General features: G+C 39.0%; 1 protein-coding gene, 1 non-coding gene and 2 pseudogenes across 2 annotated transcripts; 2 read left to right on the top strand and 2 right to left on the bottom strand.

Moving 5' to 3' along the window:
* Positions 1 to 44,275: 44,275 nt before the first annotated feature.
* On the top strand, positions 44,276 to 47,907 carry LOC100397473 (nucleolar protein 8-like; annotated as a pseudogene).
* Positions 47,908 to 80,630: 32,723 nt separating this feature from the next.
* On the bottom strand, positions 80,631 to 80,737 carry LOC118152499 (U6 spliceosomal RNA). Its single transcript, XR_004741260.1, has one exon. It is a non-coding gene; the product is annotated as a U6 spliceosomal RNA (small nuclear RNA).
* A 23,426-nt stretch (positions 80,738 to 104,163) lies between these two features.
* Positions 104,164 to 243,330, bottom strand: CPE (carboxypeptidase E). The gene is made up of 9 exons (XM_054252815.2): positions 242,882 to 243,330; positions 142,634 to 142,830; positions 139,399 to 139,566; positions 119,749 to 119,870; positions 117,469 to 117,647; positions 114,546 to 114,685; positions 109,382 to 109,481; positions 106,682 to 106,800; positions 104,164 to 104,844 (listed from the first exon to the last, which is right to left on the bottom strand). Exons 1-9 carry the CDS (start codon positions 243,186 to 243,188, stop codon positions 104,746 to 104,748), a joined length of 1,431 nt encoding a protein of 476 aa, XP_054108790.1. The 5' UTR covers positions 243,189 to 243,330; the 3' UTR covers positions 104,164 to 104,745.
* Positions 212,757 to 216,809, top strand: LOC103791776 (trifunctional enzyme subunit alpha, mitochondrial-like; annotated as a pseudogene).
* Positions 243,331 to 243,793: the final 463 nt, after the last annotated feature.

Consider the following 243,793-nt stretch of genomic DNA (forward strand, 5'->3'; position numbering starts at 1 on the left):
AGATTTCTAGATGAAAACCCTTTACTAAAGGACTTTTGAAAGCATTCTTGCAGTAGTCATTGGCATCCTTAATAATTATAAACTGTTAATCCCACAGAGTAAAACTATCACTTCTTTGTGTTCTAAGGTTATAAGTACTAGCAAGAATGTTCATTTATGTCTTTCTAAAGGGTTATGGGGAGTGGTGTATTTTTTGCCTATTCAACCAACTGGAGAACAAGTTCCATCTGGCTGATATCAAAAAATATGAAAAGGATGTATTAGAAGCTTAGACTATGAAACCTTTAAAGCCAGATGATATCTTAAATATTATTGTAGGTTAATAAACAGAGGATAGATGGCAATCCAAGGTCATAGCTAGTTAGGGAGAAAGGTTAAATTTTAATACCCAGTTAATGTAAGTTGTAACAGTAGGCCATTTCCAAGGGTGTTAGGGAACGTAAACAGAGGAATCTTCTCAGCCCCATCTGCAAATGGTGCCAAACACTAGGCTGAGGACTGGGGAGCTTGAGCTGGTGGAGAAGTCACACATGAAACAAGTACTTATCGGTAACCAAAATCTATGAAGACATAGACATGATGCTATGTGAGCACATAACTGGGGTCTGTATTCTAGGAATTTTGGAGAATGATTATGAAGGAATGAGATTCTCAAAGGCAAAGAGGGACAGGAGGAATAGAAATGCAATATTAAAAGATCAAAACTTTCCTTCGACTAAACTGAAATAGCTCTTGTCTCCTCAGCTCTTCAGGGAAGGCTAAATAGGAGAACCAGAGGGCAGCCTTTGGATCCAGAAAGGCCCTGTCTGGGCCCCGCAGATCTGTGATGCAGCATTTTAAACTGGCGCAGAGCCCAGGCTTACAGCTGACAGGTGTGTGTTCAGAAGGGCAAGAGGAAGGCCTGTTCTGCATGAGATTCACACTTCACTCCTGAAATTCATTTCCTAATGCAGCTTTCAGGTGCACAATCACCGTCTCCACTAACTCCTGTTGATCACATAGCCAGAATGTAATCGCAGAAGTTTCTGAAAATCAAAGAGAGTCCCTAAAGTCCTCCTTGAACAATTAAAGAGTTTAATTTTTAATAATTTTACTAGCGGGTTTTTGGGTTTGCCAAGTGATCAGGTCTTGGACCTATTCTATTTAGTCCTAATAGGCACTGAAGGAGATAAGCCTAAATAAAGAATATTCTTTTATCTTTCCGAAGATGTGCCGAGAGTCTTACATAATATGGGTGAGATAGAGGAAATAGAACAGAAATTACCAGTAGACATGAGGCTACTGGACTTCCTTTAGTTTTGTACAGTAGTCCCCACTTATTTTTGGTTTTGCTTTCTGTGGCGTCAGTTACCCACAGTTAACCAGTTAACTGTAAGTAGAAAACTATTGCAGTATTTTGGGAGGGAGAGAGAGCAAGAGATCACATTCACATAACTTTTATTACAATATGTTGTTATAATCATTTTTATTTTATTAATTATTGTTACTAATCTTTTATTCTGCCTACTTTATAAATTAAGCTTTATCATAGGTATGTATGTATAGAAAAAACCATAGTATTAATATATGGTAGGGTTCAGTACTATCTGTGTTTTCAGGCATCCACTGGGGGTCTTTGGATGTATCCCCTGCAAAGGTATCCCCTTGTCCTACTGTGGACAAGGAAGTCTATTCTTCCAGCAGCTCCATAGTGCTATATATATGTATTACCAAGCACTATGTATTACATACTGAGTGGGGACTAGAGTAGGGACTAGAGCTTGGAGAAAGCGGTGATGCAATGATGTGATCAGGAAGTAAAAGTCAATGTTTTCTACGTAGGGGATAGAAAGAAGGGGACATTGTTTATCACATAGTTCTATCAGTCATACACTGTGAAATATCACCTGATGATTTCACACCTGGTAATTCTTGCTAATACCTATTCTCTCAATAGGGCTGGGTCATCCATCCTACAGGAGGAAGACAGAACCCAGAACCAAAAGAGAAATGTTCAATCTTTAGAGTTGCAAGCTCTAAAAGCCCAACTGAGAAACTTGAGAGAGTCCGTCTTTGTTCCAAAGTGAAAGAATTGATGTAGCCTAAAGAGCCAAGGTGAAGAACTACAACATAGGAACTATAAAATAGAGCATAATATAGAGCACATGGTATGGTGCCAGATAAGACAAAATGGCATTTCACTACCCAACTGGGAGGAGAAAAGCCCTTCTTGGATTGGGGAAGGATGCTGGGGAGGAGCTAGAAAGGATTGAGACGTTAGTACAGAGCCTGTTCCCTTCCTTCAATTCAGAATTAAAATTTCAAAGAGTAGCTGGAGACTCTCAAATAGGTTTATGAATTTCATGTCAGAGTATTTGAGAGAAAACTGCCCTACATCAACTACCAAGATAGGGGTAGGCCCAGAAAGGAGAGGATGGAGATACTAAGAAAAAATCCTGGTTACACCTCCATTTGGACAGAGTTACCTACAGAACACATATCATCATCATCATCATCATCATCATCATCATCTTGTTCTGTCTTGTCTTTTTCTGACCTGCTCCGAAATGTTGGCAATTTGGGGGGATATTTGTTCTGGTCTCACTTTTCTATGAAAAGATACTTCACCTAGAGCAATTGTTTCAGTTTCTCTCCAGCTCCTTATTCTTTTCCATGGTAGGAAGTGTGGCTTATTTGACTGATGAGCTTACATTGAATCATTTAAGATTTGATGTTGCCATCTCTTAAAGGGTCTTCATATTCAGAAACAACATAGTTTCAAAAATGTACATGTGGTCAAACACTATCACTTGTTCATGAGGGCTATTGCATTTGGATTGTATTGACTAGTGAGCGAATGCTTAATGATACCATACACTTAATGGCAAACCAAATGTATCTAATTAAAGCTGAGTACTCTGTTTTGTTTACTTGGGAGGACAGAGTGGCAGAGACCACATAAAACAAGTGAGCAAGCAGTTTTTAACCTTGGTTTTGTTACCAGATTTTATTAACGTCACCACTTTTTCCAAATACATTTCTGAAAACCTAGATTGTATACTATGGCTAGTTTTCTATAAAGGCAGAAGCACCCACTGTCTGTGAATTAAAATCTTGCAGGTAAAAAAATTCAAAATTTACAGATATTTCTACCAAAGATCTTCAGAGACACAGAATGCTGAAAATTACAAATGCTTGCAAACTGTTTTTGTTTGTTCTGGGAGACAACAGCCTGCTGTGGTATTCTTAACTTGTCTGTCAAGACATAATTAAGGAGATATATACCACCTTGATATTTCCAACTGAGAATAGCCAAGGCAACTGCAAACAGATGGCCGAGGTGCAGTGCCCTAAAGAGCTGTATATGCAGCTTTGCAACTGAGGAAAATATTACCTCATGGAGTACCATTAGGAGCTGTGTTTTTCTATTTATTTATTTATTATTTTTATTTTATTATTTATATATATATGTATATTTTTTAAGATGGGATTTCACCATAATGCCCAGGCTGGTCTTGAACTCCTGACCTCAGGTAATTCACCCACCTCAGCCTCCCAAAGTGCTAGGATTACAGGCGTGAGCCACTGTGCCTGGCAGAAGCCATGTTTTTCAATAAGTCAAAAGGTTTAAATACGTTTTCTCTAACACAAAGTTCAATGTGAAGATTCTCTGTCTTGCACTGAAGTCATGTAATTTAAGCTGCAGGGTTCCTTGAAACAGGTATTTCACAAAAGCAATAGGGATGTCTGACTGATTTCCCAATTTTCACAGCAGAAAGATTCTAGAAACCTAGTTTCTGTAGTGGTGTTTTTCCTGGCCTCCACAGTTGACAATGATAGTAAAAATGAAACTCAGAGAGCCACCGATCCAAGTTCAAAGATTCATGATTGATAGTGTTTTCTAACTATCTCTGTGGGATACTATGTGTAGAATATATATGTTTTAGCCCCATTTTGGGGGGAGTGGAATTAGAAAGGTTAATTTAATTCTTTAAAGCAAAGGCAATACTCAAATTCCAATCTCTTGATAGCTAAGGCTCAACTCACATTGGTTGTGCAAAGTGCAATGGAAATATTAAGGTTATATCATTAATTTGATCTTTGTAGGCAACTAATACTTTGGTTTTTGTTCAATCTATTTAACACAACTTATGTTAAATTAATTGAGTGTTAAATCCTCTATCTACAAAATAAAAACTACTGTACTTAAACCTTAATAATAAAAAAGCTAAAACAGAGAAATTTGATTGATTCCTTATCTTAAGATGCTTACCTTAATTTTCCATGAATTAATTTCCATTAATTATTAATTAATTAAAATAATTCCATTAATTATTAATTAATTAAAATAATTTTCATTAATTTGGTCTCCGTGTTAAAATGTTGGGGTAAACAACTGTCTTTTTTTTCCTTTATACTTTGTGACTCATAGTGTCAACAGTATAATAAGTCACAGCATGGAGGGAGATCTGTAGTTACATCCTCATTTGTGCTTTGTGTTGACCAGGTGACTCCTTCCTTTCTCAATCTCATGCCAGCATGCCCTTCTATTTGTTATTCTTCTCCTACTTCTCTGAATATTATTTCTCAAGAGACCAGTTTCTGAACCACATCACTTGCATTCAAATCCTGCTTCTGCCACTTTGTTGTGTTTCCATTTCCCTACCTGTAGCTCCTGCTTGCTGTGAGGATGAAAGAGGTCCATGATTATCAAAGGCTGGGATGCACACCTGGCACATGGTAAGTGTTCAGTATGTTAGCAATTTTCATGAGAGTCTATATCATCATCATCATCATCATCATCATAATATTGCTGCTCTGCATTCTTTTCCTTTGCCCTCCTTTCAAATGTAGGCTATGGGAAAACAATTGATTCTGGCTTCATGTTTCCACACTAAGGCACTTTACTTAAAGCAACACTACTAGTTTCTCTCTGCCAGGAAGGGAAGAGTGCTTTATTTCATTGGTGAGCTTGGAAGAGAGAACCTCTTTTTTCTAGACTGCGTGTATGATAACAGCCTATGCTCTGATTCACTCTCCCTCTAAGCCAGGGGCAAATAAATATGTCCAATTACTGAGTAAAAGGCTAACATTATCTTTTAGCCTCAGAAATAGAGCCATTTTCAAGTCATTGTAGAAGTTCAAAAAGGAAAAAAAAAAAATACAGCTATGTTTTCCAATTAGCTTTGCCAATAGGAAAAGTAATGTTTTCAATTCGTCTGACTCTTGTATCTAGTTCCACATTACTTACAAACTTTGCAGGGGAAGAGGACGATTTTACACTGAAATTCTAGGTCCTCAGCATTAACATGCACCCCAATACTATCCTTGCTTCTGCACGAGAAATCTGCTTCCTCAAATTCCCTCTCTCATTCAATGACACACCTGCATATCCATTCATGGGACAGATCTATCCTAGTATCTCAAACACTGTCTGAAACTGAACACATATCTTTGTTCCAGCTCTGATCCTCTTTATCTCCAGCTTTAGTGACTCTGCTGTTCATCTTGTCTCCAAATCCAAAAACCAGGAGTTTTTCTTGACGTATATCTTTTGCTCAACTTGGATGTTCTGTTTTATCTCCCTTATATGCCCACATTCTTCCTTTCTTCCCCATTTACTTTTCCGTGTACTTATTTGTGGTCTCAGAGCTCAGGCATAGAAACCTCCTGTATTTTTGCCCTACACCAACCTTTTCCCATCTTCTCCATTCTCCAACTGCTATTGGGGTTATCTTTTAAAACAACAACATCGAAAACCAATGTCACATTCCTCATGGGGCAAGTCTGAACTCCTAGGACAGCAGTTTCCATTATTTGGGCCCTGTCTAACTCTCCAGGCTGAGGGTTATGACCAGTTTCCTCTATTGTTAGTCCTATGTCTTGGCCATGCTACACTCTTACGAGAGTGCTGAGATTCATTCACGGGGTTTATTTGGAGGTTGAAGCAAAAGAAATAATTTATGTGATCAAGATAAAGTTAACTTTACTATGACTAAAAAATCCATCTTACCCAATATGAATAAAGACCTTTGAATACTTCAAATACACATTCAAATAATTTGAATAATTTAAAAGTAACCATGGCTAAATCAAATGAGCCTGTTGAGTGATAGTTTCCTTTATAACACATCAATATTAACTTCTCTATTTGTCTGTGAAAAGAAGTCCAAAAGACCACCTCTCCAGTCTCATGTCACACAATCCTCAGTGTGGGGCTCGCCAGGCTCAAAACAGTGTCTTGGGCCTCTGCTGTTGTATGGCTGTTCTTGTCCCATGAAGGCTTCATTCCCATTGTCCTTTTAACCTTCTGGTTTCAAGTTACACATCACTTCTTCCAAAGAGCCTTTTCTCACTCATCCATCCCCCAGCACATCTCCCAGCACAGTCTTTATTGGGCTCTATGAAGATACTTCTTGCACTTTCTCTCCATTTCCTCTTTACCTCACCTGGATGCTCCTTCCAGGCTCAGTCAGGCACTATGTCATGTTGAGCAGTAAATACCTATTACTTATAATTAAGCCAACATATAGTAGGCGTTTAATAACTGCTTATTAAATAACAGATAAAGTGCTTATGTTATACCACACAACATTATAGAAAAAAGAAAAGAGTAAGATCAGATAGAGAAATACAAAACAAAGTAAATGGTACTGGCTTTTAGAAGCTTACAATGTACACTGAAGAACAAAATTAAGTGGGAAAGATTAGTTATTTTAATGGTGGTTTTCTTATTCTTAGAATAGTAAATGTCAACAATCATTTTCAGAATACATTTTAATGCAGCAAAAAAATTGAATAGTTACATTTATCTATTACAGAGAATTCAAAGGAAAGTCAATTCTGGTGTTTGCAACAGTTTGCTCTAAAATTGTTTATTGCCTTTAGGACTCCCAAGCAAGAAAAACCGACCACCCCCATTCACAGATGTATTTCTCATTTCTTTAATTAAATGTGAGCTGCACAAGCTTGTTAAAGCTAGTTTATATTCATCGGGTTTATATTACATTAACTTGGATAATAGCTGTTAATAATTTTTCCTGTGCTCTTAAAATTTCACTGTTACAAATACCTATAAATAATGTCACCTTGTTTTGGAACAAGAGTTTGTGAAACACGTCATCGTGAAACTGATCATAGACGATGCTGCTGTCACTGATTCCAGGCCTTGCTTCTTAACAGCTTGATAAAGCCATGGCTATGCATTGACCTCTGGTTCAGTACATTGTTAGGGCAATGTCATTGATTTTATTAACACCAAAAAGTCAGCTTTGAGTCATTTTGCTTTTTTAACAGAACATTGTGAGCATTTTCCACCAAAACTTAGTTAATCATATTTTTAATCATTGCCTTGTTTCAACATGCATAGCAGACTACTCTAGGAAAAACAGTAGGTTAGTCAGATGGCTAATAAAACTCAACTGATAAATTGCTGCATTTACTTGCTGCATGGGCATTACAGTCAGGCGTTTCTGTGTCTTCAGACATGACTCAGAGGCTGCAAATGTCCAGGCACATTCATAGACAACTCACCAAGGACCATTGAGATGTTTGAAACATAACAAAACAAAACTTGTGGGCTCTAAATGAGCTGTAAGAATTGGGGGAAATAGTTGCAAGGCCGTTTTATCTGATATCAGCATGTTTGCCTTGTGCTGGTTGTGAGTCAGGGAAGAGAAGAGCTGCCATATCTACCAAATGTGTGGCCCCTTGAGGTTTATGCCTGGACTCGCAACCAGCCCATTATGTTAATTCATCATGTCTATTTAAGAGTACTAAACATAACCAACTCAGAAAGTGGAAGTCCAAACAACACCTAAATGTTGCTGACCAATAATTGTTTCTTCATAAGCACGTCTCCAGCTTGTTAGGGTTGACAGCTGATTTTCTGTCTTCTCACAGCTTCTCTGTAGTCAAGGCAGCATGTCTTTTACAAAGACAAGACTAACATATAATGTACCATTGCGCTGTGATGAGATAGTAAAGAAAGAAGAAAATAGGAAGATTCTGAATAGTTATTAAACTAACACAATGTATAAACTGAAAATGTATATTTAGAGCTTATGACAATTAATTCCTTCAAGAAAATTATCATAGCGCCTAGAAGGCAAACGATTGTATGACACACAGGTCCTTTGTTATTTAGTAATAATAGTGTTTCTCAAATGTCTCCAAATGTCTGACTTAAATGAGTCTGGAGAGAGCATATAAGCAGCAACTAAAAGAGAATGTATTGTGTCCTAACAGAGATAAATAAAGGGTGCTATGGGAATTATGGTTAGGAGATGGATAAGTTAGCAAAGGCTTATTTAAAGGAAGTGATGTCTAACTCAAGACTAGAAGGTAAAGAGGACTGTAAGGGTGAAAATGTCTGGAAAAAGGCCCATGCCATGCCTAGCAGCCTAAAAGTCTGTGTTTTGAGGCTAATATGTCCCAAGTTTCTCAAATAGGGTGGAAAAAGTCCACTAATTGTAATGGTCAATTATAGAAGGGACAGAGATGACACGTGTAACTGTTATAATTTTGATTTAGTCTGAATATTCACGGCTAAAATCAACTGCCGGACAGCTGCAGTTGCTCATGCCTGTAATCCCAGCATTTTGGGAGGCCAAGGTGGGTGGATCGCTTGAGGTCAGGAGTTTGAGACCATCCTGGCCAACATGGTGAAACCTCGTCTCTGCTAATAATACAAAAATTAGCATGGTGGCATGTACCTATAATCCCAGCTACTCAGGAGGCTGAGGCAGGAGAATCATTGCACCCAGGAGGCAGAGGTTGCAGTGAGCCAAGATGACATCACCGCACTCCAGCCTGGGAGACCGAGTGAAACTGTGTCACAAAAAAATAAACAAAATGATGTCAACTGCCATATATACCCACTCTGGAGCCTTGTTTTGGCATTATCCTGATGCACATCCCCTAGGGCTCCATTGAAGAATGCGTCTTTTAATTCTTTCGTGTGTTACATTCCACTGGTCAGCAAATAAGGAAACCTTGGTTAAACTGAAATTCAGTTTCTAAAGCAAGGCAGTATTTGCAGACTCCAGGATATTGCCTTCCTCTGCCCACCCCAACCGATACCCAAATGCATAATGTTTTCCAATATTTAAAAAATTGTTAATCTAGAACCAAAATCCAGTCATTCTAAAGTTTGACAAAATACTGAACATTTTCTTAAATCCTCCATCTTAAGATATTATCTTTTATACTGAGGGCTTTTTTTTTTAACATAAACTATAAATTGGCATTACAGAACTAGACATCTGTCTCATTTTTGTCTAACTTTTCATCTAACATTGACGCACACTCCTTCTATGGCAGATCTATAATTGCTTATAATATGATGCATTTGTCTCTCTCTGTTAGACCATCAGCTCAGTCTTTACCTTTTTCATGTGCATAATAAAATTGCTTAAAAACAACAGGCAATAAATGAATTATTGTTGATTGAAAAGACATATGAGATAACCATAAGCCGTTTTATTCAGAGCCTAAAGTTGGAAACCAGCTTTCTAGCCAGAAAGGACAGAAAAGCAGTGAGATTAACAGATATTTTGCACCTTCATTTTGAATCTTGGCATAAAAAGAAAACGGTTTTTAAACCAAAAGGATGCCAGACTATTTCAAATATTTTAACACTAGACCCCAAGGCAAAACTAAGAAGATTTGTAATGGGTCATAAAGAATTTTGCCTGTGATACAAACACATAGATCGTAAAAGTGAAAAGTTTGGACATCTGTATTACCTAAGCAAAGATTATTTAAGCCAAGAAAATTACATTATGTTCCTAATAAATAAATTCCAAAGTTGTGTGTATGTTTGTGTGAGTACATGTGATTAGTATTGCTACTTTAAGTATATGCCTATGGTTCGTGTTTTATGAGAGAGCTTACAACATGCCTGGTAGTATTCTAAAACTTTACATTTATTAACTCAATGTGCTATAAAAACCATATGAATTAAGTGCCTTTCAAATCTTTACTAGTGAAGAAACAAAGGTATAGGAGGTGAGGCAGCTTTTCCAAGTCACACAGCTAATATGTAACTGAGTGAGAACCTTCCTTGCCGGTCTGAGTCCAGTGTTCCCACCCAACCACTATGTTATAATACCCTAAAAGAGTAAGAAGTGATTTTTGAGAAGAGGAATTAACCTCTTTTTCCATTTTATTATGTAATAATTTTGCAGCATTTCAATAGATGTTTGGATGGCTGATGTAATGTTTGATAAATAAGGAGATACATGGGAGAAAATCTTTTAAATGGGTCCATTTATTTCATTTAAAATAGTTTAAATTGAAATTAATTTTAAAATTAAACTTAGTGAGATATTTATTAAAAAGAAACCAATTTGGAAAGAAATTTTTCTTTTTTAATATTTTGATGTTTAACAAAGTAATAGATAACTATAATTTGAACAATGTTGTGAGAAAACAAGACAATTCTCAGAGCTGCCTTCTTCTTTCCCACCTCTGAGACCACTCAGGTGACCACTTGAAAATCATTTAATTGCCCTGTATTTGCGCTATTTCTGTGTTTCTTATGCTATTTTACTATTTTTTTCTATTCCTGACATTATCAACTGACTTTCTACCATGTAAAACACATCTCATGATTTGTGAGCTTCCAGTGTTGCTGTTGAGAAGTTTAACACCATTCTGACTTCTGAAGTTCCATATTTGACTTTTCTCTCTCTTTTTCTCTCTCTCTCAATATCTCTCTCCTTCTCTCTCTCTCCCTCTCTTTTGTTCTATGAAAGATTTCCTTATGATATTCTGTTTTAGCCCAGGATTTTAAAACTTGACAAAGATGTCACCCTGTGTGGGTCTTTTTAAAATGGCACTCCACAGACCATTAAAATGAAAAACATGTCTGTCCTTCAGTTCTAAGAAGTTTTCTTATAGTATTTCTTTGATCATTTCCTCCTTTCCATTGTCTTCGTTCTTTCATTTGAAAGTGTTCCCATTTAAACATTCAGCCTTATAGGCTCATTCTCTAATATTCTTATCTTCCTCCTCCGGGTTTTTCAAGGCTTACTTTTATAGCCTACATTATAGAAGGTTTTCTCAAGTTTCCTTTCAAACTTTCTACCCATTGTTCTCATTCATGAGTGCAATACCTTCTTTTATTGCTTTAAAAATCACTTCTTTTGCTTTCACTTTTAGTTTCATTCTGCTACTTGCATTATCTTTCTTTTTCTTAAGTCTCATCTTTCTGATTGTTTTGATTCCCAGTTCTCCTATAAGAGCCTCTCCTCAGATTGGTAGCACTGACTATTCACAATTTAAATTTCACAGTGACATGCTAAAACTCAACTGGAAGCTCTTTGGCTTGTCAATAAGTAGGTTTCACTAAAGCGTTATCAGATTAAAATCTCACTCTTCGTAGGTAAAATCTCACCTCCAAATATCAGTATCATCAAGTCTTTTTCCTTAGGTTAATCTAACTCTTCAGGGAAATATTATCCTATTTCCTGCCTAATTGGAGTGGGTAAAGGGTTGGCAGGTAGCTCTGTATATTGTTTCTCTAATTTTTTTTTTTCCTGCTAGCCCTTTCCACACTTTTGTCCTCAGCTATGCCTAGTGTCTTCACATTTTAGATCCTGTTTTACTCATCATTTTTTTCGAAAATAAATCTCCATTCTCCTGCCAGAAAAATAAATTTATGTGAAAAGGTCAGGGGGCAAGTGGAGGTTACTTGGGAGTGATAATTGCTGGTTGTGCCAGAAATTGGGGAAGATTTTCAAGTTGAGAGCTCATGTATTCCATAGATATATATACCTACTATGTACCCACAAAATTTAAAAATTAAAAAGTATTTTTTAAAACCTAGATTTACATGTTCTTTATATAGACTCTTAATCTTTTCATTTTCCTTCTTACCAATCAAACCCATGCTTTCAGAGGAATCTGGTTCCTGAAATTCCAGAGCGTTTTCTGGGGTCCTGATATGTAGATCATTCTGCTTCTTGTTGGCTTCCCCAAGCCATGTGCCACATAACTTTCTTTCAGGAGGCAGGGCGAATACAGCACACACACAGAAATGATGCATGTCATAACTATTATTCTTCAAAAATAAACATGTACCTGTCTCTCAGCCTAATAAACAGAGCATTCCTGATGCTTTTCAAAGCTTTCCTTAGAGTGTCCCTTTCCAGTCACATCCCTCTCTTCTGCTCTGAGGATAACCATCATTTCAATAGTTTGTGCTTATCATGACATTGCTTCTTCATATACTGTATCTGCACACATATGTTACTGCTAAATAACATACTTTTTAATTGTACTTGATTTTTAAGTATATATTATATATAAATATATATAAACATCACATAGTATTTATATATATATATTGTGTTTATTATATGTATAGTGTTGGCCGGGCACAGTGGCTCATGCCTTTAATCCCAGCACTTTGGGAGGCTGAGGCAGTCAGATCACTTGAGGTGAAGAGTTCGAGACAAGCCTGGCCAACATGGTGAAACCCCATGTCTACTAAAAATACAAACATTAGCCAGATGTGATAGGGAATGCCTTAATCCAAGCTAATGGGGGTGCTGAGGTGGGAGAATCTCTTGAGTTTAGGAGGCGAAGACTGCAGTGAGCTGAGATGGCATCATTGCACTCTAGCCTGGACGACAAGAGCAAAACTTCATCTCCAGAAAAAAAAAGGTACGTTTTATATATATGGAATTATGTTATTTACATATATAAATATGCATAGCTAAATGGAATTAATTTATTTGTATATATAAATGGAATTTCATATTTTTAATATTTACATTTTGCCACTTTTAGATCTAGGGTACTCATTTTTTATAGTGCTATATAATTTTCCTTATATAAATATCCCACAATTTTATTTGTTCTTTTGACTGCTGATGCACAATTAAGTTGATCCAGTTTTTGCTGGCATGTCTTCTGGTGCACACTTGCAATAATTTTTCCAAAGAATTAGACATATTACTGGACTGAGTGACTATGCACTTTTGGCTTTACTAGGCAATTTCAAATTGTTTTCCATGGGTTGTACCAACTTACATTCCCCCAACGTACATTCAGTTCACCTCCCAGTGTTCTTCATCCTCTCCAATCTTAATGTTGCAGCCTCTGCTTTGGAACTTCCTACATTTGGTTGACATCTCCTATATGTTGTGTGTGGCTCTTTTTTTCCTTTGGCAAATTTCTACTTTACTTATTTTGCTCTGCTGTCATTTTAATGGGATTTCAGAAGGAAGCAAATGTAAGCGAATACAAATAGCCCATCATATTTAACTGGAAGATCCACATAGGAGTCTTTATTCTTTATTTCAGGAAAAGTAAAATAACTTACAGGAAAGGGAAAATAACTTTTTATTTACTTGTTTCTCTCGGACAAAGATAATTTACAACATTAAGCCTTCATGGGAACTATCCAAATTAATAGTTTTTAAGTTATAAACTGATAAAGCCTATTAGGAGTGTTGGTTAGGGATGATAACTGCAAGAAGATAAGAATTACAAAGACTTCTCAGCAGTCCCTTTGAATTGCTGCTGTCCCTAGAATATTGGAAGAAAAACATATGGGGGGGAGCTTAAGTGAATAAATAAATAACAGTTCACTTTTCTTATACTTGTGCTGTATTGCTTTCTCCTATTCAGAGTAAAATGTCTCTACAGCTTTTTGCACATTCCTTCCAAATGTTTGAACCACAGTTTGGTATCTTCTCTTTTATTACTAACCAAGCTTTTCCTGATTAACATCTATCTCTCTTTTACATCTAGGCTACTCAATTTTATGGCCATATAATTTTATTTGTATAAATATCCCACAATTTTATTTGTTCCTTCTACTGTTGATAGATAATTGAGATGGTCCAGTTTTCGCTGGCAAACAACAACTGAAACAGTAAGCTAAACCTTAGATTTAGGGCCGTGATGTTCAAATAACAAGGAAAATTTATTAACTCAAGGAACTAAATACTCCAGATGTAGCTTTGTGTTCAGGTGAGTCCTAATTCAGTAGCAAATCACGTCAGTGGGAACACAGATTTTCTCTCCATTCTTTTTCTGCCACGTTGGTGTCAACCTCAGGTTTATTCAATTGCTTTTTCTTACAGTCACACCTGGCCTGGCTCTTGCGGTAGCACAATAGCTTCCAGTTCCAGAGCTTGCATCCTGAAATCAGACCATCCAGGAGAATGTTGGTCTTTTCAGCAAACATCTCCTAGTATCTCTTTAGCTTTGAATGTATTACAGGTTTATCCCTGAACCAATAAAATGCTGTGGGCTGAGAATGATGGTTTCCAGATTCATCCATGTTCCTACAAAGTACACGAACTCATCATTTTTGATGGCTGCATAGTATTCCATGGTGTATATGTGCCACATTTTTTCTGTCCAGTCTATTATCGATGGGCATCTGGGTTGGTTCCAGGTCTTTGCTCTTGTAAACAGTTCTCACTCATAGGCGGGTCATGAACAATGAGAACACATGGACACAGGGAGGGGAGCATCACACACTGGGGTCTTTGGGAGGAAATAGGGGAGGGACAGCCAGGGATGGGGAGTTGGGGAGAGATAGCATAGGAAAAAATACCAGATATAGGTGATGGGGAGGAAGGCAGCACATCACACTGTCATGTGTGTATCTCAACAATCTTGCATGTTCTTTGCATGTACCCCAAAACCTAAAATGTAATTAAAAAAAAAGAAAAATCACTAACTATACAGCAATTTTAAAAAATTGCCAGGGACAGGGCTATGGGAAATGCTGATTGAATAAAGCTGGTAAGAACCCATTTGAGCTGGGAATAGGTGTCACCCAAACCACAGGACTGAGAATGAGAAAGGTAATTTTCCCAAAGGATATTCAAAATTCTATTAGGAAGAGAAATTCTGGACCTGCAAAAAGCAACAAATATCTATTGTCTTTAAATCTCCTCATGTGGATACTTGATATATCAAAATGATGGGCCTTTCCTGGATATTTCCTAAATATTATATTCCATAAATATGAATATCAGTGGAACCCTAGAAAGCAAGGGCAATGGAAAATTTGAACTCAAGTAGCTAATTTTGAATGCCATCTGACTGCCTGTTATTTGAGTATCAAGAGCCAATTTTATAGCCTTATACTCCAATCTCTCTCATCTTTCTGAATAGCATTTATAAACTTCCTTCACACATTTCTAAGATATATGCCAGTGGTGACATCTTTATTAAATAGTTACCTCAATTGGGGTATCGTCATATCAATTAAGTCAATTTTCTCTTCTAGTTTAGTTCACTCCATTAAGAGTTTCATTTAAAAAGATATTATTTATTATTTGTCCTTGTAAAGGACATTATGGGTGGGGCACAGTGGCTAACACCTGTAATCCCAGCACTTTGGGAGGCCGAGAAGGGTGGATCAAAAGGTCAGGAGTTCAAGACCAGCCTAGTCAATATGGTGAAACCACATCTCTACTAAAAATACAAAAATTAGCCGGGCATGGTGGTGTGTGCCTGTAGTCCTAGCTACTCATGAGGTTAATGCAGAAGAATCGCTTGAATCCAGGAGGCAGAGGTTGCAGTGAGCCAAGATCACGCCATGGCACTCCAGCCTGGGTGACAAGAGTGAAACTCCATCTCAAAAAAAAAAAAAGGACATTGTAATATTATGCTCAGTGAAATAAGCCAGTCATAAAAGACAAAAATTGTATGATTCCCTTTATATGAAGTATGTAGAGCAGACAACCATAAAAACAGAAAGTTGAATGGTGGTTGCCAGGAATTTGGGAGGAGAAACTGCTGAGGTATCTTTTAATGGATGGAGTTTCACTTTTACAAAATGGAAAAGTTCTGGTCATTAATTTCACAACAATGTGAATATACTTAATGCTACTCTACTGAACACTTAAGAATGGTTATGTTGGTAAACTTCGTTATGTGTATTTTACTATAATTTATTTTTTAAAAGATTGTTTCATTGTAAAAAATTTAAGCATTGAGAAATTGTTTCCAAAATTAGATAATAACTATATTCTTAAGAAAGTAAAACAATGATAATTCCTGACTTTCAGCTACTAGAGCAGTGCAACAGACAAAAAAAAAATGGACAAGACAGAGCATCTATTTTTTTTAATATGTGCAGAAAGTGCAGGTTTGTTACATGGGAATACATGTGCCATTGTGGTTTGCTGCATCTACTGACCCATCCTCTAAGTTCCCTCCCCTCACCCCCACCCCCCAGTAGGCCCTGGTGTGTGTTGTTCCTCTCTCTGTGTCCATGTGTTCTCAATGTTCAACTCCCACCTATGAGTGAGAATATACCGTGTTTGGTTTTCTGTTCATGTGTTAGTTTGCTGAGAATGATGGCTTCCAGCTTCATCCATGTCCCTGCAAAGGACATGAACCCATTCTTTTTTATGGCTGCATAGTATGCCATGGAGTATATGTACCACATTTTCTTTATCCAGTCTATCATTGATGGGTACTTGGGTTGGTTCCAGGTCTTTGCTATTGTAAATAGTGCTGCAATGAACATACGCATGAATGTGTCTTTATAGTAGAATGATTTAGATTCCTTTGGGTATATACCCAGTAATGATATTACTGGGTCATATGATATTTCTGATTCTAGATCCTTGAGGAATCACCACACTGTCAACAATGGTTGAACTAATTTATATTCCCACCACCAGTGTAAAAGCGTTCCAATTTCACCACAGCCTTGCCAGCACCTATCATTTCCTGACTTTTTAATAATCGCCATTCTGGCTGGCATGAGATGGGTCTCATTGTAGCTTTGATTTGCATTTCTCTGATGATCAGTGATGTTGAGCTTTTTTCCATATGTTTTTTGGCTGCATAAATGTCTTCTTTTAAAAAGTGTCTGTTCATTTCCTTGGCCCCCTTTTTGATTGGGTTATTTGATTTTGGGTTTTTTTTTTTTTTTTGTAAATATATTTAAATTCCTTGTAAATTCCTGATAGTAGAGCTTTGTCAGATAATAGATTGCAAAAATTTTCTCCCATTCTATAGGTTGCCTGTTCAATCTGATGATAGTTTCTTTTGCTGTGCAGAAGCTCTTTAGTTTAATTAGATCCCATTTGTCAGTTTTGGCTTTTGTTGCAATTGCTTTTGGAGTTTTTGTCATGAAGTCTTTGCCCATGCCTATATTCTGCATTGTATTGCCTAGGTTTTTTCTAGGGTTTTTGTGGTTTAGGGTTTTACATTTAAGCTTAAGTTAATTGTTGTATAAGGTGTAAGGAAGGGGTTCAGTTTCAGTTTTCCACATATGGGCTAGCCAGTTTTCCCAGCACCATTTACTGAATAGGAGATTCTTTCCCCATTGTTTGTTTTTGTCAGGTTTGTTGAAGATCAGATGGTTGTAGATGTGTAGGTATTTCTGAGGTCACTTTTCTGCTCCAGTGGTCTCTGTATCTGCTTTGGTACAAATACCATGCTGTTTAGGTTACTGTAGCCTTGTAAGATAGCTTGAAGTCAGATAGCGTGATGCCTCCAGCTTTGTTCTTTTCACTTAGGCTTCTCTTGGCTATATGGGGTCTTCTTTGATTCCATAAGAAATTTAAAATAGTTATTTATAATTCTGTAAAGAATGTTAATGGTAGTTTTATGGGAATAGCATTGAATCTATAAATTACTTTGGGTAATATGGTGATTTTCATTATATCGATTCTTCTGAGGGGCGTCCACCATTACCGAGGCAGGCGACCCCTACGGAGGTACTCAGCCATTGCTGACGCAGCCTGCCATTGCTGAGGGAGCCCACCATAACAGAAAGAGTCCGCCACTACAGAGGCAGGCCACCATCGCCACTGCAGTTCTAACCACATCCATATAAAGAGGACTACAGGGAATTACACATGGCAGCAGTGTGGAGCCCATGACAGCAGGGCAGAGCCCACGGCAACAGGGCAGAGCACATGGCAACAGCATGGAGCCAATGGCAGCTCATCATAGCCACTACAGGTAGGCAGTGACTAGACTGCCTCCTTGCTGGGCAGGAAAGTGCAACGGATACTCATAAATACAGCCCTAACTCCATGGGACAGAGCACCTGAGGAAAAAAAAAAAGGCTTTATGAGTTCTGCTGCAGCAGACTTAAACGTACCTGCCTAGCAGCACTGAATGAACAACAGAGCTCACAGCTCAGCACTAGAGCTCCTATAAAGTACAGACAGTCTCCTCAAGCAGCTCCCTGAGCCCCATATATCCAAAGAGTCACCTCACAAAGGACTGATCAGACTGACATTTGGCGGGCATCATTCAGGGGCAAACATAGCAGAAGAAGAATCTGGTAGCAACCCTCACGGTTCCAAGGCTGCTACAGGAGTTCCCCAGGCAAGCAGGGCCTGGAGTGGACCTCAGCAGTCCTACAGCAGTGGGGCCAGACCGTTAGAAGGACAACTAAGAAACAGAAATACTTCATCATCAACAATCTGGACATCCACTCAGAGACCCAAATGGAAAATCAGCAACCACTCAGAAGACAGGTGGATAAATCCACAAAAATGGGAAGAAACCAGCACAAAAAGGAGGAAAACACCTGAAACCAGACCACCTCGCCTCCTACAAAGGACCAAAACTCCTCACCAGCAAGGGAACAAAGCTGGACGGAGAATGAGTGTGATGAAATGACAGAATCAGACTTCAGAAGGGGGGTAATGAGAAACATCTGTGAGCTAAAAGAACATGTTCTAAATCAATGCAAAGAAAGTAAGAACGTTGAAAAAAGATTTGAGAAAATGATAACAAGAATGGACAACTTACAAATATGAATGAATTGAAGGAGCTGAAAAACACAACCAAAGAACTTTGCAAAGCATGCACAAGTTTCAACAGCCAAATTGACCAAGCAGAAGAAAGGATATCAGAAGTCGAAGATCAACTCAATGAAATAAAATGAGAAGCCAAGATTAGAGAAAAAAGTGCAAACAGGAATGAACAAAGTCTCCAAGAAATGTGGGACTATGTGAAGAGACCTAATCTACATTTGATAGGTGTACCCAAATGTGACGAAGAGAATGAATCCAAGCTGGAAAATACTCTTCAGGATATTATCCAGGAAAATTTCTCCAACCTACCAAGGCAGGCCAATATTCAAGTCCAGGAAATACAGAGAACACCACAAAGATATTGCACAAGAAGAGCAACCCCCAGGCACATAATTGTCAGATTCACCAGGGTTGAAATGAAGGAGAAAATGCTAAGGGCAGGCAGAGAGAAAGATTGGGTCACCCACAAAGGGAAGCCCATCAGACTCACGGCAGATCTCTCAGCAGAAACCCTACAAGCCAGAAGAGAGTGGGGGCCAATAGTAAACATCCTTAAAGAAAAGAACTTTCAACCCAGAATTTTATATCTAGCCAAACTAAGCTTCATAAGTGAAGGAAAATAAAATCCTTTGCAAACATGCAAGTACGCAGAGATTTTGTCACCACCAGGCCTGCTTTATAAGAGCTCCTGAAAGAGGCACTACACATAGAAAGGAACAAACATTACCAGCCATTCCAAAAACATACCAAATGCTAAAGAGCATCAATAAAATGAAGAATCTGCATCAACTAATGGGCAAAACAGCCAGCTAGCATCAAAATGGCAGTGTCAAATTCACACATAACAATATTAACCGTAAATGTAAATGGGCTAAATGCACCATTCAAAAGACACAGACTGGCAAATTGGATAAAAATCAAAAACCCATCGGTGTGCTTTATCCAGAAAACCCATCTCACATGCAAGGATACACAAAGGCTGAAAATAAAGGGATGGAGGATGATTTAACAAGCAAATGGAGAGCAAAAAGAAGCAGGGGTTGCAATTCTCATCTCTGATAAAATAGGCTTTAAAGCAACAAAGATCAAAAGAGACAAAGAGGAGCATTACATAATGGTAAAAGGATCGATACAACAAGAAGAGCTAACGATCCTAAATATATATGGACCCAAAACAGGAGCACCCAGATATATAAGGCAAGTTTTTAACAAATTACAAAGAGACTTAGACTCCCACACAATAATAGTGGGAGACTTAAACACTCCACTGTCAATATTAGACAGATCAACCAGACAGAAAATTAACAAGGATGCACAGGACTTGAACTCAGACCTGGAACAAGCAAACCTGATAGACATTTACAGAACTCTCCACCAAAAATCCACAGAGTATACATTCTTCTCAGCACCACATCACACCTACTCTAAAATTGACCACATAATTAGAAGTAAAGCACTCCTCAGCAAATGCAAAACAACTGAAATCATAACAAACAGCCTCTCAGACCATAGTGCAATCAAGTTAGAACTCAGAATTCAGAAAGTAACTCAGAACTGCACAGCTACATGGAACAACTGGCTCTTGAATGTTGACTAGATAAACAACGAAATGAAGGCAAAAATAAAGAAGTTCTTCAAAACCAACGAGAAGGAAGACACAACATGCCAGAATCTCTGGGACACATTTAAAGCAGTCTCCAGAGGAAAATATATAGCAATAAGTGCCAACATGAGAAGAGTGGAGAGATCCAAAATTGATACTCTGTCATCAAAACTGAAAGAGCTAGAGGTGCAAGATTAAAAAAAAAACTCAAAACCTAGCAGAAGACAAGAAATAACTAAGATCAGAGCTGAACTGAAGGAAATAGAGACACGAAAAACCCTTCAAAAAATCAATAAATCCAAGAGCTGGTGTTTTGAAAAGATCAACAAAATAGACAGACCACTAGCCAGACTGATAAAAAAGAAAAGAGAGAATAACCAAATAGATGCAATAAAAAATAATAAAGGGGAAATCACCACAGATTCCACAGAAATTCAAACCATCACCAGAGAATACTACAAACAACTCTATGCACATAAACTAGTAAACTTGGAAGAAATGGATAAATTCCTGGACACTTGTGTCCTCCCAAGCCTAAACCAGGAGGAAGCCAAAACTATGAATAGACCAATAACAAGGTCTGAAGTTGAGGCAGCAATTAAGAGCCTACCACACACAAAAAAAGCCCAGGTACATATGGGTTCACAGCCGAATTCTACCAGACACACAAAGAGGAGCTGGTACCATTCCTTCTGAAACTATTCCAAATAATCCAAAAAGAGGGACTCCTTCCCAAATCATTTTATGAGACCAACATCATCCTGATACTAAAACCCAGCAGAGATTCAACAAGAAAAGAAAACTTTAGGCCAATATACATAATGAACATAGATGCAAAAATCTTCAATAAAATACTGGCAGGCTGATTGCAACAGCACATCAAAAAGCTTATCCATCATGATCAGTAGGATTCATCCCGGGGATGCAAGGCTGGTTCAACATACACGTCTATAAATGTAATTCACCACATAAACAGAACCAGAAACAAAAAAAACATGATTATCTCAACTGACACAGAGAAGGCCTTTGACAAAATTCAACAGCCCTTTATGCTAAAAACCTTCAATAAACTCGGTATTGATGGAACGTATCTCAAAATAATAAAAGCTGTTTACGACAAACCAACAGCCAATATCATACTGAATGGGCAAAACCTGGAAGCATTCCCTTTGAAATCTGCCACTGGACAAGGATGCCTTCTCTCACCACTCCTATTCAATATAGTACTGAAAGTTCTAGCCAGAGCAATCAGGCAAGAAAAAGAAATAAAAGGTATTCAAATAGGAAAGGTGGAAGCCAAATTATCTCTATTTGCAGATGACATGATAGTATACCTAGAAGACCCCATCGCCTCAGCCCAAAAACTCTGGAAACTGATAAGCAACTTCAGCAAAGTCTCAGGATATAAAATCAATGTGCAAAAATCACAAGCATTTCTATACACCAATAACAGACTTAAAGAGAGCCAAATCAAGAACGAACTGCCATTCACAATTGCTACAAAGAGAATAAAATACCTAGGAATACAACTCACAAGGAATGTAAGGGACCTCTTCAAGGAAAACTACAAACCACTGCTCAACGAAGAGAGGACACAAACAGTTGGAGAAACACTCCATGTTCATGGTTAGGAAGAATCAATATTGTGAAAATGGCCATACTGCCCAAAGTAATTTACAGACTCAATGCTATCCCCATCAAGCTACCATTGACTTTCTTCACAGAACTGGAGAAAACCACCTTGAACATCATATGGAACCAAAAGAGAGCTCACACATAGCCAAGTCAATTCTAAGCAAAAAGAACACAGCAGGAGGCATCACACTACCGGACTTCAAACTATACTACAAGGCTACAGTAATCAAAACAGCATGGTACTGGTACCAAAACAGAGATATAGATCAATGGAACAGAACAGAGACATTGGAGGCAGCACAACATATCCACAACCATACAATCTTTGATAAACCTGACAAAAACAAGCAATGGGGAAAGGATTCCCTGTTTAATATATGGTATTGGGAAAAATGGCTAGCCATGTGCAGAAAGCAGAAACTGGACCCCTTCCTGACACCTTACACTAAAATTAACTCCAGATGGATTAAGCACTTAAACATAAGACCTGGCACCATAAAAACCCTAGAAGGAAATCTAGGCAAAACCATCCAGGACATAGAAGTAGGCAGGGACTTCATGAACAAAACACCAAAAGCATTGGCAACAAAAGCCAAAATAGACAAATGGGACCTAATCAAACGCCACAGCTTCTGCACAGCAAAAGAAACAGTCATTAGAGTGAATCAGCAACCAACAGAATGGGAAAAAAGTTTGCAGTTTACCCATCTGGCAAAGGGCTGACATCCAGAATTTACAAAGAACTCAAACAGATTTACAAGAAAAAAACAAACAAGCCCATTCAAAAACAGGCAAAGGATATGAACAGACGCTTTATAAAAGAAGACATAACTGAGGCCAACAAACATATGAAAAAATGCTCATCATCAGTGGTCATTAGAGAGATGCAAATCAAAACCACATTGAGATACCATCTCACGCCAGTTAGAATGGCGATCATTAAAAAATCTGAAGACAACAGATGCTGGAGAGGATGTGGAGAAATAGGAACACTTTTACACTGCTGGTGGGAGTGTTAATTAGTTCAACCATTGTGGAAAACAGTGTGGCGATTCCTCCAGGAGCTAGAAATAGAAATTCCATTTGACCCAGCAATCCCATTACTGGAAATATATACGAAGGACTACAAATCGGTCTACCATAAGGACACATGCACATGAATGTCATTGCAGCACTCTTTACAATAGCAAAGACCTGGAAGCAACCCAAATGCCCATCGATGATAGACTGGACTGGGAAAATGTGGCACATATACACTACGGAATATTATGCAGCAATCAAAAATGATGAGTTCGTGTCCTTTGTAGGGACGTGGATGAATCTTGAGAACATCATTCTCAGCAAACTGACACAAGAACAGAAAATGAAATACCGCATATTCTCACTCATAGGCCGGTGATGAACAATGAGAGCACATGGACACAGGGAAGGGAGCACTACACACTAGGGTCTATTGGGGGGAATAATGGAGGGACAGCCGGGCGGGGGGAGATGGGGAGGGATAGCATGGGGAGAAATGCCAAATGTGGGTGAAGGGGAGGAAGGCAGCAAAACACACTGCCACACGTGTACCTATGCAACTATCTTGCATGTTCTGCACATGTACCCCAAAACCTAAAACGCAATTAAAGAAAAAAAAAACAAAGTAGCACCTTTTGAAGAGGTGGGAAAAAGGTGAAGCCAGAATCCAAACACTTTTCACTACTTTCACTGCCACCACCATGATCTAAGCCCCATCATGTCTCACCTGGATTATTATAATAATGTGATGGTCTCCCTGCTTCAGCCTTTGACCCCCTAACGTATACTCTACACAAGGAACCCCCAAAAATCCTGGAAAATGTGAATCAGATCATGTCACTCCTCCACTCAAAATCCTGCACAGCCTCTCATCTTAGAGTAAAAGCCAGTATCTTATCATGATCTGCAGATTCCTATGGCATTTAGCCCTTACTTCCTCCTCAACATCACCTCCTACGACTGTCCCTGTTGTTCATCCCATCCAACCACCCTGGCTTTCTCACTATTTCTTGAATGTAACAACAGCTCGTTCTATAACTTTATCATATAAATTATGGTGGCTTGGTTTATAGTTGATTCCAAGACTGCAGTATAATCAGTTAAGGATATCATTAATCTGTGAGATAAGGCATCTATACAGATAACAATTGACTCATGAAAATGTAATGCTTTATGTTAGAATAATAATGATTTTTAAAATTTACCTTTGTTTTACAAACTAAATAAACAACATAGAGTTAGATTTAAAGATGTAAATATATACCTAGGTTTTCCTTAACAGTTTTAAGTTTTAAACTTCACATCTTGAAAAGTACTGGAGGTAGGGATTGGAAAGGAGGCCTTAATATTTTAGAGATATACTTCTGTATTGCATGAAGAAGGGAAACTATTAAAGAAATTTTATAACACGATTGAAATGAATTTGACAAGCTGACCTACACACACACTCCTGTATATGCATGCACCCACACATAAAGTAAAGTCGCTTACTGAATAAACACAATGCAGATTAGGACAAAAATGGAAAGTCCATTTGAAGTTATCAGAAAAAAACAGACATTTGCAAGGACTTTGCATGGTTAGAGACTGCATGGAAAATTATTTTGATAAAGGTAAAATTGGAGAAATGGTCATTATTTCTATTTCTGGAGATTTACAATGACTCACTCTAAACCACAGCTATTCTCAATCATTGCTTAATTTTCCTCGGACTAGTTCACCAATCTAAGAAATACTGTGTCTTTCTTCTTAAGGTCAGAAAGCACTAATCTCTGGCTCAGGGAAACTGCATTTTAGCTTGGTGATGAAAATGTACTGTATCAGCAGGCTTTTCTGCTTCACCTTATTAGACACCCAAGCAGTATCAAAAGCAATTCTATTTATTTGACCTAACTAAAAATAGACATTTCTCTTGGCTTTAATTTTTAATTTGCTTTTACCAGGAGGATTAGAGCTTCTATTCTGTTGCTCCCTACTTCATGGTTTGAATCATCAATATGGAGTCCACCTGCTCTTCTTTCTAGAAAATTTCACCAATCAAAGTCAGTGCTGTATTTCTTTTCTCTATGGTCTTTTGTCCCAAATCACGGGCATTCGTTTCAGGAATTGTGATTGCCCAGCTCTCCTTCCCTTTTACAGGAAACTGACGTTAAATTATTTTCACAAAGATACAAATGGTATTTGTGTTAGCCATAGAGATGCTCTGCTCTGATCTCCGTACCTGCTATGATAGAGGCACTTGGGCAGGCAGCTTCCAATCTGCAGGAATGTTCACCTGAGGCCCTGCTCATCACAGGTGGCTACCAGCCAATGATTGAGCACTGGGGCAATACTCAATTCAAGACTCCTCTGACAAGTTTTGCTCCTCAACAGCCTAGTCAAGACTTTCTCAGAGTCTCACTGCAGTCTGAAACTCCACCTACCCAAGCCTCTTTCCTTCCTTCTCTTCTGTCACAGGTATCACAGACCAGGCAGCATCATGGTCTAAAGGCTTCCTCTCCTCCTCCTACTCCTACCCCTCTCCCCTTCATCCTATAGCACTGATGGGCTCATAAGCATTTGGTAAATTGGGAAATGAGGTTGGTTACTTGGACATAATTTATATGCCATGATTTATACACCATTTTTTCTGGTAGATTGGATAACCTTCAGTTGAATCCCTCTGCTCTGCTAGTCCTCAAAACCTTTTTCAGTTCTACTTTAAGAAAACTAAAAACATATGCAAAGTTCCTTCTCCAAAGAGGTTACCCCATCTTTGCCCTCCACACTTGAGACAGATTTATTCTTCCTCCTGGGTCCACGTGTACAGAAAATCTACTTCCTTGAACTCCACTTCCATCTCTAATATGTTGGCACCCACAGTTCACATGTACATTCCACTGGTTTTTTTGAATTTTGAATATCCCTAAAGCAGTTTCCAACCACACTGAATTGACCTGCTCTGTTGAGGTTACGTTTGAGATACCAAATTTTGTTGTTGTTATTCTAATGGTGACAAATAGAATAGGTATGCAGGTTTATTAAGCTATTGTCTTTCAGCTTCAAACTGGCCTGTATTGGTTTCCTAATGCTACATAACAAATGACCACAAAATCTGTGGCATAAAATGTCATCCTTTGATTATTTCACATTTTCTATGGCACAGTAGTTTGGACAGAGCTTAGTTGAATTATTTGCTCAGGGTCTCACAAGACTGCAATCTTGGTGTAAGAACACTGTGGTTCTTATTTGGAGCTCAAGAGTCTTCAAAGTTCATTCAGGTTGTTGGCAGGTTGCAGCTGTAGAACTGAGGTCTCTAATCTTTTGCTGGCTGTAGGCAGGGACCACTCAGCTCCTGCAGGCTGCCTGCAGTTCCGTTATGTGGCCCCTTTAGGCAGTGTGCAACATGGATACTCGCTTTCTTCCAGTCCCCTCTCCTGTTGGCTGTGACTGAGTCTTATATAATTGTGACATAACCACTAGAGTGACTATCCCAGCACCATTTGCTATATCACATAACCTAATCAAGGAAGTGGCTGTCCCATGATATTCACAGGTTCCACCCACACTCAAGGGTAGTAGTTGTCTGCAAGGCAGGTACACCAGGGTGTGAAAATTTCTAACATCGTCTTAGAATTCTATGTACCACACTGCCCTCTTGACTCTGCTTTATGACGTTGGAGCTGAAACTCTCCTAACCATGTTTCTTCTTGACCAGGTGGCTGCCTTGGAGGTTTTGCCAGTGATAGGCATAAAGGGAGACGGAAAGATGGGAGAAGAGAAGGGTCATTCCTTCCTGGTTATGATGTTCCTATCAGCACTGCCTCAGCAACAGACCTTCTCTCTGGTAAGCATGATTGGTTTCAATCTTTAGTTTCTTCAGCAATCCCAGAAACAACCTCATTATGTACCCCCAAAGGTCTGAAACCGTACTGTATGAGATACTTCCTCCAAGCACTTCATTTGGTCCCTTCTAGTTTCTAAGAACCTCATTTTTGTTCCTTTTCCCCCCAAACCTAGGTTGGGAACAATGTTCTTCTGTTACTCCATTTAAATTATCTGTGTTTCTTTTTTACTTCTTTACTAAAATGTACAAGTACTCCAATGCTTCTTTAATCAATTGCTTATATTAATTTCTTTCTGAAAAATAACTGATGTATTTTCTATATTCATGTCTTGACTCTGGCCACTGCAATTTAAATAGCCTGCCCTACTGCCATTTTTTTTCCTAAGGTCTCTTATTTTAGTGAAAGATATTGTTGAACACAGGTTCTTTAGAAATGCCTATATTGGGTTATAGCAAAAATGTTTTAATCGTCTAAATTTTTAATGACTAAAGCTTCTTCTATCATATGCATGCACCATAATTTATTTATTCAGTCCACAATCCTGGTTAGGTTATTTCAAACATTTTGCTATTATATATAATCCCATGATAAATACCCATAGGTGCAAATGTTTGCCCACATCTCAGCTTCTTCCTTAGAATTAATTCTTAGAAGTGAAATTATGAGGCTAAAAGATAAAAGACTTTTTTTAAGTTTTGGATTTCAAATTTTCTTTCTGAAGGGTTATAACAATTTAGGCTCCAACAGCCATGAATGAGCATGTCTATTCCTCTATCCTCTACACTCTCACCAACACATTACATTCTTTAACTGTTAAAAATAATTGACATTTTGATAGATAAAAAATGGCATCTCATCTTAACTCATTTATAATGGTCAAAAATCTTTCCATATGTGTGTTTGACATGTTCATTCTTCTTTTGTGAATTGACTGTCATTGTGCCTTTTCTAGTCACTCCTACCAAAAGTGATATTATGTTCCTTTCAGGGTTAATAGTATTTTATTTGCATTTGGCATTTACTATACTCTGCTACTACTCCACTGCTGGTATGGGAACATTTTTGCCTGTCTGTCTGTCTGTCTGTCTGTCTGTCTTTCTTTTTTTCAGACAGAGTCTCACCCAGGCTGGAGTGCAGTGATGCAATCTTGACTCACTGCAACCTTTGCCTCCTGGGTTCAAGTGAGTCTCCCAAGTAGCTGGGACTACAAGCCTGTGCCACCATGCCTGGCTAACTTTTGTATTTTTAGTAGAGATGGGGTTTCACTATATTGGCCAGGCTGGTCTCAAACTCCTGACCTCAAGTGATCCACCTGCCTCTGTTTTTCTGTTTCTCTTAATTATTACCACAATCTATTACTTTTCCCAAAAGTACTTATTCTTCACAGTGTTTACTCCATTTTACATCCTGCATAGAAATACAACCTCCTAGCAGAATTTGCGCTGTACCAGTAAACCCTTTCTATGTCAGGACAAACTTAAAAACTTACAATAGGAATCAGACTGGAAGATCCCTTGGACTTTTTCCAGCTGTTATATATGTTTCTCTGGTCATATTTCAGGTCCTTCTCTGGTAAGCTGTATTCTTCTACCCATTTGATAGTTTCTGAATATAAAGTATGCATAACTTTTAGAGATCTTCCCATTCCAAGGAACTTGAGTGAGTACCCGTAAAGCTGAGACACTCAGTCTTATAAATTAACTGTTATAAAAGTTTGTTATTTCCATAAGATGGCAATATAAGTCAAATATTTAGTAATAACTCTCTGATATAAGATATATTCAAATATAGTATTCTACTAGTTTATTGACTTCAGATAAATCATTTAATATCTTCAATGCTCAAGTTTTCTGTATGAAATGGGTATAAAAATAAATAATTAATTTTAATTGACTAAACAAAGCACATTTAAGAAAATTAAGTGATAATATATATGTCACGTCTTTATGACAGTGTCTGACAGAATCCAGCAAATATTTAGGTAGTTCCTATTATGTTTCAGGTACTCTTCTAGGTTATGGGAACATGAAACTCAGTAAAGCAGACTTTCTGCTTGACTACTGCCCTCACTGAGCTTAAATTCTAATGAAAGAAATAAGCATTTAACAAATAAATAATAAAATATGGAATGTATTCAATGGGGTAAATAAAACAGAGAAAAATAAAGGAGGAATGGGGAGTGCAGGCCAATGCAGTAGGGGAGGAGGGGTGATAATTTTACAAGGGATCATCTGGAAAATCCTAATCTAAAGGACACATATGAATAGAAGTCTGCAGACATTAGACAGAAAAACAGAGAGAAATTGGCAAGTACAGTGATTAGGCAGGGGAAGGCAGAGAAGGGCATGCTAATCATCTGATAGCAATGACAGAGACCAAAACAAATAAGCAAATAAACAATGAAACAGAAAAAGGCAGTTAAGACAAATAAAGATATGGTCTCTATCTCCTCATATGTGAGGAGAATAAAATTTCAAAGACAGAAACCTACCATTAATATTCTCTGAAAGCTACCAAAAGAGATATTATAAAAAGTGTCATTCAGATATTAACAAGAGAGCTCTTAGGTAATGTAACATGGTAGACATTTTTAAAAACCAGTAGAAGGTTTGGAAGCTAAAGCTGAAGCAATCTTCCAGAAACTAGACGAGGATGAGAGGTAGAGAAGATTGCCAGGATAAAAACTATGCATGACTCCAGAGGGGATCTGTCCTCATTGACTTCAAAAGACAGAAATGTTGAGGGCTACCATCAACAAGACAAGTCTCTTGTTGAACCTTCTTTAAATTGACAATAATTAGGTGAGCTTACCCTATTGTTATTTGCCTATGTCTTGCCCGATCCACGTCCTGATGAAAGTTTTATGCTCCTCTTTATAGTGAGATGCTGATTCAGCTTACCACACTTATTTTATCCCATAGAAATATTCAACTTTGAGCTGCTTCTGAGAGCTGAAGGTTAACCAAGGTGAACTTAAAAGAGAAACTTCAGAGCAGCCCAATTCCTTAACTATGTTCTTGCTAGATGAACAACACCTGACTCATACCACATCCCTACCAAATGCCCCAATTTTGGTGAGCCCTATTCCCAAAGGCTTGTTCACTAATTTTCCCAGGAGACATTTTTGCAAGCTCTCCAGGAAACTAAAGTCAATAAATAGTGCAGGAATTTTGTTCCATTAAATCTCTTTGTGGAGTTTTTAATTCACACTAACAATATTGTCTTTTTCCATAACTTGGTTTATGCTTACTACTTAATTTTTTGTTATTCATTCTTCATATTTGATTACATTTAAAGTCATTGATAAATTATAAAATACTTTAAACAAAATTTTTTGAAAATAATAAAATTGAAGTTTAAAATATATTATCAAGGAAAAACTAGATTCAGAAAATGAACCAATTAGAATTTCTAGAAATGAAGAAGAGGAAAAGTGTAATTAAAATTAAAATTGGTGGCTACGTTGATTAACCAGCAGAATAGCCACAGCCAAAAAATAGAACTTTAGGGAGTTCTGCTTCTAGTATAACTGAGTAAACTGTTAACAAATTAACCTCCTGCAGGTAGCACTTATCACTTAGATATCCTGAACAAAATACAATACCCAGTGACCCATCTGGACATGGTGGCTCACTTCTGCAATCCCAGCACTTTGGGAGACCAAGGTGGTCAGATCATGTGAGGCCAGCAGTTGAGACCAGCCTGTCCAACATGGTGAAACCCTGTCTGTACTAAAAATACAAAAATTAGCCAGGTGGGGTGGCGCACACCTGTAGTGTCAGCTACTAGGGAGGCTGAGGCACTAGAATTGCTTGAACCCAACAGATGGAGGCTTTAGTGAGCTGAGATTGCACCACTGCACTACAGCCTGGGCCACAGAGTGAGACTCTGTCAAAAAACAAAACAAAACAAAAACCTATTTTGTTCTCTGTATTTGGAGAACAAACAGAAGCAACAATATTCTGGAGGAAAGAAGGGCTTCATTTAATTTGCTTCAAAAGACTTTATTTTATTCTTTTTATAGTATTCCATAGTGTATATATACAACATTTTTCTTACTCACTTGTTGGTTGATGGGTACTCAGGTTGGTTCCACACTTTTGCAATTGTGAATTGTGCTGCTATAAACATGAGTTTGGGCATGTGTTTTTTTTCATATAATAAATTCTCTTCTTCTGCATGGTTACCCAGTAGTGAGATTGGGAGACTGAGGTGGGCAGATCATGTGAGACCAGCAGTTGAGACCACCCTGGCCAACATGGTGAAACTCCATCTCTACTAAAAATACAATAAATTAGCTGGGTGTGGTGGCACACACCTGTAGTCCCAGCTACTTGGGAGGCTGAGGCACTAGAATTGCTTGAACCCAACAGACGGAGGCTTCAGTGAGCTGAGATTGGACCACTGCACTTCAGCCTGGGCTAGAGTGAGATTACAGATGATTTTTGTTTTAGCCTGTGGAAAGCTGTAGTCATTTGGCAGCTAAAATCATGAAATCCTGCATAATATACGACAAGAAGATCCAAAAAAAAGACTGGAGGGAAACAAAGTCACTGAAAAAATAAGGTAGAAAGACAGAAAAGATGATAGCTAAGGATTAGGAATTCCAAATTCTGTGTATAAACTGTTCTGTTCAAGTATCTGGCTACCCCTTGCACAATGTTATGTGTAGAGAAGACTGTGAACATTCCAGCTAAGAGGAGAAAAAATTAAAATATTTTAGCTGCTTCCAAAGAACACAGTATGCAATTTTATTCTGAACAAATTAATTGCCTACCAAAAAAGTATACATCAACTCTCTCTCTAATGGAACATGACAAAAAAAAATCAACAATCTTCACTTCATAATATTCAAAATTTCCAGGGAATAATCCAATTTTATTCAAAATATTATTTTTAAAACAGTGAAATGCAACTCAGTATCAAGGGAAAAGGCAATCAATGGAGACCAATTCTGAGATGTAAGATCCACGTATAAGATTTAACAAACAAGTGCTTTAAGTAACTACCATAACTATCTCAATGAGGCAAAAGAAAATGTACTCATAATTACCCAGTTTAACTAAAAAGCTTCTGCATAGCAAATAATAATAATAATCAGTAAACAGACAACCTGAGGATGGGACAAAATATTCACAAACTATTCAACCAACAAACGACTAATAGCCAGAATCTATAAGAAATTCAAACAAATCAGCAAGAAAAAAAAATGGGCTAAGGACATGAATAGATAATTCTCAAAAGAAGATATACAAACAACCAACAAATGTATGGAAAAATGCTTAACATCGCTAATGATCAGGGAAATTCAAATCAAAACCACAATGAGATACCACCTTATTCTTGCAAGGATAGCCATAATTTAATTTAAAAACAATAGACGTTAGCATGGATGTGGTGAAAAGGGAACACTCTTATGCTGCTGGTGTAAACTAGTACAACCACTATGGAAAGCAGTGTGGAGTTTCCTTAAAGAACTAAAAGATCTAACATTCAATCCAGCAATCTCACTACTGGGTATCCACCCAGAAGAGAAGTCATTACATGAATAAAGCACATGCACACACATGTTTATAGCAGCACAATTCACAATTGCAAAAGTATGGAACCAACCTAAGTGCCCATCAACCAACAAGTGAATTAAAAAAATGTGGTATATATACACTATGGAATACTACTCAGCCATAAAAAGGAATGAAATAAAATCTTTTGAAGCAATTTGAATGGAGCTAGAGGCCATTATTCTAAGTGAAGTAATTCAGGAATGGAAAACAAAATATGGTATGCTCTTACTTATAATTAGAAACTTAGCTATAAGGATGCAAAGGCATGAGTGATATAAGGGACTTTGGGGACTTGGGGAGAAAGGAGGGGTTAGAGATAAAAGAATACATATTTGGGTGCAGTATACACTGCTTGGGTGTTGGGTGCACCAAAATCCCAGAAATCACCACTAAAACACTTTCCATGTAACCAAAATCACCAATAACCCAAAAACTATTGAAATAAAATTTTTAAAAAATTACTCATAATGAAATAAAATAAAGGAAATCTCAATTAGAAAACTAGAAAATATAAAAAGGAAACAAATGGAAATAGTAGAGCTAAATTAAATTAAAATATCTAAATTAAAGCATTCACAAGGTTATCCAAAGAAAATAATGAAGATGATAAACAGCCAAAGAGAAACAGAGACCAAAAAAATGGAACAAACAAATAGGAATAAATAACAAAATGATCGAGCTAAATCAATAGATGAGGCTTCTTCAGTACATTTTCTCAACATGTAGAGAAGACATTTTCTCCAATACATTTTCTCAAGTATAGTTCCTCTGGACCTAAAGACCTGCAAACTAAAGGGACCAGTTATTCACCATTCCCATCAACCCTTCTCCTTCAGAATGTTTCTCTTGGCTCTGTCTTCTGAGCTAAGTGCTGGTTTCTGCCATCTGACTCATCCTTTCTTTTCCGTTAAAGAAAGGCCTGAGTTTGCAACTTAATAGCCTCTCAGCCTGCTTCCTGCACATAAAAAGTTGGGGAACCAAAGGCCTATTTTTACTTTGTAGTATCTCTGTCTCTTCTAGTCTTCTTTGTCAGTTCCATCAATGTAATCTCCATTAAAAACTTTGTGGATTTTCTATGAATTTCATTGGGATTCCCTTATTAGATAAAAGAGTACTGATGATCTTTTTGAGACATGCTACTCTCTATCTTGAGTCAATGCTGTCAAGACAATTAATAGAGAGGGTCTATGAGACACACCCAAAAAATTTTAGAATATGAACAGTTCATTCTTTGGTTTATCCCCTTCTTCTCCTACTTTGTCAGTGGCAAATAAAAACCAAAGTGGGCAGTTTTGATATTTTTCATGCAAACCTCCCCAGAAAGATCTAGGAGTTCTTCGGGAAATCCTTCTACTTCCATCCTGTGGCAGGTAATGTTACCCAACTTTCCACCATTATATAGTAATATTCCTAGCTTCTCATATTTTTCTCACTATTCTTCAAGCTCTCACAATAATCTCTTTGATGACTTTCCAGTTTTACCATTTCATGGAGTCTTTTTCCTGCTTTTACTTACCATCTAGATGCAAAGACCATGTTTTAACTTCTTTTTATGCAGATACCCCCTTCCCATTACCAAATTCTCTGCCAGCTTTTTATTGCTATATAAACTCCCCCAAAAACTGATGGCTTAATAAACAACCACTTTATTACATCTCACATTTCTGTATGTCAGGAATTCAGACAGAACTCAGCTATACGGTCCTTCTACTCCATGTGGCATTGACTGGAGTCACTCATTGTTTTCCAGCTGGTGATGCCAGTGAGCAGAGCCAGAGGATACAAGACAGTTTCACTCACTTGGCAGGAAGGACCTGGAGACTCGACTCAGCTGGACCTCTCTTCACCCCCATGTGGTCTTTCAAGCAGGATATTTGTATTTCTACATGGTAGGTCAAAACTCCAAGGGACTTGGGGGAAGTTTCCAGCCCTTTTAAAGGCAAAACCCGGAACCAGCTCTGGGTCACCTTTGCTGTGCTCTGTTGCTCAAACAGTCACAGACCAACCCAGATTCTAGGGTAGGAAAAACAGACCCTGCCTCTTTGTGGGAGGACTGTCAAAGAACTTTCAGCCCTTTTGAATATGCTATACCAGCATAGTAGAGTATTTTCCTAATAAAAACAGCTACAAAAATTCTAAAATCCATGGTGAAAAGCTGAAAACATTTCTTTTAAGGTTAGGTAAAGATAAGGATGCCAGCTCTCACCATTCCTATTCATCATTTTACTGGAGCATTAACCAGTACAGTAAGGCAAGAAGAAGTAATTAAAAATCTGAACAAAATACTGCCATTATTTGGAGATGGTATAGAAGAAGCCAAAATAATATTTAATAGAGTATTAGAATTTTTGTTTGTTTTTAAAGTGTATCTTTCTTTTATTTAACAGTATTCAGCAAATAAAAATGGGAGCAGCAATGAATGCACTTGAAAAATGTAAGCCTATTTCTTTTTCTATAATTATGTTCACAATGTAATGAGTGTTTTATAGAAAGAAAATGAGGAAGGAGAAAAATGGTAAGTACTGATAAAATGTGATCTTTTTTTCTTCATAATTATTCTTTACACAGAATGTAGTAGAATGTGAGACATTCTAAAATGGGCTTATATTTAAAAATAAAAGTATTTCTGAGTGCTTTTTTTTAAATGTACTTTAAGTTCTGGGGTACATGTGCATATCTTGCAGGGTTGTTGCATAGGTACACACATACCATGGTGGTTTGCTGTCTCCATCCCCTTATCACCCGGCATTTCTCCCTACCTACCCACCATGGCCCCTCCCCTAGCTCCCCACCCCCACAACAGACCCCAGTATGTGATGTTCCCCTCCATGGGTCCATGTGTTTTCAGTGCCTATGAATGAGAACATGCTGTGTTTGGTTTTCTGTTCTTGTGTCAGTTTCCTAAGAATGATGGTTTCCAGGTTCATTTATGTCCCTGCAAAGAACATGAACTCATCCTTTTTTGTGGCTGCATAGTATTCCATGGTGTATATGTGCCACATTTTCTTTGTCCAGTCTATCACTGATGGGCATTTGGGTTGGTTCCAGGTCTTTGCTATTGTAAACAGTGCTGCAATGAACATACATGTGCATGTGTCTTTATAATAGAACAATTTATAATCCTTTGGGTATATACCCAGTAATGGGATTGCTGGGTCAAATGGAATTTCTATTTGTAGGTCCTTGAGGAATAGCCACAATGATTGAACTAATTTACACTCCTACTAACAGTGTAAGAGCATTCCTATTTCTCCACATCCTCTCCAGCATCTGTTGTTTCCAGATTTTTTAATGATTGCCATTCTAACTGGAGTGAGATGGTATCTCAATGTGGTTTTGATTTGCATTTCTCTAATGACCAATGATGATGAGGATTTTCTTATATATTTGTTGTGCTCAGAAATATCTTCTTTTGAAAAGTGTTTATATCCTTTGCCCTAGAATTTTTTCAAGTTTACCAAGATTTTAAGATAGACAATTGTATTGAAAGTATAACTGGTTTTAATATACTAGCAAAAATTGATTAGAAAACAAAATTTTAATGATATAATTTACCACTACAAGAAAAAGTATTAAGTACCTGAGAACAAACCTAACAAAGCACATATATGCCCTTTATAAAGAAAATTAGAAAATGTTGTTGAAAGATATTAAAGAAAATCTAAATACATAGGGAGCAATACAACATTTTTGAGTAAGGAGATTTACCATTCTAATGAAGAAACTTTACCTAAATTTATCTGTAGATTTCATGTGATACTGATCAAGCTGATTCTAAAATTTATCTCAAACAGTAAATGGACAGGAGGAGCCAAGACACTTGTTAAATAACAAGAAGGTAGGTGGATTTGACCTGCTAGAGATCAAGTTTCGTTATAAAACTGTAATAATTAAAATAGTCCGAGGATAGGCAAAACGACAAGTTAAAGGAATATAGAAAGCAGAAACAGCCCTAAAAAGAGAAACATACTTAATTTATGAAAGATCATACACTGGAGATTAATGTAGAGAGGATCGAAGTTTCAATGAAGGTTTTATATTAATTTGTTATCACAGAGAAAAGAATATAATTTAGTCTATACTTCCCAACATATACAAAAGTTAATTTATGGTAGATTAAAATTTTTTATTTGAAAGGTAAAACTATAACACTTTTAGAAGTTAATATAGAAAACTGACTGTAGGACCCTAGGAGAGTAAATGATTTCCTAAAGAAGACCAAACAAAGGCTAACTGTATTAGGAGTCTCCAGAGAAACAGAAGCAATAGAATGTATGTATGTATGGAAGATGATATAATATAAGGAACTGGTTTACACAGTTATGGAACTGAAATATCCCAATATCTGCACTCTACACACTGAAGTCTCAAAAGAGCTAATAATGTACTTTCAGTCCAAATTCCATCAGGCTTAAGACTCAGAAAGAGCTCATGTTTCAGTTCAAGTCCAGGGAAGGAAAGAATCAATGTCCCAGCTCAAGGCAGGCAGGGTGGAGTTCTCTCTTATTCAAGGGAGGATTAGCATTTTAGTTCTTTTCAGGCTGTCAGCTGACTGGGTGAGGCCCATCCACAGGAGGGAGGATAACTGTTTTGCTGCGCCTCCCAGTTCAAATGCTAACCTCATCAAGAAACACCCTCACAGACACACCCAGAATAATACTCAACCAAATGTCTGAGCACTTCATGACCCTCATGCTGACACATAAAATTAACCATGGCATTTGTCATAAATGAAACATTTGATAAGTTCAACCACACTGAAATTAAGAACTTCTGTGCATCCTAAGTTACCACTGACAGTTTAAAAACAAACCACAAAGGAGGAAAGAACAACTGCAACATAAGTTAACCGTCTTAGTCAGTGTCAACCGCTACAGTAGAATACCACAGAATGAGTGGCCTCACCAGCGACCATTGATTTCACACAGTTCCAGATGCTGAGATGCCCAACAACAAGTTACCAGCAGATCCAGTCTCCAGTGAGGACCCCCATCTTGGTTTCAGACAGGCACCTTATTCTTACTCTTGTATTTGCACATGATGAAGAGAATGTGCCCTACTCCCTTTCTCTTCCTGTAAGGACACTAATCCATCATGCCAGCTTGACTCTCAAGGTCTCACCTAAACCTAATCACCTCCCAATGGCCCCACTTCCTAATACCATCCCACTGGCAGTTAGAGCTTCAACACATACATTTTAGGGAGACACAAACATGCAGTTTGTAACAGTAACTAAGAAATGATTAATATCTAGACTACTTAAACCGCTCCTATAAATCAACTTCACTTATAATCAAAGAAATAAGATTAAAATAAAAAAGAGATTACATTTCACACCCAAAATGATATAGGAGTTAAGAAGAAATCGCTTAGGCATATAGTAAGGGTAAGTCCTTACTTATGAGAGTCCCTGGTAAGACTTTTCTCTTTAAGGAGAAACAGCCCCAAATCATTTTCTAACAAAGAGCAGCCTGTAAAGTCAAGCTGCAGACATAGATAAGCAAGCTGGGAGCTTGCACAGATGAATGACAACAGGATCTAGGGACTAGACATGTGCAAGATGGTGGCTCCTTCTTCCCTTGTCTTTCTCAGCCACATGTAAAGAGCGGATGAGATGGTCTAATCAACTGGAAAACTCATTTGCATATAAGTTTAGGGTGGGGCAACCAGCCTTCCCCATGTGTCTTGTAAATGTCATACGTGATTGACATAAATCAGACACTGCCTTCAGCTTGCATATAAAATCTGCTGTACTCTGCCACCTACCCTGTTTTTCCAACGTCTCTCTCTCTCTCTCTCTCTCTCTGTCTCAAAAATCTCGCACGCATGCACACAAGCAGTTGTTCTCCTCTTTCCTTTCTTCTGTCTACTAAACTTTCCACTCTTTAACCCATCCACATGTGTTTTTTCTTGACACAAGACAGCGAACCCCAGACTATATACCCCAAACAAGGTAACCATTTCAAAAAGATTAGTAAGACAACACCAAGTGTTGATAAGACTATGGAGAAACTTTTCTACATGCCAGTAGGAAAATAAATTCATATAATTCCTTTAGAAAATTATTTGGCACTACCTAGCAAAGATGAATGTAAACATATGACCCAGAAGGTCTACTCTTGGGAATATAACCTGAAACCTTAGAGCAACTCTTATCCTTGTGCAACAAGACCTGTACAAAAAATTCTTATGAGTAATATTTATAATAGCCAAATTCTAGAAACAGTCCAAATGCCCATCAGCATTGAAATGAATACATCAATTGTGCCACAATTGATGTATTCATTTTATGTAGTGAAATACTATATGGCAGTGACTAACTATAGCCACATACATCACCATAATATGAGGTATGAGTCATTAAAGAATGTAATCATAATAGTAATAATGATAATAACAAATATGTATATTGTTTACGATTACCAAGCTCTAGGCTAAGTGCCATATATATAATTTAATTCCACTAGAATGCTATGAGGTGTATACAGTTACTGTTAGCATTTTATGGCTGAGGAAATTATGATTTAACAGATAAAATAAGTTTTCCAAGTTGATACAGCTTCCCACCGAGGTGATGAAGTGGGATCTCAAGCCCAGGAAATTTAAATACAGAGTCCACTGGGTGAAATGAGGCATATTGAAAAACTGGCATAACCAAGCACTGTATTTGAGAATGCACACATACATGTTGATTATGATATGAAGAAAACTATGAGAAAGACTTACATAAAATTATTCTTCTGAATGCAATTGAGGGGGAAAGCAATTTGATAATATTCAAATTACCAGAATTATTTTATCTCTTAGACTGAGTGATGGGCATATGGTTGTTCATTTCATTATAATGATTTAATCTTTATCTATACACTGTGTGTGTGTGTATGTGTGTGTGTGTGTGTATGGAGTGTGTGAACATACTTTATGCTATTGTCGCATATGCTTCTCTCTTTATCATCTACTTTGCTATCAGATTTTTTTTTTTTTTTTTTTGAGACGGAATTTCGCTCTTTTCACCCAGGCTGGAGTGCAATGGTGCGATCGCGGCTCACTGCATCCTCCGCCTCCTGGTTTCAGTCAATTCTCCTGCCTCAGCCTCCTGAGTAGCTGGGATTACAGGCACGCGCCACCGTGCCCAGCTAATTTTTTGTATTTTTAGAGACGGGGTTTCACCATGTTGACCAGAATGGTCTCGATCTCTTGACCTCGTGATCCACCCGCCTCAGCCTCCCAAGGTGCTGGGATTACAGGCTTGAGCCACAGCGCCCAGCCCGATATCAGATTTAAGCAAGATTTGTCCTTAACACAAATGTACGGTGTAAATAATAACTAAGAAAGAATTAATAAAATATCTAGACTATGTAAGCAACTCCTGTGAATCAACTTCACTTATAATCAAATAAACAAATATAAAATTTAAAGTATCACATTTCACACCCAAAGATTGGTAAAACACACCAAATGCTGGTAAGGGTATGCAGCAACTCTTCTACTGTTTGAACTTCAAAGTCAGAAGGAGACTTCTTTCTTATCACACCCCTTCCCTAAAGAAGTGATTTGGTGTGATCTTATCCCTAAATTAAGATAGGAAAAAACAAAACAAAACAAAATATGGAGGAAAGATTAGTGAACACTTTATTTTTAATTGACAAATAATAATTGCATATATTTATAGGGTACAATGTGATGTGTTGGTACATGTACACATTGTAGAATGATCACATTCTACATGACTTCACATACTTATTATTTCTTTGTGGTGAGAACATTTAAAATCCACTCTTTTTGAAACACATTATACAATGACAGAGGAAGGAAATATGAGTAAGGAGAAAAAACTGATAAGGTAAGAGGAAAAGAGTAGAAGTGAAAGAGCTGGAGATAAAGTGACACAGGAAAGAGGTAATGGAAATAAAGAAGGAAAGAAAGATTAGCTTGTGTTTTTCTGAGTAAACTACATGGTTTATCTATGAAATGCTGAAAGGAGTTCACTTTATGGTCCTAGACTCTTGGGTACAGTCCACCATCACTGCCTGCTAGGAGAGGTCTAGTATACATCCAACTATCCAGTGGACCCAATAAACACTAAATGATGGATTTCTACCTTAACTTTTGCCATCCCAGTCACTATTTGTCAATAATCAAAGAATATTCATTTGACATCAAATGCAAAAAGAAATTCAAAGACATTATGGGATGGGTTTAAATAGATGCATTTACATCTATTTACTTCAGTATTAACTTCAGCATGTCAATCAATCTCACCCTGGGAGGGAGAGAGGAATTAGTGTGCTCCTAGAAAGCATTTATTTGAATGTTCTTAAACTCTACGCACTGAGAAAAGCTATTCCTTGGACACCAGCAAGCAAGCTTATAAATTCTGATACTTCAGATCCTGATTTATCACTGCATTGGGTATTTTTCAAGATAAAACAATAGAAACCAAAAAACCTATTAAAAATTCCAAACTTACAATAATCAAATAAATATGGATAGAAACAATGAGATTTCATTTTAATACATCATATTCAAGCTGATCTTTTATAATATCTAATTTTGTAGAGGGTGAGAAGAAATGTGCATTCTCACATCATCATGCTTCATAACATGTATAACAAGATTCAATGATGTGCCTACTTTTGACATAATAATTCCATATTCAAGATTTTTACCTAAGGAAATTATTATGAATATCTTGAAAGTTTTCACTACAGGAATGTTCATTTCTATGCTATTATAGAAGTGAAAAATGAAAAGTAATGTCCAGCCACACGGGATTAAATAAGGGCACATTCATTGAATGGAATAAAGCTATTTAGATGATAGTGAAAACCAGAAAGTAACATCAAAAAATTAAAATATGTTAAATGGAAAAATAAAGAATTTTTAAAATCCATACATATAACTCTATTGTTAGGTAGTTGGCTTGAAATAAAGGCAAAGGAGGGAGTGAGAAAGAAAGATGGACATGAAACCTGCTGGCAAAGAAGAGTGAAAGCCTTTACAATTGCCTGAGTTCATCCTTGTCTAAATATCTCAAAATTAAACCTTACTTCTTGTTCGGAATAATTTTTCATGAAAGATAAACCATGTTTCTCTAAAAGCCAAACTATTCAGAAAGCAAAAAGAAATGATTAAGAATATTCAAATGACCTTGGGTTACTGATAACAGAAAGAGAACAAATGTAATGAGAATGCATTTTGCATACTGTCCCAGTAAGACTTTCTGTGCATGGCTGATGCAGGAAACTAAAATGATCAATGGTGTCAAATTTTACAGGAGAACAAAATCTTGGGCTAGCCAGAGATCTGTAATCACAGGTGATCGTTCATGAGAATGCCACTAGCCCATCGCTTTAAGTGATGTATTAGCCCTGAATGATTGATCTAGAATTTTGCAAGGGCAATTCTAAACACTTACACATTTTTATTTAAAGGAAAGTTTTTTTCACATACTTCCTAATGAAAGTTTACAGACTTTTCTCCATGGAAAACAGGGTTAGGGTAAATCCTAATAGTATTCAGGATTGTCCACCCCTCTCACATAAGTTTAAAGAGAAAATGATGATGAAGTAAGAAGGCAAAGATTTTTATGTCTGAAAGACAGAATCGTTGAAGAGGTGTGTTTTAAAGGAGACATAAAAATGATGAAGATCATGCATTTGTTGACCATAAACACAGCCACCAAATCCCAAAATACTAAAAATGAGCCAGAAAGGAGATAGTTCTGGAACAACTTTACTAAACATGTGGAACTCATTTTCCCCAATAAATTACGTGAGACAAAATTGGAATAGTCCAGGAAAGGGTTGATCAGAGCTTTCTTGTCTATGGATTCAAAATAGAAAGAGAATAGTAATGTCCATCCAAGAAGACCATCCCAGAAAAAACAGCCAAGCCCCTCCAAACACATGTTCTTGTGTCATTGACAGTCAACAAATAGATCTGTCAAATGGCCTCTCTTGCATTTCTATCCGCATTGACACAACACCCAGTACATGATGGATACTCAGTACACATTTCTTCAATGACATTGAATACAATCTGCACATCCCAGCTCCCTCTAGACCATAATTAATCTTCAATCTGCTGTGTCATTGCTCTTAGGAGAAGGAAAACTGGAAGTCAAAGACCCTTATGAGAATTATAATCTCCCAAATACTTCTTAAACTCAGTAAAAACATAAAAGTAAGATATCTCCCTTTATGGAAACATTAATAATATTAAGATAGAATCACTAATGTATTCTTGAGTTTCTTAAGGGAAGAAGTTTCTTAATGTCAGGTTATTATATTAAAAGGAAGTACACAGCAGGAATTCAATTAATAAAATCACCTAACATTTGTATCTGTAATTTTAATATAAAATGCCATTTAGCAAAGAATCTTATAGCACCAAACCTTCTCCTCTTCATTCAACAATTGTTTAATATAATTGTTACTTACCAGTTAGTTTTTCAAAATGTATATAGCTACACAGTTATGATTTGAGTTTTATCTTATCTTTGAATAAATAAATTTATGAGAAAAAGATCCCTGCTCCCCCATTTTTTTCTCTCTGACTTTTTTTCCTATGTGGAACTCAAGATATCATATGCAGGTAGTTCAAAATGCATGACTCCCATGCCATGCCTGCCAAAATCTGTCATTGAAAGGAGGCAGACAAAATGTTATAAAATGCACTGACATGATGACTTTAACAGACATGCATGTAAAAAGTCTCAAGGTATTTCTCTTCTGCTTGTTCCAGGGATCTTTCAAGCCTTCCACTGAACCATAAGGAATGTACCATGTATTTATCGCATTTCTTCACTGGCCTTCTGAAACCCACTCTTGCAGCTGCAGGGAATAACAAGAACCAAGACTTTTGCAAGGTCCCTTGCTGTCACTTCACATATTAATCAAAGAAGAGTCCCAAAAGAAAATGTGTCTGAGAAATCTAAACTCACTGTCTCTACAACATCCTGATCACCTGCAGAGAAATAGGGTGAGTCCTCAGAACTCAACTCCATATACCAGACAAAACTAACAAATCAAAGCAGAGCTTTCATGTCACAATATAATTACTAGGTGTAGGAGGGCAATAGGCATAAAAGGTGGAGGGAAAAATATTTTCTCTCAGTGATTCCTATAGATACTATTTTTCTTATTTGGGAAAATTTCAAATCTACACAAAAATTAAAGAAACATAATGAACATTGGTATACCCTTGCCTATACACACCTACTATAATGGTCTTTTTGCTCCTGCTTCATCTCTCTATATAGGTATTGCCATGGTCTGAATGTTTGTGACCCCCCCAGAATTCATGTTGAAACCCTAACCCCCAGCATGATGACATTAGTAGTTAGGACTTTGGGGAGGTAGAACCCACATGAATGAAATTATTGCCCTTATAAAAGAGGTCTGAAAAAGACTCCTCATCTCTTTTACCACATGGGGACACAGTAAAAAGGTGGCATCTGTGAACCAGAAATTAGGTTCTCTCCAGACACTAAATGTCTGGTCTTCACAGACTCTTGATCTTGGACTTTTGAACTGTGAGAAACAGATTTCTGCTGTTTATAAGCAGTCCAGTCTATGGCATTTTGTTATAACATCCCAAAAGGACTAAAACAGGAACCTATACACTTCTTTCTGTCAAGACAGCCCAAAGTACACTGGAGACAACGTGACAATTAATCCCTAAATATTTTAGCATATAGCTCTCACAAACAAGGACATTCTCTCACACAACCAAATGCCATTACCAGGCCTTTTAAAAAGTGGATGTAGGGACTGCAGCAGCTCTGGCATTAGGCGACAGTGTGGTGAGGAGTAGGTTTGGGGCATAAGAAGTCAAAGGGTTGTTTCCTTACCTCTGTCTTCACTTCTCTGGGTCTTCTCAGAGAAAGAAGGCTGAGAAAATTGTTTTTCCCGCTAAAACCCACCAAGTATATGCCCAGCCTTCATGAAAGTGAACAGAGAAATGAAGCGCCTTTATGTGGGTGGCCTTAGCCAGCACATTTCTGCAGCAGACGTACAAAATCAGTTCAGCAGATTTGGGATGTGAAGATCATCACACAGAAAGATGACCAAGGAAACCCAGAGAAAGTCTTTACGTATATCAACATTAGAGTAGCAGAAGCAGATATGAAAAAGTGTATGTCTGCTTTAAATAAAACAACATGGAAAGGTGGAACATGACAAATTCAACTAGCAAAAGAAAGCTTTTTGCTCAGATTGGCCCAAGAGAGAGAAGAAGCAAAAGCTAAGAAAGAAAACACCTATGTAACAATCTTGCATGTTCTTCACATGTACTCCAAAACCTAAAATGCAATTAAAAAAAAAAAAGAAAAATCAATAACTGGTAACACCAACTTGTTAGAAAAGATAGGAGGAGTGGATTTCCATATAAAAGCTGTGCCAAAGACAGAAGTGCCAAGCCATGAGAATTGGATTGTGAGCAAATCTGGAAGAGTCCTACCTGTTCTTCATCTTAAAAATCAACATAAACGTGAAATCATAAAATATGATCTCTCAAAATACTGCCACAACCTAAAGAAGACGAGAGGATTTCACAAACACCATTCCTGTATCCAGCCGGACTTGGGAACTGGAAGGAGAAATAACCCTGTGAGTAAGAAACAGCAAGGAGAGTTCTCTGACTTTCATGGCCCTCCCAAGAAGATGATAAAAGTGCAGAAGGATGAGAGTTCCACTGGGTCTCTGGCCATGAGTCCAAGGCCCAGGTGGGTAATAGAGAGACCACCCTTAACACCCACAACAGGCTGCACAAAAAAGAACTTGTGATTCCATTACTCCTTCTAAACCATCTCCTACCTGTTTCTGATACTAAGAAATTTAAAAATCCACCTTGCAAGACTTCTGGCTTGGAAACTGCCAAGAAGAGAAATAGCATTTCTGATGATGATATTGATTCTGAAGATGAATTAAGAATGATGACTAAAAAAGAGGAAAACTTACAGAGAACTACACAACCCCCAATAAATGAATCTGAAAATGATCCCTTTGAAGTTGTAAGTGATGATTTCAAATCAGGCGTTCACAAACTGCATTCTTTAATAGATGTAGTTATCAAAAATAATGTCTCTTGCCACGATGGTGATGATGATATCATGAGAAATGATTCTGAGTATGACTCAGGAAATACAGATAAAATCATTGCGATGAAAAAAAAATGTTGCTAAGGTCAAAACAGTAAGAATTTTCACAAATGAAAAAATCAACAGACAAGAAAACTTCTTTCAAAAATAAAGAAAACTGTGAGCTTTCTGATTACTGTATTAAAGTTAAAAAAAAGAAAAAGCAATGTAGAGTCAGCTTTGGTCATAGATTAAAGCCTCTTAATCGAAAATCTTCCTCTCACTCCAGTAGCAGTGAAGATGCTGATTCTGCATCAGGATTAGCTGACTCTGAAGAAGACAAGGAGTATAATGCCATGATGAGAAACTGCCTTCGTGTGAATCTCACTTTAACTGATTTGGAACAATTGGCTGGCAGTGATCTGAAGATTCCAAATAAAGATACTGAGAGTGATGGAACAGAAACCACCACCCAATACAAGTTTGACAGAGGCTCCAAGAGCCCCAAGACTCCCACTGGCCTCCTCAGAGGCCAACAGTGTATTCGTCCTGAGGAGATTGTAGCTTCCCTCTTAGAAGGAGAGGAGAACACCCCTTGCAAACAGAAAGCAAAGGAAAACAACTTAAAGCCAAAAGTCCAGGCTTTCAAGGGAGTAGGCTGTCTAAATGAAAAGGAGTCAATGAAAAAAATCCTTGAAAGACAATATTGCCTCTAACAATATTAATAAAGACCAGAATTCCATGAAACATGAGGATCCCAGTATCATATCCATGGAAGATGGGTCCCCATAAGTTAACGGCTCATCAGGTAAACTGACTCCTTGCCAACATGCAAAGAAGGGAAATGGCCCCAAACTATGTTCAACCTCAGAAACGTGAAGTTGAGAGTCAGGATCACAAGGCACTATCCCCTAGCAGTTTTGGAAAGAGAATTAAGAATCGTATTTCTAGTTTATTGCCAGTAAAAGGTAAGAAGTCCTTAAGTCTTAGTACAAAGACTCACGACATAGGCTTTGACAAAGACAGCTGCCATGGTACCACAAAGACAGAAGCTTCAGAGGAAAAGAGGTCTGATTCAGGCAGCCTCACATCTTTTAAGAAATCACCAAAGGTCTCATCCAACGACACTCAGGAAATCAAACATGATTTCTCACTCAGTTAGTAATTCATCAGACCTGCATGCTAAGGATAAACATGCTGAACACAATGAGAAGCAATTGGCAGCCTTGGAAGCTAGGCAAAGAGCAAAAGAAGGGCAGAAGAAGCTGGTGCGTAACACTGGCAAATTTGGATGGTCATCCAGAGATAAGCTAATGCACATCATCTTTAGTTCTGACAGTCAATGTGAAACAGAGAAGACATCAACTCAGGAGCAGAGCCATCCAGAAGAGGAATGGGTGAAAGAGTCTATAAGTGAAACATTGGGGAAGCTGTTTGATAGCAGTGATGATGAGGAATCTGATTCTGAAGATGACAGTAACAGGTTCAAAATTAAACCTCAGTTTAAGGGCAGAGCTGGACAGAAATTCATGGATTTAGTCACACTTTGGCACTGATGACAGATTCCACATGGATTCTCAGTTTCTAGAAAGTGACAATGAAGAGGAACAAGAAAAGGTAAGTGAAAAGAAAACTGCTGAGGAAGAAGAGCTTGCTGAAGAAAAAAAGAAAGTCCTGAATGTTGCACAAAGTGTTTTGCAAATCACCAGAAACAATTCTACAAAAAAAGGATCAGAAATGCTAAGTAATTTAAGGACATCATACATTATTATCCAACAAAGCAAGACCATGGCACTTACAAAAGAAAGAAAAAAACAGAGATAATAAGCCAAAAGAGAGTAAATCAAAACAAAAAAAGAAAAGTGAGGAAGCTGAGAAGCTACCTGAGGTGTCTAAGAAACATACTATAACATTGCTATGTTTCTGAAAGAAATATTACAAACTACAAAATATACCAGTGAAAAGGAAGAGACATACCCTGGAATGAGAACTGTGGTAAAGAGAAACCTGAGGAAATCCAGGACCATACAACTCTGACCAGTGAGGCTGAACAGCCGATTGGGTTCATTTTCTCCTCTTTCGATTCAGACACTAAAGACATAAAGGAAAAGATCTATAGAGTTCAAACTGAGAAACCTGGAAAGACTGTCTGGCAGGAAGACCCTCATTTCCAAGACAGCAATTCAGAAGAGGAAGATGTTACTGAAGAAACAGATTACAGAGAGTCCAGTTCTGGAGAAGCGTCATTACCTGAGAAAGAGACCACTAGATTTTTCTTTTTCTGTAAGAATGATGAAAGACTTCAAGTAGGTTCTGACTTAATTCTGGAGAGGAGTAGGAAGTAATATTAGCAGGAACTCTTGGGAGGCCAGAACAAACAACCTACTTATAGATTGTCAGAAGAAACAAAGATGCACAAAGGAAAATGAAACCAAAATAATAAATGTGAGCATTGGTTTTGATACTGAATGTGAAGAACAAATTTCTGAGGAAACTGACCCAGAAAATAGTTTTAGCTGACAAAAAAGAAATTTCAGAGTGAAGGAATTTTTAAAATCCAGCTGACAGAATATCATTCTCATTGCCATCTTTTTCTATGAAACTCCTCTGCATTTCTTCCTAAGTAATTACTTCAAAAAATTAAATTCGACTTCTTAAAAAGGAAAAGAAAATGTGAATTTAATAACATCATTCAACGTCTTAGCCAAACTCAAATTGCCCCACTTGTCCCCAAAATATCTTTTATAGCTCTTTAAATTCAGGATCCAGCCAATACATTTGGATATTGTATTTCTTTAGTCTTCCATTGTGACCCTCTGATCTTCCTAACACTGAATCACTTGACAAATCCAAGCCAATTTTTTCAAGTATTTTCCATCTTCTGAATTTGTTTGACAGTTTCCTCGTGATTGGATTTAGACAAGACACTTCTGGCAAGAACTCCACTTAGGTTATGCTGTGTACCTCCCACTCCATCACATCCAGAGGCACCTTACAGCCCAACTTGCAATGGAGAGTTTGATGATTTGGGACAAGGGTAACCACCAGGTCTCGCCATTGCAAAGGCATACTTTATCACATCGTAATTAACAAATAATGCATGGTGTCAAAACTGTATGAATATCTGCTCCCTCAATAGTCTTGCACCCAACTGTTTTTAGCATTCAGAGATGTTCCTTGCCTAAATAAATTATTATACAGGGAAGTTTGCAAACCAGAGACTTTCTAATTCTGTAATTCTTTCTGCACTTATTAGCTGGCATTCTGCTTTAAAGAAAAGTTGTTTTGTTTTTTTTCCCTCCTTTTTTCTCTCTTCCTCCCTGTCTTTCTTTCTTCCTAATACCACTTTGGAATTAAAAAAAAAATGCTTATGTTTGTTATATTTCAGTATAATTACTATTGTTTTGAAGTTCAAATTGTCCCTAATTAGGTTAATAGGAGTCCTTTTCAGTTAGCTCCTTGGTTTTTTGATGACTTCATCATTATTTGAGCATTTTTGTAGTTTCCTAGCCAATAAAATATTTTAGGTTAAACTGAGACTTTTCTCAAAGAGAAGCCAAGTCAGCTTTGTTGTGATTTGATTTTTTTTTAAACCCTTTTACAAAACTGATCTAATTCTTCACTCCTGCTCCAAGGGCTGGGCTGTGGGTGGGATACGGGGATTTGGGGCCACTGCATTTATCCTCAATTTGTCCCCCCTTTACTCTTGTATTTTCCTCTCCTTAGACTCCCTCAGACCTGTAACCAGCTTTGTCTCTTTTTTCCTTTCCTCTCTTTTAAACCATGCATTAAAACTTGGAACAAAAAAACTGAGGCTTTTCTTCCTCAAAACCTGGAATCAGCCATTTCTCCAAACAAACCTAATTCATTTGGGTGCTGATGGGCACTTCATGTGTTCACACTTAGGAAGTGTCTAATTTGAACAGAAAATGATTCTCTCAACCGGCAGGTCATACAATGTCGAAATTCAAAAGAAGGTGATGACTGATCCAGATTACAGAAACAATAAAATTAACAATTAATTCTCCCTTTATTTCCACCATTGATGTATATAATGTGTCCACAACAATGCTCAAGACATTGTATGTGTCCAGTAATTGAAAACCATAAATTAGAGAACGATCCAAGATGGCCGATCGCTAACATCCCGGGATTCAGCTCTCAGGGAATGCGCGGAGAACTAGAGGATGCCACACTTTCAGACAAAGTCTGGTCGCTCACAGAGCAGAAGATCCCCCAGTAGTGGAAACACACGAGTCGCCAGCGCGACTCTCGTGGTCGGCGCAGCAGTTCCGCCGGCACCTCGGCGCGGCAGCGCTCGGCACAGAGTAAACGGGACAGGTTCCCCTTCTGACCAAGGTTTGGAGCCCCAGGAAGGCAGAGTCACCTACTACAGAAACAAGAAGGAAGCCCAACAGGAGAATCCTGGGCAGAAAAGCACCATCAGTTTTAACGCTGCTGCTCTGGCCCGGGAACTAACAACCTGGACGTCCACTCAAGGGACCTAATCTGAAAGTTGGTAATTTCAAAGAGACAGGAGGATAAATTTACAATGACGGGAAGAAACCAGCATAAAAAAGCTGAGAATACTCAAAATCAAAACGCCCCTCCCTCTAAAGATGATCACAGTTCCACATCAACAATGGAACAAGGCTCGATGGAGAACGAGCGCCTCCTGATGACAGAATCACTCTTCAAGGAATGGATAATAACAAACTTCGGTGAGTTAAAAGAACATGTTGTAGCCCAACGTAAAGAAACTAGGAACTTTGAAAAAAGGTTTGATGAAATTCTATTGAGAATAGACAACTTAGAGAGGAGTATGAGTGAATTAATGGAACTGAAGAACTCCGAGAAGTATGCACAGGTTTAAACACTCGAATTGCTCAAGCAGAAGAAGGGATATCAGAGGTCAAAGTCCAACTTAATGAAATAAAACGTGAAGAAAAGATTAGAGAAAAAAGGATAAAAAGGAATGAGCAAAGTCTCCAAGAAATGTGGGACTATGTGAAAAGACCAAATTTACGTTTGATAGGTGTACCTGAATGCGACGGAGAGAATGAATCCAAGCTGGAAAATACCCTTCAGGATATTATTCAGGAAAATTTTCCTAAACTAGCAAACAGGTCAACATTCAACCCCAGGTAATACAGAGAACACCACAAAGATATTCCTCAAGAAGAGCAGCCCCAAGGCACATAATCGTTAGATTCACCAGGGTTGAAACGAAGGAGAGGATACTAAGGGCAGCCAGAGAGAAAGGTCAGATAACCCACAAAGGCAAGCCAATCAGACTTACAGCAGATCTCTCAGCAGAAACTCTACAAGCCAGAAGAGAGTGGGGGCCAATATTCAACATCCTCAAAGAACAGAACCTTCAGCCCAGAATTTCATATCCAGCCAAACTAAGCTTCACAACTGAAGGAAAAATAAAATCTTTTATGAACAAGCAAGAACTCAGAGATTTTATTACCACCAGGCCTGCTTTACAAGAGCTTCTGAAAGAAGCATTACACACAGAAAGAAACAACCAGTATTAGCCTTTCTAAAAATACACCAAAAAGTAAAGAGCACCAACATAAAGAAGAATTTACACCAACACATGGATAAAACAGCCAGTCAACATCAAATGGCAGTAACCCTAAATTTAAATTGACTAAATTCCCAATCAAAAGACACAGCCAAAACCCAACGGCATGTTACATCCAGACCTGTTTTACATGCAAGGATACACAAAGACTCAAAACAAAGGGATGGAGAAAGATTTACCAACCAAATGGAGAGCAAAAATAAATAATAAATAAATAAAAAGCAGGAGTTGCAATTCTCGTATCGGAGAAAATAGATTTTAAAGCAACAAAGATATAGTGGTAAAAGGATCAATGCAACAACAAGAGCTAATGATCCTAACACCCAGATACGAGACTTAGATTCAATGAGACACAAAATTAATAAGGATATCAAGGACTCGAACTCAGATCTGGAACAAGTAAACTTAATAAATATTTATAGAGCTCTCCACTTCAAATACATAAAATATACATTCTTGTCAATACCACATCACACCTACCCATTAGTTTAAATGAAACATTGATTGGCCATTATTAATACCCAATTTTTTTCAAAATAAAGCAATATTTCCATTTACTCTCCCTCTTTCTCTTCCTCTTTCTTCCTCTCCTTTACATGTTATTTTTTTTTCTTTCCTTCTCTCAAAAAAAAAAGAAATCAACTTGTAAACCTCTAGATCCAGGTCGGCAATGTATCTTTCATTGCTTGATTTCCTTTCTTCCCTTCCCTCCCTCCCTCCCTCCCTCCCCGCTTTCTCCCTTCCTTCCTTCCTTCATCCCTTCCTTCCTCCCTACCGTCCTTCTTCCCTTCCTTCCTGCCTTCCTACCCACCCTCAAAAAAAAAAGAAAACCATAAATTATTCTTATTAATAAAGAGAAGCATCCATATCAGTGTAAGTTTTATCAGACAATGACATAGAGTATGTGGCTTATATTTTGCCACTAACTTTACATCCAAGTTATATTTTGCTTAAGCCCATTATAAATTAAGCTCCTCCTTGGGGTTCACATTGACCAGTAAGAAGCAAATTGTGCCAGGCCCTTATCATTATGTAAGAAAAAACACCTTAGGGAGGACTCAAGATGGCGCTGTGAGAACAACCCAGGATTGAAGCTCTCAGTGCATGCACGGAGAGGGTGAGTCAGGGCCGCATTTCAAGATGGACCTTTGTTGCCCACAGAATGCGGAAATTCCCAGGTATGAAAGAGATGTGGGACTCCAGGCAGAGGTTTTGGCTGGTGTAGCTGGAAGCCAGTGCAGCGACAGCCCACGCCTTAGTGCAGTGGCACTACACAGTGCTCCGCACAAAGCGCACTGGTCCAGGTGCCCTGTTGAACCCTGTTGAGACTTGAGAGGGCTGCACTTGAGACTGAACAGGACTTGGACAGTGAGCCAGCCCAGGAGATTCCAGGGATACAGCGTTTGGGGTAGCGCAGTGTGACAAACAAAACGGCAGTTCCAAATGCTCCCGTTGGAGAGGTTCCCTGAGAGCGCAGCTCCGTGGGGGAGGGGCGTCCGCCATTACCGAGGCTACCCGCCCCTACTGAGGTACACGCCCACTGCTGATGCAGCCTGCCATTGCCGAGGCAACCCGCTACAATAGAGAGACTCCGCCACAGGGCATAGCCTGTGACAGCAGGGCAGAGACCACAGCAAAAGAGCAGAGCCTGCAGCAACAGGGCAAACCTCACACCAGCAAGTCAGAGCCTCAGAAGGCAAATAGTGACTAGACTGCCTCCTAGCTGGGCAGGACAGCACAATGGACACTAAAAAATAAAGCCCTAACCCCCCCAGACAGAGCATCTAAGAAAAAAAGGGTTTTTTAATGAGTTCTGTTGCAGCAGAATTAAACATAGCAGCCTAACAGCCCTGAATGAACAACAGAGCTCACAGCTCAGCAACTGAGCTCCTATAAAGTACAGACTGTCTCCTCAAGCAGCTCCCTGATCACTCTATATCCAAAAGACTGACATTTGGCAGGCATCATTCTGGGACAAAGATAGCAGAAAAACAAACTGGTAGCATCCCTCACTGTTCCACAGCTGCTATAGGTGCATTCCAGAAAAGCAGGACCTGGAGTGGACCTCAGCAGTCGTACAGCAAAGGGGCTAGACTGGTAGAAGAAAAACTAAGCAACAGAAATACTTCATCATCAACAATCTGAGTGTCCATTCAGAGACCCAATCAAAAAGTCAGCAACTACACAGACGACAGGTGGATAAATCCACATAGATGGGAAGAAACCAGCGCAAAAAGGAGGAAAACACCCGAAACCAGAACATCTCGCTTCCTAGAAAGGACCAAAAACTCTTCACCAGCAAGGGAACAAAGCTGGACGGAGAATGACTGTGACGAAATGACGAAATTAGACTTCAGAAGGTAGATAATGAGAAACTTTTGTGAGCTAATAGAACATGTTTTAAATCAATGCAAAGAAACTAAGAACCTTGAAAAAAGATATGAAAAATGATTCGAAGAAATGATAACAAGAATGGATAACTTAGAAAGAAATATGAATGAATTAAAGGGGCTGAAAAACACAATACAAGAAATCTGTGAAGCATGCACAAGTTTCAATAGCCGAATTGACCAAGCAGAAGAAAGAATATCTGAAGTCGAAGATCAACTCAATGAAATAATATGAGAAACCAAGATCAGAGAAAAAAGCACAAATAGGAATGAACAAAGTATCCAAGAAATGTGGGACTATGTGAAGAGACCTAACCTACATTTGATAGGTGTACCAGAATGTGATGAAGAGAATGAATCCAAGCTAGAAAATACTCTTCAGGACATTATCCAGGAAAATTTCCCCCACCTACCAAGATAGGCCAATACTCAAATGCAGGAAATACAGAGAACACCACAAAGATATTCCACAAGAAGAGCAACCCCAAGGCACATAATCGTCAGATTCACCAGGGTTGAAATGAAGGAGAAAATGCTAAGGGCAGGCAGAGAGAAAGATTGGGTCACCCACAAAGGGAAGCCCATCAGACTCACAGCAGATCTCTCGGCAGAAACACTACAAGCCAGAAGAGAGTGGGGGCCAATATTCAACATTCTTAAAGAAAAGAACTTTCAACCCAGAATTTCATATCCAGCCAAACTGAGCTTCAGAAGTGAAGGAAAAATAAAATCCTTTGCGAACAAGCAAGTACTCAGAGATTTTGTCACCACCAGGCCTGCTTTACAAGAGCTCCTGAAAGAAGCACTACACATAGAAAGGAACAACCAGTACCAGCCATTCCAAAATCACACTAAATGCTAAAGAGCATCAACACAATGAAGAATCTACAACAAATAATGGGCAAAACAGCCAGCTAGCATCAAAATGGCAGTATCAAATTCACACATGACGATACTAACCCTAAATGTAAATGGACTAAATGCACCAATCAAAAGACACAGACTGGCAAATTGGATAAAAATCCAAAACCCATCAGTGTGCTGTATCCAGGAAACCCATCTCACATGCAAGGATACTCAAAGACTCAAAATAAAGGGATGGAGGAAGATTTACCAAGCAAATGGAGAGCAAAAAAAAGCAGGAGTTGCAATTCTCATCTCTGATAAAATAGACTTTAAAGCAACAAAGATCAAAAGAGACAAAGAAGGCCATTACATAATGGTAAAAGGATCGATACAACAAGAAAAGCTAATGATCCTAAATATATATGGACCCAATACAGGAGCACCCAGATACATAAGGCAAGTTCTTAATGACCTACAAAAAGACTTAGACTCCCACACAATAATAGTGGGAGACTTTAACACTCCACTGTCAATATTAGACAGATCAACCAGACAGAAAATCAACAAGGATATCCAGGGCTTGAACTCAGACCTGGAGCAAGCAAACATGATGGACATCTACAGAACTCTCCACCCCAAATCCACAGAATACACATTCTTCTCAGCACCACATCACACCTACTCTAAAATTGACCACATAATTGGAAGTAAAGCACTGCTCAGCAAATGCAAAACAACTGAGGTCGTAACAAACAGCCTCTCAGACCACAGTGCAATCAAGTTAGAACTCAGAATTCAGAAACCAACCCAGAACTGCACAGCTTCATGGAAACTGAACAACTGGCTCTTGAATGTTGACTGGGTAAACAATGAAATGAAGGCAGAAATAAAGAAGTTCTTCGAAACCAATGAGAATGAAGACACAACATGCCAGAATCTCTGAGACACATTTAAAGCAGTCTCTAGAGGAAAGTATATAGCAATAAGTGCCCATATGAGGAGAATGGAGAGATCCAAAATTGACACCCTGTCATCAAAATTGAAAGAGCAAGAGGAGCAAGATCAAAAAAACTCAAAACCCAGCAGAAGACAAAAAATAACTAAGATAAGAGCCGAACTGAACGAGATTGAGACACAAAAAACCCTTCAAAAAATCAATATATCTAAGAGCTTGTTTTTTGAAAAGATCAAGAAAATAGACAGACCACTAGCCAGATTGATTAAAAATAAAAGAGAGAACAACCAAATAGATGCAATAAAAAATGATAAGGGGAAATCACCACAGCTTCCACAGAAATTCAAACCATCATCAGAGAATATTACAAACAACTCTATGCACATAAACTAATAAACCTGGAAGAAATGGATAAATTCCTGGACTCCTGTGTCCTCCCAAGCCTAAACCAGGAGGAAGCTGAAACTATGAATAGACCAATAACAAGGGCAGAAGTCGAGGCAGCAATTAAGAGGCTACCACACAAAAAAAGCCCAGGTCCAGACGGGTTCACAGCTGAATTCTACCAGACACACAAAGAGGAGCTTGTACCATTCCTTCTGAAACTATTCCAAATAATACAAAAAGAGGGAATCCTTCCCAGATCATTTTATGAGACCAATAACATCCTGATACCAAAACTGGCAGAGACCCAACAAGAAAAGAGAACTTCAGTCCAATATCCATGATAAACATAGATGCAAAAATCTTCAATAAAATATTGGCAAGCCGATTGCAACAGCAAATCAAAAAACTTATTCATCATGATCAAGTAGGATTCATCCCGGGGATGCAAGGCTGGTTCAACATACGCAAGTCTATAAACGTAATTCACCACATAAACAGAACCAAAAACAAAAACCACATGATTATCTCAATTGACGCAGAGAAGGCATTTGACAAAATTCAACAGCCCTTTATGCTAAAAACCCTCAATAAACTCGGTATTGATGGAACGTATCTCAAAGTAATAAAAGCTATTTATGACAAACCAACAGCCAATATCATACTGAATGGGCAAAAACTAGAAGCATTCCTTTTGAAATTTGGCACTAGACAAGGATGCCCTCTCTCACAACTCCTATTCAATATAGTACTTGAAGTTCTAGCCAGAGCAATCAGGCAAGAAAAAGAAATAAAGGGTATTCAAATAGGAAAGATGGAAGCCAAATTGTCTCTATTTGCAGACGACATGATAGTATACCTAGAAGACCCCATCGCCTCAGCCCAAAAACTCCTGAAACTGATAAGCAACTTCAGCAAAGTCTCAGGATATAAAATCAATGTGCAAAAATCACAAGCATTCGTCTACACCAATAACAGACTTAAAGATAGCCAAATCAAGAATGAACTGCCATTCACAATTGTTCAAAAAAAATAAAATACCTAGGAATACAATTCACAAGGAACGTAAGGGACCTCTTCAAGGAAAACTACAAACCACTGCTCAACGAAATCAGAGAGGACACAAACAGATGGAGAAACATTCCGTGTTCATGGTTAGCAAGAATTAATATCATGAAAATGGCTATACTGCCCAAAGTAATTGAAACATTCCGTGTTCATGGTTAGCAAGAATTAATATCGTGAAAATGGCTATACTGCCCAAAGTAATTTACAGAATCAATGCTATCGCCATCAAGCTACCATTGACTTTCTTCACAGAACTGGAAAAAACCACCATGAACTTCATATGGAACCAAAAGAGAGCCCGCATAGCCAAGTCAATTCTAAGCAAAAAGAACACAGCGGGGGGCATCACACTACCGGATTTCAAACTATACTACAAAGCTACAGTAATCAAAACAGCATGGTACTGGTACCAAAACAGAGATATAGACCAATGGAACAAAACAGAGGCATCAGAGGCAACACAACATATCTACAACCATACAATTTTTGATAAACCTGACAAAAACAAGCAATGGGGAATGGATTCCCTGTTTAACAAATGGTGTTGGGAAAACTGGCTAGCCATGTGCAGAAAGCAGAAACTGGACCCCTTCCTGACACCTTACACCAAAATTAACTCCAGATGGATTAGACTTAAACATAAGACCTGGAACCATAAAAACCCTAGAAGGAAATCTAGGCAAAACCATCCAGGACATAGGAGTAGGCAAGGACTTCATGAACAAAACACCAAAAGCATTGGCAACAAAAGCCAAAATAGACAAATGGGACCTAATCAAACTCCACAGTTTCTGCACGGCAAAAGAAACAGTCACTAGAGTGAATCGGCAACCAACAGAATGGGAAAAGTTTTTGCAGTTTACCCATCTGACAAAGGGCTGATATCCAGAATTTACAAAGAACTCAAACAGATTTACAGGAAAAAAACAAACAAGCCCATTCAAAAGTGGGCAAAGGATATGAACAGACACTTTACGAAAGAAGACATATATGAGGCCAACAATCATATGAAAAAAATGCTCATCATCACTGGTCATCAGAGAAATGCAAATCAAAACCACACTGAGATACCATCTCACGCCAGTTAGAATGGCGATCATTAAAAATTCTGGAGACAACAGATGCTGGAGAGGATGTGGAGAAAAAGCAACACTTTTACACTGTTGGTGTGAGTGTAAATTAGTTCAACCATTGTGGAAGACGGTGTGGCAATTCCTCAAGGCCTTAGAAATAGAAATTCCATTTGACCCAGCAATCCCATTACTGGGTATATATCCAAAGGACTATAAATCATTCTACTATAAAAACACATGCACACGAATGTTCATTGCAGCACTGTTTACAATAGCAAAGACCTGGAATCAACCCAAATGCCCAATGATGATAGACTGGATTGGGAAAATGTGGCACATATACACCATGGAATATTATGCAGCAATCAGAAATGATGAGTTTGTGTCGTTTGCAGGGACATGGATGAATCTGGAGAACATCATTCTCAGCAAACTGACACAAGAACAGAAAATGAAACACTGCATATTCTCACTCATAGGCGGGTGATGAAAAATGAGAACACATGGACACAGGGAGGGGAGTACTAAACACTGGGGTCTATTGGGGGGAAAAGGGGAGGGCCTGTGGGAGGGGGAGGTGGAGAGGGATAGCCTGGGGAGAAATGCCAAATGCGGGTGAAGGGGAGAAAGGAAGCAAAACACACTGACATGTGTGTACCTATGCAACTGTTTTGCATGTTCTGCACATGTACCCCAAAACCTAAAATGCAATAAAAAATTTAAAAAGAAAAAGATAAAACACCTAAAATCTTCTGAAAGTAGTTCACAAATGAGTTTTCCACACTTCTCTTGCTTCACCCCCTTCTTCGAATTGCTGCAGCCTTAACTGAGGAACTCATTACCTCTCACGTGGATGTTGGCATAACATTCTACACTGTTCTATGTTTAAGATACACATACTGAAGTATTTGGCAGTGACGAATCATGAAGCCTGATTCAGAAGTTGAAAGAAAAATATAAAACAAATAGGGCAAAATGTTAATAATTGAATTTAGGTACTGAGTATATAGGTATTGGATTGTTCTTTCAACTCTTCTGTGTGTTTGAAATTTTTCACACTAAAACAAGGCAAAAGAACTCTGATGGCGTCAACTGGTTTATCCTCTAAGTTTTTGCAAAGCCATCAACGTTGTCCTTCTTAAGCCTAATGATGGTCACATTACTATTCTGTTTAAAAATAGCATTTAGAGAGCTGTGTATTATATATATTAAAAAATAGACATTGCAGTCAGACCACTTGGGTTCAAACCCCAAAGTTACGACTTATTAGCTTGTAACCCTGGACTCAGGGAGGTTTCTTAGCCCCCTTTCACCTCAGCTTCCACATATGTGAATGAGGATAATAATGGTACCTGATTCTCAAAGTTTGGTAGGGATTAAATAATCAAATAAGCCAAGCGTGGTGGCTCATGCCTGTAATCCCAGCATTTGGGAGGCTGAGGTGGGTGGATCATGAGTTTGGGAGATCAAGACCATCCTAGCTAACATGGTGAAACACTGTCTCTACTAAAAATACAAAAATTTACCTGGGCATGGTGGCACATGCCTGTAATCTCAGCTACTCAGGAGGCTGAGGCAGAAGAATCACTTGAACCCAGGAAATGGAGATTGCAGTGAGCTGAGACCGCACCACTGCACTCCAGCCTGGGCAACAGAGTGAGACTCCATCTCAAAATAAATAAATAAATGAGCAAATACACGTAACACACATAAAACTGTGTCTAACACAGTTATGCTATGTAAGAGTTAACTCTATATAGATTCAAAGTACTTTCTTCCACAGGATTATTTTTAAAGAATCCTGTAGTCAGAAGCCTTTAGGAAACATTGGGTTAAATAAAGGAAGGCAAGAATCTTTACTGCAGGACTGATCAGAGCTTTTAATATTCCAATGTCCATGATGAATCTTCAAGTATGTAGATCTCACATTCAGGGTCTCTCATGGGGCCAGTACTTTGAAGATCAGTCTTAGGGAAATACTGAGCTAGAGAATAAAATCTAAACTCCTTCACTTGATTTCAAGGGGTTTCTGCTACCCACCCATCAGTCTCACTGTTTCCTGCTTTAATTCACTGAAATTTCTCCAGACTAACTCCAAACTCTGCCACCTCCCAGTTTAACCAAATATTTCCATGAGCTCTGTGCTGTACCCCCTGCAGGGACTTTCCTCCCCTCCCCGCCCACCAAAACCAGTTCACATGGCACTGCCTCTGTAAAGGCCACCCAGATTCTCCCAGGTATAATTGATTTCCCCATCCTTGCTAGCCTGAGTGCTTTGTTTAAAATTCTATGGAAACACATGACATTCTGTCTTGTTATGAGTGTTTACTTCCAGGTATCAAAAATAATTTACTTGGATTATTTGTAACTACCTAAGATGAAAAGCACATTCAAATTACAGAGTCTCTTGTCCACCATTGATCTTAATCTCTTCCCTAAAAGCATGGTTTAATTCCTGTGACACAGAACATTTTTAACATATCTATTTTTCCACAAGACCCTAAATTCCTAGAAGGCAGAATAAAATCTTATCCGTTTTTACATCTCTCATCTAACAGAGTTCGATAAACATAGTACATGCTAAATGAATGTGGGGGAGGTAACTAACTATACAAGATCTATGCCCATAGCTACTTTGATTCAAATAAGAGAAAGAAGAAGAAATTTAAAAATAATAGATATTTTAAAGCTCCAACTGTTTTCTTGTTATTTAAAGATTCCTCCATTTTGAACCATTTAAATTAAAAGAACTTTGCTACTTCCTTTTTGAATTACATAAACTAAATGACGACAGGAATTTATAAACAAACTGAACGTTTTTATTTCGTTTTCGTAATTGGCAACAGGCAAGATGCAAGAATCAGAAGTAACTAAGGAGAAAGTAGATGTCATTGGGACAGAAGCTCAGCCTCTAGTTGGCATTAATTCCAGTGGGAAATGGTAATTAGATATCTTCAGATTCTGACCATCTGGAACTATAGAGCTTCTAAATTTGATTTGTGTTGGAGGAATTGTGGTCAAGAAAGGAACATGCACACAGTGATTTGGATGTATTCCAAATTATGGTCTTTTGGGACCCCCAAAACCTGTAATTCTACTTGAAAACTGTGAACAGAATAATGTCCTCCTTTGCCATAGAACTGTTTCTTAGAAACATGTCTTATGAATGCACAGAGTTAACTAGATATCCACCAAGAGTGGATAATCTCACAGTCAATAAACAGTTTGATACTTTGCTTTTACACTAGAACACCAAAATAGTCTACCAAAACCTCGTGCCTCTTTAAGCTCTGTAAGCTTTAAGCATTGGGCACACATCTAAAGCAAAGAAAAACAGCTAAGTAGTATACAGACCACGCTTCGCTTCTACGTGGTGGTGACATCAGCAGAGTCCAGCTTAAGGCAGTTTTCAGCGATGCCTGGAAGATGTGGCTTTAGGTGTGTTTCAGAAGGGAGTTAATGGCATTTGTAGAAAATGATAACATAAAAGTTCAATGGAGCTCTACAGATTGGATCCTAAGCCAATTTTTCTGGAACATAAAGGCATTAAAGGGGTCTTATTGCCATTACGCCGTGTCTCGTAGCCTAAGGATGACTGAACTGATTGAATACGTGAAGCAGAGAAGGAACAACCAGGCTTGGCTTCTCTAGCCATCGTTGGGATAATCAATGGCTACAGCCAAGTTGTTTGTTGTCAGCTAAGCTCACATGTCTACATGTCTTAGAGGTTTGGCCATATTTAGAAGTCCAGGTGGATATTGCTCAAGCTTCAGAATCTTTATAGGATCCAACTGTTGTATGAAAATATATCGGTGGCATATTTATACATATGCCACCAAGGTTCAAGCTGCTACTCTCTTTCTCCTGGCATCTTGGTCTCCTGTTTTCTCTCTTTGATCCCTAAAATACTTTTTTTTAATCACAAGAGTCAGAGTGATTCTGCCATAAATAAAACAGTGTCACATCTCTGCTCAAAACCTTCCATGCTCTGGCTCAGTCCAAGCAGATATTTCAAAGTCCATAAAGTCCTATATGATTTGCCTTCCATTACCATGCGGCCAAGTCCCCTAGACCTGTATTCATTCCCTTCCAGTTATGTTAACCTTCTTGTAGTTCCTGAACTCACCAGATACGTTCCTGCTCTAGGGTCTTTGCATTTGCTACTCTCTGACCAGAGTAGCTCTTCCTCCGATATCCAAATGGCTCTTTCCCTCATTTATTTAAAGCTTTCAGCCATATAACACCCTCTCAGTGACATCCTCTGTGACTACACTAGTCAAAGTCACAGGCTCCTCCTCCATGCCACTTCTCTCACATCTCTTCATATTTTTCCATAGCACTTTATGGGTTGTCTGTGCCCCCCAACTCAAATATATTTCCACATGGACAGGGATCATTATTAGTTTAGCTCACTGATGAATTCCTAGCAACTAGAATAGTACCCAGCACAGAGTAGACAGTCAATGAGTATTTCCTGAGTGAATCAAATCAGACCACCCATTATAAAATCACCTAATGTATCTCTTTGTAGCCTTTCTCATTATTGTAATTGATCAGTTTTGTTAATTATGATATTATTTACTTAATGTCTCTCTTTTGCTAGATTATCAGTAACACAAGAACTGAGACTGAGTTTTCATACCACTGATTCTGTAGCAACTTGCATAGTGCCTGTATTAGTCTGTTTTCACACAGCTATAAAGACATACCCAAGGTTGGGTACTTTATGAAGAAAAAAGGTTTAACTGACTTACAGTTCCACATGGCCTGAGAAACTTATAATCATGGCAGAAAAGGAAGAGGTACATCTTACATGGCAGCAGGCTGGAAAGAGTTTGTGTGGCAAGAGAAGGGGGAAGAACCCCTTATAAAACCATCAGATCTTGTGAGAACTCACTCTCACAAAAACAGCATGGGGGAAACTGCCCCCATAATTCAATCCCCTCCCACCAGGTCTCTCCCACAACACCTGGGGATCACAATTCAATAGGAGATTTGGGTACACAAAGCCTAACCATGTCAGTGAGATTACTTAGAAGATGCTTACCAATATTTGTTGAATGACTAAACTGCATCAGGAAGTAGTTAGCATTGGATTCTAGTGCAAGCTCCATTCTGACAGTATTATAAAGAGATCACCTTCAGGAAGAAGTGCCCTGATAAAACAATAAAAAGTTACTAGATACATTAGCTAGAGACAGAAAACCTAAATAAGAAGCACATGGGTGACAAGGTACTTAAGACAAATGTATAGATAGTTATGCCTGAGTACAGTTGAGCAGTTGTTTATGCGTAGGTGTGAGTTGTTTGGGTTTTGAGATGTGTTTTTTCTTTTCTTTTTTTGTTTGTGTGACTACAATAGTGTCATCTTTCTTCACTTACTTGTTTGCATCTGGGAGGTATCAAAACTTTTTCAAGGAATAAGAAAGAAAAATGTTGCAAGATTATTTCAGAATATTCCAAATACATAAACCAAGTGACAAATCTGAATTTTCTGAAGGCTAAAAAAAAAAAAACTAAGACAATTTTTCACTCTTAAGAATAATTTGGTTTTATACTTTTAAAAAGCAGGTTTATATAATTTTTACTCCTAGCATACTCTGGAGAGTCTTTTTTAAACTGCCTTAGCATAAAAATACATTAAACTTGCTTTGAAGTTGGGGAAAAATTGGTTTTCCTACATTTTTCATTGGTGTTATCCTGCCATCTAGTGACACAAAATGTTTGACTTAACTTGCACAGCTTAAAGACAAACACAGGCTCTCCATGGCAAAATTCCCAAGTAGCTGATCTAGCCTGTCCCGGTTCCTTTCCGTTAGTTGAGAGGGGCACCCTAATAGACGAATGTTTGTTCTTGACATATCTCAGCATGAAAACCTGAATTTTTAGGGGTCCAAAGTGGCTCCCGCCGGAGGTCATGGCGCCCGCGAAGGCGAGGTCATCAGTTCAAGGCTAACCTGAGAAACCTCATAAGTTCAAATTGATTGGCAAAAAAAAAGAAAACCTGAATTTTTATGTTTGTCTATCAAACACGCAACTTTAACGCTCAAGTTTTTGCCAATAAATCACTTTAATCAGACTTATGAAGGAAATGCCCTATTGGGGGTTGTAAATCGTTAATCTCTCCACTACTTCTGACTTCATAGCAATCAGGGATATTTCAGGTCAGATGGACCTCAAAAACTTTCCCATTTACTTCAATCCAGAGGAGATGTGAGGACATCGCGGTAAAAGGGAGGCATAAAGCAACTTCTTTACATTTAGATGTATGTGAACACAAACACTCCTGCTGCTTTTCTGACACTGACTATAATCATAAAATGCCTGAGTTTTATAAAATTATTTAACTTCTAATAAATATATATTCTTACACTCAACTGAACCTTAGGTCCCTGGAAATGGCTATTTACCTTTTGTGGATAATAAAAAGAAATGTCTTCAGGATTACAATATACTCTAGCACACCAACATGCCACAGCTTGTTTGCCTTCATTTCTCATCACACTTCATTTGTGTTAAAAAAACAAAAAGTGACTTGACTGTTAGGCTGGTTTTATCTTTTCCACAATAATTTCCTTATTTATTTCTAAGGATAACAGAGAAAGACAAACACCATATGATACAGAAATTGAAATACATCCCCTTATTTGCCTCTTATATAAACAAGGAGAAATCGGTGGTGTGCACTTGTAAGATCACCTTGTTTGGCTAACAGCTAAATGGACAGATCTGGAATGTAAGAGGGTCTCCAACTTCCAAAGGAAACCTCTTCAGAAAAACGGATGCACATTTACAAGAGGAAACAGAGAATGGGCGGGCCTTATCATCTGGAAATCTGTTCCCATGAAAGAAGCAAGCATTTCTCTACTTCTTTTATTCTAGGGAATAAAATGAGTGCTTGCTTCTCATGAGTAGGATAACTAGAATTATGGGTAGAGCACGTTCACCGTATAGTTGTCTAAGAAGGAACAGTAGGCAAGGCGTGCATAGAAATTCCAAAAGCAGAGACTGAAACTTCTCTACTTACATAATTCTTTAGGAAGTTATAAGTAATTAACTAATTTTATTTTCCTTTGTAGCAAAATTTTAGAATAAAGTTGATCTTAAGTGTTTATTAAGGAGATTATCATTAAATGTATAATTACATACCAATATGTCTTTTTTTTTACAGTGTTTGAGGGAAAGATTGTTTTAAAATTGTTTCTTTTGTGTTTCACCCCATCTATGAATAAAGCATTAGGGAGATTTCTAAATACCTACAGTAGTTGTGTGCATTTCAGAGGATATTTTCGCCATCCGTTGTGTGTCCTCTAACCATAGATTACCTCCTAAAAGTCATTCTATGCAGAATGAACTAACACGAGTTTTTTTTCCATTTCTGTGTGTAACTTTAAATATTTTACAATAAAGGAGAAGTTCAAAAGCATAAAATGTCAAAAATGTATCCTCAAAATAATAAAAAAAAAAAAAACGGTGGACTAGAATGGAAAATTTGTATTAAGAAGGAAAGACTGATGGAGATTGTGGTGGATTTTGCAAGCCAGGCTAAACAGCTGAGGCTAGATGCTCTAAGTGAGTGAAATTCAACTTAACAGCTTAATTGGAGGAAAATATTGTTATTTGTATTTCTTTTTCTTATGTCATTTATTTTGAAATTTCAATTTGTAATAAGAAAAAATGCAATTTTTATATTCATCAAAGGGTACATGATTTTTTAAGTTGAAGAACAGTGCAGTCTCAGGAAGAGGCAGCCACTTAAAGGTTGTAAAGAGGAAAATCTTAAGTAAATTACTTTGGCAGCAATAAGAAAGACAAGGCTGTAGGCAGGGAGTCTAATTAGGGGGTCACTGACAAAGTTCAGATACAAAAGGCAAAAGGGCCAGGCCTGAGTGGTGGTAAATAGGAAGAAATAGAAGATGTTTTGGAAGAATTTGTTTTTTTAAAGGTGCATTTTCTTGATGAACCCTATGCCATATGAGACATTTATAGAAGCGAAGACATAGTAAGTATCTGTAGTGTGTAGATTCCAGAATGACCTCCAATGACCCCCACCTCCTGGTCATCATGCCTTATGTAGCCCCGTGTGTGTGTGTGTGTGTGTGTGTGTGTGTGTGTGTGTGTGTGTGTGTGTCTTAGGACTGGACCTAGTAACTTGCTTCTCATGAACAGAATGCAGAAAGAGTGATGTGGTCTCACCAATAGCCTATCAGTGAGACTCTCAACCCAACTCCTGAGCTGAGAAACTAAATCCTGCTAAGAATTACCTGTGCAAGCTCAGAAACAGATCCTTCCAACTGTGCATTCAGATAAGACCACAGCCCTGCTGATGCCTTGACTGCAGCCTTGAAAGAGTTCCTGAAGCAGAAGACACAGGTAAGCTGTGGCAAATTCCTGACCCATAAAAACTATGAGATAATAAATGTGTGTTGTTTTAAGCCACTAAGTTTGGGGATAGTTTATTATGTGGCAATAGATAACTACTATAGTATTCAATAATATCTGTTGCTGAATTAAATGCATAATACACAAAAACTAACCATACTCTGTGTGGAAAAATGCACAAATACCTCTTAGAAGAAATAACTTTAGGAACTTGTAAATCTTCAGAGATAAATTTTTTAACCCGAAACTTACCAATAACTTATTAGCTATTTCCATGAATCTTGAATTGAACTGTTTCTCAGGAAGAAGTTTTTCATTTCATAGGAAAATGGAGTCTTCAAGGCTCATTTATCAAAGTGCATATTTAGTTCCTGTCACATGTTGATTCCTGGAATCTTTGGTAAATATGCTGTGGTGTTGCGAATATGGCCACATGTACATGCCACATGCATATGTGCATACACACAGTCACCAGCGTGAATGAGCATGTGTGTCTTGACATGTTTGCACACCTAAATATATAGCCTCTAGCAATAAAAGATTGATGCTTGTACCCACATGCACATATCCGCTAAAGCAACGAAGCACACACTGAATCATTTCTCAGTATGTGCGCCTGGATACAGACAGACATAGACACACAAAAGGAAGTGTCCCGATCCCAAAGGGAAAAGTCAGTTTATTACTGCAGATCAACACTCCTCAAAAGATCCTGTGGATGTTAACCAGTTAGGCAAAAAATGGGTACAAGATCAAATAAGTTTTGGGAAATATTGTCTTAAAGTGTTAAATGTCTGTTTTCAATATGCATCTCCACAAACACTGCTCTACAACTGTTTCCACAGAAAGAAGAAAACAAAGAATCAAAGATTAGGCATTTTACTTTGTTTTCTCAGGTTCACATACAAGGAAGGATTAATCCCATTACTACACCGAGCAAAATATGGTATAGAGCTTTTTTTCTTACCATATCTTTATAACAGTGTTAAAGTTCCCATAGATATAAAAAGCTAGGATAGATGGGAAGAAAGCAGGTGACTAGGTTCCCCACCCATAAAAATGTAATCATTGACCTGATGATGGAGAACATAATAGCTCTGTCTCCACTTTCAAAACAGCAGTGGTCGTCCTGCAGCCGGAGCATAATTACTTCCTTGAGGGCTTCTGCTACTCCCCAACCTGGTTAACAATCCACTCCTCTGGGCTCCCATTGCACTTTGCACAAATCTCAGTCACAGAAACTACTATCTTGTATTGTTTGGGACTAGAGTTTGGGGCCCATGTGCCTCATGATCTTCTAGAGAGTCTCTTGACTAGCACTGGACCCAGAACTGGGTGAACAGCTAATAAATGTTTCTTGTATAAACTACACAGAAGCTGAAAATCAAATATCTCATGTCCTCACTCACAAGCGGGAGCTAAATAAATGGTACACATGGACAGAAAGATGGGAAAAATAGACTCTGGGAACTCCACATAGAGGAGAATGGGAGGGGAGTGAGGGTTGGAAACTTACCTACTGGGTACAATATCCAATATTTGGGCAATGGATACAATTCATTACTCATGTAATGCCCATGTAACAAACAAGCATATATACGCCCGAATCCAAAAAAGTTGAAACAAAAAAGAGAGACTAAAATCAGCTGAAGTGACTTAGTTTTTACCTAAAGAGGATCATTCCAAGAAAGAAGACTGTTAAAACAGAAATAATGCCAGCCTAGAGAGATTGTCATGCAGGAAGCCTGAATCGTGTACCTGGAAAAGAAAGTGATGAAGGACTTCGCAGAATGAACCTGAGCCTTCAAATCAATGAGACTTCAAAATAGAATGCATCAGGCTGGGCGCAGGGGCTCACGCCTGTAATCCCAGCACTTTGGGAGGCTGAGGCAGGCAGATCACCTGAGGTCAGGAGTTCAAGACAAGCCTAGCCAAAATGGTGAAACCCCATCTCTACAAAAAACACAGAAATTAGCCAGGTGTGGTGGCACATGCTTGTAATCCCAGCTACTCAGGAGGCGGAGATAGGAGAATAGCTTGAACCTGGGAGGCAGAGGTTGCAGTGAGTAGAGATTGCGCCACTGCACTCCAGCATGGTGACAAAGTGAGACTCTGTCTCAAAAACAAAAAAGAAAAGAAATAGAATACATCAGAAAGTGTGTATGTAATGTTTCATTTCTTCAGAAGTGCCTTCTCTATGTGTATCAAAAGTAATAACAAAAAACACCTGAGATGCTGTTATTATGAGACCTTAGAAATAAGGCTTATAGACGCATGATTTAACTTGTAAGTGAGCAATGGGTAATTGTTGGGTCTTTTACCAGCTGCTAAATGGTAGGATGTGGTAAGGATTCAAGATAATCAGAAGGACACTGGCAATATATATTAAGGATGGAATATTAGATAAAATCAGAGCCATCACTTCCACCCACAGCTCAGATCACACCCCTCCCTAGCTCCAAAGTATACCCTTATCTCCTTCTATATCCTTATTCTGCGTTATTTTCCTCATATCACCTATCACTACCTGAAAAGGTATATTATATGTTCATTTTTAATTTTTCATTCTGCTCCCTCCAGTATGTGGCCTCGAGAGCTTAGAATAGTGTCTGACATACCATAAGCTTGTAATAAATAATAGTTGAGCCACTAAATGATATTGATGTATAGCTTTGACCTGTTAAACACCGAGTTACAAGTAGCAGCTACCGTTGCTGATATAGAATAGATGTATATGTGTGTACAGTATAAAGAACCAGCAGTCATTTCAGCCCATACCTATTACCATTGCTACCACTGCTGCAACTACTACTACCTATACTATTACTATTATTGTTACTAACTAGGGCCCATAATAATAGCAAACCTTTAAGCACTTAATATGTGCCAGGTATTGTACTAAGTACTTGATATGCATGAAATCAGTCAATCCTCACAAGAATTCCACAAGGTAGTGAGCGAACACAAAAGGTCCTATTATTGAATCAGAATCATGTGACTCAAAGAACTTACCCAATGTCAAACTTTGTTAATAATTTCAAGGATACAAGCAATCGATAGGTACAAGCAGATCAGTGACAGGTCTGAGACATCCCACATGTCCCAGCTCTTTTTTTTTTATAGTGGTCTACACTTTCAGGCCCAGAGAAATAAGTGAGTTCTCTAATGAAGTTTGCAGGTCACCTCACATAGTGGGGAGAATTTAAGCTATGAAACATCTTCATTTAACCCAGAGTGTTTTTGCAACTTGTGCAACATTATTGAGGAAGCTATGCCTCATAAATTTACAAATCATGTGTAAGATTGTCTACTCCAAACCAGAGACTTTCCGCTCAATGCATATCATAGACAAAAGATCTCCCTCTTAACGAGTATCACTAGTCTATTTGCCTGGTGGTCTGGAGTTATTGAATGTTTGTGGGTTCCCCAAATCTATACATTGAACATCTAAATTTCAATTTGATAGTATTAGGAAGCAGAGTCATTGGGACAAGGTGTCTAGTTTGGGCTGTTTCAGTCAGTCTGGGCTGCTATTAATTGAGAATAATTAAGTCATTAAGGTGGAATTCACATGAATAAGATTAGTGCTCTTATAAAAGACACCCCAGAGAGCTCTCTAGCCTTCTTTCTGCCATGTAAAGACACAGCAAAAAGAGCCATCTATGAGGCAGAAAATGGGCCCTCACAGACACTGAATCGTCCTGTGCCTAGACTGTGGACTTCCTAGCTTCCAAAACTGAAAGATAAAGTTTGTTGCTTCAGCTACCCAGTCTGTGGTAACCTATGACAGCAGCCCAAACTGACTGAGACATCTAAATACCTTGTTTCTAAGGAGATGGAACTGGGTGGCCTGCCTTCTCTTGTTTCTCTGGGTGTGTTTCTGTCATAATCGGGAGTAGAAATGGGTTATATGCCAACTACCCTAATTCTGTGCTCTGCAGGTAACAAATTAGTATTTTACATGTCAGGTTTAGAAAAGTAAACACAGTGAATGAAAGATCTAGAACTGATAGTAGAGTTCCCAAGAAATCTGTGATTTCTCAACTCCTACACCACTGCCTCCAATAGATAATGCCCTCTATGTGTGCTTAAGTAAAGCAAATGTTTCTCAAGAAACCACTATGCTAGGCTTTGTCCGTAAAAATTAATAGGGCATGGTCTCTGCCATCGAGCTTAGACTAGAGATACAAAAATATACAAAAGTGCAATGCATTCAATAAGACAGTTACAATATGTGAGAGTACAAAAAATTGGATTAAATCAGGAAGTAAAGAGGAGGAGAACAGGGATGGCTTAGAGGTATGCCATGACTGTTGGCTACTCATGTGTGTGCCTACCCTTGGAAAATGCACATCCATATAAAGAAAAATGATGGAGAGCGAGAAAGAACAACAGAATGCAAGTGCACCTCAGGACCCAGTTTGCCTTTTAGAAGGAAATCAAAACCTCTTGATACCAACTGAAAGGCCAAGTTGGACAGCAGTTCCTCTGAAAGCTAGGGGAATTCCACAGTGAAGCTCAAGGCAGTGGAAATCTAATGACCATAACTGCATTTATATTAACTTTGAACATTTTCTGAGCATACTCATTTTACTTTGTTACTAAAAAAGCAGGCTGCCTTTTATTTTTATGATTTCTAGGTCACATTTTGTTAAATGAAGTATGAAAAAGGTAAATGAAAGCAACTTGAAATATGGTAATCATTTTAAACATTTTTACCATGGATTTACACTGTGTGAAGAGCAGTGCATCTCCAAAAATGCAGACGTGTGTCTTAGTTTGCTCAGGATGCAATTCCATAGACTAGGTGCCCTATAACCAACAGAAATTTACTTCTTGGAGTTCTGAAGGTGGAAAAGTTCTAGATCAAGGTGCCAAAAGATTCCGTGTCTGGAGAGGACCCACTTCCTGGTTCATATATGGCCATACTTTTGCTTTATCCTTACATGGCAAAAGAGGAAAATGACCTCTCTGTAGTCTTTTTCAGGACACTAATCCCATGCATAAAGACTCTGCCCCCATATCCTAACCACGTGCCCAAAACTTCATCTCCAAGAGCCATCACATTGGGGGTTAGGAGTTCAGCATATGAATTTGATGGGTAGGGAGGACACAAACATTCAGTCTATAGCAGCATAAAACTTATAGAAGTCAAATTATGAGTTATGAAGAGATCTCTACTTTGAAACAGTTTCAACTGCTAAGGGACTCATCATTCATTACTTCTTTAAATTGATACACCCTTATTTTTCACACCAAAAAAAAGAGTGCTATTTTTCTATTACAAAACTTATACACCAAGAGATGTTAATGAGGAGACACATGACACCATTTCATTAAATCTGAGATTATGCATCAGCCTTTCATGACTACAAACCTGGAACCTAGAAGTATAATCCAGGTTGCAGAAGTAGGTATCTCAGAGGAAAGGTAGGAAACATATCTGAGGATCATTGTGGAAAAAAAAAAAAAGTTATAAGCCACAAGAGATAAAGTACAGACCAGAAGTCAATCTTCTAAGAAATCAGTTAAAAACAGTAGACTGGATAAAGAAAATTTGGTACATATATACCATGGAGTACTACTCAGCCATAAAAAAGAACAAGACTGTGTCCTTTGCAGCAACATGAATGCTGGAGGCCATTATCCTAAGCAAATTCACATAGGAAGAGAAAACCAAATACCACACGTTCTCATGTATAAGTGGGAGCAAAACACTGAGTACACATAGACACAAAGAAGGGAACAACAGACACCAAGGCCTACTTGAGGGTAGAGGATGGGAGGAGGGTGAGGATCAAAAAACTGTCTATTAGCTACTATGCTTATTACCTGGATGACAAAATAATCTGTACACCAAACCCCTGTGACATGCATTTTACCTAAGTAACAAGCCTGCACATGTAGTCCCAAACCTAAAACTTTTTCAAGTAAAAATAAAAAAAGACATCATTTAAAATCTTAAATTATCTTTAAAATCTTACCCTTGATTTCCCCAGAAGTCTGCAAATGTGAATTTGTCTGCAGCATGTTGCACATGAGCCTGTGGTAAAGCAACTTTTCATATGTCTTCCTTCATGACCGAAGAACTGCCTTGCCCGTCCAAGGAGCACGGAAGAATTTTTTATTCTTAAATACCTGACTTCTCCAGAACAACCAAGTACTAAAAAAAATCTCCCATGTTCCCTATTTTTTCCTATTCCACAAGTCTAATTTTAAAATTACAAAAACTTTAAATCAATTTTTATAGTAACTTGTATGTATGTACCCAATATATAACCCAACTTTCAGATGTCCATAAATGAAGAATAATGCCCTCCATTCATATGTCTTTGAGTAATTTTCACCCCTTTTCAGTGAAAAGTTGGTTTAGTCTTCATACCCAGAAGCATAGGACAAGATTAAGATAAACCAGGACCGTGAGAACTAGAAATGAAATGGGCCGGGCGCGGTGGCTCAAGCCTGTAATCCCAGCACTTTGGGAGGCCTAGGCGGGTGGATCACAAAGTCAAGAGATCGAGAACATCCTGGTCAACATGGTGAAACCCCGTCTCTACTAAAAATACAAAAAAAAATTAGCTGGGCATGGTGGCACATGCCTGTAATCCCAGCTACTCAGGAGGCTGAGGCAGGAGAATTGCCTGAACCCAGGAGGTGGAGGTTGCAGTGAGCCAAGATCGCGCCATTGCACTCCAGCCTGGGTAACAAGAGTGAAACTTCGTCTCAAAAAAAAAAAAAAAAGAAATGAAATGAAATAAACTATAACTATTCTACAAAGACAGTCTAGTTGTCAAGAGCTATGGGGAAGATTTGGATGAATTGTTTGCTTTTCAAAAAGTTTAGTCAGCCCCCAAATCTTAGTATTTACTTTGAGGAACTCTTGGGAGGGTACACACAAATTTAACTCCCTTAATCTACGTAAGTTATAGGTTAAAAGAATTAAAGTTAAGTCCCTTAAAGTAGGTGGAGAAGCGGGTAGAGAAGTTAAAGTCGGTAGAGAAGGGGGCAGGAAATACTGTTAAGTATTTTAGGCATTAATGAATACTCCCAAGTACTTGACATCAAATAAATGAGATGTCTTTGCAGCCCTGAGTGTTCTGATATATGAGCCTTCACTCTGATACTTTTCTTATCCTTTCTGACTCCTTGGGACTTGACTTTAGCTTCCCAGCTAAATTAACTCAACTGAATGTCTATTTGTGCTTTTAGTGGGCTGCCCATAGTACAGCCTACATCGTGAAATCTCATCAATTGATTTCCTATGAGAACCTAGAAATTTGATTCTAGTTCTGGCTTTACTGAATTTTGCACTCTATTCAGGAGATATTCATGTGTGCAAACAGTCGTAGGCATGTGTTTGAGCCAGGACGGGACTTGACTCTCATTTACTCTGCTGTAGCAGCTTGGCAGGTGGGCCCTGTCCTAAAGTCCCCTGTCATAGAGATTCTTCCTTCACAATGGCTCTTTTTAATTTTTCTTTTTTTTAAGATAGTATCTCACTCTGTTGCCCAGGCTAGAGTGCAGTGGCACGATGATCTCAGCACACTACAACCTACGCCTCCCATGTTCAAGTAATTCTCCTGGCTCAGCCTCACAAGTAGCTGTGATTACAGGTGGCTGCCACCTCACCCTGCTAATTTTTTTATTTTTTATTTTTTGTATTTTAAGTAGAGATAGGGTTTCACCATGTTGGCCAGGCCAGTCTGGGACTCCTGACCTCAAGTGATCTGCCCACCTTGGCCTCCCAAAGTGCTGGGATTACAGGCATGAGCCACCATACTCAGCCCACAATGGCTCTTGATTTTTATTCTCGCAGCTATCACCCCAGTACAAATGGTAATCACATTGTACATAACCTTCCATAGACTCCTAACAAGTCTTCCTGTTTGTGACATTTCCCTCTTCTTACTTTTCGCTTCCATAAAATCTTTTATTGGTGGGCATGGTGGCTCATGGTTGTAATCCTAGCACTTGAGGAGGCCAAAGCAGGCAGATAGCTGAAACTCAGGAGTTTGAAATCAGCCTGGGCAACATGGAGAAACCCTATCTCTACAAAAAATACAAAAATGACCCAGGCTTGGTGGCACACAGCTGTAGTTCCAGCTACTCAGGAGGCTGAGGCAGGAGGATCATCCAGCCTAGACAACTCAGTGAGGCTCTGTCTCAAAAAAGAAAATCCTTTTATGTCTTTCCTTTTTTTTTAATTTTTTATTGCATTTTGGGTTTTGGGGTACATGAGCAGAACATGCAAGACAGTTGCGTAGGTACACACATGGCAGTGTGTTTTGCTTCCTTTCTCCCCTTCACCCACATTTGGCATTATTCCCCAGGCTATCCCTCCCCACCTCCCCCTCACACTGGCCCTCCCCTTTTCCCCCCAATAGACCCCAGTGTTTAGTACTCCCCTCCCTGTGTCCATGTGTTCTCATTTTTCATCACCCGCCTATGAGTGAGAATATGCGGTGTTTCATTTTCTGTTCTTGTGTCAGTTTGCTGAGAATGATGTTCTCCAGATTCATCCATGTCCCTGCAACGACACAAACTCATCATTTCTGATTGCTGCATAATATTCCATGCTGTATATGTGCCACATTTTTCCAATCTAGTCTATCATCAATGGGCATTTGGGTTGATTCCATGTCTTTGCTATTGTAAACAGTGCTGCAATGAACATTTGTGTACATGTGTCCTTATAGTAGAACGATTTATAGTCCTTGGGATATATACCCAGTAATGGGATTGCTGGGTCAAATGGAATTTCTATTTCTAAGGCCTTGAGGAATCGCCACACTGTCTTCCACAATGGTTGGATTAATTTACACTCCCACCAACAGTGTAAAAGTGTTCCTTTTTCTCCACATCCTCTCCAGCATCTGTTGTCTCCAGATTTTTTAATGATCGCCATTCTAACTGGCGTGAGATGGTATCTCAATGTGGTTTTGATTTGCATCTCTCTGATGACCAGTGACGATGAGCATTTTTTCATCTGATTGTTGGCTTCATATATGTCTTCTTTCAGAACGTGTCTGTTCATATCCTTTGCCCACTTTTGAATGGGCTTTTTTGTTTTTTTCCTGTAAATCTGTTTGAGTTCTTTGTAAATTCTGGATATCAGCCCTTTGTCAGATGGGTAAACTGCAAAAATTTTTTCCCATTCTGTTGGTTGCCGATCCACTCTAGTGACTGTTTCTTTTGCCGTGCAGAAGCTGTGGAGTTTCATTAGGTCCCATTTGTCTATTTTGGCTTTCGTTGCCAATGCTTTTGGTGTTTTGATCATGAAGTCCTTGCCTACTCCTATGTCCTGGATAGTTTTGCCTAGATTTCCTTCTAGGGTTTTTATGGTTCCAGGTCTTATTTTTAAGTCTTTAATCCATCTGGAGTTAATTTTAGTGTAAGATGTCAGGAAGGGGTTCAGTTTCTGCTTTCTGCACATGGCTAGGCAGTTTTCCCAACACCATTTGTTAAACATGGAATCCTTTCCCCATTGCTTGTTTTTGTCATGTTTATCAAAGATTGTATAGTTGTAGATATGTTGTGTTGCCTCCAGTGCCTCGGTTTTATTCCATTGGTCTATATCTCTGTTTTGGTACCAGTACCATGCTGTTTTGATTACTGTAGCCTTGTAGTATAGTTTGAAATCCGGTAGTGTGATGCCCCCCGCTGTGTTCTTTTTGCTTAGAATTGACTTGGCTATGCGTGCTCTCTTTTGGTTCCATATGAAGTTCATGGTGGTTTTTTTCCAGTTCTGTGAAGAAAGTCAATGGTAGCTTGATGGGGATAGCGTTGATTCTGTAAATTACTTTGGGCAGTATAGCCATTTTCACGATATTAATTCTTCCTAACCATGAAAATGGAATGTTTCTCCATCTGTTTGTGTCCTGTCTGATTTCATTGAGCAGTGGCTTGTAGTTCTCCTTGAAGAGGTCCCTTACGTTCCTTGTGAGTTGTATTCCAAGGTATTTTATTCTTTTTGTAGCAATTGTGAATGGCAGTTCGTTCTTGATTTGGCTTTCTTTCAGTCTGTTATTGGTGTATAGGAATGCTTGTGACTTTTGCACATTGATTTTATATCCTGAGACTTTGCTGAAGTTGCTTATCAGTTTCAGGAGTTTTTGGGCTGAGGCGATGGTATACTATAATGTCGTCTGCAAATAGAGACAATTTGGCTTCCACCTTTCCTATTTGAATACCCTTTATTTCTTTTTCTTGCCTGATTGCTCTGGCTAGAACTTCCAGTACTATATTGAATAGGAGTGGTGAAAGAGGGCATCCTTGTCTAGTGCCAGATTTCAAAGGGAATGCTTCCAGTTTGTGCCCATTCAGCATGATATTGGCTGTTGGTTTGTCATAAATAGCTTTTATTACTTTGAGATATGTTCCATCTATACCGAGTTTATTGAGGGTTTTTAGCATAAAGGGCTGTTGAATTTTGTCAAATGCCTTCTCTGCGTCAGTTGAGATAATATGTGGTTTTTGTTTTTGGTTCTGTTTATGTGGTGAATTACATTTATAGACTTGCGTATGTTGAACCAGCCTTGCATCCCCGGGATGAATCCTACTTGATAGTAATGAATAAGTTTTTTGATTTGTTGTTGCAATCGGCTTGCCAATATTCTATTGAAGATTTTTGCATCTATGTTCATCATGGATATTAGCCTGTAGTTTTCTTTTCTTGTTGGGTATCAGGATGATGTTGGTCTCATAAAATGATTTGGGAAGGATTCCCTCTTTTGGATTATTTGGAATAGTTTTAGAAGTGATGGTACCAACTCCTCTTTGTGTTTCTGGTAGAATTCAGCTGTGAACCCACTGGACCTGGGCTTTTTTTGTGTGGTAGCCTCTTAATTGCTGCCTCGACTTCTGCCCTTGTTATTGGTCTATTCATAGTTTCAGCCTCCTCCTGGTTTAGGTTTGCGAGGACACAGGAGTCCAGGAATTTATCCATTTCTTCCAGGTTTATTAGTTTATGTGCATAGAGTTGTTTGTAATATTCTCTGATGATGGTTTGAATTTCTGTGGAGTCTGTGGTGATTTCCCCTTTATCATTTTTTATTGCATGCACTTGGTTGTTCTCTCTTTTCTTTTTAATCAATATGGCTAGTGGTCTGTCTATTTGGTTGATCTTTTCAAAAAACCAGCTCTTGAATTTATTGATTTTTTGAAGGGTTTTTCGTGTCTCAATCTCCTTCAGTTCAGCTCTGATCTTAGTTATTTCTTGTCTTCTGCTGGGTTTTGAGTTTTTTTGATCTTGCTCTCTAGCTCTTTCAATTTTGACGATAGGGTGTCAATTTTGGATCTCTCCATTCTCCTCATATGGGCACTTATTGCTATATACTTTCCTCTAGAGACTGCTTTAAATTTGTCCCAGAGGTTCTGGCATGTTGTGTCTTCGTTCTCATTGGTTTTGAAGAACTTCTTTATTTCTGCCTTCATTTCATTGTTTACCCAGTCAACATTCAAGAGCCAGTTGTTCAGTTTCCATGAAGCTGTGCGGTTCTGGGTTGGTTTCTGAATTCTGAGTTCTAACTTGATTGCACTATGGTCTGAGAGGCTGTTTGTTATGATTTCAGTTGTTTTGCATTTGCTGAGCAGTGCTTTACTTCCAATTATGTGGTCAATTTTAGAGTAGGTGTGATGTGGTGCTGAGAAGAATGTATATTCTGTGGATTTGGGGTGGAGAGTTCTGTAAATGTCTATCAGGTTTGCTTGCTCCAGGTCTGAGTTCAAGCCCTGGATATCCTTGTTGATTTTCTGTCTGGTTGATCTGTCTAGTATTGACAGTGGAGTGTTAAAGTCTCCCACTATTATTGTGTGGGAGTCTAAGTCCTTTTGTAAGTCATTAAGAACTTGCCTTATGTATCTGGGTGCTCCTGCATTGGGTTCATATATGTTTAGGACCTCCTAGAAAGGACCAAAACTCCTCACCAGCAAGGGAACAAAGCTGGACGAAGAATGACTGTGATGAAATGATGGAATTAGACTTCAGAAGGTGGATAATGAGAAACTTTTGTGAGCTAAAAGAACATGTATTAAATCAATGCAAAGAAACTAAGAACCTTGAAAAAAGATATGAAAAAATATTTGAGGAAATGATAACAAGAATGGATAACTTAGAGAGGAATATGAATGAATTAAAGGAGCTGAAAAACACAATACAAGAACTTCGTGAAGCATGCACAAGTTTCAATAGCCGAATTGACCAAGCAGAAGAAAGAATATCTGAAGTCGAAGATCAACTCAATGAAATAAAATGAGAAACCAAGATCAGAGAAAAAAGCACAAAAAGGAATGAACAAAGTCTCCAAGAAATGTGGGACTATGTGAAAAGACCTAACCTACGTTTGATAGGTGTGCCAGAAGGGGACGAAGAGAATGAATCCAAGTTGGAAAATACTCTTCAGGACATCATGCAGGAAAATTTGCCCCACCTAGCAAGACAGGCCAACACTCAAATGCAGGAAATACAGAGAACACCACAAAGATATTCTGCAAGAAGAGCAACCCCAAGGCACACAATCTTCAGATTCAACAAGGTTGAAATGAAGGAGAAAATACTAAGGGCAGCCAGAGAAAAAGGTCGGGTCACCCACAAAGGGAAGCCCATCAGACTCACAGCAGATCTCTCGGCAGAAACACTACAAGCCAGAAGAGAGTGGGGGCCAATATTTAACATCTTAAAGAAAAGAACTTTCAACCCAGAATTTCATATCCAGCCAAACTGAGCTTCATAAGTGAAGGATAAATAAAATCCTTTGCGAAAAAGCAAGTACTCAGAGATTTTGTCACCACCAGGCCTGCTTTACAAGAGCTCCTAAAAGAGGCACTACACATAGAAAGGAACAACCAGTACCAGCCATTCCAAAATCACACTAAATGCTAAAGAGCATCAACATAATGAAGAATCTACAACAACTAACGGGCAAAACGGCCACTTAGCATCAAAATGGCAGCATCAAATTCACACATAAAAATATTAACCCTAAATGTAAATGGACTAAATGCACCAATCAAAAGACACAGACTGGCAAATTGGATAAAAAGCCAAAACCCATCAGTGTGCTGTATCCAGGAAACCCATCTCACATGCAAGGATACACAAAGGCTCAAAATAAAGGGATGGAGGAAGATTTACCAAGCAAATGGAGAGCAAAAAAAAAGCAGGAGTTGCAATTCTCATCTCTGATAAAATAGACTTTAAAGCAACAAAGATCAAAAGAGACAAAGAAGGCCATTACATAATGGTAAAAGGATCAATACAACAAGAAGAGCTAACGATCCACTTGTCATCTGCGTAGTTGCTGTCTTTTCGATTGGGTCTCTGAGTGGACACCCAGATTGTTGGTGATGAAGTATTTCTGTTACTTGGTTTTTCTTCTACCAGTCTAGCCCCTTCGCTGTACGAGTGCTGAGGTCCGCTCCAGGCCCTGCTTGTCTGGGCTGCACCTGTAGCAGCTGTGGAACAGTGAGGGATGCTACCAGTTTCTTTTTCTGCCATCTTTGTCCCAGGATGATGCCTGCCAAATGTCAGTCTTTTGGATATAGAGGGGTCAGGGAGCTGCTTGAGGAGACAGTCTGTACTTTATAGGAGCTCAAGTGCTGAGCTGTGAGCTCTGTTGTTCATTCAGGGCTGTTAGGCTGCTATGTTTGATTCCGCTGCAACACAGCTCATTAAAAAACCCTTTTTTTCTCAAATGCTCTGTCTTGAGGGGTTGGGACTTTAATTTTGGATGTCCGTTGAGGTGTCCTGCCCAGCTAGGGGGCAGTCTGGTCACTTTTTGCCTGCCGAGGCTCTGCCCTTCTGTTGTGAGGTTCGCCCTGTTTCTGCAGGCTCTGCTCTGCTGCTGTGGTCTCCTCCATGGGCTACGCCCTGTGGAGGAGTCTCTCTGTTGTAGCAGGTTGCCTCGGCAACGGCAGGCTGCGTCAGCAGTGGGCGTGTACCTCAGTAGGGGCGGGTTGCCTTGGCAACAGCAGGCTGTGTCAGCAGTGGGTGTGTATCTCAGTGGGGTGGGTTGCCTTAGTAATGGTGGACGCCCCTTCCCCACAGAGCGTCTCAGGGACCGACTCCACAGGGAGCGTTTGGAATCACCGTTTTGTCCGTCCCACTATGCTACCCCAAACGCTGTGTCCCTGCAATCCCTGGGGTGGCCCACTGTCCAAGTCCCGTTCAGTCTCAAGTTCAGCCCTCTCAAGTCTCAGGTTGCCAGTTCAACAGGGCACCCGGACAAGCGCGCCCTGTGGGGAGTGCTGGGTAGGTCCGGCCGCAGCCGCCCCGGCTGCCGGCTTCGCCAGGCTGAGCCTCTGCCTGGTGTCCCACATCTCCTTTATACTTGGGAATTTCCCCGTTCTGTGGGCAACAAAGATCAGTCTGAAAATGCAGCTCCGACTCACCTCTCCGCGGATTGACCGAGAGCTTCAATCCTAGGTTGTTCTCACAGCGCCATCTTGAGTCCTCCCCTCCTTTTTTTTTTAAATACAAAAAATATGGAACGCTTCACGAATTTGCGTGTCATTCTTACAGAGGGGCCATGCTAATCTTCTCTGTATCTTCCCAATTTGAGTATATATGCTGCCAAAGCAAGCACTATAAGTCTTTCTTAAACACTGCTTTTTGCACACCACCTCTTGTGCAAGAATTTTTGATAGCTCCAGAAGTCCTACTTTCTGATATTTAAGGCATAAATGAAGATAGGCTGATCTGTGCACAGACCTAGCAGGATAACTAGCAAGACAGGAAGGCAATGCTCAAAGCCTCCTCAAGTTTCAAGGAACAGGAAAGAATTGCAAGATTGAAGCCCATGGAGTGACATGTGGAAAGTATTGTGAGAGAAAACTCCATCAGCCAGGAGCCAGTCAGAAAGCAGGCAGAAACTATACTGCATGTTGGAACAGAGATAATTTAATATAAAAAAGAGATAGCTAGATATAAAGTTGTTAAATAGATAATGAAGAGAGAAAAAGGGACATCATGGAAGAAGCCACTGCAGGAAACAGTTACTCTCCCTAAGACTGAGGGGACACAGGGAAGAGTTGGAAGTATTCAGACTTAAAGGAGGAGCCCTATGGATGATGGCCACAATTTCTGTCAGACCTCCATGTGCAAGCCTGGACCCAGAAAGTCTGAAGTCCTGCCTGCCTCAGCTGATCACCCCCCACACTTGGCCTGCGTTCACCATTATCCATGATAGCCCAGTGAGCTTCCCCTGGACATTAAGCTTCTCACCTGTCATCTTAACTGTTCTTGCTCTGTGAATATCCCTCCGCCCCACCCTGCCATCTTAGCTACTCTTATGCCTTACCCTACCTGCCATTGTAACTGAACTTATGGTAATGTATACTCCTTGCCCCTCCCCCACCACTGTAACTGATCTTACTCCATAACACCCCTGCCCCCTCCCCAAAAAATTTTCCCCAACCTATAAAACCAACTCCTATCCCACCACCCTTCACTAACGCCCTTTTTGGCCTTAGCCCACCTGCATCCAGGCGAATAAACAGCAATGTTGCTCACACAAAGCCTGTATAGGGGCTTCATTCAAAGTGTGCATTTTAATAATTTCCTTCTTCCATTTCTCATTCCATGATTTTTTCGTCTTGACCAGGACCTCAGTTGGTTTGTATCTTCATCCATTTGGGAAGCTATAACAAAATCTCATACAGTATCTTATATACAACAGAAATTTATTTCTCACAGTTCTGGAGGCTGGGGACTCCAAGATCAAGGTGCTGGCAGATTCAGTGCCTGCAGAGGGTCTGTGTATTAGTACGTCCCCAACTACTATAAATAGCTGAGACTGGCCAGGTGTGGTGGCTCACACCTGTAATCCCAACACTTTGGGAAGTCTCTTTTGTAAGGTCACAAATCCCATTTATAAGGGTTCCACTTTCATGACCTAATCACCTCCCAAAGGTTCCACGTCCTGATACCCTTACCTTTGGAGTTCAAATATCAACATATGAATTAGGGGTGACATAAACATTCAACCCTTATCTCTTAAACCCAAAAGTTTGAGGTAACTGGCCGTGACCAGACCTCCATGCCTGGAGGACCACAATCTCAGTATTCTGCTGTAGGTGCTGTAGTGATCCATTCACTTTCACAAATGGATATGGAAATACTAAGGGGCACCACAGAGAATCCTTACTGCCCCATCACATAACATCAACCAATTTCTTCTGCCTTTCCACATGTAAAATTCAAAATGTCTTTCTTTTCATACGTATGTTAGCTATGTGTTTTGAAGATGATGAAAATTGTGATTAAGAATCATGTGATGCAAAATATTACCAATTGGACCAAATAGAAACTATGACAGTAATTATAAATACAGTGAATCTTAAAAAATGAGTAAAGAATGGAAATGGAGTTTGTCTCAGTAAATTAATGCAAATTACATTATTTCTAAAAATTGGTAACTAGTGATGATTATTACACAGCTTAATTATATATCATAAACATATTTTAATCATAAGTTTTATTTGATTTTCACACTAAACAATATAACTATGTTCAGATCTCATAGCATTGGGTTTATCCAATAAAACCATTAGTTTATGGCATTAAAAAAAAGTAGAGAAGCATGTTGTCAACCCACGTTACTCAGTGGAAAAGCAGTAATGTAAGTTGCAAATTCTAGTCTGCAGTTGAAATTCTGGCTTGTTTCACCCACAGCTATTTGAAACCCATGCCAAATTTTCTTTATCTGAACACCTGTATGAGTAATTCCTGCCTAAGAAATACAGTGTATTTTTCCAAGCTTCTTTTTTCAATTTATAATTGTTTAGGCAAGTTGAGACAGAGTGCTCCTCTAACTAAAATACTTAGAAACAGATCATATGATTGATCACGATCTGCTAAAAACATCTGAACTCAATAAAGGAACAATGAAAGAGTCTAATACCACTTCAGAAAGAGGAAAAATACCTATGCTCACTTAATATATTCCATTGATTGTGCAAATTTGCCAACAGTAATTTTACAGAGTTTGTTTCACTTTTTACTAAGATTAAAGATCAGATACTTACAGAGACAAATTGATAGTAATTTATTATTGTCCCAAAGGCTTTAACTTTTCTTTGAAATCTTAGAGCTATGCAAAGATTTGTATCTGGAATCATAAGATCTGCATACCAGGCTATCTCTGGATATCCAAATCAGTAAAAGTAGCGGAGATGGTTTTTACGCAAAATCCTGACAACCAGAAAACAGTCGTTTTCAAAGGGAGCCCTCCCTCTGTTCCAAGCAACAACATCAGGCCTGTCTGACTTGCTCTTTGACTTGTGAACTGTTGATACCTAACTGGCAACAAGTATAGAAGGTCTTAATGTAAACCACAGGGATATATTTTAAATGTACGTAAACCCCATCAGATTGTCTCTATTTTAGGCTGACAGTGATATTGAAATCTATCTTTTGTATTTTCCTCTCTTGCCATTTTGGGTTTCAAAAAAGATAGAACTACATTTCAGGTTTTTATATAAATAGTAATTGCATGCAGCGCTGTGGAAAGGTGGTAAGAGTTTAGAGAATTGAACACTAGTTTAAGAATTAAATTCGGTTGGATTTGCATTTCTATTCTCTCACTTGTTGGCTATGAGAACTCACGCAATTATCTTTATCCCAGTGGTATCCACATGAAACATATACAAATTTTAAAAAGGAAAATGAAAAACATTCTTGAAAATGATCTTTTATTTTGGAATGTACAATATGATCATTTAGCTTTTAATATTCATGTAAAAACTTTTCTCAGAATTCATTATTTATAAGTTAAAAGAATACATCTCACAAGAGGAGGTGCAGTGAGTTGTGACCAGACCATTATACTCCGTCCTGGGGGACAGGGTAAGATCCTGTCACATACAGACACACACAAATCAATCTTTTTCCATGAAAAGGAGAATGGTTAGACAAACTATGTTTCATGAATATTTGTTAAATCTATTCGAGTCCCAGACATTTCAACAAGATCAGGGAAAAATTAACTGATCAAATAGAAAAAAACATACGCACTCCTCACCATAAATCAGAGCTAAAGTATAGGTCATATCTCAGAATTTTGTACTTAGATTCTTAGGCTAACATTCTCCTAGGATAATGTGATGGTGTGAAATATTTCTGAATTTTATATATATATATATATTTATTTATTTATTTTATTTTTTTTTTTTTTTTTGAGACAGAGTCTCGCTCTGCCACCCAGGCCGGAGTGCAGTGGCACTATCTCAGCTCCCTACAACCTCTGTATCCTGGGTTCAAGCAATTCTCCCACCTCAGCTTCCTGAGTAGCTGGGATTATAGGTGCTCGCCACCATGCCCAGCTAATTTTTGCATTTTTAGTAGAGACTGGGTTTCACCATGTTGGCCAGGCTGATGTCAAACTCCAGACCTCAGGTGATCTGCCCACCTTGGCGTGGGCTGGACAGAGCGTAGCATTGGCCTCCTAGCAGCAAAAAGCCAGAGTGAGTTGCAGGAGGCACACTGACAGCCTCCTGCCATCTTATTTTGCTTTGTCTGTTACCAAGCCTTGATCTTCCCAGCATTCCACACTATATCCTTGTTAGAAATGTAATTCAGAGGTCAGGCGCAGTGGTTCATGCCTGTAATCCCAGCCCACGCTTCTGAAATCACAAGCTTCTTATTCACTTAGGATCCTTTGTTCAAGTTACAACTCGCCAATCTTAATGCACCTCTGGAAGCTATTGCTTCCAGACAAGATGTCCCTTGGGAACAGACTCTTAATTTTTTTTTAATGAGGAAAATAACGGTGAAATTTAATCTCTGAGGTGTAAAAACTATTTTATCCTGGTTTCTACTGTCTTTCAGTGATACTCTGATCTTCACTGCAGAACGTAAACATTTCAACTTCTTGCTTTAATAAATTACTGCCCTGCAAAAAAGAGAGACAGAGAGACTTGGTTGCAGAAACATGTGGGTTTCACTGCTGTCTCTGCCATTTTTACCTTGAGAGAATTGCTTAATTGGCCCGAGCCTCAGTTTTTTACCTATAAAGTGGGGATTAGAATACATACTTCAGTACTGTGCTGATTAAATGAAGTAGAAAATACCTGGTATATAGTGGGCACCTAATCATTTCCTCCACGCTTTCCCCAAGCCCCTAACTACATACACAGCCACCTTGATAGTTTTGAGATGTCCTTGACCTGATAATGTACCCAAACAACTAATTTCAATTGCTTTTCATAGACCCAGTCTGCTGGACTAAATTGACTCTTTGAGTTAGTTGAAACAAACTGTCAGTTTTATTTTTAAAAAGTCTTAAAGTTAAACAGAACATTATAGCAGAGTTTATGGAGGATTAAGATTGCTTCTGTTGTTCTCTTTGAAGAGAATGGATGGCGTGACTGAACACAAATCCTCTCGGTGCTCCTGGGCACTTTGCAATATGAGGCATTTTGGGTGATTGCTTCACTGTGCTGTAATACATCTGCCCTCCACCTCAAGGTGAGCACTCTATTATTTTTACAGCTGTACTCCCTTTCCTGGAGTTTTGAAATTTCAAGAGAAAAACAACAATTTCAGATCTGTGGAGCAAAGGCAGGTGTGATCCTGTAATCTCCTAGCTCATCCTACTGGGTTGGCGTAGGCCAGAAACCTACGGAAATGGGACTGAATCCAAAGCTGAAGTCTCAGACTGCCATACCTCAGCCCAAGAGCTTTTGGATGAAATGCTAGAGAGAGTCTCGTCACCTGGGTTTTTTTTTTTTTTTTTTTTTTTTGAGACAGAGTTTCACTCTTGGTACCCAGGCTGGAGTGCAATGGCACAATCTTGGCTCACCACAACCTCCACTTCCTGGATTCAAGCAATTCTTCCACCTCAGCCTCCCGAGTAGCTGGGACTGCAGGCGAGTGCCACCATGCCCAGCTAATTTTTGTATTTTTAGTAGAGATGGGATTTCACCATGTTGACCAGGATGGTCTCGATCTCTTGACCTCGTGATCCACCCGCTTCGGCCTCCCAAAGTGCTGGGATTTCAGGCGTGAGCCAGCGTGCCCGGCCATCACCTGTACTTTTGATGGATGGAAGCGCTACCTCAGTACAGCCGAGGGCTTTCCTGCAGATGTATAAAGGTTACAGATCTCCCTCCCACCACATACCAACTGATCCAATCCCAAGACCTCCCAATTCTCCCATCTGGTCCTGCTGCTTCATCCAACCTACAGTCCCCTCCTTATTTCCTCCCAGTGAGGGCACCCCACTTTCTAGATGCTCTGATTACCACTGTTTCCACTGACAGATGCTCCAACAGGTTGGAGCACTGGCTGGGGCATTCCTGGTGAGATCATTTTGTGTTACAAATGTACTTACATGTATTTGTGTTACAGTCATATGGGTTCTATTACTGGCTCAGGCTCTGGTGATTGTGAGCACTTGATTACTTAGAGTTAGCCAAACTGCAAAATTGGAGGACATGTTTCTGCAGACTGCCAAGTCTGCTCAAGACTTTCTGACACCAACTGCAAAAAGTTACAGCCCAACCACAAAACTAAAGAGGAAAGTTAACATAAGATTTCCCTCACTTCTGACCCCAACTGCAAGGTCAGGGGGTTCCCCCAAATCACCTCGCATTTGAAAATTCACTACAAGGGTGCTCACTGAAGGCTGTTTGTTATTCTCATGGGGTTATGGTTTATTATAAGGCAAGCATACAAAGGGCTGCACGTGTAAAGCTTCTACTGTCCCCAGAACATGTTACCTTCTCAGCATTGGTGTATGACAATAAACATGGAGTGCTGCCAATCAGAGAAGCTGACCCAAGTCTCCATGGGAAGAGTTTGTACTTGGGCTTCATTAGGTAGGCATGAATAATTACTTTATGAACTGACTGCTTACATAGTTGACACTCAGCCTCCAGGTTAACTGCACCAAAGGCTCAACTCAAAATCACATGGTTGCTCCTTCTGGTATGGCCAGCATCAGACTGTCAGGTATGGCCAGACCCCTCCCCAAAGACTCTCCTTCCTGTTAGGTATGACATAATTACCTTCCAGACTCTGAGGGCCAAGTTCAGCCCTCTCTTTAGACAGTGCCAAATTCTTCACTACACATTACTTAATATCTCTGAGTCTCAGGTTTTTCATTGATAAAATAAGGATACTCACACCTGCCCTATGACTCTCAAGCTCATAAAGAGATGCAACCATTCTCTAGATTCAAAAAATTTCAGCTAATAAGAGACACTTTAAGATTTCCGCTAAAATAGGGTAATTTCTGTCATTTCTGTGTCAGACTCAAATATTGCCTCCAAATGCCACTTTACAGAGGTAATTCTGATTACACAATGTCCTTAGAAACAGACATGTTTTCAGGGGAAATAGTACACAATGGGGGGAAGTGCACAGGACCAACCACTGGCAGAGGAGCTGGCTTCTAGCACTTATTAGCTCTGTGATTCAGAGCAAGCCATTAACTGCTCTAAGCACCAATTTCCTCATGGAGATAACATACCTGCCATATACGTTATCATAAGGTTGTTGTAAATTCAAACGAATTTTACTGAATCTTACCAAAATGAATATATATATATATTATACTTATATGAAAATATGCATTAATCAAACATTATTGAAGATAATGAAATGGTTAAGCCCCCAATGCTGGAACTTCTTTCTTTTTTTTTTGGAGATGGAGTCTCTCTCTGTCACCCAGACTGGGGTACACTGACTCACTGCAACCTCTGCCTCCTGGGTTCAAGCTATTCTTGTGCCTCAGCCTCCTGAGTAGCTGGGATTATAGGTGCATGCTACCACACCCAGCTAATTTTTATTTTATTTTTTTGTAGAGAAGGGGTTTCACCATGTTGGCCAGGCTGGTCTTGAACTCTTGACCTCAAGTAATTCACTGCCTCGACCTTCCAAAGTGCTGGGATTACAGGCATGAGCCACGGCACCTGGCCAGGTGCTGGAACTTCTGTACCCCAGGAGAGTGGATTTCTGTATAGTGCTGAAGAAGGTGGCTGACTTGTCATATGAAGTGTCCTATAAGTCACATTTAAATGAAACAGTTTCTAAATTAATCCTGTGGTCTAAATGTTTTTGTCTCCCTAAAATTCAAGTTTTGAAATCCTAACCCCCAAAGTGATCCTATTAAGAGATGGGGCCTTTGGGCTGGTGATTAGATCATAAAGACAGAGCCCTCATTGGGATTAGTGACCTCATAAAAGAGGCCCCAGAAAGATCCTTACCTTTCCACTAAGTGAGGACATAGCAATGAAGCACTGTCTATGGGAACACAGGCACTCACCACACATTGAGTCTACCAGTGCTTTCATGTTGGACTTTTCAGTGCTTAGAATTCTCAGAAATAAATTTCTGTTGTTTATAAACCACCCAGTCCATTTTATTTTGTTTTAGAAACCCAAAAGAACTAAGACAGTGGATTATTAAATTCTCTCCTTCATCTCCCCACACACTTTCCAGCGTTTTCCATTTTTTGGTTAAGTAGCATTTAAGATATTTTAGTCCTGTGGTCTTTCTTTAGGATTTATTCAGTCATCAACATGCCCAGTTGGGAGGTGGGGGTATCGAGGATTTTTTTAGAATATGCAATACCTTGCCAAAGTTGAGGGTCCATCCTCCCATGTGCCTTTAGTACTCTCGGGAACTCAGACACTCTTGTTGATTAAGCCTGATGCTGGCCTCCCCTGCCTTTTCTCACGCACTGAGAGGGACAGCACAGCTCCAGCCAGTGGGCAGCACCTTTGGGTTCAGCTTCCCTTCCTGCACTCATGATCTGGCTTAACAGAAAGGAAGAAATGATTTTCGTTGAGCTTCACAGTAGCTTCTGCTTCTTTTTGACCAGTCACTAACCATACCTCACTACCTCCACACAGCCAAACAAACATGAGAAGCGAGAGAGAGGGGAAGGGTGCACTTAAAGGCACCGAGAACCCAAACACCACCATCAAGCCAAAAGATGTCAAAAGTCTGCAGACAAAGGGTCCACAGGCCAACAGAGCTTCAGAGATTCCACAAACTCCACCACTTCACATCTAGTCTCCAAGATATATAATGTTTTCTCTCTTCCTTTGAGATTTTCTTTCCCCTAGCCCTGTTCTTTCCCTTTAAAATTAGGGAAGATAGAAAGGGACAGAAGAAAAACAAAAGGGAATCTTTATTATGTGCTGCCTTTACCATCAACAGGGTTGGCATTTTTTCATGCTTCCAGTCCTTCTCCCTGAGAGGCTCCAGTCAGTGGTGTCAGGCCTAGCCTGGCCCCGGTACTCAAGGAGTCCTTTACATTCTCAGAGGGTCAGAGGGAGCCTCAGAGCCCTGGTACTAACCTCCAAGACAGCTGCTTAATGGCAACCTAATTTGCTTCAAACTGCTACGGGCCAATCAAGAAATGTAAATGATTTCCATTTTAATGAATGATTTATACGTTCTAAATGGTATGGCTCCAAATTACAAAGAGGTCAATCTTCTTCACCTGTGCTCTGCTGCAGAGGAGGGCAAATGAGATTTCATAAGCAAGAAAGAGGGGACAGATGCAAACATGAATAGTTCCTGAAGAGGAAGGCTGTTCTTCCCAAAGGGCAGTGCTGTTTTACCACGATCAATCCAGAAGACTAAACAGGAGGAGGCTGCATGTCTTCATCTGATGTGGCCCAGAGCCAACCTGTCGGAAACTTCATCTACTCATTTAAGAGGTAGGAAAAATATGGCTTTGGAACAGAGCTTGGGTCTGTAATTTAAAAAGGCAGGCACAGACATTATTTCTAAACAAATTATTGCTGTGTTTAGTATTGTAATCAGTCATGGCTTGGCAGAGAGCAGAGGGCACCCTCCATTCAGCTAATGAGGAGAGGGCCGCAAAGGGATGGATAGGCATGGGGGACATCAACAAGGAAGGAGTGGGACTGAGGCTGGTAACAGCAGAGCCTGGACCCAGGCAATACAATACAGCCATACAACAAAAACTAATCCATCCCAAAATGTCAGTTGGGTCAAGGATAAAAAAAATCCTAATCTAAAAGAATACTCTAGCAATGTGGGTTGGGAAAATAATTTGCAACAGTAGAAATAATTAGTAAATTCATATTAATTCTAATAAAGGTTTTTTGTAGTAGGCTTACATAGGCACATCTCAGAGATGCTAGGTGCCTGCTTCTCACAAGGGACTGCAAACTGAGGCCTCATGGTCTGCCTCTCATTAGTTAATTAACAGCATTTTTAAGCATGCTTTGGTTTCCCCAACTTTGAAACAGGGATTAAAAATAGTACACAGATTTGTTGGGGGAAATAAATGCAAAAATACGGTAAATGGGCCAGGCATGGTGGCTCATGCCTGTAATCCCAGCACTTTGAGAGGCCGAGGTGGGCAGATCAGTTGAGGTCAGGAGTTCAAGACCAGCCTGGCCAACATGGCAAGATCCTGTCTCAACTAAAATTACAAAAATTAGTCAGATGTGGTGGCAGGTGCCTGCAATCCCAGCTACTTGGGATGCTGAGGCAGGAGAATCACTTGAACCTGGGTGGTGGAGAATGCAGTGAGCCAAGATTGTGCCAGTATGCTCCATCCTGGGCAACACAGCAAGACTCAGTCTCAAAAAACAAAGAATAAAGAAAGAGAGAGAGAGAGAGAAAGAAAAAGAAAGAGAGAAAGAAAGAAAAGAGAGGGAGGGAAGGAGGGAAAGAGAAAGAGGAAAAGGGAAAGAAAGGAGAGAAAGAAAAAGAAAGAAAGGAGAGAAAGAAAGAGAAAGAACAAAAAAAGAAAGAAAGAAGAAATACAGGAAATGTGCTTAACACATTTCCTCTTGCACAGTAACTTCTCCAGTAATGTTAACTGTTATTATCCTCACCATTATCATCATAATTACTACTATGATTACTACCAGCTGAGTCTCAGGAGTTGAGGGGTGGATTCATCCCACCACTAATTTGCCTCAAAATATTCTTCTCATCTTATTTTTGAGTTTTCTCTGTTTTGACATTACCTGATTCCATGAAATCTCTGAAAAAACTAATTGCTGGTCTTGGACCACAATTCTAAATCCTACCCAAAATCTACTGCTACAAAAATGTGTCAAACTGGAACTAAATGCAAAATGGTAGTCTTGTTTTCCTCGAATTACCAAACATTATTACTAGGACGAACAGGCTTCTGTTCTCCATTTCCTAATTTTGTGATGAAAAAGAAAAAAAAATAACCCCGCCCTATATTTGATTTTCTCCGGGTTTGGCCAGGACAATTCTGAAGTTTTCAGTATCCAGCTATGTATCTGAAAAATGTTTCTATTTTATGTAAATTAAGCTGGTTACATGGCTCTGTAAACATATTTAAGTCTGTTTAGCTTATCGTCGGTCTTTTTAAAAGGCAAAAGACTGCTTTTCCTAACTCATGAATCTGTCCAGGAAAAAGGCACTGACTGGTGTCTATCTATAGAGGTTTTGTGTACCTTACCTCCAAGAATTCTCATAACAAGCAGCCAAGGAAGGTGTTTTTATTTTTTGGCTTGGGGCTATAACACTGAGTTTCTGAGTCATTAACTTGTCAAACAGCACACAGATTATAAGTGGGTTTGAAGTCAGGTATGTCCCACCCCAAAGCCCATGACCTTCCCACGACTCCTTGTGCCACCAGCCAATGGTCTGCCCTCTGGCACCTCACTCTCAGTGTGGAGAGGAGCATCGAGAAGCCGCTTTAGTGCTCTCTGAAAGGTAACTGCAGTGCACTGTGCTGTTCTTGTGGGGGTGATTCTGCCCAGCAATTCTGTAGCTAAAATCCAATGAAGAGCAGTTGCTTCTCTCACACAAAAGTCTCTCACAGCTTTAAAAACCAATTCTGTAATGCCCCAATCCTTGCCCTGGTACCAAAGCTAAAACCCTTTCGCCCTTTTCTTTCATATGTCATGTGCTTTTATCTTATTACTGTGTGTCTTAGGACTCAGAGGGGTTAAATGCCTGCTGGGGCAAATGGAGATTCCAAAGAAAACCAAGCCAAACAAAACCCAAGCAGGATGGGGAAGAATAGGAGAATGTTCCTCTTCTTTCTCTCCTGCTCTCAGCTGGCAGCAACCTGAGTTTCTTCCGTCCCATCTTAATTTCTTGTAACCCTTGGATATACAGCCATAGTTTATTTTCCTAACACTCTGTAATATTTTCACAGACACAGTACTTCACTGTTTGAAGGATGCCAGTGCCTGTAATAAATAAGAGACAGACTTTACAGGTAGCTTTTGTTGAGCATTTACCATGACTCCGGCCCTGTGCTAAGTCCTTTCTGTCCATCAGTAAGAGGGACCCAAGGAAGAAAAAGAAGAGTGACAGGAATTCCTTTTGAAGTCTGACTCTCAGTAAATGTGAAGAGCCAAAAGCTGCCTCACATCAGCAGAGACCTGCTGTTGGTTGAGGTTTATGTTGGCGTCCTGGGGTATTTAGTCACTGGCTAGCAAGCATCCCTAGACTGAGTTCTTGCCTCCTAAGTGATGATCTTTAAAGAAAAGGGAGAGAAAAGATTCGCAAGGCCAGGACAAAGTCTGACGCTCAAAACATTATCAGAAGTTCACATAAATGTCAATATTTCAAAACCAAAAGGTTACATGATCTGATTTCTACAAAGGGTGTTTACAATATGAGAAATATTTGTGGCTACATGTTAGGACACAACAGCCTGAAGCAGGGTGGCTTGTTCGATGGGACACTGCTACATACTCACTTTTGGCATTGGGCAAAGCAACCCACTGCAAGAAATAAAATTCAGGAAAACTTTTTTCCCAATAAATAACGCACAATTTATCCCCAGTAGTCTCTCAATTGTGTTGCTATTACTTGTCACACATAAATATACAAAAATAAAATATGCACCCTCATAATCTCATAGATGTCAATGGTGCAAGTCGCATTTTCACATACTCTCATTTGTTCTTTGACACTACTCTGACCAGTAAGCAGACAAACTATTTCAAAATGCCTCCTAATCGGCAGGGAGAAGTTTTAAAGATAGCTTATTTCCGCTTACTCTAAGAATCAGACACTCTTAACACGAAGTTCTTAAAAATGAAAAGCAGGCCTGTTCAACATAGATAATTTAAAAAGCAGAGCGGCACCATCTGCCTACCTATCCTCATCTCACTCCTCTGATTCCAGAACAGAATCCCCTCAGAGTTCCAGTATCGCCCAGCCCCCAGTCAACATGGCTGCTAATGAGTAAGGTGCTAACAGGTCCTGGGTATAGCTGGATAGCTGGAGGGGTGGGAGAGAGAGAGAGAGGTAGATTTCAATTTAGAGCTAGACACAGATGCAGACACAGACATAGACATGATAGATAGATAGATAGATAGATAGATAGATAGATAGATAGATAGATGATAGATTTTGATTTAGGGGCTGCACACAGACACAGAAACAGATATTGATGTAGAGAGACATACATATAGATGTAGATATAGATATACCTCCTATGTCAAAAGGGCTCGGAGTGTCACCCCACAGTTTGGATTTGACACCAAGGGCAGTCTGTTTGTCACCTCCTTGCCCCTACTGCCTTGCTCCCACCCTCCAATATCAGTGCTCCTTTTCACTGATTCCTCTGCCGACAGCTGTTGCGTCAAACGCAGCGGCTTCTTTGCATTTCTAAGATCCACTCTGCAGGTATCTGGCAGTGGAGGGCACATGTCCAAGGACTTGATTGCTTGTCTTGCTCAAGGAGTCAACATCACTAATATTTAGGAGTCACAGCTCTTTTATGGCCAGGTTTTGCTGAACAGTACAAAACTGTTTCTGAGTCATGACACATTTTAACCAAAACATACTCAGTATCACAACATAAAGATTTTTGTTTGCCTCCCCTTTTGATTGTTTCTTACATTCCACAGGAAATTTCCTTTGTAGACTTATGAGGTTATCAGGAAAACAACTTTAATCCGTAGATGAATAGCAGCTTGACTGTCTTCTAGTTAAGGAGACAGAGATTTCAACAGGTGCCAAACTCCTCTGTTAGACAAACCATAGCCACTGCTCAGATCTTCCGAGCCCAGTCCCAGGCTCTTCAATCCTACCATACTGCTCGATCTTCTGAGTTTCAATTAGTCGGTTGCAGTTTCCCATATTTGTCAGTAGTAAGGGAAGCAACCTAACTCTTGACTAAGTTTCTGTTTCATCCAGGACACCTGATTTCAGACCAGCCAGGGCAGAGCCTGGAGTTATGACCTGGAATCTTGGGATCAGAGCTGGGGTTGGGGACTTACGAGGGCTGTGGAAAAGGTCAGGGAGTTGTCTGGAGAGCAAGCTGCCCAGGGAGAGGATGGAGCTTAAGAAGATCCTCAGCCAGGCACTGTGGCTCACGCCTGTAATCCCAGCACTTTGGGAGGCCAAGGCAGGTGGATCACGAGGTCAAGAGATCGAGACCATCCTGGCCAACATGGTGAAACCCTGTCTCTACTAAATACAAAAAATTAGCCAGGCATGGTGGCACGTGCCTGTAATCCCAGCTACTTGGGAGGCTGAGACAGGAGAATCCTTTGAAGCGGAGGTTGCGGTGAGCCGAGAATCCTCCATTGCACTCCAACCTGGGCAACAAGAGCGAAACTCTGTCTCAAAAAGAAAAAAAGAAGATCATCTCCTCTGAAGCTCCTTTCCAGAGGAAGAACCTGCTGTGGGGAGGAGGGAGAGAAAATCTATGCTGTTTGACCTCAGACGCTTTCCTGGCTAAATGCCTTCAAAGCCCAGAGAGGTCCAGAGAGGCAGAGAGAGAGAGCATGCAAAGAAGTAGAGATAGGAGAGACAGAAGAGAAGGAAATATGCCAGGCAAAGGGAAGGTAGGGAAGCTTGGAGCAGACAAAACGTACCCAAGAGATAGGTGATTAGGAAAACAGAAAGTAGAAATGCAAGTGAAAGGGGTGCCATGCTTTACATCGTGAAAACTCATGAATAATGATACTGGGTTTGAAAGTGATTCCTAGATGGAAAAAAAATGACTTTCTCCTTTTCCATCTTTTAGTTTAGGTACAATCCTCAAGAATCTGGATGTCAATATTTGGCGAGCGATCCATTCACTCAAGTAAGCCATATCCAGCTTGTGCTGATGGGCGGCTCCCTGCTGCCCCAGTTAAGGAGAGCCTTATGCTGAAATTACAGGGAGCTGTATCCTCACTCTGTGTCTGTGAACAAAAGGAGGGAGATACCATAACCAAGTTTGTGTGGGCACAAGCCTGCAGGACTATTCACTGCCAAAGGATTCAACTGGAACTCCAGCATCTAATGCTTCTTTTCACATCTGCCTGGCAGTTCAGTGTATTTGTTGGCCCTCCCAAGGCTGGACAAAGAGAACATGTGGCGATCTGAAGCTCGAGGTACACACAGAAAGCTGGCACTTTCTTACTTTAATTACACACATACTTGGCTTTGAAATACCTCCGTGTATTTAATGCACAAGGACGTGTATTTTAGGTTTTAAGCAAAGAATGCTGCACCACCCACCGCTTTAATCTTTCCTAACCAGACCCCAAATCCCACAGGTGTTCATGTAGCAAGATAAGCCATGGCAACACATTTATGAAGCCCTGGTTAGACTCAATGCTATTTTTCTCAGCATCTTGCTCTTCAATTTTAAGGTTTAAAATAAACACAAGGGAAGCTGCAGTGAAGTTTCTGGAGCAAAGGGTAGGTGAATGACTATGGCCAGCTGCTTTTAGATAGCTCCATTACAAGGCAGAGAACGGAATTGGGCCTGATAGTGGAAAAGCTGATTTTTCAGGAATTTCTAGAATAAATATTAGTGTAAATATGGGTAAGAAGAAAGAGCCGTTTAAGCCAGAGAGTTCACTGGAAAATCGTAAATCATGTAATCAGGACTATGTGAACGCTGCATTGCAATGACATTCAAATGCAACTTGACAAACTCAGCCACTGATTCAGCTATTCAAAAAAAGCGGGGGTGGATTGGATCATTTTCCCATTTACATACTTTGTACATGTATTGAGTTTTGGTTTATGATAATCAACCAATGATTTCTCAATCATTCATTAAATATCCTATTCTTAAGTTTTCCTAAGTTCATGAAAAGGATTTCAGCCACATCAGTTTCAAGACAAAGTGCTAGTTTAATTCTGAAAAATGATGTAAAAAAGAAATATGAGGAAAAGGCCACATTTCTCCCAGTTTTGTAGCAATTGCAGCAGCGATATTTTAAGTGTCTCTAAAGTAAAATGTTATGGCTATTTAATCAGCGAGGGTTTTTTGCCCAGTAAGTGTCCGATTGCATGCTGCTGATGAGGCTCTGATTTCATTTACAGGTGAATGTTGGGCCATCTTTGTTCAGGCATGTGCCCCTCACCTTCTACTGTGCTTCTCCTTCTCTCAGTATGCATTCATTCTTTCAGTGAATATCTGTGGATATTCACATTCCAGTTACCCAGAACATCTGGACAGAATTTCTTCATCTTCTATCACTGTCATCTCCACATGGATCCTTAGGTAATATTTCAGAAACACCAACTATTCCAAGCAGCTTCTAACAACGCAGGGTGGACACTAAGCTCACAATTCTGGAAATATAAATGTATTGTGCTTTTATCTCTCTTTTCTCATCTTATCATTCTGGCCTTAATATTAAATAGTTGTCAATTGCACAGCAATGAGGAGATAAAATATAAATAATTATTTAAATGATTTTAACTTATTCAAATACTGCTTTGACATTAAAACTATTACTTAACATTAGCTTTGTCCAGGCTCAGTGGCTCACACCTGCAATCCTAGCACTTTGGGAGGCCAAAAAGCAGGCAGATCACTTGATCAGGGGTTCAAAACCAGCCTGGCCAACATGGTGCAACCCTGTCTCTACTAAAAATACAAAAAAATTACCTGGGTGTGGTGGCAGGTGCCTGTAATCCCAGCTACTTGAGAGGCTGAGGCAGGAAAATTGCTTGAACCCGGGAGGTGGAAGTCACAGTGAGCTGAGATAGTGCCAATGCACTTCAGACTAGTGACAGAGTGAGACTCCATCTCCAAATATATATATATATCTTTTTGTATAATGGGCAGCCAGTTTTCTTACCTGTTTGCTCCTCACTGAATTCCACCAGGAGGCTCCAGCCAACTGCAGGTCCCTAGACCCATCTTAATGTAACACAGAGATATATAACAGCTCTATGATTCTTATCTCTAACCCAGTATTACACTATCACTCTTCTGATAACTAGGTTTTCACCTCTTGTCCAAGCACTGGCCCCAGGTCTTTAACTTGGGGTTCTTCCATGATTCTAGTTTTTAAGGGCCACATCTCACAACTTACCTTGTAATAAAAGTAGTAGCACTAAAAGTAAAAACACATTTTGAGCAACAGTAGTGACACATCTTTGAGTAATAATAATAGTAATTGCATTTACTGAGCACTTGCTACATGCCAGGCAGTTTCCTCAGTGCTTTATATATATTAATTCATTTAGTATGTGCACCACAGGACCCTCCTTGCAGCCTTCCTTACACATTGTACACTAACGGGGAACCTTTGCCCAGGAGAGGAAGCCTCATTATGCCTGCTAAAGATCTGTGCCCCTTTATTTTCAAGTGTTGTCTACATTAATTTTTTCCCGACTTCAGGACTCTTCATACTCCATGTACACTCCAACTTCACCCGGCTGCTGCCTGCCCAACTGTAACTTCAAAACAGACAGAACGTCAGCAACCAAAACTTGCAGCTGTGTGGGCTTTCCAGGAAATCCTTTCCCTCTCAGGGGAGGTGGGAGATTAAGAGGCAGTAGTGATGCCAGGCGTGTCTCTCCTCAGCTGCCCTGTTCTTCTCACCGCCCTGGCAAATCCTGAAACGTGTCTCTACTGCAGAATGTCAGCACCAAACATATCATCTGTGCCAACACCACGTCTACGGGGAATCTGATCAAACTAATTAGATTTACAGTAATTCCACATGGCAAGAATCAATAAACAAGAGCTATTGCATTTACTCGAAAAATGTTTTCAAATCATCTTTAAAGGGCCTTCTTTCAAAATAGGTAATAAATACTTCCCCAAAGCCCAAAGCATAGCAATTAGCATATGTGAAGAGCCAAAAGGATATGAAACAAAGATACACGATTCTTAATGAAGGTGTACACAATTCTTTCCAGGCCATGCTATAAGAAGTGAGGTAAGGTGGAAACAGGATGGACTAGAAGTAAAGTAGATGTGTGCTGTAATCTTGCTCTGCCACATTCCAGCTGTGTGAAGTAGGGAATTTAACTTAAATTCGAAATCTCTTTCTTCATCTGTTAAGTAGGAAAGCTTTAACACCTCTCAGCTTGCAACACTGTAGTCGAGTTTCAAAGGACTGCACTTCAAGTGCTTAGCACAGAGTGCAGCATACGACACACACTCGGTCATGGTGAGGATGGCAGTGATGGTGATGAAGATTACAGTGATGGTGCTAATAATGATCATAGACCATAGCAAAGTACTACCAGAATTCCTGGTAGAGAACACAGGGTGAGCATTTAGTAATTGCTGAATGAACCTTCAAAAGAAATGAATGGAGAAAGGAAAAGGAAGGAGGCAGAATACTAAAAGAGCTAAGATAGGATAATCTGTATGAGATTGGCACCCTCCAAAAGCTTACAGCCTTGTGGCCCCTGGCATCATGAATACTTCTAATAAGCTTCATCAAGGGGATTTTTCTTTTCTGAGTCATCATTGCAAACCATAGTCAATATCAGCTTGGGTAACACTGATAACCCAGCTAAGCCAAATCTTTTACCTGTTTTGAAAAACAGTGCTCCTCAGGGAATTTTGCAATGATTTAAATTAAAACCAGAATTGTGTACTACCTTAGAAGTTCAAGTCATAACTGAGTTGATTCACAGGCTGACAGTTTAGGAGATAAAAATGAAAAAGTAAAGAATCAGACCATTTGTAAATGCCTAGAAAGATGTTTACTAAAGGATAGCAAAACCAGGATGCAGTGTATTTACAAGGTGAGATGTAAAAGCTTAGGTATATTCTATCTGGACATTTTTGAGGCAGAAACTCCAAATGCCATCTAGTCCTAACCACAGAAGACAGTCATCATGTGAATTTTTAAAAAACAAGTTGAGCAATATTTTGGAACAAATGACGGTTTTTCAGCCTCCCACAACACCGAATCATGGAAAGATTTCAGAAGTTGTCTGTATAAATAAAACACGAATGTCAAAGTTCATACCTCCCTTTCTGCAAGTAATGTTTACCTTTGTTTATGTGAAAAACTGGAAATCAGAATATGAGTCAAGATTAGCTATTTTTCCACAGTAATGTGTCTGATTTTCATTGTCGGTGAGGGGGAAAAAAAACAAAGGTCAAAATAATGTTCATTATTTGTTAAAATCAACTGCTCAGTCCCCTTCTCTTCTTATTTTTCTTACCTAAAGCAATTTCACTTTTTCTTGTGCAGGTGGGGACGGATTCTTTCTCTATTGCCCAGGCTGGAGTGCGGTGGTTAAATCTTGGCTCACTGAAACCTTCGCCTCCTGGGTTCAAGCAATTCTCCTGCCTCAGCCTCCCAAGTAGCTGGCACTACAGGTGTGCACCACCACATTTGGCTATTTTTTGTATTTTTTTTAGTAGAGACAGGATTTCACCATGTTGTCCAGGGTGGTCTTGAACTCCTAAAGTCAGGCAATCCACCTGTCTTGGCCTCCTAAACTGCTAGGATTACAGGCATGCATCACCGTGCCCAGCCCCACTTTAAAAAAAAAAAAAAAAAGAGTCACAAATCTAAAATACTGCATATTTATGCCTCTTAAAAAAATTAGGCATTCAGCATACGTTGCCCATTTCTTCTTCTCCTAAGTTCAGAAGCAATTGAAAACTAAAACACAGGAGATCTATAGACAGACAGAGGTTAAACTGTCAGCTTTATTATTGAAAAACTACTTGGAGAAAATGACATTAGATTTTGTAAACCAAAGATCCTACGAATCCTCTGTGACTGCCAATTTTCTCCTTTATCCCAATACACACCCAAAGCCTACCTCTGCACCCAAAGGAAAGTTTGGAACTGCCTCTAGGCAGGCAAATGGAAAGTTGACAGTCCTTTGGTTGAGTTGTTCCACCCAATTAGCACCCCTGTCATCATCTAGCAATTGGGTAACTGATTTCTCTGCTGGAAGAAGTGTCTGAGGGGTAGGACTATGGGCCATGAGTTTTATTTCAATGGAGGTCCTTCAACACAGAAACATGAGCCCAGGGAAAGAACTTTCCCTCCCAACAGTGCTCAATTCTATGTCCCTCACTACATTAGATAAAAGCAGAGCATGTTAACAGCATGACCAGGACCGGGAGTTTTGAAGCCCTGTATCAAGATAAACGGGTACAAGGACAAGACTACATGGAACTAACACCTTCCTTCCAACAGTCAAAAAGGTAGTCCATCTGGCCTATATGGCCCTGCGGTGGAGACATATCCTGCGTCCTCCCGTACATTTCCTGCCTTCTGTTCACTTAGGCAAAGCCATGTGACTAGTCCTGGACAACAAAATGTGAAGAGAAGTGACACGTGTCACCTCCAGACTAAGGCAATAAGAAGGTCCACTCCTTAGATCCAGTCTCTCCTCCCCTCTGCAGTAAGTGGGGAATTCCCGCATTCCAGATGGTACAGCTGTGCAGGTCAGGACCTCCACCAAGCTAGGTCCCAAGGGAACAGAGGGAAGTTTAAGAGAGCAAAATCAAGGCCATGGAGAACAGTAAAAACAGAAAGCCCTTGCCAAAGTATAGAATGAATTCTGAAACCAGAAACATTTTCCACCCCCAAAATAGGAGGCCTATAAAGTATTTGCTTGGCAAGATTTCTGAGTTGCTGCAGACCTGAATGCTGGGCCCCTCTCGTTCATCACCGCTTCAGGCGGAAGTGTTTACTTACATTGTCTTGATCCTGTTCTACCACTGCACACTGGGGGTGAGGGATGCATTTTACCTGTCTTCTAATTTTACTCATCCCTGAAACAGACTGGCCACATACAGACCTGACACAGAGACTGTTGTGAGATCACTCAGAGATTTTGAAATGACGCTCAAAGCCATGATCTGATGTGAGTTTAAGTTGTCTCCCTTGCAGAGCGAGTCCTATATTTGGGAAAAGGAGAGCAAAGTTGTGTTGGCCACAGAGAGAGGACTATGGGAGTGACAGTGCTTACCAAACATGGTGGTTAGACAAGGCCAAGTAACTAGCTCTGACTTGTGAGCTGTGGGCAGAAGTGGTCCCAGTTACCTTCTTCTGCTACCCACACAAGAGACTGAGGAAACCTTTGGCTGAGATGGCAGAGCCACAGGTAGAAGCATTCTACATAATTGAGTCACAGCAGGCAGCGCAAAGTTCCTGGAGAGTTACGTGGACCTACAGATTTTGCATGGAAAATAAATTCCTATTAAGTTAGAACACTAAGATTTGGAGTTGCTTCTTACAGTAGCATACTGTAGCCTATCCTCTCTTATCTAAACCTTGAGAAGCAAAATTCTGAAGCTCTTCAGAGCTCAGTTTCAATCTCATTTTTCTTCTCACTCTGTGGGCTTCTCTTAGGCAATTTTACATCTTCTTGTGGCTTTGAAGTTCATCTGTGTGGGGAGTACTCTCTCCCAAGCTTGCCCCAGACAACTCTGGATCATATCTGCCATCCTGGCATGATCAATTATGCCTCTTTCATTTTCAAAAGTACCCTGGTTTGGAGGATTAAATTATTTGGCCACCATATGTATATGGCAATCACAGAAAGTCCTTATTTTATGATGGGGTTATGGCACAATAAACCCATTGTAAGTTAAAAATATTGTAAGTCAAAAATATATTTAATGCTGGCAACACAGCAGATGGTTCCCAGATGGTTATAATGGTTAGACTTATGATTTTTTAAAATCTATAATGGTGCTAAAGTGATACACATTCAATAGAAAGCAGAACTTTATCATAAGCACAAGAAGTTCCTCAACTTATGATGTGTTTAGGATTGGGTAAACACATTGTAAAGCTCAAAACAATCATAAGTCAATCCATTTTAGGTCGAAACCATCTGTACACTCAAATCTCCATATCCAATTCTAGACCTCTATTTATTTATTTATTTATGTCTCACTCTGTCTATCAGGCTGGAATGTAATGGTGCAATCTAGGCTCAATGCACCTCTGCCTCCTGGGTTCAAATGATTCTCCTGACTCAGCCTCCCAAGTAACTAGGATTACAGGCACCATCACACCTGGCTAATTTTTGTATTTTAAGTAGAGATGGGGTTTCATCATGTTGGCCAGGCTGGTCTCCAACTTCTGACCTCAGGTGATCTGCCTGCCTCAGCCTCCCGAAGTCCAGGGATTACAGGCATGAGCCACCACACCCAGCCTAGACCTCGTTTTAGACCTTCACACATAGAATATCCAATCACATACCCAACTCCTCCACTTGTATCTCTCAGGACCATGGGCATCTGAAGTTTAAAATTTTCTATATCAAAACCTTTTTTCTTCTCATCTTCCCAATTTGCTGCTTCTCCAATAGGCCACATGCCATGCACCCCATTGCTGAACTAGAAGCACAGTGCCATCATTGACAGCTGCCTCTCCCTCAAGATCCATCAATCCTACCTGTGTAGACATACATCACAAACCCCACAAACCCACCCACTTCTCATCTCTACTGCCATGATCTGATCCAAGCCACCCTTTCTTTAAGCCCCTGCAACACCTTCCCCACTGGTCTCTATTCTTGCTCCTAGTCTCTACACAGTCGCCAGATAATCTTTAAAACATAAGTTAGATCACATCCCTTCCGAGTGTAAGAACATGCAATGATTCTAAGAACAAAATATTAACTCCTCATTTCTAATCCATAAGGTCCTGCTTGATTTTGTCTCTGTCAAGTTCCTAGGATATACTTCCCACCTCTCCCATCTTTCTGCTCCTGTCATTCTGTCCGTCTTTAGTCTCTATCAAACCACATGTTTTCCACCCCGATGACTTTGCACTTGCTATTCGGTCTATCTGGCAAAGACTGTTAGATGTTCCCCAAAGTCCACTTCTCCTCACCTACCCGGGTGCCCTTCTAAACTACCTTTCTCAGGCTTCCTTGAAGTTACTGTGGCCAAATAATGTACAGTCCCAGGCAATATGATGTGAAGAGAAGTAATGTATACCACCCCCAGGCCTGCCCACAAGAACCCCTCTACACTCTCCCTGTTGCTCTTTCTCCCCTTCCATTGGCTGTAAGGGAGATGACTGCCAATGCAGCTTTGGTGGATCTTCTGTCAGAATGAATTCCAGAATGTGGTCTCAGACTGCGTGAAGAAAAACGACCCCATCTTTCTTTCTTCTGTTCAGTACAGGTACCTGAGCAAAAAATACACTTCCACTGTGTTTAACCCATGATCTATTTGGGGGCCTATTATGATACCAGCATGTTTTTAACCAAAACTGTACTTGCAGCATTGATCAACCACACCACCCCCACCATGCACACACACACACACACATACACCTACCTCAGGCAGTCTGCATTGCTCATACCCACTCAGTATTCCAGGTTTTGATATTAAGATGCAATCCGTAACTCCCCTCATCCAGTCTAATTGAAGTTGTTCTGTCATTCTTTCTCTCTGTACCTTACTCTTTTTTGTCATTTTACTTATCACAATGCATAACTACAAATTAACTTGTGTGTTACTGACTTGGAGTTTGTGTCCAAACATTAATTTATGTGTCATTTATTTAAAGGTTGTGTCCAAAATCAGAACCTTTTGCCTGCCACAATAATATACATAGTGACTTGGCAGTACTGGGCTTACAGCAGTCGCTTAACAAATTTTAAAATGTATAGGAGGAATACAGGAGAAACCACTATTAAGAGGATACATTTTTGTATCTCAAGACCACAATGCTAGACCAAACATCTTAGAGAATTAAAATACACACCCTGGGGATTTTTTTAAACCTTTATTCATTCAGAATGCAATTCCGGGCCACTCTACAACCAAGAGAAAACCCTAAATTTTAGGTAGTGTTAAGAGACTAAATAATATAATAGTGTTGACCCTATATGTACAAGCGAGAAGTCGATTTTTATTCTTTTCATAAAACCTCTTTGTAAATATGTATCTTTTCCTTCCATCAAAAATGCATTAACAAGATCATGCTTACAGTTAGTCAGCACAAGAAAAAAATGATAATTTCTACCGAACTATTTAGGCCTTGCAGAAGAGTGCTCACAACTCTGAGCTGTATCTGTTAACCTTTTCAATAGCATCCATTATGTGACACTGTCGCCAATGTAAAATAACTTCACTAATTTTTAAAAGCTAGAATTAGTCAAAAAGTTCTGCATTGTAAATAATACCAGGAATATTGCATTTAAGCTTAGGATGGCAAAATTGCCTAAATCTTTTCTATACTTTTTGTGTAGTATATATAGGAAAATGAATACTATATAAGAGAATGAAATAGATCAAGTTCTTATATTTTTACCTAAGAGCCTATTTATTTTAAGTAATGTTGATTAATATTTAAATGATTAAAAAATAAATCAATGTTAAGTATTAACTGCACAAAATCTAAAAAAAAATTGACCACATTACATCATACTACATTGTATAGATAGACTTAAAGCAGCTAACTAGAAGCCTTTTTAAAAATTCAAAGTTTCTGACATCATTTTCCACCATTCCATCAGTTCTTCCTTCTCCTCTTCTTTCCTTTCAGAAAATGACTCCAGTTCAAAATCAACCTAAAAGAGAAAATCAAGAGCATATTATTTTATCAAACTGCATGTGTTTATTTAAATTGAAAGTTTAAAAAATATAAAAGCAGTTTACACTCAATCCCGTCTCCTGAATTAAAGTAAATCCAAAAAAACAAAAAAGCTCTTGTGATAAAAGATACTTTCAGGGGGAAGAAAATTCAAAAGCCTTATGTTTGAAATGTGCTTTGATTTAATAGCTTTGAAGACAGATATAATTCATCAAAATCCCAGCTCCAGTCTCTTCTCTTCATAAAAAGGTATGCAGTGGCTCACACCTATAATCCCAGCACTTTAGGAGGCTGATGCAGGCAGATCACTTGAGGCCAGGAGTTTGAGACCAGCCCAACCAACATGGTGAAACCCTGTCTCTACTAAAAATATAAAAATTAGCCAGGCATGGTAGAGCATGCCTGTAATCCAAGCTACTCAGGAGACTGAGGCAGGAGAATCCCTTGAACCCAGGAGGCAGAGGTTGCAGTGAGCTGAGATCGTGCCACTGCACTCCAGCCTGGGCAACAGAGTAAGACTCTGTCTCAAAAGAGAAAAACCAAAAAGATATAACTTATAGTTAATTTTCTGTCTTTGGCTATTTAGTGAGCACCTGCTGTCAGCCTTGAATCTTCTCCTAATAGCTGAGGGAATGTGGAATAATACAGTTCAGCGTGTTGGTATCCCAAACTACAAGGTTCTGCTTTACAAAATCTTGAATGTATTAAAGAAACTGACAAAAGCACATATGGGTCCAAGCCACTCTCTTTGTGAATGGTAGTCTTCATCAGGTCTATGGAGAAGCCACACACTCTATGTAAAAGGCTATTCAAAGTAGGCAATCCCCAACTCCAGTCCCCCTCAGGCCCCATTCCAGATGGAACCAAGGGTTTCCTGATTTGGCCACTTAAACGCCTGGTTACCTGGGAACGTGATTACCTTCACTACATCCTTGCATAATACACGCCAAAAAGACAAAGGATCAAAATAGTTGATCCTTTACAAATTTTACTCCTGGGGCAATTTTTCTAGGTTTCAGTTACCCAAATATACTTTGTGATTTTAATACACATACGGCCCAATGTAGACACGCACACAATCAAAGCCATATACAAGTCAAAAACTCAAGATATTTTGCTGGCAAAAACCGAGCATTTATACTCCAGGTTTTGGGTGCATAAACAAAAAAATAATAAATTATTTTCAAGTAAGCCTTGTAGACTTTTGAGAAATCCTGCAAGTATTCCCACGGTCTCGGGAATATAATACAAAGGCTGTAGTAAATATAAAACAAAGATAGTAGTCAATTTTGCTCTAAGAGAAATTTTGGTCTTATCACCATCACCTTCCTAACAAACAAATGAGATCTACTTAAATAAGACATTTAAGTACTTAGTTTTTGATAGTACTTAGCACAGAGAGCCTTGCACACAGAATATTCTAAATAAATGTTTGGTTAGCATCTAAAATTTTCTTTTATGGCAACTTTTTTGGTCAAATATTTACTATGAAAGGCACTGTGCTAGGTTTTAAAGATAAAAAGATAAATGGAACAGAATCCCATGTAGATTGAAATCAAGGTTGGCAAACAAAAATTTAATTTTTTAAAAGTTTCATTTCATTTTCTTATAAATCTCTTCAAAAACTGAAAGAGTAATAAAGCTTGATATTGACTTGGCTGAGCCTCAGTTTTCTAATCTGTTTAATGGTGATAACAATGTTACCTACCTCATAGGGCGAGTATGAAGATTAAATATAAGTCACTTCAGTATGCCTGACAATGACAGATGCTTAATTATTGTTATAATGCTTGGCTATTATTCTGACAACTTACCCCAACAGCAGGGCTATAAGGAACTGCCACTTTCTTTGTTATTGCCAGATAACCTGGAGCTGAGGCTGTCAGTTTATAGTTTCCAGGTATAAGCAGTCTCCAGTAATCACCATCCTTTGCTGTAGGAAAGCAGAATATCAAATCACAAGGCACATGAAATAGGCAGCATTACAAAATGCATAATTATGCCATCTAAGGAATACCCAGTCTAGCTCAGTTCAACTTTTTTGATTCTCTATTTTTAAAGTAAATATATGGGGAATTTAATAAAATGTTATTGAATAGGGTGTGAAACTCTCTTTGCAGGCTTCATTTCTTATAGGTATTTTATAGATATCAATGTAAAAATGTCTAATAAACCTCAGGAGATCATAGACCTTCTAATCACATGAGGAGCAACACAGATGAAAAGACAGATGAAATCCCCAGGCAGCAGGGTCAGAACATGTAGCCATCATGTTTTGACTCTTGCCAGGTGAAGACCTGATGGTCAGAGAGTCTTTCACGGTATGTGGCCCAAAGGTAGTGCCCTCAGGATCTCTGAGGCCACAGTTAGAAATTTCGATTTCTAAAGACTTAGAATACATTGGGCACTCTAGTCCATTGAAACTCCCATTTTCCTAAGTCAGTGATTCTCAAACTTGAGGGCAAACGTGGGAAACTTGGTAAGCTGCAGTATCGGATTCCAGCTCCTGGATTCTGCATTCCTGACCAGTCCGAGGGCAATGATAAGGCTGCGAGCAGAGGCCACACTTTGAGGTCCAAGGTCTTCACAGAAACTTCACACCTTCTCCTTTATTCTAACACCACTACACATCCTGTTCATCCTCACTGCCAGTTCATACTTTACATCTTAATTTCATTGTGAAAATAGGTACAGTCAGAAAAAATTAAGCCCATTACCATATTGTTAAATCTACCTCTAAACCCACATCTACTTCAGCTAGTGCTCAATTGTCTTCTTTGCTTTATAGCAAAATTTCTGGAAAGGTTTGTCCATGCTCTCAATCTCAGAATGGCTCTTCTCTTATTCTTTCTTGAACCCAGTCCAGTCAAGCTCCCACCGCTCACACCACTGAATAGATTTTGACATGGATGAATCTGGAGAACGTCATCCTCAGCAAACTGACACAAGAACAGAAAACGAAACACCACATATTCTCACTCATAGGCGGGTGATGAAAAATGAGAACACATGGACACAGAAAGGGGAGTACTAGACACTGGGGTCTATTGGGGGGAAAAGGGGAGGGCCAGTGGGAGGGGGAAATGGGGAGGGATAGCCTGGGGAGAAATGCCAAATGTGGGTGAAGGGGAGAAGGAAAGAAAAGCACACTGCCATGTGTGTTCCTACGCAACTGTCTTGCATGCTCTGCTCATGTACCCCAAAACCTAAAATCCAATAAAAAAATTAAAAAAAAAAAGATTTTGTCAAGATTCTCTGAACTGCTAAATCCAAGGATTCATTCACAAGCTTCATCTTAGTTGGTGCTTTTTCACTCACTCCTTCTTGAAGCACTTTAAGGTCTCCAGGACAACACACTTTATTTTCTTTCTACCTTCAATTATGTTGCTGGTTCCTTCTTATTATCACCTTGCCACTGAAAACCTGGAGTATCCTAGAGCCCCTCTTCTGAGTTCACTTCTTTCCACCTATTTATTCCCTAGGTTAGATTTTCCTAAACTTTCATATCATGGAATGCAGAGAAAATAAATTACTTGTATGACACTTTAGGACTAACAGATAGGTTTCTTGTAGCAGGATACTATCGCTGGATTTCACCCTCCCAGCTAAGGGGTTAAGATCTTGGCACAGATTCTGGCATACAGGCTGGCACCTAGTGAGCTGTTGATACATGAAGAATGGAGTTTTAGAGGACAAGTGTTAAAGACTTTTTTAAAAAAATCCAAGCTATGAATGTGAAGGTTAAGAAAGAAGTGATGATACAGAGTGGTTTGGGACATAAGTTAAAGGTTAATCATCACAAGGTCTAAAAAAAATCGTAAAGCGTTTATAGCTGAAAAGAAAAAGCTGTCGTTATTGAAAAGATCTCCACAAATGTCAAACTAAAATGACCTGGATCTGTGTTTATTAATGGGAGTGGGTAGATTTGCCAGAAAAATACATCATTTTCCCCACACTGGGAAAATGGAAATGGAGCTCAAAACCTACAAGTAACTAACATCACACCTCAATCCTATAAATTATTGTTTAACCTTGAATCCCTGTGGATTTATTATACGGATTAAATGTAAAAATGTGTGAGAATTTTTAGGCACACAACCCGCAGCAGTTTCCTTCCTTCCTCTTTCTGCTCCCTCCTTGTCTCCCCATTCACAGCTCATTAGCACTTTTTAACAGAGACTTGAAAGTCACTGGTATTTTAACTCCAGCAGCCCGTTTTCCTTCACCTGAAGAACCGCGGAGAAACAGCAGCGAGTGGCACCTCCCAGCTTGGGGCGAGGTAGCTGAGGAAAGGGCGCCATCTGCTGCACTCAGATTTCTAATGCAGCAGCCGTCCTGGGCTCCACTCGACCTGATTCCACAAGTAAAACTCCACCAGGTCAAAGTTGAGAGATGCCTGTAGTGATTCGGGCTATTTGTTTTGCTTAGAAGAATATAAGACTTATAATTATGATAATTAGTAATTATGCTCTTATTCTTAAAGCTAGAACCTCCACATTGTGGCAAAGACCCACCGGATGTAACATCGTGGTCTATTCCTTCCACGGAGATGGTGGCATTGGCAATTGGATTACCTTGAAGGTCTCGGACAAATCCTTTAACTCCTCGGTGTATCTGTAAATGTCAAGAACAACCAAAATATTCATATGACCTATAAATTTATAGAAATGACCTTAAATATGTTTCATATCAAGAGTTCTTTATTTTCCAACAAATATTGTAGATCCCAATTGTTTAAGAATCAAGACACGCACAAAAAAACCACTAAATTTTTTGTGCATTTTATTCAGCCTTTCCTTAGAGAAATGAAAATTAATATCTTGACTGAGTCAAAAAAAAAAAAGACTTTAGTACCTTCCAAATCATAAAAAAAAAAAAAAAAAGCGTCATATTTGTAAAGTTCTAATCCTGGTACATTTCAAAACTTACTCTTAAATTTGGTCATCTGTGTATACCTTATATGGCCACTGTTAATTAACAAGGATATCATAATAAAAGTCCTTTAGACCAGGAGTGGTGGCTCACACCTGTAATCCTAGTACTTTGGGAGTCTTAGGCTGGAGGATCATGAGGTCAAGAGATCAAGACCATCTTGGCCAACATGGTGAAAGCCTCTCTACTAAAAATACAAAAATGAGCCAGGCGTGGTGGTGCATGCCTGTAGTCCAAGCTACTCGGGAGGCTGAAGTAGGAGAATTGCTTGAACCCAGGGGGCGGAGGTTGCAGTGAGCTGAGATCGCACCACTGCAATCCAGCCTGGTGACAGAGCGAGACTCCATTTCAAATAAATAAATAAATACCCTTTAATATTGCCTCATTCTGGATAAAAAGAGATATACTGTGACTGCTTTTGCATTAAATCTATTAACATTATTTTGGCTGAAAATAAATCACATGAAAGAGTAGTGAACCTCATAACAAAAAATAGAATGTTGATTTAGAAAGAAGATGAGAGAGCTGCCATTGATAATAATCCCCCTAAATTAAGTTGTAATCATCAATTGGCTATTACTCAATACAATGCAAACAACAAAAACGGCTTTTGTCTTTATTTTGGAAAGATAATTCATCTAAGTCAATATGTGTTTGAAGTGACAGTCACTTCAGGTCTTTAAGAAAGTACTGCATCTAGAATATCAAATGGTAATTCATTAAACTTGATTACATAAGAAAATATGCACCAACCTCCCAAATGCTCAGGCTGTACCTCACCCAATTGGACAATAGGAAATAAATTTTCTTTCGTTAACTGATGATATTTAACTATTTCCTTACAGAAGACAAGTAAGTCTCCTGTAACCCTCTGTCATCAAAGAATAAGTTCGGCAGTGGTACACTGCTTTATCAAAAAGATGTCCCTCGTTACCAGCAATATTTTTAGTGTGTGCCATTTTTCTTAAAAAAAAAAAAGAAACCTCTCAAACCCTATAAAAATAACATGTAATTTTTTAATGTTGCAAATGGGAAGAGGCTATCCATGTCCTCGGTAATAATGATAATTTTTTGGTAATCAGTAGAGCAGAAAGTAAATATATTTTTTAAAAATTTAAGACCTATTGAATTCTAACTTTTCTCCACGACTTGTTTATGAATTAGACAAAATTGAAAAGAGTTTGAAATTTAGCCGTTGGAAAACATGAAACATGAAAACTTTCTGAATTAAAATAAGAAAAATCAGAAAAATTGTAGAGAAGAAAAAAAGGGCCATATGTAGAGACCCAAACTCTAAATTTCTTAAAATAAGGCCCAGTTCAATAAAACTTAGATACTAGCTGATAAAAGAGGATTTACTCAAGTACTTTATTCCTCTTGAGGCAATATAATCCTAAAACTGTCAATATTACAAGGCTTAAAGAAAGTTTCTAATTTCTACATCACTGTAAAGTCAGTTATCACTACAAGAACACATTATTTGCCTGTATCGAGCACAAATATGTTCAGTTAATATTCATGGCTTTACTTTTTTCTGCCTCTGCAATCCAATGCTTAAATTGCCGCTTGCAGTTTAACAAATAGTAAAGGAAGTAAATGTCTGTGATATGTCAACTTTTCTGTTTGAAAAATTCCAGTGTAGAAATAAATCTCAGTAGATGTGTATGAGCTGTGTTAACTCTCGACGAATTCAGACTGGAAAACTCAGATTGTATGGCTTTTGCAAAAGAAATCACAAAAGTACAAATTTCACTTATGCCTGGAGAAGCTGTTTTACTACACGTGTGCTACCTGCAATGATCACTCGCCAAATTCCAGGACATCCCAGTTTCAGTGAAAGCTGAAAAAGCATCCAGAAGATTAGCCATTGTTGCTAGAACTGTTTACATCAGTAGTCCCTAAACCCTCATGTACTTAATGTCACCCAGAGAGCTTGCTGCAAATGAAGGTTCTTGGATTCTGCACTGCAGAGAGTGTGATTTAATGGTAGGAGAGGAAACTCATTTTTAATAAGAACTCTAGATGATTCTGATGCAGGTGCCCGTGAACCATTCTTTAAGAAAATCTTTGAGAATTTTGAGAACTAGACTGTTCCAAAGCTATTGAGTGGAAGGGAGGCTCTTCTCCTTAGCAAACTCTTTAATTAGCTTTACAGTTCTAGCGCCTGCAAACATCTCTTTAAAACTCTGCAAGGGATTTCCTCTCAAACAATTACAGACATAGATCTCCTAATCATTTACTTTCCATGAGTTGTAAACTAGTCCAAGCTTGGATTTTAGGTCCAGGTGTTCAATGGCTAATCACCACCATTGTCAAGACAACAATTACAACACAGAACTTCTGGCAGCCCTCACTGATTTTTCATCAGCCTTTGTTTCCGTAAACTGGAATGCTCTATGATGCGAGCTGGATGAGCTGGTCATAAATACCACTCACTGATCCCACACAGCTTGCATCATAATGGCAATGCCATATCAAGGTAGATCACAGGGATCTGCAGACAGAGAAAATTCTTATTCCAAGTGGCAAAAATAGGACTGTATAAGTTTATCCCTTTTCTTTTTAACTTATTTATACATAAATTGATATCACTGTTAGAGGAACTGGATGCATGCCCACCTGCCACCATAAATATGACAAATGTCCTTTTTCTTGATGGTAATAATATGTGTTTTATTTGTTTTATATTATATTTTTTCTCAAGAACTAAGAGATGATTTCAACAGCAGCTAAGCCTGTTTTTAAATTGTTGATCAGAGTGATGATCTTATTGGCATCAACGTTAGTAAGTCTCATAGTACAGCTCCAAGGAGGCTTTTCCAAAATCCCATGATTGGGTTAGGTCCCCTTCTGTGCACTGCCATTGTTCCTTGTAGCTAAGCCTTTTTTTTTTCTTCAGCCAGTTATTCTCCTGTCTTGTGATTAGGTATTTATGTTTCTGACAGCACTAGTGTGAAACCCTTCTGAGGGTGGTCACTATCCCCAGTGCATCACAGAATGCCTGGGATACGAAACTGGTCAATAAATTTTTGTTGCAAAAATATATACATAAAACTAAAAGCACTTTATTAAGGAGGCATTCTTTTATATCTAAGTGGAGAACAGCCCAGTCAGTCCCATCTTACCTCCTCTATCCAGAAACATACTTTTCAGTTAACTTTGCTCTTGGAAGATCCATCTAAATACAGCTCTCCTCAAAGGAGACATTCTGTAGGGGTTCCCACCAAAGCTGTTCTAGGGTCACTGTGGACTGCTTATCCTTAGTTTTTGTTATTGGAAAATATCTTTTTAAGCTAACATGCAGCAGGAATCTATTGACTTTTTAAGAATCCTGTGGAATGAGTGTTTTAATTACGGTCTGTTATCAGTGGGTCTATTCCATGGTAGTCCCTGGTAATGTATTACAATATACAAATATCTGGCATCTGTAAAAGAAATCCTATGCTGATTTTGCTTTTGCTTTTCTTTTTTTTTTTTTTTTGGTAGAGCAGCCTTTCTTCAAGGGAGGCTATAGCAAGAGATAGCCTGCAACAGGGCCTTGCAACAGTGGAAAAAGGAACTGGATTCGACTCCTGGTTTTACTTTAAAAAAAAGTATTGATCTTACATGTATATATTTATATGTACATATATAAATGCATAAATGTTTATTTAACAGCATTTGTTTATGCCAAATTAGTTTAACACATTGGTCTGGACTATATGTTGGCACATGAAACTAACATCACTCTACTTGACTTTGGGTGTAAATGGCCACATTCAGAACAAAATTTGAAGGCTGTCAAAGCCCTGCAAGAATGAACAGAATCTTTTAGGTGTTTCCCCCGCCACTGCCACTGGTGCCAATGTCTACACACTATACAGGGCGTGGAGTTGGCAGGCGACTGGCCTGAGTAGGTGAAGGACTTTATTCTGGCAGATGGTGAGATTCCCCACAATTCTATATGGATCCCATTGGAATGGCTACATAAATGACTCTCTGGTAAAGATCCCAGCTTCTGTCCTGAAAGGCAGTATAGTATGGTGATTCTGGAAAGAGACGCCCTGGATTCAGATTCTAGCTAAGCAATTTCAGGTAAGCTGTCTAACTTCTCTGTATCTCTGATTCCTCATCTTTAATTTAGTGATGATTATAATGATGATGATGATGATGATAACTTCCCTTATAAGGTTGTTGTGGGGATTAAATGCATTAATTATTACATAAAAGGCATTTAGAATAATGCCTGGGAAATAGTAAATAACCAATAAACATAATTCATTATTATTATTATTGCCTGGGATGCAGCTGAGTCTAGGGTGAGAAAGATGAGGCCTGTAGAGCTCAAAACTTATGGAGACATTCACTCTCAAGTGCTAATCCTGTACTTGCATGCCCCTGAGATTAAAATCCTCCTTAAAATTTGCATTCTAGGTACCTCACCTTTGTCCTGGCTCTGCCTGGAATGTCTCAAGTGATCAGGGTGAGAGTCCTAGGATTGCCTTGCTTAGAATAATACAAATGAAAACAAGATTCTACATCTTTTCTCTACACCTCTCCAGTTTAGTCAGTTCTTGTTGAATAGTCATGAGCCACAAAACCTATGACAAGTAAAAGCCTAACTGAAACACTGCTGACACCTGCCTTTCAAATGCAGTGTTCTCATTCTGCACCAGATGGATTCCCCTGGACTCTTCTTACAAGACCATTGTATGGCAGGTTTAAATGCTTCTAAATCTTGCATTTTATGCTGGGGACTCTGTTTACCTGTTCGAGGTAGCTAATGAGGGAGTTTTTGTTATCCTCCCAGTAGGTCTTCAAAGTCTCTTCAGGTGGGAACTTCTCACAGCTAAGCTCCACAGTGATCTCAAAACAGTTGCTGCTAAGGTAATTGAAGTCTTGCATCCCTGCCAAAATGCCAAATGGAAAGTCAAAATATGAATGAGGAGCCTAAAACTCTACATATGCTAGTCTTCTGAATCAAGAACCAAGTAAAAAATATGCAAACCAAGACATTTGGGAAGACTGTGGGAAAAGTTAGGGGAAATCAGCTGCTGTAAGGGAATGAACAACATAGGTGGGGGATTGTTTTACCTCAAAAGCACAAACTCTCAGCTTCCTAAGTGAAAGAGTTTGCTGCAACAGAGTGCTATTGCAAACATCACCCACCTTCCGCATTGCTGGAATGGCTTTGAAGAAGACAACAGGGTAAAAGGCGCCACTTCTACTGATCTGTTAAAGAAATGCACATCCCTCTAAGTGTACCTTTCTTCTGGAGAAGATCGTGGAGCTTCATGTGACATGATCTGACATACTATATTTTTCCTTAAGCCCAATCAATATCATGGTGTATTCCTGAGGAGTCTTGGCAATATACTATTGTCCACCAAGGAAAATGATGAGACAAGTCTCGATTGTTTTAGATTCTTTGCCAAAGTTAAGGATGTACCCCAGAGACAGGTCTATGCCTTTCTCCAAAGATAATTTTGAGGGCTCCAAATTTAAAGGGGAGAAGGTGGGATATTGAGAAGCACACCGTTTTCACATAAACAAAAGGGGGCAGAGGAAAAATGTGGGGAGTCTGCATTTTACATAAGATAACAGACAAAATGGGGTAGGGGAGCAATCAGATATGCATTTGTGGTATGACTATATTTGTAAAGATAAGATATCAATTTACATGGCCATGGTGAAGTTTTAACAGCTCACCAGGAATTTCCTCGTGGGCAAAATATGGGGGAGGCATGTAGCCTTTGGTCTTACAGTCATCTTATTTAGGAACCAAAAGGGGAAGGCTGGTGTGCATGACCCAGTTCCCAGCTTGACTTTTCCCTTTAGCTAAATGAGTTTGGGGTCCCAAAATTTAATTTCCTGCCACACTTTACATTAATTCAACAATCACTGAGTATCTACTACACATAAGATATAATGATAATAATACTTCAAATTGCACCAAAGAGAATGTTCTGCATCCAGAACAATTTTAATTAAATCTGACTCAAATTAGTAGTGGATGCTGTTAGTGCCCCTCAGATTGCTTTTATGGAGCCAGGACATCCAGCCTCAATCTGCTGTAGGTGTTGGCTACTAAGAGCTCACAGCTACCCCATCCCTACCCCTTTTCCAGAGAATTGCTGGTGGGAGCCAGAATCTCCCACATGGCTTGGGAGTTACATCCTCCTATCTCTTACCCCCAATTCCTTCTAGCAGCCCACAACCAATGGCTGACCAACATGGAGCCACCAAAGGCTGGTCCCCAACCATCAAGGGGAGACAAACCTGCCCTGATTTATGCTCCAGGCTTTTTCCAATGGCTTAGGCCAAGGCTGGGCTTTACCTGAGACCACACCCCTGTTTAGCTCTATCCCCTTCCTTGACCCACTTCCCTCGCTTCCCTACAAGATTTTTCCTAAAAAGTGCTCCCTTAATAAATTACAAGCATCCAAATCCCTGTCTGAGGTTCTGCTTCTAGAAAACCTGACCTAAGACATGGATGTTATTCACTATATACCGAACTGAAGACTATTAAAGCTTCCCTTAATTATTTAGTTAAGTGAGACATAATCTTTGACTAATATTATTTTTATTGTTAATAATGTTATTATCAGCATTTTACTAATATAGATCACCTTATATTTTGCAGACAATGCACTATTTGTTCAAAAAGGTGTTCCAAGACATCATTAAAGTTTTAATAAAAATTAAAATACAAAATTACTTCCCATCTGATGTACTAGACATGTTCTAAATCCTAAATTTGATACAGATCATATTTCTTAAGCTATTGGGGGAAAGTCTGATCTAGTTAAAATGCAAAATATGAATAAAAACAGAATTAACATGTATCAGAAAGAATATTTTTCTCAGTACATAATTCAACACAATTAAACATATTAAACAAACCAATACCTTACCCTACAATTAGCTAATGCTGCTACTACCCTAACAAATTTTCTTTTTCCAGGTAGGCCATAGAAAATTTTTCTTAAGCTAAGAGAAAAGAAAAAAATATAGAAATATCTTTGCATTTCACTCTTCATCCTTGAGTGTTAGTGAAAGTAAGAGCTCTGTAAAGTCTACCCTGGGACAAGGAAGCCAAGAGAGCTGCCTTGGCTGCCTAGGAAGGGGCTCCCCCAGCTGCTGTCCCACATGGCAACTGCTTCTATTTCAGACTCCATAAAAGGTGAAAAGCTACCTGATCTAATATGGGTTATTATTAGAGTAGTGAACATAAACTAAATATTTCATGTCAAGTAATCCCCATTAGCCCATTATTTAGTAAAAAAGTAGTGTGCACTAGGTTATGCTACAAGCCAAAGCAAGCCCTTTAAAATGTATATTTACCTATAGTGAAAGCCTGACCAGCATATACTAAGGATGCCATCTTATTCCTTAAGGCTGAATTTAAAAGTAGGGTAGTTAATGATATACAATTTATTATTTTCCCAATGAATGTCTTCAGTTCATTTCCTGAATCTCTTTAATTAGCATCTCAATTTTTAAAATCCACAAAAACAAAATTATACATAATAATCATTCATGCAAAAAAATGACTTTAATGGAAGAACCATAGATTCAGTTTACTTTTTAATGATGGAGGATGGTTGAAGATTCTCTAAATCTAAATCACTCTCTAATCTAAATGGTCATTGTAAAGAAGCTACTATCAGACAGCTCACTGAAAACTCACCTCCAGGTACACTGTACCAAGCACCACCATTGGTGGTTCCATCTACAAAGCTGCTGTCATCGTCATTCTTACGACATGGTGGCCGATTGGGGTCAGACATGGCTGGGTTGAAAGAAGAGTATGCCCGGGCCAAGCTTTGGAAAATGGCATCATCTGGGGAGGAGCTGTATTCATGAGCACTACCTAGAAAACAAATCCATAAGATTAAAGAAACGAGCATAGACCAAGCAGCATTGCATGTTTTTAAAGAGCGATTCAGTGTTAAGCAATTGTATTGTTGATGATTTTTTTAGTTATGTAACTATGAGAAAGAGGCAAAAGTTTAAATACTAAATAATTACACTTAGTTTTTAAGTTATAAAACTTCCATTCCTAATACTACAAAGTAGAAAGTGGGTAGAATGGACACTCCACTTATTAACTGAAAGCTTCACAAGGAAAGGTAATAAAGTCATGGTAAACTAGGCCTGGGAGAATAGCAGGGAGATTTTTATCAAAATAGTTAATTTTAAAAAGGGCCTATATCAACCTCATACCCACTATGAATCATTCTCCTATATACCATTCAATATCTGGTTTTAGATTTTTTAAATCTACTGTATGTATTATAGAAATAAGTGGCATATTTTGATACACTGTATTCTTATTCAGGCATTATAAATTATGGAGGCCTATAAGTTTCCCAGTTATCAGCAAACCACAAAATCTCTAAATTTACTTAACAATATTATTTCACTAAAGATGTTCACCACTCAGTTTTCAATATCTAAAATTATCAACCCAAAAACACCGTTAAAAGGTGGGCAAAGGACAAGAACAGACATTTCTCAAAAGAAGACGTATAAGCAGCCAAAATAATTGGGAAAAAAATGCTCAACATCACTAATCATCAAAGAAATGCAAATTAAAACCATGATATCATATTACATCACTCAGAATGGCTACTATTAAAAAGTCAAAAAACAACAGATATTGTCATGGATTCCCACCACTGTTGGTGGAAATGTAAATTAGTATAACTTCTGTGAGAGACAGTATGGAGATTTCCCAAAGAACTAAAATCAGAACTATCATTCAACCAAGTAATCCCACTACTATCTATCCAAAGGAAAATCATCATTATATAAAGAAGACACGGGCACACATATGTTTATGGCAGCACTATTCACAAAAGCAGAATCATGGAATCACCTAATTGTCTATCAATGGTTGACTGGATAAAGAAAATGTGGTACATATACGCTATGCAATACTATGCAGCCATATAAAAGAATGAAATGATATATTTCGCAACAACATGCATGGAGCTGGAGGCCATTATCCAAACTGAAATAATTCAGAAACATAAATCAAATGCCACATATTCTTATTTATAAGTGGAAGCTAAACAATGGTGTACATGGACATAAAGGTGGAAATAATAGACCCTGGAGACTCCAAAATGGGTGAGGATGGGAGGAGGTGAGGGGTGAAAAATTACCTATTGGGTTCACTCTTTTGGTGATGAGCACACTAGAAACCCAAACCTCACCATTATGTGATATATCCGTGTAACAAACCTATACATGTACCTCTGAATCTAAAGTTTTTAAAAAGAAAATAATCACCCTGTGTTTACAAAGAGCTAACTTTCCAAAGGCCTCTGAGAATGGATGCAAAGCAGGAAATTCCCTGAAGCAACAAATATCAAGTTGAAAATATCTATCTGGCTAAAGCTTGCTTTGTCTGTAGCTTAACTGAAACTAGTTAGAGAAAGCCAAAGCACCACTTCCCCTCCCTGAACCACCAGAAACAGTTCCAATGGCAAAACTGTGTGAACATAATAAGACACATGTAGAGATCCACGTGGGACGTGATCAAGCACCCAGAGGCTGCCGCCATGTTTAAGCCATCTTCTACATGAACCTACACAACTTCTGTAATCGCTCCACTTTATCAGTGTCCAGGAGTGACCCAGGTTTATGCCTTGTATTTTCTCCCTTTCTGTTCGCTAGGTACTCTGTTAAGATCATGTTTTCCTTCACCTAAACTGGTCTCAGGAGCAAGCTGTACAGATGAGAGATTAAAAGGATTATAAATTGAAAAAGGGAGTCCTTTTCTGCCAAATAGATATGCCAACACCATATGAAATGATGAGGAGAGATTTCTGTTAAACATATTTATTTCAACAGGCAAAAGCATGTAATGACCAGTTTCTTAAAAGAATATTACAGAAATCATCCTATAAACCCTTGTACAGTATTATAAACTTTGAGCCAATTAAAGAAGCAGGAAGAATACCTACCACTCCGAGTCTCATCATATGGATAATTGGCCACAAGGTCTCCTCCATGGAGATTGGCAGAGAGTACAAAAGGAATATCCATAATCCAGTGAATGACAGCCTTGGTCTCAGGAGCAAGCTGTACAGATGAGAGATTAAAAGGATTATAAATTTAATAATCATTGGTATGATCACTTGACAGAGAAGACATAGGAAATGTAAGAGAATAAACTGAAAGTGGGTCATATTTTAACTACTTTGCAGTTGTCGTCATAGTAAAAAATAAAGGTTCCTATAAGAGCAGCATTCCTCATGTCTAACTTGCTCAGATTTATAATAAAAAAAATTTCAATAATGTTTAAATTTCTTTCAAAATTTTATTTTTGTGAGCTGTCAGTTTTCCTCCCTTTGTAAGTTGAAAACCAGCATGCAACTCACAAATTTTGGAATATGTCTGTCTGATCTGTAGTGGTTCAAACATTATTATTATGAATAGTTATGGATAAGACAAGGAGAAAAGAAAATAGTTGAACTGCAGAACAAGATTTGTCCTCTGTAGTGGTTCAAACATGTGGTAAAGTTTATTTCCAAATTTTGCTTACTGTTTTCCCAACTCCCCTCAACTACTTCAAACATTGTTCCTATAAAAGAATATTAGTTTGAGTCTCTTTCAAAGTGGACTGTAAAATATGTTTACTTTGGAATGGTCATCTTAAATTTTAAAATAAAGGCAAGTTTCAAGAATTCATGTTAAGTCTTTAGAATGATTCACTGACCCTCATATCTTGGAACCAAAACAAAGGAAAAAAGAAATGTATACCAAAGAAATAATGTGGACCCAAAAGCTGGATACTTTCATGCAATGAGTTTTTAATAGCAACTAGTAAGACTCTCAAACCCTAAGTACTTCTTTGATGAAAAGAAAAGGTTTTACTGGCTATGTAATCCATGCTGTTCTTTGGGACTAAAAATCTAATGGCATCAGTAGAGTTTGATGGTTATAATAAGATATTGTATTTGCAGAGCTCTTCTCAGTTTATGAATAGCTCTCACATGAACTATTTTATTACACTTCAAAATATTCGCATTGGATATGCAAAGATATTCATACCCATTTTGCAAAGAGGAGTCTGAGAGTTGAGTGTGTTAAATAGCATATCTAAGTTCATACAGCTAAGAGTTCATATCCAGTCTGTGAAACCATAAGGCTCAAGCTGTTTTTAGTGTATCAGCTTTAGTCTATTAAAATTATCCTATTTTCACATAAGCTACTCTTAACTGTGGAAAAGCGTGATTTAGAGTAGGAGGTTGTTTTTGTTATTTTTCGTTTGGTTGGTATATCTTATTTTTGCTAAAAAAAAAAAAAGTTTATTGTAGAAAATGTAGAGTAGATGGACAAGAACAAAGAAGAAAATTGAAATTACCCATAATTTTACCACCTAAAGATAACCACTACTAACATTTGTATATATCTTTTTCAGTCTTTTCACAATGTATTCATATAATTTTTAAATGTGATAATTTATATGCCATTTTAGATACTGCCTTTTTTGCTTGACAACAGATAATGAACACCTTTTCATATTATTAAATACCCTTCTAAAATAACAGTATAATGGCTGAGTGGTAGACAATGTCCAGATATACCATTCTTAAATACTAATAAAATGATAGCTAATACTTATTAAACACTTTCTGTGTGAGGCATTGAATTCTCCCATTCACTCTGTGAAATAGGAACTACATTTTCCCCCATCTTACAGGTGAGTAAACTGATATATAGAGAAGTTAGGGAACAGCATGAGGCCCTTCTGCTGGGAGTGGCAGAGGCTGGACTCGAGCCCATCCAGTCCGGCTCCACAGCCACTACACTAGTACTAGTAATCTCCAAGTGGTGATACTGTGTTGTTTATATTTTAAAAAATAAGGCTGGGCACGGTGGCTCACGCCTGTAATCCCAGCACTTTGTGAGGCCAAGGCAGGTGGATCATGAGGTCAAGAGATCAAGACCATCCTGGTCAACAGGGTGAAACCCTGTCTCTACTAAAAATACAAAAAAATTAGCTGGGCATGGTGGCGCGCGCCACTAGTCCCAGCTACTTGAGAGGCTGAGGCAGGAGAATCGCTTAATCCCAGGAGGCAGAGGTTGCAGTAAGCTGAGATCGTGCCATTGCACTCCAGCCTGGGTAACAAGAGCAAAACTCCATCTCAAAAAAATAAATAAATAAATAAAAATACTGTGAATGCCTTTGTAGCTACCATTTGTGCAAATTCTTTAGAGAAATCCCTAGAAATTGAATGACTTAACCAAAAGCTAAGCACATTTTTAGCTAAAAATGTTTAGGTTAAAATTTATATTATCTAAAACTGTTTACATTTAAAAATGTATTCCAAACTGCATTCCTATAAGGTACAGAAATATAACCAGCAACAGTATAATAAACCGTCTTTGCCTAATCTTTTTAAGAACAATGGAATTATTATGTGTTTTAAAGTGTGTCACGTTGATTAATGACAAATAGAATTTTTAAAGTTTGCATTATTTTAATTAACTAATAAAACTAGAACAGTTTTTTTAATATTTAGTGATTTCTTATATTTATTCTTTTGTGACATATTTATACAGTTTAACTTGTTTTTCTGTTGAAATGAATAGCTTTTCCTATTGACTTCCAAAAGTTGCTTAGTTAAAAAAATTAGCTCTCTACTACACACTATAAATATTTTCCAAGTGTGTCATGTGCCTTTCAAATTTTGTAATTAAAATACAGAACATTAAGATATTTATGTTAAGCACATGTCAAACCTATTATCTTTTCTTTATGATCTATTTGCTTTTCCATTTCATGCCTTTGTTCACTAAATATTAAGTGACCCCCATGTGCTAGTGTCTATGCAAGAAATTTAGAAAGTTCTATCTCCCTCTAAATATTATATACTTACCAAATTTTCTAGTTTCATACTATTTAAACTTAAATTGTAGTGTCTACAATTTATTTTGATCTATGCTGATATTTAGGAGATGGATTTGTCTCAATTCCATGTATTCAATAATGCATTCTTTCCACAAGGATCTGAAATACACTTTTACTATATTTTGATTTCAATCAACCTAAAATAACTAACATGGAAGATGAAATCAAAATATTCTTTAATGTACATGCTTTTTTAAATGAATTTATGTTTTTATGCCCAACTGCTAACATGACATTAATATTGAGATGAGTTTAACACACTCTTCTATAATATTCCGTTCAAAAGTTTTTCTTTTACTACTAAATTTATTTTCAGTCCTTCCCTTTCTTGTACATCTCTCATTCCCTTTATTTTCTCTAACCCAATGACAGATATTAATATTTCAATAAGTTTAGAAGAGGCAAAAATCACCATGGTTTGGAGAATCATTGAGAACTTCAGGAAAGATGTGGACTTCAACAAGTCTAGGGACAAATTGGGATAGGAGAGTAAGAGTGAAAAGAGTGGTAAAAATAGAGAAGTTGGGAGTACCTGTGGTCCATCTGTTGCCGGTAAGGAAAATACTCTCTGGGAGAAAGGACTGGTTTTAGTGGAAGTTAGGAGGCAAAACTTTACCAAGGCAGACTCTGTCCCTGTGTTTATTATCCACCTAAAAGGGCTCAGAATGGCTTGCACAGTATGCACCATATATTTATAACTTGATACAGCCATAAAAAGTAATTCTGGATTAGGACTTAAGATGGCGCTGTGAGAACAACCCAGGATTGGAGCCCGCGTTGAATCCGCAAACGGTGAGTCAGTGCTGCATTTCCAGACTGATCTTTGTTGCCCACAGAACGGGGAAACTCCCAAGTATAAAAAGACACGGGACGCCAGGCAGTAGGTCTGCCTGGCGAAGCCGGCAGCCGGGGTGGCGGCGGTCGGCCCTACCCAGCAATCCCCCCAGGGCGCGCTTGTCCGGGTGCCTTGTTGAACCGGCAACCTGAGACTTGAGAGGGCTGGACTTGAGACTGAATGAGACTTGCACAGTAGCCCAGCCCAGGGGATTGCAGGGACAGATCGTTTGGGATACCCAGTGGGAAGAACAAAACCGCGATTTCAAACTATCCCAAGCAGACGGCCCGAGACGCTCTGTGGGGGAGGGGCGTCCACCACTACCGAGGCAACCCGCCCCAACTGAGATACACGCCCACTGCTGACGCAGCCAGCCGTGGCCGAGGCAACCCGCCCCAACTGAGATACACGCCCACTGCTGACGCAGCCTGCCGTTGCTGAGGCAACACGCTACAACGAAGAGACTCCGCCACAGGGCGTGGCGGAGACCACAGCAGAGCCTGCAGGAACAGGGGGAATCACACAACAGCAGGGCGGAGACTGGCAACCAAACAGTGGCTAGTCTGCCTTCTAGCTGGGCAGGACACCTCATCGAACATCCAAAAATAAAGCCCAAACCCCTCAACACAGAGCATTTGAGAAAAAAAAAAAAAAGGGTTTTTTAATGAGCTCTGTTGCAGCAGAATCAAACATAGCAGCCTAACAGCCCTGAAGGAAAAACAGAGCGCACAGCTCAGCAATTAAACCCCTATAAAGTACAAACTGTCTCCTCAAGCAGCTCCCTGACCCCTCTATATCCAAAAGACTGACATTAGGCAGGCATCATCCTGGGACAAAGATAGCAGAAAAAGAAACTGGTAGCATCCCTCGCTGTGCCACAGCTGCTAGAGGTGCACCCCAGACAAGCAAGGTCTGGAGCAGACCTCAGCAGTCGTACAGCGAAGGGGCTAGACTGGTAGAAGGAAAACCAAGCAACAGAATTACTTCATCATCAACATTCTGGGTGTCCACTCAGAGACCCAATCGAAAAATCAGCAACTACGCAGACGATCAGCAGACAAATCCACAAAGATGGGAAGAAACCAGCGCAAAAAGGAGAAAAACACCCGAAACCAGAACACCTCGCCTCCGAGAAAGGACCAAAACTCCTCACCAGCAAGGGAACAAAGCTGGACGGAGAATGACTGTGACAAAATGACGGAATTAGACTTCAGAAGATGGATAATGAGAAACTTTTGTGAGCTAAAAGATCATGTATTAAATCAATGCAAAGAAACTAAGAACCTTGAAAAAAGATTTGAAAAAAGATTCGAGGAAATGATAACAAGAATGGATAACTTAGAGAGGAATATGAATGAATTACAGGAGCTGAAAAACACAATACAAGAACTTCGCGAAGCAAACACAAGTTTCAATAGCCGAATTGACCAAGCAGAAGAAAGAATATCTGAAGTCGAAGATCAACTCAATGAAATAAAATGAGAAACCAAGATCAGAGAAAAAAGCGCAAAAAGGAATGAACAAAGTCTCCAAGAAATGTGGGACTATGTGAAAAGACCTAACCTACGTTTGATAGGTGTACCAGAAGGGGACGAAGAGAATGAATCCAAGCTGGAAAATACTCTTCAGGACATCATCCAGGAAAATTTCCCCCACCTAGCAAGACAGGCCAACACTCAATTGCAGGAAATACAGAGAACACCACAAAGATATTCCGCAAGAAGAGCAACCCCAAGGCACATACTCGTCAGATTCAACAGGGTTGAAATAAAGGAGAGAATACTAAGGGCAGCCAGAGAGAAAGGTCGGGTCACCCACAAAGGGAAGCCCATCAGACTCACAGCAGATCTCTCGGCAGAAACACTACAAGCCAGAAGAGAGTGGGGGCCAATATTCAACATTCTTAAAGAAAAGAACTTTCAACCCAGAATTTCATATCCAGCCAAACTGAGCTTCAGAAGTGAAGGAAAAATAAAATCCTTTGCGAACAAGCAAGTACTCAGAGATTTTGTCACCACCAGGCCTGCTTTACAAGAGCTCCTAAAAGAGGCACTACACATAGAAAGGATCAACCAGTACCAGCCATTCCAAAATCACACTGAATGCTAAAGAGCTTCAACATAATGAAGAATCTACAACAACTAACAGGCAAAACAGCCACTTAGAATCAAAATGGCAGTATCAAATTCACACATAACAATATTAACCCTAAATGTAAATGGACTAAATGCACCAATCAAAAGACACAGACTGGCAAATTGGATAAAAATCCAAAACCCATCAGTGTGCTGTATCCAGGAAACCCATATCACATGCAAGGATACACAAAGGCTCAAAATAAAGGGATGGAGGAAGATTTACCAAGCTAATGGAAAGCAAAAAAAAGCAGGAGTTGCAATTCTCATCTCTGATAAAATAGACTTTAAAGCAACAAAGATCAAAAGAGACAAAGAAGGCCATTACATAATGGTAAAAGGATCGATACAACAAGAAGAGCTAACGATCCTAAACATATATGGACCCAATGCAGGAGCACCCAGATACATAAGGCAAGTTCTTAATGACTTACAAAAGGACTTAGACTCCCACACAATAATAGTGGGAGACTTTAACACTCCACTGTCAATACTAGACAGATCAACCAGACAGAAAATCAACAAGGATATCCAGGGCTTGAACTCAGACCTGGAGCAAGCAAACCTGATAGACATTTACAGAACTCTCCACCCCAAATCCACAGAATACACATTCTTCTCAGCACCACATCACACCTACTCTAAAATTGACCACATAATTGGAAGTAAAGCACTGCTCAACAAATGCAAAACAACTGAAATCATAACAAACAGCCTCTCAGACCATAGTGCAATCAAGTTAGAACTCAGAATTCAGAAACCGACCCAGAACCGCACAGCTTCATGGAAACTGAACAACTGGCTCTTGAATGTTGACTGGGTAAACAATGAAATGAAGGCAGAAATAAAGAAGTTCTTCGAAACCAATGACAACGAAGACACAATGTGCCAGAACCTCTGGGACACATTTAAAGCAGTCTCTAGAGGAAAGTATATAGCAATAAGTGCCCATATGAGGAGAATGGAGAGATCCAAAATTGACACCCTATCGTCAAAATTGAAAGAGCTAGAGGAGCAAGATCAAAAAAACTCAAAACCCAGCAGAAGACAAGAAATAACTAAGATCAGAGCTGAGCTGAAGGAGATTGAGACATGAAAAACCCTTCAAAAATCAATAAATCCAAGAGCTGGTTTTTTGAAACGATCAACAAAATAGACCACTAGCCAGATTGATTAAAAAGAAAAGAGAGAACAACCAAATAGATGCAATAAAAAATGATAAAGGGGAAATCACCACAGATTACACAGAAATTCAAACCATCATCAGAGAATATTACAAACAACTCTATGCGCATAAACTAGTAAACCTGGAAGAAATGGATAAATTCCTGGACTCCTGTGTCCTCCCAAGCCTAAACCAGGAGGAAGCTGAAACTATGAATAGACCAATAACAAGGTCTGAAGTTGAAGCAGCAATTAAGAGCCTACCACACAAAAAAAGCCCAGGTCCAGACGGGTTCACAGCCGAATTCTACCAGACACACAAGGAGGAGCTGGTACCATTCCTTCTAAAACTATTTCAAACAATCCAAAAAGAGGGAATCCTTCCCAAATCATTTTATGAGACCAACATCATCCTGATACCAAAACCCGGCAGAGACCCAACGAGAAAAGAAAACTTCAGGCCAATATCCATGATGAACATAGATGAAAAAATCTTCAATAAAATATTGGCAAGCCGATTGCAACAGCAAATCAAAAAACTTATTCATCATGATCAAGTAGGATTCATCCCAGGGATGCAAGGCTGGTTCAACATACGCAAGTCTATCAACTTAATTCACCACATAAACAGAACCAAAAACAAAAACCACATGATAATCTCAATCGACGCAGAGAAGGCATTTGACAAAATTCAACAGCCCTTTATGCTAAAAACCCTCAATAAACTCGGTATCGATGGAACGTATCTCAAAGTAATAAAAGCTATTTATGACAAACCAACAGCCAATATCATACTGAATGGGCAAAAACTGGAAGCATTCCCTTTAAAATCTGGCACTAGACAAGGATGCCCTCTCTCACCACTCCTATTCAATATAGTACTGGAAGTTCTAGCCAGAGCAATCAGGCAAGAAAAAGAAATAAAGGGTATTCAAATAGGAAAGGTGGAAGCCAAATTGTCTCTATTTGCAGACGACATGATAGTATACCTAGAAGACCCCATCGCCTCAGGCCAGTGGGAGGGGGAGGTGGGGAGGGATAGCCTGGGGAGAAATGCCAAATGTGGGTGAAGGGGAGAAGAAAAGCAAAGCACACTGCCATGTGTGTACCTATGCAACTGTCTTGCATGCTATGCTCATGTACCCCAAAACCTAAAATCCAATAAAAAATTTAAAAAAAAAAAAAAGAAAAAGTAATTCTGAAAGACACCTACCAAAATGTTAATGGTGCTCACTGAAGCTTGTAAGGTAATGGATAATTCTTTCTCCTTGTTTGTATTTGTTTTAATTTTTATAATAAAATCTTAATTGTGCCATAAGAAACCTTTAAAATAAACCGTTTAGCTATCAGGTTTAGCCTATTGCTAGTTCTTACCTCATATAGTATTGCTTATATGCATGTTACCAGTATGTTAAAAAGCAAGCAAGTAACTTCTAAAACTTGATAAATTAAACTAAGTTTCCCTTTGACTATTAATAGAATCTTTTAGGCTGACTAAATGCTGAACCCGTGTGTATTGTCATTATATATTTAACTGACCCACAGAGAAGACTTTGGAGTACCCCTAAAATTGAGCCTTTAATAGAAACTAGAAAAAAACTGTGGCTTTTCTTTAAACTTTCCTTTTAAAGATAACAAATACAACTCAAATATGATGCTCTATAATTAGATGTCTTTGGTTCTTCAATTATGTTGAAGTGGTATGTATTCAGTTTTCTTCACAACGCTAGCTATTAAAGGCAGGGTAAACTTAATAAATGACAGGGTACATTTTAATTGACTCTGCTTTCAGGCCAAGGCTCATTTACTGAGCCCAGATAACAGTGGAGGTGACCAGGCTGAAGAGCTCAAGTACAGATGACAAACGACTTAGCGAAAGAACCCTGGGAGAGCAAGACAGAGCTTTTATTCAGAGACGTTCAGAAGAACAAGGAAAGCATGGATCTCAAGCTAGTGGATGTGTCTCAGGTACCTCCAGCATCTGGAGGGCTTTGTAAAAATGAAGTTCCTTCCCACCAGCCCCTCCTGCCGCACACACACCCCAGGCCTCTTGGATCAGCTTACATGGGAATATGAATTTTTTTTCACCACTATACAAAGGAGGAATCTGCATTTCTAAGCCCTGATTCTCCAGTCCACCAAACAGAACAAACCTTGACATTTAAGAATATCTATAAGCGATATAGATACAGATATTAGGCTGAGAATGGGGAGAGGGAAGAGGAATGTATGATAACATTAATGAAATGCCTACTTTGTCTTTTGTACCAGGCTGGGTCAAAACACTGTCTCACACTTACGGACAAAAATGGAAAAAGGTGATGAACCAGACCCAGACAACATCACCCATTGATTATGAAGTAGGTTTATTAAAGACTTAGTATAAAGTAAACAAATCTTGCTTATGTTCCAAAAAGGAACTAGTCTTTATTTTCATGTATTTTTCTTTAATTTACCTTTATGAAAAGAAGTCACATTGAGTAAAAGCTCTTATTTAAAAATAGTACCATCAACGTACCTCTTTTAAATAAGTATTGCCTAAGCTAGAAATACAAAAACATCTAATATAGAGATTATGCAAATATTCAGGTTCAGCTGGAGAAGGAGAAGGTAGTGCTGCTCGCTAGTAATAACGGTGCTTGCACAAAGTTGACAATCCAATACCTGTCAGTGCGAGTTTATTTCACCATTTTTCAATGATAGGTAGAAGGAATTATTTTCTACATTTCTCAGATTTAACAAAGACAGCACAAGCAAGTCAATGCCAGCAATGGGGAAAGCTTGTTGGCTAATATGAAGACTCAGCTTCCAGAAGTTTTCCATTTCTGTCTCATCCCTCACGGTTCATCACACAGGACTGCGTTCTTTCACCTGGGGTTACCCCAGCTTGCCGCCTTTCCTTCTCTCCCGCTCCCATGAAAGATAATTTTCAGCCTGTGACAGTGACGTGTATCCATGACTCAGAAGCAGGAAAGCTTAAGTCACTCACTTATCAGGTTCTGCCAGTATCCTCAGCCTTTGGTAGCCTTTGTCTCAGACTCTTGCAGTAGGTGGCTAGCCAGACATGAGCAGAGCAGGAGAGGGCCCTCCCCCAACACCCTCTCATGCAACCATTAGGTGATGGGCAGGCAGTTGTTAAACTGCCTCTCTAAAATAATAATTGGTTGCAGCAGGCACCAGGAACAGGCCGTCTCCCAATAGATTAAAAAACTTGAAACTGGTGATCAGCAGCTTCCCAATAAGATCTTAGGAGTTGGGTGAGTGGACTCAAGCGTGCACACTAAGAGGCAAAATGGCGGAGTCTAACTGGTATATGACCTTCCTCTGGCAACATTGGACCAGTAAGGAAAGAACGCCTCAAGTAAGCATGCGCACAGCTTCAGTAAACACACTGCGCATGCTCCCCTTTCAAGCATTGCCAGGCCACGGCACATGGAGGCAGCCACTCCAAGGGAAGAATCAGGGGAAAAGGAAGACAATCAGCCAGAAACATACCAAGCTATAAAACCCCAAGTGGAAATGTCAAACTGGGCACTTGATCTCTCAAGTTGCCCTCTTGGCCCCCTTCCAAGTGGACTTTACTTTCTTTTATTCCTGCTCCATAGCTATTTAATAACCTTTCACTCCTCCTCTAAAACCTGCCTCAGTCTCTCACTTGGCCTTATGTCTCAAGTTTAATTCTTTCTTCTGAGGAAGCAAGAATTTAGGTTGCTGCCAACCCATATGGATTCGTCACTGGTAACATACTTCGGTGCGACAGGCTTGGATACGTTTCCCTGTAGTAAAAGACCTCTATCTCTCAGCTTCTTCAGCTGGAGGGATTCAACCCCTGTATATGGTTTCCTTCTCCCTTTTTGCTCTCCTGCTTACTGGCCAAACCCTAGAACAATTCTTCTCAGACACAGTGGCTCTGCTCCCCCCAGTGGATCTCTCAGTTCACCCCGATGGGTGGCTCATAGGGGTGGAAGGAAAGTGGAGTTCATACTGAGTAGAACTGAGACACTAATGGCCCTCCTGGACAGGAGGCTCACAAGAGTGGTAGAACTAAAGCCTAACACTGTGCAATGTCTGGGGTTTCCTCTGCTTTTTCAATGAAAGTCAGCCCTTTCCCCAAAACCTGCAGTGCTATTCTCCTTTTTTCTCTACCTATTCACCTCCTATTCTCCTTTGTATACTCCAATGGCCTTGCGCATCAGCTAGACCCTCTGCTTCAGGGACAAGTCTGTCTCTTGTTTGCTTTCACTTCACAATCCATGTTACTTCCTAAACACACACTCCTTGTTATTTGTGTGCCCATGGCTCTGGCTGCATTTGTGCAGTAGCAAAGACACAGGCTCCCTCGCAGATATCCCCTGAGATTTATACCTGTTCTTACCCTACCAGCTCAGATGACTTCCAACGCTTCCCCTGTCTGGTGGCACATTGCCAGAACAGATACAAATTCGAATCTCAGCCCTCACGACTTGTATACTTTTTGTCCCTGTTACGCTCCAGGGTTAAGTTTTCCAGTGGCTTTTGAAGCACTTTGTCTGCAGGCATAGGGCCACACTGTGGCCCTTTAAGGATCTCACTTGCTTTTTTTTAGTTAGCACCCCTTTGAAAGGAGGGAAAATTCTTCCTTTGCCATTTGTGAGTTCTTATCTCAAGCCACAAGTCCTCCAGAGGTTTCTACTTTATGTCAAGAGGGCAAATAAACGTTGCCATTTCGCTAGCATATGTAGGATTTTCATGAGTCTTTATTTCACTTCCTCCCACAGCCTCCATTTCTCTAATCATCTCCATGCCCTTCTTAACATGCACCAAGACCTTCAAGGTCATATTTGAAGTGGGGGAAATCCAGCCCCCTTGTGGCAGTTAGCTGAAGAACAGGCTTCTCATCTACTTAAAGAACATGGGAAGGAAATCTGAGAAAAGAGATAATCATTTTGTTGTTACAATCCTCTAAGCGAGAGTCACCATAAGGTTATGGAGACAAGGACATAGGCCAGCCCAAGGCTTCAGTCACAAAAGACCCATAGGACAGAGATGAAGGTGGTTCCAGGCTAACAGATTACTATTAGAACAGAGATGAAGAAAAGGTTAGGGGTACACAGTAAGAATGGTTGTACCAGAGCCCCAAAGGTGAACAGGGGGCCCACTCTTTACTCCAGTATCTCCTCTGTTCTCAAGTGGGTAATTGTGATGAGATGGGGCCAAGGTAACAGGTACACAGTAAGACTGATTTATTCCAGAACACTAAGGATGAATGGGAGATGCCTATTAAGGATAATAGGAAAGCAAGAGGCGATGCCTGTTTCCCTTTTTCCTTTTTTTCTCCTCTGTTCCCTCTTTGCAGATGGGTAACCATGTCTCTGTACTACAGGACATGCCTCTCACATGCATCCCAAAACTGGGGGAAGTCTCACTTCCCCAAACCTTAAAACAAAGCAAACACATAAACAAACAAAAATACTGTTTGGCCTAAAAATGAACTCGGAGAAAATACAAAATTCAGCCTTGGAACCCCGTGCCCTTATGCAGGAAATCCTCAAATCAACCTCCTCGGCCTTTTATAACTGACAGCAGAACAAGGAGGACAGAGCTAAGGAGAAGTAAAAAATGCAGAAACAAGAGGCACACTCAACTATTGGCTGCTTTATTAGCTCTCCAGCCCCCATTCAGGTTGCCCTAAAAACGCTCCTTCAGGTAACTGCCATTGATGTGGGAAGCCAGGCCATTGGAAGGCAAACTGCCCCAATGGGACAAATGAGAGGAGGCCTAGCAGGGTTTGCTCCCTCTGCCACAAGCTCAGCTACTGGAAATGGGATGCCCTGAGGGCCAAAGGGCTCTGAGACAGAATCCCAACCCCTAATGGCCTTGAGCTGAAGGGGCTCTCTGCTCTGGCTGGCTTCCAAATCAGACTTCGTCATTGAGAAGACAAAACCAAGAGAAACTCCTGGAGGAGTGAAACTGATCATTTTACTTGCCACCTCCAAGAGGTCGCAGTAACCTCTTGGAGGTGGCAAGTAAAATGATCAGTTTCTCTTTGGGGTTTAAAAGCAGGCTGGTCTGTACTAATCTCCTTCTCTGAGCAACTTTTCTCCAAATTCTGCCAGGTAATTGGGGCAAATGGCACCTCCTCCCTCCAAAAGAAAAGATTCACACTTTTTTAGGCAAAAATATGCTTTCCAAGATGGGTGCCTGATTAATATTTACCCAACCTCTAAATTTATCTTTCCCTCTAATAGCTCTATTTCTCCTGGCAAGTTACCCAAATCTTTAACCAATAACTTCGATCTAGTCAGTCTTACCTCAGTGGTATAGACATAGCCCACTTTCTGGCCAGGTGCGGTGGCCCACGCCTGTAATCCCAGCACTTTGGGAGGCCAAGGCAGGAGGATCACGAGGTCAAAAGATCAAGACCATCCTGGTCAACATGGTGAAAGCCCATCTCTACTAAAAATACAAAAAATTAGCTGGGCATGGTGGCGCGTGCCTGTAATCCCAGCTACTCGGGAGGCTGAGGCAGGAGAATTGCCTAAACCCAGGAGGTGGAGGTTGTGGTGAGCCGAGATCACACCATTGCACTCCAGCCTGGATAACAAGAGCAAAACTCTGTCTCAAAAAAAAAAAGAAAGAAATAGCCCACATTTATTTAGACAATCCCAGCAAAAATCTAACTGAGCAATCTCTTGAGGGGGGATAACTTCTACAGTATGCAGATAACCTCCTTCTTCTCTGCTCCCCCTTCACAATCCTCACACAGCAACATGCAGTACAAACCTTAACTTCCTAACAAAAAGAAAATGACTTTAATCTAATTCAAAGGTTATAAAGAGAAAGAGGTATTTTTGGTAAGGAAAGTTGTAAAAAACAGGAGTTTTATATGAGAAAGGATCTTGTATGGTAAATTCTTGTCCTAAAGTAAAATGACTGGTTGTTTAAAAAGAGAGATGTTTAGGACAAATTAGAAAGTCCAACCAGGTCACAGACGGTCTGTTAGTTGTGAAAAGATCTGTGAAATGGAATTTATTTTTAAAAAAAGTTATACAGTTTTAAAGGTTATTAGTCTACTAAATGCTTCACAAACTGCCACTCTGACTCTTAAATGTACAACTTTCTGCCTTTAAAGCTACATAAGACCTGGGGACATACCATGTTATATATAGTTAACCATGACCCCTATATCTTGGAAAGAGTCAAACCTTATCTGCATTTCTGTCTGATATCCTAAGCTCCAAACCTAGTGTATAAACAGAATCACTTACTTAGCAAGTTTTTCACCAAAAGTAACAGTTTCTAAGAGTTAACAGTGTAACATGTTCTTGAGACTACTGGAAAAACAGTTTTACATGCAAGGCATGTAAGGAAAGTACAATGTGCTTTTAGTAAAAGAGTAAAGAAGGCATGGAAATGTGTATTTTTTTGGCCTAGTTTAGAGAGTTAAAGGATTTTTTTTAACTAGATAGGATAAAGCTAAAGGTTTGAGCAAGTCATGGAATGTTTGTGAAAGATTAATCATGTAAAAAAGTTCTGTGCATAATCATATTGGCTAAAGTTAAAGGAGTACTATTCAATTGTTACATAAACTGAAATGTACAACAGAGTTTTAGTAAAGCACTGATCTGCTCTTCATAAGTGTATTATTTGTATGTGTTCCAAATTATGCAAAACTCCTATAATTCTCATATAACTTATCAGTAATAATTATAATTGTTATGCTATATAATTGTGTGCAACAGAGATAAAAAATTTTTTGGCCAACTCTGTCTTTGACTGTGGCTGCCCTAAGACTTTTCCTCATTCACAGACAATTGTTGTCTTGTTTTAATCCTCTTTAAAAGGCGGCTTTTGTAATCAGCTAGAAGAGTCTGACAGGCACTCTTAAATGAAGGTTGCTAATAACTTTAAAGATTGTAACGTTAGAATAGAGAAAGAACTTTCAGGAATCTCATGGAGAGCTGAAATGCTCATGAGTATCAGGCAGAACAGAAGTTAACTGCATAGACTGAACTAAAAGAAGAGTAAAATAATTCTTTTATGAGTTTTTGCTTAAAACTATTAATGATCCTTTGTTTTTCAAAATCAAGAAAACTTTCTTTGGAGCTAATTACAGCTTTTAAAACTAAGTACTCTTGTAAACAAAATTTGGAGCATATTTCTCTCAACCTGATTTCTCCAGAATTTGTAAACTATTTGTGAGTATTCTTAACTTATGGCAATATAGTTATTTGCTTAACGGCAGCAATAATCTGTTTTCTTTTGCAACAGGGCACAGTTGGAGAAACTGGTTATTTTACCAAGGGTTTGACTGGAATGGCATTCTTTCCGTTAAAGAATCAAACTTGACTTGAAGAGCCAATAAAAACCCATTGGGAAAACCATCCTCATACCTTGTCTACACAGTCCCTGTACAGGGTTCCTGACCCATGGGGAGTAAAGAATGTTACTTTCTGACAGGTCTAGGAGCCCCAGGTTCTCTTGGGACCTCAAGAGGAAAGGAATTTACTCAACTCACAGAGATATTTGATGGCACAAACCCATGGCTGGGTTCAAGGCATTTTAAAAGTCTTATCTGAGATTCCTTATGGAATGAAGTTTCATCAAAGCCAATTTAAAAAGAGGCCTATATGGCAAATAATTATTCTTGCTGTGCTTTATGCAAATAATCAGGCCAAGTATAATAGGACTAAAGCTTATTTTACAAACAAATCAGCCCTATCATGATTTGTTTTTAATAAAAATGAGGAATGGAGAGAGAAAAGTTATGTTTCAAGAACATACTAGATTACAATTCAATAACTTTATATTATATTCTATTCTTATCACTTGTTTTTGAGTTTTTGTCAACAATTTAGACTAACCCTGTTTATTCCTGTGACCCAACCAGTGATCTCTGGCCACAGCTCAGAAGAAACAAGAGGAATGAGTAGTGTAAAAATCTGGATCAATATTCAAATTCTGGGAACATATTGGAATTGGCTGGCAACCCCATCCACCCAAGTCTTAACAGGCATGATGACAGCCACCAGTTACCTGAGTAAGTTGGCAGCCTTGGGATTTTTTTGGAGCTGTCCTCACCCTCTTATTTCATTTTGACATTCTTCTAAATCTAATAAACTAATTTGTCTCCTCTTGCCTTCAGGCCATCAAGCTCCAGATGATCTTCAGTGAGAGATACCATCCTCTCAGTATTCAAGAGCCACCCTTCTACAGAGGACCCTTAGACTTCCCATCAACGAGACATGACAGAGGCAAAATCCCACATTTGTCTCCAGTAGGCCTGACTGGATACTGTTTTCAACCAATGCATGGAACACCCTGACAGCTAGCAAGAGGTGATGACCCAGAAAACCACCACCACCACCACCCCTCTGTCAGCAGGAAGCAGTAACAGAAGAATTACCTTTATTCATTTTCCCCAAAGAATTGAGGTCTTGGACTCTTGAGAGGGGAAATGTTATGATAGCTACGTAGTCAGACATGAGCAGGGGAAGAGAAGGCCCTCCGACCACCAGCTAATCTTCAGGTGATGGTCAGGCAGTTGCTAAACTGCCTCTCTAACATAATCACTGGTTGCCGCAGGTGCCAGGGAAAGGCACTCTCCCAATAAACAGAAAGGTCTAAAACTGGTGATCAGCTTCCTAAGATTACAGGAATTGGGCAAGTGGGCTCAAGCATACTAAGAGGCAAAATGGCAGGGATTAACTGATATGTGACTTTGTAGGAACAGCAAACTCAAGTGAGTATGCATACAACTTCAGTAAACACACTGTGAATACAGTGCCTCCCAAGTGCTGGAAGGCCACTGTGCATGTGGACAGCCCACCCCAAGGGAAGAGTCAGGGGAAAAGAGACACAAGCCCCTGCTCCCTTTGAAGCATGCCAATCTATAAAACCCCAAGTCAAAGGTCAAACTTGATCTCTCAAGTTGCCTGCCTGGCCCTCTTCCAAGTATACTTTACTTCCTTTCATTCATGCTCTAAACTTTTTAATAAACTTTCACTCCTGCTGTAAAGCTTGCTTTAGTCTCTCACTCTGCCTTATGCCTCTTGGTCGAATTCTTTCTTCTGAGGAGGCAAGAATTGAGGTTGCTGCAGACTTGTATGGATTTGCCACTGCTAACAAGACCAGCAGCCACCTGTAGGCTCACCCCATGTTTCTACAATGAATCCTATATACAGGCAGGAGAGTTTTTTGTTGTTTTTTTTTAGACAGTCTTACTCTGTCACCAGGCTGGAGGGTAGCATCCTGATCTCTGCTCACTGCAACCTCCACCTCCCAGAATCAAGCGATTCTCCCGCCTCCTGTAGCTGGGACTACAGGTGCGCACCATCACGCCTGGCTAATTTTTGTATTTTTAGTAGAGATGGAGTTTCACCATATTGGCCAGGCTGGTCTTGAACTCCTGACCTCGTGATCCACCCACTGTGGCCTTGTGGAGTGCTGGGATTATAGGCATGAGCCACCACACCCAGCCCACAGGAAAGTTTTTAAAAGTTTAGACCAATAATCTAAGACTCCCTGTCTCCTGGATCCTTTATCCAGCATCCCAACCCCATGATGAACACCTGTCTGGATCCCTGGCTGATGACTTGCAGTGGCTTTTTCAGACATTGTGATTTGCTGCTGAGCTGGAATGTGTATATTCATAGAAAGCCCTCAGCCTACTGCGGGTCATACTCAAACATTAATCATAATTCCTACAATCAAGGGATCCAAATCTGGAATCAAAAAGGAAAATAGCATACAAACAAATAACATAAATAAAGCTGGATGTAACAATAAGCCCATTCTGGAAGTATAGATGAAGAACATATAAAAAAAATCTGTCTTGAAGAGTAAAGGATGACTTCACAGAGGAAGTGGCATGGAAGGAAAGAGAAGAGAATTCTAGACAGTTAGAGCAGCAACCCATCTGAAGACATAAAATTGTTAGAAAATGGTATTTTTGGGAGCACAAAGGAGTTGGTATGACTGGAGTCTATAGGGTATCAAAGCCAGGTTAAGGAATAAACCAGCTGGCAGCTTCCAGGGCCCAAGGGACACTGGAATGACCCTGAAACTAAAATAAAATCGAGAAATTGTACTTTGTGAGCTCTCATTTAGGAAAGATACTAGAAGTAGTGGACACACAAGAGCAAAAATGGCCAGAACAATAGAGAAGGAACAGAGGGCTTCTAACATCAGTTCTTCACCTTTCCTCCAAGATGGGCTCAATTTCTCCTCCAAGTAATTGATGACAATATTGGTTCAAAGATGCACCAAATGTTTAGTGGATATGTAACTGTGTCTACCTAGCCCTGAGCTACACAACAGAGTGTACCAAAAAATTACAATGAAATGGTAATAGAAGTTCCAGGTCCTGGCCTCGAGTACTTTATATGTATTAACTTATTCAAATCTTATCCTATGAGGTAGATATTATCACTTCCATATGACCGATAAAGAAACTGAAACACAGAGAGGTCAAATAACTTTACAAAGTTCACACAGAAAGTATGAAGCCATGATTTATACAAAGGTAAATCTCTACCTTTAGAGTCTCTATGCTTAACCATCACACTGAATTTTCATTTTATCTTTTGGACAGTGGACAGCTGGTAAGGCTTTTTCAGCAAAAGTGCAATAATTTGTGTGTGAAGATCACTCACAGATTGAGAATTTGTGAAGATAGAGTTGGGAGAATCTGGACATGAAACACAAATAGGAGGCCACTGCACCAGTCACAGCAGGAGACCATGGGGGCCTGAGCTGAGGCAGGGGAACGAGTTTGCAGTGGAAGAGAAATGGAAGAGGTATCAGAGCTCACATCACTGAAAGGTGGTAACTGGTAAGCAGTGACAGAGACTGAAAAATCAAAAGCTTTCATGATTGGGATAAATGAAAGAATAGTGGTTCTAAGGGAAAATATTTGTTTCTGGACAACCTGAGCTTGAGGTCTTGAGTTTCACCAGTTACAAGGACCCAAGTTAGCTAGTAAAACAAAGAAATAAAGCTCTGTGGAAGGTCTGGAGTTAAAGGTACGGATCAGGGAGACCTTGTGTAACAGAAGACTCCGAAAGTACAGGTAAGGAGGGAAGCCCAGGGAAGCTCTCCAGGTATCAGGTGAGATCCCGAAGAAGGCCAGCATTTAAGCCCAGGTAGAAGAAACTGGGAAAAAACTGACTAGTGGTTTGAAAGGCAGCAGAAGAGGTAGGAGAAAGTAGAGTTTTGTAAAGAAAAGGAGGAGAAAGTCCTGGAAAAGAGAAAAAGAGCAACAGTGTCAATTCAGCAAGAGGAGCGGATCAGATGAGCTAATAAAGGGTCTCTGAGAAGGCCATGGTGACTTTCTACGAAATCTACAACTGGGTTTCTCCCTATATCTGCACCTCCAATCCTCTCCACCTCCAGCCCAGTTCTAGGGCAGGACTAATTTCACTGCACCAGCCCTTCCAGCCTCGACTTTCAAAGCCGGAGTTAACCAGCCCGTATAAGCTGTGCTGTTTGCTACTCCTCTGTCCTTCATGATGATGAAGATACTGGAACGTATTTCCTTAGGCTAGAGATGAACCCAAGAAGATTATCCATGGTCTCTACCTTTGTATTTTGATCCACAATTTTCTTCATATTTTTCAACAGATGATTATTTGGACCACCTTCTTTCTCATTCACGTACACTATCCTATCCAGGTCTGGAAAGTTCCGGTTCAGGTCTATTCCCTGGGCATTGCTTCGACCCACAAACCAGTCCTTGAGCTCACCAGGCTAAAAAAAGAAAAAAAAAATTAAAGAGAAAAATCATCAGTTGCTCATTATTGTCACTTTCTTTTTAACGTCTCTATCAATGTTCTTAAAAATAACATACTAACATTATTTACTTCAACAATGCCCTCACATAACAGCATTTTTACTACTGTACCGATATAAACATAAAAGCATCAGCTTTAAAGTACAGTCATGAGCCACATAATGACATTTCTGACCACGACTGACAGACTATACAACAGTGATCCCATAAGATTACAATGGAGGTGAAAAATTCCTATTGCCTAGTGACATCTTGATGGTCCTGACCCTGTGTAGGCCTAGGCTAATATGTATGTTTGTGTCTTAGTTGATTTCTAAGAGACATGTCTTACTCTGTTGCCCAGGCTGGGGGACAGTGGCATAGTCACAGCTAACTGTAAGTTCAAATTCCTGGGCTCAAGTGATCCTCCTTCCTTGGCCTCCCAAAGCACTAGGACAACCACGGTTGTCTAAATCTTTTATTTTTTTTGTTTGTGGTAGAGACAAGATTTAGCTATGTTGTTCAGGCTGGTCTCAACCTCCTAGCCTCAAGCAGTTCTCTCCTCTGGGCCTCCCAAAGCACTGTGATTACAGATATGAGCCACTGCACACAGCCTATGTCTTATTTTTAACAAAACAGTTCAAAAACTAAGAAACCACTAAACACTTTAAAAATAGAAAAAAGCTTGTAAAATAAGGATATAAAGACAGAAAAGATTTTTGGACAGCTGTACAATGTATTACGTGTTTCAAGCTAAGTGTTATTTTAAAAGAGTCCAAACCGTTTTTAAAGTTTAAAAGCTCATAAAGTAAAGACATTACAGTAAGATAAGGTTAGTTTATTATTGAAGAAAGAAAAGTATTTTTTATACATTTAGTGTAGCCTGAGTGCACAGTGTTTATAAATTCTATATTAGTGTACAGTAATGTCCTAGGCCTTCACATTCACTCACCACTCACTCACGGACTCACCCAGAGCAATTCCAGTCCCGTGCCTCCATTCATTGTAAAAGCCCTATCCAAGGGTACTGTTTTATCTTTTATGCTATTTTCACTTAACCTTTTCTATGTTTAGATACACAAATAGTTACTAGTGTGTTACGGTAGCCTACAGTGTTCAGTAGGGTAACATGCTATACAGACTTGTAGCCTAGGAGCAATAGGCTATACCATATAACTTAGGTGTGTAGTAAGCTACACCATGCAGGTTTATGCAGGTGCACTCTAGGATGTTCACACAATGACAATATCACCGAACATTGCATTTCTCAGAATGCTTCCCCATTACTTTTTTTTTTTTTTTGAGATGGAGTTTCACTTTTCTTGCCCAGGTGTGATCTCAGCTCACTGCAACCTCCACCTCCCAGGTACAAGCAATTCACCTGCCTCAGCCTCCTGAGTAGCTGGAATTACAGGCACCTGACACCACACTGGGATAGTTTTTTCATAATTTTAGTAGAAATGGGGTTTCACCATGTTGGCCAGGCTGGTCTCGAACTCCTGACCTCAGGTGATCCACCCACCTTGGCCTCCCAAAGTGCTGAGATTACAGGTGTGAGCCACTGTGCCTGGCCCGCTTCCCCATTATTAAGTGAGTCATGAGTGTACTTGGTTATAGGTATTTTGAAAATATGTTCAATAAATCATATTTTAAATGTTAACAATAATACTTAAGAGATATTTATCATCAAATTGCACAATCAATATATATTCACTAGTAATAAATGACCTATTTCAAAGTACATCATTCTATAATTAGATTTAAGTAAAATATTAATTGCCTCTGAAAATCACAGCAACCTATCTTTTAAATATTCAGAAGAATAAATAACCAAAGATTAGAAGCTTAAAATGAATTTACCAGGCATTATAGACTAATAACATGTCTCCCTCTCATGGTCTTCATGAAAAAATACGAGTCTAGAACAAAAGTTCTAGCGTTATATGATTTGAGGAATTTCTAGTTTAAACTCTTCATTTAACTAATGGTGCAATCTGGGAAATTAATAGATTTCCAAGATATTTGTTTTATTTTACAACGTGTTTTTTCTTGTTTTATTGTTAAATTATATCACATGATATAGACATATTTCCCACAATTTTTAAGTCGTGGAAGCTTAGATACCTTAGACTGTGAGGGGTAAAAATCAGTAAGACAGAAAAGAGCAATGATAATCTGTTGCCGTTGTGCCTTAAAATTCTGAATATTACCTTAAATATTAAATCATTTAATTTATATATTACTAGAATTTTTCTCTCATAACTTTAGAAATTATATCAATTTTATGTTTATTTACAGAAATTCTCTGGGTTTAAATGTCAGGCTATGTCATTGGATCTTTTTAACTGTAGATAAACATACTAAATATTAATTTGAATGTGTTCCCATAGACTAAGAAAATTATTTTAAACTAGAAAACAACAAATATAATGTTCCCCACCCCTGCCCAATAAAATAGGAACACACACCATATATCTTCCCTTAAAAAGGCATTATTTCCCAGCTTATCTAATAGCAAGGATATATTAAATTATTTTTATTTAAGAGGTAGGATTTTTGCTTGTTTGTTAACTTTATTCAGCATATGTAAAAACCAAGAAAACAGTAAAACATTGTTCTGACCAAAAGTATTTCTTCCTTGAATTCAGTAGAGGGCGCTGTGACACTGGCTCACCCAGATACACTCATAGCGTTACTCTTCAACAAATAGCAGTAGACATTTTTCATATTTGTAGATTTTTAAAAGAAAACTTACCTAGTCACAAAAGTGGATTAATAATTTATTGAAAAACATAAAACAAAACACTATTAGAACATCAACTTCTTACAATTTCTCATTCCTAGTCTTTGCTAGAGAAACTTGCCCATCATCCCTTTCATTCTGTAGTTTTCTTACCAGACAGTTGAGTAATGAATGCATCACTTATGCCCTCCACGGCACCATCTGTACTCTTTGTTAGAGGGCATAATTTTTAGATAAATATGTATGTACAAACAAACAGAAAATGAAGAAAGCACACCTGATCTGAGCGGCCTGGCACTCACCTGAGATGCTGCCTTCTCAAAGCCATCTGGGTTCAGGGAAGGCATGATGTGAATGCGGGTATTGTGGATCAGGTTGACAATTGTCTCGTTCCCCTTCTGGTATTCATTGCATAGGTACTGGGCCAAGAAAATGAGCAGTTCCCGTCCAACAGCCTCATTCCCATGCATATTCCCAATGTATTTAAATTCCGGCTCACCTGAAAGATCAACAATGGATAGTATGGAGATGTTTTCTGTGACATACAGTGCCAAATATATGTAAACCTACAAATGTATTATGAATACCTGATGGTTTCTTTTTCCTCCAGCAGTGATGCCTTAAAAAAAATCTACCTTAGACATTAAAATACCCATTTTATCCTACTATTCCTCACTTCCCAGCTACCCACCCATGATGGACTGAATTGCATTCACCCAAAATTTATATGTTGAAGATCTAACATCCAATGTGACTGTATTAAGGAGGTAATTAAGGTTACATTAAGTTGTAAGGGTGGAGCTCTAATTCAACAGGACTGTCGTCTTTATAAAGAGACGAAGAGACACCAGAGCCCTCTTTCTCCTCTGCACAGAGGAAAGACCGTGAGAGAACACAGTGAGAAGGCTGCCACCTGTAAGCAAGGAAGAGAGGCCTCACCAGAAACCAACCTTGTTGGCACCTTGATCATGAACTTCTAGCCTCCAGGACTGTGAGAAAACAAATTTCTATTGTTTAAGCCAGCCAGTCTGTGGGTATTTTGCTATGGCAGTCTGACAAGACTAATACACCATTTTACCCACGGTAACTCATAATAATAATAATACACTATGTGCCTCCTGTTAAACACTGTGCTTTTGCATGTTTTCTTATTTAATCCTGACCAAACATCTATCAATAAATATTATTATCCAACCTCATTTTGCAGATGAACAAACCGAAGTTCAGGCTGCTTAAGAAGACTGCCCATAGTCATACGGCCTGTGAAGCCAGGATTCAAATGCTGGTCTTCTGGTTTACTTAGAAGTCTATGTTTTTGTTTTTTTGTTTATCATAGTGATTAAGAGGAGCCAGACTGCATGGGTTCAAATCCTAGCACCATTTCTTACTGTCCAAGTTACTTCAGTTCTCTGTGGCTCTGTTTTTCCATCTAAAAAATAGAGATAACAATAGTTTCTAACCCGTAAGGAAGGTTACTATAAGAATGAAATAAAATAATGAATGTAAATGCTTAGAACAGTGTCTGGCAAATATCAAGTGCTATGTGTTTCCTATAATTATCTTTAATATTATTATGACATCACGTTAGCTTGTCATTGTGAAGTTCCTTGCCATACACGATCTAATTTTCTCTTCACAACGGCCCACTAAAATGTGTAAGGCATATATTTTTTATTATCCTTATGGTATAAATGCAGTCCAAAGAGGATATATTCTGCTGAAGGGCTCAGAATACTAAGAAAAGTCACTGTTTGCCCATTTGTGAGACTCTCCTTGCGTTTTAGGAGGAGTAATGACATTGCAGAACGTAGCAGCAAAGTGATCTTAATTAACCCTGTTGTTCTGCTTGTTTCAGCTGCATCCATCCCATGGGCCCAATTTCTGCAGTAGAAAGGATTCTCCCATTTACAAAACCACTAACACTGCTGGTTCCTGGTATAAGAAAAGAAGTTGGAATTATTTTTTTCCTGGAAATATGTTAACTAAACATTCTTTGCGTGAGATTCCTGAGTGTCTGATTTAAGTGACTATTCACCCCAGAAAACTACGTCCTTGTGGTGACCTCTGAGTCTGAGCTTATGCTAATCTTAATCTAAGGATCAGGTGGGAGCAGGATCAGGGCTATTTATACCCCCCTCAGTTTTCACTTTAAGGGAGAGTCTCTAATAAAACTATCCCTAGAGACTTGCCCAGAAAGAATGAGAAGAGATGAGGAGGTGTGAGAAGGGATGTTCTGTTGACTTCTGATTTCAAAGGTCATACATAGTAACCTGCTTCCTTTCTGTAAACTCATTCAGTTTATACCTTCATTTACTGGATGTATTCATTTGATTGAGGCACAGGAGAAACTGCAGCAGCCCATTAGAGAGAGTGAACAAGTAGCCAGGGGAAGATTAGAAGCTGGCTTCACAAGGTTTTTTGAGAAGATTGCACCAAGGAGGCATTCTGGTCTTGCTCTCTTCCCCAACACAACTTCGAAGCTCCACATCACACAATAAAGCTTGGCCCACCACCCCTAATTACACTGAAAATTGTTATGACTTATCAGGGTTTAAATCTCTTCTTTAATCACTTAAAGAAGAAAGAACAAACCCTTAGTCACCAAGCCAACTTTGCCCCAGGTTTAGCTAGCACAGGATATTTTGTATTTGTGTTTGAATGCTTTGGGATAGAGCATGCTCCCCCTACGTCTGCCACAGGCTGCACCACTCCCTATTGCTGCTTTCCTCATTTAAGTTTGCAACTCCTGATTTTCAGACTCAGAACATGTACGACGTGGTTTCTTTCCAAATCTGCAGATTTCTCTCAGGTAAAATATCCCCCAATATATAATGACAATAACAATGCTTTAGGTTGAAGTGAAGACAGGACCACAAAGGTCATTATGTTGAAGATATGAAAGTATGGGGGGGAAGTGCAAGACACAGATGACAGCAAAAGAAAAGGCAAGTGTATCTCTAACTCCTGTCCTCAGGAATAAATTAGATCACTATATAATGTTATCACCGGAATACAGAAGAGCAATGTTGCTTTAAGCCAACTGATACAACTTGTGAGATGGGGAAGAGCCGCATTGTTTAAATATAGCCTTTCTTGATATGGAATCCCAGGGTCAGATGCAAAAGCAAATATGTCAGCATTCCTAAACTGAAGGAATGCAGAGTCTGGAAGAAGACTCAGACGTGCAATGGACGATGTTCAGGAGTGAGGCAACAGTGAAGGAATGCTGGATCTATAACTAAACTGCTTCGAGGTTCCAAACTGGGATATTCCCTCCAACCTTCTGGCCTCTCTCCGGCTCTTTTCCCTCCCAAAGCCACAGTTTTCTTTTTAAAACACAACCCTCCTCAGGTCACCTCCATCTAAGAACCCATCAGTAACTTCCCCTTTGCTTTCATGATAAAGACCAAAATTCTCTACATAATCTTTAATCTCCACATGGTTTGGCCTGGTGCTTCTCGCCTTCTGAGGCACAGCCGTTCCCTCCTGTGTTTCAGCCATGCTTCCTTCAGCCACGGGGCTCATGCCTATAATGCTCTCTGCTTCACACATTCACACATTTTATCCACACATCCTTCTCAGTGTGGCTAAATACAGTTTCCTCGAAGTATCTTCAGTCTAGGTCCAGGTCCTTTGTTATTTTATTTTCGTTTATTTTTATTTACTTAATTTTTTTTTTTTTTTTTTTTTTTTTAGGCAGAGGCTCACTCTGTCATCCAGTCTAGAGTGCTGTGGCACAGTCATGGCTCACTGCAGCCTCAACCTCTCGGGCTCAGATGATCCTCCCACATCAGCCTCCTGAGTAGCTAGGACTGTGGGTGTGCAGCACCATGTCCATCTAATTTTTTTGTACAGGTGAGGTTTTGTCATCTTGCCCAGGCTGGATTTGTTATTATTACTACCTCAGTTTGAAAATATACATTCATAAATGTAGTTGTTGGATTAACCCCTCTCTCGCTCAGACTGTAAGGTCTATTAGTCCTGGGATAGAATCTATTTTAGCTCACTACTCTGTCACCTGTGCCCCCACATAGAGTAGAGGCACGATAAATGTCAGTTCAATTTTTGAGCAAATGAGTAAATCAATGGTCTTGTTTTTCAATCCATCCTTGCATGGCTGAGAGTAGAGCTTGCCCTTGAGACAGAGGTGCAGCTGCAGACGCTTGAAAACCCTCTGGAACTATGAAGGGAATAAAGGAGTAACTGAAGGGGGCTTGAGGCAGCTTCAAGGAGGCTGCACCCCAGGTGGAATATCAGGAGGTCTCAATGGCTCCTTGCTCTATCCAGCAACCCCAGGTAGGAATGGAAACTCTTTGGGAAGGAAGGCAGCAGTATTGTGAACAGCTGATTTCCCAAATCTCCAGGGTCACCACAAAACTTCTCTAGGCGAGCAGCTCCCCGAAGCTATTTTTATTGTAAAGACTTAACAACAGATTCTGAAGAAACTTTGCCTTCAGAATCCTTAGAACAGAAATAGCAATAAAATTGAAGACTTCAGATTTTGAATGGCCCTCTGTGAGTCAATACATTCTTTACCTTACACATTTTTTAAGCAAAGCAGTGACAGCTTTTCATCATCAATTTTCTTTTCTGTGCAAATGGATGACGTTTGCCTTCCCGTTTATGGTGTTTACATAGAAGAACAAGCCCCAGGTTTAACAGGTTGCAGCTGCCAGCTATGGGGATCCGGCTGGTAATGTACAAGTCCCTGTGCGTTAGCTCATCTCTCTCCTAGCAACGGGGCAAAGGCAGCGTGAAGCACTGAAGAACATCCTCAGGACACTGGGGATGGTTGATTTTACATTCGTCTTATTTTCTTCACTAATTTATTTTCCTTTTTACACAGTAATCCTGAGTTCCTGATCTTGCAATTGAGGAATCATTATATTTGCACAGGTTTGCACTTTATAGGCTCAGCAAGCACCTTTTCCCCATTGCATCAATTTTCCCACAATTTCGTGTAAAAATGAGCCTTCCAGTTACTTCACATGGCACACGATCATCAATCAAGCCATTATTAAAAGACGATCACTTCATAAACCAAATAATCCAGCCTGGCTGGGCCGAGTTTCTTTTTCCATCTATATCACAGAACAACTAATGTACCTGGTTGGATTTGCATTCTCGTCAGAATAAGATAAGAATAAATTCTAAGCTTTAAAAATATCCACAGTTTTAATTAAGGCAGAAATAGCTGCATAAATTCCAAACCAGAGCAGAAAAATGATTTTAAGTCCAGATTTGTAACTCTTATTTTGCCCTAATTTGTATTAATATGATTTGAAATAACTAAATCAGTAAAAAGTAGCTTTAAAGAAGTTTCTTGCCTCAAAAATAAAATATTACTCTTTTACACTCCAGAAACCCACATCCACATGGGTGAAATTTGAAAATGGAGGCAAGTTAGCAACGTTCCCAAATGGTAAAAGAAATTTATGCCTTAAAGTGACCAGAGAGCACTAAAGCAGATGTCCACAGGTCAGTAGGGTAAGCATGTGAGAAATGATCAAGGCTGGCGTGGTGGCTCATGCCTGTAATCCCAGCACTTTGGGAGGCCGAGGCGGGTGGATTACCTGAGGTCAGGAGTTCGAGACCAGCCTGACTAACATAGCAAAACCCTGTTTCTACTAAAAAATACAAAAAATCAGCTGGGCATGGTGGTGTGTGCCTATAGCACCTGTAATCCCAGCTACTTGGGAGGCTAAGGCAGGAGAATCACTTGAACCCAGGAGGTGGAGGTTGCAGTGAGCTATGATTGTGCCATTGCACTCCAGCTTGGGCAAAAGGAGCGAAACTCTGTCTCAAAATAAAAGAGAAATGGAAGGAGAGTGGAAGGATGGAAGAAAGGAAGGAAAGAAGGAAGAAAGGAGGGAAGAAGGGAAGAAAGGAAGGAGGGAAGGGGGATGGAGGGAAGGAAGAAAAAACGGAAGGAGGGAGGGAAGAAGGGAGGAAGGAAGGAAGGAAGAGAGGAAGAAAGGAAGGGATCGAATAAAAAGACAAAAGTCAAAAATAATACTGTCTTCTATTCCCATGAAAAGAAAATTTACTTTCACTCTGGTATTTGGTCCCATGATGGATCTGTCTAACTATCTAGTATTTTCTTCTCTTTTTGGAAATAACAGACAGGTCGATCACTTGGTACAGTAATTGAAGAGATGATTTGAAGACCGCTTTCAAATCTTGGAGCCAATTATACAGTGGCCTTTATATGGGAAGAAAACAGCAGAGGGAAAATATCCAATGGGAAATGAAATAACAAATGTGAATGTGGATTGTAAATTGTGAAATTCTATGTAAGAAGTGGAGCATCATTATTTAGAAGAAAAAAAGTAGGTTAAGGGTATTTTAAGAAAGAACTTGATTATAGTAACAGAATTCTCTCATCTTTTATCCTGAAAATAGAGAGGAAACTCACACTGGGATGAATCTATTCTTCCGCCAACATTAAATTTTTTCCAAATATAGGTCCACTAATTCATTTGGAAGTTATATATTTAACTCACTGATTACATAATTCTTGGAGCTGGTGACAATTTGAAAATACGTGTTCTAGGTACATGTAACAAACATACTGCTGAATAACAATAGTGTAATATCCACAGATAAAACACCATATTTCAAAGATACCATGATAAAATGTGCACATAAGCAGTGATTTTGAAAAACAGACAAACAAATGACTCTATAAGCCTCACAATCACTGCACTGATTTGATTTACAAACTGCTATGCAAGCAAGTTGGAAACATCGTTGGAACAGATGGGCGTTTTCATCGATGATCCTCCCTCAGTCATAAAACTGGGGCTAAAACATTAGTGCTACTAATTGTTTCCCCTTGTTTGACATTCTAACCTATTATAGCCAGTAAATCATTCTTGCAGAAACTGAACCTGCAAGTTTCCTAGACTTCATCAATAAGAACATCATTAATTGGCTCATGTTTTGGCACATTTTAGCAGCCTAAAAATGCTGGGCATATTCCTAAAGGAAATGCACGTCTCCAGAGATCCAGTAAACAACACGAGGGAGTATTACGCTTATAAAAATAGATTCCTCGTTTACAGAAGAAATGAGGAAAAGTAAAGAAAGAAGTGAGAAAAGGAAACCAAAAAAAGGCAAAGGAACAAAAAAATGATTGTAAAAGAAATGATAGAGTATAGAAGCATTATATTCTCTCCTCTTGCTTCTTACTTCCTTCAGAGTGAAATTTAGAAAACTACCAAATCAACATATCTTAAAAGTGAAATCTCACTTCATCTGATTTTTAATGGGCAGTCAAGATGGAATATATTATAGAATTATTCCAGCCGGGAGCAGTGGCTCACGCCTGTAATCCTAGCACTTTGGGAGGACGAGGTGGGTGGATCACCTGAGGTCAGAAGTTCAAGACCAGCCTGGCCATCATGGTGAAACCCCATCTTATAAAAAAAAAAAAAGAATTATTCTGCAGATACATATTGCAGAATCATCTTGTGATATTAATTATGCATTTGCTTTTAATCTTAAATTTTAACGTTATCTTACATATGACATCTAGAATATTTCTAGTAAAATTCTAATGGAAGAAAGAGGGGTGAGCAAAAGAATAGAAGGTATTTCCAGCTTCATAGTTTTATAAAATAATGTCAGAGTTCCAGTATTAGCAGAAATCCTTTCACTTTCTGAAATCAAAGTATTTGATGCCTTCACAAAAGAAAACTGGAAACTTTTTACAAATATCCCATACACAGTGGTGTGCTGGTAAATGTTTCACACTCAGCTCTAATTTGTAGCATTGCCTATTTCCATGGTGTAAATTCTGTCACCCTGGCCAATCTGAAGCTACCAATATGTGGTCACTTGGCTCACAAATTTCCTGAAAATGACAAAAGCTCTCATAAGCCGGTAAAAGCCTAATACAATCTACTATTGCATGTGGAGAGCAATTATTTGAGATAGATGGCTTCTGGTTTCTCCAAAGGTTCTCCAAAAGGGGAAATTGAGGTCTAAAAATCTGAAGAATTTTGAAACACATTATTAGAAATACAATGAGGCTATAAGCCAGGCACAGTGGCTCATGCTATAATCCCAGTGCTTTGGGAGGCCAAGGCAGGCAGATCACCTGAGGTCAGAGTTTGAGACCAGCCTGGCCAAACTGGTGGAACCCAGTCTCTACTAAAAAAAAAAAAAAAATTGTAAAAAATTAGCTGGGCATAGTGGTACACACCTGTAGTACCAGCTACTCAAGAGGCTGAGGCAAGAGAATTGCTTGAACCTGGGAGGCGGAGGTTGTAGTGAGCCAAGATCACACCACTGCACTCCAGGCTGTACAACAGCAAGACTCCATCTCAAAAAAAGAAAGAAAGAAAGAAAGAAATAAAAGAAATATAACAAAATTAGCCTCTACTCTGTTACTTTTCTTTTTGTTTCATTTCATGCTAGGATAATTAAAAGAAGCTTTTTTTACTTTGTGTGGGCTTTTTTACCTTATATTAATATAGAGCTGTTTCCAAAGCATTGCATCATTATCAATTCAACTTAGGGAGAAGGAAAAGTAAGGAGGCCAAGGGACATTGTTCTGCCTGAATCAGTTATCCTAGCAGTTACTGACTCACAAGATTATAACACCCTTTGCCCTAAATATCAGCCATAATAAATCAATGAAGAAAATTTACTTTAACCTATTACATGATTTTTCTAAAATATTTGTCAACAATAATATCAGATATTCAAAATTCCTTCTGCTCTCTCTATCGTCCTGTCCTACAAGACGATCTTCACAATAAAAAAGACAATATAATCTCTGCTCCTATTCATATAAATTCATCATTCAATATTCACAGAAATAAATTATTTAACATTAGTAACACAAAACACCTTATTAGAATAATAAGAAGAAGCAGCTACCTATGAAAGCCTACAGAATCAGAAAAATTTTTGACTTGTGGCTAGGCACGGTGGATCATGTCTGTAATCCCAGCACTTTGGGAGGTCAAGGCGGATCGCATGAGGTCAGGAGCTCAAGACCAGCCTGGCCAACATGACGAAACACCATCTCTACTAAAAACACAAAAAATATCTGGACGTGGTAGTGGGTGCCTATAATCCCAGCTACTCCAGAGGCTGAGGCAGGAGAATTGCTTGAACCCAGGAGGCAGAGGTTGCAGTGAGCTGAGATCATGCCACTGTACCTCCAACCTGGACAGCAGAGCAAGACTCCATCTCAAAAAAAAAAAGAAAAGAAAAATAAAAACCTTTGACTTCTTTAAGAACATTGTTAAGTGAGCACAGAGAAGTTTTAATATACAAATCAGATAAGGCAGAGATTGTTTTAATGATTTAGTTTCATAATTTGAAATCTTTCTGTAGATATTCATCACCAAAAGGACCGGTAATTTTTTTTATGCTGTAATAGTTATTGGCTACATCAAATGCTTATCAAAATGCCTTTGTGCACTTATTCACCGAAGAGGGTTTTTGGACCTTAAAGCATCTTTTAGAATGATTAGCTTCTACTTATCTTAGGTAACTCAGAAGATTCTGCTGTTTTTCACTAATATTCTTATCAAATAAAATAAGATAAATTGGAAAGATAAATTTGTCTAAGAAGTTAAGCAAAAAACAGAGGTAACTGAAGTGACACTAGAAGCAATGGAAAGAAAACATGAATGCACCTGACTTACGGCAGTGACTGTGATTCAAGTGAATCAATTTTGCTGATTCTCTCATTAACATATTTGACTGTGATTTTTATATCTATTTTGGAAAGTAATTTCCATGAGGAGTTCATTTCATAGGTTGAGAAGAAACGTTAGGGGGCAGCATCAAGTTTCCAAAGGTCAAAAGTTCTGCAACTTTTCCAAGGTTTTTTGTGAGGAACAATTTGGTTTGTTCTACAAAACTCCAGAGGAAAAATCTACAGTCAGTAACTAGAAGGTACAGAGAGAGTGCACAGCTGAAGAACAAATTTTCTTTCAGTTAGAGCTATTGAAAGATAGAACGGTTGGGAAGTCATTAATTCCCATAGAAGCAGAAAGGTATCTAAGAGACAAGCTGTGGAGGCTGGACTATATAATCTCTAGATTATCTGATTCTAGAGAAGCAGGGCTGTATCTTTTGCATGACAAACTACTGGTATTCAAGTTTCTAAAACTGTCCTGTACAAATCATGGTTGTCAATAAATGTCAATGACAATTTTGACGGTTCTCTAGAACAAAAAGAAAACTGTAGATCATCATAGTGAACTAAGACAGGATTATAAAAATTAATGGAAAAACACTAGTCCATTTCCTCAGTCATTGCTCTTTATGCCCATGAATGAACAGCTCATCCTTTCAAATAGATGATGAGTAAAAGTAATGTCATCAGAACCTGTGTGAGTGGAGAATGTCAAACACTTCTAGCAGACACAGATAAATGAAGGAGAAAAATGTCAATTTACTAATCCATAGATATAATGGTAGTAGCATTAACTACCTAAAACAAAATCAAGAATATAAAAACTCACTTGAATGATCTCTTCCCAGAAGATCTTTGGAACATTTTTTTATTCTCTGTAAAGGAAAATAACTCAAAAGTCAAGTAAATTTGTCAAACATCTTCAGGATGTTATTTTTTCAACATCATCACGAAAGACTTTCGATGTTGAACAAGCACTAGTTTCAGAAGGAGTAGCCACACAGTAGAATCCTTTGAAGGGGAATAAAGGAGCGAATGGAGCTTTCTGAGTCATTCTGCATGCCTGCACCTATGGAGAAACCAGAGCCATCTATCCCAAATAATCACTCTACATATGCAGCGGTGGGAGGGGCTGGCTTGTAATGGCTTATGAAAGCCTTTTTTAATTTTCAGGGAATTTGTGAGCCAAGTGACCTCATGTTGGTAGCTTCAGATTGGCCAAGGTGGGAGTATTTATACCATGGAAATAGGCAGTGCTACAAATCAGAACTCATTGTAAAACATTTACCAGCACACCACTGTGTATGGGGTATTTGCAAAAGATTTCTAGCTTACTTCTGTGAAGGCATCAATTACTTGCATTTCAAAAAATGAGGACAATTCTGTTAATATTGAAATGCTGGCATTATTTTTTATAAACTTGTGAAGGTGGAAATACCTTCTTTTCCTTTGCTCACCTCTCTTTCTTTACTTAGGATCTAACCAGGAAAGCCGGTATCTAGACGGTGAGGAGTCTCTTGTGAAAGGACTGGGCTACTCTGGGTCTCCCTCCAGGAGATCATTCCGCAAGAAGACAGTCATGAAGTATCTTCTTTTGTTGAAAATTTGTAAAGAAAATTGAGTTTGGCTGTTGTGGCTTATGCCTGTAATCCCAGTACTTTGGGAAACCAAGGTGGGGAGATCACTTGAGCCTAGGAGATTGAGATAAACTTGAGAAACATGGTGAAACTCGATCTCTACAAAATTTTTTAAAATTAGCTGGGCAGGGTGGTGCACACCTGTGGTCCCAGCTATTCAGGAGCCTGAGGGGGAGGATCGCTTGAGCCTGAAAGGTTGAGACTGCAGTTAGCCATGATTGTGCCACTGCACTCAGCCTGGGTGACAGAGTGAGACCCTGTCAAGAAAGAAGAAAAGAAAGAAAGAAAAGAAAGTGAGAGAGGGAAAGAAAGAAAGAAGGAAGAAAGAAAGAAAGAAAGAAGGAAGAAAGAAAGAAAGAAAGAAAGAAAGAAAGAAAGAAAGAAAGAAGAAAGAAAGAAAAAAGAAAGAAAGAAAGAGGAAGAAAGAAAGAAAAGAGAAAGGAAAGAAAGGAAGAAAAAGGGATGGAGGCAGGGAAGGAAGGGAGGGAGGGAGGGTGGGAGAGAGGAAGGGAGAGGAAGGAAAGAAATTGTGCTGACTTACAGCAGTCTAGATCAGAATCATTTGTGGAGCTTCTTAAACATATAGCTTTCTCAGCCCTATGGGGCCTGAGCAGCTGTGTTCTGAACAGGGTCTAGAGGTGATTCTGATGCCAGGGCAAGAATGAGAAGGAATGATTTGGGAAGAAGGCACTGGGAAAAGTGCCTTTTGGGAGGGATGAAATGATGCCAGCTGACTGGTGGGAACTTCAACAGCTGAGGGCCATGGAGGTACTAGCTGAGTGGGGTGCTGGTTCTTAACAATTTGTGGGTCATGGCCTTTTTTGAAAATTCAATGTAAACAAAACTATGAATGATCTTTCCAGACATTTGCAAAAAAAAAAAATCACAAAAATGTACAAAGATTTTACAAATTTAAGGAACCTTATTCTAGACTTTATAAGTCAGAATCAGAAAACGGAAATAAGAGCCACAATAAATATCAACATATGCCTGTACGCAGGTTCATTTTCTTTTTCATTGGTCTATCATAGTTGTACATAGGTACATAATTATACATACATGTGATATTTTGATACATGTATACAATATGCAATGATCGAGTCTGGGTAATTAGGATATCCATCACCTCAAACATTTATCTTTTATTTGTACTGGAAACATTGGAATTCTTCTCTTCTAGCTATTTTGAATTGCACAATCAATTATTAACAGTTTACCTATAGTAGTGTTGAATTCTAAAACTTATTTCTTCTGGCTAACTGTGCCCATTAACTAACTTCTCCTCATCCCCACCTTCCCTTCTCAACCTCTGGTATCTACCATTCTGCTCTCTCTTTCCAGTTTAGCCCTTACATACATGTGAGAACATGCCATATTTTTCTCTCTGGGCCTACGCAGGTTTGTTTTCTGATCCCAGACAAATAGGAGAATTTTATATGCCCTTCCTTACTTCAGAAAGACCAAACTGGAATGGTGGCAATATAGTATTATTTTAAAAAACAAAAACAAAAACGAGGGTTTGGGAGTGGTTTGTGGCTTAGGTGAGACGAACTTGGGTTTGATTTCAGAATTAACACTGTATATTTAACCTTGAACAAATAACCCCTAGCCTCGGTTTTCTTTTCTGTAAAGTGTCTTATTAAAACCTCTTCGGCTGAGTTGTTGAGAGGATTATATGTGAAATACACAGATGAGACATTTTGCATCATGCCCAACTAGTGGGTAGCTAATCAATGGAAATCATATTGCTCATTATTGTTACTCATACTGGTAACAATAATGAAGGTGATCTTCCCTATTGGAGACTTAGAAACTTCCAACAGGAATATTAGGCGCCCCTGGGATCATTTAAACAGCAACGGAACCTAAATAGGTTTGGAAAATTAAGCAATCCCTCCAGGAATATAGACAATAATATCGGCCTGTAATTCAAACCTATCTCCTCTGGCAGGGCTCCTCAAACTTGGATGCCATGTGAAGCAACTGGAGATCCTATTAAAATGCGGATTCCAATTCAGCAGATCTGGAAAGGGGCCTGAGAGCCTGTAGCTCTAAGAAGCTCCCCTGGGATGCCATACAGCTGGTCAGTGGACTATGCTCTGCCGCAGACCTAGGAACCATTCTTTGAATGCAGAAAGGCCATTTGGAACCTCCAAAATCAAGAGTAGCGGAAAGAAAAAGAGTGCAAATGACTTTTAAAATAGTAAAAACAACAACAACAAAAGCTTGAGTGCTTTTTCTTATACCAGCCTACTTGAGTGCCCATCCATTCAAAGGCATACAGCATAATTTTCAAGGCTGCTATGTGGCTTCAGCTCTAAGATTCATTATAAGTGCTTAACGGTATGATCAAAAAATATCTACTCGGCCGGGCGCAGTGGCTCACTCCTGTAATCCCAGTATTTTGGGAGGCCAAGGTGGGCAGATCACGAGGTCAAGAAATCGAGACCATCCTGGCCAACATGGTGAAAACCCGTCTCTACTAAAAAATACAAAAATTAGCTGGATGTGGTGGCACACACCTGTAGTCCCAGCTACTCAGGATGCTGAAACAGGAGATTTGCTTGAACCCAGGAAGTGGAGATTGCAGTGAGCCGAGATTGTGCCACTGAGCTCCAGACTGGCGCCTAGTGACAGAGCAAGACTCTGTCTTAAAAAAAAAGTATCTACTCTGTGTATTAAATCTGATGTTAGATGCAGGAAGGTGGTGGAATATTGCCAGACATGAAATAATCCTATGATACTCCAGAACTGTTCAGATGACAGGAAAGTGTATTGCTTGTCCCAGTTTTTAATTTGATATTTAAATTTTAATTATACATTAAATAATTATGCATAGTTTTACATTTTTAATGTACTTGTGAATAAATTATGAGTAATCATAGATGTTATATAATATGCACTATCATATTTTGTTTATGGTTCTCTCACTAACGTACTTTTAAGATTTTTACTGATTGCAACTATTCTAATTTTACCTCCCACTCAATCTCCTCCATCTTCGCTACTCTTCTTGATTTATTTCTTCAGGGACTGAGATAGGACCTTTAGATAATTTTTTCTTCCCAATGAAGAAGAGAAATAAAATGAAAGATAAAATCACATATAAGATAAAGTAGATAATTAAACAGATACACACTAGCCCCCCCAAAATCTTGATATTTCTGATTTTGTAAAAGTTCTTGTTCATATTAGTATTTCACTTGTCCCTTCCCTTAGGAATTTTTTGATGTTAATTTAAATGTTCTACAAACATTCGAAAGTAAAAATAATATTAAGATGTTTTGCTAAATAAAATATAAAACATCTGGTTTAAATGAAGAAATAAAGACAGTTACTAAATGTTAATGAATCAACTTTAATTTCATGTGTGTCCCAAGTAAACATTATCTACAATGTCAAAATGCCAACTTAAATGTTATACTGAACTTCATTCTTTTTGCGAATAAGTTCATGATTCTTTTAAAGCTATTTATGATTCTCTATTCAGATGGTTTGAGATATCTTGTCAAAAGTATTCCTATTAAAATATTTCTTTGTGAACAAAATAAACAGCTGACTGTTTTCAAGTACTGATAAAAATCATCATGTATATCAAAAAATTTCCGGGCCGGGCACAGTGGCTCACGCCTATAATCCCAGGACTTTGGGAGCACGAGACGGGTGGATCACGAGGTCAAGAGATCGAGACCATCTTGGTCAACAAGGTGAAACCCCATCTCTACTAAAAATACAAAAATTAGTTGGGCATGGTGGTGCGCACCTGTAGTCCCAGCTACTCGGGAGGCTAAAGCAGGAGAATTGCTTGAACCCAGAAGGCGGAGGTTGCGGTGAGCCGAGATCATGCCATTGCACTACAGTCTGGGTAACAACAGTGAAACTCCGTCTCAAAAAAAAAGAAAAAAAAATTCCATTTAAAATGATTTTCTAACTGCTTAACAGCTCAGAAAAAGATAAATAAATGTGCCCCAAGCCCAGAAAAAAAGAAAAGAATTCTTTTCTGGGAAGATAATTAAATAACAAAAAATTACCAGAAAAATTTTACATGAAATCTAAACAAATAAACCAAAACCTAAACAGCTCTGTCAACAGATAAATATATTCATCATATATCTCAATGTTGAGGGTAGAAAACATTGCCGTTTTCTTTACGGATATGTTACTCTCAACACTCACCGACTGCACTTCTGCTTTCACACACAACTCTCTTACCTACTTATTGCTCATCTCCCCAACATCCAAGATCAGAAAAGACATAGCCCTACAGCAACAAGGACAGTCGTGAAAATTAACAGGAGTCACAAAAAAAATGAGGCCTCTCCTCAAATAAACCCATATTCATGAAAGCAAATGAGAATTTAATATTTTTGGTGTCACCCGTGAACATTATTGTGTCACAAGCACATCAGAATTTAAATGTTTATTAACCTCGATTTGATCTTACCATTCTTTAAACTCATGGTATAAATGTAGGCATTATCATTATGACGTTGGTAATAACAGGGTAATCACATCAAAAGTAAACTATCTTATTAGACTTAGAATCTGAGGATTGGTCTTAATAGTAATCATAATAGCCTGCATGTATTTTAAGCTTACCCTGTGGTGGGAACTTTTCCAAGGGCTTTCTGTGTATTAATTCATTTAATACACACTCACGTACACACACAGGCACACTAAGAAGTAGGAACTATTTTCATCTACGTTTTACAGAAGAGAAAATCAAGGGCACTGGGAATTTAAATACCTTCCTCTACACCACAGAACTTACTCACAGCAGGACTGGAACTCAGCAACCCATGATGTAGCACCACAACCAAAGAGCATCACTATTCTCTGACTCCGTCTCCCTAATCAAGTTTCAGGTGCTTACCTCTTCCATGCTGGCCTTCCTGACTGTCCACATTCCAACTTATGAATATGCAATAATTCACTGGATAGTGGACTGACGATTAAAAATGACTCAGTAAGGCAGCCCATTGCTGTGGGTGTGGTGGAAAGGAGCAGTCAGGTAGGACTGGTGACAATGCACTCAATGATAAAGGAAGGGTTTTTTTTTTTTTTTGCTTTATTCTTTATTATTTCTTTCCAGGACCAAAATCGGCAGTGGTTGTACACACTAGGGACCTCCTTCTTATGGCTCCCTTGTCCAGAGAGAAGAAGGGCATTTCCTGCTCCCTTTTAGGGGCTACACACAAGACCATGCAGCCATGGTAGGAACTGGAAGAAAAGCAAAAACTTTCTCAGCAGCTGGGCCAGGGGCTGAATCCTGGCTCCACCACTTGACTGCCAATCTGAGCCTCAATTTTCCATAGGCAACTGAAGACATTGTTTTTACATGTTCTCGTGAGAATTATAAATATGTAAATTCCTGCTATACTTGGTACATAGTACGGGTTAATAAGTGGTAACCATTATTATAATTAATATCAAAACTAATTAGTCTAAGCCTACACAGGGTCAGGAACATCAAAACATAGGCACTAGGCAATGGAAAATTTTCAGATTCATTATAATCTTTTTTTTTTTGAGACGGAGTTTCGCTCTTGTTACCCAGACTGGAGTGCAATGGCACAATCTCAGCTCACCGCAACCTCCACCTTCTGGGTTCAAGCAATTCTCCTGCCTCAGCCTCCCAAGTAGCTGGGACTACAGGCTCGCACCACCATGCCCAGCTAATTTTTGTATTTTTAGTAGAGACGGGGTTTCACCTTGTTGACCAGGATGGTCTCGATCTCTTGACCTCGTGATCCACCCGCCTTGGCCTCCCAAAGTGCTGGGATTATAGGCATGAGCCACTGCGCCCGGCCAATTCATTATAATCTTACGGGATTGCAGTCATATGTGGGTTTAATCATTGACCAAAATGTCATTATATGGCGCATGACTATATATTCATATTATGAAATATATGTATGCTTATATTCATGTATACCTATACACAGGATGCTTATTGACTTTTCAGAATGTTCATAAATTGGAGAGAGGTAAAAATTATTGTATATTTATAAAAGAAAGTATTACTCACTATTATAAAGAATAAGATCTAAACGTGTTGACCTGTAGAGGGGTAGAGAGAGGAAAGGAGATTATTAAATTTTCAAAAATAAAACTTCAGATCACTTTATTTGTCACAATAAACATCCTTGTGCATATGTATGTATGAATATATACATATATTTCATAAAACAAATATACAGTCATATGCCATATAATGACATTTTGGTCAATGATTAACCCCATGTATGACTGTAATCCAATAAGATTATAATGGATCTGAAACTTTTTCATTGCCTAGCGCCTATGTTTTGATATTCCTGACTCTGTGTAGGCCTAGGCTAATGTGTGTGTTTGTGTTCTTGTTTTTTTAAAAAAAGTTTAAAAAGTAGAAAAACATAAAATTTTTTTAAATACAAAAATGCTTATAGAATAGGATATAAAAGAAAGAAAAGATTTTTGTGCAGCTATTAAATGGTTTTGTGTTTTAAGCTGTGTTATTATAAGAGTCAAAAAGTTTTTTTTTTATTTAAAGTTTATAATGACAAAAAAAGTTACTGTAAGCTAAGGTTAATTTGTTACTGAAGACATAAAAATCTCCGTCGCTCTGGCTGGAGTGGCACAATCTCAGCTCACTGCAACCTCCGCTTCCCGGGTTCAAGCAATTTTGTTGCCTCGGCCTCCCAAATAGCTAGGATTACAGGCACAGGCCAGCACGTCTGGCTAATTTTTGTATTTTCTGTAGAGATGGGGTTTCACCATATTGGCCAGGCTGGTCTCGAACTCCTGACCTCGGGTGATCCACCCACCTCTGCCTCCCAAAGAACTGGGATTACAGGCATAAGACACCACTCCTGGCCATAAAAATATTTCTTAATAAATTTTGTGTAGCCCAAGTATACAGTATTAATAAATCTTACAGTATTACATGGTCATTTCCTAGGCCGTCACATTCATTCAGCACACACTGACTCACCCAGAGCAACTTTCAGTCCTGTAGTTCCATTCATGGTAAGTGCCCCATACAGGTGTATTTTTATTGAACATTTTCCATATTGAGATATACAAATCCTTACCAATGTGTTACCATGTTCAATACAGTAACATACCATACAGGTTTGTAGCCTAGGAGCAATAAGCTATACCGTATAACCTACGTGCATAGAAGGCTCTACCATTCTCTTTGATGTTCATTCAGTGGCAAAATCATCTAACAACTATTTCTCAAAACATATCTCCATTGTTAAGTGTTGCATAATTTGTTTATCAATACATACTTGTGCTTTCATTTCAGTAAGTAAGATTTCTAACAGCGGTGTTGTGGATTTGAGGAGGATATGCATTTTATATTTCAATAGCTTTTCCCAAAAGAACTGTGGCAATTCACACACCCCTTAGTAATGTGTGAAAGGGTTTGTTTGTTCATTCTAAGGCCAGCAATAAAGATTATTGTTTTTTCCAAACTATTGAGTAGCAAATAACTCTAGCCAGACATTGTGGCTCATGCATGTAATCCCAGCACTTTGGGAGGCCAAGGCAGGTGGGTCGCTTGAGCTCAGGAGTTCCAGACCAGCCTGGACAACATGGCGAAAACTTATCTCTACAAAAAAATACAAAAATTAGCCAGGTGTGGTGGCAAGTGCCTACAGTCCCAGCTACCTGGAAGGCTGAGGGGAGGATCACCTGAGCCCATGAAGGCAAGGCTAGCTACAGTTAAGTCGTGGTCACACCACTGCACTCCAGCCTGGGTGACAGAGCAAGCCGCTGTTTCAAAACTAACAAAAAGCAAAACAAAACAAAAAGTAAACCTCTAATTTGTATGTCTTTTATTTAAAAAGTTAAACATTTTCTCATACATTTATTGGTCATCTGCACTCCATCCAATGTATCTTGCCAAATCTTACACTTTCCCTAATGTTTCTATTTTCCTAATGCTTTATTAAGTCTCATTATATATGTACATTACACTTTTGTTTATAATGTAGTATTGAAATATTTTCTCGAAGATTTTATTTCTTACTTTTTGTTGTGCACTTTTCCACATAGAAATTTATAATTTTGTTATAAAAACTATCCAACTCTTTTCTTAAATAGCTTATGGATTTTTCCTGTTTTTAAAGAAAAGCTAAATATAATCAAAATTTTTCTTCTATTATTTTATATTCTGATTTTTACATTTCGGTATTTATTCCACTTCAGATGTATATTTTATATATACATGGTATGAAGTTGTGAATTCATTTTATCTTTTTCTAGCTAGAAGCCCTCTGAAAATAACTTCTACCTTGATTATAAATTAGGTTTCCATCTATATTTCCATCTATACTTTAATCTATTGCTGGACCTTATTCTATTATAATAGACACTTTTTTCCAGACTTTATATCAAGCTGTTTTGCTAAAAGAATCAAAGAATCATGTGTTAATAGCCAGTAGAACTACCACTCCAAAATGTCTCTTTTCTAAATTTTTTTCTAGAATTCTAATATATTTATTATTTCAAATGAATCTGAAAATAGTTTTTTGTTTAGAAAACCATAAAATTCTGATTGGAATTTTATTAAATCTAATATTAATTCTAGAAGAACTGTTATTTTGATGATTTTGCATCTTCCTGTGAATTCAATTTGTATTTATTCAAGTCTTGACAATAAGTACATCTTTCTTCATATGGGAGTTTCATCTTTTTGTTAAATCTATTCCTGGCTATACAATTGTGATGAACATTTTTCTACTCCTGTATCTAACTTGTTATTGCCATTATTTTTTAAAGCTATTGACTTTCTTTGTCATTTCTTTCATTTTTTCAAATCCAAACAATATACCAAAACCAGTCAAAAGAAGGTAGTACTTCGTTAATAAATCCAGGAGCTGGTTTTTCAAAAAGATGAACAAAACAGACAGACCACTAGCCAGACTAATGAAAAAGAAAAGGGAGAAGAATTGAATAGATGCAATAAAAAATGATAAAGGGGATATCACCACCGATTCCACAGAAATACAAACTACCATCAGAGATTACTACAAACAACTCTATGCACATAAACCAGTAAATCTGGAAGAAATGGATAAATTCCTGGACACTTACACTCTCCCAAGACTAAACCAAGCAGTTGAATCCCTGAATGGACCAATAACAAGGCCTGAAGTTGAGGCAGCAATTAATAGCTTACCAACCAAGAAAAGCCCAGGTCCAGACAAGTTTACAGCCGAATTCTACCAGATGTACAAAGAGGAGCTGGTACCATTCCTTCTGAAATTATTCCAAACAATCCAAAAAGAGGGAATCCTCCCCAGATCATTTTATGAGACTGACATCATCCTAATACCAAAACCTGGCAGAGACACAACTAAAATAGAAAACTTCAGGCCAATATCCATGATGAACATTGGTACAAAAAAATCTTCAATAAAATACTGGCAAATCGAAAGCAACAGCACAACAAAAAGCTTATCCATCACGATCAAGTAAGGCTTCATCCCTGGGATGGAAGGCTGGTTCAACATACACAAATCTATAAACGTAAACTATCACATAAACAGAACCAAAGACAAAAAGTACACGATCATCACAATAGATGCAGAGAAGACCTTCAACAAAACTCAACAGCCCTTTATGCTAAAAACTCTCAATAAACTAGGTATCGATGGAAAGTATCTCAAAATAATAAAAGCTATTTATGAAAAACCCACAGCCAATATCATACTGAACAGGCAAAAACTAGAAGCATTCCCTTTGAAAACTGGCACTAGACAAGGATGCCCTCTCTCACCATTCCTATTCAATAGAGTATTGGAAGTTCTGGCCAGAGCAATCAGGCAAGAAAAAGAAATAAAGAGTATTCAGTTAGGAAAAGAGAAAATCAAATTGTTGCCATTTGCAGATGACGATTGTATATTTAGAAGACCCCATTGTCTCAGCCCAAAAGCTCCTTAAGCTGATAAGCAACTTCAGCAAAGTCTCACGATACAATATCAATGAGCAGAAATCACAAGCATTACTACACACCAATAACAGACTTAAAGACAGCCAAATCAAGAATGAACTGCCATTCACAATTGCTACAAAGAGAATAAAATACCTAGGAATAAAACTAACAAAGGATATGAAGGACCTCTTCAAGGAGAACTACAAACCACTGCTCAATGAAATAAGAGAGGACACAAACAGATGGAAAAACATTCCATACTCATGGTTAGGGAAAATGAATATCATGAAAATGGCACTACTGCCCAAAGTAATTTATAGATTCAATGCTATCCCCATCAAGCTTCCAATGACCTTCTTCACAGAAGTTGAAAAAACTACCTTAAACTTTATATGGAACCAAAAGAGAGCCCACACAGCCAAGACAATTCTAAGCAAAAAGAACCAAGCTGGAGGCATCACGCTGCCGGACTTCAAATTATCCTACAAGGCTACAGTAATCAAAACAGAATGGTACTGGTATCAAAACAGAGATACAGACCAATGGAACAGACCAGAGGCCTCAGAAGTAATGGCACACATCTACAACTATCTGCTCTTTGACAAATCTGACAAAAACAAGCAATGGAAAAAGGATTCCCTGTTTAATAAATGGTGTTGGGAAAACTGGCTAGCTATGTGCAGAAAGCTGAAACTGGACCCCTTCTTCACATCTTTCACTAAAATTAACTCCAGATGGATTAAGGATTTAATCATAAGACCTAACACAATAAAAACCCTAGAAGAAAACCTCAGCAAAACCATTCAGGACATAGGCATAGGAAAGGACTTCATGACTAAAACACCAAAAGCAATGGCAACAAAAGCCAAAATAGACAAATGGGATCTAATCAAACTTAAGAGTTTCTGCACAGCAAAAGAAACAATTATTAAACTGTCAACCAACAGAATGGGAAAAAAAATCTTTACAAGCTACCCATCTGACAAAGGGCTAAGATCCAGAATCTACAAAACACTAAAGCAGATTTACAAGAAAAAAAAACAAACCCATTCAAAAGTGGGTGAAAGATATGAACAGACACTTTTCAAAAGAAGACATTTATGCAGCCAACAAATACATGAAAAAATGCTCATCACTGGTCATTAGAGAAAGGCAAATCTAAACCACATTGAGATAACATCTCACTCCAGTTTTGAATGGTGATCATTAAAAAATCTGAAGACGGAACAACCCAGGATTGGAGCCCGCGTTGAATCCGCAAACGGTGAGTCAGTGCTGCATTTCCAGACTGATCTTTGTTGCCCACAGAACGGGGAAACTCCCAAGTATAAAAAGACACGGGACGCCAGGCAGTAGGTCTGCCTGGCGAAGCCGGCAGCCGGGGCGGCGGCGGCCGGCCCTACCCAGCAATCCCCACAGGGCGCGCTTGTCCGGGTGCCTTGTTGAACCGGCAACCTGAGACTTGAGAGGGCTGGACTTGAGACTGAACGAGACTTGCACAGTAGCCCAGCCCAGGGGATTGCAGGGACAGATCGTTTGGGATACCCAGTGGGACGAACAAAACCGCGATTTCAAACTATCCCGGGCAGACGGTCCGAGACGCTCTGTGGGGGAGGGGCGTCCACCACTACGGAGGCAACCTGCCCCAACTGATATACACGCCCACTGCTGAGGCAGCCAGCCGTTGCCGAGGCAACCCGCCCCAACTGAGATACACGCCCACTGCGGATGCAGCCAGCCGTTGCCGAGGCAACCCATCCCTACTGAGATACACGCCCACTGCTGACGCAGCCTGCCGTTGCTGAGGCAACACGCTACAACGAAGAGACTCCACCGCAGGGCGTAGCGGAGACCACAGCAGAGCCGGCAGGAACAGCGCGAATCACACAACAGCAGGGCGGAGCCTCGGCAGCCAAACAGTGGCTAGTCTGCCTTCGAGCTGGGCAGGACACCTGATCGGACATCCAAAAATAAAGCCCAAACCCCTCAACAAAGAGCATTTGAGAAAAAAAAAAGGGTTGTTTAATGAGCTGTGTTGCAGCAGAATCAAACATAGCAGCCTAACAGCCCTGAATGAACAACAGAGTGCACAGCTCAGCAATTAAACCCCTATAAAGTACAAACTGTCTCCTCAAGCAGCTCCCTGACCCCTCTATATCCAAAACACTGTCATTAGGCAGGCATCATCCTGGGACAAAGAGAGCAGAAAAAGAAACTGGTAGCATCCCTCGCTGTGCCACGGCTACTAGAGGTGCACCCCAGACAAGCAGGGTCTGGAGCGGACCTCAACAGTCGTACAGCGAAGGGGCTAGACTGGTAGAAGGAAAACCAAGCAATGGAAATACTTCATCATCAACATTCTGGGTGTCCACTCAGAGACCCAAACGAAAAGTCAGCAACTACACAGACGACCAGCGGACAAATCCACAAAGATGGGAAGAAACCAGCGCAAAAAGGAGGAAAACACCCGAAACCAGAACACATCGCCTCCTAGAAAGGACCAAAACTCCTCACCAGCAAGGGAACAAAGCTGGACGGAGAATGACTGTGACAAAATGACGGAATTAGACTTCAGAAGATGGATAATGAGAAACTTTTGTGAGCTAAAAGATCATGTATTAAATCAATGCAAAGAAACTAAGAACCTTGAAAAAAGATTTGAAAAAAGATTCGAGGAAATGATAACAAGAATGGATACCTTAGAGAGGAATATGAATGAATTAAAGGAGCTGAAAAACACAATACGAGAACTTCGCGAAGCAAACGCAAGTTTCAATAGCCGAATCGACCAAGCAGAAGAAAGAATATCTGAAGTCGAAGACCAACTCAATGAAATAAAACGAGAAACCAAGATCAGAGAAAAAAGTGCAAAAAGGAATGAACAAAGTCTCCGAGAAATGTGGGACTATGTGAAAAGACCTAACCTACGTTTGATAGGTGTACCAGAAGGGGTCGAAGAGAATGAATCCAAGCTGGAAAATACTCTTCAGGACATCATCCAGGAAAATTTCCCCCACCTAGCAAGACAAGCCAACACTCAATTGCAGGAAATACAGAGAACACCACAAAGATATTCCGCAAGAAGAGCAACCCCAAGGCACATAATCGTCAGATTCAACAGGGTTGAAATAAAGGAGAGAATACTAAGGGCAGCCAGAGAGAAAGGTCGGGTCACCCACAAAGGGAAGCCCATCAGACTCACAGCAGATCTCTCGGCAGAAACACTACAAGCCAGAAGAGAGTGGGGGCCAATATTCAACATTCTTAAAGAAAAGAACTTTCAACCCAGAATTTCATATCCAGCCAAACTGAGCTTCAGAAGTGAAGGAAGAATAAAATCCTTTGCGAACAAGCAAGTACTCAGAGATTTTGTCACCACCAGGCCTGCTTTACAAGAGCTCCTAAAAGAGGCACTACACATAGAAAGGATCAATCAGTACCAGCCATTCCAAAATCACACTGAATGCTAAAGAGCTTCAACATAATGAAGAATCTACAACAACTAACAGGCAAAACAGCCACTTAGAATTAAAATGGCAGTATCAAATTCACACATAACAATATTAACCCTAAATGTAAATGGACTAAATGCACCAATCAAAAGACACAGACTGGCAAATTGGATAAAAATCCAAAACCCATCAGTGTGCTGTATCCAGGAAACCCATCTCACATGCAAGGATACACAAAGGCTCAAAATAAAGGGATGGAGGAAGATTTACCAAGCTAATGGAAAGCAAAAAAAAGCAGGAGTTGCAATTCTCATCTCTGATAAAATAGACTTTAAAGCAACAAAGATCAAAAGAGACAAAGAAGGCCATTACATAATGGTAAAAGGATCGATACAACAAGAAGAGCTAACGATCCTAAACATATATGGACCCAACACAGGAGCACCCAGATACATAAGGCAAGTTCTTAATGACTTACAGAAGGACTTAGACTCCCACACAATAATAGTGGGAGACTTTAACACTCCACTGTCAATACTAGACAGATCAACCAGACAGAAAATCAACAAGGATACCCAGGGCTTGAACTCAGACCTGGAGCAAGCAAACCTGGTGGACATTTACAGAACTCTCCACCCCAAATCCACAGAATACACATTCTTCTCAGCACCACATCACACCTACTCTAAAATTGACCACATAATTGGAAGTAAAGCACTGCTCAACAAATGCAAAACAACTGAAATCATAACAAACAGCCTCTCAGACCATAGTGCAATCAAGTTAGAACTCAGAATTCAGAAACCGACCCAGAACCGCACAGCTTCATGGAAACTGAACAACTGGCTCTTGAATGTTGACTGGGTAAACAATGAAATGAAGGCAGAAATAAAGAAGTTCTTCGAAACCAATGAGAACGAAGACACAACGTGCCAGAACCTCTGGGACAAATTTAAAGCAGTCTCTAGAGGAAAGTGTATAGCAATAAGTGCCCATATGAGGAGAATGGAGAGATCCAAAATTGACACCCTATCGTCAAAATTGAAAGAGCTAGAGGAGCAAGATCAAAAAAACTCAAAACCCAGCAGAAGACAAGAAATTACTAAGATCAGAGCTGAGCTGAAGGAGATTGAGACACGAAAAACCCTTCAAAAAAATCAATAAATCCAAGAGCTGGTTTTTTGAAAAGATCAACAAAATAGACAGATCACTAGCCAGATTGATTAAAAAGAAAAGAGAGAACAACCAAATAGATGCAATAAAAAATGATAAAGGGGAAATCACCACAGATTCCACAGAAATTCAAACCATCATCAGAGAATATTACAAACAACTCTATGCGCACAAACTAGGAAACCTGGAAGAAATGGATAAATTCCTGGACTCCTGTGTCCTCCCAAGCCTAAACCAGGAGGAAGCTGAAACTATGAATAGACCAATAACAAGGTCTGAAGTTGAGGCAGCAATTAAGAGCCTACCTCACAAAAAAAGCCCAGGTCCAGATGGGTTCACAGCCGAATTCTACCAGACACACAAGGAGGAGCTGGTACCATTCCTTCTAAAACTATTTCAAACAATCCAAAAAGAGGGAATCCTTCCCAAATCATTTTATGAGACCAACATCATCCTGATACCAAAACCCGGCAGAGACCCAACGAGAAAAGAAAACTTCAGGCCAATATCCATGATGAACATAGATGAAAAAATCTTCAATAAAATATTGGCAAGCCGATTGCAACAGCAAATCAAAAAACTTATTCATCATGATCAAGTAGGATTCATCCCAGGGATGCAAGGCTGGTTCAACATACGCAAGTCTATCAACGTAATTCACCACATAAACAGAACCAAAAACAAAAACCACATGATTATCTCAATTGACGCAGAGAAGGCATTTGACAAAATTCAACAGCCCTTTATGCTAAAAACCCTCAATAAACTCGGTATCGATGGAACGTATCTCAAAGTAATAAAAGCTATTTATGACAAACCAACAGCCAATATCATACTGAATGGGCAAAAACTGGAAGCATTCCCTTTGAAATCTGGTACTAGACAAGGATGCCCTCTCTCACCACTCCTACTCAATATAGTACTGGAAGTTCTAGCCAGAGCAATCAGGCAAGAAAAAGAAATAAAGGGTATTCAAATAGGAAAGGTGGAAGCCAAATTGTCTCTATTTGCAGACGACATGATAGTATACCTAGAAGACCCCATCGCCTCAGCCCAAAAACTCCTGAAACTGATAAACAACTTCAGCAAAGTCTCAGGATATAAAATCAATGTGCAAAAATCACAAGCATTCGTCTACACCAATAACAGACTTAAAGAAAGCCAAATCAAGAGGGAACTGCCATTCGCAATTGCTACAAAAAGAATAAAATACCTTGGAATACAACTCACAAGGAACGTAAGGGACCTCTTCAAGGAGAACTACAAACCACTGCTCAACGAAATCAGAGAGGACACAAACAGATGGAGAAACATTCCATGTTCATGGTTAGGAAGAATTAATATCGTGAAAATGGCTATACTGCCCAAAGTAATTTACAGAATCAACGCTATCCCCATCAAGCTACCATTGACTTTCTTCACAGAACTGGAAAAAACCACCATGAACTTCATATGGAACCAAAAGAGAGCCCACATAGCCAAGTCAATTCTAAGCAAGAAGAACACAGCGGGGGGCATCACACTACCGGATTTCAAACTATACTACAAGGCTACAGTAATCAAAACAGCATGGTACTGGTACCAAAACAGAGATATAGACCAATGGAACAAAACAGAGGCACCGGAGGCAACACAACATACATACAACTATACAATCTTTGATAAACCTGACAAAAACAAGCAATGGGGCAAGGATTCCATGTTTAACAAATGGTGTTGGGAAAACTGGCTAGCCATATGCAGAAAGCAGAAACTGGACCCCTTCCTGACACCTTACACTAAAATTAACTCCAGATGGATTAAAGACTTAAACATAAGACCTGGCACCATAAAAACCCTAGAAGGAAATCTAGGCAAAACTATCCAGGACATAGGAGTAGGCAAGGACTTCATGAACAAAACACCAAGAGCATTGGCAACAAAAGCCAAAATAGACAAATGGGACCTAATGAAACTCCACAGCTTCTGCACAGGCAAAAGAAACAGTCACTAGAGTGGATCGGCAACCAACAGAATGGGAAAAAATTTTCGCAGTCTACCCATCTGACAAAGGGCTGATATCCAGAATTTACAAACAACTCAAGCAGATTTACAGGAAAAAACCAAACAAGCCCATTCAAAAGTGGGCAAAGGATATGAACAGATACTTTACGAAAGAAGACATATATGAGGCCAACAATCATATGAAAAAATGCTCATCGTCACTGGTCATCAGAGAGATGCAAATCAAAACCACATTGAGATACCATCTCACGCCAGTTAGAATGGCGATCATTAAAAAATCTGGAGACGACAGATGCTGGAGAGGATGTGGAGAAAAAGGAACACTTTTACACTGTTGGTGGGAGTGTAAATTAGTTCAACCATTGTGGAAGACAGTGTGGCGATTCCTCAAGGCCTTAGAAATAGAAATTCCATTTGACCCAGCAATCCCATTACTGGGTATATATCCAAAAGACTATAAATCGTTCTACTATAAGGACACATGTACACGAATGTTCATTGCAGCACTGTTTACAATAGCAAAGAGCTGGAATCAACCCAAATGCCCATTGATAATAGACTGGATTGGAAAAATGTGGCACATATACACCATGGAATATTATGCAGCAATCAGAAATGATGAGTTCGTGTCGTTTGTAGGGACATGGATGAATCTGGAAAACATCATCCTCAGCAAACTGACACAAGAACAGAAAATGAAACACCGCATATTCTCACTCATAGGCGGGTGATGAAAAATGAGAACACATGGACACAGAAAGGGGAGCACTAAACACTGGGGTCTATTGGGGGGAAAAGGGGAGGGCCAGTGGGAGGGGGAGGTGGGGAGGGATAGCCTGGGGAGAAATGCCAAATGTGGGTGAAGGGGAGAAGAAAAGCAAAGCACACTGCCATGTGTGTACCTACGCAACTGTCTTGCATGCTCAAGACAACAGAGGCTGGAGAGGATATGGAGAAATAGGAACACTTTCACATGGCTGGTGGGAATGTAAATTAGTTCAACCATTGTGGAAGACAGTGTGGCAATTCCTCAAGGATTTAGAAATAGAAATTCCATTTGACCCAGCAATCCCATTACTGGGTATATACCCAAAGGATTATAAATCATTCTATTATAAAGACACATGCACACATATGTTCACTGTGGCACTGTTTACAATAGCAAAGACCTGGAACCAACCCAAATGCCCATCAAGCATAGACTGGACAAAGAAAATGTGGCACATACACACCATGGAATACTATGCAGCCACAATAAAGGATGACTTCATGTTCTTTGAAGGGACGTAGATGAATCAGGAAACCATCATTCTCAGCAAACTGACACAAAAACAGAAAACCAAACACTGCATGTTCTCACTCATAGGCAGGTATTGAACAATGAGAACAAATGGACACAGGGAGGGGAACATCACACACTGGGGTCTGTTTGGGGGTGGGGGGCTAGAGGAGGGCCAGCAAGGGGTGGGGAGGGGAGGTTTGGGAGGGATAACATTGGGAGAAATGCCCGATGTAGGTGATGGGGGGATAGAGACTCAAACCACCATGGCATGTGTGTACCTATGCAACAGTCCTGCAAGATCTGCACATGTACCCCAGAACTAAAGTACAGTTAAAAAAAAGAAAGGTAGGAGTAGAGATTTTAAAAGCTAAAAGCAAAATTATTATTTTAAAAAAGTTGAAAATCCAGTATAAAGAATAAATAACACCAACAAAACAAAACATACCAATAAAGTAGAATAATTTCTGCTGTGTCTAAGAGGAAAAAAAAAATTTACATACTCTTAGAAGAAAAAGAATAGTTCACACATGTACACCTGGCACTTTGGGAGGCTGAGGCGGGCAGATCACTTGAGGTCAGGAGTTTGAGACCAGCCTGGCCAACATGGCGAAACCTCATCTCTACTAAAAACACAAAAATCAGCTGAGTGTGGTGGTGTATGCCTATAATCCCAGCTACCTGGGAGACTGAGGCAGGAGAATTGCTTGAACCCAGGAGGCAGAGGTTGCAGTGAGCCGAGATTGTGCCACTGCACTCCAGCTTGGATGACAGAGCAAGACTTCATCCCAAAAAAAAGAAAGAGAATAGAACCATACCTATGGAAGAAGTTAAAATAATTTTTATTCTTATTAGTATTAACAACGGGACTAGAGAGAAAGCTGTCCAATTTGCAGTGACTAGGGATCTGGCCCTTCAGTTGCTCCAGCCATCCTGTGATTCAGGTGGTTCATGCAACTGAAGATTACCACAGCCCATAATGAATCTCTCTACTCACCACAAGTTTCCCTCCCAGATCAAACTGGGGAAGAGGCAATGAGGGCAGTGAGGAAGAATATGGCTGATGTGGTAGGTACTCTGGGGACACTGCAGTTGACAAGCATACGAAGAACAGCAAAAGCTGGGGGCAGCAATGGCTGTACCCAGTCTCCCCACCTGGGGAGGTAGGTCACCTCCAATGCTCCCATGATCTACCGCTCGATGGTGATATCTTTCTCTTTTTTCTAATTTTCTTTCAGTAGAGATGGGGTTTCATCATGTTGCCCAGGCTGGGCTCAAATGCCTAGGCTCAGGCAATTCGCCTGCCTTGATCTCGCAAAGTGCTAGGATTACAGGTGTGAGCGACTGCACCTGGTCGATGGTATCTTTTTCTAATTAGTTTCAAACCCAAATGTGTTCCAAATTTAAGAAAATGCACTACCCCTTCTAGTGGTTAAAAATGCAAGCTTTGAAGTCAGACTGGTGAGATGTCTATCTGTGTTCCATCATTTACCAGCTGTTAAACCTTGGGCATGTTACTCTGTGCCTTAGTTTCCTCTACTATAATGTGGGACTAATAATAATACCTACTTTGTAGGTGTTATGGGCTAAATCGTTCCCCCTCAAAATTCATATGTTGGCACTATCTTGGTTGGTTTGGGCTGCTATAACAAACACCATAAATTGGGTAGCTCATAAATAAGAGAAATTAATTTCTCACAGTTCAGAAATGCTAGGATGTCCTGGCAGAGCTGGTGTTTGCTAAAGTCCCCCTTCGATGGTTCCTTTTGGCTGTGTCTTCAAGTGATAGAAAAGGTAGCTCTCTGGGGTCTCATTGTAAGGGCACTAATCCATTCATGAGGATTCTGACTTCATGAACCAATTACCTCCCAAAGGCCCTTCCCCTCATTCCATCACATTGGCAATTAGGTTTTCAACAAATTACTTTTGGGAGAACACAAACATTCAGACCATAGCAAAGCTCTACCCTCCAGTGTCAGAATGTTGACTGTATTTGAAGATAAGACCTTTAAATGGGCGCTTAAGTTAAAATGAGGCATAAGGCTATTGAGATGCCTACTAATCCAACCTGACTGGTGTCCTTATAAGAAGAGAAAATTGGACACGGAAAGAGACACTAGTGATGAATGTGCACAGAGAAAAGGCCATGTGAGGACACGGCGAGGAGGCGGCCATCTGCAAGCCGAGGAGAGAGAGGCTTCAGGAGAAAACAAACCTGCCTGCCTTTGATCTCGGACTTCCAGTCTCCAGAACTGTGAAAAAATTAATTTTTGAGGTGAAGCTACCCAGTCTGTGGTATTTTGTTACGGTAGCCTTAGCAAAGTAATACATAGAATCATTGGGAAGATGACATAGTCTATTAAAAGAACTTAGCATTAGTGGCTGGCATTTAATAAATGCTCAACTTAATGAGCAACTTGATATGATGTTGGAATCGGGAGAAGAGAAGGAGAGGAGACGGACAAGGAAGAAAAGGAAAAGGAGAAGCCATTCAGCGAATGTCATTTGCCCTATGCTGTGTTGTGGCTTCCACATAGGAGACATCTCCAATGGCTACTGCCTGCTCCTTCTCATGATTCCCAGAGAACCCTCAAAAAAGAACCAAACCCCAAGAGATGCCCATGTTTTTGTAGTTAGGCCCTTTTCACTGGTCCTTGCTGGGTTCCCTCAACTATTCATTACACAAGTGTTTATTGACTGTCTACTACGTGCCAGACCCAGGGATTGCAATGAAAAACAAAGTAGCCTTAGACCTAATCTTCATGAAACCTAGTCTCCTAGGTCATGGTTTCTGAATTCTGGGACAGCTGCACCACTTTAAATTTTCACTGCTTTTCCCCAAGGTAATATCGTGATTCTCACAGTGTTCTGATTTACTGGCACAGAATCAGAACTAAGAACACATGAAAGGTGGCTCAGTTGCATTTTCACCAGAAAATAAGAAGATTGTTTTTTACAAGGTCTGCCTGTTTCTAGACCCCATCACTCTCCAATGGAACTTTCTGCAGTGGTGGCATTTTTCTCTCTCTGTGCTGTCCAGGGAAGTAACATTTGAGCACTTGAAATGTGGCTAGTGCAACTGAGGAACTGGATTTTTTACTTACACTTAATTTTAATTAATTTAAATGTAAATAGCTATACGTGGCTACCATATTGAACAGTACAGATCAACACCTGATGTTTTGATGTTTACGGGATTTTGTTACAATCTGGAAACTGAACTTCCCACTTTCGTATGAATTCCCTGTATGTTGAGTTTCTTTCCATCTCAAGAAGGCAAGTTTGAGGAATATCAGAAGGAAATCTGTAAGTAGTACTGTGGATACACTAGCACCAGCTGCTGTATATTTTTGGTATAAAAATTCAATGTTTCGGTAGGCTGGATGCAGTGGTTCATAACTGTAATCCCAACACTCTGAGAGGCTAAGGCAGGAGGATCACTTGAGCTGAGGAGTTCAAGACTAGCCTGGGCAACATCGACACACTCTGTTTCTACAAAACAATTAAAAAATTAGCTGGGCATGGTAGCATCCACCTGTAGTCCCAGCTACTCAGGAGGCCAAGGTGGGAGGACTGCTTGAGCCCAGAAGTTCGAGGCTGCACTGAGCCATGATCACACTCCTCACTCTAGCCTGAGTAACAGAGCAAGACCCAGTCTCAAAAACAAACAAACAACAAAAAAAACCAAACTCATTGTCTTTCTGTAGGAAGAAACTTTAATTGGAAAAATCTGAAAAGGTTTTGACACACCAGAAAAGCTATTTAAATAGCAAGAATTTAAAAAAAAAAAAAGAGTGCTGGCCGGGCATGGTGGCTCATGCCTATAATCCCAGCACTTTGGGAGGCCGAGGAGGGTGGATCACAAGGTCAAGAGATCAAGACCATCCTGGTCAACAGGTGAAACCCCATCTCTACTAAAAATACAAAAATTAGCTGGGCATGGTGGCACACACCGGTAATCCCAGCCACTCAGGAGGCTGAGGCAAGAGAATTGCTTGAACCCAGGAGGCAGAAGCTGCGGTGAGCCGACATCGTGCCATTGCACTCCAGTCTGGGTAACAACAGCGAAACTCCATCTCAAAAAAAAAAAAAGAGTGCTATCTTTCATACAAAATATTAATGCATTCCTACTTCCCCTACCAGACAAAAAGATGATCAATCATGATTAGAAGTACTTACAAAAGTCACTTTGACTATATCTGCATTCACAGTCTAGAGTAGCAGCAATTGGGCTGGAGCAACAGTGGTCATTTGGATTTAGTCAAAATATGCATATGTCCTTAATCATAATTCATGCCCTCTAGCTTGCTTGGGATGAAATTTAACTCAACATTTTGACTCAGCTTAGAGCCAAAGGAAAATTTTTATATGATCCACAAAAAGGAATCCCAAATAGGATGTAACAAATAATTAGGAGTAATTGAAACCAGTGTCTCATGGAAAATGCCCACCCTGAAAGTTATAATTACTGGTTCTAAAATGCTGCTTAGAAAATAAGGTTAGTGAGTCCATGAAGCTGACTTGAAAGAGCCCCAAAATCTCTAGTACCACAGTGTTGTGCTCCAGAGACAGGCTGTGATGGAAATTCAAATGATGGCTCTATCTGTAGCAAATTGAGCCACTAGGACCTACTGCATCACAGGAAAGCCAAGGTCCACCACCTGCTGCCAATCTGGGCTGTTAAGGAGTTCAGAACCTATAGAAGCCACTTCCTCAAATTGCTTCAATTCTCCAGATACTCTGGGTTTTTTTATGCTACTTGAGACATTGAAAACACTTTCTCTATTCATCAGATTACCAACCAAATCAGGATTCTTCAGAGTGAATGGGGGTCTCGATTATTAATTATTCCAGGGAAACAGTCATAAACGGGGCCATCCTGAGCAAACCCAGAGACATGTGGTCACCCCCTGGCAATACTACTGTAAAGATCCAGGTGTGCAGTCAGGAACTTTCTCAGCACCTGTTCCCCCACACTTGGCTTCCCTTTGGATGTGCTTTTGTAATGATGTATTTGTTGTCTGGTGACATCTGCATTTCCATTGATGCAATAGCATTTTTATACTTTTATTATTGAGATTAGATAGTCAAAGCTAAATATTTGAGATTTATACCATGCTGGCATTTGCTAATGCAGCACATGAAAGAAGGAGCACACCAGCCTCTCTGGTAACCAAGTTCCAGGTCTCGGAGGCAATTTTCAAGTGCTAATTAGCTAGTGTCTATCAAGGACTCAGAAGTCACCTGAGGACAACCCCATAAGGCAAATATTTCCAAATCAGAGACATAGGGGCAGAGGTGGTATTTTCTGGCTCACTCCTTGGAATTCTCCCAGCATTGATGCTGTTTATTAAGGGCTACAGGAACTCAGTTGGGAGGGTACGAGGAGGAAATCCCACAAAGTGGATAAGGCTTAAAGTACATAAATTATTATAGAACTTTGCTCTTGTTTATTTCCATGGTGTGCATATGAATCATGAAATCAGTGGCGTATTTCCAAATCCTGCAAACCAGAACACTGTTCCAGAAACCACAGCTTGGAAAGCGTTGTGATAACAGCTGAGGGGATTCTGTAACTTATCTTTGGTTAATTTCTGCTGCAAATGAATACCTTGGTACATTTCCAAATTGCCAACATCTATATTACAAGGGGCTCAGTTCAAACCGATCTGACTTTTAGGTAAATAAAGAGACAAAGTTATGGCAGGGCGTAGTGGCTCACGCCTGTAATTCAAGCACTTTGGAGGCCAAGGTGGGTGGATCACCTGAGGTCGGGAGTTCAAGACTAGCCTGACCAACATGGTGAAACCCTGTCTTAAAAAAAAAAAAGACACAGTTATGTTCTATAATAATGAAGATTAAAACCACCATTCTTCCTGCCTCCCACTGATTTATCCCTGGCAGAAGAACACCAGGAGTTTTTCTGGTTAAAGCCTTCACAGCAGGAGTGGCATGTTGGGAACCTGGAAAGGATACACAGAGAGTAAAAACAGAAACATACACACATGTCCACAACATTTATAGCAGGAAAAACTAAAGAAGGCAAGAAAAGCTGATGTGGACATCTAATGCAAAGTTATGTAACAATATAATGCCTTATGCAAATGATGGTCTTTGAGCTAGGGTATTCAAAGCTAAACAGAAAATCATAAAAAGCAAAGAAATAAAATTCATAAACAAGGGAATTACATTTTGTTCATTTAATGGTCTCATGAGCTGATCTGGGGAATATTTTAGCTCTCTCACCATGCCATCAGTTCCTTGATTGCCTCAAGACTATTTTATCCAGAACACTGACATTTGCTGTATTTGATGTAAACGCTCCCCTCTTCCAATCAGACTGCTTCCCCTATCTTTTTATGTATAGAAATGTCTAGCAGCAACTGTAAATATATATTCTTTCATTAGTATCAATATCCTTCTTTGATTACAAGTCTCTCTGGATTTTTGGTAAGAGTAAGAAATGTAGCATGAAACTCCGGTCACACTGAGAACTGAGATGTAAGTCTGAAAGTAAAGTAAATCTTGAAAGTGACATGAGTCACATTAAAAAAAAAGAAAACAGCTTCAGCAGACTTCTGCTGCAACACATTGTTCCTTTTATGTGGAGAAATTGGCAATAGAGAACACAGATGGTTCTACATGAATAATTCATTTCTAACAATTTAACTAGGAAATGAATTCCTATTGACTTATAAATCACAATGACAAACAACAAAGACACAGTATACTCTCCTTTCCCAGTTAATTCTACTTCCCACCCCCACCCCATCTTCTTCGACCGTACCCATTTCTCTTTCACATGAACTTTTTGTTGCCTTACTAAATTTTAAAGTTGGCTCAACCCAAGGCCACCTTTTGGGAATTATTAGACAACTCTTTTTTACGTTGTTATTCTTGTTTTGCTATTGGCCTTGTTAATGTTGGGTTGGTTGGTTGGTCGGTTTTCAAACATCAGGCTAGATTATGTATCCAAAAGCGTCTTCAATGAACAAGGCAAATGAAGAGTTTCTCATTATTTTTCTGAGTCCGAATTATAAGACACAGGTTCTCTGAAGGTCTAAGCTTCTTCTTGACTGCAAATCAGACACCTCTTTTAAAAATCCAGGACAGATGTGGAGCTTTGCACCAAATCTGCATTTCTACTGGACTGTCCATCATTTAAAGGGGCCAGTCTTCGAAAGAGAGGTGAGCTATGGATCTCTCCCTCTGATTTCGCCATCCATGCACATCCTTTGAGCAAGCACTCTTGAAACTCTACCACAAACTCTGCAGCCCATGAGTGCCAAGAAATCCAAATCAGTCCACATAAGGTATTGTCCCACTCAAAGCAGCTGGCCTTAGCCTTTACAATCCTTACTACATACTAGCCTGGAAGTCACAATTGACTCTTCCACTGCATTAAACCTATTTCATCTTCTTGAAACCACGTTAATTTTAGTGACTTTGTAACACTCATCATGTTTGAAATGACCCATTCAAATTATCCATTTGTCTTCCCCACTAACCTGTAGGATCCAGGAACAGGGGTTATGATTGCTTTGTTCATAGTTAGATCTCAGCACAGTGACAATCACATAGAAATCTCTCAATGAATACATGTTGATAAAATACACCAATGGAGGGGAAAATTGTGCCTCAAATAAAGAAGGATAGATGGCCAACTGTTTTCCCTACTCCTTTCTCAAAGGCTTTTTTGTACTACCAAATATACCTGTCACTTTGTCTAGACGAAAATGGCCTTCCTAATCTGAGGACTAATCTAGGAAAGTTCTGTGCTGCAAAACAACTCCCTCACATACCTCCATTTATCAAACTTTGCCCATATTTCACATACCCATTCCCTTCTGAACATTCTCCCATCCACTACCCTCATCATCTCCCACTGTGTCTATTAAAACAGTCTCCTAAAACATCTGCACTCCAGAAGTGATCTGCCACCTCCACACAATTGCCAGATTATTTTTCTAAAATATTCATTTGTAGACATCCTTCCCGTTAAGTAAGCCCCTTCAAGATCTCCTCACTTCTTACAGGATAAAGTCTAAATTCATTTATAGCTGAACTTAATCTAAACACTAGGCAGCTTATGTTGAGTGCCAACATCTAGTCTCTTCCACCCCTCCAGCCACTTTCTGATTCACACCTCACCCTCAAGGAATGTTAAATTATCAGCAGCTCGTCACACACACCATGCTGTCTCCTCTCCATATGCGCACTCATTCTGTTCCTTCTGCCTAGATGCCTCCCCTTCTACATCCAGAACGTCTTACTCATACTTCAAGATTCAGCTCAGATGTTAGCTCCTCCAGAACAGTTTCCCTGAATTCTCTCCACACCCCTCTCTCTGCACCCAGATTGGCTGTCTTTCCTCCCATGATACCCAATGTATGAGGATATCACAGCAAATATTATATTGTCCTGAATTTGCATATTTATATGTCCTCTATTTCATTATATCTAACTGAGGGCATTAGCTATAATGATCTCAAGAGCCACAACTCTGCCTTCCCTCTTCATCTTTATATCTTCAGGATCTGGCAGACTGCCTGAGTTGCTGTTTATTAAGTGTTTGATCCAAAGGGTTTCACTTTAATCCCCTTTCAACTTCCATTCCCTTAGAAAACAAGAAACTCTGGTGCAGATACAGAGTCTGGGACAATGACAAAACAGAGCCGATTTATCTTAAAGGCAGGCTTTATAAAAAGATGCTGAAATATTACTTAAATGGTGTCCAGAGGGCACAAATAAGCTTTTGCTAGACCAGAATTAATTTCCCCTTGTATTGAGGCACACCATGATTTTCTTCACTCTGAATCCATCTGACCCAGGGCTCAGCCAATCTCTGACCTCAGCAACTGTTTCAAATACGAGCATGTGACCTCAGACAGATCAATCAATTAGACTTTTGTGGGAATTTATCCTTCTGATAGAAGGACCTGTCTGAGAAAGGAGACAACATAGAGAACCGCAGTCCTCATGACCAAGTCCCCAGGATCTCACTTTCACACGTCCCTGTGAAGAAGGATGTATAAGCACCTGGACTTCACCGGGTAATCCTCCGCCTCCAAGTCCCCTGTGCTTACGCACATTAAATAAAGTTTGCATGCCTTTTTTTCTTAGTAATCTGCCTTTTGTTAGGCGATTTTCAGTAAACCTTTAGGGGGCAAAGTAGAAGCATTTCCTCTTCAACTCAATAAAAGCTTTTTCCTTAATGCGAAGATTTATTTTAAAATTATTTTTTCTCAGTTGGGCATGTTGGCACACGCCTGCAGTCCCAGCTGAGGCAGGAAGATCACTTGAGCCCAGGAATTTAAGACAAACCTGGGCAATATATAGCAAGACCCCATCTCTAAATAAATAAAGAAATAAGATTTTTCTGTCTAAGATGATCCAGAAATGATAAAGAAATAAGATTTTTCTGTCTTAAGATGATCCAGAAATGATTCTTCCAAAAAGTCTTTGGGATAGTCTAGATCATGGTTCAACACACTGCAGGGCATGGGCTGGCCACCTGTGTTTTTGTAAATAAAGTTTTATTGGAACACAGCCACAGTATATAGTATGAGTTTTTAATATTTTTTCTGGTTGTAAAGATCAAGAAACAATCATAACTTTACCCACTGATTATATAGATCATTCTGCATTATTTCTATGCAATGCATAGTCATTTTTGCAATCCCACACAGTCATGCCTATATATTTAGGTATCATCAGCATAAATGTAGCATCTAAACCCATGAGATTATACAAGATCACCTAGAAAAATGTTTTTTCAACTGGAAGTCATGATCCACTAAGTGGGTTGTAAAATCAATTTAGTGGGTATAAAGAGAATTTTTTAATGATACAGAAAAGAGAAGGAAGAGAAGGGAAAGGAAGAAGAGGGGAGGGGAGGTCAGGGGAAGGGAGGGGAGCGGTCATAATGCATTGCTTTGTGAGAACTTGGATTCTGTGCACACATGTGTGTGTGTGTGTTTGTATGTGCTTATGTCTGCGTGTACGGGTGCTGGGAAATGCTGCAAAATACATTTTTTACATGTAGGGATCAAAATGTTTGAAAGTCATAAACCTAATAAATGTATGCAAAGAAGAGAGGAAGGTCAAGAACAGAGTGCTAGGGTCTCTAAATATTTGAGTTTGGGAAGTTGAGGAGAAACTATCAAAGATGTCAAAGAAGAATCAGCCCAGAGGTAGGAAGAGAATCAAAAAACCAAGCCCTGGCAACCAGGTTAAAAAGTGTTCTATGAAGGAAAGCATGATCAGTAGAGTCAACTGTTTGTCCCGTTACTATTGTATTTAGCAAGAAGACGGCCACTGGTGATCTAAACAGTGATAAAGATTATAGTCTTTAACTGAGTGATTGGGTAAAGCCTTCTTGGAATTGATTCACAACAGGAAGGAAAGTGAAGAGTCAAAGACAAAGATTGTCCTGTGAAATGGCATGGATTGATATTTAAAACGTATAAGAAACATAAAGTGAATAAATGGCAGCACACATATTATATATGGTATACAAAACAAGTTCAAATGTATGTGTAACATTATTTTTTGCTTCTCTTATACATCCTTTATGGAATCACAGAACTACAAAAGCACATCAGAGGTCATAGTCCTCATATCCTGGCTAAGAATTATACTGTTACTATACAGAAAAAAATTGTATTTTACTTTTGAAAACTTTCAGGGATTAATATTTTACATCATATTTATAATTATTTTCCTATGATACAATAACCCATAATATGTTCCACTAATAAATTAGTTACATATATGCTCTTATAAACACAAACTCAAGCTTTCATCTTTTCTTCTTTTGCTTCTCTGAATTTTTTTTTCCAAGGTCAGTTTTTCTTTTTCTATAGCCTGAAATGTATCAGCACTTCAGCTTCCTCAGAAAGCCATTCTATGCAAAGTCATGGTCCTTTTTCATTTCATTGAGGCTAAATAATTATTTGAGACTCTCGCTCTGCCATCTTTTTTCCTATAACTTTAGCAAACTAGCTTCACAAACTAGCTTCTTAGTCCATTCGTATTGCTATGAAGGAATACTTGAAGATGGGTAATTCATAGAGACAAAAGGTTTATTTGCTTGTGGTTTTGGAGGCTGTACAAGAAGCATGGCACCAGCATCTGCTTCCGGTGAGAGCTTCAGGCTGCTTCCACTCATAGCAGAAGGTGAGGGGAGCCAGCATGTGCAGCGATCACATGGTGAGAGAGAAAGCAAGAGCAATAGCAAAGACTTGGAACCAACCCAAATGCCCATCAATAATAGACTGGACAGGGAAAACGTGGCACATATACACCATGGAATCCTATGCAGCCATAAAAAACGATAAGTTTGTGTCCTTTGTAGGGACATAGATGAACCTGGAAACCATCATTCTCAGCAAACTGACACAAGAACAGAAAATCAAACACCACCTGTTCTCACTCATAGGCAGGTGTTGAACAAGGAGAACACAGGGACACAGGGAGGGGAGCATCACACAGTGGGGTCTGTGGTGGGGAACTAGAGGAGGGAAAATGGGGGGTGGGGAGTTGGGGAGGGATAACATGGGGAGAAACGCCAGATATAGGTGATGGGGAGGAAGGCAGCAAACCACATTGCCATGTGTGTACCTATGCAAAATCTTGCATGTTCTTCACATGTACCCCAAAACCTAAAACTCAATAAAATATATAAATAATAAATAAATAAGAAAGAAAGCAAGAGCAAGAGGGAAGGTGCCAGGCGTTTTTTTAAACAACCAGTTTTGAGGGGACTGACAGAGCAAAACTCACTCATTACAGTGAAGATGGCACCAAGACATTCACGAGGAATTTGCCCCCACAACACGAAGACCTCCCATCAGGCCCCATCTCCAACACTGAGGATCAAATTTCAACATGAGATTTGATGGGGTCAAACAAACCAACTAGCAATGGCAGATGTTGTGTTACCACACACTCAACTACCAGGTATTGTGGTAGCTCCTCTGCCTCCATATACCCTTCCCACTGACAGGTTCCCTCTTTCTTAATTCCAGAACCTCATATCAATCAGAAGCTTGTTAAAGGTCGTGTTCAATCCAACATGTGCCAGGTGCCATGTTAGTGCTCATCATTCCATTGAGTTCTTTTTTTTTTTTTTTTTTAAGACGGGATTTCACCATGTTGGTCAGGCTGGTCTTGAACTCCCAACCTAAGGTGGTCCGCCCGCCTTGGCCTCCAAAGTTGGACTACAGGCATGAGCCACCACGCCCAGCCCTCCACTGAGTTCTTTAGGTGCCGAAAGTAAGATGCCAAAAGAGAGTATGTGATATTTAGTATTACACTAAGGCACCTGAAACAACCTTTTCTGTTGGTCAAGAGTGGTCAAATATAGATAGTTTCATATGGTTCAACCTAAAAGCTTTTCTTGCAAAATCGGTGTGCTCGCTAGAGCTGCTAGGTGAACACTATGACATCTTCATTTCACCTTGGCTTGCCAACTTGCAGCCGTTTCTCCAATATCAATGTTCACATTGTAGGTGAAATTTAGAGAGTTAAATGTCTTTATTTAGCAAATATTTGCTAAGTGCCCACTGTACAAAGCACTAGACAAAATGTTGAGAATTCGGAGTTGAAAATTTGCCCATGTTCCCTGACCCTAAGAGTTGACAGTTTAGCAAGGAGCTAAATGTTAGTCACACAAATTTTTTATTTAATTTTAGAAATTTGAGATAAATGTTATGAAAAAAACGTGTGGATCTAGTAGAAAGGAAACTCAATGATTCTGAAAGACAAGGAAGGATTCTCTGAGGAGGTAAGGTTTAAGCTAATCACAGAGGGTTGAGCAGGGCTTAGGAAAGTAAAGATTTCCAGGGAGCAGTAAAACAGCTTGTGAAAGGTCCTAGCGCAGTAAGAAGCTTTCAAGAATCTGAATGAAAGAAAGCCAATGAGCAAGAAGGAAGGGGCTCAAAGTAAGCAAGGTTAAGAAGCAAGACGTGGGTGGGTTCGTGTGTGTCCTGGAGCAGCAGCAAGTCAATTAAATAACATTAGGCAGGGGCCTGGCAGGATATCCTTTGCATTTAAGAAGGATCCCTAGCTTCAGTGTGGAACAAGGACCCTCAGCAAACTGTGATGAGAACACCAAATCCAGCTGTGGTCTGTTGTGTAAACAAGGTTTTACAGGCCAGCTGCCCCGCCTCTTTGTTTATGTACTGGCTATGGCTGCTTTCTCCTACAAATGGCAGCATTGGATAGTTGACACAGAGGCTGTATGGCCAGCAAGGCCGAAAATATTTATTTTCTGTCCCTTTGTAGAAAAACTTTGCCCACGTCTGGTGTGGAGAATGGATTGGAGGAGCTGAGATGATAATAAGGAAAAGAAGTCAGAGGATATTGTGCTTGTCTGTTCATCATAGGAGGCTACTATTTTGGACTAAGTTCCTGCATTGAGCCCCAAGAGACCAAGCTAAAAATTGAAATGGAGTCACTTGTTCTGAGTTCCAGGTCACCAAACTAAAACTAAGTCATCTGACCTTCTGAGAAATCTGGAGAGAGAAAACAGCCAATTTTCCAAACAGGCCAGTAAGCATGAAAATCAAGTTCCCTAACTTAATCCTTAACGAACCCATTATCTTTCTATTCCTCTGTCTCCCTGTCCCTGCCTAACAAGGAAAGTAACTTGGAAATAACCAACCCACTTTTGTTCTTTCTTTAGCTCTTTTTCTGTTTCCAGAGCCAACGTCCTCTGCTTGACTCATTGAAACACCTATTCTGTTTTATGGGATGAAGTTTCACCTGGTTCTAGAATTGCAATAAAGCCAGTTGCTAAACTTGTTCTAATGTTGTCTTTAGATAAATCCAGACAAGAGAGGCTGCTGGCTTGGACTAGGTTGGTGGTGGAGGTCATGGAGAGCAGTGGACAGATTTGAGAACAATGAAGATGTGGGATTGACAGTGCTTGGCGGGGCCTGGAGGGAGGGGTAAGGAGGCACCGGAATAACTCCCAGGTCTCTGGTAGGAGCAGCTGGGGGTGAGTGGTGCCACTTAGGCAGCACGGAAACAAAGATGAACAGGGCGAGTTGGGGCAGATCAGGAATGGGCCCTGAACTCTGAGATAAATATGAATAATCCATCTGAAATATACAAATTCCTGGGGGAAAGAGGAGGATACTCACATTCTTATCCTACTCTGAAATTGTTCTGACTATTGAAAAGTTTTATTAAAAATTCTTCAATTCACCAGGCATGGTGACTCAGGCCTATAATCCTAGCACTTTGGGAGGCCAAGGCAGGAAGACTGCTTGAGCCCAGGAGTTCAAGACCAGCCTGGACAATATAGTGAAACCCAATCTCTAAAAAAAAAGGTTAAAACTTAGCCAGGCATGGTGGCACACACCTGTAGTCCCAGCTACTAGGGAGGCTTAGGTGAGAGGATCACTTGAGCCTGGAAGGTGGAAGCTTCAGTGAGCTGAGATTGCATCACTGCACTCCAGTCTGGGCAACAGAGCAAGACCCTATCTCACCAAAAAAAAAAAAAAAAAAATTATTTAAAAATCCAGCAGTTCTTTTCAGCGCTTTCTGTGCTGTCTTCTTGCCTGGTACATGTATCATCAGTGCCAAGCACAATGGCTAGACTGTAGCTATGCTCACAAAACACGGTATGAAAAGACAGAAAGCAGGGCAAATAACTCTTGCTTCACCAATCAGCTTTTCATTTTTTGAGTACTTGAAATATGTTTTGGGAGTGTATTTGTCTTCCCCGACCTTCTTTTTCTCTGGCATCATTCTGATAGTCTTAATATTGCTTGTCTTACATGGATTGTTTCATTTAGTGTTGGGTTTTTGTTTTGTTTTGTTTTGTTATTGGGGCGTGGGGTGAGGTTAAGAGGAAAGGAAAAGGGACGTTTTTGTTTTCCTACCTACTACACTCATCTCTCTTGTCTTGTTACCTGTGTTCTCTTTTAGCACACATAGGAACGTCTGCTTTATTCTGTAAAGCCTTTAATATTTTTCCCTCCCTTCATATCTTCTCTCATACGTTTAGCTATTTTTATTATTCTATGGCTCCTCATCACACTTTACCATATTTTACTGTCTTCATACTCCAACAAAAATTGAATCAGCTCTCAGATATCTCTGCCAAAAAGTTCCAAAAGTTCTTCAGTACTTAATTTCAATTACCATGATTATATAATATATAGAGAAAATACAGAATCTGTCCACTTCGGATGTTCCAAACTCATCAGGAAGCAGCACGTTGTGGTGGAAAATGCTTGGTCTTTTTCACAAATCCCCCCCCCCAACCCCATTATTAACTATGTGTCCTTGTTTAAGGGAGCTATTCACACCTGCTTCATAGAGAGCTACAGAAATTAAAGTGAGAGTCTATATGGAAACTACATGGCCTAGTGCCCTAAACATAGTTTCTGCCCTCTCTCCCTTTCTCCTTTCTTCTCATATAGAAAAGGATGTCTGTTCTTCGGGTCCTTTCACCTTTTTTGCAAGGTCAATTTTGTAACCTATAGCTGGAGTGGGAGAAAGCAACTGTGAAAACAAATGCCAGGCTAACCCAGGTGGCATCACGTATGTGTGGATAGTGGAAAATGGAGGCATCACGTTAAGACAGGAAGCCTTACCAGCACAGGAAGTGATAGGTGTGAAGGTAACTCAAACTACACAGCTCCCGAACTTTGGTAAAATGCAACTTCTAGGTCAGTATCAGGAGATCTACAATAAGAAAGGCAAAAGGCAGAGGACACATTGGAAAGTCCTGGGAATAGGGCTCAGGCTGCTGAAGAACTATCTTCAGAATGATCACAAAGTCTCCATCCAGGCAAGATGAGTTTATTGGAAAATGCAAGAGCAGAAATCTGGTCATGAGCCATCACTGAGATCAGAGCTTCTCCTGGAAGGGTAAGGTCAGTAATACTAAGATGGTGACACAGGCCTTGTCCATAGTCCCATTCCATCATTAATTTCCTTTGGACTGTGCCAGCATTCTTCAACCTTGGTGTCTTCAGACTAAACCCAAACATTTAACTTAAATCATCTTCTCATTTTTTTCTTTTTCTGAAATACAACTTCGTCACCCTAAATTTCACTCTCTTTTAGTAGGTCTGAAATGTATATACTTAAATAATTTTCTTTTTGCGTTTCTTTTATGAGGCATTTATTAAGTATAATAAAAATCACTTTCAGCCGGGCGCAGTGGCTCACGCCTGTAATCCCAGCACTTTGGGAGGCCGAGGTGGGCAGATCACGAGGTCAAGAGATCAAGACCATCCTGGCCAACACAGTGAAACCCCGTCTCTACTAAAATTACAAAAAAAATTAGCCGGACGTGGTGGCATGCACCTGTGGTCCCAGCCACTTGGGAGGCTGAGGCGGAAGAATCACTTGAACCCAGGAGGCGGAGGTTGCAGTGATCTGAGATTGCGCCACTGCACTCCAGCCTGGTGACAGAGCAAAACTCCATCTCAAAAAAAAAAGTCACTTTGGTATTGATTTATATTTTTTCAAACTCCAACATGAAGTGCAAACTATATTTTTACCACCACACAGTTTTAACCATCAATTATATTGTAAATTTTTGAAAGTCCTTATTACCTTCTTTTTCGGATTCATGTCAGATATAATGAAGCTCAAATTTTAATTGATAACACTTTTCATCTTTTACCTTCAAAATGTCAGGGAAATAGGATCTTGCAGAATATATATATAAACATCATTCTGAAATCCCACACAAGCACTTACATTTGGAAACTCAACCCAAGAAAAATATTTTTATGATATTTTGGCACATGTTGTTTTGCACTACTTTGAAAATTTTTTGTGTAAATTTCCCAAAGTGACATTTTCCTCAGAGAACAAGAAGGTCTTATAGTATGTATGACTAACATTATTTCTTCCAAAAATTGAGTCAACACATGCAATCAATTTGGCCACATGTGGTTACTTGCAAGCAAGTAATAATTTTTAAAAAACGACAACTACCTCTAGGTTATATGATTTCTGCAGCTACTAAAAACTGATTTTTTTTGAAAGAGTATAATCAATTTGTTTTAAAGAGCACAATAATAAAAATGGCATCATTTTTATTTTTATTTTTTGATACTTCCATTCAGCTTTCAAATAATCAGAAATCCTCTAGGTACATAAAAATTACCTGCAGAATTTCTCCCAACACAATTATGGCTGGCATCATGCCAGCTGAGGTTATAATTTCCTTAGGGTTTAGGTGTTAAGCATAAGGTGTTTCTTACCTGTTAGTCATCTCTACAGCATTTTTAAAACCCCAAAAGCACAAGCATAGCATAAACAATGACAATTTATTATAATCAGTCTTGGTTATTATTGTTTTTACATTGTGTATATGTGTATTTCATCTTTCCTTTAAACTTGAAGTGTTTGTAACATGACAGAAGCTTAATAATTTTTTTTTGAAGCAGGGTCTCTGTCACCCATGCTGGAGTGCAGTGGCATGATCTTGACTCATTGCAACCTCCACCTCCCAGGCTCAAGTCAATTCTCCCACTTCAGCCTCTGGAGTCACTGAGACTACATGCGCCCGCCACCATGCCCGGCTAATTTTTGTATTTTATAGAGACAGGGTTTCGTCATGTTGCCCAGGCTGGTCTCAAAATCCTGGGCTCAAGTGATCTACTCGTGTTGGCCTCCCAAAGTGCTGGTATTATAGGTACAAACCACCACACCCAGCAATAGTTTTTAAAGTATGTTTTTTTAAAAAACAAGAATTTTTCCAATAAATGGGAATGCTTTTGTATAACTTGGATTTCCAAAATTATTGAAAATAAGTGACACAGAAAATTGTTAAATTAATTGCCCCAAAGAATCATAACTCCTTTAGTCCACATGGCCTGGCTGAGCACCAACAGTCAGAAACAAGTGAAGCTCCTGCTTGAACCAGATAGCTTCTAAGTGAACTCAGAAAAGATTAGCCAAAGAACCTTCCAGCTGAGCCCAACCCAAATTGCTGACTAACAGAATTATGAAAACAATCAAATAATGATTGCTTTTAAGCCACTGAGTTGCAGGGCTGGTTAAATATGTAGCAATAGATAAGTAACATAGGACAGAAGAGTGACAGAATTGATTAAGAGAAAGAGTAAAGATGAGTGTGGTAGGCTGAAAAAACGGCCTCTCAACAGATATCCATGCCCTAATCCCTGAAACCTGTGAATGTTACCTGATCCGGCAAAAAACAATAGAATCTTCACAGATGTGATTAAATGAACGATTTTGAGATTCTGGATTATCTTTGTGAGCTCTAAATGCGATCACATCTATCCTTAAAAGAGGGAGATTACATGCACAGAAGAAGAGAATACAACGTGTCCACAAAGGCATAAATTGGAGTGATGTAGCCACAAGTCAAGGAATGCTGGCACCCACCAGAAGCTGGAAGAAGAAAGGAAGGAATTCTCCCTTAGAGACTGATGGAACAGCAGCCCTGACAACTCCTTATTTCAGTCCAATGGTACTAATTTCAAACTTCTGACTTCTATGATTGCAGAGAATAATTTCTGTTGTTTTAAACAACTAAATTTGTGGAAATTTGTTACAGAAACTAATACAATGGAAACTAATACAATGGATATGGGAGACTAAGTTGTCTTTATGCTGTGATGTCAAAAGGAAAATTATCTCCCATTACAATAAGTCATTTTTTGTTGAGCAGTACTTCAGTTCTTTTTTTTTGAGATGGAGTTTCGCTCTTGTTACCCAGGCTGGAGTGCAATGTCACGATCTCGGCTCACCGCATCCTCTGCCTCCTGGGTAAAGGCAATTCTCCTGCCTCAGCCTCCTGAGTAGCTGGGATTATAGGCGTGCACCACTATGCCCAGCTAATTTTTTGTATTTTTAGTAGAGACAGGGTTTCATCATATTGACCAGGATGGTCTCGATCTCTTGACCTCGTGATCCACCCGCCTCAGCCTCCAAAAGTGCTGGGATTACCAGCGTCAGCCACCGCACCCAGCCTTTAAATTTTTGTTGTTGTTGTTGTTAATCAATGAGAGCTTATAACGTTGCTCAGGTTGGCCTTGAATTCATGGCCTCACCTCCTCAAGCGCCAGGACATCTGGCCAGAGCCACTGCAGCCCCCAATAATTCGGTTCTTTCAGTACTTTTACATTGGAGTACTTAAACTTGACAAGGAGTTTAAGAAAAAACAGGACAGGGCCAGGTGTGGTGGCTCACGCCTCTAATCCAAGCATTTTGGAGGCCAAGGTGGGCGGATCACCTGAGGTCGGGAGTTCAAGACCAGCCTGACCAACATGGTGAAACCTCCTCTTAAAAAAAAAAGAAAGAAAACACAGGACAGCCAGGCACAATGGCACATGCCTATAATCCCAACACTTTAGGATGCTGAGGATTGCTTGAGTCCAGGAGTGTGAGACCAGTCAACAAAATGAGATCCCTCCAAAAAAGAAAAAAAAATTAAAAATTAAAATTAGCCAGGCACAGAAGCATGTGCGTATAGTCCCAGCTACTCAGTGTTTGGTAGAAAGTCCCGCCATCTTTCCCCCAGGTTTCTTGCCCCCACCCTCCCCCCAGGCTTCCTGCTGCCCTGAGAAAAGCCCGCCAAGCCTGCTCTGTTCTGCCCAGCAACAACAAGCAGCCAATCATCGCAGCAGGAAAGCCCGCCAAGCCTCGGCCTATCCTGAACCGACACATAACCCTCTGAGCCACCTCAGCAGTCTGCCCAGAGACGGACAGCCTATCCTAAGCTCCTACGACACTCCGCCAGCCCTGTGTCCACGCCCCGTCCACCCCCCCCATAAAACCCTCTTACCCCAGCTGCGCAGTCGCAGCCAGCCCCGATCTCCTTCCTTTCCTGGCCTGCCCGCTGGTCCCAATAAACCTGAACTTGGCTTCCAACTCTCGAGCTGTTATTTGGGGTCGGGTACCGGGCAGGGGTCTACAAGGGGTCGCACACTCAGGAGGCGAAGGCAGGAGTTTGAGACTGCAGTGAACTATGCTCTCACCACTGCACTCCAGACTGGGTAACAGAGCAAAACCCTGTCTATAAAAAAAAATGAAAGAAGAAAGAAAGAGACAGAGAAGAGAAAATGTTTTTAAAAAGTGGGACAAAACTATAATGTATACATAGACATATGCACAGGAAAATAAACAAAAAGGTAATTGCCAAAGTGAGGGAAGAGAAAGGAAGAAACTGGTCAGGCAGGCAATTAGGGTGGGTCCTCAGTTGAACTCTTTCAAACAAAAGAACAGCCTGAGAAGTCAATCTGCAAGCACAGATAAAGGAACTTGCACAGGGGGACTTGCCTAAGACATGCCCTCAGCCACACAGATAAGAAAGGCTACACAGGTGACTTCCCAGACATGCATGCAATGAAAATTCCATCCCCTGACACATGCACAATAAAGGGAACAAAGCAATATGGAGTAACTCAAGCTAAGGGCCTGCATGCACCCTAGAATGATGGTGTGGAGCTACCAGAAATTTGTACTTTATGCAAATGAGACTCCCAGCCCTCATTGGTTTCCTATGAAAGCCTGTTGGAAATACATGCTCAGTGCCACAAGAAAAATCAGCACTGAGACAAAGGATCTTTTAGCAATGCAATTTTTACTTCCTGGAATACAGGAAGGGCACCCTCACTAGTCATCTTGCCACAAGAGTACAATGAACAAAGGAAAACACACAAATTTATTCCTTACACATTTGGGGTCATCCTTACTGCTGTGTCTGATCTCTGCTGGCTGGAGCTAGACCTCACAATCTTAATTTAAACCCAGTTGGCTAATAACTTAAAACTTTTCTTAACAAGTAAAAAGCAATGGAGAGTTGGGACATGCCTGTGAGCACATCCAGCACAGATATCTTGGTTAAAGTACAAGGATACAGAATGTACTGTGTGCCTACAAGCATGGTATGTCTAACAGCTACATAGGATAGGGCTTAACAAAGAGTCATTAGCACACTTATTCTTTAACAAGAAAGAAAATTTTTTTTTGTATTTTATCTTTTATTTAAATTACCCTATACTACCCTATACTCTAGCTCCACTGAGCTATTTTCATTTCCCTAAGCCACATAACAGTGGTAGCTAGAAAGGAAACTTTAAAAAGGAAATTTTCTATTTCCCATAGCATTTGCATTCAACTATAAAAACAGCAACTCTCATTCAGGCCCCATCTCTGCCTTGGAGAGCTTTCTTCTTTCGCTTATTAAACTTTTGCTCCAACCTCACCCTTTCTGTCTATGCTCTTTAATTCTTTTGATCCTGAGGCAAAGAACCTCACTGCTACATTGTACTGCATTGGTGAGACTGTAACAAAAGATTAACTGTGTTAAATTATTTCTACTTTTCTGAATTTTTCCTAACCTGTGAGTGTGTGTGTGTGTGAGCGCGCGCGCGCGCGTGTGTGTGTGTGTGTGTGTGTGTTTCCCTAATAAATCCAGAACTGGCCACTTCAGACAGACACAAAAGACATTTGCCTCTTCCTATTCTAAAATAATTTGAGGCAGCCTACACAATTTTACATTACATAAAATAGGCCATTGAAACTGAAAGTAAAGTCAATGCCAAAAGAGGTGCATTTCAAACTTTAATGTGCATTGCCTGGGGACCTTGTTAACAGCAGATTCTGATGTGATACTGCTCCTAGCAAACCGGTGGGGCACCACACTTTAAGTATTAAATAGCAAGGAAAGAAACAAGAAGTAGATGTCACAGAGCAACTGAGATGACTTAATCACCATAGCTGGAGACTGGACTTAACATTTTTCCTTTTAAAACAGAATAAATCATTATACATAACAAAGGCTAACCTTAAACTAGAATTCAGTAAAAATAATTATCTAATCTTCAATTTTACTTTTTACAAATATGGAAATAAAGTTTGCTTCATATCCTTCTTGAAGGAACAGTATTTTTAGATATGAAACCACTAGAAATAGAACTTAAAATTCTAGAGTTGAAAGACATTCCCCTAGAGAATTTTTTTCAGTGTGGAAATATGATCCGTTATTTTAATTTGGCTGAAGACTCTTGATCATAGCTTGTGAGAGCCCTGAAATCCAAAATAGGGAGAACAATATAGAAAAGTGTATTGCTGAAGTCTTTAAGTAAGTAATTCATTCATGCACCAATAGGTATCACGTAAGCTACACAGGTATAACCACGGCACAATTGACATCTGGGATCAGATCATACTTTTTTTTTTTTTTTTTTTTTTTTTTTTTTTTTTGAGAAGGAGTCTCGCTGTTGTTACCCAGACTGGAGTGCGATGACACGATCTCGGCTCACTGCAACCTCTGCCTCCTGGGTTCAAGCAATTCTCTTGCCTCAGCCTCCCGAGTAGCTGGGACTACAGGTGTGCACCACCATGCCCAGCTAATTTTTGTATTTTTAGTAGAGACGGGGTTTCACCAGATCATTCTTTGTTGTGAGAGGCTGCCTGGGGCATTATAGGATATTTAGCGGCATCTAAGGCCTCCACCCACTAGATGTCAGGAGCACTCACCTCCTCCCTGCCCTTCCATCCCTACCCGCCCCAGAGTTGTGACAACCAAAAATGTCTCCAGACAAGCTAAATGTCCCCTAGCTAGCAAGACCTCCTCAATTTGAGAACTACTTCCAAAACTTTTTCTTGGACTCTATTGGCATTAAGTGTTTTTATGAGGAAATATTTGCTTTTAAACATTTGATTTTAATCAATCTTTCGATGATGTGACTTTGTCAATATCTAGTAACTCTGGCAAACTATTTTCTTACTTCTTGCCCTTTTTATCCAACTAAAAACTGGGCAGGTATAATTTTCTGTTTTCCTAAACAGGAAGCAGTCAAAGCTGAATTCACCCTGTCTTCTCTCTGTAAGCACATAAAGGAAATATTGGTCCAAAACACTGCTTGAACAAAGTTCTATAAATTCATTTGACTAAGGAAATTAATTCAAGAGACTAGAAGATGCAGTGAAGAAGGGTAGTGTTTTCCTATCAAGATAAAAATATTCTAGCTTAAAAGTCAGAGTAAAAACTTCTAAGTTAGATACAAAACCCAAATTTTAAAAGAAGATTTACATTTTCATGATAATAAAGAGGTTATGAGTCTATATTATCTTTATAGTAAACAACAGTGGAATTAAAAAGAAGTTTCAGCCTGGCACAGGCTCACACTTTTAATCTCAGCACTTTGGGAGGCCAAGGCAGGCAGATCACTTGAGGTCAGGAGTTCCAGACCACCCTGGCCAACATGATAAAACCCCATCTCTACTAAAAATACAAAAATTAGTTGGCTATGGTGGTGCACATCTGTAATCCCTCTGGGATTAATCTCTCCTGAGGCGGGAGAATCACTTGAACCCAGGAGGCGGAGGTTGCAGGGAGCCAAGATCGCACTACTGCACTCTAGCCTGGTGACAGAGCTGTGCTCTGTCTCAAAAAAAAAAAAAAAAAAAAGTTCCTACTTTGTAAACCATAACAGAAACCCAGAGTAAAAAACACGGACTTTATTGCAAAATACAGAACAGAAAGCAAACAGTAATGAAAAATAAAGGCACAAAAATAATGGTAAAATAATGGTAAGATCAAACATGGTAATTATGGCAATCAATAATTTATATTTTCCTATCAAAAGAAAAAAGCCTAAGACATTATGAGAAAATAATTAATTTTTCAACTTCTGATAAATATACCTAAAATAAAATGACATGGAAAGACTTAAAAAAAAATCAGAGTATGTACATGCATATCAAATAAACCTGAAAATAAAAAGCAAACTAATTATACAAAATTGGCTTTAATATTTTTTAGAGCAATAATTAGGTGAAAGGACCACTTCATATTTTGAAAAGGTAAAATTCTAGTCAGTAAATAACTCAGAAAAATGCAGCAAGAAAATATATATGGAAAAAACCTTTGGAAGTCTAAGTAGAAAATAATCAAATACAACCGTAGAAGAGAACAACCCATCTCCACCTGCTTACAACAGGTTAAGTGGACAAAACAAGAATAATAGAGATTTTTAGAAAAAAAATAAAATTAATCAAAATATATTCATCTTGATAATCTAGCAACAGGGAATTCACCTTCTGGCATACACATGAAATACAATGGCTAATTATGTAATTTGTCATAGAGAAATTTTATAAACAAAATTGGTAAATTTTATAAATTTATAAATAAGAAAGACTATAGATCACATTCTCTAATAAACATATGATGAAGCTTGGAATTAATAAAACTTTGAAAAGAGGCTTAAACTTATTGTTTAAAAAAACGACATCAAAGAAGAAAATTTTAAATAGTTTATTTATAAAATAATGTGAAACAACCCCAAATCACTAAGCTAAAAGGAAAAGTCAACTTGGGAACTGCTTAGGGCAAACCTACCTCCCATTCTATTCCTAAAAATGATAGCTACTAAGATAAAAAGCTACATTCCTCCCTCACAATTTGTCCACAAGAACATTACCTGTGGACAAAGGAACTCAAAGTCTTCCCCTACTCACTGAAATAAATGAATATCTGATTGCTTCCTTTGGAAAGGCTTATCAGGAACTCCAAAGAATGATTATCTCTTACCTGGAACATCCCTTCCTTCTTCCAGTTGTCCCACCTTTCTGGACCAACCCAATGTACATCTTATACATATTGATTGAAGTCTCATTTCTTCCTAAAACGTATAAAACCAAGCTGTGCCCTGACCACCTTACACTCATGTCATCAGGACCTCCTAAGGCTGTGTCACAGGTACATCCTTAACCTTGGCAAAATAAACTTTCCTACATTGACTGAGACTTATCTCAGATACTCTCTGGTTTACAGCAGCAAAAATGAGATCGCTAAATATAAAAACCTTTAGGATTTTTCAAAAGTGTACTCAGAGACAATGCCATAACTTTAATTCTTTTCCTGCTTTCCTGCTTAAGTACAAAAATAAATGAACTAAACAATTTTTTTGTAAAGAGCAGATACCTTTAAACAGATGAAAAATAATTAAAATATATGTAGAAAATAATAAATGAGATGAAAGAAAGACAAGAAATTGAGTAAGTAAATTCCAAAACTCCTTATTTAAAGTAATAATGATAATGATGAAATTCACTAGCACTTCTTAAATTGGTGTTTAAAAAAAATCAAAATCTATTCCAGAGAATTTTAGTAACTGTGCCAAGAAAAAGCCCTCCTCTACACAAATAAGTTCCTTATTTTTAAGTTCTTTTAATCATTGACTAAACTTCAAAAGTTTTCCTTGTTATTTTAAAACTTCTCAGATCTTTTCTTATGTTAATATGTACTTTGAATCCTCAAGAAGAGTATTTAGTACAATTTCCCAAGCTTATTTGCCCTTTTTTAATATTCTGAGAACAGCTTGCAAAATGCTGACCTAGACTAACTTCTTACAAAACTATTTTTTTAAGAAAAAAATAATTAATTAGGTTAGAAGCAACAAAATGGAAACAATAGAAGAAAAGGCTAAGGCACCATTAACATTAGTTAAAAATGGAAGAACATCATAGAAGACCATGAGCTATCCAGATATGCCTTTCTGTTTATGTAATCTGTGTTCTAAATAAGGATATGATATTAAGTAGCATTATAAGATAAATGAAAATGTGAGCACAGTGTTTAGCCTAAATCAACCTTTAAGTAAGCAATCTGTGACTACAATTCCAATTGTCCTCTCCTGGATGAAAAGGTATACTATATGAAGATGGCAAGGAAACTTCAAGAGTCCCCACTGTAAGAGCAGCAAGGATGTGGGGTTGTGAGGCAAATGTGAAAGACTTTTTGGACAAACTTGGGGAGAACAAGCAATTCACCACTCTGGTAATGAGCCCTATCTCTGTCAGTAAGACACAGAAGACGAAAGTTACAAATGTCAAGTCCAGGAGGTGGAATAGAGGCAGATGTTATTTGCTGACCAAACATACAAGAGATAGCGACTAAGATTTGGCCCCTTCTCTGCCCACTGAAAGGCCAGGAGCTATGGCCAGTCTATAGCCAGGCATGTAGGTCTTAAAAGTACACTTTTCAATATATACATTGCTTTTAACCTATAGAGCACAGCAACAAAGACTCCAAATCCTACTACAGGAGATGAGAAATTTACTACTGCACACTCAGTAAGTTCGTGCCTTGCTAATTGGATCAGTCTTAGGCAGTTAAGAGGAAGTAACTAATAATCAGGCAGAGCCTTAAGAAGTATAATTTTCCTCTATAATGCAGATTCAAATTGAGCTATTTCCCACTACATTAACCAATATGTAGATCTTAATGAAATGACTTTCAGAAAATAAATTAGAACTCTAATTCTAAGTGTGACAAAAACTATATAAAATAGAGAAATGCAGGCCAGTTTTCCTTGTGAATACACATATGAAAAAATAAAATGTCAGAAAATAGAAATATATTTTTTTAAAATCTGCTCCAAAGTTTACTTTCGGTATACTAGAAATAAAAACTCACCTTAAATCAAAAGAACATTTAATAAAACTAATTATTCCAAATGCTTAAATTATCTAATCTGCAACTTCAGAAGAATGGTTATTTGCATGCTTGAGTATGTACGTGGGCACAAAACTGCTATTCCCATTAAAATCGGGGGAAAAGACATGGTATGTTACAGTGTACTAGAAATTCTGAACTATTCAATTATGCATATTAATAAATTATAATATAAACTTAAAAATATAAAGTACCAACACTGTATGCAAACTATACAGTACACTAAGAAAAACCAGAAAAAGTCAACTAGACATCTGTAAAATGATGACAAAAATAAACAAACTGAACAGCCATTAGAATTCAGAGTTCAACAGAAAGGCCAAAAACAAAATGATTTTATGAAAAATCAATAGTTACTTTAATCCAACAACAAGTTAAAAATATAATGAAATAATTTATCCACAATAGCAATAAAAATATTGTTTGCATAGGAATGACTATAATGAGAAGTATATCACCAATATTAACTGCTGTAAATTTCAGAGAAACAAAAGATATAAAATGTTCACATTTTTTTCAGATTTATACTTTGGTGCATTTTCACTCAAAAAAGAGAATGTTTATTAAGTGATAATATAATATAAAGACCTTCTAGAAGACTAACTGGTGGAAATAACAAAGCAAAGAAAATCATTAAAGAGATAAAATCTAAGAAAAAGAGTGAGGATAGCACTAGGCCTTTGAGATATTAAGACACAGTCACACACATAAGACTACAGAAGTGAAGAAAATTAACTTGGAAACAATTATGTATGCGTAAATCCCAGAAATAAGCTATTATATATATTTTTTCATATTTGATTAAAAAACATTATAAATCTATGTTTAAAAATATTATCCAATGAAGAAGTTTGGTTCAATTGACTAGCAACTTGCAGAAAATAGTGTTTAGATTTTTAACCACCCACCACACAATAAAGACTGTGTTGGTCGGTTGGTTGATTGATTTTTGAAATTTTTGATAGGGTAGTTCCCAACTGGAGATTTGAGTCAGACCCTCCTCTGGAGCTTTCTTCACATGCATGTATGTGCCTGGGGACCACCCTTAGACAAATCCAAAGGACAAGGAGTCTCATGGACATTAGGCTTATGTAATTGAATGTGCAAAACCCCTTCTGCCATTAAGAAGCACTGTCCTAACAGGAAGAGTTGAAAGACACATAACTGAATTCAAATTCTGACTCTGCTATTAGGTATGTGACTTAAGGAAACTGACTTGTTTTTTGTGATATTACATTTCCCCAATTATAAAATGAGAATGAAAATAATAACTTTTAAAATGTTATTTTGAGAATTAAATAAAATGACTTATGTAAAGTACCTAGATTTCATGATTCTAATTCATTAAAAAACGCACTGAATACATAAGTTTGTTTCTCTATCTGGAAAACCACATCTTTAAAAGTAAAACAAATTTTTATAATAAATTTCATTTTTTGCCTTCAGTTCTCAAGGGAAAAGGAAGAAGCATCACCACACACTCAGCTCCCAGCCTTTTACTTTACTCAGTTAAACTTAAAATACAAAACTTAGTCTGGCCGGGCACGGTGGCTCAAGCCTGTAATCCCAGCACTTTGGGAGGCCGAGGCGGGTGGATCACGAGGTCAAGAGATCGAGACCATCCCGGTCAACATGGTGAAACCCCGTCACTACTGAAAATACAAAAAATTAGCTGGGCATGGTGGCGTGTGCCTGTAATCCCAGCTACTCAGGGGGCTGAGGCAGGAGAATTGCCTGAACCCAGGAGGCGGAGTTTGCGGTGAGCCGAGATCACGCCATTGCGCTCCAGCCTGGGTAACAAGAGCGAAACTCTGTCTCAAAAAAAAAAAAAAAAAAAAAAATACAAAACTTAGTCTTGAGCAAGTGTGGTTAAAAATCTAAGAGAGAAACAACAAAATAGAGAAGAATCCAACATAACCTACTATTTCTTCTAAGGAAGGAGAATGGAGCATCTGCTATTTCTTATGCATGAAATCAAAGACATATTCAGGCACATAGCAGAAATGCTTAAATGACCTAAAAAAGGGTTGTAAGAACCCTGGCTTATTTGATTACTTAAGATGCACACCACCAGAAGACCATGGAGTATGTAGTTCTAAATTAAAATGTAGTCACAGAAAACTAGGTCCCAAACTATCAAAAAATGATTCCCAATTCTAAATGTTCAACCACATCTATCTTAGAACATTGACAATAATTTTTTTTCAAATTCTCCCATACCATTCCAAATGATCAGTTTTCTCTGCTATAATTCTTTTCTCAACTTTCAAATTCAAATTCTTTGCTTTAAAGCTAGCATTGTGATTTGCCATTTTCTATATCCCCTTCCAAAAAAACTCTCTAATGGAAAAAAATGTTTAGTACATTCTTTCAGTTCAAAAATTCTCATTGCTACCTTAGCAACCTATTAACATTCTTGGGAAAATTCTTTCTTACATCAAAAATGTGGAAAGACAGATTTAATAAAAATTCAACTGCTTTTATGCAAAACAAAACACTTTTTATAATTTTGGTCACAATCTCTAAGTAAACAAAACTTCTATTCTAATGGAATAACGCACCTCTCATTTTTATTATCCTGACACAAATACACACTTACTTAATATTCTGTTTCTGTACTATCACCGTTCCCTGTAATACTAGCAAATAGTTTTAATTTTCCCCAAAAACCTCAAACTACAGATGGATAATTTTATAAACGTTGTGATTTTTAGCACAATCACTCCTCACTGAACACTTCCTGTCACCATCTGCCTCTTTTAAGGCCAAATAGGACTTTTCTTGGCTTGTTTATTTTTCTCCACAATCTGTTGTCTGACATTTTTCTCACCACCTTCTGGCCTTCTGTATTTTTGGATAGCTGCTCCAATCTGCACTCTTCCCACTCTCGTGTCTCCTGATTTTTCCAATGGGTCTTGAATGTCAATCAGTGGGCTGTTCTCATTCACACAGAATGTGTTTGCTTTACCACTGGCTGGTGATATTTGTGTTTTAAACAACACCCTTATTAAATTCCAGAGTCCATTATTCTTGATAACTACCTACATGGGTATCATCTGTCTTAGAGTAAAGGCTTAGAAGACAAAGAACTCTCAGTTTGCCTGTCAGAACTCAATTCCAAGAATACGACATGAATTTGATCTTGAAGCCGTTCATAAGTTGCACTTAGTGAAATGCGCCCACACAGAACAAAAAAAAAAAAAGTAAGTCAGACTTTGTTAATACTGAACAGAATATGACTAACGATTCTCAATTTTCACATCCACTACGAATTATTTATTAAGTGCCCACCATGTTCCAGGCACGATTTCAAGGACTGGAGATTTAGTGGTTTTTCTTTTTAAAGACAGACAAAATATTAAAGTTGTAATAAAAAAAACTGAACTTATGGTCATAGACACTTTGGGATGAGTGAAATGGCGAGGCTTCACAATTATACTGATATGACCTAGTTAACTTAGTGCTCTTTTCTACATTGCTTTCTCTGGGTTAAAATCATCATTCTAAGTGAAATGCATTCTTTACCATCAAAAAAGACAAAGCTAATGATTAAAAAAAAATTTACTGCCAATAAGTTTTTGTGGAATAAATGAATGAATGAAGCGCTGCCAGTTCTACTGTTTGTAGTTTTACAATCCTAAAGTCAATTAAACTCTCTGAGCCTGTTTCCTTATCTGTAAAATAGAAGTATAATTCCTACTTCATTACGTTGTTGAATGAAAAGAGATAATCTCTACGAAGGCCTGACTCTTAGAAGCTGCTCTATAATGAATAGCTCTGTCTCCAAGTCAAAGACAATTCAATAATACCCAGGGAATTATATTTAACTTAGTCCAAATATTTTTATACGGCTACATTTGACTTCTAGGAAATTTACTCATTTTTTTTAAAGTTTAAACTAAGAATTGGACAGTTTCCCAATTTTTATAACCATCAACATCCTATCTGCTGGCATTCCTCCACCCCACTCACCCATTCCGTCTTCCACCCCCTAATCCATTCCGTATTATTTTCTAGTCTAAGAAAATGGCTCGCTCTTTTTGTCTCCTAAGCCCAGTGGTTTACCTTTTGTAAATAAACCTGGCAACCTTCTAAATAAAACCTAACCCCACTCCTGCAAGATTACAGTGAAGAAAGCATCTCATATGATAAACAGAAGCTGGATGTCAGAATACTTTTCTTTAATTCCATTCATTTGTGGACTCATTCACACATTCAAAAATATTTTCTGAGTCCCCACTGTGTGCCAGGCACTGTCCAAGCTGCTGAGAATACAGTGCTGAGAGAGAGAGACAGAAAAGGTCCCTGGTGCCACTGCGCTTATAGCCTAACAGGATAAACGACTGCAAAACAGGTTGATGAGGAGGCATATGTGGTACCACCACACCATCTAGGACAAACCTATATAACCCAGGCAAGGGGAATCAAGAAGCCAGAAACCCTACTGCGAAATCTAGTGATTGAGAAGACAGCCAGGCAATGATGGGGAAGACCAGTCCAAGCAGAGGAAACAGCATGTGCAAAGCCTGGCATTAGCAGAGTTTGGGGGCTCTCGAGATCAACAAGTTATGTGGGGGAGCCTAAACTATCTACTGCATATTCTCTCCTTGCTGGTTTCTACTGTGTTACCCTAAAGTCTCCAGCACTCTTTTGTGTAAGTGCCTCAGCCTGCCATGAGCTACGCTACTGGAAATTTAAAACAATATTTTGTGTCTCCCTTAGGGGCTAAAGCATTAAGGGGAGCAGTGCCCCTACCTCCAGCTAGCCCAACAGTGACAGTGGTCACCTCAGAGACCCCCCAGAGGGGTAAGCGAATGAATGAAGGGTGGGCAGAGTCAGGGCCAGAGGCTCGGTAAAGCCCCTCATGTCAAGCTTAGAAGATCGGGCTTAGCTTGATTAAGGAGGCCAGAAAGCTTCTCTATGCTTTACTTCAGGGCAATGACTCCATCTCAGTTACTGTTAGGGTTGAGGTGGCACAAGAGTATGGAAGTAGCTGAGCTGGCAGTGGAGTGCAGGTGGGAAGATTCCTTGTGTAGTTTGGGCCTTAAGTTTAAAAAAAAAAACATTAATGCCATATCTAGAACTGCAGAACCCAAGGCCAGCTTCTAATACTCTATTTTATATTTAGTGTTTACCTCTGGGGGATCTAGATCCTAAAGAAAACTAAAGTAAACAAACAAACAAAAATCTGTGTCATTCTTGGACTGAACACAAAAACATGCATTCCTTCTTCCATATTACCCAAAAAGAAGACACAGGACTTCTATGCATGTGACAAATATATATGCACAAATATATCTGTATATTACACAAATATGTACTATATGTACATAATATATGTGTATTATATATACCATATATGTACTAGACAAACATAAATATATGCTAATATGTGACAAATATAACATGTAATATATCACTATATGAATGTATTTGCATTAATTTGGATCTCTATATTTCTATGTCATTTAAGTTACACACTTGAGCTATGAAATAATTAGGTGAATAGGAGAAAGAGAATAAGAGAGGCACATGGAATATGCAATAAATGTTTACCAAAAAGATTTTACTCATGGTGAAAATTTAAGTATTAATCATTATTAATTGTCCCAAAACACATATTAAAGGAAAATAATACTGAGAAAATATTAAAGATTGTGGTGACAGCTCCTCTAAGAAAAAGGAGCTGTTTTCGTTTTGCTGTATTTAATCCAAATGATAAAAGAATTTATTACAATTAGCCTCTAGGTAGCAGTAGTTTTAAAAAATAACCCAAATCTGTTCTAACACAATAGCTTTCCAGAGAATAATAGCAGATCCTACAAAGTGACAGAGGAAGAAACCCACCTCGTCTGCTGCCCCCATACAAAGAGAAATAGATTAACTCATTGCCATGGAATCCTGTAAAGATCATTCTCCAGAGGTTTTTCCAATAATTAGAAGGTCAATGATCTAGAAATATTTTTGCGATCAGCACTATTAACATTTTCACTAATTATATCTATTTATGACTTGTCAGCAGCAAGGCTAAGGATGGGATAAATTAAAGATTCAAAACCAATGTCTTGTTCAAACATATTCATTTGGAATTAATTTGTAGTAATGAGGTGATTATGAGAAAACTCATTTTTCTAGTGCTAATTATATTTTGTTTTTTTTAAAAAAAATGGCTGTTTTTCTAATCTGGCATTTTGCAGCGTCACTGAAGTTTACTTCAAAATGCAAATATATCCTAAGACAATAACCAGCTGCCTCTGCAGTCATGGGAGGTGGTACTTTTCAAGCTCAATTTAGTTTCTGGATGCATTTCTCTAAACTATTTTATATATACACTGTAAATAAGTCTACATGTGTATATATGTAAATATATATGTATGCATGTGTGTGTGTGTGTGTGTGTATCTCCTATCTCTGTATCTACCTTTCCCAGGATGATCTGCTTTAAAGAAGGGTGAGTTTATATAGTCTGAAAGTACTTGTTATGATCATCCTATTCATCCTAAGATTATTAAAAATGTATACCTTTGTTTTTATTTGCCATGAAAAGAAAGATCCCTTTGGGATAAAATAGATTTTTATCTAAAGATGCAGAACTGTCTTCAAGATAAATTTAATCTGATCAATTCAACAGATTAAGATCCTTTTCAAATAGTAATTCCTCAAATTGTTTACATAATTTATGAAACAGTAAAAGCTTAAAATAATCACATAGCCTTAAAAGTTCTAGATCCTTTATGTATTCTATTTTTGGTATATTATTGCAGGAAAATACATATAAATCTTTTGAAAAAATAATGAAACCAAGACCTTTTTTCCCAGTATGCTATAAGCGAGCTCAGTAAATGTTTCAAACTGAAGAGTTTTCTTGTCCATTTTAAAATAGAATACTTCTCAAATGCTATTAATAATTTAACTTAGAATAGAATCATAAATATGCATGAATGGAAGATCACTTCCTCTATTCCCATGCTCAAAGACCTTAGACTAAGCATTTCCAGAAAGATAAACAGCTGCCCAGTTTTCAGGTATCTCCCTGCACGTCGATACCAGAAGCTCTGAGAAGAATAAAAGGCTTACATGACATCTTCTGTAACCTCTTGAGCTGTTAGTTGTCCGCTCCTCTGTATTCCTGTTCATGTCTATAACATAACTCCTGGCATGTACCTTCATTATCTATTTACACATCAATTTCTCACTCAAAAGTTTCCAAAGCATTTTAGTGATCCTTGCTTTTTATTTGAAGAAGTAAGCTCAGAAAAGTTAGGTACCTTGCTTAAAGTCTCAAAGGTAGTACATGATAAAGCCAGAATTCAACTAAGAGCTATCTGAGTTCAAAGCCCCTTGAATTCTCCATCACATTATGTTTCTGCCCCAAACACAGCATCACTCCTAATGAAGCTGGTGTTCAAAACACTCCTGCTAATTGATTACATGTCAGAATGCCTTACATTCTGGGATACCATGCTGGGTCCTGGAGAGAACTGTGTGAACAAGATTCCCATTCTCTATTCCCAATTCTTCACTTCGGACCCAGCATCACCTTATATCCAGGGCCGTAGTCTCAGGGAAAGTGTTGGTGGACATGCAATTACAACACATTGTAGAGACATGGCTTTAAGACATTACAACACATTGTACAGATAAAAAGAAGGGACAAGAATAGCCACTTAAGAAAGAGTAAGAGGGAAGAAGGGAAGAAAAGAATGTTGAGGCAGGGGAAATGGCATATACATGTAAGAGGCAAGAAAGAGTATGTTTTGTTAAAATGAGAAAAGTCCTGTAGGGCTAGGGCTCAGGGATTGCACGTGTGACGCTGCAGAGGTATGCAGGGATCCAGCCAGAAGAATCTCAAGTGCATGCTAAGAAGTCTGGATTTGATCCTAAGTGAAACAGTGAGCAACCGCAGGGGGTTAAACAGAGGAACAATACAGATTTTGTGTTTGAGGAAATCACTGGTTTATAACGGTGTGAAAAGAAATGGAGTACATGGCTGATTAGAGGCTGGGAAGCCAATGCCTGAGGCCTTGAAGGGGTGAAGATGATGACTCTAGAACATCTTTCCAGCATGCAAATTTAAATAGATCACCATTTAATTTTTAAGCATGTTCATATTTTTTAAATATGAAGAAGCATGCCTTTCTCATCTCCCTCACAGGGTTCTTTTTAAGATCTTTTTTTTTTCTAAAGATGGGGTTTCACCCTGGTGGCCAGGCTGGTCTTGAACTCCTGACCTCAGGTGATCCACCCACCTCGGCCTCCCAAAGTGCTAGGATTACAGGCTTGAGCCACTGCGCCCAACCTGTTTTTAGGATCTTATAAGATGAAGTGCACAATGCTGCCTGCCTAAGACAGGACATGAAAACTCTGTGCAAGTGACACAAATCCTCTATGTCTGCCTCAGTTTCCTAATTAGTAAAAAAGAAATAATAATGGTAACTAATTCATAGGCTTCATTGGGAGGATTTAATGAAATAATGCCTGTTTTATTTATTGTCTCTTTTCCAGCATCTAGAATTTTTCCTGGTATGTAGTAAGTGCTTACTAACGTTACTATTTATTTGAAAATTATAGAGGATTATGTAGTTGTAAAGTGTCAACATAACTAAAAAAGATATTTAATGTCTACAATTTCCTCATCACCAAAAAAAAAATAATGTTTTTAAAAATCCACAATCTCTCAAGAACATATCTGTTCATATAAACACAAAGATAAGTTTGCAACTTTCTCTTCTGTTTCTTCCTCAACTTTTCCATGATGTGCTTTATCCTTTCAAACACAATCTCTTCTGTTTAATGCATTGTAAATCCCAACATTCAGGTTGGCTGGGGCCCAAATGCCTTCTAAAATCACTGAAACCTGCTCTGCATGTAGACAGAGACTGTTCCAGTGTAAAAGTTGTGGCTTGGGTACAGCTTGACGCATCTGAAAGACATTAACTCAGCCAATGGTAGCTGCTAACTGTACCAAAATAGTTACTAATGATTACAAAAATTATGGTTCTCTTGTGGAAGGAAAGTGCTGTCATTTTAAAGAGATGGTTTCATCCTCCTGGAAGAATGTAGAGACTCTCTGGCCCCCACCGCCCTTCTTCCCATTCCTTCCAGGTAAAGGTTTTCTCCTTAATCACTAGCCACAGGTGTAAGTGCTTCACTGGGCAGAACCAGAATCCACTAAACTACTTACCATATACAGTAACAAGAGCACACTTTTCACTTTGAATTTTTGTTATTTTTTATTGCATTAATCATTTGATCAGACAAACCAGATCTGCTTGCCATGTGCCCTACATTCTTACAGGTATTGAGGTCTCCATGAGAAAACCCCCTCAAGCATTGTCACAAGGATTCCATGTAAGCTATGACAAATTAGAAATCAAGTGGCCATACTCAAAGAGGAGGCAAAGCTGGTTTCCATCTTTATTCAATGGAGAGTGAAAAGGAGAAGATGCATTCATTGATAAAGTCTATTCCTCGCTAATTATTTAGCAACTGGTATGACACTGATTTATCAACTGTGTAGAATGTCAAGTGTACCAACCAGGTGGTGACTGTGAGCTCTGTAGAATGACACAAACTAAGGATCAGGAAAGGAGGAAGGTCAAACAGTAGGAGGGAGAAAGAAAAGAATAGGAATGGAGAGAAGGAAAACTGAAAAAAGAAGTTGACAAAAAGTCCATTTTTAAATAAACAAGTACTGATAGCCCCTCTCTTATTCGACTAAAAAAACTCCCTTTCCAACAATGCCTTTTTGTTTTAAATGATTTCTTTTCGCAGAGGAAAAAATCCCTCTGGAGAGGAGAAAGAGGCCAACTCTTAGAAACAATAAGCCAGATTTTTATCTTAAGTCACACTGTGCTCAAGATCCTCTAGGTAATTTTGAAATAATCACTTCCCTGTGTCCTTTAGCACTGGAAAGACTATGTAAATGTCCTCCATTCGCCCTGCTCTCTGGTCTTGGATTTATCTACTAATACAGCCAGGAAATTACCTTCGACATCCCCTGAAATCTGGCTTTCTGCTAGACTGTCATCCTTCATCCTCAGATCCTGAAACATCCACAGAAAGGAAACCCCAAAATGCAAGTGCACACGCACACACACATACACACACACACACACACACACACACACACACACACGCAGCCTTTCTGCCTTCCTAAATCTAAAAGGCATAGTAGCACCATAAATTACAAGAAAAGAAAATTAATTTTGAGCTAAATTTTCTCATTCTCTAATATCAGGTTTCAGTTAGATATTAATATTTAAAATATCTTCTAATACATTATTCTACCTTCCATTTGAGGAAAGGAACAAATGTAAACACAAATATAGTCCCCTTCTCTTTGTAACCTTTCTTTTCTTTCCATTTTTTAATAGCTGCAAACTTGCAGGACTCTTAAATCAAATATTACTTAAATTCTATTTCAGCACCTTCTGGGATAACAAAATTCCAAATACGTAATAAAAATAAATTGCCATTAATAGCTAGGTCTTTGGCAGAGTTACTGGCCTGTTTTATTTACTTACCCAGTGCTGGTGTGATTTTCTACTTTGGGCACAGCTGTGAACAGGACTATTAATAATCAGGCTGCATGAAAAAGGAGTCAGTTCATAGCTCTGTAATTCAATGATCTTTCTAACGTTTTATAAATTATAGCTGTTCTGAGTGAGTCATTCACACAGTTCGATTGACCCATTAAGACCTCTGATTTTTTTTAATGCAGTCTCCCTCTGTCTTGCAGGTTACAGGGCAGTGGCATGATCTTGACTTACTGCAAACTCTGCCTCCCAGATTTAAGCAATTCTCCTGCCTCAGCCTCCTGAGTAACTGGGACTACAGGTGCCTGCCATCACACCCAGCTAATTTTTGTGTTTTTAGTAGAGAAAGGGGTTTCATCATGTTGGCCAGGCTGGTCTCAAACTCCTAACCTTACATGATTCACCTGCCTTGGCTTCCCAAAGTGCTGGGATTACAGGCATGAGCCACTGTACCTGGCCTCTGGTTTTTTAGAAAAAAAAAAAAACTGTGTGGTTCATAAATAAAAATACTTTGGAAAGAGGGCAACTGGCACACAATCCTGAGAGCCTGTAAGCCCCATTAACCCTAGGCCTGCAAGGAAATTTTGCAGAATTCGATAACTTTGTGCTCCTGAATGAGCACAAAGTAAGTATAAACAAACTACAGTATAAAATAATTCAATAAAGACTGGCTTATCCTAGTTTGTTCCAGGATAAGATCACCACAGTATTTCACAGTTTTTTAGAAAAGCATTGCTATACTGCTGTTATTGATAGTTTCTTTATCAAGATTTCATCTGTACACTGAAAGACTCAGAAAGAAAAGTCATCAAATTAAGTCCATTATTTATTTTAGTCTCTCACACAAGTGGCATTGATTCACTGAACCTGACTGTGGGATATAAGCATGGTTGGAGAACAGGCGTGGTGGCTCATGCCTATAATCCCAGCACTTCGAGAGGTTGAGGCAGGTGGATCACCTGAGGTCAGGAGTTTGAGACCATCCTGGCCAACATGGCAAAACCCTATCTCTACTAAAAATACAAAAATCAGCCAGACATGGTGGCACACACCTGTAATCCTAGCTACTGAGGAGGCTGAGTCATGAGAATCACTTGAACCCAGGAGATGGAGGTTGCAGTGAACCGAAATCACACCATTGCACTCCAGCCTGGGTGACACACGGAGACCGAGTGAAAAATTTCAACCAACCTCACTTCCATTACTTTCCTGTATTCAGTGTCACAATCTGACATTTAAGGTCTCTCTCTGCATTTCCCACATCAACCATTCCGGAGCCACCACCCACTCCATCACAGACATACTTGCTTATGTGCTCAAGAGCTTAGCTGCTCTAGGCATACTTGTGACCAAACAGATCTAAGAACAGACAGTTGCTGTCTGATTTCACCAGGTGAAGGTAAACACTTGAGAGTATCCATAAACCAATCCATTCCATAATGTCTCCTGCAGAAACGTTTTTCAATATTCTAATCAGAATTACTGTTTTCTTCCTCTATGTGCACTTAGCCCTTTGTAACTATTATTGACTCTATAATATTTTCTCTGTGTCTCCCTCCACCCCAACTGAAGGCTCTTCAAGTATCAGGATACATAGGGGAACCGTCGCAGTACAGTACAATGACTCTCAACCAGTGGCATCAGAATCCCTGGGAACTTGTCAGAAAAGCAGAATTTCATGCCCCACCTCAGACCTACTGAATCGGGGTAGGTCTGGGGATGGGACTCCAGCAGCCAGAGTTTTAACAATCCCTCCAGGTGATTCTGATTCAGGTTCCCAAGATTGAGAACCACTGGTATATAGGAACAAGTATGGGTTTTGGAAGCAGAAAATCTAAGGCTTTTAAATTCCTGCTGCACCCCTTATTAGCTGATGACATTAATCAAGTTGTTTGCTATCTCTGAGTTACCTCTACTCACCTATGAAATTCGTGACTTATAAAAACATTGGTGAGGGGTGGATTTTTTTAAAAATAGTGGTCTTTTCAAAAACTTGTGCTGGGACATTGGGATATCCACCTGCAAAAGACGGAAGGTGGACCCTCTACCTAGCCCATAAAAATTAACTCAAAATGGATCCAAGATTTAAATGCGAGAGTTAAAGCTGTAACACTCTTAGAAAAAAAATAGGTATAAATCTTTGTGACCTTAGATTAGGCAATGGTTTTTTTTAGATATGACACAAACAGCACAAGAAACACAAGAAAAAATACATAAATTGGACCACATCGAAATGTAAAACATCTATACTTGAAAGGACACTATCAAGAAAGAAGACAACCCACAGAATGGGAGAACATTTTTGCAAATCATGTATCTGATAACAGACTTGGTTCCAGAATACATAGGGAGCTCTTACAACTCAACAATAATAAGACAAATTGCCCAATTTAAAATGAATAGACAGCCCCAGGTGCAGTGGCACATGCCTGTTGTCTCAGCTACTTGGGAGGGTGAGGCAAGAGGATCCCCAGAGCCAGGAGTTTGAGATACAGAGGAACTCTGTCTCTTAAAAAAAAAAAAAAAAAAAAAAAAAAAGGCTGGGCACAGTGGCTCACGCCTGTAATCCCAACACTTCAGGAGGCCAAGGCGGGCAGATCACCTGAGGCCAGGAGTTCAAGACCACCTGGCCAACACAGCAAAACCCCGTCTCTACTAAAAAAAAAAAAAAAAAAATTGGCCAGGTGTGGTGGCAGGTGCCTGTAATCCCAGCTACTTGGGCAGCTGAGGCAGGAGAATTGCTTGAACCTGGGAGGCAGACATTGCCATAAGCCAAGATCATGACCTACTGCACTCCAGTCTGGGAGAGGGAGCAAGACTCCATCTCAAAAAAATAGGAGCCTGGCATGATGCTTGTAATCCCAGCAACCCACTTGGGTTACTTGGGAGGCTGAAGTGGCAGAATCCCTTGAGCCTAGGAATTTGAGACCAGGCTGAGCAACACAGCCAGACCCAATCTTAAAAAAAAAAAAAGTCCAGGTGCGGTGGCTCACGCCTATAATCCCAGCACTTTGGGAGGCTGAGGCGGGTGGATCACGAGGTCAGAGATCGAGACCATCCTGGTCAACAAGGTGAAACCCCGTCTCTACTAAAAATACAAAAATTAGCTGGGCATGGTGGTGCACGCCTGTAGTCCCAGCTACTTGGGAGGCTGAGGCAGGAGAATTGCTTGAACCCAGGAGGCGGAGGTTGCGGTGAGCCAAGATCATGCCATTGAACTCCAGTCTGGGTAACAACAGCGAAACTCCGTCTCAAAAAAAGAATGGAAATTTCTCCAAAAAATATATACATGGTCAATAAGCAGATGAAAAGATGCTTAAAGTCATGAGTCATCAGGAAAATGCAAATCAAAACAATATTAAAATATCACCCCACACCAAGTAGAATGGCTATAATCTCAAAATGGCAGCAAAAACAAGTTGGTGAGGATATAGAGAAATTGGAAACTTTGTACACTGCCGATGGGAATGTAAATGGTGCAGCCATTTTGGAAAACAGTCTGGCAGTTCCTGAAAATGTTAAACAAAGAATTGCAATACGACCTAGCAATTCCACTGCTAGGTACAAACCCAAAAGAAATAAAAACACATATCTACACAAAAACTTGCCCATGAATGTTCATAGCAGAGTTGTTCATAATAGACAAAAAAATGGAAGCAACCCGGATCTCTAGCAACTGATGAAAGGAAAAATAAAATATGGTAAATCCACACAATGGAGTACTGATACATGCTACAACATGGGTGAACCTTGAAAACATGCTAAGTTAAAGGAGTCAGCCGCAAAAGACCACAGATTGCATGATTTGATTTATACGAAATGTCTAGGATAAGCAAATCTATAGAAACAAAAAGTAGATCAGTCTGGTTGCCTAGAGTTGTTGGAGCAGGATTGGGAGGAAATGGGAAAATGAGGAGTGATTGCTAATGGGCGTGGGGTTTCTTTTTCAGGTGATTATATAATTGTTCTAACATTGTAGCAATGGCTGCACAACACTGTCAATATACTATAAGTCATTGGATTTTACTTTCAATTGTTTGAACTATTTGGTATGTGAATCCTATCTCAATAAAGCTGCAACAAAATAACAATGACCACAAAGCTTTTCAGCCATTAAAATATTTAATCAAAGAGGCAAGGAGGGAGTTTAAGAATAGTTCAACTCTGAAATCTGAGGAAAAAACTGTGAAGTCAGTTCATTTGCATTCTCTTTGGTTATAATAAATCAAAAAAGCTAATACAAAAGAGAAGAATGAAATTAAAGAGAAGCGCTCTCCACTGCTGTCCTCTTTAGCTCAACATGGTGGCCTACCAGGTGACTGGCAACCACTTCTCTGCCTTCAGGATCCTCTGCTCCAGAGGTTATATATGCCGCAATTTTACAGTCTTCGGCTTTACTGACCAGAACCCATATTAACTGTGGATCAAAGGGCATGTGGCAGTGATTCAAATTAACTCTCCCAATTCAAAGGTAATACACTCAATAAAGAGCTGCATTCAGAGTTCACAGATGTTATGAATGAAATCTGGGCTAATGATCAAATCAGAAGTGCCATCCTTATCTCATCAAAGCCAAGCTGCTTTATTGCAGGTGCTGATATCAACCTGTTAGCTGCTGCAAGACCCCTCAGGAATTAACACAGACATCACAAGAAGCACAGAGAACATTTGAGAAAGGAAAAGTCCACAAAGCCTGTTGTGGCTGCCGTCCATGGATCCTGCCTGGGAGGAGGACTTGAGCTTGCCATTTCCTGCCAATACACAATAGCAACAAAAGACAGAAAAGCAGTATTTGGTGCCCCTAAAGTCTTGCTGGGGATCTTGCCAGGAGCAGGAGGCACACAAAATCTGCCCAAAATTGTGGATATGCCTGTTGCTTTTGACATGATGCTGACCGGTAGAAACGTTCATGCAGACAAAGCAAAGAGAATGGGACTGGTTGACTAATAGGTGGAACCCGGGGCCAGGACTAAAACCTCCAGAGGAACAGACAATCGAATACCTAGAAATTGCAATTACTTTCGCCAAAGGACTGGCTGATAAAATCTCTGCAAAGAGAGATAAAGAATTGGAGATTGGTGGAAAAACTGACAGTGTACACCATAACTATTCAATTTGTCAGGCAACACATTTACAAAAAAGTGAAAGAAAAAGTGCGAAAGCAGACTAAAGGCCTTTATCCTGCACCTCTGAAAATAATTGATGTGGTCAAGACTGGAATTGAGCAAGGGAGTGATACTGGTTATCTCTCTGAATCTCAGAAATTTGGAGAGCTTACAATGACCAAAGAATCAAAGGCCTTGATGGGACTCTACATGGTCAGGTCCTGTGCAAGAATAAATTTGGAGCTCCACAGAAGAATAAATTTGGAGCCGCTTGTTGCAGACTCAAGAAGGAAGCCAGACCAGAGATTCCCGGGCAGAAGAGCACCATCAGTCTTATCGCTGCTATTTTGGCCGGCGCAGTGGGTTGCTTGAATCCCAGCACTGGGAATCAATAAATTGGATGTCGACTCAGAAACCAAATTAGAAAGGCAGTAATTGTAAAGACGACAGATGGATAAATTTATAATAAAGGGAAAAAACCAGCCTAAGAAGGCCGAGCATACCCAAAATCAGAACCCCTCTCCCTCTACAGGGGATTGCAGTTCCTCATCAGCAACGGAACAAGCCCTGATGGAAAAGGACTGTGTTCCATTATCTGAAGTAGGCTTCAGAAGGTGGATGATAAGAAACTTCTGGGAATTAAAAGAACTTGTTCTAACCCAATGTAAAGAAACTAAGAACTTTGAAAAAAGGTTTGACGAAATCCTAACAAGAATAGACAATATAGAGAGGAATATAAAGGAATTAAAGGAGTTGAAAAATACAACACGAGAACTTAGTGAAATATGCACAAGTTTAAATAGCAGAATGGATCAAGCAGAAGAAAGGATATCAGAGGTCGAAGACCAACTTAATGAAATAAAACGATAAGACAAGAATAGAGAAAAAAGGATGAAAAGGAATGAGCAAAGTCTCCAAGGAATATGGGACTATGTGAAAAGACCCAATCTACGTGTGACTGGTATACCTGAATGTGATGGAGAGAATGAATCCAAGCTGGAAAATACTTTTCAGGATATTATCCAGGAAAATTTTCCCAATCTAGCAAAGCAGGACACTATCCAACCCCAGGTAATACAGAGAACACCACAAAGATATTCCTCAAGAAGAGCAACCCCAAGGCACATAATCGTTAGATTCACCAGGATCAAAACGAAGGAGAAAATACTAAGGGCAGCCAGAGAGAAAGGCCAGGTTACCCATAAAGGGAAGCCTGTTAGACTTACAGCAGATCTCTCAGCGGAAACCCTACAAGCCAGAAGAGAGTGGGGGCCAATATTCAACATACTTAAAGAACAGAACTTTCAGCCTAGAATCTCATATCCTGCCAAACTAAGCTTCACAATTGAAGGAAAAATAAAATCTTTTATGAACAAGCAAGTACTCAGAGATTTTATTACCACCAGGCCTGCTTTACAAGAACTTCTGAAAGAAGCATTATACATAAAAAGGAACAACTAGTATGAGCCTTTCTAAAAATGTACCAAAAAGTAAAGAGCATCAACATAAAGAAGAATTTACATCAACAAATGGATAAAATAGCCAGTTAACATCAAATGTCAGTAACCCTAAATTTAAATCGACTAAATCCCCCAATCAAAAGATACAGCCAAAACCTAACGGTATATCCAAAGATACACAACAACTCAAAACAAAGGGTTGGAGAAAAATTTACCAACCAAATGGAGAGCAAAAATAAATAAATAAACAAAAAGCAGAAGTTGCAATTCTCACATTTGATAAAATAGATTTCAAAGCAACAAAGATACAGTGGTAAAAGGATCAATGCAACAATAAGAGATCTTAATACCCAGATACATAAGACCCATAACGAGATTTAGACTCAACGAGACAGAAAATTAATAAGGATATCCAGGAGTTCAACTGAGATCCGGAACAAGTAAACTCAATAAATATTTATAGAGTTCTCCATTTTAAATACACAAAATATTGATCGGCCATTATTAATACCCATTTTCAGAATGAAGCAATATTCCTGTTCTCTCTCCCTCTTTTTCTTCCTCTTTCTTCCTCTCCTTCTCTCCTTTTTTTTACTTTTCAACATCCTAGTTCCTCACCTCTACTCAATACATTCCTCTGAACACCTGATTCCTTGTGATTCTCCTGTCCCACTGGAAAAAAAAAAAAAAAACAAGTGTTCAAAGGATTGAATGATAAGGTGAAGAAGAAACCTCTAACATCATCTGAAAGAGACTCCATCTTCAACAACTTGACTGGCCAACTTGATTACCAAGGTTTTGAAAAGGCCGACATGGTGACTGAAGCTGTGTTTGAGGACCTTAGTCTTAAGCACAGAGTGCTAAAGGAAAGCGAAGCGGTGATTCCAGGTGACTGTGTTTTTGCCAGTAACACATCTGCTCTCCCAATCAGTGAAATTGCTGCTGTCAGTAAAAGACCTGAAAAGGTAATTGGCATGCACTACTTCTCTCCCCTAGACAAGACACAGCTGCTGGAGATTATCACAAATCGATAAAACTTCCAAAGGCACCAGTGCTTCAGCTGTAGCAGTCAGTCTCAAGCAGGACAAAGTCATCATTGTGGTTAAGAATGGACCTGGCTTCTATACCACCAGGTGTCTTGCACCCATGATGTCTGAAGTCATCTGAATCCTCCAGGAAGGAGTTGACCCGAAGAAGCTGGATTCCCTGACCACAAGCTTTGGCTTTCCTGTGGATGCCACCACAGTGGCGGATGAAGTTGGTGTGGATGTAGCACAACATGTGGTGGAAGATCTGGGCAAAGCCTTTGGGGAGCAGTTTGGAGGTGGAAACCCAGAACTGCTGACACAGATGGTGTCCAAGGCTTCCTAGGTCGAAAGTCTGGGAAGGGCTTTTACAACTATCTGGAGAGTGGAAGAGTAAGAATTTGAATTCTGACATGGATAGTATTTTAGTGAGTCTGAAGATGCCTCCTAAGTCTGAAGTCTCCTCAGATGAAAACATCCAGTTCCACCTGATGACAAGATATGTGAATGAGGCAGTCATGTGCCTACAAGAGGGGATGTTGGCCAGACATGCAGAGGGAGACATCAGACCCGTCTCTGGGCTCAGCTTCCTCCCTTGTCATGGAGGGCCTTTCTGCTTTGTGGATCTGTATAGCACCCAGTAGATAGTGGACCCGCTCAAGAAGTATGACGCTGCCTGTGGAAAACAGTTCACCCCATGCCAGCGGCTAGCTGACCATGCTAACAGCCCTATCAAGAAGTTCTCCCAGTGAGCAGGTCTCTGCCTCGCTCAGCCAGTGCACTAACCCCAGCTACCGGCTGTGCTGGTTCTCCAACAGAGTGGAGTCTAGATTTATCAAAGTAATGAAAAGGAAGACAAACTCTGGCATTGGGATTTCTCCCTGATTAAAGTGCCTTCAGCCAACACCATCTCTCCCTCCTGGTGAAGTTTGTGAATTAGAGTTTGCACTTCCTATTGGAAGGTGGAATCCACTATGCTCACTGTATAAGTCCCGAGGCCTAGAGTGGCAGCTACGAGCCATCTAGAGCTTAGAGCCGTCTCTGCCTGTTCCTCCCAGGAGGCCAGGGTGGCCAAGGGTGGTGAGGGCAATTCTGCACCCAGCCAAACACATAACAATAAAAACCAAACTCTGTTAAAAAAAATTAAATTAAAAACATGAATTACAAGAGGCTTTCACATCCTCTTTTTACGTTGTTAGCAAGCCAGAAAACACATTCCCCATGGCATATGTTACAATTTAAATTTTGTTCAACAATTAAATCGTTGTCACATTAATAGTGGTAGTAGGATTTTAGAGCTGGGGCCCCAATGACTATCTACTCCAACTTCCAGATTTTACAAATATAGACTTCTGTAACATTTTTCATACCACTCCACACTGCTTCCCCATCAGTTTGCAGACATTTTTATTTTATGCAATTCTAAAAAACTGTTTTCTGGAACATGTGTTTCATGGCCTCAAGAATATGATTTTTAAAAAATTTTTACATTGTTGTCTTGTCACATTTGGTGACATGAGCCTTTCTTAGTTTCAATGACAGGTGATGATGCTTTCCTTTGTGATACACACATCATGAAACAGTTGCCTTCAGTTTTTGCTTTTTAATAGCTTGCTTACATTAAGTTGTACAGAGCTATGAAAGAATCAGATAGCAATCAAAATACTCTTCCTAATCATCGTTAATTTCTAGCTGATTCCCAGTGCTGACTTTTTCAATCTGAGTTCAAATTTGGTGTGCCTGCATTTTAGTTCAGGACCAGATTATTTCCCAGTGTTCGATTGTTTCAAATCCAGAAAAGGGGAAGAAGAGTCTGGCATTTTACATTCCAGACTTCAAAACAACAATCTATTTCCAAAGAAAAAATACATTAAAAATATTTTTGAAAAACAAGGGTAGTTTTCTCATTTCTGTTTTTCTACTTGCCACATTCCTCAGGTTTTCATATTGACTCCTCTTCAGGGGAGAGTAAATCTTTCTGTGACATATTTACAAGTTTATATTTTAATTTACATGGTGCATTAGGCCATTCTTGCTTACTATAAAGAAAGACTGGAAACTGAGTAACTTATACAGAAAAGAAGTTTAATTGGCTCATGGTTACGCAGGCTATACAAGCATGGTGCTGGCATCTACTCGGCTTCTGAGGAGGCCTCAGGGAGCTCTTACTCATGATAGAAATGGGAGCATGCATGTCACATGGAGAGAAAGAGAGCAAGGCAGGCGAAGTGTCACACACTTAATCAGATCTTACAAGAATTCACTCTTCACCAGAGGATGGCGTCAAGCCATTCATAAGGAATCTGCCTCTATGATCCAAACACCTCCCAACAGGTCCCATCTCCAACACTGGCCATTATATTTTAACATGAGATTGGGCAGGGACAAATATCCAAACTATATCACACGGTGTCATGTAACAGGCCAGAATCACTAGAAACACCAACATCCTCTAAGACTGAATTATGCATCTCAGTAATTCTACGTAACTATGAGAATCATAAAGGTTATAAATGGGACCAGTCATTTATAAAATTCATTCAAAGATCTGAAGAGGTAAGTAAGCATCTAAGCAAATACTGAGAGAATCAGGCTGAAAATGTTGGTCACCATTATTATTAGCACATTTTACTTCTCTTTCACAAATAAATTGGTACAAAGCAGTAGTGGATTCTTGATCCATAAAGAAGCGTTATGACATCTTTATTAAATATATCTTTTTGATATAAATATTTTACAACCTTCTGAAGAAAGAACTGATATAAAAATAAAATAATCTGTTCATTTATCACCTTTCCTTAGGTATCGTTTCCTCTTCATTCCATTGTCACCACACCCTTCCAAGTCCTCCTCAAATTATGCCAGTACTACTTTAACAACCTTTTGCCCAGCCTTCCCGCCTACTTTTAACACATTTGGTTTAATGTTAAAATAACTAATTTTACTACAACACCACTTTCCACAGAATCATTCCGTGCTTACAAGACTGCAGAAGCCCCTGTTACCCAGCATAGTATCTAAATTCCTCTGTCCAGCTTTCAGAGTCTCATACATTGTGGTATCACCCAATCTTTCCAAAGGTATTTCATGTTCCCCTACACATGAACCCTCCTCCACTCAGGAAGACAGATGTTCCACAAGAGAAGAAATAACAGGAGGAGAATAAGGTTTGGGAAATAATAATAATTTCTACTATTCATGAAGTGTATGTTGTGAGCCATGAATTGTGCGCCATGAATTGTGCTCAGCACATTACATGCGCTGTTTCGTTTTACCCGCACATAAACCTTATGTGACAGGTGTCATGATTTTACAGAGTGGAAGCTGGGACATAGAGACTTTCTTCTTTAAGATCATTAAGCTATTAAATGGCAGAGCTGGTAGCCTTATGTCTCACTCCAATCCTCAAGTTTTTGTCCACATGTTAAGTTTCACTTACAGTAAAGGTGTACTAGGCAGGTGGATGTGCCCATCTGAAGCTCGGGGGAGAGAAACAAGGGTTATATTTTTCCATCGCTGCCTTCTAGTTAACTGCATCTGTTGTTACAAGTGAGCCTGTCTATTGAAAATGTGTGTAACGAGGAGAATAAACCAAGAACAGAACTCTAAGCAATGGCACCATTTACATGATGGACAGAAGCGAAGGCCTCAGGAAAGACTGAGAGGGTATCAGGAGAACCAGAAGAATTATCCAGCACAAATCAAAGAACCCAAGTTTCAAGACACACTAAAGGAGAATAATCAGCTCTATAAAGAAAAAAATATCAAATAAGGTCAAGTAAGATAAAGATTGAAAAGTGCTCATTAGAATTAGTGGTTAAGAGCCGGGGTAACTCATAATTTATCATCCAGACCAGGACAGTTTTGAGGATGAAAGAGGGCTCTATTAACAAATACCCCAGAAACACTGAATATGGTGCAAACTGAGACATAAGGTCACCCTATTAAGAAGTCACTGTCGCCCTCTGTGAAAACCATTTGAAGAGTAATGCAGTGACCGCCACAAGGATGTGAGTTCAGGAATGAATGTGTGTTGAAAATAGTATGTAATCTTTCAAAAAGTTTATTTACTCCCACTGCTTCACTTGACTAGGCTTTAAAAAGAAAGGTTTGGTTTGATGAATGGGTGAGAAAAATGGTGAGTATTAGTGGTGAAACCGCCCTTCACGTACTCCTTATCCATTTGCTTGACTTCTTCCTCTTGACTACTGAAACTACTTCCCCAAATGTCCCCAGTGATTTCCAATCAGTGCTGGGAGTGAATGACCTTTCCTGTATCCTCAACTTCCACAGCATTTGACATCTTCATATGCCCCCAGTCCTATTTTGAGACTACAGCCCTGAATTACACCTACTAGCTTTCTTTCTCTGACTAGATCTCTCTGCTCTCTTCTTGCTCATTTAATCTTAAAAAGATTGGTGTGTTCTAAGTCTCTGCCTGATATACTTTCCCTCCTTTGTCTATTCTCCCTCCCTCAGTGGTCTTATGCTCATCACCATTTTCACCCTCATCACTAAAGCAACTGACCCCTAAATCTTTTCCTCTGTCCTCAAATTCTGCCATGAAATAATTTTCGTTTTAAACTGATGGCTGTATATCTCTCTCCAGGTGGGGATCCACACCACCTCCCTAAATGTGTCAAAAGCATACAATATCTTTTTCTTAAATTAGCAACTCACAAATGATCTATTTCTGTTAACTCTCAAACAAATGAAGTCTAAATCCTCAGCTTAGCATTTAAGGATATTCATGGTGTGGCCAAAACTACTTGTAAAGATTTTGCTTCCTCTACATGTACGGCAAGCTCTAAGCACAAAGTGCTCTGTTATTATCCTCTGGACATCACCTTGGAACCCAATCTTAGAGAAGCTGGGATTATAACACCAATGAATGCTACTGTTGCTCCTAGAATTCTCTTCTCTCTTCTACACTGGACAAGATTAAGCCAATCAGAAGTCTTGATGAGTATCCTTATTAAATGTGTCCTCCATTCTTCAGTCTCAGACTTCACTTTGTATTACTCTTAAGGTACTTGTCATTTTCTGTCTTTTCATAATGTGTGCATGTGTCTTATCCTCCCTACTATATTGGAAACTCCTTAATAAGAGGGTTTGTGGCCAGGCATGGTGGCTCACACCTGTAATCTCAGCACTTTGGGAGGCCGAGGCATGTGGATCACATGAGGTCAGGAGATCGAGACCAGCCTGGCCAACCTGGTGAAACCCCATCTCTACTAAAAATACAAAAATTAGCCAGTGTCGTGGTGCCTGTAATCCCAGCTACCTGGGAGGTTTAGGCAAGAGAATCGCTTGAACCTGGGAGGTAGAGTTTGCAGTGAGCCAAGATCGCGCCACTGCACTCCATCCTGGGTGACAGAGTGAGACTGTATCCAAAAAAAAAGAGAGTATGTCTTTTCACAGATGTACAACAGGTATTTATTGTTTAGAATCAACAGTTATAATTATAACAGTAGAATAGATGCATTTGACATCTTAATACATGTCACTTGAAAATCCATTATTTTTATCACCCTTCAAAGTAAAAGAAAAACTGATAGCTGTTTATGCTCTGATACATTAAACATCCTCAGTAATCATTATTTAAAAACTATATCTCTGGTTTGTGAACATATAATGTGAGAGACCAGTTTATCAAGTAAATTAATTTTTAGGTACATCAAGATTAATATGATCATTTAGTAAAGTATATTTAGGCAATTAAATTTTTAGAATATAAGTAAGTACAACAGCAAAATCTTGTAATGCCTAGTGTCAAAGGCTTGATTCGTGAATCAACTGGCTATAATAGGTTGTGATTGGAAGTCGAACTTCCTACAAAACCTATTTTTAACACCTCAGTGTATATCACCTGGTATTCTTTGTCTAACAGAACTGTACCTTTAAATACAGCTAATGCCAGATGGTCTCCTCAATAAAAAACAGCAGGAGGCAACATATTAATGCCACTCAACAAGCAAGTCTGCAGACAGCCCGCCAATGAAATCAGTCTTCAGTTGCTAAGCCGTTCTGTCACCATGGCAACACCTACTTCAGAAAAAATATTGGATTTTCAAGTCAAATGAGCCACCCACCTTAAAATTCCAGACCCTCCAAGCTATGATCACCAGATACTTTAGTTAAAACAACTGCTTAGATTTTTTCCATTGACCTAAAATCAGGGCTATCTTGAAAAGCCATTTGCCTTTCCATTTTTAAATATTTATTTATTCTCAGTTTCTAAATGTCTTGATTTTCTAGATGAACATACTCCATTTAAATGTATGCATATGCATATGTATACACACATTTGTATATATGTACATATATGTATATATGTATTTATACACATATATACATGTGTATATGTGTGTGTATGTGTGGATACACACACATACACACACAGACACACATGCACTTGTAGGCTAATAGTCCTAAATATAAAAAAAAATGTCTCAGAAAATTGTCACTGGTACATGCTCTTATCAATCTTTTACTAATATTATATCTGATTTAAATAAGCATTTAATAAAATATGTTAATTAATTAATTGGAATAATTAATTAATTGAAATCAGAATATTATTTTTGTTACCAGTCTCTAAATTATCTAATATGAATGTTCAAAATAACATTAAAACTTTGGTGGGGGTTTGGGATTTCTTTTTTGAGAAATGGGGACTTGCTCCATCACTCAGGCTATGTACAGTGGTGCAATCATAGCTCCTGGCAGCCTCCAACACCTGGGTTCAAGCAATCCTCCCACCTTCGCCTCTGGAGTAGCCAGGACTATAGACATGCACCACTATGCCAGGCTAATTTTTTTTTTTTTTTTAGTAGAGACTAGGTCTTGCTATGTCACCCAAACTGGTCTCAAACTTTGGGCCTCAAGCAATCCTCACATGTTGGCCTCCCAAAGTGCTGAAATTACAAGCATAAGCCACTATGCCTGGCCAAAATTTTGTTTATAATACAGTTCCATTTTTAAGTGGAAATGATTAATTGTCCCATAAAAGGGAGATAATCCTCTTTTATCTGATGAAAATGCAGAGATTCTAAAATAATATTTGGAAACACATTGTATAATCAAGTAAAGATGGTTGAAAACATGGAAAGAGAGTGTCAAAGAACATGGCAGCAGCTTCCACTCAAGTCACATGGTAAGAAGGAACAGTTCCCCAAAAAGGGAAAAGAGGCGCTAATCTCAGAATGGATGAAGACACAATAAATAGTTGTCTAACATACTGAATTGTGTAGTTGTTTAATAATGTAGCTATATATACATATATATCCTAATCTTAGTTTTGCCACTTACAAACCTGTGATGTTAAATAAATCATTTAATCTCTCTGGGTCTCAGTTTCCTAATTTACAGAATGTGAATAATTATAGTTTAAATCCCAAAAGGTTTGTAAGTTATGCCTTTAAACATCACTTGGCATATATCAAGCATTATATAAGTGTGAGCAATAATATAAAGTAAGTTCATATGCTTTCTATAACATATAAACATTTTTCCTTGGTGTTTCTATTTCATCTTTAAACTTTATTTTCTAACTTTCTCTGTGTTTTAATGCATTTTGTTTTCAGTTGGCTTCACTTTCTTCTTTTGATTTTATTTTAGTTTTTATTATTTGTTGAAACAAGGCTGGAGTTCAGTGGTGCGATCCTGGCTCACTGCAGCCTCCACCTCCTGGGCTGAAGCCATCCTCCCACTTCAACCTCCTGTGTAGCTGAAACTACAGGTGCATACCACCACACCTGGCTAATATTTTGTAATTTTTTTGTGTGTGGAAACAGGGTTTCGCTATGTCGCTTAGGCTGGTCTCAAACTCCCTGGCTCAAGTGATTGTCCTGCCTCAGCCTCCCAAAGTGCTGGGCTAACAGGCATGAGCTACCACACCCAGACTTCTTCTTTAATCTTAAATATTATATTTCCTCCTATCTTATTCTTTTCAATAATCTCCATTATCTTTTTTTTTTTTTTTGAGACAGAGTCTGGCTCTGTTGCCCAGGCTGAAGTGCAGTGGCACAATCTCATCTCGCTGCAACCTCCAACTCCCAGGTTCAAGCTGTTCTCCCACTTCAGCCTCCAGAGTAGCTGGGATTACAGGTGTGTGCCACCACACCCTGCTAATTTTTGTATTTATGTAAAGATGGAGTTTCACCCTGTTGGTCAGGCTGGTCTTGAACTCCTGATCTCAAGTGATCTGCCTGCCTTGGACTCCCAAAGTTCTGGGATTACAGGCAGGAGTAACCATGCCCAGCCTATTTTAATTTCTTACCTGATATTTCCAACATTTGATGGTTCGCTTTTTTAGATCTATCTCAAAGTCAAGTTGTGGGAATTACACAGAGAGACCCCAGACCACAAAGCATGGTGGGTCATACCAGCAGTTCTTACGCCACCCAGTGGATTCCCTAGCCCCATTAAAGATGACTCCAGAAACGAATTCAGTAATATAGCGTATCTCCCAGGGACCAAAGACCTCACTGTGCAAACAGCAGGTCTGATTATCTAAAAAGTATTTTTAAATGAAATCTTTGCTATTTCAACACACACATATCTTTCTGCCTTTAGAGGGGGGAGAAAAGAAAGAGGGCAAAGCAAATGGAACTTCTTTAGGGCAATTCTTTTTTTCGAGAGAAAAAAGTTGCAGTGATCTTAGAATAACTGATTGGATAAAAGCCAATTTTAGTTATTGTTTACTTAAGAGAAGGGAGAACTCCTCTTCATATCAGAATTAGCCCTGCCCACACAGGTGAGATTGGGTTCACAAACCATTCACAACAAGTGTTTTGTTTTTGGGGTTTTTTTTGTAATTCTAATTCTGAAATGCTTTGGGCATCCACATGTTATGTGTGTGCCCAGTGAGCATTCTCTGATGGTTAAAAAACATTTCCCAACTATCCTGTACAATTCTCTACTTGTGAGTTATCATGTAATACCTTTGAACTACAAAGAATGTACAGAATTTACGATTTCAAGTTTTATCCTGTGCTATTTAGTTTCTAAGCTGAATATATATTTAACAGAAGGCAAGAAAGAAGATGAAATGTGGTTCACACTTTTTTCATCATAATCCATTATATAAGATAACTTGGAAAAGAATCTTTAAAAGTAATTTTTATTAGTCTGTCAAAGAAATGGCTGCTAATAAAAGTTCCCAATCAAATCATTACCATTACTATGCATTGACCCTTGGCATAGGTAGAACTTTCTTTCCGTCTCTTGCTTCCTAATCTCTTACTTGACTAGGCTCTGGACCCGCACTCTCATTAATACCCAAAGGTTAGCTCTGGCACAAGTCAAATGCCAAATGGAGAATTAAAGCAATTGTCTGAATAATTCAGACTTAATATTTTCACCAGAAATAATATTATAATCAAAATAAATTTTACCCTAAATTAACTGTGAAGTTATCTCCAGTCTTTTCACTGCATTATTATCCATTTCCTGCTCATATGAGACCACATCCTTTCACACAAACATCAGCCAGAAGACTTTGGAATATTTTGCTTGCTAATATCCTGACTATAAATGACCAACAGAATTCATCAACTAATCATCTTGGTGGAGTTTCCCATAGGACAAAACTCAAAAGAATAAACTTCATTCACATGTATATCATATATTCTTAAATTCCTACAATAATGATTACCACTATTTTCTGTCCAATAATGAAGGAGGCGCTTCATTCCAGATATAGTTTCTTTACATATTTCTTCATTTTAATAAAGGCTGTTCATTAAACATGCAATATGTTATTAATGATTCTTATAACATTTTAATATGTTTCATAAAACTTTCACAAATATGAAAATAAAGTCCTTTGAGAAACTGTGTGATGATTGTTAGTTTGGAAAACATTCTCAAAAAATATGTGATTCCCCACAAATAACATTTTTCACATTAAAAGAAATGTTTAATAGGGACAGAGTCTTGCTATTTTGCCCAAGCTGTTCTCAAACTACTGGGCCCAAGCAATCCTCTCCACTCAGTCACATTAAAATTTAATGCAGACACATGAACAGATCAACGTAAGTATAATTTTTTAAAAGGAAACCTCACCCAATTTCAGTTATTTATATTATTCACCCTTAACTTCCAGCAACACAACACAATTCATTTTGCGTGGCGCACATAACCAAGGGTTGCCCTTGCACACCACAGCACCCTTCCCAGAGGCCCACTCCCAATGGTCATGTTCTCTTAGGACCAGGATTCCCAAACGGACATTCATGTGGGAGATGCCACGCACTGTGGTGTAGTGGGTATCTGATCTTTGCTAATAAGTTTTCATAATTGTATTGTAACTTATATGGAACTGTCCTTCCTTGGTCAATGTTGGATTTTACCAGTCTCTATCTCGAAGCAAGATAAAGCACTTCATCCCATCTCCCAAAGTAACTTACTCCACAAATCATTATGGAGCACTGTAAATCTGCTGATGTCCCCATTCTTTATTTCTGTTTCCCCAAAGTTTCTCTTGAACCACCAGCCCTTAAGTCTTTCTCTTCTCTCTCTCTGACTCTCTACACAGTCTCCAAATAAGTGTCTCTCCTTTTTATCCAGTTTAGCTCCTCAGCCTTCCTGAAGGCCCAGCCCTCCAAAAAGTTCATCAGAGCAGTCTTCCAACAAAAGCTTATTTCTTCCTAGAGAGTGGATTTTACTGCCAAGAAAAATAACATTCTCTGTATGTACTTAAAGTGTACCAGAGTCATTTATTTCAATGCTTTCCTGATTTTTTGCCACACTAGGCCCTGTCCATCCACCTCCAGCACACCCATACGCATTTACAGCACACAGGTCAAGAAGCTCTGCTCTAAGGATTTGAAAACATACTGATAAGTTACATTCCAGTAACTCCCTCACAGACTTCATGAGCTAATAGCTCATAACCCTCCATGACCAATAAGAAATAGTTATGTTTGGGGTCAAAAAAAAAGAAATAGTTATTTTTTTTCTCTATCTGCATACATTGTTACAGGAAATACTCTAAGAGTGTCCAACTGTATATCAGAAAATGAGTTCCAAGCCTCCTGGGCTCCAAAACCTTGGGCAGGTTGTTTAGTCTCTCTGAAGCTCAACTTAATCATCTATAAAATGAGAGTGCTCCTTCTAGCTGGGAAAGATTTCTATAATCCTAATGTTTCACAATTCTATGGAACACTAATGAAGATTGGGTTTAACATCAGGAGTAATTCAAAATAAATTTACCCTAATCAAAAACCTATAATTGGAAAAATTAGTTAAATACTAAATATTTCTGCATAGTGAATTCTCTCCCAAAAGCATCTGACAAACTGCATGATCATTATTCAAGTGTTAGACAAATGCAGCTGGATGAATGCTCTAAAACAGCTGCCAAAGCATGGCGAAAAGCTATGGGCTGAATTCTCCTTCAATAACTCAAACGACATTGCTTTTCTTGTTCTTGTTCTTATTTTTGTGGGTTTTTACAAAACATAGTTTTTGAATTACATAGTCGAAACAGAACACTAATTGAGCTATACTTAACTGCTGGAAATTAGCCTAACAAAATCAAAATTACATAACATCATTTTACTCCATGGCTTACTAGAGAGTTTTCAATAACAGCTAACTAGGAAGGAAAAGTGTTAGTAGTCAATTGTTGCTAATTACAATACAATCTAGTATATGCTTAATATATTTATAATTGTATACTATATAACCATAAGTTTAATTTATATATATATTATCTATATACATGATATATTATAACGGATGATATATGTACCAGATAATTATGTTCCATTAACGTGAAATTTTCATCTACAGAAAATTCTCATTTTAGAGAATGCAGTTTGAGGGTGATGTCTTTTGAGGATGATTTCCCTCATCAAGACAATAAAACCATTTGGAATGGTGCTTATACTAGGATAAGCTCCATTATGATATTGTATTATAAATATTTCATTATATATTTATAATGGCATTATAATATAATACTATTTATACTATATGGAATGATATAAATATAATATATATTAATATAAGCATCATTATAATATATATCATACATTATATTATATATAAATATATATGAATATATGTAAATATATCATATATAATCATATTATATAACATATACTAACATATATACTATATATAAGTATATTTATATTTAGCTCCATCCCAAATAATTTTACTGTCTTGATGAGGGAAATCAGCCCCAAAGGACAACACCCCCAAAACTGCATTATCTAAAATGAAAATTTTCTGTAGATGAAAATTTCACATGCTAATGGAACATAATTATGTGGCACAATGTTTATTGAATGCTTATATGTCACCACATTCAGAACAATGAAGAAAAAGACATAAGAAGTGTGAATGATTTTTTAAATTATTTTTTTATTGCATTTTACATTTTGGGGTACATGTGAAGAACATGCAAGATAGTCGCATAGGTACACACATGGCAGTGTGATCTGCTGCCTTCCTCCCCATCACCTATATCTGGCATTTCTCTCCATGCTATCTCTCCCCAACTCCCCATCCCACGCTATCCCTCCCCTATTTCCCCTCGACAGACCCCAGTGTATGATGCTCCCCACCGTGTTCTCATTGTTCAACACCCACCTATAGTAAGAACACGCGGTGTTTGATTTTCTGTTCTTGTGTCAGTTTGCTGAGAATGATGGTTTCCAGGTTTATCCATTTCCCTACAAAGGACACGAACTCATCGTTTTTGATGGCTGCATAGTATTCCATGGTATATATGTGCCACATTTTCCCAATCCAGTCTATCATCAGTGGGCATTTGGGTTGGTTCCAGGTCTTTGCTATTATAAACAGTGCTGCAATGAACATTCGTGTGCATGTGTCCTTCTAGTGGAACGATTTATAATCCTTTGTATATATAACCAGTAATAGGATTACTGTGTCAAATGGAATTTCTATTTCTAGGTCCTTGAGGAATCGCCACACTGTCTTCCACAATGGTTGAACTAATTTACACTCCCACCAACAGTGTAAAAGTGTTTCTATTTCTCCGCATCCTTTCCAGCATCTGTTGTCTCCAGATTTTTTAATGATGGCCATTCTAACTGGCGTGAGGTGCTATCTCAATGTAATTTTTATTTGCATTTCTCTAATGACCAGTGATGATGAGCATTTTTTCATGTTTGTTGGCCTCATGTATGTCTTCTTTTGTTAGGTGTCTGTTGATATCCTTTGTCCACTTCTGAATAGGCTTGTTTGAATGATTTTTTACTAGCTTAGAATAAAGTCCTCTCTTTGACTTTCCATATCTTACACATCTTTTAAGTCCTGCTCAAATCTCCATCTCCTTCCAAAGGGTTTCCCTTGCACACCTCTCTTACAACTCCCTGAAGAATTAGAGTGAATGTACCTTCGTACCAAGTACTTGGTAAAATACTATTGTTTCTTGCTCCCTTTTGAAATATCTCTTCAATTTTCAGAATGTCACTCATATAGGAGGCACTTAGTTATTACTGTTAAATAAGTACATTAGGGCCACAAAAAACAAATACAGAAATGAAAGATGCAGTATTTCATTTATGGCCATCTACTACTCAGAGTTTTATTTCCAAGTGTGACCTGCTTTGAAAGCATTTCTACCTGGAATTTCCAAATGCCTGATGAATGAATGTCTTTATTTTTTCTCAGTGATCTGTCCAATTAGGATGATTTATACTGCAAGTTGTTAGTAGGGCCTTTTTGATAATAAAGCATTCTTATGACCTTGGTTTGACGGTTGAGAACACTATGGAAAATGTAACGTGTTCCACAAATGAGAGCCTTGTTGTCCTTTCAAAAATGTTGGCAGAGGTATGAATGTTTTCCTTATACTACTGTCTTTATGGAATCCATGAATGCCTTACCTTTGTCCAGTGAATTTTAGAGAAAATATTAACAAGTCTCACTCTTTTATACATTCATTTGAGAAACACATTCTCATTGATTTACTTTCCTTGTACACAGAGGTTGCAGAATTATAGCATTCAATGAGTTCAGCTTCAATGTTGAAATAATAACAGCAACAAGAATAAGAGTTTTAAAACTATTCAGGAAAAATACCTCACACTGAATTGATGTCCCTGAAAATTAGACGTAATTTTTAAAGGAACAGTTTGTGCAAATTGAAATAGACTCAAAGGAGAAGGGGAAATGTTTGTTAAAATAGCATAAGGTGCCCTCACTCCCATCTATCCAGTAATCTGAATTGACTATTAAAAAAGCATGCTCGGCAGCCTAGAAATAATAGAAAAGGGTCTCAAAAATATTAAAAATATCATATAGTTCATGTTTTTCATTGCCAGAGAGAAACCAAGAGTTGTCCTAAACATACAACCCTACAATTTAGACACATGAGTAAAATGAATATACTCTTTTAATGAAGTTTCTCAGGTTCACTCCATAGTTAACTAGTGGAGAAGAAATTAGAAATTGAAATTGTATGTTACTCATGCATATGAAAATATAAAAACACTACTAACATCCCCAATGCTAGGCTGACCAGTGGAATACTGAAACCAACCCATTATGAACATTGAAGAGACCATTCTAAATATTTAATAACATTCACCCCAGAGGTTATTCTAATTTGAAGAAGACTAATTTGAGGAAAACTTATAGAATTCTTCCCATGCATTCACACATAGAGAGAAGCATTTTTATCAGGTATTCCGTACATGTTCAACACTTCTAAAGTTTTCTGCAGCTCATGCATTTGCAATCAAGAAATGGCAGCAAAAATTCTTCCAGAAGAGAGGAAGCCTCCCTACTTTAAGTACTGAGTCTGACCCATCATATGGAGAAACTAATGTTAAATGCAAGATTTGGGATGCCCTGGAGGGTGATTTATGTGACTAGAAAAGAGTTGTTAATGATTGGTTTCCAAAATCTTTTTCATTGTACATTCAATTTATTGGAGTTATAAATTCTAAATTCAAAATCATAGTCTTCCACAAACATTTAAGTTCAGTTTACCAGTCTTATTTATCTACTTGTAAATATAACCGATTCTATACTCACTTTTAAGGGAGATTTGACCTTTAATTAATTAAGTGAATTATCGTAAACATTTCAAGGTGTATATACAAAACAACATATTCAATTCAACCATTTTAGTTTCCTTGTTTGACAAATATTCCCAACCTCCTACATAACATGGCAAATCTAACAGATTAAATTGTATGGTGATTAAGTTCTCTTAAATGTCCCAATATCATTTATAAACTTGCTAAAATTTCAAGTTAAATGTCACGAAACTGAAATAATTACTCAACGATAAATTTTTATTGTAATTACAAGGTTAATCTTTAGAAATTACAATCTACCAAATCTATTTAACATTATAAGGTTTAAAATCACTTAAAAATTCAACTATATACATATTATTCCTAAATCTCTTTGGAGTGGAAGATTCTTACCCAAAAAGAAAACAAGGTGGATGGATAACAAGGTCAAGAGATCAAGACCATCCTGGTCAACATGGTGAAACCCCGTCTCTACTAAAAATACAAAAAATTAGCTGGGCATGGTGGCGCACACCTGTAGTCCCAGCTACTCAGGAGGCTGAGGCAGGAGAATTGCTTGAACCCAGGACGCAGAGGTTGCGGTGAGCCGAGATCGCACCGTTGCACTCCAGCCTGGGTAACAAGAGCTAAACTCCGTCTCAAAAAGCAAACAATGTTTCAAGCCACACAGTTTGAGAGTCACCTTTTCAAAGGTATGTGGGAGGCTGTGATGAGGGGAAGAAAGAGAGTACCATCTTAACTGAGGTTCCGGCCAAATATGACATCTGAAAATGCAGACATCCAGGGCAATTTGTCTCACTACCTGTCATGTAGGGTCCCTTTTTATAGTTTCTATTTCCCATACTCTAAAACTTCAAAAGGACAATGGTGGTGACTTAGCTCACATCCGCAGGTTTATGTTCTATAATTACTTAAATTTCAAGATGAATTGGAATTGGTAATTTCCTCCCAGATGACTGCATCACTAATTTGACTTCCATGGCTCTTAAAATAGTATTTTCCATCTTGTTCCAAAGACTTTCCCTTCTTTCATTATTATCTTGTTTTATAAGACCACATAACTTTTATAAATATTGAAATAATATTCAATTGAATGCTGTCGCTTGTGACTTTATCTGATCCTTTGTTCACAACTTTCAAGGTTGTCCTCCTGAGGACTACAAGCCTTTTAGTACCTTGGTTCTGGTACAAGAAAGCAGCCAGGATGATGTTCCTCAGCACAGAATGAGGACCTGCATCTCAGTGAGTAGATTGGAGGCAACATAGAACCAGGGCTCAATATAGAAAGGACCAGAACAAGAATCATGACCAGCCTAGGATGGAGCACTAACATAAGCCCCAGTTGGTGACAAAATATACATTCCAAGCACTGTGGATACAGTAATTAATCTGCCAAAGATAGCCACCTCTCCTCAAGGTCACGGTTCTAGAAGGAAGGCAGAATTGTGTATTGACATAATTATTTGCCTTACATGTGGAGAAGCAGGTGTACTTCCATGCATGTTAATGGTTTGGCAAAGTGTGTATCACTAGATCTAATATGTGTGTCATTCATTCTGAAGTGTTCACTCATTCACCACTTTCAACAATGCATTGAGAACCTACTATAAACCTGAAGATGTACCAGATGGTCCACACTGAAATGTGCAGTCACTATCTTGATTCCAGGAAAAGACAAACAAGTTTGAAAATGTCTCCTTAAGAAATGAGAAGACATTTCACTTTATAATTTGGCAACTGTGAAAATTAAGCACTGATATTATAAAATATGTCCTAAATCTAATTGAAATTATAATTTTCACTAGATGCTTGGACGTGTTCATTTATTATGTTAATGGCATTTAATAATGTTTTCTTGCCAAATAATTTTACAGAGTTTGATTTATAAGTGGCCATAAGTCACCTCAACCTTCTAACAGTGTTAGCATGTTTGGCTATCAAATTAGTTCTCAAGGAGAGCTCTCCAGAGAGAAAGAACAACTCCAGCAGAAGCAATACTGTAAGTTGTTAAGGTAACCGGTTAGCATTCTGTTGAAAGCGATGTTAAAAATCCAGAGAACAGTAACAACCCAAGAAAACTTCCTGAAAAAAAAGACTTTTGTAAAATATTTTTTAGGCTAGGCACGGTGGCTCACTCCTGTAATCCCAGCACTTTGGGAGGCCGAGGCGGGCAGATCATGAGATCAAGAGATCGAGACCATTCTGGCCAACATAGTGAAACCCCATCTCTAAATTAAAAAAATAAAAATAAAAATAAATGATATTTTTTACAAGAACCAACCACTCAGGTTAAACAGAAAACTCCCAATTTTCTTTAGCTATGAAGAGAAGTAAAAACAAGAAAAATAAGGGCTATTTTATAGATAGGAGTGAAATCTATAAATATAAATAAAGTCATCTGAAATTTGAAACAAAGGTGACTTCTGCATTCACAATTTTCTTGCCATTATCAAAACGTACATAAAACCTATAGTCTAGATAGTATTTTAGTCTATTTAGCTACATGGTGTCATTCATTATGAGAAGTATGTATCTGTATATTTATGTATCTGTATATTTTTATGGCTTTAGCATTTTCCAAAAACTGACTCTTGAGAAAATACATGTAGCAGCTGACTTCTCTTTGTGTGAGCTCTATAAAGGTCTTGTTGATTTTGCAGAGTTAATGCAGTTTCCAAAAGTGCATTAACTGAATTCCCCTGATGCTGGTTATGTTGAAAATCTGGCTTAACATTTACTGAGTTCCCACAATGAACAAGACTGGTTTCCTCTAGTAAACTTAAAAAAAAAAAATCTGTGCTGAACAATGTCAAGATTTGAGACAAATGAAAATGTTTGAATAGGACTGTTGTACTTTAAAATCAGATATCCAGCACTGCACCTAAAACACAAAAAGGACAAAAACTATTTCATTTTGCAAATGTCTTTAACATTTTCAGTAGTTTCCCCTACAGACATTGCCTTTGTGTTTGCTACATTAAAAATAGGATAGAGAAGACTTCAACTCCTTCATCATATACAGCAGGCATTTTGCAGAATCAAGTAATCTATCCATGGATCATAGAGTATGCAATACAAGCTCAATGTGTGTGAAAGAGTGAATCCAAAGCAAAAAATGAAATAATGCATTTCAAGAAACGCAATGGCGCTGCCTCAAAGGATGACCAGCAGATAAAGTAAAATGGTATGGACGTAGTAGGTGTTCATTAAATGTTCCCGAAAATAAATTGAAATTATTAGTTCTATTAACAAAGGCCTACATTTTCATCTTGGAAAGTTGATTTCAGTGTGGAATGCTACACAGTAATATTTTATAATAGTTATGAAGAAAGGTTGTTTTAGAAATTACCACTTGGCTAAAAAAGGAAAAGGAAAAAGGGTATTCAGGATGTAGGTCAGGGAGGTGACAATCCAACCTTTACACTGAAGTTTCTCTACCTTAAACTCATGGCCAAAGGTTATGATTTGTGCAAGTTTTTGAGCAGGGTTCTAGAAATAAGCTATGTCTTAGGGAAAGCATTTCATAATGGCAGTAAATAGCAGCTGCATAGTGAAGAAAAGATTTTATGATTTTAAATACTTTCGCCTATATATGAAGAGAAATTGGATAGGTCCAATCAGACAGCATCACTTTGGGATCTGAACATATGAGGAGTTGCTTGCACTGAGCAAATAAATGCAATAATTATTGTTCCTTCCAATTACCTTGACATGCATAACCACAGCAAGAGGTTTTTTAGCAACCTGAATTTAAGTTAAAAGTTATATTTAGGCTTATTTAGAAACAACTTGCAGCCATTTTTAAAATAATCAGCCTTTGTTTGAAATGAAATGTCTTCCAATGAGGAGATAGTTATTATTATTATTATAGAACTATGATGCTTGGCAATTATTTGATAGTAAACAGATTTCTGTAAGAAACAAAATATTTACCAGTAGTGGAAAGTTGTTCTGTGGTGTATTATCATAAGTAATTCATTTATCTTTATTTAAGAGTCATCTGTTTAATACTCCACATGTGTCACTCTACCCTTCAAAGATAACTCATCTGGGGACAGTTAAGAAGTGGGTAAATCACCTGGAAATCATAAAAGATACTAGTAACACAAACAGGCTCTTCTCTTAGGCCACGTTTCATTAGGAAGAGCTGGCTGTTAGATCACTTACAAAACACCATCTCCTGAATGTTCAAAGAAAGGGAAACCTTCACAGAGCAACAGACTCTTGGCAATCCAGTAATTAAGAAGAAGGAAAGAAAAGGGCAAATTTAAACACGTTTCAAATTTAAGTTCATTCAACCCATCGCCTAGCTCAGATAAACCTCCTCCTCTGGGGCATTTCAAAGTGCACAATTTGAATACCATTTCATGACAAAAAGGAAAATGAAAACCTGGAGATGCATATCTTCTGTGTTAAAAACAAGCACACAGTTCTTAGTTTGCAACACTCAGGTCTCATGCAGAATTTTTAAAGGTCAAAATTTTACTAAATCAATTTTTACCCATTATCTTTAAAATGTTTACTTAACACTTAAAACGCAGCTTAACTTTCTAAAATGTTTGAAGACTCTTCTCTTCCAAAGGAAACTTACTAGTCCAGTTATATGAGACAACAAACACAGCATGCTCAGCACTGAAACTTGAAAAGACATGTAGTTGGTGTATTTCTCCATTATGCAAAACTGGATTCAGCGCACACAAAAAATAAGCATATGAAAAAGAAAAGTACCATCTCCATCCTTTTTTGCTATCACACTTCCGGCATGCTAATACACATGGTGTCAACATCGACCAACAAGGCTTTGTTTTATGATATGCATTTTTGCCTATTTGAGAAACTTCATTTATTCAAAACTATTCATTGAGTGGCTGCTATGCCCCAAGCATAATACTAAACATTTGGGATAAAAACATAGAATCAGAATACAATTCCAGAGCACAAGAAGCTACAGGAGCTTATCCCATGTAGACCAACAACGAAAAATGCCATAATGAGGTAATAATTGTTGCCAAGTTTTGAATTAAGAACTTTATATTTACCACCTCATTTAATCATCATATTATTGTCATTTCATAGGTGATGAATTTGGGAGGTAGAAGTTAATTGACTTGCCCAGGAACACTCAGCTAAAAATAAGAAGCCTAGGATTTGAGCTCAAGTCCCCTGACATTAAAGTCCACACTGTAATTCTTTACATTACTGCTCTCCAAAGAAATATGGAAAAATAAAGAAAGAGCACCTGTAGCGGTAAGAAATTTAGGGAGCGGGAAGAAAGCAGGTTTCAAAGAGCTCTTGCTTCTGCTGAGAGTGTAAAAGAGTAAGTTAGTCGCCGGGTGAGGTGGCTCACGCCTGTGATCCCAGCACTCTGGGAGGCTGAGACGGGCAGATCACGAGGTCAAGAGATCAAGACCACCCTGGCCAACATGGTGAAACCCCATCTCTACTAAAAATACAAAAATTAGCTGGGTGTGGTGGCAGCGCCTGTGGTCCCAGCTACTTGGGAGGCTGAGGCGGAAGAATCTCTTGAATCCAGGAGGCAGAGGTTGCAGTGAGCCGAGATTGCGCCACTGCACTCCAGCTTGGCAACAGAGCAAGGCTCCATCTCAAAAAAAAAAAAAAAAAAAAAGGGTAAGTTAGTCAGTAGCCGAGCAGTTTCACCATAAATTCTTTAGGAAAATAAGTCAGATTGCCAATGAAAATGTTGATGTTGCCCTCGACTTATTTACCTCCCTAAAGAATGACCATAAAGACATTCTCAAATATTGACACACACTTTGTACTTATTGAGTGAAACTTGCTTGATGATTATTGTTCATTGTCAAACTGAAGAAAAGCAAGAATGTCCCACATTTTAAAATTGATAAAAGGCAAATAGGCAAGGTGCGGTGGCTCACACCTGTAGTCCCAGCTATTCAGGACGCTGAGGAGGGAGATACCTTGAGCTCAAGAGTTCAAGGCTGCAATGAGTCATGAGCATGCCCCTTCACGCCGGCCTGGGTGACACAGCAAAACCCTATCTTAAAAAAAAAGCAAACAGAAAACAGTGAGAAGAGGGAAAAAGTCCTTCAGGAGTATCAGCTAGGCCTGTGCAACAGCCTTCTAAGAGGAAGGCATTGGGCAGGCTTGGTGGAAGCAGATCTCACATGACAAGGCAGCCAAGAGTGCTTACTCTAAATGACTATAAAGGCCATGGAGGATGGTTTCCAGAAAACTGAAAGTAAAAAAAAAAGAATATTCACAAATTAGCCCTTCTTCTTAATAACTAGAATGTAAGCAACTTCATTAAATGTGTTTCTATATATTACACTGTTTTGGCCTCACAGCAGTCCTGTGAGTTCTGAGTTCTTAAAGTATTCTCATTTTATACACAAGGAAAAGAGGCGAACCAAAGTTAAAAGGATGAAGCTATTTAACAATAAAGAATTGTGACGTATTTGTCTAACTTTAATCATTGTAATCAAAATTATTTTGTCCTTTTCGGCTCCATAAGAGAGGGAGAGAAAAAAGCAAACAAACCAAATTATTTCTCCTCTGCCTCATTGCTGCAGAATCATGCTCTGATTCTAAGCAAACTTAAAATCTTACTCTACATAAACCACTATACTAGCTGTTTATGGAGGAAAAAAATGGAAAACATATGCTCCCTATCCCTGAAGAGCTCCCTGTATGAGGCCCTCTGCTGGAGAATTACCAAATGAATCATTTTTTTTTTCTTTGCTGTACATCCAGTCTCATGTGACAATTGAATCTTTAATACTATGATAAGGAATGATAATGGGCTAATGCTGTGTTTCTCCAGTTAGTGAAGCACTAGTTCCAAGATAAGCTCCATTTTTTATTGTTATTGTTGTTATTTTGTTTCTGCGACAGGGTTTCGCTGTGTCACCCAGGCTAGAGTGCAGTGGTATGATCATAGCTCACTACAGCCTCAAATTCCTGGGCTCAGGCAACCCTCCCACCTCAGCCTCCCGAGTAGCTGGGACTACAGGCACATGCTACCATGCCCAGCTAATTTTATTTTTTTGTAGAAAGAGGATCTCATGATGTTGCCTAGTCTTAAGCATGCCTCTCACCTCAACCAGGTGTGAGCCACCATGTTCAGCCACCTTTTTTTACAAAAATAAAAATAAAAAAAGGAAGGTGGAGAGGAGGAAATTCCATGGTGAGAGGCTGGGAAATCTTATATAGTATGCATCTAACTTCAAGATTTGAAACATACATTAGCCTATTATGAGCTCTGTTAAGCCTTTCAATATACAAACCTATTTATCTTTGTTTACATAATACTTATCAAACCTTGCTCAATGTATGTTCTGTGGAATACACTTTGAAAAAAGGTGGGTTAATGTGTCACCCTTTACAAGACCTGTGTTATATTTCTTAATAATATTTAGAAATAGGATCTCAGCCGTATGGTAAGCCGGTAAGGGAGTTACTAGCAAATGAGTCATCTGCCACCTCTCAAATCAGTTGTCATAGAAAGCTGCCTCTTTTGTCTGAGCAAAGGCTTTCATGTAGGAGCTAGCCCAACTCGCCTTCTCTTCCATTAACCAATCACAAGTCAATCAAGAACATCACTTCTGGCAAAAGCTGCATTGACTCATTCAGGTCTAAAAATAAGTCTTGACCATGTGTGGTAGGTCTAGATTCTGCTCTAGGATCTAACACCTATCTTCACTAATTTTAATCTAACAACTATCTTCACCTATCTTTTCGTTGTAATCATTTGCCACTAATCCATACTAATCTGTTATAAAGAGAAGCCATACAAATAATCAAAATCCCCACTTCTTTTTTTCAAGTTGTGTGGAAACATGCCAGTATTAAATGTTCCGTCACAATATTTGGCAAATGCATAATGGCATTTATACACTTTAAATTTTAACAGACTCAGAGAAGAATAAGTCCAAAATAATCATTCCAGGCTTTGAGAAAGAAAAACCCTGCTCTAAAGAATGTTTTTGAGATAGCATTTTAGTTATAAATCAGATTTACTTCTCAAAAGCGATCTTGAACTACATGTAAAAGAAATAGTGTTTTAAGCAAACTAATATTAACTCATGTTTAACTCTGGATAGAGCGGTCTGGGAACACAGAATCCATTACTTAGACATAAATTAATAAAGATTTCTTTTATGAGTTCTGTATTTCAATGATGGATATACATGCCTAGGAAGGCATATGTTTGGATTGGAACACGTGAGTCCCTAAGCATGGAAATAAGAAAAAAGTATAAAATAAAAGGAAAGAAAAATGGGGAAAATGATCATGCCTAGCAAGTATGATATCTAATGGAGCACTTATAATCAGCCCCTAGCCCAGTCTAAGCTCATTCTTCATCCCAGTTACAAAAAGGCCACAAACACTAACTCCCAGTGCAAAGGGAACCCATCTGGGGTCCAGACTTAACAATGTCTGAAATGATGAGCCCAATGTCAGGACCATTTGTGGTCCTGCTAAATGAAATTGGCTGGTACTTGCAACCCTCTTTCAAGAGATGTTTGCAGATCTCAGAAGCAATACAAAATGAGGACTGAGACTCGACATTAAGCTGGTCAAAAATCAAACTGATTCCTAAGGTGTTAGCTCAAAATAGGTTTGGCTATTCCTCGATGACCAATTCAAAATCGAATTTTCTTTGCCTTTTGATGAATTCAAATGTTGAACATCTTGCAAAGAGAATCATCTTCAGGAGGCAAGCTCAACTACACCCCATGTCCTGTACCAAACATGTATAAAGATCGCTTGTTTCTGCTCAGGAAGAGAGCTAATTGTATCAACAAACATCTGTCCATAAACTGCTAGTCTAACCAAGTAAAGCTGTAGCTTGACAATTCTACCACAAGAAATGGCTTTATGGGGATATGTTGTTTTATTTTGCTGGAGTTCTTCTGTTATGACAACTAAATCCTTAGAAATCAGCTATTTTATCTAATGTTCAGGAAAAGAATCTGGATTAAGAAAACTGACAAATCTGACATCTCTCTTGCTGGAAAACGAATGTGAGCAACTTCGCCTCAAAATTTCAATCAAGTAAAGGCATTTGTTAAGTTCAAAAATATTTCCTAAATCTGAATCAGAAATGTTTAAGTACCCAAAAAATAAGGTACTTAAAAGGTGAAAATAGTTAAGACAGTTGCCCTTTTTCAAAAGCAGGGGTCCTCGTGAAGACAGATATCTATACCAGCTATTTTGGAATTCGTAAATGTCAACAAACTGTACATTTCCTGTCTTTTGTCATCCTTTCTTCAATAATCCAGTCTCCCTGACCTGCTGACCCTAGTGTCCTTTTCTCCAGTCCTCCCAAAACCTTTCTTGCAGACTCACATACCTTTATGCCTTTAAACTCCCAATTCTCTATTCCCCTGAGGGCAAGGGACAATCTTCTGTGTTATCTTCTACAGGTTGTTCAGAGGCACAACTCACAGAAGCCTGGTCTACCTTGAGTATACAAGTGCTCAAAAAACACTGAATGAGCCCACTTGTACCTCAGGATAAGTATTCATTTTTATTTCTTAAAGTGGTTTAAAAAGAACTGAAAGGCCAATTAAGGATGGTGAACATTTTCTTTTACCGAAAACTTTCTTAAAGTTAATTCACACAAGCACCATCAAACTTATATACTGATCAAATCTCTACATTTACTAGTTTCCTGAAGATTTCTAATCTATTTGGCCTCATGAGAGGTGACGGGAGGATATCGTCCTTGCAGTTTTATTAGTGTTGGTTTATAACAGTTTATTTATACTTTTAAAAATACAAGGGACACAGACATTTTGTATTCTATTAGTAATACCATAGACTTAAGGTCTCCTTCATTTAACAAGAAATTGTAAAGTACATATTGTACAACACTTCTGAGTTTGTCTCTGTAAGATGAATTAAATCAATGTATTTTATGTGTATGAGGAATAAAACATTTTAATACACTGTGTTATGCAGCTATTGATGGAATCATTTTTTCCATATTGTATAGTCAGTATTTTTCCATAATATAGATTATTTCATAATGCGTATTCAAGCCTGCCATGTGCCAAACATGAGCTGGGGGCTGGAGACACGGTCCCCACTTCATAGACTTGTAATCTAAAAGAAAAATTTGCAAATCTTGATGAACTATATATTCCAGATAGGTAAGCAAAAGAACCAGTGGTTCATTTTCTAAAGCATAGCACATTCTAACAGTAATATCACTTTAAAACTTTATTTCCAAATTTGAAACAACAAAAAGTTAATCATTAGCTTTCATATAATCTCTCTGAAATAACAACGCAAAAAACTCTGCGGAGCAATCTATAAAACAGAGTAACAAAGAGTTCTCATTAAGTAGACAGCAAGAGAGTCACAAATACTTCCATTAGCTTTAGCTGTGCCTAGAATGGCTTGGCTTTGGTTATTGGATTTAGCTAAAAATCAGTAATCACATTTAAAATTTTTTCCTATCTTCAGATAATAGTATGAAACTAAGTTTCAAAATGTCCAATTCTACATGCTGAATCCTGCCAGGTAGAGTAGTTAATATTAAATGTTTCCTTGGATCTGATCTTAGAGTTTTGACAGCAAACTTACACAAACCTTTTTTTCTTGTATTATTTGGAGGTAAGAAATATTTCCTGAAGACTTATTCTTGATCAACCCATATACCATACATTCGAAGATCAAAATGTCTGTTGATCACCTATTTTAATACCTTCTCAGTTTGGTTCTTATGTATCATTATAAAACTATTCTGGCCCTGCACTGAGAATTTTTAGCCTACTTTTTTGCTTGCTTTGTCATTAAAGATTACGCGTCCCACGCTGATATTATTAGCACCAATAACTTTAGCAGTACCTTGAGTATCAGAAGACCAGGCCCAAATCATTTCCTAAGCAGAAACATAATGAAAAAAGTCCTAAGAACATTTTTAAATACCTCTTTATTAATACTAAATGCAACACAATTAACATAAATCAGAACGTGCTTTAACACACTTCTAAGAAAGATGAATACGGATAGTTATTTGGGAACATCAGTTGGAATACAGACCCCATCACAAACTATTCATCTCCCATGGTTATAGCCTTTTTCCTTGGAAAGGCCTTGTGCAGTTTCAAAATCTGAACGTCAATCAGAAGCCACTTTTCACCCTGGTAGGAGGACCTACATGTCTGCATACACCACCACCCCAGATTTGCAAGATCCGTAAGATTCCCCCAGCATCCAAAGCAGCGAGTGTACCTAATACGTATGTACATACAGGTAGAGATGGATACACAGAGCTGATAAACTGGTCCTCTGGAAATTAGGGGGAAAATGATAAATGACTCGTTCTCCTTTCCTCTAAAGCACTGCCTTCTGCACCTTATCTTTCTACTTCTGTCCGCAAGGAAGACCAAACCCCGCGCCCTTACTGGAGACTCGCAATCATTCCTTCGGGTTTTTGACACAGCAAAGTGAGAGTGACCGCTGGGGTTGCGTGAGCCAGGATTTGCTTCTTCTGTATTGCTCTCCTCCCCCACCCCTCCCCGCCACTCCAGCCTCCCTAGCCTACACTCACTAAAGGGTGGCCTAAGGTCTGGGGAGATGGGCTTGGGGCTGGGGGGATGGGACGGGAAAGCAGAAATTGGGCCCCTGGCACTCTAAGTCGGGTTATTCCCCATTTCCATCCCTCCCTCCACTTCCCACCTTCCAACTTTAATACCTTTTACCAAGAGGCACCCCTGGGCCCATCCTTCCTTCCTTCCCCCACCGCCCCCAGTCATACCATTTGCCGCCCTCCGGATGCCCCCATGGCTGTCAGGGGACAGCGCCCTTACCAGGCTCATGGACGCCAGGGTTGTCGGACAGCTCGATGACCAGGAGCTCCCGGCCCTCGAAGCTGCGCCCCACCGTGTAAATCCTGCTGATGGCGGTGCACTGCAGCCACACGGACACAAGCGCCTCGCGCAGCTCAGGGTAGCGGTGGTACTCGAAGGAGATGCCGTCCTCCTGCTGCAGCCGCCGGCGTCGCCTCATACCCGCCGCTGGCGCCCCGGGCTCCTGGGCTTCGGCGCCCAGGAGCCACCCGCAGGCGGCCAGTGCCCCGCACAGAGCCAGCAGCGCGCGGCCCCCTCGCCCCGCCATCTCTGCGCTCGCCGCCGCTGGCGGTACCTTCCTACGCGGGCGGCCTCTTTTGTCTGCCCGGCCCTGGGCTTAGCCGGCCGGCGCTGCTGGGGGCGGCAAGTTCCGCACTAGCCTCCACTCGCCTCACCTTCCTGGGCTGAATGAGTGTCAGCCCGCGCACTGGGGCCACCCAGAGGAGAGGGGCGAAGCTGGGCTGCACTACTGGCCGCAGAGCCCAGGGGAGCTGCAGGAGAAACCACTGAGAGGAGGGGGTCGGCCGAGAGCGAGATAGGCCGGCGTGGATCTGGGAGGGCTGCTGGCGTTATTTGTTGGCTCAGAACCACGTCAATAGCCAAATGGCGTCCGGGACGACGCAGGTGAAATGACAGCTAAGGTCCGGGGCTCGGGAACGTTGCTGTCATTGAGACACCCATGACCCACCCGTCACTGCGTATGGAAAAAATATTCTTGTATTGTTAGTGGAGACTTTTAAAGGGACATATAGTCCAAGCCTACCAGTTTCCATCTTGATGCACCAAGAATTAGAGAATATTCCAGAAAAAAAAAAAAAAGGAAATATTGGCAACCACTTGGCTTCTCCTGATGCGTCTTTCCTAACTGTTTCA

Source organism: Callithrix jacchus, chromosome 3 (genome assembly GCF_049354715.1).
Source record: "Callithrix jacchus isolate 240 chromosome 3, calJac240_pri, whole genome shotgun sequence".
Classification (NCBI taxonomy): Eukaryota; Metazoa; Chordata; class Mammalia; order Primates; family Cebidae; genus Callithrix; species Callithrix jacchus.

Bases quoted from the DNA above. Each gene is read 5' to 3' on its own strand.
- CPE (XM_054252815.2), bottom strand. From the start codon at position 243,188: ATGGCGGGGCGAGGGGGCCGCGCGCTGCTGGCTCTGTGCGGGGCACTG. The intron at 119,871-139,398 runs GTAGAGACCATG...TCATCTGTACAG, and splicing joins TTGTGGATCAAAATACAAAG to CTTGCTCCTGAGACCAAGGC. The intron at 104,845-106,681 runs GTAAGTTGTCAG...TTTCTCTTTTAG, and splicing joins CTTATAGCCCTGCTGTTGGG to GTTGATTTTGAACTGGAGTC.